Raw genomic sequence first — 215,767 nt, forward strand, 5'->3', positions numbered from 1 at the left:
AGGCCAATCAGGCAAGAGCTCCTGAGTGGAGCATGAGGGAGAGCCAAACACCAGGGACTCAGTGTGGAGCCTCTATTAGTGGCGCTTCTCACCACGGTGACCAAATAACCTTCAGAAACAACTTGGAGGAGGGGAGGTTTCTTTGGTTCACACATTCAGAGGCCTTATTTAGCCCTCGGCCATTGGGCCCCGTATGCCTGAGTAGAGCATCATGGAGGCAGAACCATGTGGCCGTGGGAAGTTCTTTGTCTTAGGGCAGACAAAAACGAGCAAGGGGACGGAAAAGGAGGGGAGAGACGGATGGAGGGAGATGGAGAGAGAGAAAACGAGAGAGCGCCAGGCATTGCCTCCAAAGACATGCCCCAGTGAACTATCCCCTGCAGCTCTGTCCTAGCTCCAAGTTTTCAGAACCTCCCAAAATGACACTACCAGGCCCGGGTACCAATATGTGTGAGGCAGCACCAGCTCCTAACCCGGAGGTGGCCCTGAACACCTGTCCTCAACCTGTATCCGGTGACATTTTGCTGGTAGCTTGGACTGCGCTGGAGTAGTCGTATGTGTTCACTCCAGAGGTCTCCCGTGAGCAAATGTTCCCTGAGCGCGGCGTTTGTCCCAGGCAGTGGTTAGATCACCAGCAGCAGCCCCCAGGCTCTGCCTGACATCCTCCTCCTGAGTTTCAGCTCCGGGGGACTCGGTAGAAGAGAAGCTGACTCTGAGCCTTGGAAGTGTGCACCACATGGGTCAGAACGGTGGGTGACACCAGGTACACCCCTTTCTCTGGGACTCCTGTCTCATCTGCAGCATGGAAGTGAGTCGTTTAACCTCAAGAGTCAGGGTATTTAGAGAAAGCCCAGCGTAAAGGAAGTCTCTGCTGAATGTGAATCACCATTCCCCTTCACAGCTTGGCCATGCCCTGTCCTGCCCTTTACCTTATCGATTTTGGAAGCCCTGCATGTGTTCTGACCGCTGCCCTTTAGCTTGGCCTTCTGAGTCAGTCACCCTGACTTTTGGGATAGTGTCTGGGTCAAGAATGGCAAGTCAACTTTTGTGGTTGTCTGCAGCTCTGGATTGACTCACTGTGAAAGTGATGCAATTGATTAGTAATGTCTGCCAAGGTCCTAGGAAGGGAGTGGCTGGCGATTCACCTGCCACATCGGTGCCATCTCTGTCTGGGGCTTGATGACGGGCTGTCTGGTGCAGGTCCCTGACCACAACGCCACATCTCAATGGTTTCCCTCCCACGGGAGCAAAGACTAGGGAAGAGGGACTTGTACTGGGAGCTCTATCCAAGAACCCTGGGCTGGGCAGTTCTTGTCCACGAGCTCCAGCTTGATGCCTGGCTAGTAATCAGGAAGGGAACCGGTAGGGAAAAGCTGTTAAAAGGGGTATGAGAAAAGAGGAGGTTAGGCACACACCCAGCACGCAGGAGGCAGAGGCAGGTGGAGCTCTGTGAGTTCCAGGACAGCTAGTGCTGTTATCCAGGAAACCCTCTCTTGAAAAAACAAAGCAAAGCAAAGCAAAACAACAATGAAACAGAGGCCTAAGGAGACGGCTCAGCAAGTGTGCCAGGGAGGAAGGAAACTACTGGAAGTTGTCTTCTGACCTCCCTATGTATGCCATGGCATGCATGTACCCCCCACCAAACAAACAAACCAATGTAATTAATGGGGGAAGAAAGGACGGGGGGGGGGGACTGGAAGGCAGGAGAGCCAAGGCGCCGTGGTTCTTTCAGCAGTGGGTAGGCGGGACACACGGGTGGGCTGGAGACGCGGAGCTGCCCGTGCCATTTGTAGAGTACCTTAGCGCTTCTGACAGGGGCTTGTGGACTTGGGTATAATCAGCGGGAGACAAATTAAAACAAGCATGCCGAAATCCAGCTCACCTTGCTTAGATGCAGCCCACAACTCTGCATTGCCTCAAAATGAAAACCCCAAGGTCTGTCTCAGGTTGGAAAGTTCTGGTTCCTCGCTCCCCATAGCAACCACGCTCTGCAATTCCCGATTGGGTTGAGCCCTGGGGGACCCCACCCCCTCTCAGCTCTGGAAACACACGCCCTTCCTTCTACTGGAAGTCCAATCTCTCCTCTGCTCGCTTGCCTTCAGCCTCACCCTGAAGCCTCTCCCTCGAGGAACCCTAGCTTCTCCATCAAGTGTCCTCACAGCACCCAGGGTTACCCCATTCTGCTACTGAGACCTACGCCTGGATCCTGCCCTGCCCTGCCCTGCCCTGCCCTGCCCTGCCCTGCCCTGCCCTGCCCTGCCCTGCCCTGCCGACTGTCAGGCCCCTGGAGGCAACCCATGCTCTGTTCATCTCCAGCTCCCTCTTAGACACATCCATAAGACGGCTTCTGTATTCGCTCCGTGTATCGCAGTGCAAGTGTCCACTGGCGAGCATCACCAGCAGCAGCATGAAGCCAGAGGAACCGGCATGTGCAGGGGCCAGAGAGGCTCAGAAGAATGGTGACCCAGATGAGTAACTTTCCACAGCCCTGGCCACTTCCCACTGGCTTCGGGAGAGGGCTAGAACTCTCCCCGTTCCTGTGAAAATATGGTCCGTGTCCCATTCCTTCCCCAGCTCTGCACACACGGTGGAGACAAAGCAGACATTTCTTTTACTTCAGTGGCCTGCCTTCCTTTCCACTTTGGGACAAGACCTGTGGTTTTCCTCGCTATTTATTAAAGCAGAAAACGGGATTTGGGATTTGTAGGCCACCATTAAGTGTGTGTATGTGCACACATGTCAGAGGACTGCCTCAGGCGTCAGCCTTTACCTTCCATCTCCATAAAGCAGGGCCTCTTTGTTGTCCTTGTCTGGCTAGCTGGTGCAAGCTTCTGGGACATTAGGACTCGGGTCTCCACCTTCCATCTTGCTGTAGGAGCTCTGGGGTTACCGACACCGGGTGCTACTGTGGTCAGCTTTGCAGGCCTCTGGACTGACAGCCCTGGTAAGTTCTCTCTGGCACACTGGACTTTTCTCATCTTCGTTTGAGGTTTTTTGGGCTGCTCGGGACTAGGCTATTTGTTTGGACAAGGGTATCTGAAGTTCTGTTGTAACCAGATTAAGGAAAGAAACACCAGAGGAGCCAGGTGCTTGCTTGAGAGCACTCGAACGTAATTAGTGGAAAATATAGTCTGTATTGTCAGGTAGGCATACAGGGAGACTTCTAGATAAGTTCTGTGCTTATAGCCATTAACCACAGCCAAGAAAAACGGCTCCAAAGTGTTATGATAATAATTATACTGTAGTATGTATATACTTGATCAAGAGAGGGGCCTCTTCACGGGTCAGTAAATGATTATACTACCTTGCAAATAGAACTGCATTGTCAAATATCAGGAAAATGGTGTTTTCAATCTTTCACAAGTTTACATAAACAAGATACGCCACATATGTAACAGTGTTATATACAACACATACATAATACTACATAAAAAGAAAGGAGGCACACTAACTCCCCATCTAAATAAGTACCTTCTGTGCTTGGATCCAATGAAGACTTCAGAAAGATTTTAAATGTTTCAGTAAGTGTACAGTGCTTTGTCTGTGTATTGCATATGTGTGTCTATGTATTGCATATGTGTGTCTAGGTATTATTGCATATGTGTGTCTATGTATTGCATATGTGTGTCTATGTATTATTGCATATGGTTCTATGTATTGCATATGTGTGTCTATGTATTGCATGTGTCTATGTATTACATATGTATGTCTATGTATTGCATGTGTGTCTATGTATTATTGAATATGTGTCTATGTATTGCATGTGTGTCTATGTATTATTGAATATGTGTCTATGTATTGCATGTGTGTCTATGTATTATTGAATATGTGTCTATGTATTGCATATGTATGTCTATGTATTGCATATGTGTGTCTATGTATTGCATATGTGTGTCTATGTATTGCATGTGTGTCTATGTATTACATATGTATGTCTATGTATTGCATGTGTGTCTATGTATTGTATATGTGTCTATGTATTATTGCATATGTATGTCTATGTATTGCATGTGTGTCTATGTATTGTATATGTGTCTATGTATTATTGCATATGTATGTCTATGTATTGCATATGTATCACTATGTATTGCATATGTGTGTCTATGTATTGCATATGTGTGTCTATGTATTGCATGTGTATTTGCAGGTATGGATGTCTATCACATGTGTATGCTTGGTATTAACAAGAGACCAGAAGAGGACATCATATCCCCTGGGACTGGAGTTACAGATGGTTGTGAGCCACTATGTGGATGCTAGGGATTGAACCCAAGTTCTCTGCAAAAGCAGCCAGTGCATTGAACCACTAAGCTCTGTCTCCACCTTGAGATTTCAAACACATCTTAAAGTGCATCTTGATTTAGTTCTGCCAGTTAGCCTGTAACAGTCCCACTCTGCTAGTTAAAAAGCCCAGGTCTAAGGAGCATTCTCCTTTTGAATACCTGTGTGCTATTAATGGCATTGCTTGGACATTCACTCTAGTGCTTGATTGTCACACTCTTTGGAATGTCATGCTGGCAGAAGGTAGATGCTTTACTGTCCATGTCCAAAAATGCCTTCGTTTGTATTCTACTGGCAAGCAAATCACAATTACTTTTTACCTGTGGATGGAGAGATTCCCAATTAAAAAGAAACAAGCAGCCAGGCAGTGATGGTCCATGCCTTTAATCCCAGCACTGGGAGGCCGAGGCAGGCAGAACTCTGAGTTCGAGAGCTAGCCTGGTCTATAGAGGGAGTTCCAGAACATCTAGGGCTACACAGAGAAACCATATCTCAAAAACAAACAAAAAGAAACAAACAAAAAAAAAAACCCCAAAGAACAGCCAGTTAGTGGTGACTTGTGCCTATAATCCAAGCACTCAGGAGACAGAGACAAGCGGTTCCCTAAGTTCGAGAGGCCAGCCTGATCTACAGAGTGAGTTCCAGGACAGCCAGCTACACAGGGAAACCCTGCCTCAAAATAACCAACCAACCAACCAAACAATATTATAGAGAAGATTTCGCTACGTATTTAAAAACTTGTCCACAGTCTTTGAGGAAATATTGTTCGTTTTTGTTTCCTACCACATATCTGTTTAAGGCCAGCCTGGACTACAATAGCAAGACTGTCCCAACAAAGTGAAGATGAAATCAGGCTATCAGGTCAGTGACCCCACTTCTAGAAACCAATTGTGGAATGTGATGGGGCTGCTTAGTCGTTTCACTAAGAGCTCATGGGTCTTGAAGAAGACGATACTCTTGGCGGATTGCCATCTGTACCTGTGGGACTGAAATTATGAACAGAACGCAATATAGAAAAACAAAACAAAAGTTATGAAACTCACTATGTAGCCAAAGATGAGCTTGAACTTCTGATTCTCCTGCTTCCAGCTCCGGAGTGCTGGTATCAGAGATGTACAGCACCATGTCTGGTTTAACTTTGGTGCTGGAGATCAAACCCAGGGCTTCTTGCATTCAAGGCAAACATGATCAGTGCGTGCGTGGGTGCGTGCATGCGTGCGTGGGAGCGTGCGTGGGAGCGTGCGTGCGTCTGCACGTGTGCAGGCTAGGGATCAACCTCAGGTGGTTTTCCTCAGGAGACATACACCTGTGGGTATTTGTAGTTTCTGTCTTTTAAGACAACGTCTTTTTTTTTCCCACTGGGACTTGGGAATCACCTATTAGACTAGGCTAGCCGGCCAGCGTACCCTAGAGTCTCAGTTTCAGCTATGTGTGAACCACCAAACCCAGCTTCTTCCACAGGCGTTGAGATGGAAACCGGTCCTTACGCAGAAAACCCCTCACTGAGTGAACCATCTCCCCAGCCTCATCTTGCTTTAGTAGTATTTGTCGTTGTGAATGTTTTTTTTTCTTTAACTCCTAAACTTCCTGTCCACCCCCCTCGAAAATGCTGGAATTAGACAAGTACCACCACACACGGCATCTTTGCCAAAGCTTTCAGCTCACAGGTACAGGAAGGACAAGGAAGGACAATGGGAAAAGAGTAAGGCTTTGCTGATTTGGTTGTTGTTTTTTTGTCTAATTTTTATTCACTCATTTATTTTTGAAACAGGGTTTCTGTGTAACAGCTTTGGCTGTCCTGGAAGTCACTTTGTAAACCAGGCTGGCCTCGAACTCACAGATCCTCTGCCTGTCTCTGCCTCCTGAGTGCTAGGGCGTGTACCACCACTGCCCATCGGTTTTCCTGATTTACAAGACTTGCTGAATAGTAGAGAGCTTACACACACACACACACACACACACACACACACACACACACACACACACCTACCTACACTTCTCAGTAAATACAGCTTTGAGAACAGCTGCACCCAAGAACTCAGAGCAAGAGGCAACCCTTGCCTTCCTTATGGGAAGCCTAACTTTCACGTTGAGTAAGGGAAATGTCTGGAGTGGACCAGGTGAACTAGAAGTCCGAGAGAGGGCAGAGAGGGAGGATGGAGAGAGGAGTCTCCTTCTCCAAGGGCAGAGGGATGACGAGGAGTGACAGCGCTCAAGAACTTTCACCATGGTCACCTAACTCCATGATAGTTATTACCTAGGCCCCACCACACTGGTCCCCCCAAGTGTTACCAGTACCACCTTCCCAAAGTGTCACCAGTCAGACGAGACACGCAAACTAGCAAAGGTACCAAGGCAGGCCAGTGGCTCCAATGGCTTACAGAGGCCACCTCTGTGTGGGGAGGGCAACAGGGCACGCAGCTTTCTATTACTGAGAAGCTCCCAGTTCCAGCCTCGGGGTTCTCTTAGGGTCCAGACCGGAAGCTAAACAGCAAGCAGGTAGGGCTGACTAAAAGGATCCGAGGGTGAAGGAAACGAATAGGCTCACATCACACACATATTCCTCTCATTGTTTTTTATTCTTAAAAAAAAAAAAAAAAAAAAAAAAAAGTTGTTCTCCAGTCCCACCAGGTGTCCAGAGACTACTGCTTTCAATCTCAGGGTGAGTGGGGGGGGGGGCTTATACCACTGACATCTGGGTGAGAGGGAATTCCTTTCTCTGGGGTCTATTTGAAAATACAAGGCACCCAGTACATATTCGGTATATCAGGTTTACATAGCCAAATGAAGTCATCCTCCTGACTCCCAGAGATGTATGTACCCAGCAGATGGGATATTTTCACAAGAAAAACAGAAGCAGTGGACCACCCAAAGCATCTCTTAGGGAAGAGATGAACGGACTCCACGCACGGCCTTGCCGGGGGAGCTCCCTTATCAGTCATGTGGTGGGTCGGCCTGTTGAGCATTAGTTATCGTGATGTATTTCTCATGGCCATTTGCCATGAGAACATTCTGTTCAGCCATCTGCCTACTTTTAGCTCAGATCAATAAGGAATCTGTACCCCCTGGGATGAGAAAGGCCCACCGGTAGGAAAGATTCCTGAGTTTCCCTGTTCATTCTTGGCCCTAAAACCTGATGAAATTTAGAACTGAAGCTAAGTGCATCCTTCTTATCTGTGTTTTCCCTGAGGATGGCTTTATCAAACCATGTTACATGGAAATCTTTGAAAGGGAATGATGTTTCTCTGTGTAGCCTGGCTGTACTAGAACTCCCCATGTAGACCAGGCTGGACTCAAACTCACAGAGATCTGCCTGCCTCTGCCTCCTGAGGTAGGTGCCTCCCTGTCTGGCTTGATGCCTGTCTTAGACATAAGCTGGAATACATTCAATACTTCTGAAATTCCCTCAATTAAAGAAATTAAGTTATAACTTCCAAGGTGAAAAAAAATATATGTATATATTTTAACCCAGCATTCTGAGTTCAAGACCAGCCTGGTCTACATACATACTCTGTCTCAAAGAAAAAAAAAATTTAAACATTTTTATTAGCTGTATTCATTTTATGTATTTTGCCTGCATGTATGTGCACCACATGGGTGCAGTGTCTCCAGAGGTCAGAAGGTGGAACAGATAGATCCCCTGAAACTGGAGTTAGGGATGGTTGTGAGGCATCGTGTGAGTGCTGGGAACTGAACCCAGGTCCTCAGAAAGAGCAGCCAGCGCTCTTAACTGCTGAGCCCTCTCAGCAGCCCCAGAAATGTGTGGTTTTATTCTTGTTTTGTTTTGAAGACAGGGTCTGGAATTTATTGAGCCGCTGGCTGTCCCAGTCTGCCGCCTATCGTGGTAGAAACCACTATGAGGCAGCTGGGGAGGAAAGGGTTTATCTGGATTACTCGTCTTGACTGGTCCCTCAGTGAGGGGGCAAAGGCAGGAACTGAAGTGGGAACCTGGAGGCAGAGCCTGAGGGGGAGGCCATGGAGGATGCCACTTACTGGCTTGTTTTCTTATACAACAGGACCACCTGCCCCGGGTGGCACCTGCCCCGGGGTGTCAGCATCAAGAGTGGGGTAAGCCTCCCACTTCAATCATTAATCGAGAGCTCTCCCAGCCTCGCCTTCAGGCAATCTGACAAAATGCCGAAGCCCAAGTTGAGTTTATGCATTTTACATACGAACATGCTAGAAGGCTAAAGGAAAACCCTTAACCAGCTCAACTTCACCGTGTCTAATTGTGGGGCTGGAAAGGCGCTCTGCAGTTAGCAGCACTTGCTGGTGTGCTGAGGACCTGGTCTCCAGCACGCACATGGCTGTGCACAGCTCCAGCTCCAGGGAACGATGCCCCCTTCCGGTCTCCAGGCACACACGTGCTACACATACACACATGATTAAATGGAGGCACGACACAGAAAATACCATGACCATCAGAAGAGACTCTGAGTAAGGTGCTAATGACCCTGTGCAGCAACTATGCACTGTGGTGCTGTGGCTTCTGCTCTGCCTGTTACACAAAAGCAGCATTGCATTTCCAGCTACAATGTGTCAGTTCTAAATCTCTTGGCTTCCTTGTGACTTTTTTTTTGAAGGGGAGCTTTTGGGGACTCTGTCATTGAGCTACAGCCCTAGCCCTCTTATAAATTTTGTAATAGGGTCTTGCTATGGCTTTGAACTTGTGACCCTCCTGAGTGCTGGGAATATAGGTATATACTACTATGCCTACCTTTTACATAATACCTAATTTAACTCTCCAAACATTCCATCAGGCATCTACTTTTGGTCTTTTCCTTGGAATAATTCCATTCCAGGGAAATTTGTTGTCCATGAGACGGTTTTCTCCTTAACACTGGACTAGCTGTCAAAGAAGGAAGGCAAGATGAAAACCAAAGCTTCCATTCTAATGAAAACTGTGTAGCTATAAATGAGGGCCCCAGCTGCCATTCCTAATGTCGCTGGGGACAACCGCCTGAGCACAGGCTGCAGCAAGGCACACCGCTGGTCCTGGTGTCGGTGAAGGTAGGACGATGGGAGACCTGGCAAAGCCCAAAAGTGACAAGGTTATACCACCCCTCACAGCCTTAGAGGGACTGTGGGAAAACAACTACCAACAACAACCGTCCTATTCCAGGCAGGCTGGCAGCCAAAACCCCTGCACCAGGAGTACAGAGAAAGCGCCAACCACCCGAGGGCCCCGGAAAGCCAAGCAGAGGTACTAGACCTCCACCCACCCCTGGCAGGTAGAGTTTCCCTTTACCCTTAGGGCAGAGTCAAAGACCGAGGAAATACAAGGTCTAAACCTGTTTCAGAAGTATCCTTCAAAACCACCCCAAGAGCTGAAGAAGAAACAAATAAATGCAAAAACAAACAAACAAAAACATACCAGGAGGAGGAGGAAAGTCCTCAGCATGAGTAAGATGACAGCTCACAGACTCACAATCAAAAAAACGAGCCGGGCGGTGGTGGCACACGCCTTTAATCCCAGCACTCGGGAGGCAGAGGCAGGAGGATCTCTGTGGGTTCAAGGCCAGCCTGGTCTACACAGAGCGAGTTCCAGGACACGGAGAAACTCTGTCTCAAAAAACAAACAGGTAAAATAAAAATCCAAACGAGGTTGTATTAGACACAAAACCAGAGGCCAACAGAGAGAAAGAGAGACCTATCTCAAAAACTAACACCAATAGTGGAGTCACCTGGGCCACCCTTCCGAAAGGAACCTGAGTGTTCGGGGTTATGCGCATAGCTGCCAACACCAACTAGATACGACCACTTTGGCTATTTGTATCCTGCTTCTGGTATTTCTTCCAGGCACAAACATATTCCCAGAAATTTCACAGCAATGTAGCAGCAGACAATGGCAGACAGAGGAAAGTTGTAGAATCCAGGCACATCAGTAAGAGGCAAAGAAGGGTGAAAATGGGTAGCCACAAAGACTGCTCCCCCAAACTACCTTTTACTAAAAACTCAAAAGCCCTGTCTGCATGGCCGACTTCCAGTTCTGTCCGGAGAGACCCTGAAAATGCAGATGCGGGAGGAAGGGCCCACCCTAAGCAGGGCGTGCGTGGTAAGGGACAGCGCTGAGGTGCCAGCACACGTCTAGCATGCACCAGGCCCTGGCTGGACTTTTAACACCAAAAAGCAAGTTATGTCATACAATGTACCACCTGAGAGCGCACATCAAGAAGACCGTATACGTAAATACATTCAAGGACACTACAGGCTAATCAAAACTGCATTCTAAAAGAGAAAAAAAAAAAAAATGCTCAAAGAAACCCACAATGGCAGGGAAAAAAGAAAACAAAACAGGAGCTAAAAGGACAGACTGAAGACCCAACATATCTATAATTATATGTAAGGGAAACAGTCTACAGCCACCAATGGAAAGTCCGTCAGAGGGAAAATCACATGCCGAGTGCAGTCAGTCCACTAGACGCTCACATGGCATATAATCATATAGGTAAGTTAAAACAAAGGATGCAAAAGAATTATACAAACACTACTCAAAAGAATGCTAGGAGCCGAGCGCACCTCAGTGTGGACAGACAGACAGACAGGCCCTGGGCTCTGTCCCAAGAAAAGGAGAGGCGGTGGTGAGGGACAGAAATCAGAGCGAGACTAACAGACTCCAGGGCAAAAACTAACAGCAACCGACAGGGACATCACACACGATAAGCAGCTCAATCCACAAAACGTAAAAAATAAAATAATAATAATAAAAAAAAGGACAAAGGAATCCCAAATGCATTTGTACCAAATAACAGAACTGAAAAAAAGATTCAACACTACCCTGCCAGAACACCACAGAATACCACCAAAGATACTTAAGGACATGACTATGAGCACAATTTTACTGACATCTGTAGAACCCAACAGCATCAGAATAAACATTAAGAGTCCACAAATAAAGGACAAAGTGGACCGCATTCCAGACCATAATAAGCAAGTCTCAGTAAATGAAAGACCAAATGACTATCGCCTGGACACTGTTAGACTGACAAGACAGAAGATAAAAAGCGATAGGGAGGTGGCAGACAGGTCTCTCCCACACTGTGGCTGGGACAGGGTTTCCCTGTGCAGCTTGGAGCCTGTCCTGGGACTAGCTCCTGTAGACCAGGCTGGCCTGGAGATCACAGAGATCGGCCTGCCTCTGCCTCCCGAGTGCTGCTGGGATTAAAGGCGTGCACCACCACCGCCCGGCTGACAGTTTCTTATAAAACTAAAACTTTTCCACAGGACCTGGTAGTCATACTTTTGGGCGTTTACCCCTAGAAAACAAAGGCTCACACAAAAAGTTGTATACAATCACTAGCTGCAGTTAGAGACATCAGATACCCCTTGCCTCACACGCAGAAGCAGGACAATGAAGGGAGTATCCTATTGAAAGCATGGCAATAACATGCAAACACACTGTTGCTGCCATGGCTCCACGGCCTTCTGCCTTCAGAAGTGGACCTGTAACAAACGTGGCTCAGGAGCAAAGTGTAAATGGACGCTGGGACTGGGCAAATGCAAATTCAGACATGGAGATCCCAGTGACCAATCATAAGGCACAGGCTCTGCTCCCAAGACCTGAAGGAAAAAAATGATCCCTCAATGGGCTAATGCTTAAATTGCAGAATACCCACATCATGACTACTTAGCAATAAAAGGAATGAACTATATTAAACCACTGCTCAACTTGGACAGACATCAAATGGATTACGCTGAAGGAAAAAAAGGCAACCTCAAAGGTCATGTACTGTACAGGGCTATTTACGTATTGTTCTATTTACAGAGCCGTAGAAGGGATTAGTGGTTGCTATGGGCTAAGACGGGCAGTGGCCATCAAGGGGTAGGACAAGAACCCTGTGCAGAGGGATAGCTGTGCCTTGACTGTGGTTGCAAGAGTTCGGTGCCAGAGACCCGCACACACTGAACCAACACTGGCTCATTAAAAGAAAACTGAATGTGCATTGTTTGCCTTAGCACAGTAGTGGGGTCAGAAGGCGGGGTCAGAAGGCAGCTCTTCCCCTTTACCTTGTTGAGGCAGGGTCTCTCGTCTCTACAATTGCACTGTGATCTCCAGGCCAGCTGGCCCGCAAGCTTCCAGGCAATTCTTGTTTCCACTTTTACATTCCTGTAGGAGTGCTAAGATTACAAATGCATGCAACCAATCCAGCTTTTTATGTGGGTTTTGGGGGAGCACACATGGGTCATCAGGCTAATCAACTAGCACTCTGACCCCGAGTCACCTCCCCAGCCCTCAATGTCCTCATTTTGGTATACTAGCCAGGTGCCATGCAAGCAATAGGGGAAAGTTGGTGAGGACACACGGGCCCTACGCTATCGCTCTTAAAGCATACACAGGGCGAAGCAGCTCAATAGTTCACGTCTCATTTCTTCTTTAAGAAAGGCAATGGTGCGAACTGCACGGTTCACTTGTCTATGGGGTGGGCGGGCTAAGAACCAGCCCCTAAGGAGGCTTAGGTCAATTGGGCTCGGTCTTTGGGATCTGAGCTGAGAGATGGGAATCCACAGTCTGTGCTGGATAGTTCTGTGACAACGGGGAGAAAACTAATGGGGGAAGCGGGAGCTGGATAGATGACCCAGCAGTTGCTCCTGTAGGAAGACCTGGGTTCGATTCCCAGCACCCAATGGTGCCTCAGCCATTTGTGATAATAGTTCCAGGGATTCCAACAGGCACTCATATGCTAAACACACATGCGTGCAGACAGAACATTTATATGCAGAGTCAAAGAATTAAAAGGTAAAATTAAAAGGTCACAGGGCAAAAGCAACAAGGTCCTATCTGTAAGACGCTTTCTAAAGTCAGATTCTGAGGGCCATCCTACAATCTCGGCATGCCTGCTGGAGCTCAACACTGGCCTGGCCTATAAATGAGTTCCTGGGCTAGGTAAGAACCAATCTCAAAACAAGCAGCTGGGAGGCGAAGAACGCCCACTGAGTGTAGTAAAGGATGCTCCTTCCAACTACCAGTCTTCAAACGCCTTAGAAAGCACACGAAGAGACAGCAAAGACTTGTTTCATCGTAAATGCATCAGAGCCTCAACTTTCATGTGAGTCAGCAGTGGGTTCAGCGATCCTAAAGAAGTGAGGTGAAAGAGAACTGGCTCTACTGAAGATAGTTTACTGGGCCAAATGTTCCATCAGTCTGCTAGGGCTATGATCTCCACCAGGGATGCCAATGCCAGGGCAGGCCACTGTGGAGCTGAACTGAATGCTGGGAGTATGGGCATTTGCTGGCACACTCAGCTGGCATTCCCACTACAGGTGACGTAAAGGTGTGTGTGGCCTGTTCTGGGTTCTGAGATGCAACACTAGAAGGTTTTAAGGGTCAGAAGGGGCGGGGGAGGTCCCTCCTGCCACAGATACACAAGGTAGAACTCACTTATCCACCTCTAAGTCCTTATTTTGGGGTCAAAGGGGCAGCCTTAGGACAGGTAACTGTCCGTTAAGACTAGCTACTGAGTGAGAGCGCCACTCAGGCAATAATCACTCTTGGCCTGATAGGAAAACTGGAAAGGGCCAGTCTCCTCACTTCCTGGGCTGGAGCTGGATTCCATTTCTGGTCTTCCAACTCAGAACCCAGGACAGACATCGGCCCACGCCTCTTCCTCACCCACACAGGGAATGACAGCTGGGTGTAGTGGTAAGTGCCCGTCCTCCCAGCATTCAGGAGGCAGACCCAGAGAGCCATGAGTTACAGGCCAGGTCAGACACTCAGTAAATCCGAGGCCTGCCTAGACTACACGAAACCTGTTTTTGTTTTGATTTTCCTTAAGAATTACAGAGCCTCGGCCTCAGCAGCTGACAGGAGCAAGATAACGCCAGGCACCATCACTCCACTGTCTGTCTCCACTACACAGGCAATCCCAAAGCATGCCAAAGAGTCAAATGAAGACAAGCTGAAGCAATGCAAGGTTTTGTTTTTTTTTTTTTTTTTTTTATTCTTTTTGCTAACATAAGATCAGAGCCATCACTATGGCTCACTTTTATGAATTCATACACCTCCAAATTAATATAGTGATACAACCAAAGGTGGACAAGTCTCTGTCCCTGTGACCTCTTCTCAAAGCCACAGACATCCTCCATGGGGCATTTACAATACATCTGTTGCCCGAGAATTTAAAGCCTTCCTGATCCATCTACATACTCCATACGAGTATTACCTTCTGAGGCGAAGCCTCAAGCCTGCCACAAGATGGGATCTGAGGAGTGTGACCTACAGGTTCCAGCCACTCCCTTGTCGGTCAGTCCCCAAGGTGAAGATGTGTGTTGTTTGTCCCTTCCCCCAGTTTCGCAGTTCCTCAAGGTATACAGGCCATGCCTCAGAAGTCACCCATGGGATGCACACAGACCACCACCAGAGCAGAGTACACGCTTTCTTTGGTTCCAGAACACAAGGGCAGCAGCTTTCAGGAGCAGCCCCTCCAGTGTTGTTCAAGCGGTTCTCCTAAGTCCTAAGGTTGTTCAGGGCCCTCTGCCAACCTAAATATCCCTCCGCGTTTCAGAGCCCACCTCACCCTCTCTCTCCTGGTGGTTATATGCTCTGAGCTACAGAGCTTCTGGAGGCCTGGAAGGCCGCACTGGAGGCCTCTTCCAGATTTCATACCTTCTCAACGTCACTGAACGCCCTCTGACTTTCAGAATGCAGCCCACTGTGAGGCTCTGTGCATGCAGCATCACAGCGCAGGCAGGGGTGTGCACACGAGGATGGGGCCGCTCTCCACTGCTACCACACCTCTGACCTGACGCTCCTCAGCACCACGCTCCACTCAGATTACAAGTGGGAGGCTTTGGCGTAGCTTTACTTTACTTCTCTCTTCAGGGAACGTTCTACACATGAAAAGGAAAGGAGCCTGCACTGGAACACAAATTCAGAACCAGAGTCCAGGCTACCTGTGCAGTGTCACAGCAGTGTCACAGCAGGTTCTGGCCGGCACCAAGCCTCGCACAGTGGCCGCTACACCCTTCCTAGCGCTAAGTAGGGAGACAAGGTTCTAAGGAAAGGAAACGAACTCTGAAGCACAGCCCCACCTTCCTAAACAGCGGGGACAGCATGGTAGCTGTCAACCTGCTTCAGCACCAGGCACCACAGGCGGCTCCAGGCTCCCTCTGACTTGGCTATTCCCACTTCTCTAGTTAATCTTAGGTCAAGTGTCATGCAGAGTCCCCAGCCCAAAGCGCCATCAGCATCAGGTCTGGGGGTGTTGTCTTGCCAACCATTCCCTCGGGCTGCTCCATCCCTCACCTTCAGTATTTCTGTACCTACAGCCTCTCTGGTACAGGACATGCACCAGAGAAGGGGGCCTGGAACCATCGTTCCTCTCTTCCCCGGCAGCTGAAGGGCTGAGCGCTAGCAGCCCACTTCCCCCTGCCTTCACCGGAAACTTGAGTGAGCAGCTCCACACTGACAGCGGAGTCAAACTGCATTAGTGTTAGGGTAGAACGCCAACAATCCACACATGGCCAGTCCTGCTGGGGATTCCAGGAACCCACTTGCTGGCCCTGGATAGCACGCCCCTTGCTGGCACCGTATCACCCACCCTAAGGCTCTCTCAGGCCCAGAGGCCCAGCCCCACAGACAGCTGGTAGAGAGGTGAAAACAACTGTCTTGGGGATGTCTTCAGACACTCAGACGGCTCAGCAGGACCACACGGTTCACCTTGAGGCAGCTGTCACCAACCTGGTAAGGAGGGCCTATCTCTGGCTCATTCACGGTGCTGGAGGCAGGCGCTGTGGGCAGAAGGATGAGAAAGGGTTAAAGTTTGGCCAGGCTAGACCCCTCCTCTGAGCCAATCACCTCACTCCTGAGAACTCACTCCAAGATAATGATTGACAGAAAGAAGAATCACAAGATAAAGGCCCTCTGGTGTCACCGGCTCTGAAGTCAGGCTCACCTGGCCACTCGCCAGGGTAGGAACTCAGTAGCTCGCAGGCTCTGAGCTTCCCTTTTCTCCCTGTAGACACAGATGGCAACCCCTGCTTCCCTGGACTGCGGCAAGGGTTAAGTGAAATAGCTACATAAAGCATCAACAGTGTGAGCCATGCTCAACCACAACGACCAGCTCTTAGAAGCATTTATCACGTCCGAGGACAGAAGTGGAATGCAGAGGAGAAGAAACAGGTGAGTGACTGGGCACAATCAATGGGAAATTTCCATGACTGCTCTGACAGTATCATTTTTAGGTCCTGGGAATTTTGGAGGCATGCCGGGTACCACACTGTGAGGCCTGCAGCCTGGGAAGGAGGAGGCCAGATGGAAGGATGGGGTATCTTCTCAACAAGTCTACCTCGCTTTTGTTTTTACTGTTTTTCGAGACAGGGTTTCTCTGTGTAGTTTTGTAGAGCAGGCTGGCCTGGAACTCAGAGATCCACCCGCCTCTGCCCGCCCCCCAGTGCTGGGATTAAAGGTGCGTGCCACCACCACTTGGCAACTCTACACTTCACACTTCAGGAACCACGGGACCAGTGAAGAAGAGGAGTGTGGGAAGGGAAGGACAAACAAGGGTTTGATTAAGTCTCAGAGGGTCTGCTTCCTACTTGCTTACACAGACCCAGGACAAAGCAGGGCCCCACCCAGGAGGTCACTGCCCTGATTTCAAGTGGGCATAACCGGGCAGGGACTCCTGCGAGGCTGCAGTGAGGCCCCCAGCCTGCCACCATCATGGTGTGGTCAGGACAAGGAGTCCATTCTCAGAACAGTGATGTATGTATGCACAACAGTCTTTCCATTCACAGCCCTTAGCCATCAGGACACACAACAGCTCACTCCTGTCAAGGAAACATGTTGGAAGCACTATTTAGTCCAGAAACCAAGTAATTAAACGCTTTCATGGATATAACCAAAGTTAGTTGGTACTTATGCTCTTTCTTAAAACCCATTCTATGCATGAATACTATACTAAGAAACCCACAAATTAAAGAGGAGGAGGAAGAGGAAGACAATGACGATGACGACTACTTCTTTAAGGGACGTTCTCATTGGCCCAGGTCAGCTGTAGGGTGACCTTCTGAGTCTCTTGACTCTATCTCCTGGATTTGGTGTATTTAGGCAGGCACCTGACCCTCCCCACTCAAAAAGAACTGGTTTTTGTTTTTTTTGTTTTTGTTTTTGTTTTTTTTTTTTTTATTAAATGAGCCAACAGTAGTTCCTGCCTTTAACCCCAGCACTTAGAAGGCAGGCTGGTGTCTCTGAGGCCATGGTGAGTTCCAGACCAGCCATGGCCACATACAGTAAAACCCTGTCTCAAACAACAAAACAAAAATTAGGTAAAATACCATTACCACAAATAAAAAGTCTAACAAATGGCTAGGCATGAGGAAAAAAACCCTAGTGCTTGGGAGGCGGAGGAAGAATGTTAAAATAGAGACCAGTCTAAGCTACATATTTGAGAATAGGTCTCAAAAATAACAAAAGCAAACAATCTTTTAACACCAACAAGTGTCCACTGAGTGTTCAAATTTCCAACTGCCTCATAAATAAAAAATGGGTGGTTTGTTCTTCATCATTTAAACATTTGTATCTGTAAGGTCCCTAACTCTTCTGGCTAGTTTTATATCAACTTCAAACAAGACAAAGTATTTTGAGAGAACCTCATCTGAAAAATGTCCCCACTACATTGGTCGGTGGGCAAACCTATGGTACATGTTCTTCACTGACCAGCACCCAAGCTCACTGTCCTCAATGCCACCCCTGGGCTGGTCCTAGGTCTTCTGAGAAAGCAGGCTGAGCAAGCCATGAGAGCAAGCTAGCCAGCATCCCCCTCCTAAGGCCTTTGCTTCAGTCCCTGCCCTGACTGCCCTTCATGATGGATGGTGATCTGGACATGTAAAATGAAATAAACCCTCTCCTCCCTAAGTTGTTTATGGTCATGGTGTTTATCATAGCTACAGAAACTCTACCTACAACACTGGCTTGTCAATCTCCTCAGCAAACTCGATGAAAAGGCCCAAAGCTCAATAATTCATTTGATTTGCTCAGGATCACCAGCTATTAGATGAAGACAAAGCCTAGCCCAAAGCACAGTGTTCTTTCCTTAATACCAAGCTGTCTGACAGTCAGTAACCCTTCCTTCCTGTCCTAACATCCCCTTGCTTGTTGGAGAAGAATCATCAGAGTACCCCCCACCTAATAACAATGTACCCACTTTATTCACATGAAAACCAATCTGGGTTAAATCCAAACAGCAGATGACCAGGACTCAGCTTTTATCCTGTCCTTCAATTCAGCATGGAAACAAGGACCCTCAATAACCTCAACTCTCACAGCAAACTGTTTCTATTAGAGGGGAGGCAGCAATTTATATTCTAGTTGTACATCAATGTGATACCAGCAAAGGCAAAGTCAGTCTCAATGCAGGCCGTGAAGACCATGTCCATCAAAGCGCAAAGGACAGGCATGTCTGTACTGTGATGAAGTGCACTCAACCCTTCCTGCTGAATCATCTTCCACAAAACTGGTCAGCAACAGCACACAGACACACACAAAAGAGTTGGAAGGGAGGGGAGAGGGAGAGAGAAAAAAAGAGAAACACACACAAAAAGAACAACTGTAGGCTAACACTAATAAACGGAGCTAAAATCTCAGGTGAACTAGACTGTGAACAAAGTGATATGCCTCTCTTAAGTAGTAGGCCCTTCTCTTCTCAGAGAAAAGGAAAGCGGCATGGTAGAAACGGGTCTGAAACTCTGGCACTTGGAAGAGATACATCTGTGTCCAGTCTGAACAACACAGAAAGAACCCATCACAAACAGAACAGGACAAAACTGAAGAAATCGAAGATGAGACAGTTGGTGCATGCAATCCTATCATTTGAGAGGCTGAGCTAGAAGTTTAAAACCATCCAGGGTTATGCAATAAGACCCTGTCTCAAATAAACTAAACAAATGAAAAGAAACCAACAGGAATACCGAATAAGCCACTGAATTTGGAATTCAGACAGTTGAATATTAGGAATGCTATTTAATGAATCATTATAACTCAAAATGGGGATGATACTAAAAGGGCATGCACGGGACCTGCATTTTCAGACAACGAAAGCTAGTGTGGAGAGGAAAAGGAAAATGTCATAGAACAGCCCCATGTGTGTAGTAACATGGGATATAAAGGCAGAAGACTTCAGATGCTTAAGGACAGACAGACAACCTTTACTTCAATGGGCATGAAGATTTACAAGCATGATGGTGTTTGTACTTGCAAGGCTGAGGCTACATAACAAAACCCTGCCTCAAAAACAGAAGTAAAAGCTGGGCGGTGGTGGCACATGTTTTTAATCCCAGCACTTGGGAGGCAGAGGAAGACAGATCCTTGTGAGTTTGAGGCCAGCATGGTTTACATACAGAGCCCATTCCAGGACAGCCAAAATTATACAGAGAAATCTTCTCTCAAAAAACAACAAAAACAAGCCCGGTGGTGGTGACACACACGTCTGATCTCAGCACTCGGGAGGCAGAGGCAGGCGGATCTCTGTGAGTTCGAGGCCAGCATAGCCTACAAGAGCTAGTTCTAGGACAGGCTCCAAAAGCCACAGAGAAACCATGTCTCAAAACAACAAAACAAAACCGGAAAAAAAAAAAAAAAAAAAAAAAAAAACCCACAAAACAATGAAAACAGGAATGAAGAGGGTCAAATATAAATACAGGCCTCTATGCTGCTCTTACACAGGGAAACCTGTCTCAAAACACAAACAAAACTGGCCAGCTATAATTCTAACAGACGTGGACGGCCTCAGCCTGGTCTACATTACCAAGCTCCTGACCAGACAGGACCATACAGTGAGACCCTATATCTCAAAATTCAATATTATTATTTTATTATTATTAGCTATATGCCAGTAATTCTAGCAATTGGGAGGTTGAAGTAAAATGATCATGGCTTTTAGGCAAACCTGAGCAATTTAGCAAGACCTTGTCTTAAAAATAACACAAAGGAAGGAACTGGAAAGATGAATCAGTAGGCTAAGTGCTGAATAGGTATAAGGGCTGAGTTCAGATTTCCATTCATAAAATTCTTATGGTGGACATCTATAATCCTGGGAGCCCAGTCTGCCCAATCTTAGCAGAAATGACAAGTTCCAGATTCACCAAGAGATCCTGCTGCAAGAACCACGGTGGAGAAATGAATGAGGAAGATACCCCAATGCCAGTCTCTGGCTCCTATCCTGTACAAGTGTGAGCAACACACGCGCACGCACACATACACACGCACGCACGCACGCATACATGGAACCCTAGGTTAAATCCTAAACATTACCAAAAACCACCAAGACACTGGGTGAGAGATCAGTAGTTGGGAGATAGAGAAGAGTATCAAGAGCTCAAGGCAATCCTCAGTTACATATCAAACTCAGGACCAGCCGGATCCTGTCTCAAAGAATATAATATGTAGGGGCTAATGAGATGGCTCGGTAATTAAGAGTGCTTCATATTCTTACAAAGGACCGGAATTTGGTTCTCAGCACCCACACAGTGGCTTACAAGTGTCTTTAGCTCTAATTCTAAGGGATCTGGAGCCCTCTTCTGGCCTGAGGGCTGAGGAATGCATACATATACATTCAGGCAAATAAAATAAAAGACAGCTGCTGACTGGGATAAAGCATAAGAAACTGTGTAACAAAGAACTGATATAAAGCCACCATGTGTCAAAATACAGACAGGTGACCAAGATCCAACTCCAAAAAGCTGTCCTCCAATTCCCACATATGACACAGCTCATTACCTGGGAAGAGGAGCCCAAACTGAGAATGTTCCCATCCTTCACATACATGCAAGTCTAGAGAGCATTCACATGCATGCAAGTCTAGAGAGCATTTTTTTTTCGACTATCGATCCATGTGGGAGGGTCAAGCTCACCGTGGGCAGTGCCACTCCTAGGAGGGTGGCCCTGGCTTCTATAAAAAGCAAACTGAGTGAGCCATAAAGAACAAGGCAATAAGCAGTGTTACTCCTCGGCCTGGGACTCAGTTCCTGCCCTGATTTCTGTTCATGATGGACTTTAAGGTGGAATAACTATTTCTTCCCCAAGTTGTTTTTTGTTATGGTCTCTATCACAGCAATTAAAACCAAACTAAGACAACACACATTCCACAGAACATGTGCCCACATGTAAACAGCACAGAGACAGACATAGATATTTAATTAAAAAAATTAAAACCTGGGAAAGTTTCCACCAAGCTATTACAGTATCCATGAAAATAGCACCATGAGAAATTTAAACACTTTTAAAATTTTTATTTATTTATACTTTATGTATGGGTGCTCTCCATGTATACCCGCATTCCAGAAGAGGTCTGCAGGTCCTATTACAGACGGTTGTTGAGCCACCATAGAGTTCCTGGGAATTGAACTCAGGACCTCTAGAAGGACCGCCAGTACTCATATCTGCCAAGCCATCTTTTCAGCCCCAATTTAAACATTTTCTAAATTATATTATTCCTAAAATATTCCAATAATTTAAAGTAAGCACAATTATTTTTGTAATTAAAAAAAAATAATAAAAACACTAGGCCAATGCCAGACAGTGGTGGTGCATGCCTTTAATTTCAGCACTTGTGAGGCAAAAGGAGGTGGATGTCTGTGAGTTCAAGGCCAGCCTGGTCTACAGAGAGTTCCAGAACATCCAGCGCTACACAGAGAAACCCTGTCTCAGAACAAAACCAATAAAAAAAAACTCCACTAGGCCACAGAGACAGTTCAGTGGGTAAAGGCTCTTGCCACGAAGCCTGATAAACCTGCCTGGTCGCCAGAACCCACAGGCACCATGGCATGAGCACACATTCGCGCGTGCGCACACACAAATAATGTAAAAAGGAAGGATGAAGGAAGAAAAGCATTTCCAACCCCTCTAGATGCCAGGCTCTGGTCTGTGCACAGCCCTTGCTAAAAGTGGGGAGAGAAGGGCTTAGCGAGCGGCTTGGGAACTGTAGGTGCTGCAGCACTGTGGTGGTCGGAGATAAGCAGTTCCCCACAGGGAAGGGCACCACGAGGAAGAAGTGTCACTGTGGTGAGCTCAAGCTCTGCCCAGTGCGCCACACATTCGCCTTCTGCCCGCAAACCAAGGCGGAGCGCTCTCAGCGCCTTTGTAGTGCCAGGTTGGCTGCCATGCTCCTGATAATGGACAAACCTCTGAAACTGAGTATTTTCCTTTGTAAGAGTTGCCATGGTTACGATGTCTCTTCACTGCAACAGACCTAAGTAAGACAAGTACCCACCTTCTGTGTGCCCAGGCAGGCTGGCCTGGCGGAAGGACAGGACCGGGCCCACCTGTAGATAAGTAACCCACACAGCTCCTTGCCCATATGCAGAAGGCCTGGCTGAACTGAGCTTCTGGAGAATGGCACAATGTTGGACCAGAACTATTTCTGCTTGGCCTATCTTTGGATGGTTCCTCAGATCAACATTTTTAGGTTAAGAGCATATTATTTTACTTTAAAAAGACGTAATAAAAATCAGTAAGAGGAACTGACGGCGACTTCTAGGTAAGCCCTAAAAAAACCTAACTGTACCCTAAAGACAGCAATAAACACAAGGTCTGAGAATCAGCTTCTTCTCACAAGCTCTGAATAATGAAACCAAGAGTGGAAGGAGAAAAGAAGAGGAGGCAAATGCACAAAAACATTATACCCCAGCCATGGCCACACTTGAGTATTCACAAACTCAATCCTCACAATAGCTATGAGTTTTATAGATAAGGAGACTCAAAGAAGCCCTGCCTTGCTCAAAGTGACAAAGCTGTAAACCTCAGGGTTCAAATTTGAATCTGGTCTGCCAACAAATTTAGTGCAACGGCAGCTACGGTCAACCCTCTGGATGGCCCTGAATTTACCAGGATTAGGGCTCACTGCCTGGGTCTGTCCAAGCCAACTTACCTGTGAGCTAGAGGGCAGAATCTGGGAGGTGGGCTCCTCGGATGGTGCTGCTCCTGAGCCGATAGGGCTTAGGGTGGTGATTCTGCTTGGCTGGCCACGGAGTGTCAGGGTAATGGTGGTGGGGACCTTTAAGCCTGAGGAAGAGACAGGAAGATGGGATTCATAGCCTCTTTCTTGCCATGTAAAACACACTCTTGGCTTCACATACTCTTGGCTTCCTTCCTGGGTGGGTAGGTCTACCCCATCAGTCAATGTGAAAGGCAACAGGAAACTTCCTGTGTTGTCTAGACCTCCCTGGGGGCTGGCTCCACAGAGCTGAATCCAAGCATCAAAGCCAGGACAGGTGGAGCTGGGTTTAGACCTGGTCTAAGCGAAACGGCTACTAAAAGAGCTAAGGAAAAGCCCAGATCTGGAGCCCGCATTATCTTCATGAGACTTACCTGATGCTTGGTTAGAAATCTGAGCCAGGCCAGGTAGACTGCTTGCCAACTTAGCGAGGCCCCCATTGGTCAGCAGCTGGTGGATGGCAGTGGGCTTCCCACCAGGCGTGGCACCCAAGGAGGAGAGAGTGGTGGCCACAGGGATGGTCCGGACAATGGTGCTCGTGCCCGTGGTGATGGCACCCAGGCTCTGCATGGGGGTTGGCAATTTCACACTGGTGGCCTATTGGACAAACAACCAAATGATTAAAAGTTACCACCCAACAGCAACACGAGAGCCCGAGAGCCCACAGCACTATCAAAAGCTAACACGTACAGTGTGCACCACATGTTAAGGTGCTCTTCCAGGAATTTTGCATATGTCAGCTTTAATCATCACAAATATACGAGGGAACTAATATTATTATCATCTTATTTTATAGATAAACAAGATGAGAGGTCAAGAATCTCACCCAAGGCCATATACTGTCATAGATTATAACGTCTGGTAGCTTTTTTGGCTGCATATTTAGAAGGTTCTTTGTCCTTAACCCACTAACCCCTGAAAAAAATTAAGGAGTCCTAATCCCACACTGTCCAACACAGCATATGACATACCTGAGGAGCTGGCCCTGGGGAGGGACTTCCTGGGAGGCCAGAGGTCTTGCTGCTAATGTCCTGTAAGCTGAAGCTGAGGCCTTGGAGGAGGCTGCTGGCTGAAGCGGCTCCTAAGAGAGGACAAGGCAGGTAGCAGCTGGTCAGTCACTTGTATACAACCACAGGTAGCAAAACTTTCACCCTTGCAACAACTTAAACTTGCCATAAGACACTGCCCTGTCCTCAGAAGCTCCCAGGAGTCTCCTCAGCAGAGACAGTAGATGCCACGCCACGAGAGGGGCTACGTCAGACACTGCTGCCTGGGATGTGCTCTGCACACCCCAACCTGTCCTAAGCCAGCAGTCCTTCATTCTGAACAGCATTAGGAACACCAGAGATCTAGATTCCCACTTTTCAGAACCCTAAATCCTCTTTATTTCCCAGTAAGAAGAAAGACTTCTGAAGCCAGGTGGATTAAGATACCTGATCACACTACACACAGTCCAACATTCTCAAATTAAAAATCTGCTTCAAGGAAAGGTAATTCAGCAACGGTCTCAGTTATGGGATCAGGCAATCAGCCCTTCCACATAGGCTGGGGTCAGAAAAAGTCAGTGACAAACAGAAAAAACATAATCTCATTTTGCTAATGTCCAGTTGGCACCACCTCCAGCTTCATTTGGACAGAGGCATTAGAAAGGAGAAGCCCACAACAGGCACTGCCTAGCCTCACAGTAGAGGACAAAGAATTTCCCTCGTTCAAGCTAATTCGGGCTTCTGCAATCACAGGGAGAGCAGAGATGTCACCTCTAGCTCCAGTTTCAGAGCTACTGGTCTAAGACCACCCTCCAGCAGCCTACCCAAAAGACTGCTGGTGGAGATACCTGCAAGGGAGCTGCCAGGAGACGTGGCCACCAGGCGGCTCTGCAGTGTGTGGATGGCGTTGGGTGTGGCACTGCCGGGGGCCACAGATGGGGCTGCACTGGCCATAACTCCGCCTTCAGAAGAACTTGACCTGGAAACAAAGGAAAGAGCCCTGTCACCCAAAGGGCAGCAGTCCACAAAGCGGGGCTCCAGAGGGAAGCCTAGCAAGGAAGAATTTTCTGTTTCTTTGTTTCAGCTTCTAAGTCTCAAATTTATCCTTCTAAAAGTCAGGCCTAAATTAAAGAACTGAGGTCTTAAGTAAAGTCAGTGGACGCTCTGCGATTTCATAAGGAAAAATGAACTCTAAACTGACAGAAATGAAGGCAAGTTCCCAATCAGAAAGAAGTCACATGCTCGTAACAGACGGACCCAGAATCTCTCAACTTTCTTCAACACCAAATGAGGCAGAAATTAAGTGAAGGGAAGAGGGACTAGGAAAGACCAAAGGCAGACTCACTTGGCTGTGGTGAGAAGTCCCGTGAGTTCCTTGGCTCCCACTGAAGCTCCCAGCGCCATGGTGATGGGTTTCCCCCCTGCAACTGCAAAACAAACCCCAAGACCAAAGGTCAGTCCTAACTTGTCCCATAACCACGGCTAAATTAAAGACTGGAAGGCAAAAAAGAACAGCTGTGCTGTTACAGGAGAGTCAGGTTCTTCCTTCCTTCTACCTTTTAAGCTTTCTGGAGTATCTCATTATCTTAACTGAAAACCAGAAAGGAAAAGTAGGAAATACTCTAAATGGCCCCCAACTACCCCTACGTCGTCTCCCCTGTCAGTTAAGACAAGGTAACTGCCACATTCCACCACGTTGTGACCACAGACCACCTCTGTCCCAGCTGTCCTTCACACTGACAGAGGCTGGGTCCCCTGCCAGACTGTGTGCCTGGAAAAGCTGGTCAGCCTTTACCAACACGCCACAAAAGACCCACCTTCAGGTGCTCCACCTTGAGGGAGAGCACAAGGCCCTCCAGCCGCATCCCCCTGGGAGATGAGGGACACCTTGATCTTTGGTCGCTTGGAAGGCTTTGCGCCAGGAAGAGGACTGGAAGGGTGGTACCGCTTCAGCTGGACCCTAAGCTCCTCCTTCTCTGGCTCCTCCATGGGCTCTGATGAAATAGGAACTAAGAAATGGAGCACAGTTAAGACTTCCATAAGCTTATGAGAATGGCATACGTCTAGCAAGCAGGAGCAGCCATGGGGGCAAGCCCCAAGCACAGGTTACACCTCAAACTCACACTTGTACCTCAGCTCCCACCCATTGGGGACCTCAAAGATAGCTCTAGCTCATCCAGCTGCCCGGGGCTACTCTCTGGCTCTCAGGAACTACTGGGTGAGGCAGTATCTCAGGTGCTGCCCAAAGATAACAGGGAGGTGGCCCAGGTCATCGCTTCGTCTGAGGCTCCCATGAGCTCAAACACATCGCGGTCTCAGTTCTCCTGACTTATACTCCGAAGTCTCCTCCCTTTAGTTCTTAGCACAGGAAAACAGGCTTGGGTAGGGAGGGAGACGGCAGTTCAATGAATTGGGGGGGGGGGTCCCTGTCATGGGGCCACAATGAGGGAATCAATTACTGGTGAGAAGGACTGCTTAGAGGTAAATGACTGTCTTCAGACAGGAGGAAGGCAAGGGCTCTAAGAGCCTGGAGCGCTTACAGCAGTCAGGATGGAAACAAACAAGGCAGGGAGAGAACAGGCCAAGGAGATGCCGGCTTGCAGGCAACAGGCCAAAGGCACACCAGAGAAACAGAACCAAGAAGCATGGCAGAAAAACCACAGCGGGAAACCAACCAACCAAGCAAGCAAACAAAAAACAAAACAAAACAACAACAAACCCACCACCATGAGACACCAACAGATAAAACTGAAGGCAAAGGCCACTGCGTAAGCAAGGGGAGCTGGCGGCCGTCAGGAGACGAGTGGCGGGCAGGGGAGGAGAGCAAGCCGAGGCGAGCAGGTGAAAGCAATACTCACCAAAGAGACAGGAGGAGGCGCCGGGAGGAAAAGCTTTCCTCACCAGCATGTTTTGTTTCAGAAAAGCAGCAAACTGTGCTGGAATGAATCAGAGAGAATTATAGAATCACAGCCAGCTGGAAAATGGAGGGACAGAGTGGGAACCAGGAAGAGATGAAAATGGTCAGCGTGTGCTCTTTCTGAGGCATCTACATGGATCTGGAACCTGACTTTGCTGTGTACTTGCCACATGGGGCCATTGCCAAGCCTCAACACGCTAGGACAAGTCAACTCCAGAGAGGGACTGCGGGCAGTGCAGACTCTGTTTATATTAGCTCCCTACCCACCCATCAGCTCTGCCACCATGGTTTAATGGCTACTGCTGTCCCCATTGACATTCTTAGGTCTCATCCTAAACCAGCTCATGACTCAGCTTTCAGGATCACCTTTGTGTCTCCACTAATCATGCTACCCAGACAGAAATACAGCAATCTGCTAGTTCTGCCTCCACCATGTTTCTCAGAGAGCCCCACCAGGGACTCAGCTGTTCCCCGCCACTGAGGGTGGGAGCCAGGCTACAGGGCGTCCACAGACGGCAGGTGCCTCTTCTGTTGCCTTCACCCACACTCACACCTGCGAGTAGCATTTCATAAGATGCCTGGGTTTAAGTGATAACTCTCTGGCTCCATTAAAAGCAAAAGCGGACGAGAGCAGAGGATCACATGGGGATGGGGGTGGAGTAGACCCACATAAGGGACAGAGCCACTGAGCTTCTGTCCTGACTCAGTGAATTTCCCCTTTCCTATGGCTCCCCAACACAAATGTTTCCCACCCTCAACTGAAGCTTAACCGCAGAACCCTGACCAAATCTGAGAACCCATCACGGAACTCTCTTCAAGACCCAAACAAAGAAGGGCAAGGTGGGGCTGGCCTAGAATCTGAGGAATAAAATCAGTCACCCTGTGCTCACCATCTGCAAAGCCCTCTGACTCCAGGAAAGGTTGGCAAAATATGTAGTTTCTCCAACTAGTAATCAGAAGAAAGGTCTGGCCACTACACAGTCAGCTCCTAAGCTCAGTGTCTCTAGCACACTAACAGACAAGGCTGTGATAAGGAACACAAAGCCTAGTCCCACACAGCCTTGGGATTCATTCCAACCTGGTTTTGTCTAGAAGCAATATAGGAAAGGGTGCCTTCCAACTGCCACATGACAGACACTAGCTGCAGGGGACAGAGCCCGCTGGGACTGCTGGGCCAGAGCATACCTTGGGCTTGTTTGTGGGTCAGCACAGCTTCTGTCCTCTGTACGTGTCTTTTCAGCAGCTGGGAAGTCCCAATCTGACTGGACTTCTGGGCAGAGGTCACAGTGGCCACTTTGGTCTTAGGGCTGGACGTGGGGCTACTGGACACACTGGAGAGATCCTGGGTAAAGAAGGTCCAAAGAGGTCTGGCACAGCTCCCTGGATCTCCCCATAGGAATTCCTGGATATCCCACAAAGGAATACCCAATTATGCATCTTCACACCTCAACAAAGGTGCTCCCTCCCTGCCCACACTACCTCTGAGCCTGAGGGGGAGGCAGGGAGCTTGGCAGCTGGGGAAGCAGGTCGACTGCCTCGCTCGGGAATTTCAAAGGCCAAGTCTCTTCGGGGCAAGTCCCGGGGCTTCTTTTTCTTCTCAGCATCCTGATCCCTAGGTTCAGATCCCACATGCCCTTCAGCACGAGTGAGCACCCCAGTCAGGAAGTCCACGATCTCATCCTAGTGTGACAAGAAGCCACGTCCCAAGTCTTCCTCTGGACAGCAGGACCCTACCATATAACACCAGCTGTACAGAACTCTAGTCCCAAATGACGGTTCTTCCCACTCACAAAGCCACACGCAGGCCAAGCTTCTTGGCAAAGACCAGCAGGCGCCTATGTGAAAGTAGCTCTGGGCACTCCCCAGCCCAAGATGCCTCACCCACCCCCCATTTCTTTGTTTGTGATTTGGGTATGCCACAGAACCTACTTGATACCCTTCATGGTCCAGAGTGGGTAAGCTGCTGCCAGTAAGACTAAATCTAAGGCAACAGAGAAGAGGGTCCAGCTACAAAAGAAGAGAAAAAACCTGTTTACCTGAATACATCTGTCCACCATGCTTTGAGTCAACCCTTCTGATTTCTTCTTTGCTTTGCTTATTCTGAGAGGAAAGAGGAGAAACAATGAGCTGACTGAGTAGGTAAAAGCGCTGGCAGGACAAGTCTAACGGCTCTCAGAGAAAGCCCAATGTAAGTTCAAACTCTGCCACCCAGAGTAAAAGGAGAGAGCCGACCTGCACACACATGCCATGCTCCATGTCCCGGCACATACATGTGTACCTCCATTCACACACTCCTCTCTCTTCCTCTTCTTCCCAACACACACAGAAAGGGAGAGACTCTGTCTCAAAATAACAAAAACCTGGTTTCTGACTAAGGCTCCTGGAAAAGGAAACCAGGACCCAAGTTATACAATGGGAGAGTGACATTATTAAATCTATATTTACCCTCCAAAATGACTTAAATGAAGCTTAATACAAATAATACCTATGTTCATGTTGATTCTCCAACCTGAGATGCTCAAGACTTACAGTTAAAGGACAGAACTAATGCCAACTTGTGCTCTGACTTCCAAGGGTACGGGAACCCTCGAACACAAAAAAACATTTAATTATGTTTTTAAAGCAAGGTGTGGTAGTGTACACCTTTAATTTTGGCACTCAGGTAGCAGAGGCCGGCAGATCTCTATGAGTTTGAGGCAAGCCTGTCTACTTAGAGAGTTACAGGACAGCCAGGGCTACAGTAGAGAGACCCTATCTCAAATAAGTTTAAAAATCAAAATGTAATGAACAGTATTCCTCTAAGCAAAAGTCTGATGTCAAAGCTACAGTCTCAAAATATTTTTTCCCAAGTGACTGGCAGCTATCTCTGATTTTGCATTAACACCATCATTTTTCAGTTCAGGAGGGTGAGTTACAGAAGTTAAGCAACTTACCCAAACTTCCACATAAAGGAATTAAGACTAAGACATTTCCCAACCCTTAGGCCAGTGATTCCAACCTATGCCAATGCCATCACAACTCAATAGCAGCCAGCATTCTTATCCTTCCCCATTCCCTCAACACAACTTAATACACACATGCTCTATTCTCTTGTGGATCAGCTGAATATCCACAAAAACAACATGTTTACATGAAAACATTGAGTTGAACATCAACAATCAAGTGGCAAATGACAAAGGACAGAAAGACTCCTCCAAGAAGCCCCAGTAGAAACCAAACAGACAGCAACAAGCATTTATTTGCCTAAGCTTCCCGTATGTCTTTAGCCCCAGTTCTTGTGAGTTCGAGGTCAGCCTGGCCTACAGAGTTCCAGGACAGTCAGAGCTCAACAGTGAAACTGTCTCAAGAAACAAAAGCCACTACAGGTCAAGGTTTTTCTAAGACTGACTTCCAGAAACCCCTCCCAAAACTTGGTTTTATTTATACTTCAAAATGTACCCAGTCAGGCTTAACACGAGTAAATCTGTATTCTCACTGATCCTAAGGGAACAAAAAAATTAAATGTCTACCCCAGGAAAAGTCTGATGAATCTCAAAAGTATCTTCTTCCCACAAGATGACTCCTAATTACAAAGGGGAAAATAATGATTTCACAGTGGAGGAACCCACAGCAGCTATCTCAACTACGTGATCAAAGTTCTTATCAGTTGTAATAAGACAAATTGAATCATGAATCCCCTGATGACAGAATACACTGAACATCTTCAATGTAATCCCAAAATATTTTTTTTAAAAACTATCTGTAACATAACTGATCAACTGTCTTTAATGGTGTCAAGGTCATAGAAAACATGGGCATGAAGATTTAGTAGTTTGGGCAGAAGGATGTATTCAGTCATGGCCATGGTAAATCTGAGTACAGCCTAGGCTACAAAAAATCCTAGCTCAAAAAAGAGACACAGACTCCAGGGAGACACTGATGAAATCTGAGTCTGTTATTTAGACTAAACAATGCTATCAAAGTGACATTAGTTTCCACATTTTGAAGATTGTATTTTGGTTATATAAGAAACTCTAGGTGAAGGATAGATGTGATTTCAGCTTTTTGTTTTAAATTTTTGAGACATGTTCAAGGGCCAGGCTGACCTCACAATGAATCCTTCTGCCTCAGCCTCCTGAACATATACTGAGATTACAGGATGCAACTTTTAATTGCTATTTCGGTCACACTGGTCTGTCATTATACACTGCCACCAGAAAGCAATTTTTAACATTGTAACATGCTCCCTCTCAGCTCTAGAGCAATGTACCCACCTGAGATTGTCATCCGCTCCCCCCACCACCACCAAGCTGTTTTCCGCTCTAATCTTCTCCCGGAAGTCCTCCATGGATTCGGGGTGACACTGTAGAGAGTTCTGACCGATGACAAAGAGGACTGGAGTCTTCATGTCCAAGAGAGGGTCATCCACATCCTAAAGGAGGCAGGCAGCAGTTTAGATTCAGTCAACTGGTGCTCAGGAAGCCCTGCCCTTCAAGCTGGTCACTGCGCGAGGCCTCACTCCTCCCGGGTCCCGGGTGCGGCGTGCAGGCCACTGGACCACACTCCTGTTGTCCCCACTCCCACAGACGAAGACCACCCAGTTTCACCGCGCTCTTACCCCCCGGGGGCCATCCACAGTAAGCAGAGGAAACCCAAGGCAGACAACCGCAGTGACGTACTCCATCACAGACACCTGTAAATAAAGGCACATTCATCTTTTGGCCAGTGAACCCACGGCAGGAGGGACTGCCTAGCTTAGATCCACCAGTCAGTCCCAGCTCTTCCTGCTTGCCCTAGCTTTCAGTTTTGGCGGCCTCGACAGGATTAAGTATACAGAACACAGGCAGTCACTTCCCAGAACTGACCCCAATGGACCACCCCAACACACACCCGAGCCTGATGGAGTGGTCATATTTCAGCCCTGTCAGCAACCTCGACTACAGCCCTCCTCACTTTGCTATTGAGAACAAATATAAGCAAAGGACACAATGTTGCCAGGCAGGGACATACAGCTAGCCCAGAGTAGCACACCTCCCAAGTGCAAACCCTGGGTTCCATCCCCAGTACACAGGGAAACACAGATGCCAACCCTGTCCCTTCCATGGAGAAATCTCCCACCAGCGGTTCTAAGGGGTAGCACCTACGCAGCTGAGACCTCTCAAGGTAAGTGGCTACCGATAGTCTGCCCAGGGTGTGCAGACAGGACAGATGCTTGTTCTCACTACTCTAGATGCCACATTGACTATGCTGGTTGGAAGAAGTGTGTGTTGCTTTCAAAAGTCAAGGACACTTAGACAAGCTGACATATACATGCAGGAAAAAAAATGTCTCTTGATATTTATAAAGGAACCAAACACAACCACAACATCAAACTCAAAACGAATTTGTCCCCATTTGAAATGTTAAGGAGAGAACACAGTAAGAAGTCTGGAGAAAAGGAATCTTTTTTTCCAGAGATACATGCTCAAACATATATAAATGAAATACAGCATTTGGAACTTTCCCCCCTCTCCAGACAGGGTTTCTCTGCGTAGCCCTGGCTGTCCTGGAACTCAAGAGATCCATATGCCTCTGCCTCCTCTGTCTGGCTGTATTTGGAACTTTTTAATAACTGTTTTATTGTCTTCTCCTAAGAAGTTTGGGCTAGCACAGAACTCACTATATATAGCCCAAGCTAGCGCCAAACTCAGGGCAATGTCCCTGCCTCAGCCGACCTACCTAGTGCTAAGATTATAAGCATGTGTCATCACACTTCGAAACTTTCTTCAAAATAATCTGGAGCACAGAGAAAGTGGGCAGGAGTAAGAGGAAAGTAAGCCTGGCTATGAGGTGATCTCTGGTAAAACTAAGAGATCAAGGAATTTACTTACTACTCTATTCTTCCTATAATAACATTTCCATAACAACATTTAAAAAACTAATGAGACTGTCTTCCACAATGCACATGCAGTTTCCCATGCCAAGTATCTAGCACAAAGACAAAGAAGAATTCAAAGTAATAATAGCAGCGCTGTTTCCATGAGAACATTAAGTTTTCAGTGATCTCCAAATAAAACATAAATTACTTACATGACAGGCCACCACAGCTCCTGTACTCCATCCAATCAAGATGATGGGTTTGTGTGGGAAATGGCTGTGAATCTTTGTGCAAGAGAAAGAGAGTAAACAAGAGACTGCACGGGCACAGAACAGTCCCGCACCCTGGGTGCGCCCCTGTGGACAAACCCAGGCATCCTCACCTCCAGCACTTTGCTCCTCAGCGCTCCGATCATGTGCTCAAGGCACTGCAGAACTCCCACTCCACTACCGTTGTTCAGCAGATGCGTGGCTACAGGAATGACCTAAGGGGGGGGGGGCATCCGTGTCACAAGTGCCAAGTTTCAAGCCTCAGTTCTGCTTCACTTATCCCAAACCACTCACAGGTGATTGAAAGGTAAGAGGATAAACCACATTTGAGTTCAATAAACTTGCCCCCTCCCACACACCCTTCTCTTTAACCCTCCAAGACTACATTCCCACCCAGAACCCCTCGGCCTCACAATCACCTTGCCTAAGCAGGAAAGCTGTGACTGCCAGAAGCGATGGCGGCGTGAGGCAGGGAACACAGAGCTGGAGGGTCCAGAGGAGGCGATGAGGATCAAGGGAGAGCCCGGGAGCTTGCTCTGAGGAGACAATCCAATCCAAGACCACTGAGTGCGAGGTATTCATTCATCTCCCCATAAACTCTCAGCAACTGCATCCCAACGCTTTACACCAACCACCGACCCTTCGCTTGTGGCTGGAGACAGCTCAGCAGACGGGAGCACTCCCTGCTCCTCCAGGGAAGCAGAGTTCGGTTCCCAGCACCTATGCCACCTGCCTATAACTCAGTTCCCTCTCCTGAGCTCCGTGAGCACTTGCACTCAAGTGCAGACCCCCACTTCAAAATAAATGAGCCTTTAAGAAGAACCCAAGCACTAACTTACGGGCTTGTTATGAGAAAGCACGCCGACAGCAGGGTCCCAGGGCCTCTTGAGGAGGAGCGACAAGGCCTCTGCCCCTGCGGCCCCTGTCTTAGTGTTGGACGACACAAGCATCCGGTCGATCAGGGTTGGGATCTACAAAGAAGGGTGAGCAAAGATATTTCCAGTGTCAAGTGAGAACCTTCCTTCCAGCAGCAATGTGCTGCAAGACAGAAACCCACCGGACTCTTAACTCTTACGCACGGCAGATCAGTGCACAGCTAAGGTACACTCCCACTGTGAAAGAACACAGAGCTCTTCCTCTGGAAGGCAATGTAGTAGCTACACCAATGGACTGAAGTTTACCATCCCTTGCCCAGATGACTATACTTTGGGCCCCCTTTCATATCAGAAAACACAGAAGTCATGGTGACACTCCATGTGATTCCAGCACTTGGGAGATAGATGGAAGAGAATCAGAAAGTCAAGGTCAACCTCAGCTACACAGGGAGCAACCTGGGATTCATCAGACCCCGACTGAAAAACAGAAAAATAAACATCTGCACTATCTTCTGGACACAGCCTTCCAGTTGAGACACGTATAATGAAACCTGTTATTGTTCCCCCAAAATATATCCTACTATATTGTGATTTGTATCATATCCTGTTTTTAACTATCCCCCAAAAAGTTACCTCACCAATATATAAATACAGGTTTCAGTCATGCTGATGCTTAAACTGCAAAGGAAAATTTCACAAATCCCACAATACCCACAGAGAAGTAAAAACAATCTCAAAGAAAGAAAAGATTTTTATGTGTTATAGGCAGTTTTCAGAGGCATTTTAAAATGGTTTCCAGACACTAGAGAATATGGTTTGGGGTAGGCATAAAATGCCAAAGGAAGCAGGCTAAGAAGATGAGCTAGCTACTCCTAACTCCCTAACTCAGGAGAGGGAGTGAGGGAGGGGAGGAGAGGGAGGGAGGGAGGAAAGAGGAAGAGGAGACAGAGACATGCAGAGACATACAGACTGATTAGAACCCGGGAGTAACTCTTACTTAGGATTTGCAAGGCCCTGGGCTGATCCACAACACAAAATAATTAAAATAAAATGAACATCGCACTGTGGTATGTAACTTGAAATTCTTTATCTGTACTCCATATAAATACTTCAGACAAGTAAGTTTAACAAGACTGGAATCTGGGCCCAACACTCAGGAAACTGAGGCAGGAGGATATACAACTCATGGCCAGCAAAGGGGAACCGTCTCAAAAAATAATAAACAGCAAACAAAGGGAGAAGAAACACCAAGAGCATCTGTGCATGAGGTTTTGAAAATCGTAATCTCTACACTGCCTCAGATAACTCAGAAGTGTTTATACAGCAGCTGCTCTTACAAAGCACCAAGCCAATTCTGCAGAGGGATTTAACCTCCAAGGGTTAGAAAGACAAACCATGGGGGGGGGGGAGCAGTCCTAACTGCCAGGAGAGACATAGAAGCCCTACACAGAGCAGAGTGGGCAAACGGGAAATTCACATCCGAAGCAGTAACACTACAGTGACTCCAGCATGAAATGAGTTATCAGCCAGATGCACACACGGCTGGGCAGGTAGCCCACTCCTGTACCCCAAAACTTGGGAAGCAGGAGGAGAATTAAAGCAAGTTGAAAGCCTATCTGGTCTACATAGCAAGTTTCAGGCCAGACAGGTTACCAAGTAGGACAAAAAGCAAGGATGTGTAGTGTTTATTCCAGACCAATGTGGACTTAAGAAACAGATTCCAGGGCTGGAGAGATGGCTCAGCAGTTAAGAGCCCTGGCTGATCTTCCAGAGGTCCTGAGTTCAATTCCCAGCAACCACATGGTGGCTCACAGCCATCAGTAATTGCATCTAATGTCTGGCCTGTAGGCGCATACATACAAGCAGAACACTCATACAAAAAAAAAAAAAAAAAAAAAAAGAAAGAAAGAAAGAAAAAAGAAGAAACAGATTCCAGCAGGGAAGTAGGAACACACAGTTAAAGCCAAACTGCAAAGGGGTCAGCATCCCAAACCGGCCATTCTTTATAACCCCCTCTCTAATCATGGGCCACAACACTGAATACTGGGCTTATAACACTTTCTCAGACAGCAGAGCTTATCAATGAAACCGAAAAGCCCGAGGCTCACTGTCAACATGGAAAGCTAGAAGCTCAAGCTTCCCCAGCCTTCCAGTCCTGCATCCACTCCGCTCAACACAATGAATACTGTTTGGCATCCCTCCCCTGCCCTCTTCATAATGAAGTTAAAGGTGAGAACAGATGGTTCAAGAACACGGCCTGAGCCAGTTGCTGTCTAACAAACACCTCAAGTATTTTAATGCAAAAGCAATTTCATATTCATTAACAGCTTTAAGTCTGGAGGTAGAGAAACCGCCATAGAGACGACAGCCTGGTAGACAGTACCTGACAGGCAATGGGCTCGCTGACAGGCGTGCCAGGCACACTCATGTCGCTCCAGCGCTATAACCACACTGGACCCCAGCACTGTGTCCAGGTGGCACTGGCATCTGCTGTGCAAGCTTCAAAGCCCCCAACAGGGATCTGTCCTGCTCAAAATCGCTATGACCTCGCTCACACAGGGCACGCCCCACTACTACCTTAAACCAGGAGTGCAAACTTGTCTTTTCAGGCAAGAGGAATCACATCTAAACCCTGGCGTGGCAAGTGTGGCAGAGCTAGCACTGTCCTGGGCACCATCAGCGCCCAGCCCTAGAGCACGCTACACCAGATGTGCTTCTTTCTGCTGACTCCACGCCTGTACATTGTAAACACAAGGTAAGTGTTAGCTGATGAAAACGACTAGGTCAAATACCTAGATGCACTTAACTACTGCATCTAGTCTGCACTTTGTTTTACTTTGGCACAGTTTCTTCAGCTTTCTGACAAACACAGCATTCTGTAACGTGAAACAAAACAAAACAAAAGAGCGGATTAAGAAACGATGAAGTTAGAAGTTTTGGAGATGTGACTCAGAGACTGGGCAAATGCAAGGGCCTGGACTCTTATTCAGTCCCACCATGCAAAAGAAAAAGAGAGTGAGGAACTGAATTAAGTGCCACTGCTTATGGCCATCCTGGGCAGGAGCAAGGCACACTCTCAAGCCTCTATGAGGGCCACTTGAATAATCCTCAGTAGTTATGCTGGCTTTTGTGTCAAGAGCTCTACCTCAATTCACTAATTTAACCCCTTTACAGAAATGAACTTGCTCAAAATGATGGAGATCCACCTGCCTCTGCCTCCACAGTACCGGGATTAAAGGCGTGTGCGGATCACCACAGCAGCCTATGGTCGATCACTTGATAAGGAGAGTCTTAGTGTCAGGTAGTGCCTTGTTATGTACCCCTGGCTCTCTGAGCAGCACTGCTTCTCGCCCCCCTTTTAGCAACAGTCCTCCCTGGTAAAACCCTCATCTCCTCCACCACAATTCAATTCAGTGATAACTCAAAGCACAAACTGAAAAGCTATAGAGGTTAAATATGTATTCTGGTTTTTGGATGCCACACTTCATCCAAAAAAGATGAAAGGACTGAAGAAATGCTTCCTATTTTTAATAGCCAATTTGTTATACTCAACCATGCTGGCCTGGTCACAACGGTCCTGTGCAAACCCACACCCGGAACCCACAGCAAATATTGGCTACTGTAGGAACAAGGGGCCAAAGTCTCACCTTCCCTTTCAGTGTCTGCAAAGCATCCAAATAAGCAGCCAGCATGGGCAGACTCAGGGTCTCCACAAGGGTGGTATGGAGCCACTGGGTCAGCTTGGTGTCCCAGCTTACACTTGCCAGAGCCTGTCGCACCCTCCTTGCACACTTGTCTACAGCGACACGACGAAGCACAGGCTCATTGCAAGCCTAAAGAATGTTCACGAAAAGAGGTTAGTGGGGGCGGGGTGTGTGACAACACAGGGCAGTCAATCAACGAGGCCTGCGCTCAGAGGTATCTGAGATCTTACCCCTTCGTTGGCCAGTCGGGCGAGCCGGTCAGACTGCAGGGCTTTGAGGATCTTGTTAAATAGCTTGCTCTGAGCCATTGTCCAGCCAGTCCTATAACAGAGACTCTGAGGAATTAGTGTGACCCTAAGGATGTTTCCCACGTACGTCCACCATATAAAGAGATGCCGTCACAGCTTGTCACCATTATGAAAGAGTCTAGTCACTGAGCAAAGGCATGAAATTTTGGTCCCAATTCTGCCAGCGAATCACCTCACAAGTCAGGACCACTCACAGAGTCTTTCAGTGTTTGAAAAGCTAATTATTGATCTGGTGGCTATTAGTAACCAAAGACATGGCACCAGTGCACAATCATGTTTCAATCTATTACTTATTTTCCAGACAGGGTCTCATGCTAAACTGAACTCAAAGTCCAAACTCCTGCCTCAGCCTCCAGAGCGCAGGGACTACAACATATGCCACAATGCTTGGTTCAACAACTATCTTAATGGACTAGAAGCAGGAGAGTAAGGCGGGAGCTCTACGTAAACCAGTTTGAAAAGCAAAACTGTAAAAGAACTATTACCACAATTCTCCAATGCTTCAAAATTGTACCCAATACTAATGTTTTTCCTTTACTCATGGATTTTACATTTTTTCTGTCACACAATTAGAGAAATGTTAACACTAATCTAGTATATGACAAAGACATAAATATCTACCTTCCTTACTGACAGTTTTTTTGTGTCCTTCTAAACCCAGCTTTGAACTCTGCAATTACAAGTCTATCCTATTATTCTTTGTGTTTGTTTTTTGTTTTTCAAGTCAGGGTTTTTCTGTGTAGCTTTGACTGTCCTGAAATTCACTCTGTTCACTAGGCTGGCCCCAAACTCAGAGAGATTAAAGGCGTGTGCCACCACTGCCCTGCAAAATCTATTGTTCTTAGCCCTAGCCTTGATTCCAAACATAGTGGTGCTGAGCTTACTAACATCAGTCGTCACCTCACCCCCAGCACTCTTAATAATTCTGGTATCCCAACTGTGACTAGTAAGTAATCTTAAAGGGAGGAGGAAAAAGGCAAGAGAAGATATTTAAACTTTCTTTAGTCTCTCTGCCATTAACAAATTCCCAATAAGCTGAACAAGGTGGCTCACGCCTTTAATTCCAGCACTAGCGGGGCAGAGGCAGGCAGATCACTGTGAGTTCAAGGCCAGCCTGGTCTACAGAGTGAGCTCCAGGACAGCCAGGGCTACAAACAAAGAAACAAACAAACACAATAAAACAAAAAGCGTCCCTACAAGCTGGTGCCGGTGAGGAGGCTTCATGGGTAATGTGACTACCATGCAAATATGAGGACACGAATGTTTATCCCCTAACACCATGTAAAAGCTGAGCATGGTGACTGTGTCTGTGCTGGCTTCAGGGATGAGAAGGGGCAGAAGGAGCCTAGGGGCTCGCTAGCCAGCCACTCTAACCAATCAGCAAACTCTAGGTTCCGTGAGAGATTCCAGATCAAAAAAAAAAAAAAGGTAGAAACTAGAGGAAGATACCAGACATAAATCTCTGGCTCCATTTGTAAAAACATATGATCAACATATTCAAATATATGTACACATACAGGCAACACACACAGACACACCAAATAAAATGGGAAAAAAAAGTTCCAGTTCTTGCAATGAGTTACATGGATCCCAATACCTTCCCAATCTCATCATCCAATGATTGCCACTCAGCTTAGTTCAGCTGCTCCTGTGCCCCTGACCAATAATGCCCATTCCCTACCCCATGTGTATCAAGTATAGTCCTGTATCTGAACCCTGTTCATTCGCTCCTGAATTCAGTGACGCCCTCTTCCCCCTGCTTCAGGCCACTGTTAAATATCACCTTGACCCCTTTCATCCTACCCTGGGATTCTCTAGCTCCACTTTCCAACTCCATCATTGCCTCACATTCTAGCCACTTTGTGTTTGGTTCTCTCTGTTAGAATGCAAAAGCCAAGTTTTTATCGCCATGTTTTAATGCTATATCCCCAGTACAGACCACGAGTGCCTGGCACTCTGGGAAGTTAGAACACTTTCTGAATAGACAAACTGCACACACTGCATTCTAAGTGCTCTGAACAGCTAGGTTCATCCTGTCATTGTCTCCCCCACCCCCCACAGCCTACCAAACATATGGCTACTAAGCAAGAGGAAGAACACAGCAAGAAGACTTAGAGCCAACACTCAACCAGGCTCTTCAGTACTCTAAGGTGGTCATTCTACAGGGAAGCTACCTGAAATGACATCAATAGTTTCCATTTCTTACTTCATAGCAGATTAGTACCTTTTCCATCACACCTAATCTTAGTCACCTCATTTCTACAGGACGTGGGTCTACAAATACTCGTATTTGTAGAGAATATATAGATGAAGGACAAATTACCTTTCACTCTGTTCAACTATTTGGTATATAAGAGTAAGCAAATATTTACTAAAAACTCCTTTTCTCTCTGTAAAATAAAATACCCACCTACCACACAACTTACATGGTTCAAGAGAAGCCTAACCAAGAGCCAGACTTTATTCCAACTTTAATAAAGAGCTAGCTAGCTAACGTACCTTGAGTCTTCTGATCTAAAAAAAGACAAGAACTAAAGTGATCTTTAAGTTACTTAAAATTCAGGCTAACTATGATGAACAATAATGATAACAACATAGGTTTAGAGATAGGAACAAGTAACCCCTCTTCAGAAACACCATCGATTCCCACCTTAGTAATATAGATCGAATCCAGCCAAGTACTCTACTGCTAAATTATATATCCCTAGCCCTGGCTTTTTTGAGACAGAATCTTATTCCTCAAACAGCTCCAGTCGACCTTGTACTCGCTATGTAATCAACCCTGACCTCAAACTCATGATCTGCCTGCTTCAGGCTCCTGCATGCTTGGATTACAGGAATGCAGCATCACACGGGCTAGTCTTGCCTTCTATCTATCTGCAAAGCTTTCCTTGCTACAATGTAAATCCCTTCTGGGTTCCCAAAGCTCTTGTAATACTTGGAAGATAACTAGAAGCAGTCTTAGGTTTCTAGATTGTGCCTTTTCCTTTTCTTTCCCCCTAGTTCTCTTGGCACAACTCCTGCTACTTCATCAGAATCATGTCTATTTTTATTGTGGTTTGTTACTTAGAGACACTTGATTTTGGAGATGGGGACTGAAAACCTTAACTCCATTTGGAATAAAGACTCGTTGGGACTAATGTTCCTAGCCTATTAGTTTATATTTCCCTTTTCCCTCACATTATTGAAACACACAGCATATTTACCCCAGTAGCATCTCACTATGTACAGTGATTCTCAGGTGGTCTTCAAGCTTGCATGTGCAGACATGGGAGAAAACACAACGTCCACACAGTGAAGAAAACACTTTCTGAAGACATATATTTTCATTTAATGCACTTTCAGGCATTGGTTGAATTCTACCCTGTTATTTAGACTACTTGTGTGTGTGTGTGTGTGTTGCATACATGTGGTGTGCTTTCCATGAGTGTACATGGGGAAGCCAGAGGTTGAATTTAGGTGTCCTCTTCTATCTTTCTCCATATTATGTTTGAAACAGGGTCTTTCACTGACCCTGGTACTCAATGATTGGCTGAATGTCTGGTCAATGAGTTCCAAGGGTCCCCATCTCCTTCTCCAACACTTGTGTCACAAATGTGTATCACCATGCCAGTATTCATAAGATAGGTGCTGAGGATCCAAACTCAGGCCCTGGTGCCTACACAGCAAACATTTTATCCACTAAGCCATCTCCTCGGCCCTTCATTACTCATTTTTTTTTTTTAACTCTATTTTCATTATGAAATCCAAAATGATATGGGAAAGAAATATGATCTAAACAAAACAGAAAAGTTAGAATCTATTTAGAAATGACTACCATGTAACACATGAAATTAAATTTGAAAGCCACAACATTGAGTGTCTAAAATCTCAGAAAATAAAATTATGATTGTTGCTACACGTAAAACAAAGAACTGAAACATGTTCTATGGATTCTATCAGCTTCGTGGGAGGCGAAAAAAGTAAATGGGCAGGGGGAAAAAAAGATCTAACCCAAGATTAAGATAAAGAGCATGCTAAAGATATAATTAAGGAAAAATTCAAAAACAGGAGACCAAATTTTAAATACAAGCCTAAGCAGTCAGGGAGCTGACAGGACTGTGGTGAGTCAACTGAGTCGGCTGCCCCCTCCCTTTGGGCCTAAGTCTATTTAATTTTCAAGAATGCAAGAAATTCATTTTCTTTCTTTCATAGATGAGATCAGATAGTCTTCTGTTTTCCTTGGTCTAACCAACCTGAATGATAATGCGGACATCAGGCTCATCCTAGTTAAAGCAAGCAAAAACAGCATGATGGTCCTAGAAAATCTGATTCTTCTTTTCCTTTTTTTTTTTTTTTAAAAAGCAACAAGGTCCCATTATGTAACTCTTGATAGTCTCAAATTTGGATCCTCCTATCTGTTTCTAAAAAGGCTGGGATTATAGACATATGCCACAAAGCCAGGCAAACGCAGACTTTTCAAAGGTATTATTAATTTCCTGATTCTGTTCCAGGGGAGACTGATTCAAGGCAAAAATGTCTAAAGGACTTGGAGGACAGAAAAGGGCACTGAATCCCCTGAAAACAGAGTTAGGATGGTTTGTAAGCCACCATATGAGCGCTGGAAACACAACTCTGGCCTTCTCTAAGAACAGCAAATGCTCTCAACCGCTGAGCCATGTCTCCAGTGGCCCAGTACTAGATTAAAAAACAAAACAAAACTGTTAGAAATCTTAAAACTCTCCTGAGCAAATACATCTAATGCAACTTTCCATCTGATGAACAGGTATGGGGTGGGGGTGGGGGACCTGGTCCAGCATCTTCAGGACTATATTACTTTGCCACCAAACAGAATTTCCAATAATTCTCCAAGTTATAAGATTGTGACACACAGACACAAAAACATGACCCAGATCCAGCCAGCAAACTCCTTGGATAGGAAACTAGATTGTAAACATATGAGGGATTACAGACCATATGGTCCTTGACACAACTATATAACTCTTGTTTTAGTGCAAAGGCAGCCATGGACAATATCAAATGAATGGGCATAGCTATATTTCAATAATCATTCATTGTAGACACTGAAATTAAAATTTGTGTCAATGAAATATCTTTCTCCAACCCTGAAAAACATAAAAACTACTCTTAAGGCACACAAAAGCAAACAATGGACCAAATTTGGCATATGGGTCAGTTTGACAACCCCTGCCTGATCTAGACAATTAAATCAAGCAGAGATCGAGACCATTTCATAAAATATCAGCTAACATCATAGAAAACTAGGATTAGGTGGTGGTAGCAGATTTTGTTTCCTATGCACAAAATAATCTGTGCAAAGTTTCTACTGAATAATTAAGAATCAGAGAAAAGAGCCCTAACAAACAAGGGAAGCTTCTGACTGCAAATACAAGTCAATCAGTAGTGTCTCTGAAGATAAAAATCAAGATTCTAGAGCTGTCCATGGAGTTCTCAGTGTGGGAAACTGTAATTTTACACGACTTATACAGGAAGAAAGGAAGCAGCAATTTAACAATCAAGGGCTAGAAGGCAATAAGATGACTATAATCACAGCAAAGGCTACTGCAAACTTCCAAACAAGCTACAGAAAATGATGACCTTTGAGTTAAGTTAGTAAGTGCTAACAAATAATGAAATCAGCTACCTGCAAAAGTGACCTAACCAAAGATCGCTTAAAGTCTGTTGCTAATAGATCATCTCCCAAATCTTACCAGACACCAAACACAGTAACAGTTTATTTCAGAGTGTGCAGCAGGGTCCTAATAGAGGAAGTTCCCTCTGAGACTAGAGAAAGACAAGGCAAACACAGCACCCAGCAGGAGAAGGGGCACCCTCATTACTTGGTGTGCCCATCTTTCTCCTGTAAAGATTCTCATGCATCTACCCCTAGAGAATACAGTGTCTTCTCAGACTTTTCAGGCTGACCTTGAACTCACTGAGATCACCTGCCTCTGCCTCACAAGTACTGGGATGAAAGGTGAGCTCATACATGTGCATGCAGGTGTTCAAGCAGGCCAGAGGCATCCCCTTGCAGCTGGGATTACAGGCAGTTGTGAGAGGCCCAACATATGGTCCTCTGGAGAGAGAGAATCATCTCTCTAGCCCCTCTCACCATTTTTTAAATTAAATTGTCATGGAATTATATCCCCAACCTCAAAAAAACTGTATTTTAAAGCAATTCAAGCATATTAGCTTTATACATGACTCTAAAACATTAGTCTACTGTAGATCATATAAATGCAAACCTTACAAACATAAATTTAGTTTTTAGGTAGTTTGGGTGGCTCTTACATTGCATAATCTACAGAGTTAGTCACCCTTATATCCAACAAATTGTATGATTTTGTGGTGCTGGGGCCTCATACGTGCCAGGAAAATAAATTTATTTAAATTAGAAAAATCTTATTTTATGTTATCAATCCCAGCTCCCTCTCCCTTCCATTCTCCCATGCCCCCCCCCACAGACCCCCATCCTACCAGGAAAACGTTTTACCACTCTGTTACATCTGCAACCCCTACTTATACTTAAGGCTTCACTACGCTGTCCAGACATGTCTTAAATTCTTAAGTGCAAGTCCTCCTCCTGTCTAATCCTTTTCAAGATGGTGCAACTATAGATATCTATCACTAAGCATGCCAGTCAATGTGCTGTGCTAGAGTAGGGTCAGTGAGTAAGGCAGCTGAGATGCAATGCAGAATGAGGAGAATATCCCCATTTACACAGCTACAGATGAAACAAACTCTAGTAAACGTTTCAAGGAAACCGATATCAAAGAATGACAAGGCACTAACTATCAAGGGACAGCCTACCTGTTGACATGCTCTTCCCAGTCTTCCGGGGGAGGAGGAGCATCTGCATCTGTCCTGGCGAAGATAACGTGCCGTTCACACTCATTCATCACACTCCGTGCCTTCTGGTTGTCATAGAGTGGTACAGGAATTGCCGTGACCGTCTCCACATCTATTGGAACGTCTGATTCGCTGTAAATAGTTGAGGAAATAGCCATACACACTTCACACAGCACAAGTGCTTAACCACCGTCTGGTTACCAAATTATATATGTGTATGTGTGTGTGTATATGTGTATATATATATATATATATATATATTTATCTGTCTATTGAACACAATTAGCTTTAAATGATTAATAAACTCATCACATCCACAAGAAAATTTTTATCTACAGTCATCTTCCCCACACTCATCTAGCTCTCCTCTCTCCTGGTATGTGCCTGGGAAATGCAAGGTCATTACACCTTTAGTGACTTTGGTTTTTCTTTGAAAGCAGTGGGAATTGACTATGTTGCCCAGGCTAGCCTTGAACTTGGTTGTTGTTTTACTTAAGATTTTTTAAACCAGGTTTAGTGTAGGCATCTATGTGGGTATGTGCATGTGAGCTCATGTCCACAGGCCAGAGACATCTGACATAGGTCCTCTGCAAGAACAGTATGTGACCTTACCTGCTGACCCATGTCTCTCCAGCTTCTGCCTAGCCTCAATCTCTTAACCCTCCTCTCACCTTGGCCTCACCAAGTGCTGGGGTTATGGGCATGCGTCACCACACCTGGCTCCAAAACCTTTCAAAACGCAGCTATACAAAAACTAACAAACAGATGTATGTGTGTATAGAGAGAGAGACAGACAGACAATATATCCACAAGCAAATAGCTGGCTGCCTAGGCATGTTGTCCAAATGCAGAAGCTATAAGCCATATGTGGCTACCTAAACTTACTAAAATGAAATAGGATTAAAAATTCAGTCCTTGCCCAGCATAGTGGTGCACACCTTTATTCCCAGAACTCAGGGAGCAGAAACAGGTTGATTTCTAAGTTTGAGGTCAGCCTGGTCTACAGAGCAAGTGCCAGGACAGTCCAGGCTACACAGAGAAACCTTGACTTGAGAAGGAAAAAAAAAGTCCATTCCTCAGAGCTGGTGGAGAGATGGGTCAGCAATTAAGTGCTTGATACTCTTGCAGAGGGTCCAGACTTAATTCTCAGCACCCACGTGGGATGACTCACAACTGCCTGCAACTCCAGCTCCAAGGGGATCTGATACCTGTGAGGACACTGGCACTCAATGCACATGCCCATTCATAAACACAATCAAAAACAAAATAAATCGTCCAATAAAGTAATTCAGTTCCCATTCACTGACCTTCTTTTTAAGAAAATGCCATGAGAGCCGGGCGTTGGTGGCACACGCCTTCAGTCCCAGCACTTGGGAGGCAGAGGCAGGCTGATATCTGTGAGTTTGAGGTCAGCCTGATCTACACAGTGAGTGCCAGGACAGGCTCGAAAACAATACAGAGAAACCCTGTCTCGAAAAAAAAAAAGAAAAAAGAAAAACAAAACAAAAATACTATGAGATACAAATACATGAGTTTTAATGTAAGAAAGAAGTTTGATTCAGTTTTTTAAAAAAAATTTCAAATTCTATGTAAAGGAGACTTTTAGTTATGCCCCAGGCCAGAGGCATCAGGATTATATTAGAATGTTCCCTGCCCAAAATGAAAGTCAACAAAAATGTTACTATCATTAGGAAATCAAAACAAAACAAAAACAGTCTTCTGAGCTGGGTAGTGGTGTAGCAGTACAGGTCTTTAAGGCTAGTAATTGAGAAGCAGAGGCAGGTGGATCTCTGTGAATCAGCCTATCTACACAGAGTTCTAGGATTTCAAACAAACCACTCTTCTAAGCCATACCTATGGCTGCAATCTTAAAGCCTGGGAGGCAGAAACAGGAAAAAGAATTTGCTGCCACACAGCCAGTCCCAGGCTAACCAGGGGTAGAGTAATACTCTGTCCCAAAAGAAAACAAACTAATCAAGGTGGCATGTACCTATTATCCTAGCACCTAAGAGGGTTAGAGTTCAAAATCAATTTCAGCTGTACTACTGTCTGGGGAGGGGAAGGGGCTGCGGTGTGTGTGCACAAACAGACTTCAAAACTCTAACAAAGCAACAAAAACATCCAACATTCCACACTTGCTTAAAAACACACAACGGTCCCTCTAACTCATTAATACTTAAAGGGTGTGTGTGCATGTAAAGAACCCACTACCCCACCAAAAAAACTAAACAAAACACACACACACACACACAACCACCCTGTGCTTGAGGAAAGATTAAACAGAAAGACAAAATAAAAAACAAACACAGAAATCTCTTATCCAAAAATCTGTACTGATCAGACCAGAGCATTTCAATAAATCCTGATATGGGTGAAATCACAAAGTTCAAAATAATTAATTAGTTAGGTCAAACAAATGTAACCAAATCACTTAACATATAGTAAATTTTTGAAATGTTCTTACCCTCTAAGGTAGGGTGGCTGGGAATATAATGAGACTTAGGAAGGTTTAGATTAACCCACAGGTGGCTTTCTGTAAGGAGGTAAGACTGAACTCAATGTTTTGGGAACTCCCTCCGAATCTGATTTGTGCACTGAAGCCTGGGGAAGGGAATGATCGATTGTAGCCACTGTAAGCAAATCAGATGCTCCAGTAAAGTGACAAAGACATTCCTGCTTTCTCTTTCCACACAAGCTCCATGACACTTAACTAAGTGGACTAGGCTGTGTTTTCATGTGCATATCTTCCTTTTCTAATGCACATTTGGAGATGTCTGTGAAGATGTCCGCACTTGCTGCCTGATATGCTTACGCTGCTCACCCAAGATCTCCAGTCAAGCACCTCCCCATCCGTCCGTCCGTCCAATCACTCCCAAGAACACCTCTCTGAACCCCACCACACGATCACTGCCAGCGTTAGGCAGAAGTAGCCCTTAAGAAGGAAACCCAAACTCACATGGTATTCTCAAACTCACATAGTATTCTCCTGCTGCCGACGGGGAGTTACAAAGAGCAAGCGGGTGGGGCGGGCACTACTGGCATCTGGGTGGGCACTCCATGGTTTAGCATAGCTATGATCCAAAAAGACGAGGTCCAGCTCCCGCTCGTGCACTGAGAGCTGGAAGAGCAGGGAGGTACCCATCCGCCGAGCTGAAGTCTGGAAGTCCCTCTCCCCACCCCGGTGGGCCATGTCAGTAGTCTGGCTGTCAGGTCAGGGTGTGAGTATCTGCATACTAGTCACCTGCAGTGAAACGTGGTTTGTCAGTTCAATACTTTCAATCTCTCCCAATTCACACTATCAAAATACACTTTCATGCCTATCATTCTTAGCATCGACTGTGCACTTTGCTCACCGAGGTGAGTTCCCACTCCACCGCCAAAAAGGTACCGGTGCTATACAAAATCCACAATTACGCAAGTATAAACCGACTCCACGGTTACAAAGACCTTTAGTCTCATAACTGGGAAGGCACAGGCACACGGGTCTCCATGAATTCGAGGACAGCCTGGTCTATACTGTTCCTGTCTCAAATTAGAGAGAGACAGAGAGAGGGCGCAAAATAAAAAGACTTAAATCTGCTATGCAATTTCCTTCCTGGGTGGCAAAGGCCTTTTTTTTTTTTTTTTGCAAACAAGAGCAATCATAAGCACGAATTCTTTCAAAAGCCAGGCGGTCCCTACTTCCCAAGCCCTAAAGAGGACTTGGTCAGGGCCCGTGGGGCTCGGGCATCCTTGGAACAACCGCGGGGCACCGCGGGCGTCCAGGAAGCTGACTGCTGCCCGGGGCTCTAGGCGCCAGCGCTTTGGGCTGAGGTCGGGGTGGGGGTGGTGTCTCCTGGGGTCACGTTCCAAAGTTTTGCACCGACCTCACGTTACCGCGGAGTTCACAAAAGATAAAGAGCGGGGGCCGGGCCTCTGCCCGAGCCGGGACGGGGCCCGGGAGGCCATCCTTCCTCCGCCCTCGCACAGCGAGGCGCCCGGCAAACCGCCCGCTCCTCCGGGAGGTTCCCGCCTCGGAGCCGCAAAACCTCAGAGCGGCCCGCCCGGGCGGCTCGGGGACCCGGCCACCGGGCCAAGGTCATCCCGAGTTCGTGACGAGGAGGAGCCGCCGGCCCCGCCTCCCGGGCCCTTCCCGGCCCCGCGCCCCGGCCGCCCCAGCGCCGCTCGGCCTCCCGCGCCCGGCCCGGCCCGGCTCGGCCCGGGCCCGCGGCTCTAATCGCGGCCCCCCGCATGCCCGCGGAGCCCCGAGGGCCTCGCAGAACCGCCGCCCGCCGCCTCGAACCCCACGGGCCGCCACCCGCGCCGGGCCAGGCCCGCGTCTCACCAGCAGTCGTCGGCCGCGCGCTCGCCCGAGCCGGATCCCAGCGCGCGTGCGCCCTACCGCCTCCGCGCTGGGCTCGGGCGAAAGCGCGGAAGTGGATCGATCGGATCGCCGCCCGGGGGAACGGCGCGGCGGTGAGCGGCAAAGCCCGGGGCGGATCCGCTCCCGCGACTCGGCTGGCCCCGTGGGTAGCGCCGCACAGGCGGGGGCGCACAACTCGGAGGCACAGACGTCCTGTCCTCCGTCTGTGTTTTCTGTACCAGGAAGCGAGGGCGAAGGGCCAGACAGTCGCCGGGCGGGGGGTGGCGCACGCCTGCAATCACAGCACTTGGGAGGCAGAGGCAGGCTGATCTCAGCGAGTTCGAGGCCAGAGAGTACCAGGACAGCCAGGACTGTTACAGAGACAAACTATGTCTCGAAGGAGATAGATAAATAAATAGTAAGTAAGTAAATAAATAAATAAAGTTGAGACAATCAAGTGCTCACTGTCCCCACCTTTGTTCCTTTGCCTACAGAGCTCGGTTTTCCGTAGGAGGATGGGGGTTACCTTCAGTCAAGCGCGGTGATGGTGCATCCTTATAATTCTAGGATGCAGGAGAGGCTGAGAGCAGAGGATCAATGGTGAATTCCAGGACAATCTGAGCTGCACTTCAAAACAAACCCGAGAGGGGGAGAGGAAAAGCTTGGCAGAGTTTTGGAATCAACTCTAGAGCTCTGCGGAGTTTAAGGAATACAGGGAAGTTGCAGAGTTCAGACTGGAATGAGGGAGAGGTGGAATGTTAGGTTCAACATCTAACGGCCTGGCCCACATGCTGGAGCAGCAGGCAAGGCTTCATAGCCTTGCCCCATCTCTAAAGGCACAAACACCTACCCCTGGGAACGCAGTGGGTTATTTCAGCCACCTGCCAAGACCCCGAATTGATTTCTTGATGGCATTTACCATGATCTACCCCACCCACCCCCATGCTTTGGAACTCAGCGTCTTTGGCTGTTCACTTATTTATTTCTTAATGGAGGGAGTGGTTAGGCAGGGTCCCATGTATCTCAGGCTCCGCTCAAACTAGCTACACAAGTCAGGGATGACCTTGAATGTTTGATCCTTCTGCTTCTCTACCTTTCAAGTGCTGGTATTTCTCTCTGTGTAGCCCTGGAACTAGTTCTGTAGACCAGGCTGGCCTCGAACTCACAGAGACCTGCCTGCCTCTGACTCCCCAGCACTAGAATTAACAGCATGAGCCACCACACATGAGCCACCACATCCCGGTTTAGAACAGGGTGTCCGTTTTGGGTTTGAAGAACTGAAGGGCAGAGGGCCAGGAAAATTAGGCAATCGCAAGAGGCTTCTAAATTTCTAAATGAGCAATGACCTAAAGTTAATTCAAGCAGCATATCTGGCAGCTTGTGATGTGTTACATCCTCAGTATCACTGCGGCCTTGGTCCTGAGCACACGACACGCATACTTTAGCGCAGCTCATGCCATCTAGCTGCAACACCAACAAACTCTACCTAAAACCCCTCGGCTCAGACTTTAGACTATTATTGTATGTTATGAATGGCAATGTGTTTGTTTTTTCCTGTAGACATAAAGTTTTTTTTGTTCTTACTGCAACCCGATAGTTTCATTATGAAAAAACAAAGGCTCTCAGTATTTTCCTATCTTTCTTCAGCGTGTATCAAAGTACTGTTATCTTTGGATTGTGGTAGAATGCTTGGTTTTTAGAAATTGCTGTTTGAATGGCTGACTTAAGCTTCATAAAACAATCATCAAATGAATTTTAGCTTGGGGTTAAGACAGAATGTCCAATCATTGCTGAAAACACTTCTGCCATTTTATAGTATGTCTTTATACGAAGTAGCTTTCTTAGCATTAATTATTATTATTAGCAAAAATATCCATCACCTCAGAAGCTAGAGGATCAGAGGTTCAAGAATAGCTTCAGCTACACAGTAAGTTCAGGGTCAGCCTTGGCTACATGAGACCCTGTTCCCCCCCCAAAAAAAAAATCAAAGACAAAAGAGGCCAAATTTTTTACTTCCCCTGAAGCCCCATTGGTTTTCCTGTATATATATATATATATATATATATATATATATATCACTTCTTTTCTCATCTACATTGCATGCCTTTGCCAATAATTCATTCCAGACAAAAGAGAATTCTGTGCCTGATGTTGAACACAAAAAAGACAGCAATAGAGGAAAAGAATCTCCCAAGCAGCTGGGTCCTCTTGTTTGCACAGGCCTAGTCATCTCCAGCCACTTGTTTTATCCATACTCTGTCACATGCCAGTCACCTCTTCTGGAGAATCTCTCCGGAACCAAGAACCACTTACCTCTGTGATGCACCTCTGTTGCTAAGCTCCACTCCCCCAGTGAACCTGGGACCGAGGAGCTCTAGGGAGGAAGCCGAGTCACAGTGGAGAGAAGGAGGGGGAGAAAGCAGTTGTTCAAGATGCTAAGGCTTGTCGTGGAGTCGGCTAAGATTAGCCCACCTCTCAGTCCCCCACCCAAACCCTGTGTAACTGTCTACTTCAGAGGTGAGAACTGGTCCCAAAAGGCTACCAGGAGCCCTGCTAGGCATCACACACTCAGGGAAGACTCACTCACATCCTACTACATGAAAGATGTCCCCTGTGACACACAAGAAGGTAGACTGATTACTTCACAAACTTCTGTCAAGCCCCTAGCATATCAGGTCCTGGGTTTGATCCCCCAACACAGTTAAAAACCCAGCCAGGTTTTTGTTGTTATTGTTGTTGTTGTTTGTTTGTTTGTTTTTAATGGATACAACTATTGGTGTGTTTGTTAAGTCTCACTGTATAGCCCTGGCTGGCTTGAGTTACAACTTGTTTTATAGCCAGGTGGTGGCGCACAAATCCCAGCACTCTGGAGACAGAGGCAGGAGGATCTCTGTGAGTTCAAAGCTAGCCTGATCTACAAAGTAAGTTCCAGGACAGCCAGGGATACATAGAGAAGTCCTGCCTTGTAAAACAAAACAAAATTTAAAAAATAAATAACCTGTTTTATAGCCCAGGCTAGCCACAATCTAAATCCTGAGGTTATAGGTATGCACCAGCTGTGCGTGACTATTTAGTCTGCATGCAAGCATGTTTACCTTATGTGTACCGGGTGCCTATGGGAGTCAAAAGAGGTTGCTAGAGCCCTTGGCACTAGAATTATAAATGGTTGTGAGCCACCATGTGGGTGCTGGGAACTGAACCCAGGTCCTCTGTGAAGGGGCCTTGGAATCAGCAATGAACACACCCAGACACCACATTCTCACTCAAAGGAAATATATTACCCCAGAGGGGCAAGGGAGGGGGAGGAGGATCCCTCTGTATTGGACAGAGACAACAGGTGTGGTTTTTAGGCGAAAAAGGGAAGTCTGTGCTAGGGTGAGTTGGTAAGTTCTGATTGGACAGGTTAGCCACTGTAGCCAAATAAAGAAATTTGATTGCTGGACCTTGGAGTTTTAGTCAAACATAAGGAAGGAATGTAATCTGATGTTTTAACGTGGGAGAGGGGAAGGAGGAGGGCAAGACCTGCCAGACTCCTGTTTGCAATGCCCTTAAAGAGCCCTCCACCCTGCAGGAGCAACGGGTGTTCTTAAACAGGGAGCGGTCCCTCGTCTCAAAACCTATCGTCTCCATTGTTGCTATTTCTTTTCCTTTTCCTTTCTATTTGTTTTGTTTTTTGTTTTGTGAGACAGTGTTTCTCTGTGTAGCTTTGGAGCCTGTCCTGGAACTCTGTAGACCAGGCTGGCCTCACACTCACAGAGCTCCGCCTGCCTCTGGCTTCTGAGCGCTGGGATTAAAGGTGTGTGCCACCAATGCCTGGCTTTGTTATTATTTCTTTTATTTTGATTATATGCCTCATCCCTTCCAGATAAGTATTGGTGTGTGGGGGGGGACAGCAAAGCAAATGCTTCCTCACCTTCTTCCATGAACTAGGGCTGGGCTATAAAGTAAAGGGAAAAGAAAAATATCCAGTGTGGTTTCACGTACCTATAGTCCCAGTACTTGGAAGGCTGTGGCAGGAGAATTTCGAGCTTTAGGCTAGCCTAGTCTGCACATTGAGATCCTATCTCAAAAAGAAAAAAGAGTCAGTGAGAAAGAGAGACAGAGAAAGAGAATGTGAGAAAGAGAGAATATGTGTGTGTGTGAGAGAGAGAGAGAGCGCGCTCTGCATCATAGAATTATGACAAGACGTTTAAAAGATAGCATATGGGCAACCTTTAGTATGACTTTTGCTAGTAGCTGCTCAATACTGTCATTTACACTTGAATGAGCCTTATAGCTGACAATGCCTTTTCACAAATATATGTGTTCCTCACAGCAGTTCCATGAGGCAACTGAGGCCAGATTTATTGCCTCCACTTCTTTTTAATAACGGAAGGGACATATATCTAAGAAGGGAGAGGAAGAGAAAGGGTAAAAGAATCTATGAGACAGATTAAGTATATTTAGGAATCACAGATCTGGGAGCCAAATGGAGGCGTGGCCTGGGCTTGGGCTCAGCAACACAGTTCTTGCTTAGCGTGTGGGAGGCCCTGGGTTTTGATCCCACTGCTACAAAAGAGGGGAATAAATAAAAGAAAATGTGATGGTAGTCTCCTGGTTGAATGTATGGAAGCTAGTACAGGCCAACAAGGTTTCAGAAACTTGTAGGGAATGAGAAAATCAGATCCAAAAGAAAAGAAGACACAGTGCTGTTGGCGTTCCATATCTGTGGGCCCTGTATCTGGGAATTTAACCAACCCGAGTCAAACATATTTAAGGGCAGGCAAGATGGCTCAGCAGGTAAAGGCAAATATCATTCCCATACTCCATTGGCCAGAATGAGTCACAGCCCCATGGGGCTCTGAGACTCTGGGTACCATGTACTGGGAAGAAAGTGAAATGAAAACAGGGTTATCCATCACACATGGTGATACGTTTGAAATACTTGAAAAAGAAACTACAGATGCTACATCACAGCTGCCAATGTAGATTTGATGGCTCTTGGTACCCTGCCTGCCTGTCTTGGTCCCACTCAAACTGAGACACCGAAATACTTCCCCCAACTCATTCCAGCCCTTGGTTTCTTTGCAGATATGAAGAAAAAAACGCGCGTGGAAGAAGGAAATGACCCCATATGGAACGAGGTAGACACACTATGCCTTTCCTGAAAGACGGCTGAACTACTTCCAAGAGCAAATGGCAGGGTTGGGCACTAACTAAGCAGGTGCCAGAGGTCTAGGGGACTGCCAGGGCATCTCACCTGGGTTTCTGAGGTATCTTAGCCTAGGTTAGCCTCTGATCTGATAGGGCTGCAAAAGTCTCATCTCATGATGTCACATGCCTATAATCCCAGCATTCTTGAGGCTGAGCTCTAGGCCAACCTGGCCTAACTAGTCTAGTGAGTTCCAGGCCAGCCAGGGTTACACGATAAGACCCTGTCTCAAAACACCAACTTTCAAAATAAAACGATGATTTCTCCCCGCCCCTCACAGACCCTAATCTGGCACCTCTGGAATCAACCACTGGAAAATGACTCCTTCCTGCAAGTCATCCTTCGTGATGCGGGCTCTAGAAAGAAAGAAAGGTGAGGGAGAAAGGGGCAGGAGGGGTCTGGCTAGCCGAAGCAACAGTGGGCCACGTCTCATATCTAAGCCATAACTAACTCAGATGAAGGACCAGAGCCCACGCTACAGTAAAGAAAAATGGCTGGTGGTACTAAAGGAGTGCCAGGACCCGGAGATGAGGTTGACTAAGATACAAATTTGGGTACCAGCAGCAGCTCTGTCTTAAAGGCACATATCTTGAATGTCTGCCGAACTCCAGCCTCTTCTGGTCAAAGCCTACCTAACTCTAGTACCCAACCCAGACTAACATCCTGGTAGGAGTGAAGCCATGACACACCACGGGCCTTTTCCAGAACATAGAATCTGATTGGTCCATCTCGGCAAGGTGACCCTCTTTGACCCAATGAGCAACTAGTTTTCTAGGGATTCCCCCAAGCAACTCCCCACAGAGTATAGAGACCCCGCCCATCACCGACACCCCCCACAGTCCTCCGCTGACCACTGTGCTTACCTGGATTCTTCCGACTCTGGGAGAAAGTCATTCCTAGGACACAGCCTGGGGACACGGGAGGAGCTCTCCACCCTGGCTGGGAGTCTCATACCTACTCCTTGCCTCCCCCAGGTTCATTGGCCTGGCCACTGTTCTGCTCAAGCAGCTCATGCAAAAACCGAATAAAGTCTTATATATACAGAACCTGATCCTTCTCAACCATTCCATGAAGCCCACTGATGTGAGTTAGGCTCCAGATGGCCCGGGCAGGGCAATGGAGGAATATGGGCTGCTGGTGTGGCTCAATGTCATGCTGTGGGAGCAGCCAAGTGCCCCACCACAAAGGAGTCCTCCGTGTCCTGGGAGGGCCCATCGCTCTGCTGTTATCTTCTGGTTCCCCATCCTGCCATCCATCTATTTACCCTTGCATCTGCCCTGGAGTCAGTCACTGCGCTAGGCACTGGGCTTCAGGACTGAATGGGAAAGGTTTGTGTGGAGGAAAGGGAAGGCTTCCTTTGGAGTGCCCCAATTGTAGGCTGCTGCTCTGGGGAAACCAAAGACAGGCTCCCCCAGGGCCTGGTTAGAAACAGGCTCCCCCAGGGCCTGGTTAGAAACAGGCTCACCCAGTGACTGGTTAGAAACAGGCTCCCCCAGGGCCTGGTTAGAAACAGGCTCCCCCAGGGCCTGGTTAGAAACAGGCTCACCAAGTGACTGGTTAGAAACAGGCTCACCAAGTGACTGGTTAGAAACAGGCTCCCCCAGGGCCTGGTTAGAAACAGGCTCACCCAGGGCCTGGTTAGAAACAGGCTCCCCCAGGGCCTGGTTAGAAACAGGCTCACCCAAGCGATTGGTTAGAAACTCGTATACGCTTTTCCTAGCTGTTCCTATGCGGAAGCCTGAGAACCTACGTTCAGCACCCGGCACCCACTTGATAGGAGCACACCCTGATTCCCACAGGCTGTCCTCACCGCCACCCACTGGTTCCCTGGTACACACATGCCACCCTCCTGTTGTTACCCCTCTCCATACCTTACACAAAATAAGGGAAATTTCGATCGTCTCTCAACCTGTTATTTATCAAATCCCGGCCATGTGGGGCTGATGGCTGTCGCTTGGCTTCTTGGTTTATTGTTAGAGAGGGGCAGACTGGCTTCCTCCAAGTCTGACATAAGCCAGGCTGGTCTCCTGAGCTGCTTTCTGTAGGTAATAGATTCTGGTGGCTACAGTGAACACTGTGTTATATGTGTTGTGGTCATCATCCATGCATATATTCGGTCTCTCGGAAGGACATGAGTTTGCCCACTGGCCTGGAGAGGCAGGTCCCCCAGCGGAAGTGTCAGGAACATGGAAGGAAGCAGGTTCAGGAAGGGCAGGCTGCGTGTGCTCCGGGAAACAGGGTGGAGGTAAAGACAAAGGCAGGAGCTAGAGATGAAGGGGCTCGTGGTGTGTGCTGCTAAGACTGTTTCCTGGTCATTTAGACAGGTGGTGGGTGGGGCAGTGTGGCGGGGTGGTCTGAAGATGGGGGTGGGGTGGGGGCAGTGCCGAGGGATGGTCTGAAGATGGGGGCGGGGGGGGGGGGGGGCCGGGGGGGGGGGGGGGGGCTGAGATGGGGGCGGGGTGGGGGCAGTGCCGAGGGATGGTCTGAAGATGGGGGCGGGGTGGGGGCAGTGCCGAGGGATGGTCTGAAGATGGGGGCACGGCGGAGGAGTACCTGGAGGATGAATGTCAGTTGGGAGGCACTGGCGGTTTCCCTACATCAGGAGACATTAAAATTGCTAGGGGTGGGGGTATGACAGTGACACCTTAGTTAGCACCATGGTCCAGAACAGGTCCTGAGTCACACTTCCCTCTTCTCATCAGCCTCTTGGGTACCCAGCCATTGACATCATTAGAATTCCATTATTTTCCAAACCCCTTCCATCTTAACCCAATGCTAGCTCCTCACCAGTCTGTATGTGCACGTGTGCATACTCGTGTGTGTGCTCACACACACACACACACACACACGTTGCACAGATGCCTGCAGCATAGCCCTGTCTCTTGGCTAGCCTCATGTCCCCCAGGAGGAAAGGTGCGAACCCAGACAGACTAGAAAGACTGTTGCTTTAAATTATAAAGATTTCAAGGTCTGCCTTCCAACTCCCTGCCTTTGCTTTGCAGTGTACTGTCACCCTACAGGTGGCCCAAATACATGACCAGCAAACTGAGATGACAGGTATGTGTTTCCCTAGGGGGGAGACCAAGTGTATCTACATGTGCTCTTTGGGAACCTTTGAGACCCAACTCTTCAGCCTTACCAAAAGACTGACTAGATAAGGGTCCACGGAAGTTACACCAGCTTGTTCTCCATGGTTTTTGTTCAGGTTGTTTTCTTATGCAACCCAGGACCACCTGTCCAGGATGACACCACCCATAGCGGGCTGGACCCTCCCACAGCAATCATTAATCAGGAACCCCCCCCCATAGACTGGCTTACAGGCAATCTGATGGGGGGGGTGCAATCTCTCAATTAAGGTGGTCTCTTCCCAGACAATTCTAAGTTTGTGCTAAGCTGACAAAAACTAGCCAGTACAGCCCCTCACCTCCTCATCTCCATTTCCCATCTCTGGACATAAGACTTATATCTTAATGACAAGGGGCCAGAAGGACATGTATGAAGTGTAGGCTCCAGGGATGCATTGCCCTGGAGGGTGAGAGGGGCCCATGAGCACGCTCAGGGAAAGACGTATGCCCCACCAGGGTCACGTTTATGGTCAGGAGTAGGTCATGGGAGGCAGAGTGATCAAAGGGGGAAGGCCTGAAAGCCCCCTGAACTGCCAACCCTGGACCTTTTCCTTAGGCAATGAAGAGCTCCTGGGCTCAACTGCAAATAAGGAGACCCAGCAAAAACTAATGGTGCCCGGCTTCACCATGCACAGGGCTCTGGCTTCCAAGCCTCAGTACTTTCAGGTGAGAAAGCAGAAAGTCTATGCCCTTTCCCCATTCCACCCCCTCCCTCCCTTCTACGAGATCAAGGTAGAAAGCAGGGCTTCCTCAGGCCCTCACCGCCCTGGTCCTTTAGGGACCACTCTGGAGAAACTCTAGCTGCCTACATATTGCTTTGTTTATTTTGGCTTTTCAAGACAAGGTTTTTCTTTGTAGCCCTGGCTGTCCTGGAATTTGCTCTATAGACCAGGCTGGCCTCAAACTTACACAGATCTGCCTGCCACTACCTCCCACCACTGGGACTACAGGCATGCGCCATCTCCTCCTGGCTCCCAGCTGGTGTGTCCCCTCTGTAGGTTCGGCTGAAAGTGTTTGAAGCCCGACAGCTCCTGGGCAACAACATCAAGCCAGTAGTGAAGATAAACATCGCAGGCCAGCAGCATCTCACTCGAATCAAGACAGGAAACAATCCTTTCTTCAACGAGGTAGGCTGAACAAGCCACACAGGGCAGGAGAGCCAGGAGCTGGGCATTTTCTGGGAAGCAGCTGGCAAACTTGCTTCCTGAATGGACTGTGCAAGCTACATGTATTTCCCTGAACACCAAGCATTACGCTCAGTGTTGGACAGACGGGATGGGGTAATTCAGAGAATTCTGCATTTGAGGGGCATGAGAACCCGCAAACAGTTAGGGTGGGACAGGCAGAAGCTGAAGCACTGTCAGGAGAGCAACCCCAGTCCATACACCTCTCATCACTGCGAAAGCCCAATAGCGTTGTATCACGTACACAGAAGCCGAAGGTGCTTGTTAAATTAGTTGGTGACTAGATGAGTAAAGACAGAAGCTGTAAGGGCCAGTTGTTGCTAGGACGGTGGGGAGGACTCAGAGAAGGCAACAAAGACTGTGAAGGAATTTCTTACGAGGAAAGAATTTGCCAGAGGAAAATGGAGAGGCTGGAGAAAGTTCATTCAAAGACTTGGAAGCAAGAAGCAATTTTGATTCCCCTCCCCAAAACTGTAGCTGAAGGGTATGGTGCAGGAGAGGGACAGGGGGAAGGGGTTCTAGCTAATGCAGAGCAAAGGGGTGCAGTAGGCTGGCAATCTAGAAGGAGCTCAGTTAGCCAGCCTGGAGCAGCTAGCTGGGTTTTGAACTGCCAGGTTCTCTGGGGAACCCCTGTATGGGGGGTCAGAACACCCCCTGGGAGGCTAGGACTCCTCTCGGGAGGAGTGTGAGGATGGTCACAGGCAGAGTCACTGAAATGGGCACACACGGAGAGGAGGGGAGGGGCTGGCGGTGGGAGGAGCATAGTGTGTTAACCCTTCAGTTTACTCTGCCTGTGGGTAAAGCAGGAGAAGGAACTGTCTGCCCCAGCCCCGATTCTCTCTGCTCCAGATGTTCTTCCAGAATTTTTACGAGGTTCCTGCAAAGTTCTTTGAGGAGAACATCTTAATCCGGGTAAGGAAACAAACCGGTCTCCAAACAAGTGGGGCCATTCTCTTGTCCTGCCTCAGTCACATAAAACACTTTGGTCCCAATGCCCAGTCTTCCTCCATCTCCAAAGCAGAATCTCCAATACTCTCATTCCCCTTGGGGGTCCAGATACCTCATTCATTCATTCATTCATTCATTCATTCAACCAGTGTTAGAGATTGCCAACCGGTAGGCCCTGAGTTAAGCGCTTAGGTGAACGTGGCAGCCTGATTTTCTTGTCACCAGAGTGACATCCTCTAGTCTCCATCATGAAGGAGCCAGTGACAATGGCCAATGTATGTTTATCAAGTGCCTTCTCGGTGCCAAGCACAGGGCTGAGGGGAACTAGGTAGCTACTTCCCCAGGGAGTTTTCATGTTCTTGGGCACAAAACACAATGGAAACAACCAGAACAACATGTACTAGAGAGAGTCGATTGTAACAGCTTGCTTTATATTGACCTGGGACAAGTGAATTGATCTTTCTGGCCAATATCTTCATCAATGGAATGGAACTAAAAATATGAACCTCATTAAAAATGGAACTAAAAATATGAACTCCGTAAGAAAAATGGCATGCGAGCCCTGGCCATTAGGCAGCTCTCAGTGAGGTGGGTGTGGTGGCCGACCCCTGGAAGCCCAGAGGTCCAGGCACAATTATTGGCTCCCCAGTGAATATGAGGCCAGCCTGAGCTACATGATACCCATGGAGGGTGGGGGTAATTGGCATTTTGAACGATAAGATTTTTCTGGAAACTCCTTGCAGGTGGTGGACTCTGCAGCAAAGAGATCGAAAGCAGAGATTGGAAGATTCCAAGTAAGCCCTGGATGGAGGAGGCTGGGGAAGCGTTTATGGAGACCCACTGTGGGCTCCAGGACCCACGCTAGGGAAGAGCATTTGGCATTTCACACAGATCTACTCCTGGCAGGGATGCTCAGACAGGTTACTCTCTGCCTCTGCTTCCTCAGCTGTGGGATGCTGACAATAACAACAGTAGTAACTGTAGTAGTAACATACACAATCTGCGGGAGCACTGTGAGGGTTGAAGTATAACCCAGCATGGAGCACAATCCTTATCCAAACACGACACACTATGGACACTGGCCAGATCTAGGCTTTCATTGGTGGACCCGAAAAGGTCACCCTAGGCGTTGAAGAACTCTAGAAAGGGATTGCTGCCTTTGAGGACGGGTGGGGGAAAAAATGTCCCAGTGAAGAAGTGGCCAAGGACTCACATGTGGTTCAGGCTGGCCTCAAACTCATGGCAAGACCCCTGCCTCAGTTTCCCAGGTGCTGCAATAAGAGAACAAGAACCACCACGCCCAACTTAGTATTTTTATTTAATCCTAATAATTTTAATTTTATTTTTAAAGATGATGAGTTTTGTTTACTTATTTATTTTTAAATGTATTTATTTTTATTTTATGTGCATTGGTGTTTTGCCATGGGTGTTGGGTCCCCAGGAACTGGAATTACAGACAGTTGTGAGCTGCCATGTGGGTGCTGAGAATTGAACCCCAGGTCCTCTGGAAGAGCAGCCAGTGCTCTTAACCACTGAGTCATCTCTCTAGCCCCCAGTTTTATTTACCGCGTGCGTGTGTGTGTGTGTGCGTGTGTGTGTGTGTGTGTGTGTGTGTGTGTGTGTGTGTGTGTTTCTCTGTGTGTGTGTTTCTGTGTGTGTGTGTGAGTGTGTGTGTGTGTTTCTGTGTGTGTGTATGTGTTGCTTGGAATTAAACCATGGCCTGGGTAAGCAGGCAAAGTGCTCTAACCCAGCTGCTGCTGCTGCTGCTGTTTCTGCCTCCTCCTCCTCTCTAAGAGGTTTTGCCTATCTAATCCAAGGGTGAGTGAGTTTGACAGCAGGCCTACGTATAGAATCTTGTTATTCATTGGTGGAACCTGGGCACTGGCTCTATTTACAGTCCCTTACTCCGTAGCGTGCTCCTCAGGCCCCATCTGATGCCATCTCCTCGGAGGAGGGAAAGGCAGCTATAGTCTTTTTGCCAGCTACCACGTGACCGTCCTCATCCCCCAGTATCATTTGAGTGGCTAGTCTAGACATTTCCTGCATTCTCACTTAGTAACCGCTAAGCCTTTGGGACGTCTTTCAAACTCAGCAGCCTTCTCTATAGAGAGGGCAATGGTGCTGCCTTTTTTTTTTTTTCTGAAGACAGAGTCCAGATTAAGCCCACACTCAAGCACTGGTCCGATATGCCACTGGGTTAGTTGGAATTGCAAATCTTGGTGTTGGCTTGTGCTACACAACTTTCCCTCACTAAAACAAATGTCTGTGGAAATGAACGTAAATGAGAAAGGGTTTACTTTGCTCCGGATTATAGATGTTAGTGGTGGCACATTATATAAAAAGAATATCGCTGAGAAACAGGAAAAAAAATATAAAACGGAGAGAATGGGTTGCCCAAATCTTCAAAAGAGTACTGAAGAGAACTAAAATCCTCCCACCATGTCCATCTCCTAAACAATCCACCACCTCCACACAGGAACAGGTTGGAGACTGAGCCTTTAAGGCCTGGTACTTTGGATGACATTCAAGATCCAAGCTTATTGGGCATGGTAGTGGATGTCTTTAATCCCAGCACAGGCAGGCGGATCTCTTGTGAGTTCAAGGCCAGCCTGGTCTACATAGTGAGTTCCAGGACAGCCAGAGCTACACAGTGAAAAACCTGTCTGAAAATAAAAATAAAACCAACCAAAACCAACCTATGACTAATCTTCAGTTTACTCTTATCTTTTCAGACTGACATTGGGTTTATCTACCATTCCCCAGGTAGGTGACAGTTATTACAAGTATGTGTGCCTTCTGAGAAAAAGTAGACCAGGAGTCCGAATCCCCCAGAAAGCCCAGAAAACGGAGAGAAGATATCCTAGAATATGAGTTACTTTCCATGCTTAGAAATATTTCCTTTATGGTATATTTTATCATAACTTATACTAATAACATCTTTCTCTGAAAAGTTCAAGACACTGGTGAGGGGTTGGTAAAATGCTCAATTGTTACAGTATTGAAACTCTAATCTATATTTCTAACGTGTGAAGCCAGGACCAGAAGACCACAGCTTTGTTGTTTTTTCAAACTTGTGTTGTTTTTCTTGAGGCTGGCTCTTACTATGAAGCCCAGACTAGCCTAGAACTCACGAACTGGCCTCTGCCTCTTGGGATCACAGGCATATACCTCATACCATGCTTTTTTAAAGCATACTTATTTTAATTATATACATATATATATATACATATATATTGATTAAATGTGTTCTTTGACATTTTCATACACATGTAATGCTTGCTGATTATTCTCTTATCCAACCCTCTTGTCTCGATCACATATACATACACACACACACACACACACACACACACACACACACACACACAGTTTTGTGATCCAGTGAGTTTAACCAGAGCCATCTGTGTGACTGTGGGTTTAGAGCTATCCACTGGAGCTCGGTGGACTCAGTGGTACGTGCACAGCTAAAGACAATGGTTCCCCATCTCTCAAAGCTTATCAGCAGCCAATAGTTCAGTAGTGAGGACAGGAACCCAGGAGCCCCTCCTTGATCCGTGACTGCTGGCTAACAGGGCCAGCCTTGCACAGGCTCAGAGCAGGTAAACCACAGCTGCTGTGAGTCCATGATCGTAACGTGGGTCACAGTTCTCAGCCCACCTCCCCATCCTCTGCCTCCCTTCTACAATGTCTCCTGACCTTTAGAAGGAACATGAGAAGGGGAGAATGTCTTCTTTAAGGCTGAACCGTCAGTGTCACTGACTCTTAGTATCTTGGCCAGCCCTTGGTCTCTGTATTCACTGGCATTTTTTTTTTTTTGAGACAAAATTTTATATACCCAGGCTAGCCTCCTACTTGCTATCATTTCTTTGCATTGAGAATGTTCAATATCCTCGCTATCATTTTGAAATAGACAGTTATTGCCAGTCATCGTTACCATGCTATAGAGAGCCTATTCCTTCCTATCCAGCTGTATCCTTTCTGTTTCTCCTTCCTCCTACCCATCCCCGCTCTCGCTGGCACTATTCTAGAAGAGACTGCGATTGAAGTGGGGAATTTTACCATGAGCCGGCGGCCATAACATAGATACCAGGTTGAGACTGGATCCTAGGGGTGGAGAGCTGCTTGCCTCCATATTTCTGGCATCAGGCCTGGTCAATCACAACATCAGGATGCCAGGGAGGAAAGAGGATCCCTTTTTCCCAGAGGCACTAGTTGGCAGGCTTGTACCATCATTGCTTAGTGGCAGAGAGGACTTCCGTCCTTTTCTCCCGTTAGATTAGAGCCAGAATATGTGAGACACTACCTGGCCCATTTTCCCTGGAAACTAGGGCTGTTTTCAGGAGAGTGAGCCTCTCACTTTGACTCTGCCTCCCCAGGCCACACACTCCTAAGGAAATGGCTAGGCCTCTGCCAGCAAAGCAAGTCCGCCAGTGGGGTGAGAGGCTACCTCAAAGTCACCATCTATGCCCTCGGTGTGGGAGATCAGGCACTGGTGAGGTTCCCCTCCCCTCCCAACCCCCACGAATGTTTCTTAACTGGCTGCTTGCTTGGGTACCTCTGAGCCCTCCACATGGTCGTTGGTCTATACCACCTTTGTTCAGTGTGTCATTAAGGGCTTGTTCGCTCTCCCGGCATCGAGTGGAAGGTGGGAAAAATCAGTGACTGAACCTGACTGTGCCCTGTCCCTGACCCTGACCCCGACCCTGATCCTGACCCTGTCCCTGACCCTGTCCCTGACCCTGTCCCTGCCCCTGACCCCAACCCTGTCCCTGACCCTGTCCCTGCCCCTGACCCCGACCCTGACCCCGACCCTGTCCCTGACCCTGTCCCTTACCCTGACCCTGATCCAGACCCAGACCCTGTCCCTGACCCTGACCCTGACCCTGTCCCTGTCCCTGACCCCGACCCCGACCCTGACCCCGACCCTGTCCCTGACCCTGTCCCTGACCCTGACCCCGACCCTGACCCCGACCCTGTCCCTGCCCCTGCCCCTGCCCCTGTCCCTGTCCCTGACCCTGTCCCTGACCCTGTCCCTGACCCCGACCCTGCCCCTGTCCCTGTCCCTGACCCTGCCCCTGACCCTGTCCCTGACCCTGACCCCGACCCTGACCCTGTCCCTGACCCTGACCCTGACCCTGTCCCTGACCCTGACCCTGACCCTGACTCTGACCCTGACCCTGACCCTGACCCTGATCCTGACCCTGACCCTGACCCTGACCCTGACCCTGACCCTGACCCTGATCCTGACCCTGACCCTGGTCCTGACCCTGACTCTGACCCTGTCCCTGACCCCGACCCTGATCCTGTCCCTGACCCTGTCCCCGACCCTAATCCTGACCCTGACCCTGACCCAGACCCTGACCCTGTCCCTGACCCTGTCTCTGACCCTGTCCCTGACCCCAACCCTGATCCTGACCCTGTCCCTGACCCAGACCCTGATCCTGACCCTGACCCTGACCCTGACCCTGACCCTGACCCTGATCCTGACCCTGACCCTGACCCTGACTCTGACCCTGTCTCTGACCCTGTCCCTGACCCCGACCCTGATCCTGACCCTGTCCCTGACCCTGACCCTGATCCTGACCCTGACCCTGACCCTGACCCTGACCCTGAACCTGACGCTGACCCTGACCCTGATCCTGACCCTGACCCTGACCCTGACCCTGACCCTGACCCTGATCCTGATCCTGACCCTGACCCTGTCTCTGACCCTGTCCCTGACCCCAACCCTGATCCTGTCCCTGACCCTGACCCTGTCCCTGACCCTGACCCTGTCCCTGACCCTGACCCTGACTCTGTCCCTGACCCTGACCCTGTCCCTGACCCTGACCCTGACCCTGTCCCTGACCCTGCCCCTGTCCCTGCCCCTGTCCCTGTCCCTGTCCCTGACCCTGTCCCTGACCCTGTCCAATTCTCTGGTGTCCCTAGGTAGATCAAAAGCTGCCCTATGAGGCTGACACCCAGGTCCAGATCTTCAAGTCGGCAGCAGTCCCAATCACACTGGCGTACTTACAGTTCTTCATCTACTGTGCAGAGGACCTCCATTTCAGTTAGAGTCCGTGGGAAGGGAGGAGGGACCGGAGGGGCGTGGAATGACACTGAAAATCACAACTGTCTCTTCCTTTTCCAAGACAGGGTTTCTCTGTGTAACAGCTTTGGCTGTCCTGGAACTCACTCTGTAGACCAGGCTGGCCTCCAGCTCACAGAGATTCACCTGCCTCTGCCTCCCAAGTGCTGGGATTAAAGGCGTGCACCACCACAACCCAGTACAATTGTTTCTCAAAATTCCCACGGATATCTTTTCAAGGCTTCAAGCCATTGACCTGGTTTTGTCTTCTCTAAGACATCCTGTACACACACACACACACACACACACACACACACACACAGAGAGAGAGAGAGAGAGAGAGAGAGAGAGAGAGAGAGAGAGAGAGAGAGAGAGAAGGGAGGGAGGGAGGGACTGCACACACACTGGCTCTGTTGTAAACTGGAAGACTGGTCTGCCCAGAGGGAAACCAAGCTAAATTGGGAGGGAGGGTAAAAAGCTGTCCAGTTCCCCCATTTCCTCTCCCTGGCCCCTCAAAAAGAAATGCGTCTATCTCAGAAGTCCTTCAAAGCTCCTTCCTGTCCTAGGGAAGCACCAGTCAGCTGCTCCTGCCTTGGAGGTGGAACTAATTGGGGACAAGGTTGGTGCAGAAAGGGTCTGAGACCTGGAGGAAGTGCATTCAGGGAAAGCAGTGCATGGGAAGAGGAGAAGGCTGCAGAGCAGGACCCCGGTCTGAGTGTAGCGTGGTCTACATATAACGAGTTCCAGGCTAGCCAGGGCTACACAGTGATACCCTATCTCATAGAAATACAATAAAAATTAAAGAATGCATCCTAGCCAGGCATACATGTTACTTATATGCCTGTAATCCTAGCACTTGGGAGGGAGAGACAGGAGGATCAGGAGTTAGAGGATAGCCTTGACTCTACTTAAAAGGGAGGGAAGGCCACCAGCCATATTTTTGTCTACATTTCTACTAGAATTGATCTAAAAACAAAAAACAAAACAAAACAAAACAAAAAAAAAAAACTCCAAAAAAACCCTTTGCATATGCTTCATGTAACAAAGCTGGCAGTCCTATTGGGAGGTAGGAAGATCACTGCCAATTTAAGGCCAGAGCCTGGTAAATATGGTGATTTCTAGGCCAGCTAGGGCTACTTAGTGAAACCCTCCTCAAAAGAAAACCAAATTAGGGCTGGCTCTGCTGTTAAAGAGGACTGGTTGCTGTTTCAGAGGACCTGTGTTCAATGACCAGCATCAGCATGGTAGCTCACAACCATCTGAAACTGTAGTTCCAGGAGAGCTAACACCTATTTCTGGCCTCCTCTGGCCCCAAGCAACATGGGATGCACAGAAATACATGCAAGCAAAACATACACATAAAATAAGTAAGTACATTAAAAAAACAAAACCAAACCCCAAACAAACAAAAAGCATAAAACAAACAAACAAACAAACAAAAGGAATTAGGGTGCTGCTCAGTGGTGGAGTGCTTACCCAGCATGTGTGAAACTGGATTTTCAGTCCCCAACACGGCTCAAAAGAAGGGCGAGGAGGAAAGAGAGTCAAGAGAGTCTTTAAGAGAGCCAAGAGAAAGAAGCTGAGGCTGTGGAGAAATTATTGTCAAAGGGTTGGGGATTGGTCTGTTCACCTGGGTACTGCAGAAAGTGTCCACGTGTGGACTGGACAGGGAGGTGGGCAAGGGAGGCCAGTAGCAGGAGGAGGGGACAGGACAGCACTGACTGAGCCTTGGGATGTTCTCAGCTCAGGACACATCCACAGAGCCAGAACGACAGCCCAATATGGAACCAAATCCTCACCTTCCAGATTCAGGTACGGCTGCTCCATCACACCCTCCCTCCCCGTCCTCGACTTTAAAAGAGAAATTCTGGTGTTGGTGTTGGTGTGGACAGAGGCTGGGTCAGCACAAGAGGCTCTGCCTGGTGGGAAACACAGGAAGCTCAGGGTATACTACTCAAGTAGACAACAGTAAGGGTGCTGAGCATTCATTCACACTAAAGAAGAAAACAGGCATGAGCTGGAAAAAAAAACATCTCAATGGTTAAAAGCACTTACTGCTCTTGCAGAGGACCTGGGTTCAGTTCCTGTCACCCACACAGCCCTTGTGTGTGTGTGTGCGGGGGGGGGGGGGGACATCCATGTTCTAGGGTGCATGTGTAGAGGTCACACAACAACTTGAGAAGTTGGTTCTTTGCTCACATGGTAGGTTCCGAGAGGTCTAACGCAGGTCATTGGACTTGTGCAGCAATCTCTTTCACCCACTGAGCCCACTCGCCAGCCCTGGTCCTGAAATTTAAACAAAAAGGGGTCTGTGTTAACATCAGGAATACAAAACAGGCTAGAGAGGTGGCTCTGTGGTTAAAAACCCTTGTCAGTATTGGAGAGGACCCAGGGTCAGTTCCCAATACCCACGTGGGGCTCAACAATGTAACTTCAGCTCTAGGACATCCAATGCCCTCATCTGACCTCCACGGACACCAGAAATCACCAGAAACACATGGCACATGCTTGCGCAGACACAGGCAAACACTGACAGACACAAAGTAAACTTTAATTGCTTGCACAGACACAGGCAAACACTGACAGACACAAAGTAAACTTTAAGAACAAAATGAATACAAAGTGATGTATCATCTCAGGGTCTTGCCAGCAGTCCTTAGGAGTGGGAAGCCTGAGCCAGGCAGTGGTGGTGCATGCCTGTAATCCCGGCACTTGGCAGGCAGAGGCAGGAGGGTCTGTGTGAGTTCAAGGCCAACCTGGTCTACAAAGCAAGTTCCAGGACAGCCAGGACTGCTACACAGAGAAACCCTGTCTCTGGAAACTGAAATGAGTGGGAAGCCTGGAAGACTAAAGTGTCCAAGCACAGCTTGTGGGTTATTGACTAGGAACAGAGGCAGGCCTTCCCAAGTGCTCGGAAGCCCCCCTCATCCGCCCAGGGCCACACCATGTCATTTATACCGTCCCCGTGCCTCCTGCCTTCCCTTGCAGCTGCCCTGCCTCTCTAGCTACGTCAAGTTCAGAGTCGTGGACTGGTGAGCAAATGGACTGGAGGTAGACCCTCACTCTGGGGAGGAGGAGACAGGGCTGGGCCAGGGGCTCAGCCTGCATTGCGGTTTTTTCAGCTCCAAACACGATTGCTGGGAAGAGATTGGGTCTGCCAGCTTGTGCCTCAACCAGATCTCGTCCACGGGAGAGGAGATCCAAGGCAAGCCAGGCCTGGGACCACCCCGCCCTTGGTACCTCTCCCACGTGTGTCCTCCAGGGGTCTCACTCTCTCCTTCCAGGAATGTACTCTGGCTTCCTGCCCTGCTTTGGCCCCAGCTTCCTGACTCTCCGAGGGGGTAAAAAGCCCCCCTTTAGGATCCCAGAGGAAGGCACTGTAAGTGTTTCCTGTCGACTCTGGGGGACAGTAGAGGTAAAGTTGACTGTGTGTGGAGCATCGGAAACTTGGAAATGTCCAGGGAGGACTCTGTCTGACCTCTCTGTCCATCTCCTGATAGGAGATGATGGGCATGGGTGCAGAAATAACCACAATATATATAAGGGTCCTAATATAACATACGCATAAATATACAAGGGTCCTAAGCTCTGGTACCAGAAAAGGACAAATGGAGTGCTCTAGATGGTCACTGGGGTAAGGCATTGAAGATGGAACCCTGGTAAGGCTTCCCACAGATAGGAAGGGCACACTGGGTTAAAAAAGAAAGAAAAGTACAGGGTTGCTCAGGACTGCTGATTGATGCTGGAAACCCACTCGGATTAGTTGAACCAACAATGGGGCACTCGGGAGACTTCTGCAAGGAGATCATGAGCTAGAAGCTCGCTGGGCTACAACAGCAGTTCCTTCTCTTAAAGAGATAAAAATAATAAAGATGGCTCAGCCAATATGCTACCACGCCTGATGACCTGAGGGCAGTCCTGGGACCCACACAGTGGAAAGAGAGAGCCGGCTCCCGAAAGCTGGCCTCTGACCTCCACACCCCATCCCTCAACAAAAAGTAAAAATAAAGAAAAATAAATAAAAGGAAAACGGGGGGGGGGGGATGAGGCTGGCAGGGAGTTTGTGAGAGGAGCCCTTCCCTGTCACAAGCTCTGCCTCTTCCTCTTCACCCGTGGGTGGCTCCTCAGCCACAGTCACTTCTGGCTGGGGAATCTGCCTGAAGGGCCAGGGAAGCACTCTCATTGGCTGGCCCGGTGTTGTTCTTAGATCAATCACTTTGACAAGGAGGCAGGGCGTGGCTTGACTGGCGGGTTGGGGGCACTCACTCTGGTGATGGCCATCCCCTCCAAGCCCTAGACATTTGTGTAGATCATGCTTGGCAGGCCAAGTGCATGGAAACTGAAGAGTGCAGAAGAGAGTCGGGAGCTGGAGGCATCTTGGTTACCTGGGATTCTTTAGTAGGGCTGTGGTTGGAGCCATCCCCAAGCAGACTGCCCCGGGATAGTCTTGCCTTTGCTGTGTGGTGTGGGTCCAGGGAGGTTTGCTTAGTCTTTTTTTTTTTTTTAATCATCCCTTTCTCTCTGTTGCTCTAGTGTATTCTTGATGCTATTAAGGATGGTTTAACTTATCAAGGCCGGATCTTTGTGGAGATAATCACCCGGATGAAGTCTCAGCAAGAGTCTACGATAAAGGATCTGTCTCGGGAAGTGACCCAAATAGAGGTAATCACAGGAAACGGAACAGGTAACCCAGGAAAAAAAAGACAGTTTCTCTGCACCCACCAGATCTACTGTGAACAACATTTTCCAGTGCAAGAGGCACTGGGCACCCATCTGTTGGAAGTATAAGGATGCTAATCAGTGTTCCCCAAGCACCTTCCGGGGCTTTCATGTCTAGCCGTATCCCTAGTGGTCACAGACCTTGCAAACACCGGGCTTCGGCTTTGCAAACCTGCTTTCTAAGGAGGAAGCCGCTTCATTCCCATCCTCATTCCTGGGGGATTCTAGAGCATTTGGATTTCTTCCTAAAGCCAGTGGAGACCCCCTGCACAGGAGCAGCGGAGCAGCAGTCCTCAGCCTATGCGCTGTGACTCCTTTGGAAGCTGAATAACCCTTTCACAGGAGTCACCTAAAACAATTGGGAAACCACAGATATTTACTTTAGGCTTCATAACAGCAGCAAAATTACAGATAGGAAGTAAGCAACAAAAGTAGCTTTATGGTTGGGGGTCACCACAACACAGAGAATTATAGTAAAGGGTCACAGCGTTAGGAAAGCTGAGAGCCACTGGGGTAGAGGAACGGGATAAACAACAGATTGGAGCGGAATAAGTTGAGGTAGCTCAGAACACTCTGTGTGTGTGTGTGTGTGTGTGTGTGTGTGTGTGTGTTCGCGCATGCACGTGTATGCACCTGTGTGTTTGAACTCTTGTCCCAACTCAGAGCCAAGTTTCACCACGAAAGAGATCTTCCTGCCCAGCTCCACAGAGGGAAAGAATGACCCAGCTGGGTGGGTTGGCTGGGTGATGGGGATACTGGGAGTGTCCACACTTGATCAGCCAGGGCAAGACCTCAGTAATGATCTAGTTCATTCCAAAGTGGAGCACAGAACACTTTAGGGGGAAAAAATGGAGTACGTGTCCTCCTGTCCCTGCCACACTCATCTCTTATGTACTGAGGGTGTGTGTGTATCTGTGGTTACTGTTTTAGAGACAGCAGTATCGCCAGAAGTATGGGCTGTGCGTCATCTTCCTTTCCTGTACCATGATGCCCAAGTTTAAAGACCTGATCCAATTCGAAGTCAGCATGGGTCACTATGGGAACAAGATGGATCCAAGCTACAAGCCTCTCGTGTCAATCACCCAGCACAGCCCAGTGATACATGATGGTAACAGCCAGATTCAAGCGGGAAAATGAAGCATGCCAAGTACATGCTGGGCTCTTCCAAGGGCATTAGCTCATAGAACATTCACAAACATCCCCTGACATTAGCGGGGCAGTGGTGGCGCACGCCTTTAATCCCAGCACTTGGGAGGCAGAGACAGGAGGATCTCAGTGAGTTTGAGGCCAGCCTGGTCTACAGAGCAAATTCCAGGACAGCCAGGACTGTTACACAGAGGAACCCTGTCTCTGTTTGTTTGTTTTTGTTTTGCTTTTTCTTTCTTTTTTGTTTATTTTATTTTCTCCCCCGTCTCTGTTTTTTAGGCAGGGTCTCACCGGGTAGTACAAGCTGGTCTTGATGTCATGGTCCCCCTCCCTCAGCCTGCCAAGCACTAGAATGACAGGCAGGAGCACCACATCTGGTCGTTGACACACATTTCACACGCGATGACAATGAACCTCAGGGTAGTGAAGTCGCTTGCCAGACATTGCATAGCTAGTGGCTGTTCATCTCTCTACGCTTTATCCATTACTCCGCTTATCTAGTTGTATTCATTTCTGTGTGTGATGTGTGCACGTGTATAAGCTTGCGCGTGCGCTTGCAGAGGCCAAAGGAGGATGTTGGATGCCCTGCTCTATCACCCTCTCTCTTACTGTCTTTTGAGACAAAGCCTCTTCCCGAGCCTGGAGTTAGGCTGCTGGACAGAAACCCTCAGTAGCCACTGTCTCCACCATCCACAGTACTGGGGTTCCAGCCCTATGTGGCCACAGCCCACTTTTCACATAGGCAATGATATCTGAACTCAGATGTTTGCATATATGCAAGATCTTACCCATGGAGCCGTCTCTCCAGCTCCAACCCATTTATTTAGCCATCCAACTTTCACCAACCCATCCCTCTCAGACACACATCCATTCATCTACCTCCCCCATCCAATGTGAATTAATTGGGCACCTTATCTTTCCACTGTAGTCCCTGGGCCAACAGCATCAGCGTGTTAGAAAGGCAAATTCTTGATCTCACTCCAGACCATAAAAACCAGAAAAAAAATCTATGAATAGAGCCAAAGGGACTGTTTGGGCCTGTAGGTGATGTGGATACATGTTAAAATCTGGGAGCTCCTGACTTAGTCTCCCTCTCTCTGCCAGCTTCACCATCTCCTTGCCCATCCAGATGCTTTCTGACGACCCATTTTCCTACCCTTCTAAATAAAAGCTTTGTTGAGATATAATTCCCATAACATGTAATTTGCCCCTTTGAAGCATACAATCCCATGGATTTTGGGATTTTCCACAGTTATGCAACCGTTACCACAATCCATTTTAGAGTGCTTTCCTCTCTCCCCAAAGAAACCCTAGGCCCATTAGCCCTCCCTGATGTTGTCAGCTCCACAGCTGTAGACAACCACTAATCTACTTTAAGTTTCAATGCGTTTTCCAAGTCTGACATTTCACACACATGGAATTGTACATTATGTGGTCCTTTGTGCTCAACCGGCTGCTTCCATCTAGCATAAAGTTCTGCTGTTTTTGTTTTTATATTGAGAAACATGCATGCAAAAAAAAAAAGCATCTAGAATGTATACACGTAGCTTAAAGGAGGGTGAAATGAATTCTCGAAAACTCATCACTCAGCTAAAGCACAGAAGGCTGCCGGTTCCTGAAACAGTCTCTCCACCTGAGAAATAACTATGATTCTGACTCATAAGCTCAGCAGCCTGGGGTTTTCTTTTCTTTTCTTTTCTTTTTTTTTTTTTTTTTTTCTTTCCTTCTTTTTCTTATCCTCCATGTATGGAACCCACAAGCAGCACGTGTTTCTTCTGTTGTTCTAGAAGACTCCATCCATGCATGAGCATCTATCTGCCTTACACCTTCTGCCCCACATGACTGGACTCTGGGTAGCTGCATCTTGTTTTATTTTCTGAATGTATCCCACTGTGTGATCAGACCACGAATTATGGAGCGCATATAGATAAGCTGGCCAGTACAATAACTTTGTTGTGAGCATTCTCATACGTGGCTTCTGGCCACGAGGACAGGGCTTCCTCTAAATTATATACCTAGGGGTGGGTCTCAGAGCAAAAGTGATTATACCAAATTACACTCCCAACAGCATGCGATGAGAATTCCTGCTGTACTCTGTTCTCACCGGGACTCGCTGTGGCCAGCCTTTTAATTGTTGCCATGCTATTGGATGTGAAAAACTATCTCACAGGACCACAATGTGCATTCTCATTATAAGGTTGAAGGCTGACATCTGTGTGTACACACCATTTTCCTGCACCCCGCCCATCCTTTTGTCTAGCATATAAGCATTTGGAGATATATATATATATATACATATATATATATATTCTTTCTCATTTGATTCATACATTAAATCTCTATTCAGATCTATGTACCATGTACTTACATTCACCTTCAAATATCTAGGATTAGCCACCACCTCTGTTTTGTGGTCTGAGACAGGGTCTCTAGTAGCCCAGGCTGGGCTTAAACTCACTATAGCTGAGAATAACCTTGAGCTTCTGATCTTCCTTCCTCCACTTCCCAAGTGCTAGGATCATCCACACATCACCATGCCTGTTTTTATGTGGTACTGATGGCCAAACATGTTAGCCTAGTACTCTACCAACTAAGCTACACCTCTGGCCCACGTATCTTTCTTTAGGGCAAGGACTGTTGAGGTCTTTGACCTATCAGACCTTTATTACATTTGTCTGTTTTGTCATGTGGAGGTCAGAGGACAACTTGCAGGAGTTGGCTCTCTCCTTCCACCCTGAGTCCTGGGGATGAAACTCAGGTTGTCAGGCTCAGTGCAAAGTGCCTTTATGAAAGATGTATCTTAGACATCAGAAGTTCCTAGGGGCTTCTGTGATTGTTTTGGTTTTTATGGGGGTGGGGTGGGGAGGATGACCTTAAACTCAAGACCCTCCTGCCTAAGCCAAGTGCCAAGTTCTCCTTCACATTTCAAATACTTAGCCAGGCTTGGGGGCAAAGTGTCCTTACCCACAGATCCATCTCACTGGCCTTGGCTTAATTTTGTTGTTTTATTTTCCTAAACAGGGTTTCTCTTTGTAGCCTTTGGCTATCCTGAAACTCTGTAGACCAGACTGGCTTCAAACTCACAGAGATCCGCCTGCCTCTGCCTCCTGAGTGCTGGGATTAAAGGCGTGTGCCACCAACACCTCTTTTTTTCTATATAGCCAACTCAATACTATTTGCCAAGAAACATTTGGATTCTGCATTGAATTAACTTTGGCACCTTATCTAATGATCTAATCTAATGGCCATGTGTTATAGTCTTTTTCTAAAATGTCTAATTTGTCCCCTCACCTTTTAAAGTTTGTTTTTGTTGTTGCTGTTTTAATTATGTGTCTGTGTCTGTGAGTTCAGGCGACTATGAAGCCAGAAGAGGTTATCAGATCCCCTGTAGCTGGAGTCACAGGCTGTTGTGAGCCATCTGACATGGGTACTGGGAATCGAACTCAGGTCCTCTGGAAGAGCAGGAGGCCCCTTGACACTGAGCCTTACTCCAGTCCTCATTATTGAAGTGCCAAGATTTTGAATTTGGATCAAATGCAATTTATTTTTTTCCCATGGTGTGGCGGTTTGAAAGAAAATGGCCTCCAAAGGGAATGGCACTATTAGGAGGTGTGTCTTTGTTGGAGTGAGTGTGGCCTTGTTGGAGGAAGTGTGTCACCGTGGAGGCAGGTTTTTGAGGTCTCATACGTGCTCAAGCCACACCCAGTCTGAGTTCACTTCCTGTTGCCTGTTAGATAGCTCCTTCTCCAGCACCACATCTGCCTGCCATGATGGTAATGGACCAGACCTCTGAAACTGTCAGCCAACCCCTAAGACACACCGTGTCATTTCTCGAGAACTGGGCCTTACTGAAGGATATGAAATTTTTCTTCCTGTTTTTTTTTTTTTTTTTTTTTTTTAACCTTCAAAATGTTGTAAGTTTGTTTTTTGCATTTAGTTCTATGATTCATTTTGAACCGGTCAGCATGTATATTTTGTATTGTTCACATTACCGTTGGTTAAAAGCACTATCCTTTTCCTGACTGGCTGCCCTCACACTCTAAGATAAAGTACTCTGCCGCTCTTTGTCCTCTGGCTCCCATGTATCCCTTTCACGATCCCCTTGGTCCTCTTCCAGCTGTCATCTTCTCGCGGATCCCTTTTTGACCCTGTCTTTCCAATTCACTTGAGGAATTCTTGTTCTCAATCCCACGTCCCTCACTCAAATGTCTGCAAGGCCTAACTGTCACCCTGGGCCTTTGCCTTTCCCGGGTGTTTCTGTTTTCTCCTGGCCTGTTTGCTGAGTCCTATCGGCTCACGCCCTGCCTTCTTTCGGGGAATGTATTTTTGCTGGCCTCACGTCAAGCCTTTCTTCCCTTTGTGGGTCTTGCTTTCTGCTTCCCCACAGGCGCCTTCTGCTGTCTTCACCCCTGGGTGCTTCTGTGGAGGCCAGAGTTGCTTTTGGCAGGCCTTTGTGTGTACTTTGAGTCTGCAGATTACCTCTGTCTGCTCTGTCTCCCTGTTGGCTGGAAGTGGACTTATTTTCCTTCTTGCTGTTTTTGGAAGCGCCCGAAGAGTGGAGGAAGAAAGTTGCCATCTTGGGTCCCAGGCCCCAATTCAGGGGATCAGTCAGGGGCCTCCTTGTATTTAGTATACAGCCCCGTCATTCAGTGCTGAGTCTTCCAGCAATCCCATAAAATCTCAAGACGTTCTTCTTTGTGAATTGTCCCTTTTAATTTTCTCTTCTGTTTCCTGTGGGAAGCAGTCTGTCCTTGTACACGGTCTACTCCTACCCCATCCCCTATTTTTAAATCTCCTGTCCATATTTTTTATATTGGGGTCTCTCTGGGCCACATCTAGAAACTTATAGCTCCTTTCAGAAAGGCCTTAGGGTAACCACTCTGTTTTAGATTGCTTGGCAGTGCCTTATCTCTCCTGCCTTATTCTTCTCTGTGGCACATTCTACCACTCCGAGACACACTGTAGCGTGCAAGCTCATTTTGTCCTTTTTTCCTGACTGTTTTCCTTTGTGTGCGTGAATAAATAAGTACCCATCATCAGTATAAGTCCAAAGCCAACCACAGGCCCGGGACTGAAAAACAGCTGGCGGATTCCTCCGCCGTGGCACTCACCGGGCAACACTATTTCTCGGTTTCTTAAGTAAAGGTTTGAATGAAGGTTAACACACTCGTGACTAACCCTGCTGCAGATACACCAAATAATAGCACTCATACCCTGAAGCAGAATAGCCATACCCTAGGGGCCCGTGCCTCTTGCCCCCACCCACGGAGGGCAATCACACTGCTAACCTTCATCTCGTCTTCATCTAATGATGTGTATTAAAGAACATCCCTGCCTTCTTCATTCATCAGTTTGTAAATAGGTCTACAGATCAACATATTCTTGGATACAGTTGTGTCTTCCTTCTCTAATTTCCATGTAGTTAGTATTCCATTGTGTGAATATAGTCAGCCATGTGTAATCATGAACAACCGCAGGTTTAACTATACAGGCGTCAAAAACACTAAAACAAGCTAGGTAGCACATGCCTTCAGTCCTAGCATGGAGACAGAGTCGGGTGAATCATTAGTTAGAGGCCAGCCTGGTCTACATAGTGCCAGGGCTATGTAGGGAGATTCTGTCTTCAGATAAACAGACAAACAAACAAATAAGAAAAAAACTAACCATGTTATACACAAGAAATATGCCCCAAACATAAAGTAAAAAATACTAAAGTAAGAGCTGAAGAGATGGTTTAACATTTAAGATGGCTTGCTGTGGTCATTCATGTTGCTCCTTAGGCATTTTATCTTTGCTTAATTGTTGAAGAATGGTGGCTTGTTTCATGGTTTTTGTATTTGTGTCTAATGCGTGTTTTAACACGATAGATGCAATGCATCGTGTAGCTACAGTTTTATGGAAAAGTCAATCTTGTAGGAGTTTTTCAGATCTTCAATACATTTTTTTCTTTAAATGAAAAAAAAAGATGGCTTGCTGTGCAAGCATGAGAACTGGAATTAATATTATAGTTCCCTTATAAGAAGCCTGCAACCACATCACTAAGTTTGGGTGGGGATAGGAGGATCACTGGGTCTTGTTGGTTGTCACCCAGCCAAGTAAACTGAGTTCTAGGGGGCTAGAGGGATGGCTTAATGGTTAAGAGCATTGGATGCTCTTCCTGAGGACCGGGGTTAGGTTCCTAGCATCCACATGGTTGCTTACAACCATCTATAACTTCTGTTTCAGAGGATTAGATATTCTTTCTCTTCTGGCCTCTGCAGTAATCAGACACATGATAGACAAACACCTGTACACATATAATAAAACAATTTAAAAGACAAACTCCAGGTTTTAAGAGAATTCCTGACTTCTGGGTGATGGACCATCTCTCTCCTCAGTGTGGCTGGAGAATGAATGTTCATCTGAGACCTTGCTTCTGTCTTATTTACTTCCCTAATACTGGGATTAAAAATGTGAGCTATAATTCTCTTTCATATTGATTCACTCTTGTGTAGGTCTGGGTGGCCTTGATTGGACTCACAGAGATCTTTCTGCCTCTTAGTCCTGAGTCCTAGAATTAAAGGGGTGTACCACCACCTCCTAGCTTCTGGCTGCTGGGATTAAAGGTGTGTGCATGGCTTCAAAGGCCTGTGGCTGACTTTGCTTTTCTGAATCCTCAGTCAAGCTTTAATAAATCATAAACAGTGTATCAATACAACATGGCGTGTTTTTTTGGACTGCCCATATTGGGTAGTGCCCAGCTTCTCTGTCATATTCCTATGCCTGAAGTTACCAGAGAAGAAGCAGAACTTTTCCAAGATTGGAATGCTGACCTCACAAGTTTTCTGCTGCTCAAGCATTCAGGGCATTTGTGGTTTTGTTCCTTAGAGACTGATGCAACAGGGTATTGCAGAAAAAGTACTCTGTAAGGGAGATGGCCCTTGCTGCTCTTCCAGAGGACCTGAATTCAGTTCTTAGCACCCACCTGGTTTTCCTACCTGAAAAGCCACCTGATACACGGAACGCAATATATGCTTAATAGGAGCCAGCTGTGTTCACCAAGTGCTCGCTCTGGGCTCAGGCTGGATGGCCCACTTGGCATGGTTAGCAAATCCTTGAGAACCAAGGTAGCCCACGAGCAAATCCCTAGGAGGATACAGGGATTGGGACCTCCTTGGTACGGTCCCTCAGATCCGCCCCCATATCTCTGCATCTCAGGGACTATCTACCATTATGTGCCCTGGTACAACATGAAGCCGGTGGTGGCTGTGACCTCCAACTGGGAGGATGTCAGCTTCCGAATGAATTGCCTGAACCTCCTCCACATCACGCGGGACCGCCTGGTGAGTGTGCAGGAGGGGGCTGGGGCGGATGGGAGGCTTAGGAACGAACGTACATCACCGTACTAGGAAACCAGCCCGCGCCTCACACTTTTGCACACCACGATATTGGGACCCCCACATCACTGAGAACTCTGCCAGGTACAGCGATGGGCACTAAAGACACTGACGAATAGACGCGTGCTTGGCCTCACTGGCCGGAGAAGTCAGAGATGTACAGTTACCGTGCAGAGCAGCTAGGGTTGCCATGGAGACACAGGTGTCGGATTCAGGAGCAGACTAGGCAGTGGGGGCTTGAAAAATTCATAGGCAGTTTTGGGGGATAGGAGCACAAAGGGAATAAAATGTGTAAAGTCACAGTGATGTGCCTGCTTTTTAAGCCCCGAGAGGAACCAGGGCCATAAAGGTGTCAAGGAAGACAGAGAGGCTGGGAAGGGTCACGTCACAGAGTCTTGGCTTGTTGCCAAGGAGCGCAGGTCTCAGAAGGTGTTTATACGTAGCATCTCTACTCTAGTCATGACTTCCCCCGTGTCCTCGGATGGGCATCTGCACGTCTCCATCCCCTGCCGCCCATTCCCCTGCTGGGTAAGAGAAGTAAGGAAGAAAGGGTGTCCTAGCTTTGCTAGGGCATGTGGCAGTTTGAAATTAACACCAGGTTACTCCCTAGATGTCTCTGGGGCCTGCCGGTCCTTAAGTCTATCCCAGGAGAGCTCCAGACTGAGGCTAGTTCTCTCCCTTTCTCTCAATGGGCAGAAAGCCAACCTGAACATCCTGAAGTCCATACGGAACCCAAAGGACCCAGCCCTGCTCCCACAGTGGGAGAGACTGCTGAAGGAGCTCATAGAGGACTGTCGGTAGGAGCTGAGTGCCCTGGCTGGGGCTGGCCTTCGGGTCAGCTGAGGGAGACTCGCTCTGAGTACCACCCACCGGAAGGGCCCCTTCCCCACAGGAACACTGCTCAAACCTCCTCCAGCTTGAGCCTCCTCCCACTTAGGAGAGCCCGAGCGCCTGTCCAGCACAGGCTACAGCATATGGAGCCATCTCTGTCACCTGGACCAGCCCACACGATTCTCACCCCACATCCCTCGCCATTGCTTATTCTATCCAGAGTGCCTGTTTCAAGCTCATGGGAAAGCTTCTCCCTGCCCGCCTGCTCCCCACCCCCACATTTTGGCTAGCCTCTTCCCTGGAAAACATCTGTCTACCCACAAGAGGTCTTTGGGAACCAACCTAACACACTGCAGGGCTTCAAGGATGGGACAGGGCTGGGTGAGAGCCTGTGTCAGGCCCACAGCAGGCCAGCCTCCTGGGGAGAGCTAGACAGCTCTCTGCACGTCAGGTCAGCCATGGGTGGGTGGGACAGAGTCTCCAGGCTAGGAAGTGAACATGGACTACAGCAGCACCAGAAACAGACACACCCTCCCTATTAACTTGTCCCGGCCACAGGCGCCCTCTGCCTTGTATGACTGATCAGCCCAAAGCTAACAACTTAGACAAGAATAAATGGGAGCTTCGCAACCATCTTCTGCAGCAACTCGCACAGAATGCCACGGAGGCCAAGCCAGTGAACATGGTGGTCACAGCAGAGGACTGGCTGCGCCGTCTCAACTCTGTGATCCCTGAGGTGGGCGCTGCACACACTGGCTGGACCTCGAGGCTTGGAGCTGCCCAGATGGTCCTGATGCTCTCCCACTTTGACAGCCCCAGGAGAGCCTCCCTGATGTGATGATCTGGCTGATATCCAAGCAGCAGCGAGTGGCCTATGCTCGGGTACCCGCTCACAGTGTCCTGTTCTCCCCAGCAGGACCCCTGAGCTCCGGCAAGTTCTGTGGGAAGATTCAGAACCTCCTCTTACAGGTGGGAAAGTAGGGGGGTCTTTTGGGAAGGATGGGTCCCCAAATTCCCAGGAGAACCCCCTGGGACCTGAGGACATGGGCGCGTGTTGTCCCCTGGCCCTGCATTAAGTGGGATAGATCTCAGAGTCCCCAGAGGAAGGCAGGGTCTGCACCTCTCAGCACGTGAACTGCCGCCAAGCCCACATCTGTGGTAAATGCTCCTCAAGTCCTTCACCTCCTCCATCACTCCCATGCCTACCCCTTGGTCGAATACCTTGCCATCTCTCCTGGGACCCACAACGGGATAACTTCCAGAATGTTCAATGACTGTAGGGTTTGGAACCAGCTCCTCAGATCAGAAGTAAGCTATAACATTAAGACTGACTGAACCCCACCCAGTGATGTCCTTCTGTCTTGGAGAGGAGGAGGGTCCTCACAGCCCCTTCATGATTCCCACTGTCTCTCAGGGAAGATGCAAGCTCCCTGGCCTGCCCTATCCAAAGGTATCAACCCTGTCAACAGATAGGCCCCTCTGGACCTCCCTGATCCTGAACACTGCACTCTGCAAAGCACTCTGCAAAGCCCTTCCTCCTGTCTTTGTCCACTGCATCCTGGCCTCAGGGCATTGCTTGGTAACACCCTCGTGTGAGGTCCTTAGCAAAGTGCTGGTTCACAGTGCAGCCAGCAGTAATTAGCCAGCATCACCAAAGCCACCAAGGGCTGACCCACACCCCTCCTTTCTTTTGTGAACATCAGGGCAGAGCCCTATCGCTTTGCAGTGCTGGTGTTGGAGTGAGAGTTTTATACTATTGTAGACTCCGACTCCAGCGCATGGTGTGATGTGAGGGCCCCCGCTCCCAGGACTAAAATAAGAAAGGGGGTGGTGGTGGACGTGACCCAGTCTGGCAATATGTGCTCCTCCCTCATCCTGTCCCCCTGGGGAGTGGCACCCCCCCCCCTACACTCACGGGAGTGATCTGCCTCTGGCTCAGTACCCAGAAGGTGAAGGACAGAACGCACTCCCAGCTCACCTCCGGGTCTGCATGTGGCTTGGCGATGTCACCCACAGCAAGAATCTGAAGCTGCTCCAGAAAGGCAACATGGTGGTGTATGCAGAGACGGTGAGCAGAGAGGCGGGGCATTTGGAGGGTGGGGTGGGTTAGCCAGGGAAGAGCAGGCCTGGCAGACGGGGCATACAGTTCAGGAAGAGAAGATGAGAGACCACGGCTGAGGCCCAAAGGTAGAGGAGGACACTGACCGCATCTGACCACTGTGAGGGAGCTCAGGCATTAAAGCAATTGTGCATGGTGCTAGCTTAGCATCCCTGCTCACGAGCCTTAGACATATGCTAACAAAGTGGTGCCTGAGTGGCCCTTGGGTACCTGGTCATTCTGTTCCCGGTGGAAGTTTATTGAGAGTTTCCTCCTAGCTTGTTCACGGCATGTGAACAGATCAGGACTCCAAATTGTATAGTGTCTCATTTGTTGCCAACTGATGGCTACGGACCCCTGCAGACCATTGCCAGTCCTTCAGGCCAGACCGGAGGGCATGGGAGGTGGGGAGAGGTCAGGGAGAGTGAAGGGAACAGGAGATGAGGCTTCGGCCCACAGAACATCAACCTGGGCTGTAGGGAGGCTCTGTAGAGGGAGGGTAAGGGATGCTGCTTGCTCTTTGCAGGAGGGCTGGCCCAGGAAAATAGCTCCGCTAGCAGAAGGGCAGTAAAGTCTGCGTGTTGGGCTATTATGTGACCTTTTTTGGGAAGATGTGAACAAATGTCTACCCACCTCAGTAGGTGACCCGTGATAGAGCAAAGACAGTTCCATCCAGCTCGGGGAACCAACAAGTTTAACTGGGGTTACCTACAGAAGCATGAGCGGTGTATGGGCTTCTATACCGCTGGAGAAGTCTCCCTCCCAGCAATTGTTAACTGCTTGTATATTGGGGAGGGGAGGAGCCCCATGACCCTTGTAAGCTACTCATGTACTGCAAAGATGGAGCAGGTGGTCCCATCTTACAAAGGCTTCCTATGGGTAGTCACAATGACCTGATGTCAGGGCAGCAATGGCCATGTCTGGAAGACAGAATTCCACAACACAGGCCTTTTAAGTTACAAAGTTCTAACCCTTTATTTTGTAGTTGGCTGACATGTGCACATACTCTCAGCACTTGGGAGGCTTAAGCAGGAGAAGTGCTAAGAGTTCAAGACTGGCCTGGGCTACATAAAGAGTACCAGGCTAGCCAGGGCTATGTCAATAAAGGGAAAAATGCGTTTAAAACATTCTTATGTTTTAAGTTGCACGCGTTGATAACATACCGTAATACAGTCAGCTCCCCATTTAACAGCATCTCCATTCATGTAGGGAACCAACTGTCGCTTGAAAATGCATTTAGTTAAGCTTGTGATGGCTACATTTATACCAACATGTACATACCTTTTCCCTCATCACTATGACCTTAAGAATACACTACAGCCAGGCAGTGGGTGGCTTACGCCTTTAATCCCAGCACTTGGGAGGCAGAGGCAGGCGGATCTCTGTGAGTTCGAGGCCAGCCCGGTCTACAGAGCAAGTTCTAGCGCAGCTAAGACTGTTACACAGAGAAACCCTGTCTCAAACAAACAAAGTACATGTTATAAACAGATGCTAGGCCATTTTAAAATGTAAGGGGCTAGAGAGTGGATATGGTACCCAGGGACATTCCGGAAGCAGTTCCCTGAGGTTAGTCAAGGGACAGCTGTGAATTAACTGGCCTTCATAAGGCAGAGGCAGAGAAGGGATGGAGGAGGTTGTAGGAGAAAAGGCATGGGGTTAGCACAGGAGGATAAGTCTCTCAGGTGAGCGGTGACTAGGGAGTAGGCGGGTCACACCGAAGATACAGGCATCACCCACTCCTCTGCTAACTGTGCAGTGGTGGGTAGCGTTGACTGCTGAGCCTCGGTCTCCTACTTTCGTTGGGGATATGGACCTGTCTTGCTTGGCTGCTACGTTTCTAAAGGGTGGGGAACAGGAGTCTCAACATCCCCACCACCTCGACCGGGTGATTGGTGGAGGAGGTTTGGGCACTGACTGGGACTCCCTCCTCCAGTATGAGAATCAGGCCAAGTTCAGAGACCAGTGGGGGCAGCAGGGACTGCACAACTGCCCCAACTTCTCAGATGTCATGGGACGCAAGTCCGTCCCCAAGACAGACTTCAAGGCTCCCCAGGGATGGCAGTGGCAGGGCGACTGGATAGTGGAGCCCCAGAGGAGGTAAGGATGGTGCAAGGCCCGACCCAGCACCTGGGCGGGCTAGTGGGAACGGAAAGAGGCGGGGCCCCAAAGCTACTGAGCTAGGCCCTGTGGGCGGGCGGGGAAGCACAAGACCAGCTGCCCAGCCTATCAGAACACCCGTCTGCGTCTGCGACACCCGGCTGCGCCCGCCCAGGCTCTGCCTAACCAAAGGGAGGTGGGCTGTCACATAAGGGTGCTTGGTGAGCAGAGGATGACCCCTGGGAGTTGAGACGGCTCTGGGGACTTGGGGTCTCACTGCTGCCTAGACTCCTCCTGGACATAGACATCAACAAGAGTCAGGTACTGGAAGAGGTGTATGAGAACCAGAGCCGTAGTACCATGGGCGCCTGGATTCCTGCAGCTGTCCCCAACACAGACCTGGTGAGTGTCTCCACCCTGCCACAGGGCACAGGGGGAGAGGCAAGGGCCAGACGGGGGCACTCAGAACTTGGGGTGTCCCAGCAGTAAGAGCTTTGTCTGAGCTCTGTTTCGTGCATGCTGTGGGACCCCGGGTAAGTATTTCAGCTCTGGTTCTTCTAGCACCAGTGAAGCGGTTGTGCCCAAGGATAGCAAGCTACTATTGGATGGCAGAAAGAGCTAGACACCGTGAGGCCTGTAGGCCACCTCCTTTGGGAGATAGGGCAGAAGGATCACTTGAACCCAGGATTTGGAGTTTGAACCTGAGTTCTATCTCCAGGTCCCACATAAAAAGCCAGGTATGGTGGTATATTCTTACAGTCCCAGAGGCAGAGAGGCAGAAAACAGGTAGGCCCCGCCCCCAGGGCTTGCTGGTCAGACAGCCAAACTTAACAGATAAGCCCCCAGTCTCAGTAAGAGACGATGCCTCAAAATCCAAGACCAATGGGCTCCTGAGCAATGAGACGGACTCACAACTTCTGCGCACATGAGCACACTCGAGCACGTATGCACACGCGTGCGCGCACACACACACATACTCTCACACACCCACACACACTCACACACATTCACACACACTCACACACAATACTCACTCACATACCCACTCACACAACTCACACACACATACACACATACACACTCATTCACACTCACACACTCATACACTCACACACACTCTCACACACACTCACACATACACACTCATGCACACTCACACACACAATACTCATACACATACACACTCATACACACACACACACACACTTTGTCCTGACAAATATTCTGTCCTCTCTGTCACTCCATCACTCCATGGCTCTTCGGGAAATACGGCGCTAAGATATAGGAACTAGCCTTTGAACTTGGTTTCATTTTAGTTAACCCAGAGGCTACTGGCCACTGAGTAGAACCATGCAAGTCTAACCTGACCCCAGTGCAACAAGGAAAGAACTGTTCACCTCTAAATAAATGAGCCAGGGTGGCAGCAGAAGTAGCAGGATTGTCTGGCCGACGACGGGGTGGCTGGAAGTTCAGACAGGAGTGTGCGTGCGTGCATGTGCGCGCATGCGTGCATGTGCACGCTCGTGCGTGTGTATGAAAGCAAGTGAAGGCAAGCTTCATCTACCTCACATGACCCTCCCTGACCCTCATCATCCATATAGAATGGGCATCCTGTGGAAGCTCTGGAGAATGTGAGGTGTCCCCAAGGCTGGCACTTTAAGAAAAGCTGGGTTGTGGAGCTCAACCATGCAGTGGACAGTGAAGGTCAGTCTCTGGTCAAGTCTGGTGCTTCTAGCAGCCTGTTGAGTGGCCCAAGCTCTCAGGCAGGGTGTGTCTGAATTCCCGGGGGCTCCCAGCCTCTAGAGAGTAAGGGTCTCAAGCCGAGAGGGTGCAGGCACTTCCTGAGACCCGACCCTGGGAAGGAGCAGGGTTGACGTTTTTGAGGCCTGGGCTCCATACATAAACAATTGCTGCAGTTGGTCCCATGCAGTCCCGAGTCTGCAGGTACAAGTGGGCTCAGAGGCCACCGTGCTGGCCCTGCAGGCTGGGAGTACGGAGTGGGGATCCCACCCTCCGGTCAGCCCCAGATCTGGAACTCGGTGGAAAAGACTTACCATTCTTGCCGCCGGCGACGCTGGGTGCGTGTGCGCTTCCGGAATCACAAGGAGCTGAGCCAGGAGCAGGAGACTCTCTCCTTCCTGCAGGTGATGAGTCATCTGGAGCAAAGGCCCTAGGCTGGGACAGGCAGGGGTCACTTGCGAAGCGGAGACAGGAGCACGACTCAGAGACCCTGCATTTTCCCCTGCAGCAAAGCGTCTCTACGGAGGAAAAGGAGGGCTGGGAGTATGGCACCTTTGACTCCAAGTTCCACCTGGACCCACAGCCCACAAGCCGGTTCCGGCGCCGCTGTTGGCACCGTCGGCTGGCTCCCAACAAGGACAGGGGTGTGGCTCCCATATTCTTCCTGGAGGGATCCTTGGTAAGACTTCCGTGGTCTGGGTAACACTTGTCTATTGCCTCTACCTCCCGGAGGCTCAGGAACACATACCCCTGAGCCCTGATGGCTGGGCCCCAGCTGGCATCTGCAAAGGGGTGGAGGGTGGCTAGGGCCTGGAGAGAGGAGTCGGGATGTACTGAGAGCCTTAAGGGGCCTTTCTGGGCACAGGCAGTGGAGCTGGAAAACCAACCTAAGAAGGAACCGGATAAGACGTGGTCATGGCAACATTGGAAGGACTCCTGGAGGCACATCCAGGAAGATCCCCGGGTCCCCAGTATGCCTTTCATCTACTGCATCTTCAACAGTGAGCCCGGGCCCGGGGTGGCCCAGGGCCTGAGACCGGGGAGCAGGGAGGATTCTGTGAAGAGCTGGGGACAAGAAATGAGTGAGACTTCTCTTTACCCAGAGCCACACTACTACCAGCTCTTCTGCTATATCTACCGGGCCCGGAACCTGATGTACAACCAGACCCTGACCTTTCATGGTAGGAGGCTGCAGCGGTGGTTTTTATCCCTTTGGGGACCCTCCACCCGGCTCTCAAATAAATACACGGAGCCTGATTCCTACTTCGGAATGCCTGGCCTTAGCCTGGCTTCTTTCTAGCCAGCGTTTCTTAAATTATCCTGTCTACCTTCTGCCACTGGGCCTTTACCTTTTTCTATTCTGTATACCTTTCTTTACTTCTTACTCCATGGCTTGCTGGGCGGCTGGGTGGCTGGGTGGCTGGGCGGCTGGGTGGCTGGGTGGCTGGGTGGCTGGGTGGCTGGGTGGCTGGCCCGGGTATCCTCCTCTCTTTCTCTTCTTGCTCCTCAATCCTTTTTTTCTTCAATCTATTCTCTCTGCCTGCCAGCCCTGCTTATCCTTTCTCCCACCTAGCTATTGGCCATTCAGCTCTTTATTAGACAGGCACAGCTTCACAGAGCTAAGCAAGTGCATCATAAAAGAATGCCAAACATCTTTGCAACGTTACACAAACATTCCACAGCATAAACAAATGTAACACAGGATGCCCTTGTCACTCAGCTCTGACTCCTATCCCCCAAGGCCCAACAATGCATCCACATACATCAGTGGTAAATATGTAACAAAGATGCAGATCCCTCTCCCCAGAAGCTTGTCTCAGTTAGGGTGACAATTGCTGTGATGAAACGCCATGACAAAAACCAACTTGGGAAGAAACGGTTTTATTTCTCTTACAGTTCCACATCACAGTTTACCATCAAAAGCAGTGAGGGCAGGAACTCACACAGGGCAGGACCGTGGAGGCAGGAGCTGATGCAGAGGCCATGGAGGGTGCTGCTTACTGGCTTGCTCTTCATGGCTTGCTCAGCCTGATTTCTTACAAACCCAGGACCACCAGTCCAGTGGTGGCTCCACCCACAGTAGGTTAGACCTTCCTACATCCATCACTAATTAAGAAAAAGGCCTGTAAGTTTACCCACAGACTGGTTCTCCCCTCCTCTCCTGAGACAGACTTTCTCTGTGTTAGCCCTGGCTGTCTTGAAACTAGCTCTGTAGACCAGGCTGTTCCCAAAGTCACAGAGACCCACCTGCCTCTGCCTCCCGAGTGCTGGGATTAAAGGCGCACACCACCATTGTCAGCCAGAGTTGTCTTATAGAGGCATTTTCTCAATTAAGGCTTGTGTCAAGTTAACATAAAACTAGCCAGCCCAAAGCTTATGCTGTAACCTAGGGAGAAAGACCACCAAAGACTACACATCCAGGGTACCCTTGAGATGTGATCCCAATGCTGTGAAATTTAGGGGGGGGGTGTTGAGCAATTCAGTCACTTATCTGGGGTCACTTAGTAGGCCTAGAAAAGGAAGACACTTGCCTGGCAGATGACTGGAAAAGAGACTGGGACATGAAAGAGAGTGACACATTGGGCTGGAGAGCAGGCTCAGTGGTTAAGTGCACTGGCCGGTCTTCCAGAGGACCCAGGTTCAATTCCCAGCACCCACATGGCAGCTTACAACTGTCTGCAACTCAGGTTCCAGGGATTCCAACACCCTCACACAGACATACGTGCAGGCAAAGCACAAATGCACACGACATAAAAAAAAATACAAAGACAGACAGACAGACAGACATTCTGGGGAACCATGTCACATAAGGCTTTGTAGAAAAGGGACAGGAAGGAGGTCCTGTGTGAGGAAGATGCATAGAACCATTTTGGAGGTAAACTGAGTACTCCCACACTGTGGTAGAAGATAAGCAATGGCTGGCAGGGCTTCCGAGATGTTTGCCAAGCTCTGTGTCCCTTGAACATCACCAGCCATGTTGAAGGACACTTAACCGCTGCTGTGGACCATCGATAACGGGAAGCCTTATCGCTAAAACTTTTCTACAAGAGCCTTTTCCTCCATCCCTGTGAAAGCCAACCTGTCACCACAGTGGGCACGACATCCACATGGATGGGAACAAAGGTTCCCCTGGCCTGTGGGATATACAGGGTTGGTCTGCAGCTGCTGCTGAAGCAGCATTCTAGAAGGGCTGGCTGGTGGTGGCAGGTGCTGCCCATGCCGAGTCTCTTCAGGTCTAATGGCTGCCGCTGCAGAGACAGTTTGGAGCTGTGACGCCTGGCCCTCCTTCCTGCTCTAGAGCCTTTCATTCGAGTGGTCTTCTTGAACTACAGCCTGTGCACCCAGACACTACAAAGCTCTGCAGCTCCGACGTGGGCCCAGACGCTCATCTTCCAGCACCTTCTGCTGTTTGAGAACCCCAAGGATACCAGAGAGAACCCCCCATTTGTGGTGCTGGAACTGTGGCAGCATGACTCTAAGGTACAGCAGGCCGTGCCCGAGGGAGCAAGATCTACCTCAGAGCTCTGCTTCTGGGGTAGAGGGGTCCAGGACGCTGCTGTTCAGGTGTCATGAAGATGTGTTAAGCCTCACCTTCCCCTTCTTCCTCAGAAGTCGGTGAGGGAGGAGGCCTGGTTGGGCCTCCATAGTCTCTGAACTCCCTTCTCCTCTAGGGACACAAGGTCTTGTGGGGAAGGAGCATGTTGCCCCCGGTGGTTTGGCTGGACCTGGAAGGCTGGACCTTCACCCCGCTAAGGTGGCACCCACTTGTGAAAGAGTTGGGAGAGGAAGAGGGTGAGGTCTTGGCCTCCTGTGAGCTGATTCTCGAGACTGAGGTACAGATGAGAGGAGCAGGCTCGTACCCCTCCCTGGCCTACCTCTACCTCCAGGGTTCCACAAACACCAGGGCCTACCCTTTCCCCTCAGGAAAAGTCTGAGAATCGGGGACCACACACTGGAGTCAATGCTGTCTCCCCCTGAACTCCCTTCAGCTCCAACACATGGGTTCTGGGACTTCTCTAGCTGAGCCCTCTAAGGGACTCGTTGGGTGGGGATAGGAGCAGCAGGTCCAGCCCCCCAGGCCTCCAGGCTCCCTGCTTTCCCTCCTTTGCCTCCAGAAGCTGGAAGACACACCTCTGCCAATCCTAAGTGTCCAGTGTAAGGATGGGATATACACACTGCCCAAGGACATCCAACCAGCAATGAAAATGATGGCCATTGAGGTGCGTGCGTGCAGATGGGGAGGGGTGGGCACGGGGAAGCCTTTCCCAGAGCAGCCGAGGGCACCCTGGAGCTCTTCGTGAGACTTTCCTGAGAACCTGGCCCAAAGCTGGGACCCTAAGGACACATTCTCAGGAGAGGTAAGAGAGACAAGACAGCAGAGGCTTGGACAACATGGCGAGTCAGGCAGGAGGCGAAGGGGGACCATCTTGGGTTGGTCCCTGCGCATCAGGAATTGATTTCCCAGCAAGGAAATCAAGGTTCAGAGACAATACATTGCAGACACAGTGACCAGACACTTAGGGTCAGAGCCACGGTGCAAGCCTATCCCCGCATGAGGCCAAATAGAGGTCTCCACATTGGTTATTCCGTGCTCTGTTGCAATTTGGCAGAGAGAGAACTCAAGTATTCCTGGAGCGAGTGACTCCTTAAGACCGACCAGTGCAGTTGGTCCCTGGTCAACCCCCAAGGGGGCTTTCATGAAGGGTATGGACATTCCTGAGGTGCCACTGTCAGTTGAGAGAGAAACCTCAGGGCGCAGGGTCACTGCTTAGTCATGGACCTGTCTGGGACACAAGTCAGTAATGTAGAAGCAGCAGCTGAGAACTGTCTAGATCAGCAAGCAAGCAGTGAGCAGGAGTACTGCTTAATCTGCTTGGAGGCTAGTAGGGGTGAATGGCAGATCAGCTGATGGTTAGATGGCACCTTCTTCATGGAGCTAGCATGCCTTGAGAGGCAGCCTGTCCCCTCACAGGTAGGGAGACTGGGAGGAGCCTCAGATGCACCTCCAGGCCAGTTCACCCCCTCCCTGATTAAGAGGTGCTATCTGGGCCAGGCATTGGTGGCACACCTTTAACACCAGCACTCGGGAGGCAGAGACAGGCTGATCTCTGTGAGTTCGAGGCCAGCCTGGTCTACAGATCGAGTTCCATCACAGGCTGCAAAGCTACACAGAGTAACCTTTTTTTCTTTCTTGAAAAACCAAAGGGGAAAAAAAAAAAGGTACTATCTGCCCATTGTCCTGCTCCCTCCTGGTTCTGACAGATTATGGCTTGGGGCCTTCGAAACATGAAGAAGGTACGTTACCCACAGCTCCTGGTGGAATGTGGGGAGGAGTCCCTGAGGACAGAACCCATCAGTAACTACCAGGAGAATCCCAACTTCCCTCAGACCAACTTCTTCCTCACGGTGGTAAGAGGTCCTGGGAAGGAAGGGGTTGGACAGTCTTTCTCTCTGGAGGAGCCTTACATTCCCCTCTTTGGGCTGTAGTTCATGCCAATGGAAGAGTCGTATGCATTTCCCCTGGTGGTCAAAGTGGTGGACAACCAGGTCTACGGCCAGGAGATTGTGGTGGGTCAAGCCAACATCGACTTCCTCCAGCCCTATTTCTGTGACCCCTGGGCTCTGAACTACACACCTGTAAAGCTGCCAAGTATGGTCCCTTCTCCTGGTCCCGTCTCCCAGCCCTCTCCTGCTCTCCACAGGAGGCCCTCATTGGGAGTAGGGTGGGACCCTGGCTCCCTCATGGAATTGGTGCCCTTCCTCCTTGGCTTTTCCCTTCCTGTGGCTCATGACTGTGTTCTCTCCACAGTCCTGTCTGTGAAGAAGCCTGATACCGTGAGTAAGGGCCCCGGGCTACCTTCTTCCGAACCATTTATATAAATGACCCTGTCCCTGTAGAGGAGAGTCTAGGAAAACAACCTGTACAGACTTAACTGTACAGGATAAGGCTAAGGGTTGGCCCTCACCAAGTCTGCATGTGAGAATCAGCCGAGTGTTTGGGGAAGGTTAGAGAGTCCCAAGGCAGGCACTGTATAGACTAAGACCCCCTTACCTGAGACTCGGGCCACTGAGGGATCCCACTAGAGTTGCCAGTCATTAAGATTTTGTCCCAAGTCCATGTACCTCTAATGTGCTCCAGTTACAGCTCTAGGGCAACATCACATTTTAATGCATAACAGTTCCTAAATGCCTTCATCAAAAGTAGCCGCTGCTGGGCAAAATGGTACATGCTTGTAATCCCAGCACTCAGAAAGTGGGACAGGAAGATTGAAGGTCTGAGACAGCCTGAACTACATAAGCAGGGCACTGTCTCAAAAACCAAGGGCTAGGGATGGACTCAAACGATAGACTGCTTGCCTAGCTTGCACAGCCCCTGAGCTCCACACCTAGCACAAGATATGGGAGGGAGGGAAGGTTGACTTTGCTGGGCGGGGCACAGTGGTTAGGTCTGTAATCCCAGCAACCGAGAGGCTAAGGCAGGGGGACAGCAGCCTAGACGTGGTGAGAATCTCGGGGGTAAAAAGAAAAAGATTCTGTCTGCACAGGCTGAGACAGTGCAAGGTTCTGCATTTCTGAGCACCTGTGAGTCCTGTCTATGCAGATGGGCAGTGAATGCTAAGAAGCCTGCTTCTCCCATCCTGTCTGCACCCACAGACGGGAGAGCTGTGAGCCCCTACCTCAACCACGTTCTCCATTCTCCAACCTTCTCCCTGTCCAGTTCCTAGACTTCCTCTACAAGAAGTTCTGGTTCGATTCCAGCAAAGATGAGGTAAAGTAGACTCGACCAGGAAACCAAGGACAACCCCAATTGGTTGGGGGGTGAGGGGGGGCGCTCTAGCCCCGCCTGAGAGCCAGCCAAACCCCCTTCTGTGGCAGGATGACTATGAGCATGATGTGGACTGGTGGAGTAAGTTCTTCTGGGCCACGGGTGACGCTGACAAGTCCCCAAACTACAAGTACAAAAGCTACCACCTCCTAAAGGTGAGAGTCCTGGCAGAGGGTGGAAAGACGCCTCCATTGGGAGGGGCTAGGGACTTAGCCCTGGTTTTACAGGAAAACAAGTGGCAGAACTGTTGGTTTGATTTGCCTTGTTTGGAATAAGAGCCTGTGTAGTCCAAGCGGGTCTCCAACTTGCCATGTAGGTGTAGATGACCTTGAACTCTGAGCCTCCTGAGTACTAGAATTGCAAGTATGCACCATCACCTTGAGCTTATTGGAGTGCAGGGATGAAGCACTCTCCACCTAGGTGGGAGGAGGGACTTCCTACACCCCACTAAGAGCACCGGACACCCTTCCGCCAGCTGCCCCCTCTGAAGCAGGCAGTAGGGGCGAACACTTTTGGAAAAGGCTTGGGCGCTGGTGACCCCTTCATTTCTTGATGGTCCCAAGTCCAGGCCCTGCCTATGCCCTGCAGGTGTATGACTGTGAGCTAGAGGCAGTACTAGCCTTCCAGGGCCTGCAGGACTTCTGCCAGACCTTCAGACTTTACCAGGAGAAGCCCAAGGTGGACAGCCCTGTGGTAGGGGAATTCAAGGTGTGTCAACGCCCGCTGGGCTCCCTGTCTCCCTGTAGCCCATCGATCACCAAAGTTTCTAATAACAACCCCGACGACCCTGAGCCAGGGCCTGAGACACAGTCCCAGAAGTAGAGTGACAGATCAGTAGGGGACAGAGGGAGGAAAGACCTTCAGATTCCCAGCACTAGCTCCTGCTGGTCCCCCAAAGATGCAGGACACATTCAAGCCTGAAGGGACGGATGTGCAGACAGAGTGGGCATTGACATAGTCTGGGACACCAAGTAGCTTCAAGTGCTTTTGCCCAGTGTCCCTTTAAACTTGGTCCCTGCCTGAAGACCCCTGCTCACCCTCAGCCTAGCCCTCTCCCTGCTGAACTAGGACGGGAGGGGGCGGGGGGGGGCGGCCTGGGTGGGGGCAGGGGACCCGGAGTGGATTTACAAAATTAAGCCAGCACTGTGACAGTGGGCCGCCAATGTCTTCTCACCCCAGGGTCTCTTCCGCATCTACCCCTTTCCTGAGGACCCAGATGCCCCCGAGCCCCCGCGTCAGTTCTCATCCTGGCCGGAGACCGGCGACTTCCCTCAGAAGTGCATAGTACGGGTGTACCTTGTAAGAGCCATCAACCTGCAGCCACAGGACTACAACGGCCTGGTAAAGAAGCAGTCCCACCTGTCACCAGTGGTCCCCACCCCAGGTCTAAATCACGGCATGCCTCAGTGCTTCAGGCTGTCTGTACCCACACAGGCACTACCTACACACAGACCGCACAGTACCCGTCTGCTGCACCCCAACCTCCCTGACCAACCTGACTGCCCCCAACTTCCTTCCCTTTGCGTCTCTCCCTGCAGTGTGACCCTTATGTGATCCTCAAACTGGGGCAGACGAAACTCGGCAGCCGGGACTCATACTACCCCAACACTCTGGACCCTATCTTTGGCACGTGAGCTGCCCCAGTCCCCCAATGCCACGTCTCTAGTCCTCCGTGCTGTGCTGGACCCCAGCTCCAGAGGGCAGATGCCTTTCCTCAGAGCCTCCACCCGCTCTTAGGGGCTCAGCAGGTGGAAGAGAAGTAGATTATCCACCAGCCACCTTTTCACACACTCCCACACACCCCACACATAACTAAAAAGAGAAAAGAAAAAGAAAGTTACCTTTGGCCACGTCCGGGTACTGGATGCTGGGGGACAAAAGCATAGCCCGTGCTCTGCTACCCACACTGACTGTGAATGAAAGGATGGGGCAGGGACCTTCGGCTGAGACGCTGGCCAGTGAAGCAGAGTACATGTCCACAGCCATGTTCCCATCCCTGTCCCTCTAGGGTGTATGAACTCACATGTAACATCCCACTGGAGAAGGACCTCGAGGTCCAGCTCTACGACTTCGACCTAATTACTTCTGATGATGAGATTGGAACTACAGTTATCGACCTTGAGAACCGACTTCTGTCTGGCTTTGGGGCCCGTTGTGGGCTCTCTACATCCTACTGCCAGTGAGTGTGGACCCACTCAGCGAGCAAGCTGGGTGCGGGGAAGTGTGAGAGGCCTCAGCTCCCGGAAGAGAGGCTGAGAGCTGGGCGGGGCCCCCCTTTCTGCCCATGTTTCCGGTGCCCTCACCTGCAGCTCTGAGCAGTGTGTTCTCTGGGACCTGATCCTTCCCATCCATCCCTCTTGCATACGCCCACAGGTCAGGGCCTTTTAGGTGGCGGGATCAGCTGTCCCCGAGCGACCTTCTGGACCGCTATGCCAAACAGAAGGGGCTGCCTCCACCCGTATTTGACGTTGAGAATGACACAGTGTTCTACAACGGGGAAAAGTTCCAGCTGCAGAGCTTTGGTGAGCACCGCACACTTCCAGCCTTGGGGAAGCAGCGTGGGCCCCAGAATGAAAGAGTGCAGAGAGAGAGGAGGGCAGGATGAGGAGAGGGGGCCCTTGGCTAGGGAGAAATGACATCTTTCCAATCTTCCCTTCTTCTCATAGAAGGCAACTGGAGCCAAATGTCCAGACAGGGCTAGGGAGGGCGCTCAGATGGAAATGTTAGTGACGTCATGGCCCCATCTTCCATCAGAGTCCACACCCCCTACCTTCGAGGGTTTGGGGCCTAAGAAGGAGCGCCTGGCACTGTACATCTTGAACACCCAGGGGCTGGTTCCTGAGCATGTGGAGACCCGCACATTATACAGTAACAGCCAGCCAGGCATCGACCAGGTATGGACTGGACTGGATCAGGAAATGGGTGTCCATCCACCCAGGACATAGTTCACAGTGAGACGCAAGGACAGGTCAACAACTCACATATGTGCACAGACAAGAGCCAAGCATGTTTTGCGCATTAGTAAGGAAGATGCTCCAATGACGTCGCTTAGAGAGCATCACACCTGGAAAGGCTATAGGAAATGGGTGCCTCAGAACGCATGTGTAAGCTCTAGGATGCCCCACCAACCACTAGTAACACTGTGCTCTCCTGGGGAGTAGGGAGGTGGTATCATAGTTCAGAGGGCACAAACACCGCAAAACCCAGTTCTGGCTGCTTAGCTGCAAGCTATCTTCTCTATGGCAAGGAAGTAGGGACACAGATCCCCAAGGGCACCTTAATTACCCCTCATTGTCCAACTATTAAAAATGGCTCCATCGTTCCACAGATCTTTCAACATTCATGAAGTCTTCTGCTAAGCAATTTTCTAAAAATAACCATCCTCATTAAACTTTCTCAAATGGGCCAACTCTGAAGACTAAAAGTAGGTCAGGTAATCTGACAGGCAGGACATATTTGCCTCTATTCCAAGGCCATGGTGCCACCCTTCCCCATCCTCTACTCGCCATTTTTACCACGACTTCTCTGACGACTCTACTTTGTGGCCAGCTTAATACCATTAGGTTTTGGACACACAACACAAAATGGCCTTGCTGACCATCCAGGTTCCTTACTGAAGGCTTCCATGCTGCTGAATACATGAGGCCCAGCCCCAACAAGGATCCCCCTCACCCATCAACAGGCCAGGCCACCTACCGTGTGTGACCTCCTCACTCCCCACCCCCAGTTCATAAGTGAAATCTCAACATCCATTCTTGGTCTCAGAGCTGGCACCCTTCACCCTTACCCAGTCGCTTTCCCAGCCAAAAACTAAAGGAGTTGGCAGGTGCTTATTTACCACCTCCCAGAGACCTCTGTGCTCCACCCCTGAGTGTCAATAATGCAGTCTCATCCAAGCCTGAGACCCTCATGCCACCTAACTGGAGAGAGAGAGAGAGGGAGAGGGAGAGGGAGAGAGGGAGGAAGGAAGAGAGAGAGCGTGCAGCAACCTCCAGTCAGCAAATCCATTCTGGCTCTAGGGAAAAATACAAATGTGGGTGGACATCTTCCCCAAGATGCTGGGGCCTCCTGGTCCCCCAGTCAACATCAGCCCCAGAAAGCCTAAACGGTGAGTAATGCTAAAGCCCAATCCTAATTATGGCGCTCCGGCTCAGCCCCCAGGATGCAGGGAGCCTCGATTCCAAGCGGTGGGAGTTCTCTATCAGGCTTAGAAAGAGCTTTCCTGCCCAAGTTCAGGCTCTCTGGGCAGCTCCTCCCTCTGCAAGGCTGTCGCTGGGGGGTGTGGCCCTCAGCCCAGCCTCAGAGTGCAGTGGCTGCAGGTATGAACTGCGCTGCATCATCTGGAGTACCACCCAAGTGGACCTGGTTCGCAGTACCTTAAGCAAAGAGAAGATGAGTGACATCTATGTCAAAGGGTAGGCGGGAATGGGGGGAGGGCTCCAGAAGGCCCCTTAGTTACCTGGTTCTGTCACCCTGCTAAAAGCCCCCTAGTCCTGAAACATCTCTCTGCCACCACTTGTGTGTGGTGGGACGGGGCTCACCTAGGAACCCTAGGTAAAAGGACTCTGTCCTCAGGTGGCTATTTGGGCTAGAGAAGGACATGCAGAAGACAGATGTCCACTACCACTCCCTGACTGGGGATGCCATCTTCAACTGGAGGTTCATCTTTACCATAGACTACCTGGCGACAGAGCATGTCTGTGTTCAAAGCCAGAAGGTAAGGGACAGGCAAGAGAGGAGGGGATAAGAGCCTTAGGGTCCCAGAGACTGCAAGCTCTGTTGGGATGTTAGGGACATTTCCTCAAGCAGAATCCCTCTTCCGTGATAGTCTGTCATTACTGACTAGTGAACTAATGGGTATCCAAGGGAAATGTCCATGAGGTAGGCCATTAACACAGCTTTCTACTATCCTCCAGGACTACATATGGAGCCTGGATCCCACATCAAGGAAGTTTCCAGCCAGGCTCATCATCCAGATTTGGGACAATGACTTCTTCTCCCCTGATGACTTCTTAGGTGAGGTCCTGGTGTAGCGTTTGTGACAAAGGATAATAAACAACACCTCGTGTTGATGATGGCCTTTCTCTGAGCTCAGGGGTCCTGGAGCTGGATTTAACGGACATGCCCCTTCCGGCTGAGAGCAGCAAGCAATGCTCCCTCAAGATGATGGAAACTGACTCCAAATGGCCCTACATGCATCAGAAGCGTATCTCTATCTTTAAGAAGACCAATGTAACTGGATGGTGGCCTTGCCAGGTCAACGATGGTGACAAGTGGCGTTTGTCGGTAGGAGCTGGGGAAAGGGGTTTAGTGAATAGGACCGCCATGCCATCTAACCTGGCTCTCGCCAACTTCTAGGACCTCAGCCCAGGCTCCTTTCCTTTGGGGAGGTAGGGAGGTGGTCCTGAGATGACCTTGTCTCCTGCCTCTTGGTCTTTGGCATCTCTAGGGTAAAGTGAAGATGACTCTGGAGATCCTGCCAGAGAGGGAAGCTTTGATCAGGCCAGCAGGGCAAGGCCAGTCAGAACCCAACCAATTCCCAAAACTTCATCCCCCTGTGTAAGCACCCTGTGGGGCAGAGGCACGAAGCCCTGGCCTCCTCCTCTGCATAGGGTGGTGACTGGTGGGCCTCCATGTGGAAAGGGACAGTTACTTCCTCCTACATGGCTAAGTTATAGTCGGAAATAAGACTTGGAGTTGGTTGTAGGGGGCTCCCCAATCCTGTTTTTAAAAAAAGGCTCTGGATAACTTGACCTGAAGGCTCCTCTTGCCCTCCATTCTCTGGCATCTACTGTCACGGACAGACGAAATGACACCTCTTTCTTGTGGTACCGGTCACCTATTAAAAACTTATGCTATGTTATCTGCAAACGCTACCGCTCCAAAATCCTATGCTTATCGGTGATACTGGTTATAGGGATTATTCTGTTCAACTTCATCTATTCGGCTCCGGTGAGTGCTAAACCCTGTGGAGGAGGATAAAGGCCACTCTTATGTCAGCTCTCAGTACATTCGGGTTTCTACTTAGGCTACTCTGGTGTCTCTTCTCTCTAGAACTATCTGGCCATGGCCTGGATCAAACCTGAACTTCGGCTGAATCCTCCCATTAAAATAGTCAACCTCATCGGTTCAGTAAACACCAGCAGTATCAACTCTTCCATCTTCAGCATGGAGGGTTCAAAACTACAGCCTTTAAAAAACAACAAATCGGCGGTCCTCCAAGGACCCAGGAACCACATGAAAGACGTCATTCCAGAGATTCCAGCTCCACAAGGCTAGGTGACCTGACTTATCTTTCACCGGCCAGGCACCCTGTGCCTTGGATTTGCCAGCAGACCCTCATTTGAGTCTTCTAGGACATGGCCAAGGGGCCGTGCATATTCTGACACACATGTTTAGAGACCACTTCTAACAAGAGCAGAGCTGTTAATTTTCTACTGAAATAAATACATTTTTCTAATGAAGCTACCTTGGAATTTGGGGGTTGGGGTTAAAGACAGTGTGAAAGGCTGGATACCAGCTCTTTATTGTGAGACTTGGGAAATGATGCCACATTTAATCACCCCTTCTAGCCCTGGATTCCTTCTATGTGTAGAGGCTTTGACAGAGAAAATAAGCAAAGGGTACTGTGAGTTGTAGGCTGGGGCCATGGCTTTTTCCCAAGTAGGAGTGCACAAGAGCCACACTAGGGGCCAGGCACTACCCCACGCAACACATACTCTGCCGCTACAATGCCCAGAGACATAGCCTCACTAGCCTTGGGAAACATTTGTTTCTGCAACAGAAGCAAGAGCTGGGGCAGGGCACATGATGCTGAATGGGTGGCTTTCTTGTTCGCTTTTGTTTTCTGGGACAGAGTTTCTCTGTGCAGCCCTGGCTGTCCTAGAACTTCCTCTGTAGGCAAGGCTGGCCTTGAACTCAGAGATCTACCTGCCTCTGCCTCCCGAGTGCTGGGATTAAAGGCGTGCACCACCGCCACCAGGCATGGGTAGTTTTCTTAGACATTTCTCAAATGGGAAAAGGCCAGCTCCCAGGCAATGTGGAGACCACAGATCCTATGTCCTGATCTCTAACGGCATCAAAGTGCTCGTGAGCAGGGATCACACAAACCTGACTCACCCTCTCTCATCCTCCCATGGTAAAATCCTTCAGGCCCACTGCTATGACAGTCATCTCAACCTCAACGGCCTGCTTAGGTCCTCTACCACATGGACCCATCCACCCTCCCTGCGAGCTCAAAAGAGACAAAACTACCATTTCTTTTCAGTTCTCCGGGTCCTAAGGCCAACGTCTACATCCCAGTTCATCCCCTTTCTCCCTTATCCTGCTGTGGGAAGGGTTGGGAGGGGCTCTCTCCACCTGCCTGTACCTCTCCTGCAGAAGGGCAATGTACTGCCCTGCTTAATTAGGCACGCGGGAAAGACTGAGCCCTGAGAAGATGAACACCCATCTGCAACCAGGGTGACTCCTCCTCCTCGTCTAAGGACGGATGGGGTGAGGGATGAGCACCCAGGATGGGCAGGGTGAGAGCTGGCATACCGGAGGCTCAGGAAAAAAGGGGAGCCTCCCCACTAAGCCCACCCTAGAAGGCCACTGAGCAGGACTCATGATTGGTTCCATCAGTCACTTTAAGAAATTTCCTTGGGCTTCAGAGATCCAGAAAACTCAGTTTCAGGCCCTCCAGGGAGACCACCCTGTAACCAATTTAATCACAGGGCAGGTAAGTGAGCAGCATGTGACATTTGTAGAATAAGGCAGTGTAAGGGGGTGACACACACAGGACCACACTCAAGCCGTGCGTGCTGCTCAGTGGTCAGAACTTTTCCAGACACAGAGTCTTTTGCTCTCAGAGTCGTTACAAGATCAGCAACTGTTTCTTCGCATTAAGAAGCCGAATCTCCTCTCAGGGTCATGTCCAAGTCCAGAGAATAAGGAAGCTTCTTTTTACTTCCCAAGAATCACGAGAAACAAAACATGCAGCTAAGCAGGCTCCACTGGGTCCAGAGACACCTCCACATGGGCAGAGGAGACAAACGCTGCCCTCTGTGGCACACCTGGACCTGGATGACGCCACAGTTACTCCCACAGCCTCTGTGAAGGTGTCCGAGCTTCTCTCGATTTCTAACTGCTTTTACTCAAACGATCCAAGGGCCTGAAGAGCTCTGATTAGGAAAGCTAAGGACACGGGGACAGACAGGAACAAGGTTCGCCCAGCACAGAACCCAGGCTGAAGCAATGAACTAATGCAGAGAGCCCCGGGGCCACCTGATGGGAGCAGCAAACTTCTTTCCTAGCTCCGAGTGCACAGGGAGAGGATGGTGAGTGAAGGGAGACAGAGAGGCAGGTGTGGCAGAAGTCTCCATCCAGATTGCCAAGGAGCTCCTCAAGTAGGAGGAGGCGTGGGCAAGAGTAAAAGCTACTAAGTGGGCTTCCAGACTCTATGAGCTCTGGTTTTCTAGTTCGAAACCGACAAATGAAGTAGGAGGTTTGTTGTGTCCAGTCCATGCTGGGGTGGCTATCCAATGCTCTAATGCTTTTTTCCATGTCTCTCCATACCTAAGTGGAAGGGCCACAGGGAAAGGCACGTCACAGCTGCTCGGCCCTGGGGGTGGCATCTCCGGCCAGTGACATGTTCCCGTGGATGACCATACGAACGCAGGGTCACCGCCCCAATGACAGAACACAGTCCCTGAACAGCTGGCTAGGTGAGCAGGCTCGCCAGGCTGCACGCTCAGACCCGCAGACCCGGGTAAACCGCAGAGGGACGGGTGCCATCAGGGTTCAGTAGAAGCGCTTTCGGCTCTGGTCTTGCCACTTGTTGTAGAGTATGATACCAATGACGATGGCAAACACGGAAAACACCAGGGAGAAAAAGACGATAAGAAAGAGGGCCAGGCCAGTCAGGGGCGCTGGTGGTGGAGTCACTGAGGAAGCAAAGGAAAACAATCAGGGATAGGGGAGCCCGTCCAGCAATGGGCCAGCAGGCACGCACCCACTTCTGGGGAGCCAGGGCCCTGACCCCCCCCCCCCTGCTCCAGACGGCTCAGTTACAAAGTGGAGCTGCCCATCTGTCACTGCTTGCCTACAACAGGCCGCCGGGAAGGCAGTGCAGGCATCCCATGTGCCTCGGCGGGGCCCAGGAACACCAGCCTGACAGCTGTGGGGGCCAGTCACCCCAGACTGCATGGACACTGCAGCCTCCTCCCTGACCACAGGCTGTTTGCCCGGATCCCACACTCACTCTCAGGCAGCTTCAGATTGTCCACTGAGGGCAGGAATACATCCCGATGAAGCTTTTCTTCTTCTGGGGTCCTCACTCCCGTCAGCTCAAACAACTTCAGGGAAATGACGTCATGATTATCTAGAGGAGAGAGTATAGAGGTTACTCCAGCCGCCTCAACGAGAGGGCTTCTGGAGCTGGTACCCTGGCTGAAGACTCTGATCCGAGCTCCTCTACCCACTGACAGCCGTGGCCTGAAGCAACCTTGAAATCAAAGTAGAAAGGGAACTATTTCAGGGGAGCACAGAGACTAACGGAAGGGGCAACTCTGCAAGTTTCCTCTACATTTAAATACAGAACAGGAATGTAAGAGGAGGAGGATCTAGGGGGAGGGAAGACTAGTAGGAGGGGCTAGAAGACAGGGTGCTGGGACAATGACACACATGGATCAATGTGTCATATGAGCCCCTGTGATGGTGCATGCCTGTCATACCAGCACTTAATTACAGAAGAAAAGGGCCAAGTGTGGTGGCACATGCCTCTAATTCTAGCACCTGAGAGGCAGAGGCAGGAGAGCGGATGCAACTCAAGGCTAACTTGGTCACACATGTTAGACTCAGGCCAGCGAGGGCCAGTGAGACTAGCTCAAAAGCAACAGTGAACCCAACAGATATCAACCTTTTTTTTTTTTTTAAGTTAAAGCTCATCACTTTCTCATTTAAAAGAGTAAGGATGCTGGGTGGCAGTGGTGCACGCCTTTAATCCCAGCACAAAGGAGGCAGGGAGGTGGTTCGCTGTGAGTTCGAGGCCAGCCTGGTCTACAAGAGCTAGCTAGTTCCAGGAGAGCCAGAGCTATGTAGAGAAACCCTGTCTCAGAACAAACAAACAAACAAAAAGAATAAGGAACTGGATATATTCTATGTATTTTAATGGCAAATATACTTAGAATAAAAACCTAAAAATAATGTTGAAAATAACTGGGGCTGGAGAGATGTCTCAGTGGTTAGGAGCACTTGCTTGAGGACCAGGGTTCAATTCCCAGCACCCACATCAAATGGATCAGAACCATCTCATCCGCAGCTCAAGCTCCAGGGAATCTGATACCCTCTTCTGGCTTCCACAGGCAGCTGCATATACTTGTGCACACAATACACATACACACAGACAAATAAAAATCTAAAACCTTAAAAGGAACTGAAGATAATTAAATCCTCTATCAACCATTAAAACCTTTTAGTGGAGAGAGGAGACACAGCAGCACCGTGTTTCTTCTTGGTGGAGCATAGGCACACGCATGCGCACATGCACGTGCGCACACACACACACACACACACAAACGCACACGCACGCACGCACACACACAGAGGCAGACAGAAGAAACGGTCTCCCACTGCCTGTTTGATGGGCCTTGGTCAGGGCAACATTATTTGCAGGGAAGATGATGCCTCCCAGACTCTGTTTCTTTTTGGCTTCTTGTTATTCTGACTGTGATCTCCCTAATGCTGCTAGAAAGGGGATCAAGAAGCTAGAGATGAGATTTCTCTCTTCTAGTGTCTCAGTATAGTCTGTAAGGCAGAGAGTTTCACAGTGCGGTGTGGGTCGGCCTTGACTGAGGGGCCTCCTGCTTCGGCCTCCTGGGTCCTGGGCTCATTACAGGTGTGTGATAGCATACCCAGGCCCCACGTCTCTCCGTTGTTTGCTCTCTGCTTGGTTTTGGCCTTACTATGTAACCCAGGCTGCTAACTTCAAATCTGACTTTTTCATCTCAGCCTTCTTAACGCTGGGGGTTATAGATGCGAGACCCTGTACTTGACTTCTCTGTTTTGAAGCTTTTTTGTTAACTTGGTTTTGGGCTGTGTGTTTGTTTGGCTGACAGAGACAGTGTTTCTCTGTATAACCCTGGCTGTCCTGGGAACTCACAGGGATCCACCCGCTCCTGTCTCCTGAGCACTGGAACTAAAGGTGTGCGCCATCACATATGGCCTTCTGGCTTTTCTCAGAAGTTCTAGGCTTGTAACATGTGTCAGACCTGTTGTCAACTAACTCTTGAGGAAGCTCTGCTCCCTTCAGCGGGGATCCATTTTCAGTGCTTACTTCCTTGAGCCTAGCCTGGACTTCTGGTCATTTCTGTGGACACATCAACAAACCCACAGCAGAAGAAATTGCCTGCATCTTCATTTGGAACATGCTTTTGCTGTCAAAGTCAAGTTTAAACTGCATGGCAGGATAAAAAGCCAGGGCAGTCCATGTATGGCAGCACACATGTAATCTCAGCACTTGAGAGGCTGAGGCACAAAGATCCTGAGTTCTAGCCTCGCCTGGGCTACATAGATCCTATCACAAAACAAAGCAACAAGACGTCAAAAGAAGACACAGAAAATGGACTGTCCCTTTTTTCCTCTCCTTTCTTTTTTGAGGCGGGGTTGCATTTTGTAGCTCAGGGTGGCCTGGAACTGCTCTATAGTCCAGCTCATCCTTCTTCCTTCTCTTTTTTTTGAGACAGGGTCTCACTTTGTAGCCCTAGCTGCCCTGGAACTCACTATGTAGGACCGTGCTGGTCTGAAACTCAGAGAACGACTTATCTTGGCCTCCTCCTTTTTCCTTTCCCTTGCCCTTCTCTGTCCTTCCTTCCTGCCTTCAAAACAAAGCCAGGGCAATGCTCTCTACAGTGTGTGTACATCAAAGCCTGGAGCAGCAGAGAAATATCTGAACTTTCTCAACAAGTGTGATGGTGCATGCCTACAATCCCAGCATGCAGAAGACGGAGACAGGTTGTATCACTAGCTCAGGGCCGGGGTACAAAGCAAGATTATCTTAAAACTAAAACAAACAACAAAACCCCAAATAAGCTAACAAAAGCAATAGCAAAACTATACTTCTACAGATTAGAAGTTTATAGATTTTTTTTTTTTTTTTACATTGGCTGCCTGGGCCAAAATTAGGTAGAGTGTTGGATGTCACTCAAGGAAGGTAAGGGTTTCCGAGTGCTGTGCAATGAGCTGAAGAGTGGTTGGAGAACGGTGAAGACCACAGCACTGTGCACGGCACACCGCAGTTACAAGCGCAGCGCAGCGCAGACGACAAGGGAGAGAGGCAGGGACAAGCGCAGCTCAGCAGGCAGACGGCTAGTAAACTGGACACATGCTCCTTTCCAAAGTGAACAAACAGGGACTGGAGGTTGCTTAGGAGAGGGATGACGGAGCCAAGGGGCAGCGCTGTGAGAAGGGAGGGGAACTGGGCACAGCCGTAAGGGCGTAAGGGCGGGGCGGGGCGAGAAGCCTGGCAGGAGGAAAGGCCGGGAGAGGAGGGGAAGCAAGGCATGCGCACAGGCTGGGCGAGGGCACACGCGCCGAGTGCTCCTGGATACACCTGACCCGAGAGAGCCTGGACTGGAGCTTTTACAGGACCTAGGCAAAACCACACAGCATTCTCAAGCCATATGCATGGCTTCCCACAGCTCTTTCATCTGGCTCTCCTTGGAGAGGGCCTCACCAGCCGTTGGGGACCAAGTGAGGCAAACAGATAAAGCGCAGCGCAATACCGGAGAGATCCCCAGTGATGGAGGAAGTGCCGAAGTAATAGCCCCGGGGGAGACGGACCCCAGGCATGTCAATGCAGTCCCTCCACTCATGCTTGCCATCGATATCCATCATTATCTAGGATAAAGGAAAGACATATGAGGGACAGACCACAGGGGTAGAGGCCGTGCAGACCACCAACCGCAAAAAGACAGGACTCACCGTCAGATGCCTCTTGACATAGCGAATCACGAGGAAGGTGTCATAACGGAGATTTCGGACGATGGCCGTGCAGCCCCCCAGCTCTGTGGGCCGCCCATCCCGCTCATGATCATAGCTGAGAGAGCCGTTGTTCACCATGGCTGAGATGTAGGGGAATACGCGCTGGGACACAGAGAGGGAAAAGGAGACAGCGAGGAAGAACTCTTAGCAATGACTGCACAGCAGCGGAAGGGAATGAGCACCTTTTGGGCGAGCAGAGCAAACCACCCTGCCTCATTTTAAGCACCACCCCCGAACCCACGTACAGATGGTCACACAGGTAACGCGGACCCGGGAAGCAGTGGACTCCACACACATGGTGTTAGTAGTTCCCCTTGCTCTAGACCTAGGGTAGGCCTGAAGCAGCCCTGCAGGACGCTGGAGTCTGACTGCTCCTCCCAGCAATCACCGTTTGGTGCTTACACACTGGGAGTTTCCTTCCAACGGACAGATTCCTTTCTCCCCAGCTGTGCTGGAAGAAAAGGAAAATCATCTTCCAGGTCTCCACTTCAGCCCTATCCCTCTGCCCAAGCAAAGCGTTTCGCACACACACACACACAGCAGGTATTGTGAAATACCTGTTTGAGTGGGCAGGGAAACCTTTCCAGTCTGGATAGCTCCTTTCAGACTCTAAAATCCTACCAGTATATGATGCTAAATGAAGTAGGAGCCAGAAAGCAATGCTGGCACAGGCTCTGAGTGGGCTTCCGTAGCCACAATCACTCTGCTCAGTCCATGCACACATAACTTCCAAGAACGCCAATAGTAAGAGAGCAACATGCCCCTTATAGGAAAACTTAAAGGTTTCCACGTTACCTACTTGGGTCCCCACTACTTAGGAGGTGCCTTCTCTCCAACAGAGCTGTAAAAGTAAACTCTTCCTCACAACTGAAGAGCTAACCATTCCAGAATAATCCCAGGGCAAGTGGATGCAGAGGGGGAGGGGAGGGGAGGGGAGGGGAGAGGAGGGGAGGGGAGCACAAGGCATGCTGCTGCTTGGACGAGCTCTACACTGTCCCAGTCAACATGCAGGGAGGAAATGCAGTCAAGACCAGACACTTGGGACCCCTGAGACAACAGCCACGTGGATCCTAAGCAGCAAGAAATGTCAAATGGACACGTGGGAACAAGGGATGACGACGTGAGTCAAGAGCCGGGTACCTGGACTCCTGGAGAATAGCGCCTCTTCTGGGCCTGAGAGGGTCCAGCAGGTTATTACAGAAACAAGATAGGACACAGAACACAGGAGACCAAGTCAGAAAGAGACAGCCTCGGAAGAGCTGTGACCCTGCTGTAGTGGGCGAGTCACCAACCTAAATCCCTAAACAGGGTTTTAGGGTCCACAAAGGGCACTCAGCAAGTTCTTGAAGCTCTCACAATCTATGCCAGAATGCCCGCACAGGTGCTGGCACCTGTGTGAGGCTGTCTGGTACTATCATCAGCGTCTCAAGAGCCTACTACAAAGGCCTCTATCCCACGGAAGGACCTGGGGCCTTTAGCAGTTTATAAAGCACACCATCTTGCACTGCCCAAACACGACTAGGTTATGTCTCCCAGACCACTGTATCTCTTCTTTAGCAATGGAGTGGGGGTGGGGGTGGAGAAGGGACACACACACACACACACAAAAACACTAAACTCTTCAAAATTTGAGATGTCTTCTTGTATTGCTCAGGGTCTCAGGATACAGCTCTTGCCCAGAAGGCAAAATTCCCACTGTATGAGACCATGAAATTAACTCTAATCCAAAGGGATCATTTCCCTCTAATTGAGCCTCATGGACATACATTTCCAAATAGCTGTTGTCATTCTAGCCTACAGCATGGGGGCAGGGTGGAGCTCCGTGGGAGCGCAGCAGTAAGGGTTAGAAATTCACTGGGCTTGGGGGCACTTCAGCTCTGCCTCAGCAAATTTCCACAGCTCTAAAAATAAAGTACCAGCACTGAGAGGAACCTGCACAGGCTCAGCTCAGCCTGGTTCACAGAGGGTGGGGGAAGGGATCCCACAGCACTCACTCCTCTCATCCTTAGTGAGCACCTAAGAGTCGGCACTGGTGTCCAGTGGGAAACAAGCAGGACTCGTATCTGCTCTCACAGAGCTAACCCAGAGTCGGAGAGGCAGAGAGCAAGCAGAGAAATAAAATTGTTTCAGGCAATGATAACTGTTATGATGAAAACAAAAAAGGCAACACGATGGGTAAGGGGACTCTGCTCTGATGGGACCCACCATGTGATCTGACATGTAAGAACAAGAGGTCGGCATACTGAGAATCACAGAAGACAGGTGTATGGGAAACCCAGCTGGTGAGGAAGAGCTGGTGTAAGACCAGACGCAGGCAAAAGCATATCAGCCTCATGGATCAGTGGTGGCCCCAGAGCAGCTTCCCAGAACACACAGAGGACCGAGAGCTATGTAGTCCATCCATGGGTGATAAGTCACCATAAAGTTAGTCTTGTGCAACTGTCATTTAGAGCAAGGTAATTACCAGCGTGTTATTAAGGTAATTAACAGAAATGGGATTCTGAGAAAGCTTGTAACTTCAGTGAACAATTAAGGAAAGGAAGGGATTAAAAAATGCCCTGGGGTGCTCTGATGACCCCAAGATTTGCTTCTATTATCACCTCTAATCACAAGTTTAATTTGGAAGTTTAGAATGCCTAGGATAGCACTCCTTAGTCAAGGCTGCCCAACTCTTCCCAGGGCTGGTGTGACATCTGATCATCTATGAATAGTCAGATGGCAAGCGGTGCCCAAGTCGACCAGAGGAGCTTTTCATCTTTACAGGACTCCAGTTAAAGAATTTCACAGTCATCTAGAGTGGAGCACATCCTTGTTTTTGTTTTGGTTTGGTTTTTTTGAGACAGGGTTTGTCTATGGCTTTGGAGCCTGTCCTTGAACTTGCTCTGTAGACCAGAGATCAGCCTGCCTCTGCCTCGCAAGTGCTGGGATTAAAGGTGTAAGGCACCACCTCCCGGCTGTTGTTTTTGGTTTTTGAGGCAGAGCTTCACATGGCTCTGGCTTGCATCAAACTCTGTGCAACCAAGGATGACTCTGAGTTTCTCATTTCCCTATCTATACTTCCCAAGTGCTGGGAGTAACGAATGTGCCACCATACCCAGTTTCATGGACATCAAATCTAGTGCTTCCTGAATGCTCTGGAAGTACTCTAATGGAGCTGCACCCTCAGACCATGACATTCAGTCAAAACGAGACACCGCACTAGATGACATTGAGACCCATAGCCCCAAAGCTACAATCTGTCTGCTTAGCAACTCACACTATGCCTCCAAGCCTTACCTCACACAGGAAGTCACTGGATGCCAGTTCATTCTCTGCTCCTAGTTTGGAGTGTTTAACGTGTTTCTTGCATAGCCACCGATTTCTCGAGGCAGCAGATTGACTGACAGCCTTACAGTTACAACAAAACTCGGAAAAACCACACTGACCTAGGCAAGGTGGGCGTTTCCTTCCTAGTTTCGGAGTTACCAAAAATAAGGAATTCCTACCTGTTGTCCAAATGAATACTGTCCATAGCACAGGAAATGTTTCCAAACTTTGTACTGTGGAGCTACTTGTGGTTTCTAAAGCGACCCTTTACTACTAGCTTATTTTTGTTTTGCTGTGGGTATTTTTTTGTTTGTTTGTTTGTTTGTTTTTCAAGACAGGTCCTGAACTTGCTCTCTGTAGCCATGTGGGTTCTGGGAATTGAACCTGGGCCCTCTGGAAGAGTAGCCAGTGCTTTTAACCACTGAGCCATCTCTCCAGCCCCTTACTGTTTTTTGTTTGTTTGTTTGTTTGTTTGTTTGTTTCTTTCTTTCTTTTTGGGAGGGGTTGGTTTTTTCAAGGCAGGATTTCTCTGTAGCTTTGGAACCTGTCCTGTAACTCGATAGATCAGGCTGGCCTTGAACTCACAGAGATCCTCCTGACTCTGCCTCCCAAGTGCTGGAATTGAAGGCTTGAAGATGTGAGCTACCACTGCCTGGCCCCTCACTTTTCTTAATAAATCAACTTCTTTTACTTTGCTTAAGAAAAAAAAAAAAAAAATGTTTGTGAAGGAGCTGGGGATGTGGCTTAGACGGGAGAGTGCACAAGACCTTGGGTTGGACGCCCAGTGCCACATAAAACTGGGCATGGTGGCACATGCCTATAAGTCCACAGTCATCCTTGGTTACACAGAAAACTCCAGGCCAGCACCAAATACGTGAGACCCAGTTTCTCCTTACCATCTCTCCAAAAGGATACTCAAGGACTTTTGGATTGGATTTATGGAGTCTATGCTAAAATCTACAGGTCTAAAGCACATAATTTGGTCACCTAACAGAAAAGAGCAGAGACCTGGGTCCTAACCATCTTACACTGCTCATGGCTGCGTAGCTCTGGATGAGCTCTGTGACGTCCGCATCACTATTTTTACTGCAATCCGGGAGGATGATGTGTGCAGCTCACAGGATGAACTACAGGAAGAAGATGACAAGGGTGGACCACCAGGTATAATGCCTGGCATTCAGCTACGTAACTGCTAAATTAATGAAATTTTAGATTGGACATTGTTCAAAGCCAAACATTCATGATTGAGGGGAGTGATTTCCTTGGCTGACATGGATCACTAAAATGTCAAGAAACATTTGGATGTAGATACTCAATTTCTTTTCCTTTTTTCTTTTTCTTTTTTTCTTAAATTAAGTCATTTATAATACCATTTTACAAAAACACATTTTAACACCAAAAGAACAAAGAACTATGCAACTTCCTAAAACACACTCAAATACACTTAGCACACAGGAATTCACTTCTCTGTTCAGAATCTGGACAGGGAAACTTCTGGCAACAGCTCACTAACCCAAACTCACTAAGCAGCACAAGGGAGCACTTCAGGGGTATTGCTTAGCAACCTGAGCCTGCCACAAACTGTTACTATGTCCCTGACACTCTAAGCTAAGAGGTGAGGGGGGGGGGGGACACAAAAGAAGACAGTCACAGCAGCTATTGCCACGATGTCTGCCAAATGTTCCCCATGAATCCATTGAGGGGAATGAATGAATGAGAAACAGCAGCGTTTACTGGAGACTAAGTCTTCAGGGCACTGTGCTCAGTGATGGACTCACGATTCCACTTAGTTCCCAGCCCTACAGTACTAGGAGCCTCGGTTTTAAGATTACATCTATGTATCTTGCAAGGGAAGGGAACAACTGTGTGCCATGGGGACAGCTTGAGGGAGCTGGCTCTCTCCTTTCAACCATGGCGGGCCTGGGAGTCAAACTCACAAGACAACAAGCACCTTTAATAGTTGAGCCATCTCTGATCCACAGAGTCCTCATGTTACAGGTCAGTATGGTGGATACCTAGGACCCCTATACTCAGGAGGGAGAGGCAGGAAGATCGCTGCACTTCAAGACCAGGCAGAGATACAAAGTAAGACCCTGTATTTTTAAAAACAAAGTTCCAAATGTCTAATTCTTAAAGAAAAGTCAGACATGTACCTGAAGCACAAAGTCATAGGGCCAAGTGGTCCCAGATAAAAGACTAAGAGAGGGAGTAAGAGGGTGGCTCAGTGGGGAAAGGCACTTGCTGCCAAAGCTGGCAACCAGAGTTTGATCCTTGGAGCCCACAGGGTGGAAGGAGGAAGCCAGCTCTACCAAGCTGACCTCTGACCTTCACAAGTATGCACCCAGACCCGCACACAAAATACACGTGGTTTTTGTTTGCTTGTTAAAATAGGACCTGGGTTTTCTATTACTAAAAAGACACAAAGGGGCATTTGGCAAATCTGAGTTAGGCCTGAAGATTTGTAACAGTGTGTTTATTTTTTTTCTTTGTTTTGTTTTTGCTTTTAGGAAAACACACAAGTATTTAGGGCTAAGGAAGCAATATGCAGCTTGGAAGAAAATAAAATGTACCAAGTGTGGTGCGCATGCAGAGGGACACAAAAGGTCATAGGCTGAGAGCAAAGAGGTACATGACTATAACCCCAGCTACCCGGAGAGGGAGGCTGAGGTACATGACTATAACCCCAGCTACCCGGAGAGGGAGGCTGAGGTACATGACTATAACCCCAGCTACCCGGAGACGGAGGCTGAGGCAGGAAGGGTACCTGGGTCCAGAAATTTGATGCCGGCCTGGGTTGTATCAGAAAGGTATAGTCTAAGACTCTCTAATGGACTAACAATCTATAAACCTAAAACTTTTCTCAAAATAAAGATTAATTTGAATCTAGTATTCTTATCTCAGGCTCTCAGATCTCCTTTCACAATTATGTTTTTAGAAAGTTGCTATATGATTCACCATTTTCATTTTTTATAAAAAGATGTTTGTACAGATTTGTCTCTTTTTTTTTTTTTCTGCTCTAGATTTTCTGTAGTAACAGAACAAATGGCTCGTCTACTAAATGCTGCTAGGAGCCAAGCTCCTCCCTCAGACAGGGAATGCAGCTCTCAACGCCGCTTCCCTTACCAAACCGGGTACTATGGTACTCCTTAGCGACTCTTTGTGCAGGGACCCGCGAAGGGACTCGGAGTAACTGAGCAGTGCCCACACCACTCACAGCAGGCGACAATCAGACAAACCTCACCACATGACTCCATCAGCTCCAAACCCCCATTAACTCTGACTCTGATCTCTCTCAGCTCCTCAAACAAAGACTATGGAAAAAGTGGCACTTCCAGGTCCCCTAAATGACACTTACACACTTGAACATCACTATGAGCTAAGAAACTGGGGGAAAAATGGAGTCACATCTAAGTTTTATAACAAATAAACATTAAGAAGTCAAGAGTTCCTTTGAAAAAGAATCCCTCTGGAAGTTGCTGGCGCATGCCTTAAATCCCAGCACTCGGGAGGCAGAGGCATGTGGGACTCTGATTTTGAGGCCAGCCTGGACTACAGAGTGAGTTCCAGGACAGTCGGGGCTATACACGGAAACCCTGTCTCAGAGGGAGGGAGGGAGGGAGGGAGGGAGGGAGAAGAAAAAAGGACTCCGTGGGCCCAAAGTAAAAAGACCAGTGGGATTAGTTTCTTTATGGAGATAAGGACTAAGGGAACACATGATGTACATACATGTGTGCTTGTATGTCTGTGGTGCTAGTATGTGTGGGGGCGGGGCAGGGGGTTAGGGACTGAGCCCGGGGCACTCCATATTCTGGGCATGAGTCCTATAACTATTTCCTTAGCTTAGAATGTTGTCTTTAAGACACCGGTGTCAATTTTCTTCCAGTTAAAAGGAAGAAAAATAAATAAATTGATGTGTATATCGTTCTTGGCGAGTGTGTCCAACACTTCTTCCAAGCTAGCTTAGTCTGGAGAGCTGCTCACTTCACTCTCCAGCCAGACGCTTCTCTGCTGTGGGTGAGGCTCAAACATATCCCAGACAAGAATGAGGGCCAAGCCTGCCAACACTTCTACTTCTGTGCTGTTCTTCCTGAAGTCTCTTGTCACTAGACTCTGATTTCCCCTCAGCGCTCACCAATGTGGCTTCATGAGCAAACATGTTCGTCAGTGGACAAGCTGAAGACCAAAAGGTGCCAAAGGGCTATGGACTCATCTTTCAACCATTTCCAACTCGACAGCGACACTCACCCACCAAAAGTGCGTTAAGGTGGTGAATATCATAAATTCTGAACACTTTATCACTCCACAACTCTGCCCACCGTAGTCACTCTCTCCCTCCCAGCCTGACAGCCCCAGCCCTAGACAACCACCCTTGCCTCTGTGGATCTGACATTTCATAGGGATGGGCTCGCACAATAGGCAGGGTTCTTGTGACTGGGTTCTTTCTTGTAATCAAGTCCCCCATATTGGAACCCACATCGATACGTATTTTATCACTGAGTATTTCAGCTGATGAACATCTGAGGTGCATCTGATTTGTCTGTTGTGAACATCTTGCATAAGCCTTTTTGGAGACGCTTTTATTTGTCTTGGCTGTGCATACACAAGTGCATTCTCTCAGGATAAAAGCATCTCTACCTTCAGCTATCTGAAGATGATGGAGAATATCTATTCATGTTCGGTGGCATTTATTCATCTTCTTCAGATAAACATCTATTCAGATTCTCTGCTTATTATTTTACTGGCTTGTCTTTCAGACAATAGTTACTAATATAATAATTCTCTATACACTCTAGAAGAGGGCATGGGATCTACACAACTAAACTTATGGTTGTGAGCTATCATGGGGGTACTGGGAATTGAACCTGGGCCCTTTGCAAAAGGACCTGGTGCTCTTACCTGCTGAGCTATCTGTCCAGTCCCAAGTTACAGCTTTTGAGGAAGCCCAGTTTGCCTGTGCTTCCTTTTGCCATTTTTGCTTTTGTTACCATAGATAGCTAAAAAGCCTATGCCTGGCACCCCTCTGTGTAAGAGTAAACCACACCTTTTATTTTATCCTCTGAAACATGGAAAAGAAGACAATTTGCTACGTTCTTTGGACTGAAGAGAAGCTCAGAGAAATCACATATACGAAATTACTTAAAGTCTCGTCTCTCAAGGAAGAAATCAACAGACGGGAAGACAGTGGATGGGAGGGGGGAAGCACCAGGGGTTGAAAGCAAGCCTCGGAATGGGCAGGCCCTACGATGGTTGCTGCCCTGGACAAGATAACCTCTCCTAGCCTGCTCATTCCCTGGTAAAGAGGAGTCGCACCGTGATTGCTCTGGTGCTGACCTACAGCCCAACCACCCGGCACACGGTCCCAGGATGCTAATGTGCCTAAGAGGGAAGAGGATGAACAGTCAGGGGCGCAGCTCCCAAACGTGCAGCATAACAGGGCTGGGGCTGCCTTCTCTCCAGCCTCTATCTGATGCTCTGTATTCCCTCGTGCTCCCCGCCCTCTCTCAGAGTGCTCCCCGCCCTCTCTCAGAGTGCTCCCCGCCCTCTCTGAGTGCTCCCCGCCCTCTCTCAGAGTGCCGCCACATACGCTTTCCCTCGTCATCCAACACTGGTTCCCATCATGGTTAGGGGAGTCTGCCGTGTCCTCTCAGAGTGCCCCAGAGTCTCCACCAATCTCCGCAGAGCAGAGCAGAGCAGAGCAGAGACTACTCTGGTCTTGCTAATTCCCAGAGCCTGGCATCTAGCAAGGCTGGAACACAGAGCCCAGAGGAAACAGGGAAACACACCTCTAACTGACCCACCCCAGAAGGCTACTCACCTAACACGGGTCTCACTTTCCAGCCCCTCTAAAGAGAACAGTGGGAAATTCTGACTGTTACCCCTGAGTGCGGCATATACAGTGGCCATCGCACACATTTTAAACTTTTCCTGATAAACCTTTGGGGGAAAATAAGTGGCTCCCGTCTCCATTCCCAACCTTGCCCCCTGTAGGGAGCCCAGTAATGACTTGTCATTTTTCTACCTTCTGATGGCAACGCCACAGGAGAGAGGATACAGTCCTGTGCCAGGATAAGAAAGTACTAAAGAACCTCAGGGATAGTTAAAAAGCTCAGTAACGTCTAGACATTGGGTTCCATCAGGGTATCAGATTTGAGGCAGGCGTGCTGGCTCCCATTTATAATTCCAGGACTCAGAAGGCTGAGGATGAAGATTGTGGTTAGCTCAAGGCCAGCCTGGGCTACACAGTGAGACCTCATCATAAATAAATGCCATGGTTTCACCAACTTCTTTCTATTTGCATGCTTTCTTACACGTGACAGGAAGTGCTGGAAAGAAGCTAAAGATGCTAGAAAGGGCGAGCATGTGCCTGAAGAGCCTCATCTTTCCCCCTGCTCTGGCCCTAATCTAGGAGCCAAGACACCGCCAGCCACGCGTGCTCAACTCCAGTGGCTGCCTTATGGAAAGCAGTGAGGCCGCTCTGGCAGTACAGACAGCACCCAGTGTGACGTCATCCCTGAAGGACTGCTGGGTTCACAAACAGTTCCTTCCGGAGAAAAATAAAAACAAAACACTGCCAAGGACATTAACTTTGGAAGGTCAACAGACTGTCTCGCCGTGCCCTCCGGTACACTGCCCCTGAGGGGAAGAACTGTGAGGTCAGTGTGGCTGCCCTAAGCTCGACACTCGCCATTACCTCTTGCTGCTTCTCCTCATTGGGATAGGTGTCTACAAACACTCCCAGCCCCACAAATTTGTCCATGTTTCCAAACACAGGCCCTAGAGAGAGAGAACAGATGATGAACAATGACATAAAGCCAAGAGTTGACAAAGGATAATATCTTCTATGACAGAGGAAAAAATGATACTCCAATGACCGTCAGGCATTTCCTAAGATGAGCACACGCAACACATAAAAGCACCCAGCAAAGGGCATGACCTCCAACTGAGCCCACGGAACAGCTATAGTCGTTTGTTGCTGAAGGCAGGAAAAGAGGGAAAGCCACTGTAACCTTGTTTGGTACTCTAGAAGCTCCCTGATCCAGACTGGTTGCTAAGACACCCCTACCTACAGGATTCTGCTTCGCAAACACTTGGTAAAGAGTATGTCCCCAAGAGAGAACTGAATTCCCAAGTTCTGTTTCTCGTTGCAAGAGATCGGGTCAAATCAGGTTCAGCCTGCCATCCACTTGGAGCACTGACTCCAACAGCAGCAAGGGAAACAGAAGACTGTTGAGTGTGTATGCCCACAAGAGGCCAGCTCACTGGTCGCCAGTGTTCACTAGAGCCAGTGCGTTCAGCCAGCCAATGGCCAGGCTTCACAGGGAAGCACAGTAAGAAACCAACAAGTAAGAAAACATCGCACGATGAGCCAAGTTCAGACTGCTTAGGACTCACAACCCCATTTTAGAGACTCAACAGGTTAACGTTCACTTAAAGACATCAAGGGAGAGAGAAAGCTAGAAGGGCCTTCTCAAAAAGAGGGACCGGGAATCAACAGGCCTGCTACACCCATCGGGAGAAACCCAGGGTCCCTAATACCTGGCTGCATTCGATCCTTTGTGTACCAGATTGCCAGGCCATCGCCATGCAGATTCTTCTTCCCTTGTCCATGGATCTTGAAGTGCACCTGCAGCTCCCAGTCTTTCAGGAAACATGGCTGACATGAGGAAGACAGAGGCAGGCGTAAGGGAACAGCACGAGATCTGAAGCCCATAAAGAAAGGCCTCAGCAGCAATCTACAGTCTCGGAAAGCATCTTTGGTAACAAGGCGAAAGTTAAAATGAAACCCTGTCATGAAACTAAACAGACTGGCCCATTCAACCATTTAAGGTACTGGGTACAAAAGGTAAATAAACCACCAGATTGTTCTCACGTCCATCTTCCAGCAGAAACAGGATGGTACAGGCAAGCTGGAAAGGCATGTTGGTCTGCCATGACCACACATCTACCCAGAAGCCACCTCAGCCAGCTGGGTAAAGAGGGTTGACTTAATACTTGTTTGCTACTGAAAATTATTCCTCTGAAAGGAAGACTCTAAAAAGCTGGGCTTCCAAGAAAGGTCAAAGCCTCATTCATTAAAGAAGAAAAAGGAAGAAAAGCTAAGTCTACACACAGGTTCCCAGAGGTAATGAGCGGATGCTATGAAGAACTCTAATTAGCTAAAGCTGGCATTTGGCCAAGCTGAGGGGCAAGCCTGAGTTACAATCCCCACACCTTCCTGCCTCTTGGAACAAGAGGAACAGCCTCTTGCAGGAGGGGGAACATAAAGGGGGCAGGTGTCACTCAGCCTTCTGTCCGGTTTGGGAATTAGACCCGAGCAGGTGGTGAGTGGCTAGTTAAGTGTTCAACACTTACCGAGTTCTCAGGAAAAACCAGGGGGAGCACAGTATTTGGCTGGGGCAGGCAGCAGCTAGTTAAAATCTGCTGTGAAGGGTTCGGCTGGCTTTGGCCAGGTGCAGCCAAAGGGTTTCTAAAAGCCTGCTCTGGACCCTGAGCAACACATCGCTTGATCGTTTTCAGTGTTTGCTTATTTGTTTTTAATTTCTGGGACATCGTCCAAAAGAATTCACATTAGGAGTAAAGTCAAAATGAAAGCAGGTTGGACACTTTCACAGCAGGGAGCCCTGGAGTCTCCAACAGTCTGCCCTATTCTGCCTCCTCACCTTGGGTCACCTCTCTGCTATTTCATTCTAGTTTTCAGGGCAAGAAAGAGTTCAGTGGCAGAAAGCTGTCCTGCGGCCAGGACCTGCACCACAGTCCTGGAAGAAGGCAGGGCCAGAGAAGCGAGTCAGGAGGTATTTGCTGCTAATTCTTGACCGTGGGTATCACAATGCTATATAGTTTTGCTCAGGGTGATGTTTAACAGTGGTTCTGAAACTCTGCTGCGCGTTTGAAAACCCCAGGGACCTAGCCATAGGTGGTGGCTGACGCCTTTAATGCCAGCATTAGGGTACTAGACGCAGGTGGATCTCTGAGTTTGAGGCCAGCCTGATCTACGGAGCAAATTCCGTACAGAGAAACCTTGTGTCAGGGAGGAGGAAGGAAACCCGATGGCCAAATTGCACCCTATTCCAGTTAAATCTGGGGTGGGACCCAGGCATTAACTCTAGTGCACAGCCAAATTTGAGAACCACTTGCACAAGCTACATATCCTACTCAAATAGCTCAAAAATAATTCTTCGGTTCAAATACAGGCATCAGGGAATTTTATAAATGCTTGTGTACGATAACTTAATAACCCACTAAGAGCAGGTCTGATAACAGTGTATACTTCTGTTATCCTTGTAGGAAACTTTGCACAGTCTTTTCATGCCCGATGTCTGATAACTCAGACAGGCACATCCAACAGCATTAGGACCTCAGTTTAACAGGTAAGACATAGAAACCCGAGAGGCTAAGACACCTGCCCAGGATTCATGGTGGCTGGGTCACCAGACTGGATTTAGAACCCAAGGCAGTCAGTTGGTGCTTGCAGGTTTTTGCCATACCCCATATTGAGCTCAGCACTACAATCTAGGTTAGGGGCCAGCCTGTGCCGATGGCTCGCAGAACAGGTGCTCTTACCCTCCGCCCCTTCAGAATTCTTGGTTAGAGAAAAAGGAACAGGGAAAACAAAGCCCTCTTTTATGGGACCATACTCACAGCATCTACAGCTAATGAGAGAAACCACAGGAGTGTAAGATCCCCCTCCCCCACTTATAGGAGGCAAGGAGGAAATATCAATGGATGCCAAAGTCATCCCTACGTGGTGTGGGAAGGACCTGGAAGGTTTAGGAAGGCCCTAGAAAACAAAAAGGATCATCTTACACTTGCACAAAATCACTGTGCAGCCACACCAGATGCTCCCTTCTTGCCATCATAGCTCAAGGAAGACAAGGTTGCTAGAAAAGGTTCAGGGAACAGACAAAATGACTAGAGTGGCTCAGAGTGATTTTTACACTGAAACAGAAACTTACGTTCTGGGCTGAAACAAGGAAAGGCTACTAGGATCATGTTTGGGATATATGCATTTCCTAACGCTTACTAATACTTATTTATTTATTTAGTGGTAGTGCCCCACTGGGTTGCCCAGGCTGAGATTGAATTTCTGGGCTTAACTGTTTCCCCTGCCTTAGCCCCCTCAAGTAACTAGAACTACAGGGGCATAGCACCATATCCAGAGTAGAGAGGTTGAATCACAGGTTTGAGGCCAGCTTGGGTTACATGGTAAGAAACAAACAAACAACAAAAACAGTAACAGCAACAAAAATAAAACAATAGTTTGTTTTGCAAAGTAATGAAATAAGGTTTAAGCTATTAAACCGGGCTATGGTGGTACACATCTTTAATCCTAGCACTCGGGAGGCAGAGGCAGACAGAACAAGAGATAGTTCCAGGGCAGCTTCCAAAGCCACAGAGAAACCATGTCTTGAGAAACAAACAAACAAACAAAAACAAAACAAAACAAAAAAGATTCAAGCTACTAAACCCAAAGATGTGGTTTATCAGGCTAACGAGAACATGAATTACTTGCTCTAATGATAGTGCAACAGAGAAATATCTGATTTCTTTGTTATGAAGTTCACTATTACCTCTGAATCAAAGACTTTTACTTTTTTAACGTTTATTTGTTTTTATTTATGTGCATTGGTGTTTTGCCTACATGTATGTCCCTGTGAGGGTGCCGGGTGACCTGGAACTGGAGTGACAGACACTTGTAAGCTGTGTGTGCTGGGAACTGAACCCGGGTCCTCTGCTTAGGAGCAGACAGTGCTCTTAACGGCTGAGCCGCCTCTCCAGCCCTCTAAAGACTTTTATCATCCTTAGAAGATGGGATGCTGGGAAAGCTGGCAAAGGAAGTAAACTCAAAAGTCACTTCCGAGCTCTTGTATGACATCCAGGGTCCCTAGCACAGGAAGCCTCTTACCACCCGATTCCACAAGGCGCCCTGTTTACTTTGCATGTCTGGAGTGAGACGGATATACTGGGTCATCACCATGGCATTGCCCATCAGGTTCCACAGCGAAGAACTGCTCGTCCCCACACCTATGGGACGGGACACATCAATCAGTGCACCCTCCTCACCGATTAGTTCTCAAAGCCCCCCACAGACCCCACCAAGGTTGCTGCCATTATCTTTTCCTGCCCAGGCTGATCTCAAAATCCTAGATTCAAGCAATCCTTCTGCCTCAGCTGCTGAATGACTGAGACCATGGGTACTTGTCATCACGCCAAGCTTCCTTCAGCTATGTCCTTCAGGGGAACCCAACACACCGCAGCTGTCATTTCTGCATGGCGCAGTCAGTAACCACCGTTCAGATTTACCCATTTTGTGTGTGGCTGACCTCCAGCACCGTGGAAGGACAAGCATTTTCTCACTTAATGCCAAGAGACTGACCCTCAAAACCCTGTGGGCTTAATCATATGCCCCCTTTAAAATCAGTCTCTCAAATGTGAAGCTGATTCTCCCCCCAAGTCTCTCGGACTAAGTATGTCCGGGCTGTAAACCAGTCTGACACATAGTATCAGCAAGGTTAAGAAGGTACTCAATGCACCTGCTAAACGCATGACATTTTAGTGACAGCACATAGCTTTCTGCGGTTTGACCCTTGTTCTCTGCACCCGCAGCTCTGTGGGAAAAGCAAACTCGTACGAAGCTATCTGCACTCGTTTCTCTTCTTAGCAGACACCTGTGTCAATCTTCTGGCACTGAGTGGTGCTTAGAGACCTAGAAATCCCTAAAGAGAGCAAAGCTAACCAGCCTCTTTCATCATCAGAGCTCGCGGCCTGGGAAGGAGCAGGTGTTCTAAACAGCAAACAGACTTTTTTCCCCCCTCCCCTCCGTTCTCCCAAGTTCTACCCGGGTTCTTTCTCCTGCTTTTTATTTCTGGAGCAGCCACCGCTCCATCCCGCCCTGGGCTGCTTGGCTCATCGCTAACGGTCCTCAACCATCCCTCATGATCCTCAGTTCTCTCCTCCTGGTGTCCAGCTCCCAACTCGTTCCCCTGAGCCCGGCGCGGGTGACATCTGAGAGCCCTGCCTAACCTACTAGAAACTTCCAGGGCTCGGGAAGGGACGCGGTGGGGGCGGACCCTGTCCTTGGGACCTGTGGCTCATCAGCGGGACGGGGATCCTGGAGGGGGGCGGCCCCTCCCGCTGGCGGCAGCGGGTCTAAGCCTCACCCCGCGCCGCCCAACTTAGTCCCCACGCCCGCCCCTGCGCGACCACCTCGCCCCGGGCGCCTCACCCTGGTAGGGCTTCGACAGCGAGTGCTCGCGTTTCAAGTACTCCACCGCTTGTCCCGCCCTGACGTGCCACGGGCCCTGCACAGACCCCAGCAGGAGGAGAAGGAGCAGTAGCCTGGCCCCGTCCCGAGCCCACGCGCGCAGCCGCCACCGCCGCCACCAGGAGGGTCTCCCTGCCGCCGCCATCTTTCCCACCGCCGGCCCTTCATCAGAAAGCCCGCCCCGCTGCCAACCCATTGGCCTGCAGAACCACCGGCCCGCCCTCCCATTGGTTCCTGGGGAGTCCCCGCCCCCGCAGGTGAGTATCTCACCGATTGGCTGCCCGGTAGCAGTTGCCTTGCCAACCCAGGCAAGGGGCGTTGCCGAATGCCCAGACTTTTTTTTTTTTTTGTCCTGGGCTTCGTCAGGCCTGCTAGTTACAGTGATTCTTCACTTTGTTACTGCGTTCTGTAGTAAAGTTAAAGCGGTAAAACATTTCCCCCCCCCCCCCGATCCCAAGCAAATGTTCTACCGTCACCGCCATTCGCATTTACCTGACCGCCAAGCTATCAGTCACGACGGCGGCAAAGAAATGAAAGGAGCAATAGACAAATCCCTTGGTAAAGGACCTGGTCTAAGATGTGGGGGAGCATTAGGTAGTCCCAGCACTCTGGAGACTGAGGCAGGAAGATGGGAAGGTCAAAGCAACCTAAGTAATTCATTAAAATGAGACAGCTAGCAAATTATAAAATGTATAAAAGACTAAACGAGCACTACCAACCAACGCCACCTGATGACATTTATATAAATGAAATAAATGAAATGTTTGCCAAACCGTGGTGGGAAATTGAAAACACACAACCCATTCCCTTTCCATAGCTTCTTTTATGCCACAACAACCTGTGTCCAACATGGTTTCATCGTCTTGTTATTAACCAGCCCTTAATGGTTTGCCCTTATCTTCAGAAAGGAGCACCAAATACCTTGACGGGGCACATAAAGCTCTCTGCCATCTGGCCCTGACCCTCCCTTCGAGCCAAACTGCCCACAGAGTCCTTATTTCGCCAACATCTTCCAGCTTCCTAACCTGGTTGCTCACTTTGGCTTCCTCTTACCTACTTCCTCCTGGAGGCTTTCCTTGATTCTCTCGGGCCAAAGCACGTGTGCGTCTCTGAACTCTGAATATGTTCCACCGATATCTACAAAGGACTTGCCAGATCTGTGTCTGCATCTTCCAATAGATTTAGTCAAAGTTAGCGCTGTCCTGCTGTCCTGAGCATGAGTAATGAGAAACTTGCTTCAAGGAAGACCAGCTTTTACCGATAATGAACTCCGCCCAAAACAGATGCATGGCAACAGACCTTCATGTCCATACCATGGCTGTAAAACCATGCATGACCCACAATGGACATAGGATAGAATATAATCTCCGTAGTATGGCAATCAAAGCCCTTTACAACCCGATCAGATCAGTCTGTACATGGTCTGTTATAATGGGTGTCACTGGAATTATGTAACTCGGTTAAAGGATGACGCATCTTTCCCTTTTAAGGAATGCAGCTAATACGCTACAGGAAGTAGCTCTTACTCATCCTATGCCAGGCCCCAACCACTTCCACACTCCCTAACCTCTATCAGCAATACAAAGTAATCTATTGTCTTTAAAGAATTATTTACACTGTACTTCTGTCAACTAGATTGTTTGCGTTATGCTTAAATAATACAATTTAACCTTTTATTACTTTTATTTATTGCCTTGGGTTCCCCCCATCTTGTGGTGCTGTGTGTGGATTAAACCCAGACCTTGCACATGCTAAGTAAATGTTCTGCCATTAAGCTATATCTCCAGCCCTATTTCTATCTATCTATCTATCTATCTATCTTTCTTTCTTTCTTTCTTTCTTTCTTTCTTTTTCCACTATGGGGGAATCAGATGAAGAGTTTCATGCATATTAGGTACGTATGATACTACTAAGCCATGCTCACTAAATTCCCTTTCCTTTTAAGATAGGGTTTCATGTAGCCCAGGCTGGTGCTGAACTCACTATGTAACCTAAGGGGAACTTTGAACGCCTGATCCTCCTGCCTCAGCCTCCCAAGTGATGGGATTACATGTGTGAACCATCAAGCCTGGCTCCAGCCCTCCTTTCTAAGTATACCATGCACATTAGTAGTAGGAATTCATGTTGCACAGCCATCAGCTAGATCTCTGACAGATTTTCATAATCAGATTTCTCCTTGTAAAACAATGAAGGGATACGGCAAATGAGCAGGCAAGGTGGATTTCATGGCCAGTAAACCAGATGGTTTGTTAGGGAGAAAGCTCACTAATGATGAAGATATCAAAAAGAAATGAAGCCTGGGGTTTTATGGAGCAGATGAGCGGGGGGGGGGGGGGGCATCATGAGGAAGATTGAAGGGAGAATGTCTGACCAGAATTACTCTGGAAGGATAAGGCAGCAGCTTACACCTGTATAAAACACTCAAGAAAATGAGGCAAGAGAATTGTTACAACGTTGAGGCCAGGCTAATACATGTGCAAGTACCAGGCAAGCCAGGGCTACACAGGAAAATCCTGTCTGGAAAATACATACATACATACATACATACATACATACATACATACATACAGTCAAGTTTAGAGGCACGTAGTTTTTATCCCAGCACTTGGTAGACAGATGCTGGTGGATCTCTGTCTAGCCTACCTAGTGGGTCCAGGCCAGTTGGGGCTATATAGTGAGACTCTGTCTCAAAAATCATCATCATCATCATCATCATTCAGTAAGGAAGGCTTTTATTCTGGACTATTCTAGAGAAAGGCAATCATTTAAAAGCAGCCACTTCTTGGAACAAGAAATGATGAGGGGACACAGAAAGACAGAGAGCTGCCTGCCAGAAGCAGGAAGGACTTGGGTCAGTCAGCACCGGTCAGAATGTGGAGTTGTGAAGAGAAAGCAGAAAAGCTGTGATACCCTCTGCACACGGCCCTGCTTACAAACTGCCTTCTGACAGTTGGGCCAGGTGTTGACCTACCCCTTTTTTGCCTCCAGACATTCTCCTCCTCCTCCTCTCTTTGGAATCACCTCCTATGACCTAGGGCTGCCTAACCCCAGGCAGCATCTGTGAAATGCCAGTTGTGCATTTCATCGACTCTGCTGATGCCTCCACTTTAATAATTTTTTTTTTTTTTTTTTTTTTTTGGTTTTCAGAGACATGGTTTCTCTGTGTCGCCCTGGCAGTCATGGAATTTGCTTTGTAAACCAGGCTGGCCTCGAACTCAGACATCAGCCTGCCTCTACCTTCCTGGTGTTGGGATTAAAAGGCATGTGCCATTACACCCAGCTTTATTCAAGTCAAACCTGATCTTCTGACATGTCCATGAGGACTCCTGACGTTCTCCATGTCTTAGTGGCTTTTGATTTTCAATATAAATCAAGACCCTGTTGGGGAGCAGTTAAGAACACAGGCTCTGGTTGGGCGGTGGTTGCACATGCCTTCTTTAATCCCAGCACTCACAGCCAGAGGCATCCGGACCTCTATGAGTTCGAGGCCAGCCTGGTCTACAGAGTGAGTTCCAGGACAGCCAGGGCTGTTACACAGAGAAACCCTGTCTCAAACAACCCAAACAAATAAGAAAGAGCACTGGCTCTGTAGAGGCCCACAGTTGGGTCCCCAACCCTGCATTTCTCAAGTGTCTGAAAACACAGTTCCAGGGGATCTGATGCCCTCGTCTGGCCTTCAAGAGCGCTGCACACATGTGGCACAGAGATACTTGTGGGTAAAACCCCCATACACATAATAAAAATAAATGAATCTTTAAAAATAAGAGCTTGCTGGACATAATGATGCGTGCCTGTAACCCTGGCCCTCAAGAGGGAAGGGCAGGAGGAAGGCCTCAAATCGAGGCCAGTCTTGGCAAAAGAGTACGTCCCAAAAATTGTTTTAATTAAAAAAGAGAAAGACTAATCAAGAGCCAGATGTGGTGCCATATAGCTATAACCCCAGAACACACTTTTAACATCTGCATCATCTGTCCAACCCCTTGGCCACCTTTATTGTTGTTCATTTGTTTTTGAGGCAGGGTCTCACCATGTAAGAGATTGGTCTCAAACTTAGAGAGGTCCACCTGTCTCAGTTTCAGGCATGCAGGGATTAAAGGTATATGCACTGCCACACACAGTGTGGACTAGGATGCTAAAAGTTATACTAAATCTGTGGGTTCCTTTCAATTTTTCAGAAGAAATTTGGTAAAAATTGCTTAAGCACTTTTACTCGGGGTAGGGGAAAAACTATCCACATTATAACCTTGCTGGGTTGAAATTCTTCAAAGATGTATTTACTTTTCTTTGAGCACGGGTCCACGGGAAGATGTGCAGCGTTCCTGGAGGGTTAGCATCAGGACAAGCATAAATGGGGTCGAAATCCACTTCTCTGTGAGCCTTGTTTCTTAAGCTTTCCAAATCTCCATTGGAGAATGAAATGAAACCCCACATTGTCCTAAAACAATGTAAAGTGTCAAACACATGCCTTTGACCCCAACGCTCAGGAGGCAGATGCAGAAGGAGCTCTGTGGGTTCAAGACCAGCCCGGTCTACCGAGTGAGTTCTAGTTCCGAGACAGCCAGAGTTACATAGTGAGACCTTGTCTTGGAAAAAAAATTAAATTAAATTAAAACTACATTTAGAAAGTGATGTAAGGTGAGCAAAGATTTGTGCTGCCAATGGGGCTGGGTGTGGAATAAGAACAAATAATAATGACCAGTTTTCTTAATTTTTTATTACTATAAAAAGGTGACTAAGTGGGTAAAGGTGCTTGCGGCCAAATCTAATGACCTGAGTTCAAGCCCCAGTGCCCACAGAGCAGAAGGAAAAACTAACTTGTCCTCTGGTCTCCAAACATGTGCAGCAGTGCGCATACACACACTAAAATGAATAAATGCAAAAAATATTTTTTTTTCAATTTGTTTTTATTTATCACTGGGTTCTCGGCACCCACAGGGAAGCTCACAGTCTATAACTCCAGTCCCAGGGGACCTGATACTGTTCTGCTCCTCCATAGGCCCCAAACACACATGGTGCACAGACATAAAATAAAAATAAAATCTAAGACAGATTCTTTTTTTTTTTTCTAAAAAGAAAAGACACCATGGAAGATGGAAGAGGTACCCGTCCTCAAGGGTAAGAGCAGAGCGAGCCATGGAGAGGACAGGCGCTTAAACAGATCAAAATACCCACAGCTAGCCTTTTCCTTGATGGAAATAGCTGTATTCCCCCCTTTGGTTGACTAATATCTTTGCTCATTTGTTCTTATAGGAAACCCCCTCAGACCAGTTCATTCATAAAGAATAGAAGTCCACTGGACTCATGGTTCCAGTGTGGGAGAAGCCCAAGGACAGGGACTTCTCAGCAGCCGGTGAGAACCTTTGGCTATGTCATAACGTGGCAGAAGGCACACCCTGGAGAGACTAAAAGCAGGCCAGGTCCTCTCTTCCCCTTCCAAAGTCACTGACGCCCTCATTCTGGTGACCCTTGCCTAATTCTTTCTCCAAGTCTCAGATACCGTCAACACATGACTTTGGGGTCTGAATTTCCAATACATGAATTCCAGGGGACACACCCAAATTATAGCCCCAGGAGCAGCTGTTCAGCCAAGAATTTAAATTAGGACAGAACCTGCATCCGATTGAGGCCTCTTGTGTAAAAGGCCCGAGGCCCAGCAAGGCAAGCCACTCACTCACTACGGGCTCTCCAAGGAACCAGTGTGGCAGCATTCAGCTACACTGAATCTGGACACCTGGGAATGAAGATTCCGTGTCCTGATTTCTGGGTGGGGCCGGAACTGGACCAAAACTCGCCCAATTGATTTGCCCAAGGTGACCGATTGCCACATGTGGATTGTGAAGTTCCCGTGCGTCGTAGGGTCACTATTGATGTGATGAGACACCATGACCAAAGCAACCTGGGGAGGAGAGGGTTCATTGGCTCACACTTCCCCATCACAGATCCTCATCAAAGGAAGTCAGGACAGGAACTCAGACCAGACAGGAACCTGGAGGCAAGAGCTGATGCAGAGACTATGGAGGGGCTGCTTATTGGCTTGCTCGGTCTGCTTTCTTACAGAACCCAGGACCACCAGCCCAGGGATGGCCCCACCTACAGTGGGCGCGACCGGACCCTCCCCTGTCCATTATGAATTAAGGAAATGCCCTGCAGACAGATCGTACTGGGGCATTTTCTCACCCGAGGCCTCCTCCTTTCAGGTGACTCTCACTGTGTCAAGCTGACATAAAGCCAGCCAGCACACCATGACTGTGAACACCAGTGACCAGAAGAGAGTTGACAAAGAACATTCTAACCCTCCTCCCAAGGACAGTTCCAATAGGGTTCTGATAACAACACGAGACCAGTATTGTTCTTGTTGTGGGTTGCTGGAGAAATCAATTTAAACTGGATGGTGGAGGCACACTCCTTTAATCCTAGCACCTGGGAGACAGGGGCAGGTGGATCTCTGAGTTCAAGCTTAGCCTGGTCTACGTACAGAGTGAGTTCCAGGACAGCCACGGCTACACAGAGAAACTGTTTGAAAGACTTTTCTCTCTCTCCCTCTCTTAGAAAATAAAATGCCAGGGCCAGAGAGATAGCTCAATAGTTAAGTGCTCTTTTAGAGGATCTGGGTTCAGTTCCCAGCGCCCACATAGTGACTCACAACCATTCATAACTTCAGTTTTAAGGGATCTAAACCCTCCTCTTACCTCAGCGGGCGCCATGCACATGCACACACGAGATGCATATGCATACATGCAGGAAAAACACATACACATAAATTAAATCATATATATATATATAAAATACAGGGGCTGGAGCGATGGCTCAGTGGTTAAGAGCACATAGAGCTGAGTTAGGTCCAGTACCACATTCTGTGGCTCACAACTCTTACTCCAGCTGTAGGGGATCAGATGCCTCTAGCCTCCCTGGGTTCTGGCACAAGCACATGAACACACACACAGAGAGGAGGAGGAGGGGAGAGAGAAAAGAGGAGAGAGAGAGGGAGAGAGGAGGAGAGAGAAAGAGGGAGAGAGAGAGAGAGAGAGAGAGAGAGAGAGAGAGAGAGAGAGAGAGAGAGAGCATGCGCACAAGGAGTTAAATATAGTCTCAGGAAACAGACTGTAGTTTTATATCTTAAGTCACTGGCTAAGTGCTTCCTCCTTTTCTACCCTAACCCTGGTTCTGTCATTCCTGCCTCTCTTTTTGCTTGTTTGTTTTGTTTTGTTTTTCTAGACAGGGTTTCTCTGTGTAGCCCTGGCTGGCCTCAAACTCACAGAGACTCACCTGCTTCTGCCTCCTGAGTGCCAGGATTAAAGGCGTGCGCCACCATGCCCAGCTTAAAAGTGTTTTTAAAAGCTGAGGAGGTGGCTCATGGAAATGGTAAACACCGCACACGTGCAGCAACCCCAACCTCAAAGGGCAGAAGCAGGGAGTACCTGGAAGCTGGCTCACAGGACTAGCCATATTGGTGAGCTTTGGGTTTGAGAGACACTGCCTCCGTCTTGCCAGGGGCTGCAAAAGCAGCTGCTTCTGCGGAATTTCTTTGAAATTAATTTTAGCCAGAGTTAAGTGGGCACTGGAATGGTCACTAATCCTTGTAATAATTCTCTTGACACTCTTTTCTCTCCACACTGTAGATTGCACGCAGGGCCTGGCATACGCTAGGCAAAGCAACCCTCTCCTGAATTGCATCACCAACTGCCTTGCAGTGGTTGTATGTTGTTCTAGATCCTCTCTTGGGGCAACCGGTCTTTCAGACATTCAGCTTCCTATAAACCTAAGGGCGGATGGATCAGGAGGGCCTACAGCTTCCTGTCCTTTATATTTTCTCTTATTCTTTTCAGGCAAGGCTGCCTCTATCTGCTAATTACCTAGGATAAGAAGCTTGAGGAAGAGAGACATGCCAAGGCCAGAAGTGATTTAACCCACAGATCAGCTTCAGATTCAGGCAAGGGTCCGACCCTGGTCAGGAGCTGGGGGCAGTGACCCAAGCACTTCACTTTTAATCCTTTGTAAATATTCAGTGCTTGTTATCTCAGCAGTCTCTTTCTCTAGGGATCACTGGCTAATCCCTAACAATACAGGGAGGTCAGGCCTGGGGGTGTCGCTTGCTGGTAGAGCATTTCTTTACCTGTGGGAGGCGCTATGTTCTCTCTCCAGTCCCGTGTAACAAAGCACCTGTAAGAAGGGGCTGTGTGACAGCCCTTGCCTGAAATGCCAGCACTCAAGAGCTTGCTAGCCCAGGATATTGAGTTCAAGGCCTGCCCGGATGACCCTGTCAGGAACAAATAAAAGAGCAACCCATTGCATGGAAGGCAACAGCTGTAAATCGCAATCTTAGAACCCAGGACTTGTTTCAAGAATATACACAGAACTAGGGATGTAGCTCAATGTTATTAAGGGATCAAAAGAGATAGAGACAGACAGACGGACAGACAATTTTTGTGTGTTTTCGGAAGCAGAAGAAAAACATCTTGCTGGGGTAACCGGACTGGGGGGCAGCAGGTGTTCCAGTGTGGAGGTGGCAGAGGCAGCAGAGGAAAGCGGAGTCCTGGGGTCTACCGAGACCCCCAGATCTGTGTGATCTGGTACTCCTTACAAGGGTTCTGGACCAGCAGGGCTTGGGGTCTCCTGGATACTGAACGGTAGGCCTCTCTATCCCTGAACTGCATAGACTTCCAGGTTCTGACCCCTCTGCAGACCCGTCTCCAGCTCACCTTTAGCCGGCATCCCTACCCTCCAGCTTCCTTGCCCCTTCCACACAGAGGCCGAAGTGTCCAGATGTGTCTGTGTTTGGTCCTGTGTGACCTTTCTCTCGGCTTCTCCTGGCCTCGCCAACATTCTCTGCAGCTCTCCCTCTGGAGAAAAGGGAAGAGAAGAACATGACTGTGGCCAGGGGTAGATGGAGACACACCGTGATTAAAAAAGAATGAGGGCATCGAGGGAGGAGCCCGCTATTATTGTTTTGCTAAATGACCATGTTGCCAAACTGCCTTTTAAATATTTATGTGTGTGCCCGTATATCTGTGCTGCTCTGTCCTCTGTCAGTGAAGCCTCTTCTTATAAGGGGATTCAGAAGCAGTCCAAGTCCTGAGTGTAAGTGAGTCTGATCAGCCCTAAATGGGACATGGGTACCAACAGCTCCCTCCTCCATCTGCACCACTAAGGCTCAGGGAGCATCTTGGGGGTAGGGGTGGGGGATGTAAAAGCAGGAAGGTGGAGAGCAGAGCTATGAGATGCTATCTTTTGGACACGACATAGTCACTACACTCAAGAACTAATAGCTGCTGTGGTCCCTGCACAAGATCAAGCCAGGGAAATTTTTGGAATGGATGGGGGAGAGGCTCATGAGACGCCCCCTCCCCCCCACGTCCAGCTGAGAAACCATTGGTTGATAACTGGTGGGGAAAAGCGGGTAATTTCTCTTTGCCAGTGCAGCCACTGGCAGGTTGCCCATGTTCCAGGCTATAGTCCCCCACCCAAGCACATATAGGTAGCACTAATCTGATCCGGCGGGTTATTAAAAAGGGGGTGGGAATGAGGTTGCAGGGAGACATATTGTGAGTTGGATGTCCAGGTGGAGTTGAAAAGGGGACTAGATATGATCAGAGTATATTGACTATATGCATAACATTCCTAAATAATAAATGCAATTTCTTTTTCAATGCAAGGGGCATTGAATCTAAAATTCCTGGTGACATCCTTTGTATCATGACTGTGGTCACTAAGCACAGCTATTGAATTCTTGACATACATTCTGTGAAGACCTTACTCAGCACAGCACTCAAGAATGTTCCAGAACCCCAGGACTCATGGACAGTCAGCAGCTGAACCAGCCTCCAGAACTCTGACCCCCAACACTGGGGCATCCAGCCGCCTGTGGTCCTGCCTCCGAGGAGAATACCATGCCAGGTGCCCAAGGGATCTCGGAAACCTACTCACCCAATCAGTACCAACTGTCTCCCTGCTTTGTGCTTGGCAATGCTGCCTGGGGTACATCTGTCTAACCTGACGTTTTCACTTTATTCTCTGACTCAGTGAAGTCAAAAATCACGACACTCTCTATACCCAGGTCCCCACGCCCTCACTTGCTGAGATGATTTGAGTTGGGATTTCAGCTCCTTTTGTCCCCATATCCAGGGAGAAAGGTCCCTTCCCTCCTGCGACAGTACAGTGGTTTGGACATGTCCTACAAATAACAAATATGTAGGCTTAGGTGAGGACTAAGGCTGCCATACGTACAGATGACTCGCACCATCCTGATAAACATTGTCCCCAAACAGGCTTTCCACACCAGGCTCCATGACATACCCCAGCCGACTGCCAGGGTGGGTTCAGGGCAGGATGTAGACGCTGGGCATCATTAGCAGAAAGGTAGCTTTTTCTGCCCTCAGTTCCTTCCTGGGTACCTAGACGGCGAGGAGACTAAGAATACAGCTTGGTAAGGTTAGGTCCTGGTTTGCCACTTCAGAGTCCTTCATGGTTCAAACCCCAGCACCGGTGTGACACCAGGCACAAAAACAGGAGCGACACCCCTGAAGGCAGCCTCAGTGCCTAGGACTAAGAAGAAGCAGTTGCAGGTACGGGAGAGACAGGCATAGTGTCATAGGGTCTTCACTGGGAAAGGACCATTCAGGTCCAAGGAGCTCACGAATGGAGGGCTTTGCAATGCTCAGATGAGTAAGGACTTGTCCCCCTGAGGTGGAGAGACAGGTGTCTTTCTCTGTCCCCAAAGAGAGAGTTTCTCCATGCTCACTCACAGCCGTCCAGGTTTCCCAATGCTGTACGCTGTAGATTCTTTTCTATATTACTCTTTGAGAAAATATGGCAGATGCCCTACCTAGAGGTGCAAGCTGACAGCCACAACCACCAACCCACACAAGTCTGACTTCCTCTGACACCTCTTATTATTACCAATTCTTTATTTAACCCCCCCCCTCTCTCTGTGTGTACATGGAGTTGAGGGGTCAATGTCAGGCCTGTTCTTCTACTATACTCCACCTTATTTTTTTTTGAGACAGGGTCTCTCACTTACTTTGGAACTCACTGCATTTTGGCCAGACTGGCTGGCACCGAGCCTCCAGTCCTTGCATCCCAGGGCTGGGATTACAGACGTGTGCTATTGCACACAGCTTTTTTACATGAGTACTGAAGATCAAACTCAGGTCCTCATGGCAAGCAATTTTAATAACTGAGCCGCCTCCCCAGGTCCCATCGAGCGTTCATTTCTTATAGAGCAAGTCCCCTTTGCTCTGCCAGATCAGAGAGGAATTTCATTTCTTTTTAGATTTGTGTATGACCTTTAATGCCAACACTTGGGAGGCTTGGATATATTATTATTATTATTATTATTATTATTATTATTATTATTGGTGTTTTGACACAAGTTTTCTTTGTTTAGCCCTGGATGTCCTGGAACTCACACTGTAGACCAGGCTGGCCTCGAACTCACAAGAGATCTGCCTGCCTCTGCCTCCCGAGTGCTGGGACTAAAGGTGAGCGCCACCACCACCCAGCTCCAAATTTCATATCTTTACTTAATGGATTCTACTCTTATTCCCCTAATCACTATGGAAATCCAATTGTGAATTAACCTGACTTTAACAGACTTTGTGTTTCTTAGTAGACCCTCACCATTGTCTCTATTTTGCTTTTCTTTTCCTGCTTCTTTACATCTACTTTTAACCCAAGTAGCTCAAATGCTTATTTTGCCTTCCCTTTATTGGCTTCTGTTTCTCACACTGAGTGCCTACCTACGGCGCTACAGTGCACAGCCCCAAAGGGCAAAATAAAAATAGTCAATTGGTCGATAATAGACTGGGAAAGTTTGTAAGGACAGAAAGAGCAGGCAGGGGACCCAGGGACAACTGGGCTGATGAGGAAGCCTGGAAGAAGATTTTCAGGGACCTGGGGTTGCTTTCAAACAACTCAGGTGGCTCAGCCAGGTTGGAGGAGACAGGGAGGGGACAGGAAGTCTTGGCCAGTACCCAACTTCAGGCTACTGTTCAGTAAAGTCCTAGTCTTCTGGACACACTGTATGTGTGAGACCAGACTGACAAGGAACTTCCTCCAGCAGGCTGTTTATAGAACCATGGCCCTGAAGCCAGAGCATGAAGCCCCGCTTCTGCTACCAGGCCTCGCCCACAACACTGCACGAGTGTTCCTTTCTGTTCAGGCTTTTTGCTGCTGGTATTGATTGTTGCTTTTATTGGCAGACTGTGTCGCAAAGTAAAAATAAACCCGGGAGTTTGTACAGGGAGACAGCGAAGGGCTTTTTCTGTGTCTCCAGGTCCTGGGGAAGCCTTGCTGGGGGGTTCAGGGGTCAACCCAGTCCCTGCTGTTTTAGCGTAGCTCTGCAACTAAGATAAGGGTGTTTGTGATCTGTGTCCTGCACTTTACAGGGCGGACAGCTGTGGGTGGATAGCTGTGGTCACCCTCACACCCTCAATTCATAGCTGCTGAATGACATCCAAGTAGGGCTGTCCGGGAAGCAGTGATCTCAAGGCTGGGACAACAACCACGCCTCTCAGTTCGTTTCCACATGCAGCTGCCTCAGCTAGCCAGTCACCACAATTTGGGGTTAAGGGTACGGTTCCGAAAGAGCAGGCAGCAACAACTATGACTGCATAGGCAAAGCCTATTCACAGAGAGCTGTCCTGTCATGTTCAATGTGTGAGCCAATTGTTCCCACATACTGAGCCAGGTGGTGCTGTCTTATCATTATTTCTGCTATCAAAACTAAAAGACAATCAACCCAGGCATCGTGGTGCATGCCTGTACACCTGTACTTGGGAGGTAAAGGAAGTCGGATCAGGAGTTCAAGGTCAGCCTCAGATTTTGAGAGTTCAAAATTATGTATATTGGGTTACATAAGACCTTGTTAAAAAAAAACAATCCTTCTTACTGTCATTTATAGACAAGAACTAGGATTAACGGTGAGGTCTAGGATTTGTGCCTAGGTTCTTGCAGAGGAAAAATACTTTGTGTTGACAGAAAGATTAAAAACTGTTCTGTATGTGTTTAATTGCTTTCTGCCATTTTTCCCCGTTTTAGGCTGTAAACTAAGGTGGGCAGTTCCTTGCTGTATCATCGCAGCCTGAAACGAGTGTCTGGCACATATTGGGTATTGAATGAAAACCCATCCCTAAGCCGGATATTTGGTGGCGCACAGGAGGCAGAGGCAGGCAGATCTCCTTGAGTTTGAGACCAGCTTAGTTCCAGGACAGCTTCCAAAGTCACAGAGAAACCTTGTCTCGAAACAAACAAACAAACAAACAAACAAACAAACAAAAAAACCATCTCTAAATAGAAACGACAGGCGGTAACCCTAAGTTAGAGCCTGGCCCCTCCCTCTACCATTCGAGGTCGGGTAGCTCCCCTAGGCAGAGCGAGCGGCGGGCTGTGGCGGGTAGGGAGCTGGGGGCAGTGACAACCTAATTCTGGTCTCTGATCAGCAAAAATGCCAGAAGCGAGGAGGTTGCAATGCCAGCCCGAGTTCTCAGGTTCCCCTTTCTTTTTCTAAATCAGGAAATACATTTTTCTCCCTGTGCTCGCAAAGAAGCGCCACACGCCCCAGAGCCGAGCTGCAGGGTGCAGAGGGCCCGCAGGGAGCCGGGCGTTCGGGGCCTGGGAGCCGGGTTCCCTAAGGAAGGAGCGCGGGAGAAGCCGGGCGCCGCGCGGGGCTGGGCGCACCCCTGGCCCTGGCCGCAGGCTCCCGCGTTCTCCCAGCGCCGTTCCACCTTAAGCGCGCAGACCTCCTTAAGCCCGGCGCGCGAGCGCGGGTGGGGGGCGGGACCTGGCATGCAAATGAGGGGCGTGGGGCGGCGGGGCGGGGCGGGGCGGGCGGGGCGCGGCCTGACGTCAGGCCCGCGGCTGGGGCAGTTGGCGCGGCGGCGGCGGAGCGGCAGGAGGGCAGGAGCGGCGGCGCCGAGTGAGGCGCGCGGCGGGGCGCGGGCAGCGGCGGGGCCGGAGCAACATGGCGCCGGGGGGCGGGGGCGGGCGGCGGGGCGGCTGGCCGGCCCGAGGGCGCCTCCTCCTGGCCGCGCTGCTGCTGCCGCTATGGATGCGGGCGGCCAGCGGCCAGAGCAGCCCCCCGCAGAGCGTGATCCTGGGCATGAGGCTGGCGAGCTGCAACAAGTCGTGCGGGATGAACTCGGACGGCATCATCTTCGTGTCCGAGGGCAGCACGGTGAACCTGAGGCTCTACGGCCACAGCCTGGGCGAGATCTCCAGCAACCTCATCTCCTTCACCGAGGTGGACGACGCCGAGACGGTCCACAACTCCACCAACTGCCTGGAGCTCACCAAGGACTTAGTGGTCCAGCGGCTGGTCAACGTGAGCCGCGGGAACACGTCGGGGATGCTAGTGGTGCTCACCAAGTTCCTGCGGAGGAGCGAGAACATGAAGCTGTACGCGCTGTGCACCCGGGCCCGGGTGGACGGGCCCTGGCTCAAATGGACGGACAAGGACTCCCTGCTCTTCATGGTGGAGGAGCATGGGAGGTTTCTGCCGCTCTGGCTGCACATCCTTCTCGTTTTGGTGCTCTTAGTGCTGTCGGGCATATTTTCTGGCCTCAACTTGGGGCTTATGGCCCTGGACCCGATGGAGCTGCGCATCGTGCAGAACTGTGGTACTGAAAAGGAGAGAAGGTACGCCCGCAAGATAGAGCCCATCCGGCGCAAGGGCAACTACTTGCTCTGCTCGCTGCTCTTGGGGAATGTGCTAGTCAACACCTCCCTCACCATCCTTCTCGACAACCTCATCGGGTCTGGCATCATGGCCGTGGCCTCCTCCACCATTGGTATCGTCATCTTTGGGGAGATCTTACCTCAAGCCCTGTGCTCCCGACACGGGCTGGCTGTGGGTGCCAACACTATCGTTCTCACCAAAATCTTCATGCTGCTCACCTTTCCTCTGAGTTTCCCCATTAGCAAACTCCTGGACTTCGTCCTGGGACAGGAGATTCGCACTGTTTACAATCGGGAGAAGCTGATGGAGATGCTGAAGGTGACGGAACCCTATAATGACCTAGTGAAGGAGGAATTAAATATGATCCAGGGCGCCCTGGAACTAAGGACCAAAACTGTAGAGGATATCATGACCCAGCTCCACGACTGCTTCATGATCCGCAGCGACGCCATCCTGGACTTCAACACCATGTCGGAGATAATGGAAAGTGGCTATACTCGCATTCCTGTGTTCGAAGACGAGCAATCCAATATCGTAGATATCCTGTATGTCAAAGACTTGGCTTTCGTGGACCCCGATGACTGCACCCCGCTCAAGACTATCACTCGCTTCTACAACCACCCGGTTCATTTTGTTTTCCATGACACCAAGCTGGATGCCATGCTGGAGGAATTCAAGAAGGGTAAGGGGCTGGTGTAATTCCTGGTTAAATTGTCCTTTTGAAGCCTCCCTGAAGCGTCGCCCCCCCATTCCCCCCCCTGCGTGTTTTGTGTCTGCTGATTTTACTCTATTTCTGAGTTTGACCTCTGTGTCCCTCCGTCCGTCCATCACTTCCTTCCTATGCCTCAGAGGTGAATGTTACCAGGTGAGGCAGAAACAGTTCTCAAGCCTTTGCCTTCTGCCTTTGTGTTTAGTTGAATGGAAAAGAGACACACTTGTCTGGAGCTGGGGGAGGGGAACATAGTAAGGCTCATGCCTGTAAAGAGGCAAACACCAGGCCTCCTGGAGATTTAGAGGGTGAGGAGGGGAAGTAAGTCATCAGACAGCTGAGGGTGTCACCGGGGAGGAAACATTCGAGAAGACGCTTAAAAGATGAAGCCGCTTGGAGGCCAAAGGTGTGCTTGTAGCTCAGCAGGTGGTCCTGTCCAGTGGACCTCCTCCTCCTGGCTCTGCTGGTCAGTGACATCCAGTTTGTGCCCAGGTTGGAACTCTGGAAGATTCAGGGGCAGGGCAGGGGAATACCGTCAGTAGCCCTCCATCCCACAGGAGTGTAATTGAGAGGTCTCTCCTTGGCTTCCAGGCACACAGCAATGCCAAATAGCGTGAGACCAGGCTTTGGATACTGTTCCACATTGCCCAGGTGTCAAACATAAATTTGCCACCCCACCCCAGTCTTGAGCTGGCCTTGCACTGCTTGGTGTGTGTGTGTGTGTGTGTGTGTGTGTGTGTTTTCTAAGGGGTGCTTGGCTGGCTCCCAGATAGAGAGTTTACTCCCCTGCCTCAAAGCTCAGGGCACACATCCCTTTCCTTATTCCCAACAAAGACTTCCTCCCTCTTCTGCTCTCCTGAAGCCCTCAAAGAGGCTGTAAACAAGGTGATTATAGAGTAAAACCCTCATGGGCTGAGGGAGGTGAGGCAGAAAGGGCAACTCTTTAGAGAAGAGCCTGGGGTTCATTTTGTAGGGGCTTTTCTTCATAATCTTGGTCCCAACCAGAATCCCGTATGTAGAGCTGTTTCTGGCAAAGGCCCAAGCTAACCTGGGAACCACTTTTGAACCCTAGTTGTGGATAAGCCTGGGGTTATTTCTGATCTGCAAAACAGTCTTGGAATGGGATCAGGAGAAAAGAGATGGTCTTGCCAGACTTGGTTTAAGACCAAAAGGTGTACTTGGGTCCGGGTCCGAGTCAGGGTCAAGGCCAAAGGGGCAGGTTGGTTCTAGACAGATCTCAGCATCAGAGCTAAGAATGTCTTCAGGGTTATAAACCAGGACAGGAGATAGTCTGAGTGGCGTGGAAAGAGATTTGAGGGTGCAGACCCAGGATCCTGTTTTGCCCAGGGTCAGAGTTGGGGCACAGGGGCAGGGGAGTGTGTCTCACCTTGCAGCTAGGAACCTGAACATTTCTTCCTGCCTCTGTGGCCTTTGAGGTGGGTGTTGGTGATGTATGTATACACCCACCAGTACCTCCCCATCAGTTTGGTCAGCTCTGGATGCAACTAGTATGGATTGGCTTAATTTGATGTCCAGCTCCTGCTCAGCCGGGCTGAACTCGGTGCGGTGGGAGCATGCTGGGTCTGGGCAGAGCATCCTTGCCACTCTGTCCTGTGAAGGAGTGAGCTGGAGAAAAAGGCATCTGAGGCCGGAGCTCTTCTGGGCTGAGGCCTCCCCTCCCCCCAGTTTGTTCAGGACTCTTTCTCCTTGACAGAGGCCTATGGCCTGAGTCCAGGCCTTGGAGTGTGGATCCAAAGCAGTTCACAGAGAGGCAGGTCCAGTCCACCCTGTGCATCAGGACACTGGAGATGTCGGTGGGACGAGGTGGCCACCCCTTGTGAGCAGACCCTAGGCCAGCCTTGTGTGGGGCCTTTCTGGGCATAGGAGACCAGTGTTAGTTCATGCATCGCCACAAAGATGTCCTGCCGTGTCCATGCCTCCCACTGTGTGGCTTCTCCTTGGTCCTTCCCGTCTGGTCCCCCGCTAGCTAGTCTGAGGCTGCCCGGGATGTGGCAAGCAAACCTAATGCGCGCTTACAATATAAGAGTTTCCGTCCAAGGATAGGGTCTGGAAGGCTTTTTGTTTTTGTTATTAAGAAGGAACAAGTGGTCAGATCAGCACCACCAGTGTTATGCCAGATGGAGTGACATATTTTAGGGTCTTTGCTGGATCTTTCGCCCCCAAAGTGTGTGAAGGCACTGGATCCCGTTCTGCCTGAAGCCTGGTGCCTAGCTGTACTTTCCTTTCTGTCTGTCTGGGTTTCTGTTTTGAGTCAGGGTCTTGCCTTGCAGCTGAGGTTGGACTTGCCTCCCAAGTGCTGGGATTGTAGGTGCATAGCCTGGACCTGTAATTTTTACTTAACCAGGCTCTTTCATCTCCACTACCCGGCTCTGTAAGTTCGTTGAGCGTGGGACCCACGCTTGCAGTTTTCACCACTGCAGGCCCGGCCAGCAGACAGGGCCTCGGCGGGCGGGCGAGCGTTAGTTAAACAAATGAATGGATGATTGTCTGCCAGGCCTCTCGGGCTTCCCTGTTCTTGAACATACCTCAACACTCCCACTCCAGGGCCTTTGCCCTAGCTGTTCTCCAAGAAAGAGCGGCCCCCTTCACCTGGCTTGTCTCTCCAGCATCGCCTCCGGGAGGCCTTGCTGCTGGCCCCTTTAGGCCTGTAGACCCCACATCTCACCTGGCCTTCCCAGGCCTCTACCCTGTACGGCTTTTCCCTTTCCTCATAGTACGTCTCACTGCCAGCTCTGGCACGTACTGGTTTGCTGTGTTGTTCGTCTCCACCCAGTACAATATGGGATCCAAAGGGCAACCTCTCTGCCCTGATGATTGTACCGATAGCTCTGGAATGGCCCTGGGCACATAGTAAGGCCATAATAAATCATTACCTAGTGAATGAATGAATGACTTGTCAGATTTGGGAGACAATTATTCCTAGTGTAGAGGCTTTAGGATTTTGAATGGAGTGCTGTGGCACCTTCCTCTGCGCCAGGGAAAGCCAGGGGTTCCTATAACAATGTCCTGATCCCCAGCACAGCCAGTTTGGGGCTCTGAGTGTTATGCTTGAGTCTCGTTGCCAGTTGTCTCTCTTTGCCTGCTGGTAAGCCATCTTTGGTCATGGGAGGTTTTACACAGCCTCCCTCATTAACATGAGTCATGAAATGCCCCTATTGGGCACAGGGTGTGGGGAGCTGAACTCCCCTAGGATTAAGGCAGAGAATCCTGCCTGCTTCCTGCCTCTAGACAGTTAACATCAGATGCTTATCAACCTTCCTGCCACAATCAGAACAGGTTGAAGGTGCTTTAGGGACCTCAGGAGTAAGACTCTGTGTGGCATGAAGATATGCCAGTTAATCAAGGCCACCCAGATTTGCGCAGTTTGAACCTTGGCCCTTCTACTGGAACCTCGCCTAGAAATGTTTGCAGTACTGGGTGTTGGGAGTGGGTTTGTCACAGCTTGGAATCCTGAAACAAGAGTACTCAGTGACTGCTAGCCCAATTTACATTTCATGTCCACTTAGATGCTTTTGCAAGCCCTAAGACAGCCATGGATAACACCACACACCTTGAGGTCGTCTTCCAGCTTCTGCTGTGTCCTTTCCTGGGGTAGTCCTGCCCGCCCTAGGCATTTAGCTCATCCTTAATTATCCTATCTTCCCCACCTACCTTATAACCCCTGGACCACTGTATATTGAAGGACATAAACTCCACCCAGCCAAAGCTGTTCTACCCAGCTTGGTCACTGAACTAGGAGGTGACCTTGAACCTGTTAGTAGTCCTCTCAGCGAGTTGGTGGGGTATAATTTAGAAGAGAAAGCAAGCTGGAAATATTTTCATTAAAAAAAAAAAATCCCTCCCACATTTCCGCCTGTGCCACGTCAGATTTTCCCATCTACTTAACTTTATTCCCAGAATAACTGTAAAGTCAAGAAACAAAACAAAAGAAAACAAAAAACACTGTATGAGTTTTGTATTCACTCACTCTTGATTCCTGTCATCTGCCACACCGTCATAACTTCTCCCCCATCCCCAAAACCTGCTTGTTCATGCATTTATTCAGTAAACTTTTTGCAGCCTGTGTGTCAGACACAGTGCTGGCTGTTAGGAATCAGAGATGTGTAAAAGCCGTCTATTCACAGAGCTCGCAGTCTGCCAGGGAGACAGACATTCGATCAAGGCTTGGTTGTGCACACGCAGAGATAGGGCAGGACGGGCCAAGGCTGAGTGGGATGAATGTTTGCGTGTTGGAGGCTTGTGACTTGGGATGGCTAATGTGATTCACTCATGGTAGGGAAAGGAGAAGGCGGATAAGTTTGGCAAGAAGGGAGCATGAGGAAATAAAGACAAGCCATCCAGACTTTTACAGAAATTCTGCATTTCTTTTTTAAAGTTATTTTGTGTATGTGCATGTGAGTGTGTGTGTGTGTGAGAGATGCTGTAACTTTTAGTTATTTTGTGTGTGTGTATTTGTGTGAGTGTGTGTGTGATGCTCTAACTTTTAGTTATTTCCTATGTGTGTATGAGTGTGTATGTGTGTATATGTGTGAGTGTGTATGAATGTGTGCATGAGTGTGAGTGTGTGTATGTGTGTGAGTATATGCATGAGTGTGAGTGTGTATGAGTGTATATGAGTGCATGAGTGTGTGTATGTGTGTATGAGTATGTGTATGAGTGTGTATATGAGTGTGAGTGTGTATATGTGTATGAGTGTGTATATGAGTGTGTGTATGTGTATGAGTGTGTGTATATGAGTGTGTATATGAGTGCATGAGTGTGTATGTGTGTATGAGTGTGTGCATGAGTGTGAGTGTGTATGAGTGTGAGTGTGTATATGAGTGTGAGTGTGTATATGAGCGTGTATATGAGTGTGAGTATGTGTATGTGTATGAGTGTGTATATGAGCGTGTGTGTGAGTGTGTATATGAGTGTGAGTGTGTACATATGTATGAGTGTGTGTATGAATGTGTGTGTATGAGTGTGTATATGAGTGTGAGTGTGTGTATGAGTGTGAGTGTGTGTATGAGTGTGAGTGTGTGTGTGAGTGTGTGTATATGTATGAGTGTGTGTATGAGTGTGAGTGTGTGTATGAGTGTGAGTGTGTGTATGAGTGCATGAGTGTGAGTGTGTGTATGAGTGTGTATATGAGTGTGAGTGTGTGAAACGTCTGGGCACCCATGTAGGTGAAAGTGCTCACGTTGGGTTGAGGGGGAAGGGCAGGGCCAGGACGAGCATGGAGAAGGTGAGGAGGTGTCAGGGATGGTGCCGGGAGCGCAGCATGGAGAAGCTTGGACAGCGCAGACTGTTGGACGCGACATCTAAGCCCCAGGAGGCTCAGAGACCGTGCAGTGGCAATTGTGCACCTGATGTCCATCATCTCCTCATCAGTCAGCGAGCGGTTTGATCTTGAGGAGCTGTATCTGAGAGTAACAGTTGCTGCTGCTTGTGGATGGCACTCCTGGCACTCCTGGCACTCCGGGCACTCCGGGCAGGGGCATCGGTCCCAAGTGTGGCAGCTGACAAAGCCCGTTGCCAGCCAGGCTGCTGCCTCCTTTCTTCTTGGTACCGTGCTGTGGGCAGGGAGCAGAGCTCTGTGGAGCAGGCTGGCTCTGTGCCCCCTGCAGACTGGTTCCCTCCAAGGAGCCAGGGCTCGGAGACGTCAGGGATCTACTGTCGATTGACCTCTCTTAAAACCCTTGATGGCTGTGCCAAAGGGTGCTGGCTGTGTCTCTGGCCTAATAAGAGCTTTTTAGCACACTAGTATTGACTTTGCAAAAGTCTTTTTTTTTAAATTAATTATTTATTTTGTTTTTTCAAGACAGGGTTTCTCTGTATTGCTTTGGACCCTGACCTGGAATTAGCTCTTGTAGACCAGGCTGGCCTCGAACTCACAGAGATCCGCCTGCCTCTGCCTCCCGAGTGCTGGGACTAAAGGCATGCGCCAACAACGCCCAGCTGGCTGACTTTGCAAAAGTCTTGTTTTTTTTTTTTTTTTTTTTTTTTTTTAATTCAGAGTGCCCAGCTCTAATGCTTTCCTGACAGCACGGGTCAGGATAAGGATCGCTGAGCAAAGTTGAATCTGCAAACAGATGAATACTGAGAGCCCAGGATCACAGAACAGCATCCTACGGGGGCAGGGAATAAAAGGAGAGGAGGCTGTGTTGCTGCTAGAAGCCTGGAGAAGCACTGAAGCGAAGTGACCTGTCAGTGGGCTCTTGGCAGGTGCCAGGACGTAGGCAAAGGAAGAGACCGCGTTGATCTTTTGAGCCAACTTTGGGCAAAAGTACTTGCGCCTGTTTCAGCTGCCTTTCAGCTCTTGGGACGGGCTTTGGAGTGCGGGTCCCCTCTCTGTCTGTGCATTCCTGCCCATCCTAGTACCGAGTGAGTACCGTCCTCTAAACAAGCCCGGCACACGGAGTAACATCCTGGGGCATCCTGGAGCAGAAGGAAGCTGTTGTGCTAGCTTGTGTCTCCTTAGAACTGACAGAGAGTGTGTTTAGCCTTCCCTGAACGGAATGTTGGTTACTAACAGGCTGCCCAGCCAGGGAGCTCTGTATAGGAGGAGGGTGGGCCAGGCTCCTATGTCACGGGCTCAGTGCCTGGCTTTGACAGAGCCTCCTGGTTCCTTCGTCTAGCCCACGAGAAGGGACAGGCTGTCCTTGCTTGCCCTCAGCCAGGCTCCCTCTTAACATTTCTTATGGGCTTAAGGACACTTTGAATTTCTGGAGGGAACTTACTCTGAGGATGTAAGGGTTGTCCAGGCTCCCCAAGTACTGATTGTGACCCTGGGCCCTGCTGCCATTTTATCCAGCCCTGACCCTGGCACATCTGCACGGGCACCAGCTGCTCTCAAGTGCTGCCTCATTGGCCTTCCTCATTTGTCGTGGACAGTAGTTACCCTGTCCTCACAGCTGAGCACGCCAAGGTATCGCTTTTGCAAGAAACTGGGAGACAATGTGAGGGACTTCTGAAGGCTGGATTCCTTATTTACATTCTGTTTTATTAATTTGGCATTTTCTTTTTTTATTTTTATTGCTGATCATTTTTTTCCCATAGCCATAAAAGACAGACACCTCATTGCCAGAACTTCAGAAAAGACAACAAAAATCTAAGCCAAACCCAACTACCCACATGTGACCAGAAGGAACTAGTTTGAATATTCTGATGTGTTGTGACAACTTTTTGAGACACTTGCTTTCATACTTGGGTGTGATGGTACACACCCGGAGTCCTTCGCATTCAAGTCTGTAAGCTGAGTAGGAAGATTGTGAGGTTAGGCCTAGGGCTGCCAGAGAGTCCCAGGAGGGGGTGGGGGCAGTGAGCGAAGGAGGGAGGTCGAGACTTACTTCCTCTTCCTCTGTTCTACTTCTTCAAAATTCCTGCAGCAAATAGCAGCATCAAAGCCATGTTCCTGGTAACACAGGTCTGTAATCCCGGCAACAGAGGAGACAGAGGTGGGCAGATCTCCGAGCTTCAGCCAGCCAGGGCTGCATAATGAGACCCTGTCTAAAACGAAACAAAAACCACGTTTATTTTCCAGACACATGCTCTGCCTGGAGCTGCCCATAGGTAGCTTGACACTACACTCATTGTCTACACAGTTTTGTGTCTGCTTTTTAGGACAGCTGAGATCGGTTCTTAGGTAAGAGATGACTTACTGTTATCTCACACTCTCATTCCTGTCTTGCCCCTGTGGTTCTGTAGGAAGGTGAGCCTAGAGGCCAGATGTGCAGTGCCAGCCTGTGCGGCTGAGGGGTTAAACGCGATAGCTCTGGAGCATTCCCCAGAGCTTGCCATCAGAGTGGCTTCCCTGCTGCAGGCCTGATTTACTGTCACCTGGGCTAGGTTCTAGAAAGACTGGTTCCTTGGGCTCTCCGGAATGCCTGTTCTCTAGCCAGCAGGCAGCCTGGAGCCTCCGTGGAAAGAGGATCCCCACACGTGACCCCACATAGGCAGGGAGGCTCATTCACATGACCACACGCATGCCCCTACCCCAGGTTTGCATTTGCATACATGTGAACACACACACACACACACCCCTCCCCACGTGTACAGGCAGGGCCACACCCTGTTGCTTGCACCCTCACACACTTGTGCACACACGATCTATAACCTGGAGACCTAATCTCAGCTTAAGTCTTTCTCATCAAGCTTTCCCAAGAGTTAAAAGGAAGCAAGCACATATATAGCCAGTTTATTTGGTGAAATGTTTAGAATAATGACTTGCCTCTTGAACTCACAAACATTTCCTTGGTGGCGTGACTCTGCCCATCCATGCTGATGACTGTGTCCACCTCCGGGTTGATGTGAGGACTGACGGACGTCAGGCATGCAAGGCATCTTGCTCCGTGCCCAGTACCATGTCGTTGCATGGCAAACATTGGCTGTGTTAACTGTCCCTGTTGTCTAAATCGTGCCCCAGTTGGCACTGACAGCAGCCGGTAACCACAGCGGTTCTTACACACTGGCAGTCAGCCTTGCTGTTGAGCACGGTGCCTTTATTTTCTTTTTTCTTTTTAAGTTATAAATGCATTGAGTTCAACAAAAAGCCCAGATAGGACTGTAGAGATGGCTTTGGTGATTAAGAGCAATGATTGCTCTTCCAGAGGACCCAAGATGGTCACCTGTGATGCCAGCCCCAGGATCTGTTGCCCACCACGCTCAAATGCACAGCCCTCCCCCCAGTCAAAAATTAAAAAAAAAATTTTTTTAGTTTCTGTAAAATACCAGTCACTCGGGTTTTTAAAAGCCTATTAGTAGCCATATGCAAAAAGTGAGATGTTATCTTATTTAAGGCTCAGAAGCCGAGCTTAAAGGAAACAGTGCCAGGCAAAGACTGAAAACTGAGGATACTCTCTTTAAAAGTAGGCATTGTATGCGTGCATGTATGTGTGTTTGTGTGTGCACATGGCATCTGTGTGTGCCATGATGTGTGTAGCGGGTTGGTCAGAGGACAACTTTTGGGGATTATTTCTCTCCTTTTTACCATGCCGGTCCCGGGGATGGCACTCAGGTGGACAGGCCTGCTGGCAGGGTACAGGTACCTGTACCCTCTGTCTGTGCCTTTCCTCTCTCTGTCCCCAACCCTTCTTCCCTTTATGGTGCTGGAGATGAGACTCAGGGCCTTGGGCATGCTAGGCGAGTGTTCTATCACTGAGCTCATCCCCAGCAGTATTTTTTTTCCTGCTAATTGGAAGATGTTGAATACCATCTTAATTGCTGATATATCCATTTCCCAACTCCAAGGACGTAATGTCAGACTAGTCAGGCAGGAGGAGTATGGCCTTGGGTATCAGTCACAGATCCCCTTGGGTGTTCTCATTTCAGGGTGGGGAGGAAGAGGCCATACTGGTGGACAAGAAGAGAATTAAAGAGGACAGGGAGACGGCAGGAGGCTCCAGACCCAGGGAAAAGAATACATTTGTGCCTGCGAAAAAAAATATTTTCTTAAATGTAACCCAGGCTGTCCTGGAGCTCAGGTGTAAACCAGACACATTCATGGCAGTCTTCCTGCCTCGGAGATCTGATTGCTGGAATCGTAGGCATGAGCCACTGTGCTTACCTCAAAATGGTGCTGCACATCTGAAATCCCAGTAGCACTTTGGGAGGTAGAGGCAAGAGTTCAAGACTAGCTTGGCCTAGGTGGAGAGACCCTGTCTCAAGAAGTGGGCAAGCAAACTAAAACAGAATGCTTTTCTTAGAAATATCCAAGCAAGAAGGGCGAGGAAAAATGCAAGTTCTGCCGCGTGGGAAGTATGGTGTAAGCAGAGGATGGCTCCTGGCCCAGTCCTTCGAGAAGGGCCGGCAAGATGGCCACTGGCGCGTTGGGTAGAGGCGCTTGCTCTCAAGCGTGAGGACCTGTGTTAGATCACATGATGTAAAACAGAGAACGGACTGTCTCGTGTGCTGTTCAGCCTCCATGTGTGTACTGTGGTGCAATCAACCCCCCCATAGACAATACACATAGCTGAAAATAATCACAAATAGGTAAAAGAGGGGGCAAACGGAGAGCTTAAAGAAGGAAATGTCTGAATAGCCGACATTGACGGAGTGCTTATTTAGTTCCTAGGTGGGTGCTGAGGCTCAGGGAGGCTTCACTCGGAGACGCTGACGTCGCAGTGCTGTGGGTCCCAGAAGCCACATTGTGAAGGCCTGTGCTGCGGTCACTTCAGCTAGCTAGACAGAAGGAGACTAGGGGAGGGGGTGTGGTGGGAAAGGGAAGACCCTTAGGGGAGCTGAGGCAGGAGGATTACAAGTTCAAGACCTGCTTCCCTTTAGCATGAATGCTAAAGGCCGCTTTCGGAGGTAGGCGCTCAGCTTTCACCTTGTGGGTTCTAGGAATTGAACTCTGTTCTCCAGACTCACGGTTTAAGTAGTTCAGGCCGTATCCGCCTGCCTCTGCCTTCTGAGTGCTGGCGTTAAAGGCGTGTGCCACCATGCCTGCCTGCCTTTTTTTTTTTTTTTTTTTTTTTTTTTTTTGAGGAAGAGTCTCCCTAAGTGACCATGGCTGGCTCTCAACTGATAATCCTGCCTCAGTTTCCCCAAGTGTTAGCATTACAGGTGTGTGCCATTGTGCCCATTTTAACATGTTTTTGATACATATACACGTTGTAGAATGACTACATCAAGCTAAATAATGTATGGATTCCCTCATGTAATTAGCATTTGTGTGTGGGGGGGGGGAGAACACTTAGCCTCGCATTGTTGGTAAATGCAGTCACCATTCTGTACAATAGAGCTGTTGAGCTCATTTCCCAGAGCATCCATTCCCCGCTCAGTCCCTCTCTTGCTTTTCGACACTTTGATGACTTGAGCATCTTGTGTATGCATGCTTGTGTGCATGCATGCGGTCTGAACCTGGGGCTCCATGCATGCTGGGCAGGTGCTTCAACGCCAAACTACTTCCTCAACTACTTGGCCCTTCCTTATTTATTCTGGTGCAGTGCTTCAATTAATTGGCCTTTTCGTTTGGTTAAGTGAAGCTTTTGCTGTTCTGCTTAAAATTCATTGCCTGTGCCGGAGTCAGGAAGTTTGCCTATGCTGTCTTCTAGAATCTAGGGTTTGTCTTCTCTTTTAGATCTGCGACCCTTCTGGAATTTATCTTTGTTGTACTATGGGCAGTTCAGTCTTCATTATTATTTTTAAATTTTTAAATTTTATTTATGTATTCTTAGAGAATTATTTACATGCATACATAATGTCTTTTTTCCTTTCTTTCTTTGCTTTTTTTTTTTTTTTTTTTTTTTTTTTTTTGACAGTGTCTTTCTATGTGACCCTAGAACTTACTATGTTGAGAACAAGTTAGGTTTGAACTACCTCCCAAGTGCTAGGATTAAAGGTGTGTACCACTTAAAAAAAAAAAAAAAAAAAAAAAGACAGCTAAGAGAACCCCATTAGTTGCCAAGGTACTCTACTATTAACTACCGAATAAAAAGACTCCTTTCTGCCAGGCACACGCCTTTAATCCCAGCACTCAGGAGCAGAGGCAGAGAGAGGCAGGTGGATCTCTGTGAGTTCTAGGTCAGCCTGCTCTATGGAGCAACTTCCAGGACAGCCAGAGTTGTTACATAGAGAAACCTTGTTTCGAAAACCAAACAAGAAAAGATACCAGCTTTCTTACTAACTTGTGGCTTATGTATCAGGCTGTCTCTAGAGTTGTGTAGTCCAGTGGTCTATTTATTATTCTTTGTTCCAACACTACCTTGATATAATGTAATAACTTTAAAATAAATTGGTATCTGGTAATAGTGAGCCCTTTGCTTTTAAAGCATCTTGGCTATCCTTAGCTTTTCACTTGGGAAGTTTTTAGAACTGTAGCATAATAGATGTCAGTTGCAGGTGGAGCCCTTATTCCCTTGTACACGTTTGACCAACTTGTTATAGGTTTTGAGTCTCCCAGACCCCCCTCAAGTTTACTAGTTTTTATTTATTTTTTTCATGTTAGGGAATGGAGTTTGGGCACACAGTCTCATATAGGCATGGCAAATGCTCCACTGCTCATACAAGATGCTAGAGCGGGCTTATTAATTCCCAGGCCTGTTACTTCAAAAGAATTGGGGAGTGCAGCGTACAGGGTCAGTGTCATGTTGAAGGGCTCACATTAACAAGTTCTGGGAGAGCTAGATTTCAGGCTCTGTGCCTGTGGAGTCTGGACACCTTCCCTCTTGGGAACACAGTGTGCTCACCAGCCAGGAAGCCCCGCCCAGCTTACACCAGAGCTTCATCATTTATATAGGCATAATTGATGAAAGTCATTGCCCTCAGAACCAAATTCAGCCTCCCAGTCCCCTCATCCAGGGGCCCAGCTATGCAAAGCTTGTATTGCAGTTATTGGGTTTGGTCTCCTGGTGACCAACTCCTAAAGCTATTTGGTAGCCTGCCCTGGGATACCTCCTTAGTGTAGCAAAGACATTTGGGCTTTTGAAGCCCCATGCTAAGAACCAGGGTTAAATACCAGATATGTTCCCTATCATATATACAAGTGTAGAGAAGTAAACTTTTATTGTTGATCTTGCTATGAGCTCACTACTGTAATAATACTTATTATATATTCTTTTGGATTTTGCGCAATTATATCACCTGTGAGTGATGGCAGTTTTACTTATCCATTGCCAAGCCTTTCACATTCTCTATCTTGTTTTTGCCTTATTTCAGAGGTTGGGACATCATGGGTCCTGGCAGCCTCACCTCATTCTTGGTTTAGGGGAAGTTTTCAAAACCGATCGTCAAGGGCTGGTGTCTTAGAGTCTCTGTTGCTTCAGAGACACTATGACCATGGCAGTTCTTATAAAGGAAAATATTTATTTGGGGTGGCTTACAGTTTCAGAGGTCTAGTCCATTGCCATCATGGCAGGACATGGCGTGCAGGCTGGAGAAGGAGCTGAGAGTTCTCTATCTCGATCTGCAGGCAGCCGGAAGTGAGCTGTCTCACTAGGCGTGGCTTGAGCACATATGAGACCTCAAAGCCCTCCTCCACGGTGACACACTTCCTCCAGCCAGGCCACACCTCCTAATGGTGCCACTCCCTATGGCCAGGCATTCAAACACATGAGTCTATAGGGTCACACCTATTCAGACCACAGCCGGGAGTAGCTTGCTGGGTAGAACAGTACTAGGCTGGCATGCCTTAGCATGAGGATGGGAATGAGATTGAGTGAAATACTAAACATGGTTTACATGTAATACTGCTTCCTTTAATTTTTACAGACCTCCTTTATTGGTGAAATTCTCCCCTTAGCAGTTAAATGCACATGCATGTACACACACACACACACACATACACACACACACACACACACACACACACATGCACGCACGCGCACACACACACACGCAGGTTAGTAGACAACTGTGGAGTCAGGCTGCTAGGTTTGCATGGCAGTCCCCTTTACTTGGTGATATTATTGAATGATTAACCCTTTTTGTTCTGAAATATACCGATTTTTTTTCCCCCATGTTGATTGAAATATTGCATGACTGGAGAGAACCTGTCTTGCTCATGATTTATTACCCCCAGTTAACATCACTAAATTTAATTTGTTAATATCTTCACTGGGAATGTTGGCACCTACATTCATGAGAGATGGAGCTATAATTGTTTTTCCTGCTATTATAAGATGCCATCAGCTCTTTTTAATAGCTGAAAAAATAATTGTTTAATAATTAAGTCTTTCCCGTCTTGTAATTAATATCTCCCTCTAGGTGAGCAAGTTTAAACGTATCAGGGAACCCTCTTGTCCTTCCCGCTCTCCCCAGTCCCGGCTCCTTACATCACCTCTGCCATTGCTGTAGCTTTTCTCCCCCTTCAGGTTTGATTATCAAGATCTGGAATAATTTTAATAGTTTGTAAACAATCTGGAAATGGCATGTGCCTACCGGGAACCAACTGGGATTCACCAAGGGGAAAGATTGCTGAGTTTCTTTTCATTAATGTGTAATGGGGTAGAATTACTGGGTTCATGCAGTGGAAAACCACTTGCAGGCCCGAATGTGCTTGGATTTCAGCAAAGCCTCTAGCAGGCTCTCCTATCAGGTATCTGTGGCTAACGTGCACATGTATGCTCGTTGACTGTGGTCTGACTTTTCGATAGATATGGCAGTACATTATTGGCTAACTGCCCACAGGTTTGAAGAATGGGAACCTCCCAAGGCGGTGGTGGGCTTTGATGGAGAAAGAGCTCTTTGTGTCATGGGAACTCCAGAAGAGGAGGCCGGCCAGCACGCCCTGCCTCTGGCTCCAGCACAGAAAGCCAAGGGGACTTCTGAAACAGGAGCATGGTGGCGTGGAAGGGATGAGCCCAGAAGGAGACTGGCAGGCCCCGCTGGTGTACTGCTGGACTCCCTCCTCCAAGCTCCATGGCTCTGCCCTCTCTTTGGAGAGACACCAGATCATCAGCCCGGTCAGCATCTGGGCTGGAACACTCACACTATTCCCTCATCTCCAGCCCCTGCAGCCAGTGGAGTAAGTTCTGCTGCCTGGCTTTGGATCCCTGGTTTCTCGTGAGTCCTAACTGGCCCTAACCATTCCACCAAGATGCCTTAGATCTGAACTGAATCTATATTAGAGAAGTTCAGAAACTTTTAAAAGAACCTATCCTTGAGCGGGGTGGTGGTGGCGCATGCCTTTAATCTCAGCACTCAGGAGGCAGAGGCAGGAGGATCTCTGTGAGTTTGAGGTCAGCCTGGTCTACAGAGAGAGTTCCAGGACAGCCAGGACTATGTAGTTAGACCTTGTCTCAAAAACACAAATATATATGCCTACCTTTCCAAGATAACATCAACTAACTGTAATTTTTTTGGGAGTGGGGTATTTAAAATAAATACATGCATGCACATATATGGTAATATTTTTACTCCTAACAGGTCATTTGGGGGTTGGAAATGTAGTTCGGTTGGTAGAGTACTTGCTTTGAATACCAGTACTCCATAAACTGAGTGTGGTGGTACATACCTGTAATCCCAGTGCTTGAGAGGTAGAGGCAGGAGGATCAGAAATTTCAAGTTATCCTCAGCTATGTAATGAATTTGAGGTCAGCCTGGCCACATGAAACTTTGTCTCAAAAAAGAAAAGGTCCATTTGTACAAATACTGGTTATTTGTCAGCTTGACTGGGCTAGAGTCATCTGAGGAAAGGGAACTGATTTGAGACTGTGCCTCCATCCGATTGGCTCATAGACAAACCTGTGGGCCATTTTCCGGATTAGGGATTGATGGGGGAGGGCCCCGCCCACTGTGGGTGGCGTCACCTCTGGGCATGCGGTCCTGGGTTGTATAAGAAAGTAAACTGGCCATGCCAGTGGAGGAGGCAGCATTTCCTGTGGCCTCCAGCACAGCCCCAGCTTCGGGTCACTGCCCTGAGTTGCTAGGTTGCTAGCTTGACTTTCCTCAATGGACTGGGCCTCGGGTTGGTTATGTAGGCCAAAGAAGACCTTTCCTTCCCAGTTTGCCTTTTTTTGGGGGGTGGGGTGGGGGGGACATAGCCTTTATCACAGTAATAGAAACCCTAATGAAGACAAATAGCAAGCTTGAGGTCAGCCTGAGCAGAACTGTCCTCCAAAAAAGTCCTCTTGAGATACAAATTGAAATACTAGATATCTGCAGGTATAATCTCATAGATTATACAGACAAAGACTGGGCTTTGCTTCAAAAAGAAAAAGAAAAGAAAAGAAAAGAAAAGCCAGGAAAGTGAGTGGGAGTAAAGAGGAAGCAGGGACTGGTGAAGTATTTAAAGTAGATGGCGCTTCGATTAAGTTATTACCTTTACTGGTGTGTGTGTGTGTGTGTGTGTTTAATATTTCCCATAATAAAAAGATTCAAGGCCTAGCCATCACTATGGATTGCAAAATCAAAAGCATGAGCATGTCCCTGGGATGCGAGGACAGTCTCAGGGTCCCTGTCTTCTCTGTCAGCCGCTCCACCCCTGGGTGCTGAGGTGAGCCGGCTGTTTGGAGCGAGGCACAGCCAATCACCTCCTTGCATAATAGCCCTAGTGAAAATTCAAGGCCAAGGTGTGTAGTAGGAGACTTGGTGGCACTCCCTCCCTGGGGTCGTCCTCAGTAGCATCACTGCGGGTGGGGACAAACAGGCTTCTGGAGAGAAGGTCCCTGATGCTGTGATGTTGACACCATGCGGCCATGTACTATACAAAGGGGCAGTCGAGGCATGACCATCTTTATGGGGCTTTTATTTCTTTTAATTAAAACTTATTTACTTATTTAGATAGATCCCATGCTGGGGACTGAACTCAGGTCGTCAGGCTTGGGGGCAAGTGCCTTTATCTACTAAGCCATTCGCACTAGCACTAGTGTGAGGGCCCACTGTGTTCTTCCAGAGCAGTCAGCCTCCTGAAGAACTGAGACTGCAGAGGTTTTTCCTAACTCTTTATTGTCCGCCCCATTCAAAAGCATTTCATCTCTGTTCGGTCAGATATTGTATACGGATAGGTACTGCTTTGATAGTATATTTCATAAAGCAGCTTTCCATTCCATTTATTTATGTATTATGTGTATGTACACATTGCACGGCTTGCCCTGATGGATGTGTGGTCAAGGAGCAACTTGCCGGAATTGGTTCTCTCTCTGTACCTCGTGACCACGAGATCACACTCAGCACAGGGACCTTAGCTCATGGAGCCATGTCACCAACCCAGTTTAATTTTTAAAGGGGTAAAGATGAAGTCACCATATTTAAGTTTGTTGTCCTGATAGTTATTACTATATATTAGCACTGGAACAAAGCCTGGTCTCTCTCAAGACACAAAATACACCCAGGGTGGGATCCATGGTTAATGACAGTAGCTGGGAGTCCACTTTAAATGGCGTTCTCAGTGAACAATTTTGAATTTTTGTGGCCAGCTCCCATGAGCCCCAGCCCGGCCACTGCACTTCCGCATGCTGTGGTCAACAAAGGCTGCCTTTTGCTCTCCTCATGCTCCCTCCAACCTGCCATTGGCTTCCAGGGGGCACAGCACATTGAGCCTCTTCATGTGTGTCCCCTGTCAGCTGCTGGAGAGGGGGTGGGATGTACAGACCCTTCCCTCCAACAGGCAGCTCTGGGCAGGGGCCCTGGTCAGGTGTGCACAGACAAAAGGGGGATCGACTTCCTTAGGGTTCGGACCTGAGTGTGGACAGAGCCGGCACTGACGGGCTCCGGTGGGCCTGGCCTTGCAGTCTGTGTGGTGTCCTGTGTGCTGTGCTGTCTAAGGGACCCTGAACTCCTGTGTCTCTTTCCCTTGAGGTTGTCCTCCATCAGCCCCTCTCTCTTTTCCGTTTACCCCATCATCTTTTTCCTTTGTCATTTCTTTTCTTGAAAGACAAAACAAAAGCGGATTCTGGAGGGACGGCTCAGCAGTTAAGATCCCTTGCTCTTGCTTGCATAGGACCTGGGTTTGGATCCCAGCACCCACCCAGCTCATACCCACCTTTAATTCCAGTTCAGATGATCTGACGCCCTCTGCCGGCGTTCAAGGGCACTGCATGTATCCAGTATGTTCACAGAGAGACATGCAAACAAAACACCCTCACACATACAGTCAAGATAAATAAATAAATAGTTTTAAAAGATTTAAAAGCCGAGCGTTGGTGGTGCATGTCTTTGATCCCAGCACTCGGGAGGCAGAGGCAGGTGGATCTCTGTGAGTTCTAGGCCAGCCTGGTCTACAGAGTGAGTTCCAGGACAGGCTTCAAAGCAATACAGAGAAACCCTGTCTTGAAAAACAAACAAACAAACAAACAAACAAAAAAACCCAACAAAACAAAACAACCCAAAAAGAAAGAAAGAAACAAACAAAACAAAACAAAAAACAACTAAGCTAGACATAGTGGCACACACCTTCGATCCCATCACTTAGGAGGTAGAGGCAGGAGGATCTCTGAGTTCCTGGCCTGCTAGGGCTTCATACTGAGACCCTTATCTTAAAGAGAAAAAAAAAATAAGTTAAAAAAAAAGTCCTAAGTTATGGTGCAGTATTTTCATTGGCGGTGTCTATTGAGTTGCTGGTGTATTGAGCAGCCTTATGCAAAATGCAGAGGAATGAATATTAACTGCCAACCGGACATCTGCTTGGTAGAGTAAACCCTGACCTGCTGAGGAGGGCCTGAGGGGCAGGCAGGGGGTCATATTCAGTTTGCCATTACAGGGACCCTTCGGCCTGGCAACCTGTGTTTTACAAATGTATGGGACTCATTCCTGTGAGTCAAGCCATAGATGTGTATGCAGAGGTTTTACTATAGTATTCACAGTAGGAGAGAAGCTTGGCTGTGATTTCTCTGTCCCCTGGGAGGAAAGGGCTGGTGTGTCAGCCACACACCTGGTGGTCCAAATGGGTAGAACTCTGGGATCCAGGTGAACGGACTGAGGCCGAAAAAGGCTGGGCCCTCCCCTCCTCCCTCCCTCCCCTCTTCTTCCCTCCTTCCCTACCCTCTCCCTTCCCCTTCCTCCCCCCTCCCTCCTCCCTCTCTCCCCCTTTCTTTCTTTCTCTTTCTATGTGCATGAATGTTTTTCCTACCTGTATTCGTGTGTACCATGTGCATGCCTGTTAGAGTCCTTAGAAACGGGGTTTTGGATGCTTGGGAGCCACCATGTAGGTGCTGGGAATTGAACTCAGGTCCTCTGCAAGAGCAACAAGTGCTCTTAACCACTGAGCCAGCTTTCTGGATTTTTGTTTGTTTTGTTTTGTTTTTTTGAGGCCAGGTCTCCCTGTGCCACCTTGGCTGGCCTTGAACTCACAGAAATCCTCCTGCCTCTGACTTTTGAGTGCTGAGATTATAAAGTGTGTCACCACGCCCAGCCCTATTAGTTTTGAGCTGGGCTGTGCTGTATTCCCTGAGTTGGTTAGGAAGAAACCGCCCTGCCTTGCTTTCCGTGGCTCATCATTTTTAAGTGTGAAGACAAATGGTAGAAGTTAGTATCGAATGCGTTTCTCCGCAGTGACCACTCTTCCTGCCGGAGCTGAGGTCGGTCCTGTCAGGCCCCCCAGGGCGGCCAGGACAGGTGCCTGAGCGCTGCATTGCTGCAGCCTGCATTGGCTTTTGTGTTTACTTGTCTGAGCCAGCCTCGCTGTGTAGTCAGTCCATCCTGACCCGAAGTCAACCTCACTCGGTGGTCCTGGGTGGTCTTGAACTAGTGACCCTCCTGCCCCAGCCTCCCAAGTGCTCAAATTACAGGCATGCACCGCCACACCCAGCTTTCTGTAGTGTTTATAACTTTTTTGTTTGTTTTGTGCATGCCGTGAATCACTAGCTCCTTCAATAAATTTAGGTCTGAGTCACCCCTGTTAGCTGCCGCAATTCTGTGTTATAAATAATGGATGGGTCTTCCTGGATACACCTTGCACACCCTAAGTAGTTCCTTAGTAGTAAGTCACTTCTTAGGGGTGGAAGAAAGGGCTGACTGAGTTCAAGGTCTTGCACATTGTGCATTTTAACATAGGCCGCCATGTTCCTGAGGGAGATATTGAATCTCTTATCAGTAGTGACTAGTTCTTCTACTAATGCCTAGCGCCGATCTGATAAATGGAAAAACCTCAGTGGTTGGTTCACTAGGTTGGGTCCCTAGCACCGCCAAAACAACACAGCAACACACTGATAGGTCATTTTTAAAGTTTGCTTCTCCTTGGGTCAGTCTGTATCCCTTGTATTTGTTTTCAAAAGCAGGCTTGTGGGCAGGAGGGTGGCAGTGAATTTCAGGCCAGCCCAGGCTACAAAGTTTCAGGCCACCCTGAGGTGCAAATGTGTCAAGCAAACAAACAAACAAAGACCACAAAGGGCCAAAGAGATGGCTCAGTGGTAAAATAAAGGCTTGTAGTGAAAACTGGACCAGTTAGCTCAATACCTTTTCGTGAATGGTCTCTTTTTTCTTTTCATTCAGAATGTCAGATTTGTAATATGATAACACACACACACACACAGAGAGAAAGAGAGAGAGAGAGAGAGAGAGAGAGAGAGAGAGAGAGAGAGAGAGAGAGAGAGAGAGAGTCAGCCAGCTGGAGGTTTTCTTTGTTTTGAAAACAAGGCTGGCTTGGTTGGCCTGAGGCTCACTGTGTAGCTCAGGCTGGCTTTGAACTTGTGGTGGGTAATCTTCCTGCCTCTCCCTTCCAAGTGCTGGACTTTTTTCTGAACTCTTTTATTGCTTTGCCCAGTAGAGCGCTTTGTGATCACTATAGTTTTGTGGCCAGGCACGGTGGCAAGGGCCCGTAGGAGAGGCCAAGCTAAGAGGGTTACTTGAGCCCTGGAACCGAGGAATTGGAGAGAAGCTTGGGTCCCACAATGAGGCAATACTGGAAACCCTGAATGACAATATTGAAGATAAATAAAGTCTGGGCCTGTGAGCTGGCTCGGAGGGTAAAGGTTCCTGTTTTACAATGTGACCCACCTGAGATAGAGCCCCAGAGCCCACATAAACATGGAAAGAGAGAACCAGCCTCACAGAGTTACCTCGGAATCCCATACGAGTGTGGCAGGGCCCCTCATGCACACTAATGACAATAGTAACAATAATAATAAAAAATGAAATTATTGAAGTGTGTAAGTAAAATTAATTGAATTAAATTCAGGGTCTCTTGAGCATCCCTTTCTGATGTGACTGACCAGTCTCTCCCAGGCTAGCCCCACCCAAGCGGTGGATGACCTTTCTGTGAGACCACTGCTTTATCCTGAGGGCCTGCTGCCCTGTGGTACAGCCTTCCTGTGACACTCCTGGGCCCTTGGGCAGACTGGTCCTTTTGTGTTTTGTAGGGAGTAAGGGTGGCCACGCCCCTCCCTAGCCTGCCCCCTCGCATGGTTGCTGTGGGCCCGTGGTCTGGGCCCACACTGCCTCTCAGTGCGCAGACCCCTTCTTTCTTTCTTGTTTGTTAGTATTAACTACAGCTATTTTACATACAGTCTGGAGATCAAGCTTAGGTCCTTGACCAACTGCCGTCTCCTGAGCCCAGCCTGACTGAGCATAGTGGGGTGCGGGCGCAGTCTGTTGGGCAGCCACAGCCTCTTGGTCTCCTAGCTGCTCCCAGGCTGGAAGGCAAGGTGCTTGTCCGCCTCTGGCTGTCACCACTTTGTGCTGGGAAGGGCGGCTGCTCCTCCTGCTGGCTGAGGTCAGCACTATTAATAGCCAGCTTAATCCTGCTCAAGCCTGGGCAAAGGGAGGCAAAGGAGCTGGTTTGGCAGCAGGAAACCAGAGTGTCCAGCCATCTGTAGGCGCAAACCAGCGCCTCAAGGTTCGGCCCCCGGGACCAGCTGTGGAACTTGGGATTTTGCTGTATTGAGGAGGCCACCAAGGGCACTGCCTCTGGTAGTAAGATCCCTTGTGTGATCTGGGGCCTTGTTTCTTCCCCGGGAGAAAAGTGGCTGAAGCTGCTGGGGGCCCCTATGGACTTTGAAACCCAGAACCCAGTTACACATTTCCTTATAGTCTTTGGCAGATTGTAATTTTTTTATGGTTTTTTTTATTTTTTTATGGGAGGGAGGAGAACATGGCAGTTTGCTAAAATAAGTGCCATGCAGGGTGGGGCTCTGGACGTCTAGGTGCTGCTCTACAGACCGTCTTTTCACATCTGGGTGAGGGTTTGGAACACCTGATGTTGGTGAGCTCAAAAGCCCAGACGCCATGAAGGGAAGCAACTGAGTCTGGGCTGGGCATGAAGATTCCCTTCCGGGTTAGCTGGGGTGGTGTGAGCCCTGGGCAGAGAAGACAGATCCCACAGCGGGGCATGGTGCACACGTACATACGCCCAGCATTTGGGAAGTGAGCCAGGAGGATCAGGACTTCAAGGTCATCATAAGCTACGTAGTGAGTTCACGGTTAGCCTGGGCTACATGAGACTCTGGTTCAAACAACAACAAACTAAACAGAAGCAGATGTGATGCGGGACAGCCGGAAGCTAAAGGAGTTACTGGAGGACTCAGTGGCGGATTCTCTCTCTCCTTGCCTCCCTTTTTTAACCTGTTCCCTGTGAGACAGGGCCAGGGCGGGGAGGTTGGTGGAGGCCTCTCCTATGGCTGTGTGGGGAGGGAAAGGTTCCCCCTGGCTAGTTCTGGACAGAGGTCAGTAAAGGGTAGCGTGGCAAGCTTGCTGAAGGCTGAGACTTGAGACCCGAGGATAGCCGGGTTCCAGGTGACCCTTTCCCGGTTCCTACCCGCACAGTTGTTCCCTTTCAAACAGTGCTTGCATTTAGGAAGTCCCAGGGAAGGAGCAGTAGAATGTCTTTGCATTGTGTTCTGTTTGTGTGTGGGGGGGGCGTGTGTATGCTGTGATGCACACGTGTGGATGTCAGAGGACAACGTCGTGGAGTCTGTTCCTCCCTCCAGGTGGGTTCTGGGAATCAAATTTAAGTCGTCAGGCTTGGCCATACCTGTATCCACAGGGCCATCTCCAAGACCTTTAAATGTTTTTGTTGGTTTTGAATGTGTTTGCCTGTACATGCCAGTGTGTGAGCATGCACACATGTGGGCAGGTGCCCACGGAGCCCAGAAGAGGGCGGTAGGTGACCCAGAGCTGTGGTTTCTTCCTGGCAGCTGTGAGCCACCCAGCATGGGTGCTGGGGACCAAAGGCCCACCCTCTGAAGAGCGTGGGAGTGCTCAGTGCCAAACCATCTTTCTAGCTCCCCACAATGCCACCTTTTTCTTTTAAGCTACTTTGCGTGCTTCTTCTGATTATAAAATCAATACAGTTAATTGTAAAAAATGTGGAATGTCTGTATAGGAAAAGATAAAATGAAAAAGCCCATCCTCAGGTTATACCATATGAAATTGCTACTTGGGGTCAAAAGTAGCCAAGTGCCAGCAATTATATATGGCTCAGCCAAATATTAACATTTCATTATATTTCCTGAGTCATTTTTCTTTAACGAATACTACTTTGAAAAATGTGGAATTTTCTGATGTAGTTATATTATTTAAATACTCTTCATTTCTTATGTCAGTCACAGCCCAAGCCCAGCTATCTGGTCGAATGATCATCAGTAACAAAGTTAGGTAGCTCATTAAAATAAACTTTTATTATTACAGTTACAAGCTTGTCATGAAAACTATGAATTCAAGTCTTAAATTGATACACCTAATTTTGTTTCATTTCATGGTGCTGGGGCTTATGAGGTAAACTCTCTAACACCGAGCTGTACCCCAGGTCCTGGTCTATTTGCTTTATTGTTGTTATTGTTGTTGTCTTTTGAGACAGGGGGTTTCTCTGTGTAGCCCCGGCTGTCCTGGAACTTGATCTGTAGACCAGGCTGGCCTCAGACTCACTGAGGTCCTCCTGCCTGTATATCTGGAATGCTGGGATTAAAGGCATTTGCCACCACTCCCCACACTTTATTATTTTTATAAAATACTTTTGTTTATTCTTTGAGAATGTCATACATAGTAGATACAATGTATTTTGATCATATTCACTTCCCACCCCTATAACATGAATCTCTCCCAACTTCCCCCCCTTAAATAATCCAGGGGCTAGAGAGATGGTTTGGTAATTAAGAGTAAAGAGTATACCCGGAGGTTCACAGCCATCTGTAACTCCAGTCCTAGTGGATCATCTGCCCTCCTTGGTCACCAGGCACAAACATCACATACGTGTGTGTGTGTGTGTGTGTGTGTGCGCGCGCACGCGCGCGCGCATGTGTGTAAGCAAAACACTTATACCTATAAAATAAAAGTAAATGAGTCTTTAAAAACAGAAATGCAGAGTCCAGTTGGTGCTGTCCATGTGCACATAGGGGTGGGACCATCCCCTAGAGTATTGTTAACAATTCACCAGTTTTGCTGGCCAGATCTTGTGCACGTCCTGTGCAGGAAGTCATCGCTGTGAGCTCATGAGTGGTGGCCATGGCATGTCCACAAGGCCACACCGCACAGCTCCCCTCCCCATCCTCCAGCTCTTGCACGATTCCTTCCTCATCTCTCCTGGTGTCTTCCCTGAGCCTTGCCTGTACATAGTGGCGTGGGGTTGTGGTGGTAACAGCTGTACCGTTCTGCGCGGAGCACTCATAGTCAGTTTCTGCACCTTGACTAGTTACGAGTCTCCGCAGTAACTGCTGCCCAGCGTAAAAAGTTTCTCTGACTCAGCATGAGTCTGTGGGTATAAACATAAAGAAACAACTATTTAGAAAGCAGTTTAACAATGTGACCATGTAGCCAAACAACTCTAAACTCCTTGGGGCCTATGACCTTCCCAGCTGGGCTTTTGACCAAGTTTACTGTACCAGACATGAATTCTGTCCTTCGGAGCAGACTTCAAATCTAACCAGAAAGTGGTTGGTTACCCCATAACAGCCATGCCACTCTTGCAACAGTGGGCACATCTTGGCGGGCAGGCTGCTTGCTGTTTCAGCATGCAGCAGCCAGTGGTGGCTAAGCCCATTGATACCCTTTCTTCTCAATAATCAATTGCTTTAAATGTTAGGTCAGCAGCGTGGGAACTTCACAGTTACTAAGGCCTAAAATGTTCCTTTCTCAGGTCTTCATCCTTCCCTCTGTCCCTCACTTCCTATCTTCCTTCATCTACTCAGATGAAGGGGGAGGGACGGGAGACACGGGAGGCAAGGCTCTGAGTCTGAAAGGACCAAACAGAGCTGTCTTGAGTAGAGATGAGAAAGACTGGGGGTACATGAGCTACCTCCTAGCTGCGAGGTTCAAGGCGTTAAGGCTTTTAGCTTGCAGTTGAATAGAAAATTGGGGGGGGGGGTACAGGAGAGGGCTACACAGAACAACACTGACTGGAGGGAGGGGTGGAGCTGGGGGAGAACCAAAAAAAAAAAAAAAAAAAAAAAAAAAAAAAAAACCCAAAGCAAACAAGAGATCAGAGAAAAGGAAGAGGCCCTGGGGTCAGCTGCCACAGAGCAGTGTCTGTTGCTAAGGGGGAGAAGGGGTTTCCAGCAGGGAGGACCCTTGCCAGCAGATTCTCTAGGAGTGGACCCTCACTGTTGAAGGTCATGGATGGCTTTGACAGAAGGTTCTTCCACTGGAGAAGAAGCTCTGCCGGGACATACAGGTGTCCCCTGTTTGTTAGAGAAAGGCACATGACCTGGAGGACCTGAGCTGGCCCAGCAGAAGGTACTGAATGACTTCTCAGCCAGGAACATTTTTGTAGGGCCCAGTGGGCAAGCCATCTTTAGGGTCAGCTTCTAGATTTCTTGGCATAGAGCAGGGCTGGCTGTTCAGTGCCTGTCAGATGAGTGGTTGTCACCAGAAGGTGTCTAAGTGCGGTGATGATGGGTCCCACAAAGGAGCCTCAGCGTAGAGGAAGGGTTGCGACAGCTCAGGGATCAGTTTGTTCTATCTACAGTGAGCATTTCTGCCCTTTAGAAAAGCCACCAGCTGAGCTGGAGAGATGGCTCAGAGATTAAGAGCACTGGCTGTTCTTCCAGAGGTCCTGAGTTCAATTCCTGCAACCACAGGTGGCTCACAATCACCTGTAATGAGATCTGGTGCCCTCTTCTGGCATAATAAATAATTAAACCTTAAAAAGAAAAGAAAAGCCACCAGCCTTTCCTGTAGTCCCTGGAAAATCATGACAGTCTGTGCTAAGATTTGCTCAGAGCCTGTGGCTCTTTCTAGGAATTCACTGGAGGGTGGGTGGTAATTGAATTCCAGTCCTTACGAGGTGCTGCTCCCCAAACCTTGTCAAAAGTTACAAGCTGGTGGGATGGCTCTCTGGTCCTGTTCTTAGTTTGGCTCCCAACAACACAGCTCATAACCACTGATGACTTCACTAGCTTCAGGGAATCTGGTGCCTTCCCACCTCTGTGGGCAGCTCCAAACACTCCCGCATCTCCCCACATACACATAATTAAGAAATTAAAACTCTAAAAAGAGGAAGGCGATGACGATGCTGCAGCCTGGACCAGAGACACAAAATCTTTACCCGCCCCTTTGTCCTTGTAGTTTCCTTCCAAGTTTTATGCTGCCTGGGATGAAGCCCAGGGCTTGAGCACACCTGACACCCATTCCATCCCCCAGCGATGGCTCAGACCTTTAGCTAGAACACACTCATCTAATAGAGCAGACTAGCTGTGGCCAGAGAGGGCTGAGGATCCTCCCCCAAACTCCACACACTGCCAAAATAGGCCCCTATCACCATGCGAGACGTCCTTGGGTCTCTTCATTCCTGGGCATCTGAAGCCGTTGTTCTGACACCTCAGAGCGCATGTGGGGTTCTGTTCTGCATCTTGTCCATGCAGCCAGGGGCTCCTGTCCTGGGTAGCTGTGTCTGCTGATTTAGGTGGGTTCTTCTTTGGGGCTGGGAAGGAGAAGGTTGTGATGATTGCCCTTTCTTTGGTATGTTTGTGCTTTTGTGACAACTGTCTCTGCAGGATGAATTCTTAGGAGTGGAATGTTAAGTCATTTTGAGGCGACTTGCCTTGTCTTGAGTCTGCCTAACTGCTCCATCCCGTTACCTGTCCACCAGCTCTTTCTATACCTGCCACACACAGGCACACTGGCCATCGTCGGTAGGGTTTAAGTGGTGTCATCAAAGCTCCTAAAAGGTGCTTGCTTTTAATTCCTGGACATGTTGCTCGCTAGAGACACTCCTTAGTGACGAGAAGTCCTGGGGTTGGATACCAAGGCCTTGGCTCTGGTAGATATTTTGAGTTTGTTGGACCCTCTCTAGACAGGCACTGGGGAATTTGTCATTGGGTGCAGACATGGTTCTGCCTGCAGCCTGTGGGTGGCACAGTGTGTAAAAAGCTCCATAGCAGTGTCCCCTCACCCTGTGTGTAGAGCTACAGTAGGTTACTTCTCCCTGAGACCTCGATTTCCCATTCTCCCCGGGGGACCCTGAGGAGCTCTGTGCCATCCTCCCTCTTGGGCCTCGGGCATTGTCTGTGGCAAACGCCCCCTCCCAAGAGTGTTTCAAATGAGTTGTAGTGTGAATACGAGGCCTGAACATCAGTTTGGGGGATGGAGCAAGCCATGTGGGAGAGCCAGACTTAACCTGCAGAGATCTCCAGAGCTTTCACCCGAAGCCTCCATGTATGTGGGGCGGTGTGTGTGTGTGTGTGTGTGTGTGTGTGTGTCCTAACAAGCATATCTCTTCGTTCTTAGAGCGGGTCAAGCCCTTCGTGGCTACTTCCATTTTTTGTTCCCTGGGACGTGAGAGCCGGATGGGCACCTCCCAGATTGCCTGACAAGCATTTCCACTCACAGTTCTTCTGCAGAAGGTCCTGGCTCCCCTGCCTCTCAACTCTGCATCAGGTGGAGGGGAAGGCCTTTCCTATTGTGAGTCCTGCCAGGCCTGCTGCAGTGCCTTCCTTAGTGGCTTTGAGACCCAGCGCCTCGGCATTGGGCAGATTGGCAATCCTTGGTTTCCTGCAGGGGAGTTTGCTAGGCAGAGCTGTGAGAGGGAACTGAACGTGATGGTCCATGAGGCCGTGGGCAGTGTTAGACCTCCCGTCCAGCTGGCGTATACATGCCCCTGACCAAGGGCTTCCTGTGGCCTTGTTCTTTAGCCTCTCTCTTCCCTGCGGCCTCGGAACCCCTGGCAGGCAGAGCCTGTCGTTTTTATCCTCCTTAGGTTTTTCCCTCTTCTTTGGTATGTGACAGGGGACTGTATATAGTCTAGGCTGGCCTGGGATTGACTGTGTAACCCAGGATGGCCTCAGACTTGCAGCAATCCCCCTGCCTTAGCCCCCTGAGTATTGGGATGAGACGTGAGTCACCATACCCGGTTTCCTTCCATCCTCTATAAACAAAGGGTCCCAAGTGCAATGCATCTAAAAATACTAAGGTTCTTGTTGCTTCTAAGAGCAGTATCTTACTGTAGAAGAAGCATCCGAAACCTAGGAAGAAAAGAAACTGCAATGTGTCTGTCTCAGAGACTCAAGTTGAGCTTGCACTGAGGGAGTTTCATACCTGACTTACTGTGCTGGCCGTCCCACAGGGAAGTCCCACCTGGCCATTGTGCAGAAGGTGAACAATGAAGGTGAGGGGGACCCCTTCTACGAGGTGCTGGGCTTGGTCACCCTGGAGGACGTCATTGAGGAGATCATCAAGTCTGAGATCCTGGACGAGTCGGACATGTACAGTGAGTTCAGCCCCCTCCACCAGCCCTGAACCCCACTGATGTCTGAAATTTGCTCTCCCTAGGTAGAAAGACTTCCGTGCAGGGGTGCAGGGGTGCAGGGTATGGAGGTCCTGGCCCCCTGGGCCACTGGCTGTGGTGAGGTTGGGGGGACAGGGGACACAGTGTTTCCTCTTCCTCCCCTGTGGAGAGAGGCCCGGGGAGTAGGGGTCAGGTTCCAGTCCTCGGGGGTCAGTGATCCCAATTCCAGACCTTCCCTCGTACAGCTGACAATCGGACCCGGAAGCGGGTATCTATGAAGAACAAACGTGACTTCTCTGCCTTCAAGGACGCTGACAATGAACTTAAAGTAAAAATCTCACCCCAGCTGCTTCTGGCTGCTCATCGATTCCTGGCCACAGGTGAGCGTGTGGGAAGCATCTTCCCATTCGTGGAAATACAGTCACAAAGGGAGTAACCCTGGGCCTCTGGCCCCTCCTCCCATGGAGAGAGCGGGCAGGAGGGCTGGAACTTACTCACTTTGGAAGGATCCGGGTATCACTCCCTCTTCCTTCTTTGGTCTGTTCACCATGACTGGTTGTCACAGACTTCTAGGAATAACCTAGAAGTTTACAGAGCAAGCACTGAGACACCCAAGGGTGTACCACCCCTGGCCTGCTCAGCCCTCCAGCTTCTCCCCATGCAGGGGGAGACCTTGTGCCCACAGGTCAGCCTGCAGAGCTGACTTGTACATGGGTGGCATCTCTCTAACTCAAAGCACCCTTCGGGACCTGGGCGACCGTTCAGAACAACACTGCCCCCCATGTTCTCACCCTCACCCCAGCTCCCTCTCCTTTGAGTTTTCTCGATAGTTGTTGGTGCAGAGAATGGTAATTGTAGGAACCTATCATTAACACTCACAAGGGAAGAGTGTGTCTAAATGCTGTGTTATCTCGCTTGAACACGAGACCACCCCATCTTAACGATGAGAAAACCAAGACACATAAGTTTAGTTATCTGCCCAAGGTCGTGACTGTTGGTACTGGAGCCACATAGGCTGACAGATTCCAGCCCAGCAGCAGACACCAAGTGTGACCCTTCCCAGGAGAGTGCAGCCTGCAGCAGTGGCCCAAGCAGGGAGGAAGCCATCTTAGTACAGAGTGACCATGGTCACGTCCATGTTGACACAGCGAGCGGTGAGCCAGCCCCGGGGCCACCCGGTCCTAGCCCCATGTGAAGTCTCCTCTCTCTCCTGCAGAGGTATCCCAGTTCAGCCCCTCTCTGATATCAGAGAAAATCCTGCTCCGCCTGCTCAAATACCCAGACGTCATTCAGGAACTCAAGTTTGATGAGCACAATAAGTACTACATTCACCATTACCTGTACACCCGGAACAAGCCGGCCGACTACTTCATCCTCGTCCTGCAGGTGAGCCTCTGACGCTGGGCCTTGGTGCGCAGGCCGCTGTCCCCTCCAGCCTGCATGTCTGCCTTCCAGTGCGCCTCTAGAGAGTGTGCAGCCTCCCCTTGAGCCCGGGCCCTGGGTTGCCCACAGTCTCCCCGAGAGGCCGCTCTGTGCCCACAGGCCTTGAATGGTGCTGGGCTGGGGGGGGGGGGGACGGCGTCCATGCCTCCCTGTTTTGTAGAGATACCCAGGTTGACGCCTCTCTTATTGCCACACAGGCCTCAAACCACCCCCTCCGAGCCGTGCTGTAATCTTAACCCCATGTTCTTTCAGGGGAAGGTGGAAGTAGAGGCCGGAAAGGAAAACATGAGGTTTGAGACGGGAGCCTTCTCGTACTATGGGACCCTGGCCCTGTCCTCGGCAGCCTCGGGTGAGTGTGACCCACTGACCCTGGTAGATTCCCCTGTAGGGGAAAGGATGGAAGCAGTCTTTGGTGCCTAGAGCAGCTCTGCCAACGGGCGGCAGCTCTTAGAGAACTCCTGTGCTACACTACACTTGCCAGTCTCCTGTGGCGAGAAGCTCCCAAAGCACAGGCCCAGGGCATCCATGAATGTCAACACAGCATGACCACTGCGTCCTCTGCCCATGCATTAGGACGAGCCAGGGTATGACAGGCTTCCGGGGACAAGATTGATCGGGGGCAAACAAGCAGGGCCACGGAGCAGGTGAACCTGGCCTGAACTTGGCAGGTTTAAGGAAGACTGGCCTGTCGTTATGGAAAGCACCCTGTCTTCTTGCTTAGGGAAGTTTTGATAGTTTGGAATGCTCTTGCTTGGTAACTGGCCTAGAAACCTTTTTCCTCCTGCCTTAGCTTTCTGACACTGAGATTCTAGGTGTTTACCCGCCTGATGTTGGGGCGCTCTTGACTCCTCCCCGTGCTGATGCTCAGTCATCTGACCCTTGGTCATCACATCTGGAGTGGCTGGAAGGCAGGGGAGACGGCTCTGGGTGCACGCCCTCTGCACAGGGCTCTCTGGTCTGCCCCGTGCCCACTCACAGCTTTCCATGCTTGAGGTAGCCTGGTCCATCACATCTGCCTCTCCGTCCTGTTGCTGTGGCTTGTGACCCTTCTCCGGCCACTGACTTCCTCCTCTGTTACTCCAGCTCCTCCACTGCAGGCTGGGTGTTCCCCTGGCAAGCTGAACTCCCTGCTCTCCTGGCTCCCAGGTAACATGGCATGCTAGAGAAGTGCACAGTGCCACCTGTTGCTAGAACTTTGTACTGCAGCTGCACTAAAGACTCCCACGGGAACCTAAGGACTCCTAGGCACACTTAGGGTCCAGCCTGACTCTTAATGGGTTTTGTCTCTGCATGGGTGGGCCCTTCAGTCCTTGAGAAAGCATCACCCAACAGACACACAGACATGCAATGCTCAGATGACGGACTTGGGAGTGGAGCATCGTTCCTGAGCAAGCCCAGTGCGCATGTTCAGCCTGTGTCTGCTGTAGCCTGGATGAGACAAAGCCCAGCTGGCCGGGATGGCATATCATCCCATCAGCTTTCTTAGACCTCCTCATCCTTCTTCATAGCCTAATGGTGGGGACCACAGCACGGCAGGGTGAGGCAGAGTCCCAGAGTAAGGCCACACCTTTGCATCTCTGTCTTCTGCTCTGAGCCAAACTCCACCCATGTCCTGTTCTTCTCATTTGGAAACTGGAACTAACACTGTGCCCACTTGAGACGTTTGGGGTGACTGATGCAGAGCGTGCAGAGCGTGCAGAGAGCCCGGCTTCCATTATTTCTGTTTTCTCTGTAACTACTAAAATGCGGTATTCCCACCAGCAAGTGTGTAGGAGAAAACCAAATGCCAGGTGCTGCTTCTGGAGTTGGCCTCTCCCAGGAATCATGGGAGCAGTTAGAGACATCTAGCTGGAAGGTCCCCCACATGCAACGTGGGAAGGCCCCAGTCAGCCTTCAGATTCTGGCCAAGCTGGTGAGCCCTGCACAGGTCAAGACCAACTCAGGCCCTGGCAGCCCCAGAACTTGACAAACCAGTCAGTTAGTTCTGGTTTTATATTTTTATAATTAGTTTTTGTTGTTTTTTTTTGGGGGGGTAGGGTTTCTCTGTGTAGCTCTGGCTGTCCTGGAACTTACTCTGTAGACCAGGCTGGCCTCAGACTCAGAGATCCGCCTGCCTTTGCCTCCCAAGTGCTGGGATTAAAGGTGTCCACACCTGGATTATAATTAGCTTAGCACTGCCCTCACCCCTGTGTGTGTGTGTGTGTGTGTGTGTGTGTGTGTGTGTGTGTCTTTATGGGTATGGAACCCAAATCTTCACACATGCTAGACAAGTACTCTACCATTGAGCTAAATACCCAGCTGCTCAACCTTTACTTTTTTGAGTGTGACTTTTCTCTTAGTGTGTCACAATACATGCTATTCTGACCCGGTTTAAAAATAATAAATAAAATGGTACCAGCTGTCACTTCCCGGCTTTGGCCTCCCTGCCATCTTCTCCTGTTCTTAGTCATGATGGTCAGGAGTTTATACATCCATAGTTTGAACCCTGGTGTTTGTATTCAAAATGGATGCGTTTCCATAAATCCCCTTACCAGGGCAGGCAGGAGGACTCAGAAGGGAAAAGCTCTTGCCTCACAGCCCTGGCAACTTGAGTTCAGTCCCCAGAATCCATGGTGGAACGAGACACCAACTCCTGAAAGTTGTCCTCTTAACCTCCATGAGAGCCGTAGTATTCATGTACCCACATGCATGTTCATTCATGCCCATTACACACACACAAATTAAAAGAGGAAACTAAAATAAAGGGGCTGGAGGCCTGGCTGCTCTTCCAGAGGTCCTGAGTTCAATTCCCAGCAACCACATGGTGGCCCACAGCCATCCGTAATGAGATCTGGCGCCCTCTTCTGGCAAGCGTGTGTATATGCAGACAGAGCTCTCAGGTAAAGTACAGGGGCTGGAGAGATGCTCAGTGGTTCAGAGTATGAGCTGCTCTTGTGGAGTGCTGACTTCCAGTTCCCAGCTCCCACATGGCACCTGACAACGCTCATAATTTATTTTTCCTTTCTTTTTAACCCTGAATCTGACTCTGTAGCCTAGAATGGCTTGGAACCTACGGGCTAGCCCAGGCTGGTTATGCATGCCAGGTGTGACTGGGAACTTTAAATTCAGCTCTCAGGACGACTCAACAATAGAGTTTTTGGCTTGCATGGTCAAGGCCCTGGGTTTGGTCCCCAGTAAACAAGTCAGCTCTTGTTGTGTTAGAAAACATCGACTAAAGAGCATCTTGTCATTCAAATAATTAAGAGGAAATCTTTTTTTTTTTAATTTTACTACAATGTGTGTGTGTGTGTGTGTGTGTGTGTGTGTGTGTGTGTGTGTGTAACCAAGTGTGCACAACCAAGTGTGTACATAGGAAGTCAGAGAACCACTGTTGGGAGTCAGTTCCTACCTTCCACTATGTAGGTCCAGGGGATTGAACTCAGTGTCTTTACCTGCTGAGCTATTTTGCTGGCCTTCCCTTCCTGGTCATGGTCTCCGAGTGGCCCTCTGTTTTCTGGGTTTAGTATGGTCCTAGTTTTCTGTAAGTGGCAGTCACAGCCCACGCAGGCACCTGCATAGTCTGGCTTGGCTGAAGGCTGTGTGGGTCCTCTGAGTCACTGCTTTCTTTCTGTCTCCACGTGTTGTAGCTAAATTAGTGTCTAGTAACGTAACAGCTACGGAAAGCAAACCCACTCAGCCCACTGCCGGCTGCTGAGTTAGCGTCTCTGTGCATTTCAGGGTTAGGAGTATTCTCATAACTCAGGGGCTCATAACTCAGAGCCAAGCCTGGCTGATAGCCTCGTCTCTTCTCTCTTCCTCTGGAATCCAGTCCCTACCTTGCCTGGGGAGGGGGGACTGCGCTGCCTTTGGAACCTCTGGCTTTCTGGGACAAGGTCCTGTTACCCCATTACCCTGCCAGGGTTGGAGTTACTAGTACAGCACACCTTTGACCCCCTTAAGGACCCTGTAGGCTATGACAGGTACCATGTTGCCAGCAGGGTAGGGTTCATAGTGAGAAAGCAAGGCATATGTCTTTCCCTTTTCTTGAGACAGGGTTTCACCGTGTAGCCAAGGCTAGTCTAAAAGTCACCATCTTTTGCACCTTGGCCTCCTGAGTTCTGGGATTACAGGCATGTGGCCCTCAGTCAGGTCAGCCTGTGTGTGTTCTTCCTTTTAATATATGTGTTTTGTCTTAAAACACACAGTTTAAAGCAGGTATGGTGCTGTGTGCCTATAATCCCAAGCCATGGGAGGTAGGTAGGAGGGAGGGCCGAGTTGGAGGCCAACTTGGGCTATGTAATGAGCCTTACATTTTTATCTGTTGGTGTCTGCATGAATATATATGCATGTGTGGGTGTGTGTGCCTCTGTGTGGAGGCCGGAAGAACTTTCTAGATTCCTTGTCTATTGAATTACCGATGCCGACTGGAAACCAGGCTTCTGAGGCATTGGCGCTGGGGTGTCCACGCCAGACACCCTTATGGTTACACAACAAGCTTTCTTCACTGAGCCTTCTCTCCCGTTCCCCCGTTTTTTTGTTTTAAGTGTTTCTCACTTGACATAAGTCGGTGTTAGAACAGGATGGTGGTTTGACTGTCACTCGAGGGAAATCATTGTATTATATTGACTAATGAGGGGTTTTGTAGCCATAAATGTCTTGGTTTTCATTTTCTGGTTGGTTTGTTTGGGTGACATTCTTAACACTTACATGTGACACTTTTCAGCACACTAACTTGCTGACCGTGTGCAGTTAGATTTTCTGTGTGTGTGTGTGTGTACTTCTGTTTGCCCCTGAGAGCTGTGACTTATTCCTGGTGGGGACATGGTTGGTGTCCCTAACATCCATGGCTGAGGTCAGGCGAGGAGCTGGAGTGGGCACTAGGGCAGGCTCTATGCTGATTATCTGTTGTCCCCACAGACCGGTCCCCAGCCCACCCAACTCCACTCAGCCGCTCGGCCTCCCTCAGTTACCCGGACCGCCATGCAGACATGCCGTCCTCTTCATCCCTGGCAGGCAGCAACCAGTTTGGCAGCTGCATTCTGGGCCAGTATGTGTCTGACTTCAGTGTCCGCGCGCTGACAGACCTGCAGTACATTAAGGTAAGCGCCTTCCAGTTTCCTGCGTCCTCTCCTGCCCTGTGCAGTTAGAGCTCTGTTCTGGAGCCAGCACGGGCATGAACACTTTTGTTTTCTTTAAAAGAAAAAAACAAATTAGGTGTCACTCATTGTATGTAGTGCTGGAGTTCTCTCCAGGCCATCATAGATGCCAGGCCGACAGTGTGCCATTGAGCTGTGTTCCTAGCCCCCTCCCCCGCCCCCTTATATTTTTTGCTTTCTTGAGACATGTCTGACTCTTTAGTCCAGGCTAGCCCCAAGCTCTGAAAACCTCCTGCCGCAGCCTCCTGGCATTACAGACATGTGCCACCGTGCCCGGCCTAGGACAATTGATGGCGGTGTGAGGCATGTGAGCGACCATCCGTTTGCATAGGTCAATGGACAAAGAGCAGAGCTCCCTGTCTCCACTTTGATGTGGGTTCTGGGAATTAAACTCAGGTCCCCAAGCTTCCTTCGGTGCCAGGGGCCCTTCCCCTGTGGACCCCCTCGGTGGCCCCCCAGAACACTTTTTCTTCCAACTCTCTTTGAAGGCCTCACCTGGCCACACCTCTCCTGGGCCAGTCTAGGCGGATCTTCACATCTGAGCCCTGCATCCCACACCCATCCTTGTCTTTGTCTCTCTCCTCCTCCCTCTGCAGATCACGAGGCAGCAGTACCAGAATGGGCTGCTGGCTTCCCGCATGGACAACAGCCCTCAGCTTCCTTTGGATGGCTGTGCCACCTGCTCAGAGAACTTTACCGAGAAGTCTGAGCTGCCTGTGGTGGATGAGACCACAACGCTTCTCAATGAACGCAACTCCTTGCTGCACAGAGCCTCCCAGGAGGGCGCCGTCTGACAGGAGGGCCCGGGGGCTCCTGCCCACCCTGCAGGGGTCTCCCCAGTGGGCCCATTTGACGTCAGGGAGCCTGTTAGGCTAGAAGGGGTGCAGGTAGATATCCTGCATGACTGAGCAACTAGACATCCCTCCCAGGGGATCTGGCTGTGGATGGGGACCTCTCAACAGCTCTGACATGATGCCTGCCCAGTTAGTGAGCGAAGGCTGTTTATGTCTTTTTTTTTTTTTTTTTTTAAACACTGAGAGAATTTTTAAGCTAGGCTCATTGCTCCTCTTTTTAAATATCATTTTGGGAAGGGAATACAGGGTTAAGGAACTTTATGTAAAAAAAAAAAAAAATTTTTTTTTTTCAAGAAACCCTCCAAACTCTAAAGGGGGAGGAGGGTTCCTCATCCCAGGAAGCAACAGCCATAATGTGTTCCTGGCCAAGGCTCGTGGCCTATGTCTGTCGACCTAGGAGCCACTTTTCTGCAGCTGTGGGGATCTGGAGGCCACAGAAGGGGACGAGGAAGCTGGGACCCAAATGATCCTGGCGTCAACCTGCTAGGAAACAGGCACCAAGGTCACTGAGGCCGATCCGGGACATGACCCCGGCACCAGAGAGGACTACATCTACTCCTGTCAACCACCGGACCCAGTGACTGCCCAGCACTCTGTCCATGGGCTCTCCTGCTGAGTCGGGACTTGGCCAAGAACAACCCCCGACTCTCCCCTCCCTCTTTGGACAGCTTTATCCTGTAAGGGTCTGGCTCCAAGAGTTAGACATGGTCTTTGGCTCCACAGCCCCTTCCCTGCTTCTTGGCCATGCCCTCAGTTTTACCAAAGGTTCCGTCTTGGAGGGGACAGCACCTCCGTTAGAGGTGACTTGCCGGATACCCCTTTTGTGACTGTAGGTACCCGCCCACCCCTGCAAGGGCCAGGGTTCAGCAGCCCGCCTGCCAAGACTTCTTCCCTCCCTCCCCATTCCTATCTCTATACGCATCCCTCTAGGAACTGGGGACAGGACACGTTGAAAGCCACCCAAGCTGGGCCACCGCACCCTTGCCTGTGTAGCTGGCTGAGGACCGCCTGGCATCATTTGCCCACTTCAGTACCCCAGGACAGGAGGGTCTCACCTGATGTCGCGCAGTGGCTAGCCCAGTCCCCTTATACCTGAAGATCTCCCTAGTGAGAAGACAAAGTTAAGCTCGGGCTGACACTTGGTTCTGCTGAGCAATGCACACCATGTGGAATCCTAACCCCAGTTGCCACCCTGGGAAAGCTGAGTGGAATCAGGCCATGGGACAGAGCGTCGCGCCTCTGTTGTTAGGAGTCCTAACCAAGGGCCACATCTTCCCTTTTGTTGGGATATAAGATCCAGGCAAGTAAAACCGCAGGCCTGTTGTGTAATATTTATCCATTCCTTTCCTCTGCCGGTGAGTCCTGTCACCCCGAGTACTCTGCTGTCTGTGTACCCAGAGAAGCCTAACTCCTAGGGCCAGCGTGTCTTGTCCCTCGGCCACTCTGAGGTCCTCTCCACTCACAGAATTTACTCCTAGAAGCCTGGCGAAGAAAATGGTTTTCAACCATAAGGGAAAAAAAACCAGAAAAAAGAAAAAAAAAAAAAGACGCCAGACCTCATGTCCTTAAGAAACCCTTAGTTTTCTGTAGGTGCTGCTTGCTCCCACGTCCCTAGAGGAGCTGCCCCGCAGTGTTCCTGCGAGACAGCCAGGTAGAGCGAAACCACTTGGTGGGTGTGAGGTAAAAGCAGCAGGTGCATCCACTTCCACTTGCCTCTCTGCATACACAATCACCACCGACAGACAGGTCCCTCCCCTCCCCTCCCCTCCCCTCCCTCATTTAGAATCACTTCTTGCAGAGGGTCATAATTATTTCCAAATATTACTGGTCCCCTGACTTCCTCCTCCTCCTAGTGCTTTTTTTTTTTTTTTTTTTTTTTTACTTCCTCTTCCAAACTCTGGTTCCTGGGCTGAGCCATACCCTGGAACTGGCCTAGTCTGTATGTCTTCCCAGGTAAGGGGGACTTCACAGGTGGCATCCAAGTGGGTAGGCAAGTCACAGTCGCCGTGGCAAATGACTCCTATTTATTTTGCATTAAGATTTTAATGTGTATATTTCTGTGATTTATTTTGGCATTGTTATGAGTTTGACTCTCGGGGAGTTTTGTTGTTATGACTCTTGTGTGTTTTGTCACAAAACAATGATAATATTTGCTAAACAATATATGGAATTTATTTTTGATTGGTAATAAAAATGAAATGCATATAAATCTTGGCATATAACTCGGTGTGTTGCTATCACTTGTGACAGGACAAGGGCGATGAAATATCCTGGAACTGTTTGGAAGCAAAGTGCGAGCAGAAGTGTGATTTACAAAATATTATAATCAAGGCAGTTGTCACAGGAGTCGTGGAGTGGTAGCTGCTGGCAGAAGCCGATGTCACAGGATTCTGTTTGGGGGTGCTGGGATGGGGCAGTTGGAATGAGCAAATTACCTTTCTTCCCTCAATGGGAGCGGAGGACTGTTTGGGATTCCGTTGTTTTATAACACGCAGAGGCTACTCTGTGTGTGCTTTTGGGGTTGGGGTGTGCACCTCTGAGATAGCTGACTGAGGGTTTCCTGGCTGTATCACTCAGAACTGTAGCTGTGGAATGGAACCCTTTTGTGGCAAGCACACATCCTGAAAACTAACGAGTACTGTGAGTGCTGTGCTCCAAGGCCAGAGAATCAAGCAAGCAAAGCTCAACGTTAAACTGGAGGGTGTTTCTATTTGTGCTTGAGCGAGGGTCTCGCTATGGAGCGTCAAATAGGTGCTGACCCCTTCCTTGCCTTCACCTCCTGAATGCCAGGAGTGCAAGTGTGTCCCACCATGCCTGTGTTGGTTTGGTTTGAGACAAGGTTTCTCAAGACAAATTATGCGTCTAGCTGTCCTGGAACTTGCCATGTAGACCAGGCTGGCCTCAAACTCGCAGAGATCCACCTACCTCTGCCTCCTGAGTGCTAAGGTTAAAGGAGTGTGCCAGCATGCCTAGCTCTGGTTTTGAGACAAGAGCTTGCTACGTAACCAGCAAATGGCTGGTTGCCATTTGCCTTCCTGTCTTCCATTCCCTGGTTGAACTGAACTTGCCCAGCACGCGCGGGAGGCTGAGGCAGTAAGGTCATGAATTTGAGGCTAGCCTAGGCTGTACAGGGAGACCCTGTCAGTGGCTGGGGTGGGGGTTGAGAGGCAGAAAAGCACTAGGGTAGGCCACAAAGAGAACGTCCCAGATATGTGTACACAGGAACGGGAAGAAATGACACCCATCTGTCTGTCCCAAAGGTGTGTTTGGTGCCCAGCTCCTTCCACACATCAGCTGCTACCAAGCCCTCAGTGAGTGCCAGGAGGAAGAACCCCGCAAGGGGTCACTATTCAAGGAAGGCCTTTGCACTTGCTGTTACTGCCACCTAAGACACGTCTTCCCAGTCTGCAAGGCTTGCCCCTCATTTCACTTCAACCCCTGTTCAAACATCACCTCCTTAGGGAAGCCTTCCTTGATCACCTTCATTTCAGATAGCATCTCCTCCATGAGTTTCCTTCTCTCCTTACAGTAACACTTTCTGCTGGGTCTTAAGGATACAGTGTTTTCTGTTGTCCCAGCACTGAGTTCCCAGCACCACGCGCGGCTGGGGGCTTTTGTCCCTGCCAGAGTCCCAGCCTTTAGAAAGGTGCCGCGTGCACCCAGTGTGTGTGCACCCAGTGTACGGAATGCTTGTCATGAGCAAATGAAAGAAATGCAGAAGCTAGCCAGGGAGGGAATGCCCTATAGCTGCGAGGGTTTTGCTTTGCTGCATCCTTTTATTTTAAATTTTGTGGGTGGGTGGGTGTGCACCATACAGCACGCGTGGAGGTCAAAGGGCACCTTTGTGGAGCTGGTTCTCTCTTCCCCTTACATGGGTTTCAGGGATTGAACTCAGGTCACGAGGTCTGTGCAGTAGGTGCCTTTGTCCACTGAGCCATCTCACTGGCCCATGCTCTGTTTAGTACAGGGTTTCTTTGTAGCCCCGGCTGGCCTTCAAATTTTATTCACTCTGCCTCTGCTTTCTGAGTGCTGGGATTATAGTAGTTATGAGTTTGGGGTTTTTGTTTTGTTCTGTGTAGTTATGAGTTTTAAATAATCATGAGTAAATCTTTAGCCAGGCAGGTGGACAGCCAGGGCTACACAGACAAACCTTATCTTGAAAAAAAAAAAAATTCTGATTAAAAAGTGGAAATGAATGCTCTGACCTAAATGACCACTAAGGAAAATGTCCCAGGGAGGGCCGGTAAGAAACCTAAATAAAGATCGGGTGTTTCCATTGAGGGTGTGATGGGGCAGAGATGATGAGCTGGAGGTGGGTGAGGCAAGGGACAGCAGAGACGAACAAGAACCCTCTAGACTGAAACCCACATTAGCAGCCTGGATTCCGCAGCCTGGACACTGGGAACCTGTCGTTTCCCAGATTTTACTCAATAATAAAAAGTAGAGAGGGGAAGAGGTCACTTGAGCCCCTCCCTTCCTCCCCTGTAGATCGTTCCTTGCCTGCTGACGGCTTCGGACATGTACACCATCTGTCCCGTCTTGGTGTCAGTGTTTTATCCTGACTTGGAGACACAGTGAAAACTAAAGGTTGAGTCCACTCTAGAGCTCTGGAGCTTTTTCCTTTTCCTCAAAGGCAGCCAGACAGTTTCGATGCAAAAGAACAGCCACGTCTTAATTGCTTCTGCTGGTAGCTTGTTCTGTCATCTGCAAAGAGGCAGACTTTCTTGGAGCATGCAGCACTGCTCAGGTAATAAAAACACAGAGAGAAGCAGAGATGTGATTCGCCAGCCACACAGAAGAGTCACTGCTAACTTGGTAAAGACTTGGGTGTGTGTGCGTGTATGAGCCATGTGTTTGTGAAGCCATGAGACGGCGTGGGATTCCCTGGAGCTAGAAGTGCAGGTAAGATATCTGATATGGGGACTGGGGACCGCATCAGGGTCCTCTGGGAGAGCAGCGTATACTCTTGACCAGGGCGCCACCTCTCCAGCTCCTTGTTTTGACTTTTAGACGTATAGCTGGATAGGCGTTTTCCCCAAGTTATTTTCCCATTGATCTTTTCTCATGGGCCCACTTTGGCACATTATCTTCTATACCATATTGCACATACTTTTTTAGGCTGGTATTTTCAGGGTAGTGAGTTATAGGTCTACAGAAGCCTTTATAAATATCACTTAAGGGGCTGGAGTGACGGCTCAGTGTTTAAGAGCACTCACTGCTCTTGCAGGAAACCTGGATCCCAGAACCCACATGGTTGCTCACAAACGCCAGTAACTCCAGTTCCAGGGTATGCAGTGCCCCCTTCTGGCTACTTTGAGCACCTACACACGCAGTGCATATACACACACTTGAACCCACACATACACACAGAACAAAACACATCTTTTAAAATATTATTTAAAATTGACATGTATAACAAGTCAATTTGGAGTTTGGAGAAAACAAAAAAACCATGTACGTGGGTACCTACAGAGAACTTAGTCACATAACCGCCACATGCAAAGGGTGAACAACGCTCCACCTGATTTATGTAAGGACCGTCTACCCGAGGGATCAGGATGAACTGCGGCTGTGAAGCTAGCAAATAAGAAAATTCCTGACAGCTGCCACCACCTTGCGTGGCTGGCCCACCTGGATGTCAAAGTCTGTGAGCACCGCTTTCCCTTGTAAGAGGGATTAAATGAAGCAGCTGTGAGGATCCCGGGAAACTGGTTTGGAAGGGTTTCAGCACTTAACTACGGGGGTCTCCCTGTCGGGGCAACTTCCTGTCAAGCAAGTGTGTGTCTTCTTGATGTCCACAGAGCACGACGCAAAGCAAGAACACTTTCAAGAAACCTTAGTTCAAAACAAAACAAAACAAAAAACTACCCCACAGGCCTAGAGAGCTAGCTGGCTCAGATGTGAAGAACGCATGCTGAGGACAGTTCAATCCCCGCACCAGCTCACGCCAGCTGGCGACTGCAGCCCCAGGGGCATGCGACGCCCTCTTGTGGCCTCCCCGCGCGCGGCACTCGGATGCAAAACCCCACACGCCTCCACATAACTAGAAAATAAATGCTATAAACAAAGGACTCCGGGCTGCCCTGCGCCCAGTCGCTGCTTCTCTCTCAGTTCTAATCCTTGTAGGGCCCTTCCCTCCTTCCCACACTGGCGTCCAGACCCCGCGGGTCGTCCCCGGAGCGCGCCTGGAACCCTCCCCCGCCAGCCGAGCCCCACGCCCCCCGGCCCGGCCCGCCCCGCGCCGCTTGTTTACTCCCCGGCGCAGCCTAGTCCTCCCCGGAGCCCGCCCCCGCCGGCCGCCTATTGGTCGACGTGCCGCGGAGGCCGGCGCCGATTGGCCTGAGCCGCAGAGGCGCGGGTGAGTGGGGTAGGCTGCGCCGGAGGCCCAGAAGGGGTAGCAGGCCATGGCGGCGGCGGCGGCGGCGGTGGCGGGTTGGCTGGGCTGGGCGCTCGCCGCGCTCTGTCTGGGCAGCAGCGCGGGGGAGGCGGCGCCGGGAGCGGGACTGCTGGGCTTCTGCACGGAGGAGGACAGCGCGCCGGGCGCAGGCTCAGTGCGCGGGAGGGCAGGGCCGGAGGCCACCTTCTGCTTGCGGCTCTTCTGCCCGGGCTTGGCCAACAGCTCCTGGACCTGGGTGGCCCCGGAGGGCGCAGGCTGCGCCGAGGGCGGCGGGGCCGCGGAGCCCGAGGAGGCGGCCGGCCGCACGGGCGAGTGGCGCGCGCTGCTGCGCCTGCGCGCCGAGGCCGGCCGCCCGCGCTCCGCGCTGCTGGCGGTGCGCGTGGAGCCGGGTGGCGGGGCGGCCGAGGAGGGGGCGCCGCCCTGGGCGCTGGGGCTGACGGCGGCCGGGCTGCTGGCGCTGGCGGCCGTGGCGCGCGGCCTGCAGCTGAGCGCGCTGGCGCTGGCGCCGGCCGAGGTGCAGGTGCTGCGCGAGAGCGGCTCGGAGGCGGAGCGCGCGGCTGCGCGGCGCCTCGAACCCGCGCGCCGCTGGGCCGGCTGCGCCCTGGGCGCGCTGCTGCTGCTGGCCAGCCTGGCGCAGGCGGCGCTGGCGGTGCTGCTGTACCGAGCGGCCGGCCAGCGCGCCGTGCCCGCCGCGCTGGGCTGCGCGGGGCTGGTGTTCCTGGTGGGCGAGGTGCTGCCCGTGGCCGTGAGCGGCCGCTGGGCGCTGGCGCTGGCGCCGCACGCCGTGGGCCTCAGCCGCCTGGCGGTGCTGCTCACCTTGCCCGTGGCGCTGCCGGTGGGGCAGCTGCTGGAGCTGGCGGCGCGGCCGGGGCGCCTGCGGGAGCGCGTGCTGGAGCTGGCGCGCGGCGGCGGCGACCCCTACAGCGACCTGAGCAAGGGCGTCCTGCGCTACCGGACCGTGGAGGACGTGCTCACGCCCCTCGAAGACTGCTTTATGCTGGACTCGGGCGCCGTCCTGGACTTCAGCGTCCTCGCCAGTATCATGCAGAGCGGCCACACGCGCATCCCGGTGTACGAGGAGGAGCGCTCCAACATCGTGGACATCCTGTACCTCAAAGACTTGGCCTTCGTGGACCCTGAGGACTGCACGCCGCTCAGCACCATCACTCGCTTCTACAACCATCCTCTCCACTTCGTCTTCAACGACACCAAACTGGACGCCGTCCTGGAGGAGTTCAAGCGAGGTAAGGGGGATGGCGCCGGTGGAAAGGGTCTCCCTCCGCCGGAGGAGGCCCGGAGACTTGACCTTTCCCAGAAAGTGATGGCCTTGAATCTGGGAATGGCCTTTGAAAAGTATTTTAAAGGCCGTCTTTTTAGAAACAGAAGGAAGTGCTGTGTGAATCTGATGCAGGAGGATCGGAGGGTGGTTCCAGGCCAGCCTGGGTTATGTAGTTAAGACCCTATTTATTTATTTTAAAAAAAAAAAGTGAGGATGTAGCTCGGTGCTTCCCGAACATACTCGAAGTCCTCAGTCACTAAGCGATCCCCCCCCCCCCCATTGGTAGCCAGCATGTCTACTTGGCTGTAACCCAGAGGTTTCTGTGCACTTGGGCTTTTAAGCTCACGCAGATTCACGGATGGTGAGGATGTCAAAGGATAAGGAAACTGCAAGTTGTTATCGTCACCTATTTAACATTAAATTGGCTGGACCTGTGATGTTCCATGGTCATTACAGGTTGCAGGACAGGGAAGGACTCAAATACTTTTCCACAGAGAAAACTTTCATTTAATGTCATCGAAAGCAACATCGTGAATAATGGTTTAGTTTCCCTTCCTGGCTTCCCCCCCCCCCAACTTTTTTGTTGTTGTTGAGATTTTTACGTGTATGAGTGCTTGCACCTGTTATATCTGTGTACCACGTGCACGCAATTTCTGTGGAAGCCAGAAGAGGGGGTGTGTTCCTTGGGACTGGAGTTACAGACAGTTGTTAGCCATCCCGGTAGGTGCTGGGAACTGAACCCTGGGTCTTAACAGCTGAGCCATCTCTCCAGTGTCCTCCCTTTGGTTTGAATTGTGTTTAAGCCCCGGTTATTGGGCCCAGAGAATCGTGTTCCAGACGAGCTCTCCCAGTAAACCACACTCCCATTTCCCTTCTCTCTTTTTTGCCTAAGGTCTTGGGAGTCTCCCTTAACTCTGCATTTTTCACCAATTCCTTCCAGTTTTTTAATTATTTTTTGTGTGTTAGTGTTTTGCTTGCACGTATGCATGCACGCTGTGTGCATGTCTGGTGCCTGAGAAGGTAGATTCCTAGTGCCATTGGTGGCTGGAATTTGGGGAGGCAGAGGCAGACGGATCTCTGAGTTTGAGAACCGTCGGGGCTACGCAGAGGAACCCTGTTGGGGCTTAGGAGGGCGGCAAAAACAACCAGGAAGATGTGGGTTCCTCTGTCGTGCTCTGTCCTCATCCTCACGATGCTTTCCGGGATGCTGCTTTGGAGGGTAGGGGTAGATACAAACCAGGGCTCTATGTGGATTAGGCTGCATGATGAGGAGAGGCATTTGGAGCAAAACCCCCTTGAATGGGCAAGTGGAAACCTTCTGGCCCCAGGTGGACTCAGTGAGCCCCTGGATAGTCCGTCAGTGAGCGGCAGCTCTCGGGTGGCGTGTATGCCAGGCTCTGATGGGCGCTCTGCATGACCGGTCTCCCTTTGTCTTGGGAAGACCTGTGTGTAGGTCATGAATGGGAGGCTTGACTAAACAGCTGGCTGCTGTGTTGGAGGACCTCTCAAGTGTGTCCTGGCTTTTTCCTAGGACGTGGTCCTGCAGCCCTCCTTCAGGGGGGTGGGTGGCGCCCGTCTGGGCTCCTGTCACCTAAAGCAAGGCACTTCTCATGGTGTGAAGGGCCAACCAGCAGGGTCCTGTTCTTTCCCTGCCTGCTCTGAGTTCCCAGGTTGCCGGAAGACTGCTGACTGCTGAGTCTGTCTTGCTCTGTTTATCAAAGACAGAGGCTTAGGTCAGGTGTGCTCGTTAGTCTAGTGACTGTCATTCCTGAGAGAGAGTGTTGGTCCACTCCAGGTGAATTAGGCTTTAGTGTGAACCAGGAAGGATAGGTCCCTTTTCTTGAGAGTAATATAGAGACCACCATTGTCCCTCTGGTGTCTCTAACTCTATTGTTACTAACGTCTTTCAATTGTTCACTCACATCAAGGATAGTGGCACGTGCCTCACCGAAGCAAGGTCTGCTTGACCCATCAATAGGAGGGAACTGTCCCAGCTGAGGACAGAGGTGGGAAAGGGTTGTGAATTTGAGGGGTGGGCAGGGGAGGTGCTCACTGTAGTGTTCCCTTCCCACTGGATCTGCTTGCTTTACCTGCTGTCTGTGCCACAGACGTGGGACAGTGGCCGTATAAAGGTTGTCCCTGTCTGGATAGAGCTGAATTTAAGCTTTAGGAATTGGCAGTGCTAATAAGGGTGAGGTTGATGAGAGCTGTTTTTCATTTAGTTAAAATGTTTGCGAACCTTTAGTTAAAACGTTCACAGAGGTGGGGCGGGAGAGATGGCTCAGCAGTTAGGAGCACTGGCTGCCCTTTCGCAGGACCTGGATTCACTTCCCAGCTCAACAACTGTAACTCTGGTTCCAGGGGATCCGACGCCCTCACGTAGACGTATGTATTCAGGCAAAACCAGTGCACATAAAATAAAAACAAGTTGCTTTAAAAAATGTTCGCAGAGGCGAGATGAGGGGAGTGCTTGTGTATTGTGTGTGGTCATAGGGTTGATCAACAGGGCTGTGAGCGAGGAGCAGCTGTCTGGGTGCTTTTGTGTCTTGAGACAGGGTTTCACTGTGAAACCTTGACTGTGTGACCTTGAACTCAGATCTGCCTGCTAGGACTAAAGCGCCGGGTGTGTCCTGTGCCCAGATTGTCTGAGTGTCTTTTACTGATCAGCTGATGTGGGCAACAGTGGAGTGGGGGACCCAGGTAGTGTGCCACAGTGGCCTGAGGAGGTGCCCGGGGAGGCTTTAGGAGGTAGAATAGAGGATATTTGCTGCTTGGCTAGGGCTGTGGAGCCGGAGGTGGTGGTGGTGGTGGTGATGGTGGTGGTGGTGGTACAGGAGGCCTAGGTCTCTCTCTACGATAGTATTGGCTTCCTTAAGGCCTGGAGCCAAGGAGCAGGTCAGTGTTTTCTGACGTTGGAATTTGTGTCCCAAGGAGCAGATTCCTAGCAGGCAGCTGATGTGAATTGCAAACCAAAGGAAGAGCAGGTGAAGATCTGAATGCCAGTGCGGAAGTGATCGCAGTCCTGAGCTACAGGAGTGCCACAGAGAGCCTAAGCCCTGGGGGACGCAAAGCATGCAGGAGGAGAGGGCTGGAAAAGATGCCAAGAACAGGCTGGACCCCGGGAGCGAGAGGTCCCGAGTGCTAGGGAAGTAACCCAGAGCCTTGTCCATGTAGGTGGAGCATTGCCACTGAGCTTTCGCCCTGGACCTGTGGGCCTGGGGCAGAGGGGTACCTGGGAGAATGTATGTGGGTGGCCTCCATTCGCCCAGGCAGCAGTAGGTAGCAGAGGACCAGAGGGTGTTGGCTGTGTGACAGGGGACAGGTTCCGTCAGGCATTTCCAGAGGGAAATGTCACACACGGGAAGGCCACAGTATGGTTGCTCCGGATTTGGGGTGGGCGGCCTGTGGAGAACTCAGCGGGCAGGCTTCACGCATCCCGAGTGCCTGCCTCTCTGTTTAAATGGACTATTCGGGAAGCTTCCCAGTAGCGTGCCTTCCAGAAGCAGAGTACAACCTGGAGACCCAGTGGGTCCTTCCTGCCCTCCCTGACTTTGGTCCTGTGGTGAATGGGCCTGTGTGGGTCCCGCGTTGGTAACAAATTACAGTCTTCCTGATGTCACGGTTTTTAGATCAGTTCTCTCCTCTCACAAACGTCTGAGACTGTGTTGGCCTCTGATCTTTCTGGGGCTTGAGTCTCTGGTACCTTTTCTAATAACCCTTTGGGGCCCTGGTCCATGTGCTTATTTCAAGCACCATTAGTTTGGGACTTTTGTAAACTGGGGGAGAGGTGGAGGTGCCCCTTGCCCGGGATTGTTTTGTGCACAAGTCACCTGACAGAGAGTGTGTTGGAGCTCTAGACTTGTACTTTCTGTAAAGCAATCAACCCATGCTTTCTTCTCTCCCAGCCCCAGGAGACTCTTGAAGCAGAGGAAGGATTAGGAATGAGCTTTTCATTCAGCCTCGGCTTTCCCGAGCTTGAGGTCTGGTCTGCTGTCTGTTAAGCCAAGGATTGTCATAGTGCTGAGATGAGTCAGATTGGCCCAGTTGCTGGGAGGGACGTTGGCACGCGATTTTTATCAATGCGCGTGCATCGGTGATGGCTTTAGGAGACCGCAAAGGGGGCTTGAGGCGTGCCAGTGAGGGCAGTAGGGAGAAAGACCCTGCTCTCTATCCCCAGCAACACGCATGCACGCGCGTGTGCACTCACACACACTCACACTGTGTGCCATGGGCGGGTCTTCCAGCCTCCAAATAATTGGAGCACTTTAGAGCTTGCTAACTAAAATGAAAATTCTAGAGCCTTCCAGTTTGTGGTCATTTTGTCAGATCCCAGCAGTCATGGCTGCCGTGGTCCTGCGGAGCTGGCCTAGCCACATTGTGCATGTGCCCTAAGGAATATTCAGCCCTGCCCAGTGGGGGCAAAGGGCTAACCCCTCCAGCCTCCCCCCCCCCCCCCCGCCGCTGTTTTGTTGTAAAAGGCTGTCTGTCCTTCTGTCCTTCCCTCTAAGCTCTCTGGCTTTTGTTCTCATGTGGCCAGGGACGTCTCCCGTTTATTTCTGAAGCACCCTAGTGCTACAGGTCACAGGATTGTGAGTCTTTTTCAAGGAAGCTTGAGAGCACAGGAGAGGCTAATCCCTTCCAGTGAGTGGCATGCCAGAGGGACTCGGTGTTGGGACGAGGGAGTGCGTTGAGGTTCCTTTACTCTGAGTGGCCTTTTAGAACCCAAGCTTTGGGTTTGAGAATCTAAAACTTCTTTTTTCTTAGCACTGTTGACCTTCCCCGCCTGGCCTCACAAGTCTGCTTTGGGTTCCATGGCCGAGCAGCCCTTGTGGAAATGGCACCTGCCTGCTAGCTTGAGCCAGTTCCAGCTGTCACCAAGGATTGGAAGGAATTTGGAAACCTGGCACTTTGACCCAGTGCCTCTGACTCAGCAGAATGGGCCATTGTCCCGGGCACCTGGCCTTTTCCTCCTGGGAGGTTTTAATTTTCTCCTGGGCATTTAGAGGTTCCTGAAGAAAGATGTTTTATTTAGTGTATGTTTCATGATTCCAAAGGCCCAGGCGTTTCTCCAAAAGATCCTGGGAGCGAATAGCCCTCATGTGGGTCTGGACTGGTTTCTTCACATTCCCTTGCCTCAGACCTGCCTGTCTCCACCCTCTAACCCACCCATGGCTCTGCAGCCCTTGAGTGGACCCTTTTCTGGGTTTGGTACACTGCAAGTCTTAGGCACGTATACACCAGGTTTCAAGGATGTGTTACAAAATATAAAAAGAGGTGTAAAGTATATATTGTGTTTTTATGTTGGTTACACATTGAAACAATATTTTAGGTATATTGGATAACATACAGTGTTAAAATGCTACTAAAAGATTTTTAAATTACACCCATAGCTTGCACTCTGTCTTTCAAATAGATGTATAGTTTTATGGATGGGAAACACGTATGTGACCCCAAGTAAATTTCTGGTTTCCCCAACATTTGCCAACCCTATAAGAGTTGGGTTTTTTCCAAGCTCTTCAGTCCTCACTAAATTAGCCAAATAGGAAAGTAAATGAGCCCGTCCTCTGGAAGACCCCTGACAGACAGCCTTCAGAACTGGGAACCCTGCTGAGGATGCATGTCTGTCCTGTTAGCACTAGAGAGGCAATGGGGTCTCAAATCCCACACCAACCTAGACTGCATAGTGAGATCCTTCCTCAGGAAACAAAAGAGGAAAACTAAGTACGGTGCTGTACACTTGATCTCAACACTCCCGAGGGCTGAGGATATAGCTCAGGGCCGGGGTGAGCGCTTGTGTAGCAGGTGAGGCGCTAGTGTGCAGAGGAAAGGGTGTGGTGTAGCCAGGATAAGCATCTTCTGTCCTCTAGTGCAAGGGGCGGGTGCTCCCTGCAGGCTGCAAATAATGTCCCACCCCACAGGGAAGTCCCACCTGGCCATTGTGCAGAAGGTGAACAATGAAGGTGAGGGGGACCCCTTCTACGAGGTGCTGGGCTTGGTCACCCTGGAGGACGTCATTGAGGAGATCATCAGGTCTGAGATCCTGGACGAGTCCGAGGACTACCGTGAGTTTGGCTGTTGTTCTTTCTCTGACTCAGGGCCCTTCCAGCAGCCTGAGGGTCGTGTGAGTGGGTCTTAATGCTGCTGAAAACTGGCTAGAGCCACAGCCAGACCTTATCTTCCCCACTGTGGTATGGCCAGTGTCGTCCCTCCATACAGGCCACGCAGACCTTCCCACTGTTGACTTTTGTGGCCCCTGTGTGAGCGGAGAGGGCTTTGTAATAGCCCTCCGCTACTGGGCAGAGGGTCTGCCCTTGATAGACCAATGCCTTTCTGCTGCCCCTGCTGGCCCACCCAGCTCATTAATGCATTCTTTGAACTGGAGATGAAGCTCAGTAGTGGACTATTTGTGTAGCCTGAATGGGGCTGCATTTGGTCACCTAGTACCACACAGGCATGTAAATCTCTGAGTTTCTGGCCAACAGAGGATATGTAGTTGACCCTGTCTCCCCAAAAAAGGATTCTTTATGACCAGCTATTGAGCAGGTCTTCTGTAGTAGACAGTTGTGAGACCTTTGATTGTGTCTTCCTCCTCTAAAGATGACGGCCAGCTCTGAGGGGGGAGCGGGGGCAGACACAGAGCCCGTGCTTAATCGCTGGGCCCTCACATGGCTACTTGGGACCCTGTACTGCCACGCCCTTGTGTTTGGTTCTGTTCCTGAGCCGATGGACGGTCGCCAGGGTAGCTGCTGCCGTTTGCTGTGGGTGATCTTCAAGCGCTTATATCCTGAAGGATCTCCACAGCAGCATCCCCTCTGCAGGAGAGCCGGACTTCCTCTGGGCATGGCTGGAAATGGCGTGTGCACTATCGCCGCCTCTGTCCTGGGCACCGGGACTATCTCGTGCTGGTGGCCATGGCAGCCAGTCAGTGTCTTGCAGGGAGCAGAGCCAAGGATGTTTCCTTGGGGCCCTGGCGATGTCTCCCCTGAGGTCCCTGGACCTGGGGAGGAAGGAGTGGGTCAGTGCCGTTCGCTTCGTTTGTTGGTGGTTGGGTACCGATCCTGCTCATGCCATCTTTTCACTGCCTGCAGACGCCAAGGTGAGGAAGAAGACCGCTGCCCTGAGCGCCCCCCTCAGGCGGAAGGAGGAATTCTCCTTATTCAGGGTGTCTGATGATGAACATAAAGTAAAAATCTCGCCTCAGCTGCTCCTGGCCACCCAGCGCTTCCTTTCCCGAGGTGAGGGTGAAGGGTGCTCCTTGCCCCTGGTCTCACCACCCGGAGGGTCAAGAAACCAGCCAGGCCAGACACCAGCTTGGCTCCTAGTGAGCTGGAGGCTCTTGAAGAGCATCTGCTTCCCTCAGCAGAGCTGGTGGGTGTCTCCTGATCAGGCGTGTTCTGGGAGCCTCATCTGGCCCGTGTTGTGTGCCCTGCTTGGCTCTCTTGCGTGGATTGCCGCAGCCCAGGGACCCCTGGGAGAGCCCAGGAGGCAGGTGTGATGTCTGGCCATTTGGGCCCCAGTGGACACTGTCCCTTTCTCCCACCGTGGGGCAGAGGTGGATGTGTTCAGCCCATTGCGAATCTCTGAGAAAGTTTTGCTGCACCTGCTGAAGCACCCCAGCGTCAACCAGGAGGTGAAGTTTGATGAAGACGACCGCCTGGCCGCACACCATTACCTGTACCAGCGCAGCCGGCCGGTGGACTACTTCATCCTCATCCTGCAGGTAACCACGGCTGCCCGGATCTGCAGCGAGACACCCAGACAGCCGCCCTTAAGCAGCTGGGGCTGGGGTTTCTCCTCTACTCCCTTGAGAGGGGAGAGAACGCCTGTCCACCTCTGTCTCCCTCGCAGGGCAGGGTGGAGGTGGAAATCGGGAAAGAGGGCCTGAAGTTTGAGAATGGGGCCTTCACGTACTATGGAGTGTCTGCCCTGGCCGCCCCATCTTCAGGTAAGCCTCGGCCCCTTGAGATCCCAGGGTTGTGGTCATGGTTGGCAGAGCTTCCCCGGGTACTCAGGATGCTTCCGCGGGTCTGTGTGCCCAGGGTGCTGGCTTCCCAAGAGCCTGTCCCACAGGGGACTTGTCTGTAGGCAGGGTAGAGGGCAGAGAAGCAGCTCTGCCTCGTTTGTCTTGGTAACCCTCCCGGTCTGTGCAAACGTTCCAAGGGGGTTTCTTCGTGGTTGTCCCATTGCCTTCCCCCGTCTTTAATTATTTCGTCCGTAGCTCACCAGTCCCCAGTGTCTTCACGCCAGCTCATCCGCCATGACCCGCAGCCCGAACCAGCTGAGAGTAGCCGCCTCTCCACGTACTGTCCTGACTACACCGTGAGGGCCCTTTCCGACCTGCAGCTCATTAAGGTGACTGTTTGGTGCTGTTTTCGCTGGCTTTGTGTTCCCAGGGGGCTAGTCCAGGTGGTCACTGCGAGGGTGGACTCGGCACAAGATGACAGACAGGCTCACACCCCGAATGGTGGGACCTCCCCCTCTCCCTGGACTGTTGGGGTCTCGGCCTTGTACCTGGACTCTCCATTGTAGATCTTAAAGTCACTTGGCCCTAAAACAAAACCACGGGGCTCCAAGGCTTTCAGCCCTTCACTAGTTCGGAGGCCATGCCTGTCTAGTGCAGGCCAGAGGTGGGAACTGTGTGTGTGTCTCCCAGATTGCACCTGCTGGCTAGCTGCGTTCTCTCCTCCTGCAGGTCACACGGCTGCAGTACCTTAATGCAGTCCTGGCTTCCCGAGCCCAGAGCTTGCCTCCGTCCCCAGAGAACGCTGAGCTTCAGGCTATCCCAGGCAGCCAGACCAGGCTTCTTGGCGACAAGCCCACTGAGACAGCAGGTGAGCCCCCCAGGGCACACCCTGCAGGGTTGGGGCCCGGGGGTCACGGGAAGTCTGCCACTGGGCTTCTTCCGTTCTCTGCTCCCCGTCTCGTGTCTCCCGTTTCTCTGCCCCGACTTTCCCCTCTTGCCGTTTGTACTAGCTTGGATTACACGATCAAGTGGCCCTCGGGATAGAGCAGCAGACCCCTCTTCTCCCCGTGGCCTCTTCGAGATGGCTTAATTAGTTCTGGATAAGTGGGGAAAGGTTCAGCTGAGAAACTCTCGGGTCACTCAGACAATAGAGATCTGGCTTTTCCGTGGCCCTGGCTCAGGGAACGCTTGCTGTGGAGTTGGGTCAGCGCTTTGATAGTGAAGTTCTTTAGGAAAAAGTGCTTGGGCTGGGGACAGTCACAAAACACATTTCTACGGTAGAAACTGCTTTTTTAATCAAGAGGTGACACGGGGTACAAAGGACAGAAACCCTACACCCTGAGCCACAAGATGGCTCAGCTCCTATGGGCTCTGGCTCTAGGTATTCCTTGTAGGCCTCGTGGCCGTGGGTCACCTTCCATTCTAAAGGAATGTCCGTTTCAGAAAGGCGTGTTTCACTGTGTTCAAATGGTGGTCACAGGGTTCACTGTGGCATTTTGTGAAATACCCCAGAACAGAAATTCAGTCACCTTAGCCTTACCAAGACCTGTTTTTAAAACGTGAATGTTTTCTGGCTCCAGCCACTCACTCACTGCACCCTGGATTTGGGGTACAGACATGAGCTGGCAATGGTCGTTGTCGGTTAAATGTGTCTTCCACCAGGGATTTCTCTCCCCTTCCTCCTTTCCGGTCCTTTCTCTGCTTTTCTTTCCTTTCTTTCCATATGTTGTGGGGTTGTGGGGTTGAACTTGAAACCTTGCACACACTAGGCAAGCATTCCACCATTTGAGCTGTACCTCTAGTCTATAGAGAATTGTTTTTAATGCTTTGTCATGTATACAGTCTTATGTCTGCTGGCCAGAATAGGGCACCGGATCTCATTACAGATGGTTGTGAGCTGCCATGTGGTTGCTGGGAATTGAACTCAGGAAGAACAGTCAGTGCTCTTAGCCCCTGAGCCATCTGTCCAGCCCCTACCCTAGTCTGTATAGGGAGTTTTTAGTCCTTTTGGCTTCGCCCACTCTTTGGGCCATCTTCTAAAAAGAATAAGTTACAGTGACTTGTGGGTCATTCCTTCCTCATAATGGTTTATCCACCCTCCGTTAGCCAGTTTTCACCCCCAGTGGGGTCGTCCTGTGTTTGTCCCTGTCCCTGAAGAGCTTAGTATCCCTGCACAGTGCTGGCTTCAGTGAGACGCTGTTTAAACCAGTGCAGAGAGACCCAGTGCCTGTGGATGTGCGCATTAAGTCCCTGGCAGAACAGTGCTTTTGTTGGAATGTTTGGAAGGTAAAAGAATTTTAAATTGCCTATATCAGCAATTGGGCCAGGTGGTAGCAGCGCAGCCTTTAATCCCAGCACTCGGGAAGCAGAGGCAGGTGGATCTCTGAGTTCAAGGCCAGCCTGGTCTACATAGTGAGTTCCAGGACACCCAGGGCTACACAGAGAAACCCTGTCTCAAAAATCCAAAAACCCCACTACATCAGGGATCATCAGACTTTGGTGTGGGAGCCTGACTTGGCCAAGTTCCAGAGTTTATAAATGAGGTTTTATTGGAGTCCACCCATCTGTTGCCGGCTGTCTGGCTGCCTCTGCGTGGCAATGGCGACCTAGCAGGTGACTTGCAAATGTAAACTCAAAGTTTTCTGCTCCTGGGGCCCCTCCCCTTTGCAGCCCTGTGACTGGTGAGTCCCCTCTGCGGTCCCCAGCAAGCACCCTCCCCCCCCCAGCTATGGTGTGTCCGTGGTGCTGAGGCTGAGGCGCCGCCCGGCCGCTCGCTCGCTCGCTAGCGCCCTCGGCCGCTCACTAGTGCGTGTTCTCTCTTCTCTCCACTCTTCAGCCTCCCCAGTAGATCTTCCCCTCTTTGGCACATTTGGAAACTGCAGTTGATAAATGACTGTGGACTAGTGAGCATTTTTTGTTTTAAGAAAACACCAAGGTAAATATCTGTTTCCTTTTCTTTTGTTTTTCCCATCCTACAGACAGCTTCCCCCAGGCGGGAGTGCATTTCTGTTGGTGGGGGGAGTTGGGAGGGGTACTGTATTTTATGTTTCTAGTATTTACTCTTTCCTAGAAGACAAGGGGTCATGACACACCCGCTTAGTTCTGGAACATAAGGCTCCCTTGCAGCACAGGGACCCTTGGTCATCCAGGGAAGTTTCTTTTTGCCCAGCACGGCTGCCTGAGCCTCCTGGAGTCAGAGAGATGTAGCACCCTTAGGTGCCATGGCTCACACCTATAATCTCAGCACTGCAGAGGGTGAGGCAGGAAAGTGCCTTGAGTTTGAGGTTACTCCACACTGCATGGTGGGTTCAAAGCCAACCAGCAAGACTGTGTCTCAAAACAAAATAAGGGCTGGCTGTATGGGGAAAGGTGCTTGCCGCCAGGCCTGACGGCCCAAGTTCAGTCCCCAGGACCTGCGTGGCAGATGGTAAGAACTGAGTGTCACAGGTTGTCCTCTGACGTCCATGCACATCATGACACCTGCATACCCTCACACATTTATACATACACACCAAAAGAAATGTAGGGAAACGAATTCACTCTGAAAAGTGGAATAAGTAAGTTTAAAAGCTAGCTGTGGTGGGAGCCTAGCTCTTGGGAGGTAGAGGTAGAAGAGTCAGCCTGGGCTTCATAAGACCCTGTCCTGTCTCAACCCCTGCTGCCCCAGGGGAGTGGGAGGCCACTTACAAAACCAGTGACAGAGTCTGTAGTCCATCGTTGTTCTTCATGGGCGGCATGCATCTGCCCAGTGGATGTCTCTCCAGGCCTACTCACCATGCCCTTTAACGGCCCGTCTGTCCAAGCTGCTTGCTTCTCTGCCCTAAAGGTTCAATACTTGGTTTTGCTAGAGCCTTCTCCCTTGACTAGTGTAAATACCATTCTCTCTTTTCCCCCCTCTCCTTAGGGTCCAGCAACAGCAGACCTGGCATCCCAGTGGAGGAGAGCCCTGGGCAGAACCCAGGAGTGTAACTACTTGCCCCGAGCTGGAAATGGTCAAGCGTGTGGGGAGCGGGGAGCCAAGCAGGAGCTTAGCTCCCATGCCAGCCCATCCCCCACCTCTTCTGGCCACGTTTTAGATGGCCATTATAAGATGTGGGTCCCTGGCCTCCTGAGTGCTGGAGCCTTCAGCTGGCCCTGCCTTCCCTTGGGAGATAGGATTGGCAGGGCAATCCTCCAGTAGAAGCCTGTTTCTGGGGGGGATGAACAGCGTCATCGCTAGTCTCAGGTCCCAGCTTCCCCCGATGCTGTAACAGCACAGTGTCTGTACCTCCTGAACCAGGTGCCATGTGGGTGGGTGCAGTCACTGCCTTCACCTGGCCTTGGCCTGTCTCACTTTGCTTTTGATTGGCCAACCCTCTGTTGCTGGCATCGCCTTATGAGCAAACCAAGACTGCCGGCTTTAGATGGAGGTTCAAGTCCATGGCCCGCCGTGCTCTCTTGGCTTCCCTTCCAATGCCGTATTTTCATTCATGCACTCCAGTGTTGTGTTCCGTTTTTTTCCCATGTGCCAATCTAAAAGCGCGGTTCCCCACTAACTCTGCCCTGTTCTGCTCCCCCCGTGGAGGTAGTTTCTGTGACTCCTGAAGTCATGAGCAGGCTGGCCCAGTGACACGGAAAGCCTGCCCAGATGGCCTGGCGCCAGCTTGCATCTCTCCCACCTGTGCATAGTGCCACTAATGGTATTGTCAGTGTCTGTTTGAGGTCGCGGTTGGAAGGCCAAAAGCCAGTGTTGAGTGCCTGCCTTGTACGTTGTCTGGGCCCCCGGGGAGACGTGCTGCTATGCCGTGTAGAGAGCTGCACAGGGAGGATTGTTTGTAAACCCGGTACCTTCTTGTCACCTGCTGAGACGTTAAGGTTTTCTTGGATCTGAAGTATTTCGGTTTCTGTGCCCTTTCTGTCTCCAGTGACGATGTTCTAGAGGTGCAGGGTTGGGGAAACGCTGGTTTTCTCTTCTAGTTTACTACATTTTTCCTTCCACAGTTTCTGCTCTGGGACCATAGATTGGGGTGGAAAGGGAGGATTTCTGGAACTTTCCTAAAAGAATGTGGGTCCTGGTAAGTGAGACTTACAGGTCAAGAGAACAATGTCATGCTTGCTGAGAAATATTCTCAAGGAATATGCTGTAAGAACAAACTCAGGTTGGAAGCAAATCATTTCTCTCCAGAACAGAATTCTGAATTTTGGCTGCACCTCAGAATCACCTGGCAAATTAGAACCTTAAATACTTAGGCTCTTCTGGAGCTTCTGATTTAGTGACTTTGAACACCAGGTTTATGGTCTTGACATACTTTGATTCATAGAAGAGTTTCATGTACCCTTTACTCAGCATCCCCTAATGTTAACATGTTAAATAACCTTGTTACATTTATCAGAATTAAAATGTTAACATTGGTGCCATACTGTCTAACTGGAGGCTTGATTTGGATTTTTTTTTTTTTCCTGGTAATGTCAAGGTAGGATGCCAAAATGCACTTAGAGCTATTTTCCTTTTTACCTGTCTTTGATTTTATAGTAGTTGCAGGTTCATAGAAGTTACAAAGATGCAGAGTTTGTGAATCCTTTACCTGGTTGTCCTCAGTGGTCCTATCTCACAAACCTTAGTCTCAGAGCCTGGAGTGGTGCAGGTGGTACCTGACCCCTGTGTAGACCCGAGTGACTGCTCCCCAAGTCTAACCCAGTGCCCTGTCACTACCAGGGTCCCCCGGACTGCCACTCAGAACCACCTGCCTCATGCCTAAGCCCCGCAACCGCTAGACCGTCCCTTACCTAAGAATGTGGGAGGGGTCGTGCGGGGTGTGGCCATCTCCACCCAGCATGGTTCTCTGGGGATTGATCCAGGTTTGTTCCCTTTTCTTGCCAAGTGGTATTCCATGGTGTATCCATTGTCCTGTCAAAGGGCATCTGGGTTGTTTCCAGTTTTTGGCCGTTTCCAAATAAAGCTGCCATGAACGTTCATGTACGGATTTCAGTGTGAAGATTGGTGTGGATTCTGGGGGATGTGCCAGGAGCACAGTTGCTAGGTTGTTTACCTTTTAAAGAGAAACTGCCAGGCCTTTCGGAGTAGCTGTGTACAGCTTCAGTTCCTACATGAAGTGTAGGAGTGACCCAGGTTCTCGTTTCCTCCAGATGCTCGTCGTTGTTACTTCAGCTGTTTAGGTAGGTGACCATCAGAACCAGCTGTGGCTCTCATGTTTCCACCCACTACGGGCGCATGTTTTGTTTTCTTGTGAAGTGTCTGTTCTCCCCCCTCCCCCCTTTTCTCCCCCCTGTTTAAGATGATCTCGTTTATTCAGATTCTAAAAGCTCTCGGAGTTTTGGTTTGTAGAAATTTGTCTGTAGTGCTGTAGTCTAATCTGAAATGTGCCCCTAAGGCCTGTGTGAGTCCTCCTGAGGTCACTGGGCCTTGGCCTCTTCCTCTCCTTTGCTCTGATGAGCATGATGTGAAGAGGCCTCTGCCATGTGTCCCCTTCTTGTAATGTACTTGGTCCAAACGACCAAGCAGCCACAGGTTCCGTGTTCCCAGTAACGGAATCCTAACAGAGTGGTTGTGTTCTCACAGCAGGGTCTTACATGGGACAAAGGCCTATGATTAAATTCATTTCACCAAACTTACTTCTGTGCTTTTAGCATATCTGTTGTAGGTGGCAAAAGTTGTCTAACTTTTTTCTAATATCCTATGTTTTACAGTGAGCTTGTGATGCATTTTTAATGCTTCTATTAATAAGGCTTGAGTCACAGCTGTTTTAATTCATGCATATCAGTGTTTTGTCTGCATATATGTACACATCACATACATGCTTAGTGCCTGCAGTATGCAAAAGGCATTGGATCCTGCGTGGAACTGAAATTACAGTTGTGATGCGCCATGTGGGTGCTGGGAATTGAACCCAGGTCCTTTGGAAGAGCAGCCAGTGCTGGCGCTCTTCATTGCCCAGAGAGCTGGTTTTTGGGATTGTTGTTTAGGCTCAGGCTGGCCTCAAACTCATATCCCTGCTTTCTCTGGCTTCTTTCCCCCTTCCTTGTTTAGCCTAAGGATGTGCATTTGTTGAAAAGGCAGGCATCTCTACCTCTGTTGGGTATATTTGTGTGTGTGTGGGGGGCTGTTTGAGTTGTCTACTATATCACATTAGTCTATCCACTACACTCTAGATCACTCAAGTTGAACCCCCACCCCCCACCCCTTAATTTTCTCACAGCATCCCAGGCTGGGTGTGATTGTGCACATCTTTAATTCTAGCACTCAGAGGCACGTGGATCTTTTGAGTTCAAGGCCAGCCTGTTCCAGGACAAAAACTGTGTCTGTCCCCTACCTCAGCCGGATTTACAAGTGTGTAATGTGCTTGCCTTCTATTTCTTTTTGTTGTGGTGGTTTTGCTTTTTGTATATAGTCTTACTGTGTACTCTGTGCTGCTCTTAAACTTAATGATTCTGCTTCAGCTTCCGGGCTGCCACCTGAGTCAGCACACCTTTTTTTTTTTGTAAGAGAGTCTAAACACAGCCAGGCCGAGGTGGTGCATGCCTTCTTTAATCCCAGCACTCTGGGTAGCAGTGGCAAGCGGATGGTGGATGGATCTCTGTGAGTTTGAGACCAGCCTGGTCTATAAGAGCTAGTTCCAAGACAGCCTCCAAACGCACAGAGAAAACCTGTCTTTAAAAAAAAAAAGTCTATAAACACTATGTTCAACTTAACCTGCAATGCAAAGTCCTCCTGAGGCCTCCCATGTGCTGCGATTGTTTGGGGTATACATTTGCTTACAGAGTATAGATAATTTTGTCTACACCTTGCTTGGATTCTGGGAGGAGCTTATTAAGCCTGCATGTTGTCAACTGGGGAAGAGCTGATGTCTTTTACATGTTGTGCCTTCTTTTTTTTTTTTCGAGACAGGGTTTCTCTGTGGCTTTGGAGCCTGACCTGGAACTCGCTCTGTAGACCAGGTTGGCCTCGAGCTGGGCCTGAAGGTGTATACCACCACTCATGTTGTGCCTTCTGACCCATGAATATAGTATGTATATAAATAGTTCATCTATAGACTTGAGCGTCTTAGTCTTAAGCAGTTGTAGTAGTACCGTATTTTTTGTTTCCATAATGTTCACAGGTATAGGGAGAAATAGTTCTTATTTATATTGTATCCTGAGTTCTTGGATTATTAGTATTAAGGTAGGTATTTATCTCTCACCAACTGCCTATAATGCCTTACAATTTGCTAGTATGCATAGACAACCATGTCCTCAACTAATATGTGGATCTTACTTCAGGGCTTGTGACCTAGTAACATCAGGACTCTTGAGAACAGGCTTTTTGCTGTGTAGTGCCCTGGCTGGTCTGGAACTCAAGGTGTTAGTCAGGCTGGCCTTGAACTCTGAGATGGGTCTGACATTAAAGGTGTGTGCCACCATACCCAGCAGACATCAGGACTTTTACAAAACTGTCCTTTTCTGAACTTGTCTGTCAATGAGCAGAGGTCTTGAACTCATGAGCCATGTGCCAGAACCACCCCCAACACACACACACACACACACACACACACACACATAAAACATGCGGTCAGCTGACATGGTAGATGGACTTGACCTTTGCAGTCGAGGGAGACAAGGCTTTTGGGTTGTTTTTTTGCCGTGTAGCCCAATCTGCTGCCTCCTCCCGGTCCCCATACGACACGAGGCTGTGGTGGATAATCTGTTTAATGAGGAAACAGTGTGGATCAAGGGTCCTCATTTCAGGAGTCATACTGAGCTGTCTTGAATGTCTTGCCCCTCGGCACCCTTCTAGGTGTGCGCTGGCTGTCACCACAGGGCGGGGCCTGCCCATTAAGAGGTATGTGCCCCTAGGAGGAAGACTAGCCAGGTTTTTCACATAGTAACAACAGGCAGAGAGGCTGCCAAAATTAGACTAAAAATAACTGTTGCAAAAAGAATGTCAGTTCAGGACTATGAGAGGGAGGCGAAGCCTTCACCTTTTGGCCCTTTGTTCAGCCTGTGTCCTCAACGGAGGGCTCATCTCTTCAATGTCAACTTCCTGGCATATAAGGAGCCAGCCCTGCCAGGAGTTCGTCTACACCAGTGAAGCTGACCGTCTACATCAGGGAAGTCCTCATTACACCACCAGGGGGCACGGGCTTGGAGAGGGGTGTGTGTTATTGCCATTGTGTCCTGCAGTAAGGGCTGAACTTCAGGGCATTAGAGCCTTGCTAAGCTAGGGCTGCGGGCCGCCACCCCAAAAGTTGAGGGGGCCACAAGCAGTCCCCAGACCTGGCACTCTGTCCTCACACAAGGCAAGCAGGGCTGCCTGAAGCCCTTAGCTGGCGTTCCCCCAGAGTACACACTAGTTCATGAGTCTCCAGCTCCTGGCGCCCCTCAGCCTGCCAGAACCCCCTCCCCGGTTCTGAAGACGAGAGAAGCCGAGAACTACTCCAGACCCTCTCAGGATTGCTGCTGATAGGGAGTCCCTGGAGAAAGTCCATCCAAAGGACGGCTGTGAGCTGCGCCAACGCCTGGCACTCAGGTAGCCTGTTTCCTTTCATACCCAGGATGCAGCAGCTGGTCACATCTGGATCTCTACTTAGATCAGGAGGCTGGCTCTGGCCTGTTCTGTGGGGGTGGGTAGAGAAGAGGCCTATGCTCAGCTGTGGGGAGTGCTGCTCTGTCCGCTTCCTGTTCGGGCCTTGGCCCCGTCGGGCCCCACTTTGCTTTCTTGTTGCCCTGTGGTCCTGGGCTCGAGTCCTGGCAGGGACCACAGTCTCCCTAACTCAGGGGACCGGCTCTACCTCTTGTTGCCTTAAGCCCAAGGAAGCAAAGCCACACAGAGACTGGGACAGAGAACCACGCGGGGGTGGGGGTGGAATGGTGGCTGAGTGACCCACAGGCCTTCGTCCTCAGCCCTCAGCACCGGGTGCGGGGGTGCCCCACGTGGGCCTGCAGCGCTTCCCGGACACCCCGCTGCCAGTCCCGTGCCAGCTGCGCTGGGGTCAGGGAGGCCTGTGAACAAAGGGCACGGGGTCAGTCTCCCTCTGCTAGGCAGGCCCCTGGCCTCAGCACAGGTGTCCGACATTGCCTGGCTGGCACTCACCACGTTCTTGATGCCCAGCTGGGCTCCATAGAGCAGCAGTAGCTTCGTGGCTTTGTGGTGCCCGTACCGCACAGCCTCGTGGAGCGCTGTGTCCCCTTCCTGTGGAGAGAGCAGCCAGTCACTGCTTCGGGCCCAGGGCAGGGTGGGCTGGCGGGCACAGACGGCCGGCGTCTCAGGCTGCGCAGGGAGACACCCACCTTATCCTGTGCGTTGATGTGGGCGCCGCACTCAATGAGGTGCTCCAGGCAGGCGGAGTGGCCTGTGCGCACCGCTACGTGGAGAGGGGTGCTCCAGATCTAGGAAGGAGTGGGGTGCAGGGCTGATCCGGGATGGCCATGCCACCCAGTCCAAAAGCCACCCAGTCCAAAAGACCTGTGCCTGACAAGGTGAACAAATGTTTCCTGTCTGCCCCAAACAGGTTGCCACCCAAAGCAGATACTGTAAAGACTCAGGCATGTTGCTGGCCTGCCTGTCACCTGGCAGAATGCACTCAGGCTGTCCCCTGGTCAGCCCAGGGTTCCATGAGTCCTAGTTTGCAGGCAGGTGTGAAGGACCCTTTAAAAGTCAGACCCCGCCCACTTACACGCTCTCTCTCTTCCCCCTCTTCTCCCCCCTCCTCTCCTGTTCCCGGTGCCTCTATGTCCCTTCCCTTCTCCCTCACTCCCCTTTCTAAATAAACCCATTCAAGCTCTGTCTGCCTGGCCTGTTATTCCCTCACCTGCTGTGGAACCTGCTGTGCTCTTACCCAGCTTTTCCTGTAACTGTAGCTGAAGAACAGCAGATACCGGCCCCCCTTACCTTGTCCTGTGCATTGACCTGAGCTCCCTGGTTAAGCAACAGTTTGAGGATGTCCAGGTGTCCACCACGGCAGGCCCAGAACACAGGTGTCCTGTCCAGCTGCCACACAAAGCATAAAGGTACTCTGACCATGGAGTTGCAAGGCCTAACTAGATGAGCCACCACATTCCCTGTGCGGGCTGTCCTTGCTTCTTACCAAGTCCCGTGCCTCTACGGCAGCCCCTGCCGCCAGCAGCGTGCTCACCAACTGCCTGTGGCCCTTCAGACAGGCCCAGTGCAAGGCCGTGCGGTGAAGCTGGGAGCAGAAACAAAAGTTAGTGCAAGAGAGAGAGCGGCTCCCCAGCGCCGCCCACCCCCTTCTGTTCCTAGAACAGGTCAGAGCTGCCGTGACCCGGGAGTCACCCACCCTCTCTACCTTGTCATGGGCGTTGGGGTCCCCTCCATCTGTCAGGTACTTGTCAATCAAGGCTTCCTGGTTCTCGGCAGCTGCCTTTAGGAACATTTCCAGGCCCACAGGCTCCAATGGGACCTGGGGCTGTGGCTGGGCGAGCAGAGCAGAACTAAGTTACTCCCCAAGCCCACAGGCACCTGTCACTGCTCCCCAGCCTGGCCTGTCTGATTACAGCTGCCTTTCGTTCTCAGCAGATGAGGAATGGGAAGTGCGTGTTGTGATTGTGCCCACCCCAGTTCATACGCTGATCCTTAATACTGGTATCTCAGAATATGATCTTTTTAGAAATAATGATCACTGCATTTGTGATTATGTTAGAGTAGGGTAGACCCCTTTCCTGTATGGCTGACATTGTATATAGGCTGGCACAAAGAACATGAGTAAAAGGTAGAGATAGGCCATGCATCTACAGACCAGGGGACACTAGTGCCATCAGCCCCAGAAGCTGGGTAGGTGAGTGGGTGCCAAAGGACAGCCCTGCCGGCAACACACATCTAGCTCCTGAACAAACTGGTATGACCTGTTTGTGTGGGGAAGGCCTTGGTGGCCAGCACTTGGTTCCAGCTAGCTGCCTGTGACTGTTCATTTGACAGGATCTAGAATCTCGTGTAGGAGACAAGCCCTTGGGCACATCAGTGGGAGATTATATAGGTTAGGTTAGCTGACAGGGACCACTCGAAATGTAGCCGGGACCATTGGATGGGCTGGAGTCCTAGGCCGAAGAAATAGGAAAAAGCGAGCTCAAGGGAATGAGCGTTGGGGCTGGGGAGTTGGCTCAGCAGTTATGAGCACTTGGTGTTACAGAGGACTCTAGTACCTATGTGTTGCCTCACAACCATCTGTACATGACCTACAATGCTCTCTTCTGGCCTCTGACCACCAGGCATGTACACAGTACATATGCATACAGGCAAACTCTGGTACACAAAATGAAGCCCTCTCCCTCCCCCATTTCCTGCCTTTGGTTGCTGCGTGACGGCTCCCTCAAGCTACCATGCTTTGCCCACAGCAGTGAACTATACTGTGGGACAGTGAGCTGGGAGTTTTGTCTCAAAGCAGCTAAGCGGCTAATACGCTGCCCTATGGAAGGAACAGAAAGCTTTGGGATGCATTCCATGCAACTCCCCATGCACTGACTAAGCAGCTGCAGCCCCTAGATCCATTCTTCCCAGGCCCCCAAGACAGGAGGCTCTGGAACACCAGCCTCGATTTCTCACCTCAACCACAGGCTCAGGTTCCCTGGGGGCAACTTTGTGTCTCAGTCGCTTTTTTCTTCGTCTTTGAACCAAGTTTTCCAAGTCTCTCATATTGTCCAGAGTCAGTCTGGAGCTGTTAAATCTTTCCAGCTAGGGCAGAAGACATGCCCAAGCGAGGCATCAGTCACTAGGTAGGGTCTCAGTGCAGGCTCCTGGCTAGACTAATCCCGCCTTGAAGAAGCATCCAGCCATTATGGCTGTGTGACAGTGGTCATGGGCTCTAGGCCCTTGCTGCTCATAAATACCCACCCACACTGCCCCAACCCCATCCCAAAGCACTTACTTTCTTCTTCTTCTCTTCCTCCAACTTCAATTTTTCCCGGGCCACGGCCTCTTGGGGTCCCAGCCTCCAGTCACTAGGCCAGCCTCCAGGATCAGGGACTCCATGTCCAAACCCCAACACTTTCCTATCAGCTCTTTCTTCACTTACACTTACCTGCAAGGACAGGCAGGTTAGGCTAAGGAAGCCTGGAGGGAGGCCTAGGAACCTACAGTGTGGCCCAGCAGGATGGCCGAGATCGGAACCTGCTGACTGTGTCTTTCCTGGTGGGCTGCAATGCCGACCTTTGTGTGTGCTTGCACACAGGCACACACACACACCCCTGCACACCTGCAGTTTTCACCAACTGTGGCAACTGCCACGGCCCAGGAGAATGAATGTGCCTGTCAGAGTTGAGGGAGGTTCATGCCAGGGAGTAGACGGGTGACATCTTAGCTTCCAACCTGGGCTTCTGTCCCTAGATTCCTGTGACATCAAAGCCACACTACTTGACCCAAGCTTAGAAAAGAGAGCAGCTCCTGGGCCAAATTCTAAATCCCTGCTTTCAGCCCTTGGGTCCTAGAGAAACTGCCTCTGTAAAATGGCTCAAACCATCCCCCTATGGCCAGTCAAAGCTGATGCCCCTCCTCCAGTCCCTTAGCCACTCAGGGAGCTGTAGAGCACAGAGAAGGGTGCTTGTGGGGGAGAATGCTGGAGAGGGTAACAGAAGAGTCTGAGACTTCTGGCCGGATGGCCAGGGCTCCCCTCTGACTCAGCAGCTCCGATGACCCAACATCTCCGGGACTGGGCTTGGCCATCCACTTCCCAGGAGCCAGCTGGGGCCACGCCACCACAGTGGAGCCTGTGTGCCACATGCCCTCCATGCCCCAAGCTGCCCGCATTGACACTGCATGGCTGTCCTCTCACTGCTCGGGGGACCCAAGGACACTACCCTTAAAGTGGCCAGACCTTCCAGAAAGTTCTGACCAGACTGTCCTGTGCCTGACCTAAAGGAACTATACAGCCATGTCCATGGCTCCCAGAGGAATTCACCACTTCCCACTTCTTTTCCACCATCTAGACAAAGGCACAGCTAGAAGCTTGGGGGGGGGGTGCAGCTCTGTGGTAGAATGCTAATCTGGCATGTGTGAAGCCCCGAGATGGTCTTCCAGTACCAAACTCACCAAAAACAGACAAAAAAAAAAAAAAAAAAAAAAAAATGCCCTCAATAACTCAAGGGTTTCCCATCTACCATCACCCAGCTTTCCTGATGTCTTCCCTTCCCTTGACACCCGCTAGCAAGTGAACCAGGCAGGACAGAGCCCCAATCTGACCCTCAAATCCCAAGAAAGCAGCTGTCTGCCCTCAGCCAGACTTCATTGCTCTGGCCATAGTCTGGATGCCTGCACCTTGCGATAGGTTTTCCCCCCCCATCACCCGCCTCGTCCTCGTCCTTACCAACTGCCGAATGCTGATGAAGTCCATGGTCCCCCTCCTCGCTCTCCACACGCCCAGCGAAGGGAGCAGAGAGCTCGGCTCTTTTATGGGTGAGCGCTCTCTCTTGGGGGTGGAGGACAGAGCTTGTGCCCGGGCCAGATGACTCTGTGGCCCTGTCACACTAACCAAAATACAGGTCTGGGAAAGTGGCCCACAGAGGGCAGGAAAAGGAGCTTTAGGAGCTGAGTCGGCAACCTCCTCAGACACCCACTACCCGGCACCTGCCACACCCTACCTACATCTACCAGGGAGCCCTGGGGTGCCTGGGCCAGACCCAAGGGAAACATTTCTTAATCCTCTGAGTTTAGAGCCCACTGATGGTACCCAGCCTTGCAATGGAGATCTGGCTGCCTGTGATCCTGAGGAGACAAGGCAGGCATCCTACAGAAGACCTCAGGAGGGACAGGGGAAGAGGCTGACCTAATGCCTTGGGAATTCTCCTGGACCTGCATGATGAAACTAGGCTTCATATGATTTCCCAACTGGCTGGTTTCAAGGCTGCCCTTCCCTCCCAGATTTGTCCCTCAGCAGGCCGACAGCCAACCATGGTGTTGTGCTCCAGCCTGTCATCAGTCCACGGAGGGCTGATGAAGCCTTCCAGGTCCACATCAGATACTCTCTGGGTAAGGAGCATGCCCTTCAACAGGGCAAGGGGTCTGAGACCCCCCCCCTTCCAGGTCCCGGTCTGTAGCAATAACCATGGAGCCAGACAGGAAGCGGCCAACAAAATCAAATTCCCAATTCTCCCGAACCCAGGAATGCTTTTCACTCCGCTGTGCCCCAAATTCCAACTTGACCTTTGTAAGGAAATCTGACACCCAGTAAACAAGACTCCGGGATGAGAGCCACACGGACAGAGAGGGCTGAGAGGATGGAGCCCACAGCGGTTAGCAGAGCGCCGGCTGCCCATGCTGACCTCACAGACATGCAGCTTTCAGAGAAATTAAAAGGACGGCTTTTTAAAGAAGCCCCCCCCCTTGGGAGAAAAAAAAAGCTGGGCAGTGGTGGCGCTCACCTTTAATCCCAGCACTCGGGAGGCAGAGGCAGGCGGATCTCGATGAGTGTCAGGCCAGCCTGGGCTACAGAGCGAGTTCCACAGAGAAACCCGGTCTCAAAAAAACAAAACAAAACAAAACAAAAAAAAACTAAAGTAGATAAATAAGCAAGCCCAGGTCTTAAGCTTTAGGGTGCTTTCTTTGAGACAGGAGGCAAGATGCAGTTACCCCGTGAGAAAGAAGGCACATAGAAAGCCAGGCCATCTCTGCTCTCCGCTGTCCCGCATTTGATGAAGCTGGGCATGGCTGTACATGACTGTCACTCTAGTACCCTGGTGGCGGTGGTGGCATCCACTTGGGAGGCAGAGACGGGAGGGTCTCTGTGTGTTCAAGACCAGCATGGTCTACATATCCAGTTCCAAGAAACCAGGACTACATAGAGACCCTGTCACAGGAAGACAAACAAACAAAACTGTTAGTATCAGATGGCTCAAGAAAATGGACCTTGGTTTTGAAGTCCAACTGGGCTACTGTGAAACCATATACCCAACAACAACAAAAAAAGTTAAGGGAAATGCTAGTTTGTTCCACACAAAGATAACTGGTATTACCTCTAAGTTAAAAAGCAATAAAATTATTAATTTTTAAAAATAAAACTAAAGACATATTCTTACCTCCATGGCCAAGGGGAAACCGTATCTTCCCAACTTTTCCTCTCGTGTCTGCACAGCACGTCATTTGAAGAGTGTCCTTCTGTGGGCGCCATAAGTGATGTGCCAAACCCGGCCCCTCCCTGCCAGGGAGCGGCCAATGAGTCTTTTCTCTCTCAGTGGTCAGTTCTTACATTCTCTCCCTCTCCATCCTCTGTCTGTCTCTGTCAGCCTACACCCCTCTGTCTCTGTCTCTCTCTCTCTCTCTCTCTCACACACACACACACACACACAGTCTCACACTATAGTTCAGGTTCCTAACTCTACCTAAACTCCTGAGTGCTGGGATTCCACGTTAGCTGCCATGCCTAGAGCTCTTTTTAAATATACACTGTATTTTATGCATCCCTTGTTCTCTCAGTGTGGGGGACCCTGGGCCTTGTGCCCCAGTGCACTTTGTAAATGAGCCTGTAAACTGACACCTTTGCAATCAAGGATGACTCTTCCTAGGTTGCTACACAGAAGCCTAAACTACTGGCTCTGTTCTCTTAAGCATTGCTAAATTGCCATCTATGGTGTGTGTGTACCAGTTTCCATGACCAGAAGTCAACCAACGTAAGGCACATGATAGTGCAAAAGGAAACTTTAATATACACATATAAAATGCATATATCATACATCCGGAGCAAAAGCTCAATATCCATAATTCAAAGTTCCTGTAAGTTCCAATAAAGACACGGCAAGCTGGATGTGGTGGCATGCCTATAGTCCCAAGGGGGCTGAGGCCAGAGGATGGCTCCATGCTGGAGGTTAGCCTAGACTACACAGTAAGAATAAAACCATAGGCTTAAATGGGAAGGTCAAAGACAGGTATGCAGTCTCCCTAGTAAGCCGTACAAAACAATTAAAAAGCAATGATAATTACATGGTTTTTGGAGATAGGGTCTCTAGCTCTGGCTGGCCTGGAGCTCCAAGAGATCCTCCTCCTTTGGGCGTCATGACTAAAGGTGTGTGCAACAACACCTGGACAGTTACACTGTGTACAATCAGGCTTCTAGAACTGCAGTTCTGGAAGAGAAGCCAGGGTCAGTTAGACTTTGGGTCTGGGCTCTGTTTCTCCCTAGAACATAGAGCTTCCCCATGTCAGGCAAACACTCCACCGCTGAGCTATGTCCTGTCTTTTTACCTATTGACACAGGCGGGGTCTACGCTGCCCGGGCTGGCCTTGAATTCCTCTGTAGCCCAGGCAGGCAGGCCTCAGCCTCCTGAGCAGCTATTTCAATGCAGGCCAGCGGGGGGTGGGGGGACACTGTCCCAAGCAGCTTGTAACGTAATTCACTCACTAGAGCGCCCTCTACAGACGTCCCCAGACCCAGAGTAACCACGAGGCAAAGCTATTCCTAATCATTTTCATCTCACAACTGCACGGGGGGGGGGGGGGGGGGGCGGGCCCTGAGGGCCGTACGGGGGGCAGGGTGGGGGGGGTGGCTGAGGGACCGACAGGTTAAAAAAAGAACACTGCCTGCACCAAGCTCATTCAGCTAGAAAACAGCTTTTGTTAGACACTCCATTATTTTCGCTATACTTCAAAGTTTTGCACTTTTGTATTTAGGATTCTACATCTTGAAATTTATCTTTTGTCTGTGGGATGGTGTCAAGATATAAGTTTTATTTTCTTCCACATGGATACCTGTTTCTACAAGGACTAATTTACATGACCACCTGTCCAGGGTCACAGCCTTCAAGCCCTCCCTAGCCTCCCTACTGGCTCCCACACCCAGCCAAACGGGGGCTCTTCCGGGCACTCTGGCCCTGGTCCCATCCAACAGCATGATGCTGAGCAAGGCAGGGGTGTGGAGAGCTAGTCTGTACCCTTCAAGGGCAACCAGAGGCAGGCAGCGGCGCCTCAGCTGGCCAACAGGTCCCGCAGGCCACTGTTGTAGGGCAGCAGGTCACATGCTAGGCGTGCTTTGTGGTCCCGGACAGCCTTCAGGGCTGGGCTGTGTTGTAAGAGGAGGGAGCAGATGTCCTCGTGACCCCTCTCTGCAGCCTGTGGAGAGAGAGGCCCAAATCAGAGGACACGCCCCAGCTGAGCCCTGCATTTTCTTCCCTCTAGGAGGACCTGCTTAGAAATGTTTCCTAGAAACGGGAACCTCAGATGGGCAAGCAGACTTCCAGTTCCTACCGAAGCCCATGCCACGCACGCAGATCAGTAAAACACCTGAGTCCATTCTGGTTCTACTGCAGCTGTTCTGGAACTCTCTAGACTGGCCTGGAACTTCTGGCAACCCTCCTGCCTCTGCTTCCAAGGGCTGGATTTACAGGTACGAGCAGCCATGCTTGGGCCTTTGTGCATGTCACGAAAGCATTTCTCTACTGAGCGACGTACCTTCTTTTTACCTTTTGAGGCAGGGTCTCACTGTATTACTCACTATGTTACTAGTATTGACTTTTTTTTTTTTTTTTTTTTTTTTCTTTTTTGAGACCGAGTTTTACTACAGTAGCCCTGGCTGGCCTGAAGTTGTATATGAGGCTATATATTCTCTGAAGTCTGCCTGCCTCTGCCTCTGCCTCTGCCTCCTGAATGTTGGACTCAAAGGCATGCCCACCATCACTCCTGGTCGCTTATTTTGTTGTTACTGTTTTATTTTTGTTGTTGTTTTTGCTTTTTGAGATAATGCCTCACTATGTAGTTCAAGCTAGCCTCAAACTGACAATTCTCCTGCCTTGGCCTCCGAGGGTCTAGGATTTAGGATCCCGGTTATGCGCCTCTCCACCCTCCCCCACCCCGCCCTCCCATCCCCCACTCCACAACTTGACCCGAATTATTTTAACATCCTTTCCCCAGTAATCATTCTGGCCTTTATTTAGCTGTCCCACAGCTGCCCGTAACCCCCGCCCTGAGGATTGCTGGCTTTCAGCCTAGACAAGAAAACCTGTGCCCCGCTATCAGGAAGAGGCGCTTATCTCAAAGGAAAAGGCAAGGGCTGACAGTAGAATACCCGATACCTATTTCTGGCCTCTGTGTACAGGCACAGCCACGCGCCCCAGCTCGTAAATGTGTGCAGACACTCACACACACATACACAAACAACCCCATTTCTAAACTGTGTGTCTGTGAGGAGACATGTGTAGGTGTGTGCAGATGCTTGCAAAGGCCAAAAGAGGGCAGCTGGAGTTGTAAGTGCTTGTGAGCTGGGAACCCAACTTCCATTCTCAGCAAGAATGTAGTATACACTTGTGGGCTGGACAGATGGTTCAGAGGTTAAGAGCACTGGCTGCTCTTCCAAAGGTCCTGAGTTCAATTCCCAGCAGCCACACGGTGGCTCACAACCATCTGTAATGAGATCAGGCGCCCTCTTCTGGCCTGCAGGTGTACATGCAGGCAGAACGGTATATACATAATAAATAAACCTTAAAAAAAAAAAAAAAAGAACGTACTCTTAAGCACTGAGCCATCTCTTTAGTCTCCACAAATTAGTATATTAAGTTTTGTTTAAAGACAGGGTTTCTCTGTGTAGCCCTGGCTATACTGGAACTCACTCTGTAGACCAGGCTGGCCTTGATCTCACAGAGATCCACCTGCCTCTGCCTCCTGAATGCTGGGATTAAAGGCCTGCATCACCACCGCCCAACATTAGTAAGTATTTTTAAAACAGAAAAGGCTCAAGCTTCTACAACTGTCAAGGATTTAACAAAACCCAACCTGCAGGTGTCACTCAGCACCTGTGGCATGTGCTAAGTTTGCACTCAACAAAAGCAAGCCCCAGCTGCTAGCCCTCGTGAGGCAGACCTCCAACAGAATCTCAAAACGAACAGGTGTCTTAGGAAGGTTTCTATTGCTGTAACCGAACACCGAGGCCAAATGTAACTTGGGGAGGAAGGGCTTATTTCAATGCTGGTTGCTGCTCATCACGAAGGGGAGTTGGGGCAGGAGCCTGGAGGCAGAAATTGAAGCGGCAGCCAGGGAGGGTGCTGCTTACTGACTTTCTCCTCATGGCTTGCTCAGCCTGATTTTTTTTTTTTTTGTTCTTTGAGACAGGGTTTCTTTATGTAATCCTAACTATCTTAGAACGTGGGTGCCCATAAAGATGGCTGCCCTCCATCTTGGCACAAGGACAGAGTTCAAAGCTGTCAGCAAGTCACAAGACCTAAAGGTCAAAGGCGTGGCTACAGAAGGATGTTTCGGCTGTCTTAGTCTAAGTAACAACAGACCTGAATCTGAGGTGTGGCTACTCCTGACCTCAAGGCTAGGGAACAAGAAGTTAGAGCTAAGGTGTGGTTATTGAACCCTTGGAATGAGTGGGGAAAGTTCTGTTTGTTCCATACACATGATACTGTGTTCCACTTTTTGGTTATGGCATATAAGAGTAGCAAAAAAATAAACTTGTGGCATTTCAGTATTGACTGATCTGCCCTCCTGACCTTTATTCTGTGTCTGTCTTTCTTTATTATCTATAGCTAGCCTTTCCCTCATCCACACTCCCCCACTCAGGGGGGGACCACTCCCGGCATCGGAACTCACTCTGTAGACCAGGCCAGCCTCGAACTCAGAGACCTACCAGCTTCTGCCTCCCAAGTGCTTGGATCAAATTAAATGTATGGCCATCATGCCTGGCTTTTTAAAGGTGCGTGCGTGTGTGTGTGTGTGTGTGTGTGTGTGTGTGTGTGTGTGTGTGTGTGCATGTTTTGTTTGCATGTAGGGAGTCAGAATCACTGGAACTAGAGTTCCAGATGGTTTGAACCACACGCGTGGGTGCTGGGAATTGATCCCGGGTCCTCTATAAGAAAATCCAGTCCTCTTAACCACTGAGCTATCTCTCCAGCCCCTCGCCTGCTTTCTTATACTATCCAGGGTAATCTTCTGCCAGGGATGGCACTGCCCCTAGTGCTGTGAGCCCAACTACGCCAATCATCAGTCAAGAAAATGCATTACAGACTTGCCTACACAATGTTATGGAGGCATTTTCTCAATTGAGAGTCCCTCTTCCCAAATGAGCACAGTTCAGATCAAGGTGGCATAAAACTAAGCAGCATGCCAGGAGTCAGGAAGTCAAGTGCAGGACTCCAACAGCCGGGAATGCTTGGGGACCAGGAAGGTTCTACAGAGCTGATATACAAACCACAGTCCAGAGAGACAGGAAGAAGGCCTATGAAGATTGCGGGGGGGGGGGGGGAAGCTGGGTGTGGTGGTGCGTGCTTACAATCAACTTCTCAAAGGACAAGGGCAGGAAGACTGCTCCAAGTTGAGAATAGCCTGATCTGCTATAGTTCCAGGTTACACAGTAGAACTCCGGTGGGAGGCGGACAGACGGAGGGACGGCGGGAGGAACGGAGAACCGTCTCAAAAGGTTCTCCACGGGGGAGGGGAGAGGCATCCATCCACATGGGAGGCAGAGTGTAATACACAGCGACAGAGAGTACAAAGAAGACGAAAAAGACTAGCAGAGCCAGCATATAGGGACCGAGGTTGAGAGCTAAAGACAATATTAATGCCAGCGGGAGCTGAACCCGGGGGCCTCGTAGGATGCTTCTTGGATTTGGAAAAAAGCAAGCCTCTGAGGGAATCCCATGGAGTGTGGGGTTTGACTGGAACTCTTTTAAAAGCCACCTGCACTGGTGAGAATCAGAGCTGGGGCAAGGAAGGGCCCTTACCTAAAATGTATGCATAAATCACATCTCTAAGACACATTTGTGGGTTAATAGTTCAGTGGTAAAGCACTTGCCTAGCAATCCCAGCACATAGCAACTGGGGGGGAAAGGAAGGGAGGGAGGGAGGGAGGGAACGAGCGAGCAAGCGAAGTAGCAATTGGTAAAGTGGATGCCTGGAGGAAGAGCCTAGAATACTGAACCCCAAAAATGCTCATCCTGTCTATGACCTAGAAAGCGGGTGGCAGAGAGCTCAAGTAGTACTTGTTTCAAAAGCCGATTACACAGGAAAGCCTTCACAACTTGCCACGAGGGAAAGAACCAATTCAAACGCAGAGAAGAATGGCCAGAAAACGACTTTCCTAAGGCGGCACAGGTGAGCACGAGATTCTAGGTGGCTTTTCTTTTCTACATTGTTTTCTACGGTTGAGTGCTGCGACATTAATCTTGGTTGTCACCTGGGTAGGATTTAGCATCCCCGAGGAGACACTCTGAGGGGTGTGAGGGCGTTTCTAGAGAGCTTTAACCTCATGAGCAGGAGTCCCAGCTCAGGGCTGAGCACCTACCTGCGTTCGCTGTCCTCTGCTGCCTGACTGCAGATACCAATGTGGGGGCAAGATGGCTCAGAAGGAAAAGGCACTTGCCGCCAAACCTGTCAGTATCAGTTTGATCCCCTGGTCTCATGTAGTGGAAGGAGAGACTGACTTCTGAAAGTTGTCCTGATTGTTCTATGCCCATCTTGGCACGTGTGTGTGCATGCACACGCATGCGCACACACATGTGCGCGCACACACACGCGCACACGCACGCACACGCATCGCGCTGCCTCATGCTCCTGGCCTTCTACTGCCATTGCCTACTTGCCATGACAGACTGTATCCTCCACCTTGAACTGAGATTTAGTATAAACCCTTCCTTCTTTAAATTGCTTCTGTTAATTTTGTCACATGGGTGTGGTGGCACACGTCTTTAATCCCAGTAATTGGGAGGCAAAGTCATGTGGATGTCTGTGAGTTCAAGGCCAGTCTGGTCTACACAAGTGGCTTCTAGGACAGCCAGGGCTACACAGAGAGACCCTGTCTCAAACAAAACACCAGAATTTTGCCACAGGAAAGCAACAAGAAAAGTAACTAATACACCCAGTAAGATTAAGGAAAAGAAGGTATGATGGAGACAGGGACGTACCTTATGCAGACTGGTCATGCCATCGTCATCCACCAAGCGGGGGTTGGACCCGTGGGAAAGCAGCAATCGTGCAATTTCTGTGTGGCCGCAGTAGCTGGCCCGGTGCAAGGCGGTGGCCCCCCCGCGGGTCTGGGCATCACACTTTGCTCCGCTTTCCAGCAGAAACTGGCAAACAGCATAGTGCCCGTTGCGGCTAGCGTAGTGCTGCAGGGGGCAGAGGCTGAAGTCAGGCAGCCAAGTCCTGGCGGTGACAAGGGCACTAGACAAAACGCTAGGAGCGCTGGCTCTCCAGCAAGGGGCGGGGCGGGGCCCGGGATCAGCTCAGAGATCAGCTGCATTCTTCCACTGATGAAAACACCCAGCTGCTCGTGATAAAAAGCGGAGGGTGGCTGCCGATACAGTGGAGGTGGGAGAGTGCTCATCAGTCCCGAGGGCATAAGCCTTTGTCTGAAATCCCAGCACTTGGGAGGAGGCAGGAGAAGGGGCGGGGTCACTGGCCGCGCACAGCAAGTTTGAGGGTAATCTGGGTGATGCGAGAGCCTGCTTCCCAAGACGAAACAACAAACTTTAGGTCGAGGTGGGGTGGCACATGCCTGTAATTTCAGTACTCAGAGGGAGAGGCAGGAATGACTCCAAGGGCAGCATGGGCCACAGAGTGAACCCTTAAAAACAAACAAACAAAAAATTCCCAAGAGCCAGTGAGATGACTCATTGGCTAAAAGTACTCACTACCAAGCCTGGTGACCTGAGTTCTACCCCCAGAACTCTCACAGTGAAGGAATGAAACAGCTCCCAAAGGCCGTCCTCTGGTCTCCACACATGCACTGTGGTAAGCTCGTGCACGCACAATAACAAAACAAACACTAAAGGGAAGAGAGCAGGCAGCCCACAGTAAGGCCTCTGTCCATAGCTCACCAGTGCTGTGTAGCCAGCAGAGTCAGGCTGGCTAGGGTCCGTGGCCTTCTGGATGAAATACTTCACTCGGCCCAGGTCTCCATTCAGGGCTGCTGACCAGATTCCTGCAGAGAGCCAATCAAAGCGCTAAGCGGTGCGGCACTATGGGAGTTTTCTCTTTTCCCTTTTTTTTGAGAATTTCTTCTACTTTGCGACTGGAGTTTTTACCTCTGTAAGTTAGAGCTTGGGGCCCTGTACCTACACTACCGCAGGAAGCAAGCAATAATCCCATGCTAAGAATTGTAATAGTCTACATCTGTCATAAAAGCTGGTCCAGGGCGGTGGGGGCGCTCGCAGGCGGATTTCCGAGTTAAGAGGCCAGCTTGGTCAACAGAACGGGTTCCAGGACAGCCAGGACTGTCACACAGAGAAACCCTGTCTCGAAACAAAAAGCTGAACAGGTGGCTCAGCGGGTAAAATCCCTGTCAAGCCTGACTGCCTGAATTCAATCCCCTACACCTACAGGGCAGGAGAAAAAAGACTCGAGCAAGGGTCCTCTGACCTCCGAACTCCCGCCCTGACACCCCACTACACCCTAAATAAATTCAAAATTAATAAAAGTATTGAAATAAAAATGACCACACTCAGCTGATGATTTGATCAGTGGCTCGGAACTCACTCACAATGCAGCATGAAATAACGGGGTAAGCGGTAAGGACACATGGGAGAGAACATGCTCTGACAGTCTTTTAAAAAGGAATCAGAGGAATGGCAGATGTAACGGGAGCCTTGTCCTTGCATGGCTCCAGGCACTTGACCTTACTAGAGCAGCGAGGGAGCCCAGACAGGGAACACACAGGGAAGCTGGGAAGTTAGGACTGGTGGCCAGGCTCTCTCATGGAGAAATGCAGCACCTCAGAGGCTCAGCCTGCTTATTACACGTGGTTTAACATATCCAGCAACAGGGCAGGGCTATTACACACAGCTGAGCAAGGAGGTGGGGTTATTACACACAGCTGAAGGCAGGTTTAGCTGCCATCAGTAGGGCAATCTCTGCAGAGGAGCAGAGTTCAGACCACGAATATCCAGAGGGAGAAATGGTAGACGTTTTCTGCGTAGACTGTCAACATCTGCACATGGGCCAGAGGGGACTTGCCATCTCTCTTAGCCTCAACCTGGTGGGGGGGGGGCGCGCGCGCGCGCGCGCCTGTGTGCATGTGCCAGCCATTTCCCCGTAGGTCTGAATTGAGGGTCCTTAACATGGCTGCACTCATGTTAACATTACACATTCACTCAGGGCCTCCTCTGCTCCCCACATATGGGAAAGATAACTGGTTGAAGAGATAAGAATTATATAGAAACATAGACAATCAAAAGCTGGGCATGGTATCGCAAGCGTTTAATCCCAGCACTCAGGAGATGGAGGCAGGTAGATCTCTGTGAATTCAAGGCCAGCCTGGTCTACATAGTTCAAGGACAGCCAGAGCTATGTAGTGAAGTCCTGTCTTAAAAGCCAGAGCTGCAAGATGGTTCGGCACTCGTTGATCTTCTAGAGGACCTGCTTTGATTCCTAGTACCCACTATAACCCCCATTTCAGGCCTCCAATACCCTCTCCTGACCAGGCACATACGTGATGCATATATACACACAGGCAAGACATTCTCACACATTAAAGAAATACACGTATTTAAACCAGTGAACAGAGAGATGGCCCAGCAGGTAAGAATACTTGCTAGGCCCAGACAGTGGTGGTGCACGCCTTCAACCCTAACGCTAAGGAGGCAGAGGCAGGTGAATCTCTCTGAGTTCAAGCCCAGTCTGGTCTACAAAATAAGTTCCAGAACAGCCCGTGCTACATAGTGAGACCCTGTCTAGGGGATGAGGAAGGGGGAGGTGAGGGGTGGGGAGACGGACAGACTGACAGAACAGAACACACACACACACATCCAGTAACTGAAAAACTAAGGAAAGTGATTCCCAGAAAACGTTCACAAAATATGTAAGCATCTGTATCACATGTGTGGAATACATAACGTAAGCAAACACAACAGCAACCGATACATAAATTATGTCTTTTTTCATAGTTCGCCTGGCTACAGACTCGTAACCCTCCTGCCTCAGCCTCTGAGTCAAACACTGCTATAATGTGAGCAAAGTGCTAATGTAACAGAATAATCTGGAAGGGAAGGGCCCTGCTTTGCTCATAGCGAGGTCTCTTTCTCAACAGATACAGGGCTGACACACTGAGCCAGGTCCTCTTCTCTTGTTGGGACCCAGCCTGTGCATGTCCAAATAGCTGTGCCGCGCGAAAACCACTCTAGCCCTTTACTGGGCATAACTGTCCCCAGGTGAGGGTTCTAAGGCAGGAGGAAGCCTGATTCCTCTGAAGAGGTGTCAAGGTAGAGAGAGCAGAAGGAAAAGCTTCAGTTAGGCTGAAGTTTGCAGGGAGACTGGCTGGCACATCAGGCAAAGGTCTCCAGGAACCCAGAGGGCCACTGCAATTTTGAGAACTATAATGAGGGTACAGCGCAGCTTGGTTGGTCACAGTAGAGAACTCGGTTTGGGGGACTAAAAGCAATGGGAGGGGGCTGGAGAGTTGGCCCCACAGCTGTGAGCCCTCGGCAGAGCGCCTGGGTCGGTTCACAGCACTAAGCTCAATTCCAGGGAATCTGATGCCCTTTTCTAGCCTCCATGGACACCAGGCACATGTGATACACAGACATAATTCTGACAAACGCATATAAATGACCTTTAAATAAAAAAAAAACAAATGTAATAATCTCCTTTGCTATTTTCCAATACGGAGCAAAAATCACTGCAAGAGGGTGTGAGAGGAAGTGGGAAGTCTTATATCCGTAGCCCAAAGGATGGCAGTAGCAGAGATGAAGGGTGCAGGCTAAGAGACCATTCCTATGGCAACGGTCGGGTGTGACTGCACAGGCATCAGCAGCATCTACCCTACCTTGCTATCCCCCCTCCCCCCCCCCCCCCCCGCACATGCCACCTGTGCCGGCGGTTCCAGGCACAGAGAGCAGGGGCCATTGCTGGCAGCATGATCTCTGTATAATCTGGGACAAAACATTACCTCGTTTGTCCCAGATTCACAGATAAAGATGCCGTCACCTGTTCAGAGATGACTGTCCGGGCTAAAACGTGTGCATTCACACCCGAGCCCAGCTGCCCTGATCTTCCAGGCGGATACAACCACCCAGCTGCAGATTGTGTCCCTCGCTCCCCTGTCACCTGAGCTGACTGTCTGCTAGTCAGGTCGGTCTCCAGACCCAGTTCGGAAACCAATGTCTCAGTTTACCGGTCCGCTTTCGAGACGATGTGGCCGAAGGGCTTCCTGCCACGCTTTGCGGCCAGCCGTCCCGCACCAGGCCCGGAAGCTCCAGACTCGGTTCGCGGCTTCCTTTGGTTCACGTCCCCGGGGGACGGGGCTGGGAATTGCCCGCCGCCAGCCACGCGGCCGCCTCACCCTCCTCACCCCTCTCGAAGTCCATCTCCTCCAGCGTCTGCTGGACCCCGGGCACAGCCCCGGGGCGTGAGCAGCAGGAGCCATCGGCGCACGGTTGCGGCGCCGCCATCTCCGCAGCCGCGTCTGCAGCCGGGCGTTCCTTCGCAGTGCCCACGCCCCCGTCCAGGCTGACCACTGGGCGTCCGTGGTTGACCCCCCCGAGTCCCGCCCTCCCGCCCGAGACGACCAATCCGGCGTTTAGACCTTAGCTTAGCAACCAATAACAGCAGCAGCGAGGCGGGGCTGGCTGGGCTGGGCCTTGCTGCGCTGCCGCCACACGGGGGCGCCCGAGGCTAACGAAGCGCAAGGAGGAGCAGATGCGCGGCGGTTCTGCTGCGCGCCCCGGGGGAGGCGGGACGGTTCGTGCAGCCCAGCCTTGTAGGGTGTGGGGACCGGACAGCTTGGCCCGCCTGGCAGTGTTTATGTCCCCTTCGCCAGAACCGAGGCCTCGCGGGCTCCCCAGGGCACAAGGACTCTGGACGCCGCCCACGGTTCCTCTCATCCCTTCTTCCTGGCATCTCCGGAGCCACAGGCCGGCCATGGGCTGCGCAGTGACCGCCACTTAACGCTCTGACCCTCGTTCCTTCACAATCCAGTGGGAAGAGCAGGCCCACCTTTGTGCTTAATCCTCTGCTCCCTCGATGGTTGACAGCATCCGCTGGGCTGACATCTGAGCTAAGGGGAACACACTCAAGCATAGTGCAGCCTTCTGACCCACACTCACAGAAACCAGGACAGCAGCCTGCTCAACTGCAACCAAATGTATGGGGAAGGGGCGCCGAGGGGAGGAGCTCACTATTGTGCTTTCTGTCCCTGTGCATGGGTTAGATTTATCTAAA

The 215,767-nt window shown here is 49.7% G+C and overlaps 7 protein-coding genes across 16 annotated transcripts; 3 read left to right on the forward strand and 4 right to left on the reverse strand.

The window, feature by feature from the left end:
- Nucleotides 1-14,207: 14,207 nt before the first annotated feature.
- Nucleotides 14,208-49,327, reverse strand: Kansl3 (KAT8 regulatory NSL complex subunit 3). 5 transcript variants are annotated; one of them, XM_051204269.1, is made up of 22 exons: nt 49,276-49,327; nt 47,927-48,192; nt 44,913-45,083; nt 38,025-38,115; nt 37,738-37,923; nt 34,055-34,186; nt 33,635-33,751; nt 33,329-33,430; nt 33,159-33,230; nt 31,708-31,782; nt 31,364-31,521; nt 29,147-29,210; nt 28,590-28,790; nt 28,296-28,452; nt 27,052-27,129; nt 26,011-26,202; nt 25,539-25,620; nt 25,042-25,172; nt 24,179-24,288; nt 23,582-23,804; nt 23,142-23,275; nt 14,208-16,008 (listed from the first exon to the last, which is right to left on the reverse strand). In XM_051204269.1, exons 2-22 carry the CDS (start codon nt 48,139-48,141, stop codon nt 15,988-15,990), a joined length of 2,712 nt encoding a protein of 903 aa, XP_051060226.1. In that variant the 5' UTR covers nt 48,142-48,192; nt 49,276-49,327; the 3' UTR covers nt 14,208-15,987. The 5 variants fall into 5 exon arrangements, with proteins under 5 accessions (XP_051060226.1, XP_051060227.1, XP_051060231.1 ...); XM_051204270.1 differs by lacking the exon at nt 27,052-27,129; XM_051204274.1 differs by lacking the exon at nt 49,276-49,327 and having other exon boundaries at nt 44,913-45,063; nt 47,927-48,070.
- A 2,382-nt stretch (nt 49,328-51,709) lies between these two features.
- Nucleotides 51,710-98,965, forward strand: Fer1l5 (fer-1 like family member 5). The gene is made up of 53 exons (XM_051204279.1): nt 51,710-51,810; nt 54,364-54,416; nt 54,765-54,856; nt 55,459-55,567; nt 57,487-57,541; nt 58,166-58,275; nt 58,608-58,736; nt 59,643-59,705; nt 60,485-60,535; nt 62,474-62,504; nt 64,118-64,233; nt 65,670-65,790; nt 66,375-66,427; nt 67,552-67,620; nt 68,797-68,840; nt 68,931-69,013; nt 69,093-69,187; nt 70,342-70,470; nt 71,458-71,635; nt 78,871-78,995; nt 79,746-79,846; nt 80,439-80,616; nt 80,694-80,849; nt 81,820-81,948; nt 83,912-84,075; nt 84,363-84,477; nt 85,677-85,779; nt 86,059-86,219; nt 86,324-86,494; nt 86,681-86,816; nt 86,919-86,996; nt 89,114-89,295; nt 89,487-89,648; nt 89,931-90,035; nt 91,078-91,224; nt 91,303-91,465; nt 91,625-91,650; nt 92,534-92,584; nt 92,692-92,796; nt 93,230-93,349; nt 93,821-93,982; nt 94,180-94,271; nt 94,650-94,820; nt 95,015-95,163; nt 95,396-95,535; nt 96,661-96,749; nt 96,961-97,056; nt 97,217-97,358; nt 97,558-97,657; nt 97,737-97,927; nt 98,091-98,200; nt 98,446-98,593; nt 98,696-98,965. The coding sequence occupies exons 1-53, from the start codon at nt 51,726-51,728 to the stop codon at nt 98,918-98,920; spliced, it is 6,159 nt and encodes a 2,052-aa protein (XP_051060236.1). The 5' UTR covers nt 51,710-51,725; the 3' UTR covers nt 98,921-98,965.
- Nucleotides 98,966-100,251: 1,286 nt separating this feature from the next.
- Lman2l (lectin, mannose binding 2 like) lies at nt 100,252-121,409 on the reverse strand. 2 transcript variants are annotated; one of them, XM_051204424.1, is made up of 9 exons: nt 121,191-121,409; nt 119,871-119,989; nt 116,504-116,621; nt 115,659-115,741; nt 106,802-106,834; nt 105,602-105,763; nt 105,403-105,517; nt 101,883-102,002; nt 100,252-101,565 (listed from the first exon to the last, which is right to left on the reverse strand). In XM_051204424.1, the coding sequence occupies exons 1-9, from the start codon at nt 121,372-121,374 to the stop codon at nt 101,423-101,425; spliced, it is 1,077 nt and encodes a 358-aa protein (XP_051060381.1). In that variant the 5' UTR covers nt 121,375-121,409; the 3' UTR covers nt 100,252-101,422. The 2 variants fall into 2 exon arrangements, with proteins under 2 accessions (XP_051060381.1, XP_051060382.1); XM_051204425.1 differs by lacking the exon at nt 106,802-106,834.
- A 13,731-nt stretch (nt 121,410-135,140) lies between these two features.
- On the forward strand, nt 135,141-172,359 carry Cnnm4 (cyclin and CBS domain divalent metal cation transport mediator 4). 3 transcript variants are annotated; one of them, XM_051204560.1, is made up of 7 exons: nt 135,142-136,582; nt 164,478-164,621; nt 164,885-165,019; nt 165,856-166,025; nt 166,335-166,431; nt 170,979-171,160; nt 171,814-172,359. In XM_051204560.1, exons 1-7 carry the CDS (start codon nt 135,187-135,189, stop codon nt 172,009-172,011), a joined length of 2,322 nt encoding a protein of 773 aa, XP_051060517.1. In that variant the 5' UTR covers nt 135,142-135,186; the 3' UTR covers nt 172,012-172,359. The 3 variants fall into 3 exon arrangements, with proteins under 3 accessions (XP_051060519.1, XP_051060517.1, XP_051060518.1); XM_051204561.1 differs by having other exon boundaries at nt 171,075-171,160; XM_051204562.1 differs by lacking the exons at nt 170,979-171,160; nt 171,814-172,359 and adding an exon at nt 167,166-167,260 and having other exon boundaries at nt 135,141-136,582.
- A 6,081-nt stretch (nt 172,360-178,440) lies between these two features.
- Nucleotides 178,441-193,665, forward strand: Cnnm3 (cyclin and CBS domain divalent metal cation transport mediator 3). 2 transcript variants are annotated; one of them, XM_051204564.1, is made up of 9 exons: nt 178,441-179,712; nt 185,666-185,809; nt 186,836-186,982; nt 187,298-187,467; nt 187,596-187,692; nt 187,966-188,099; nt 188,440-188,578; nt 190,547-190,645; nt 191,615-193,665. In XM_051204564.1, the coding sequence occupies exons 1-8, from the start codon at nt 178,476-178,478 to the stop codon at nt 190,594-190,596; spliced, it is 2,118 nt and encodes a 705-aa protein (XP_051060521.1). In that variant the 5' UTR covers nt 178,441-178,475; the 3' UTR covers nt 190,597-190,645; nt 191,615-193,665. The 2 variants fall into 2 exon arrangements, with proteins under 2 accessions (XP_051060521.1, XP_051060520.1); XM_051204563.1 differs by lacking the exon at nt 190,547-190,645.
- Nucleotides 193,666-197,574: 3,909 nt separating this feature from the next.
- On the reverse strand, nt 197,575-202,025 carry Ankrd23 (ankyrin repeat domain 23). The gene is made up of 9 exons (XM_051204302.1): nt 201,999-202,025; nt 200,565-200,900; nt 200,243-200,371; nt 198,990-199,115; nt 198,771-198,869; nt 198,575-198,673; nt 197,974-198,072; nt 197,777-197,875; nt 197,575-197,685 (listed from the first exon to the last, which is right to left on the reverse strand). The coding sequence occupies exons 1-9, from the start codon at nt 202,023-202,025 to the stop codon at nt 197,590-197,592; spliced, it is 1,110 nt and encodes a 369-aa protein (XP_051060259.1). The 3' UTR covers nt 197,575-197,589.
- Nucleotides 202,026-205,262: 3,237 nt separating this feature from the next.
- Nucleotides 205,263-215,064, reverse strand: Ankrd39 (ankyrin repeat domain 39). Of its 2 annotated transcripts, none has more exons than XM_051204571.1 (4): nt 214,899-215,064; nt 211,432-211,535; nt 210,517-210,720; nt 205,263-205,732 (listed from the first exon to the last, which is right to left on the reverse strand). In XM_051204571.1, exons 1-4 carry the CDS (start codon nt 214,996-214,998, stop codon nt 205,589-205,591), a joined length of 552 nt encoding a protein of 183 aa, XP_051060528.1. In that variant the 5' UTR covers nt 214,999-215,064; the 3' UTR covers nt 205,263-205,588. The 2 variants fall into 2 exon arrangements, with proteins under 2 accessions (XP_051060528.1, XP_051060527.1); XM_051204570.1 differs by having other exon boundaries at nt 214,890-215,064.
- Nucleotides 215,065-215,767: the final 703 nt, after the last annotated feature.

The sequence above is a fragment of the Phodopus roborovskii genome, unplaced genomic scaffold (genome assembly GCF_943737965.1).
Source record: "Phodopus roborovskii unplaced genomic scaffold, PHOROB, whole genome shotgun sequence".
NCBI lineage: Eukaryota > Metazoa > Chordata > Mammalia > Rodentia > Cricetidae > Phodopus > Phodopus roborovskii.

Coding starts and splice junctions, on each gene's coding strand:
- Kansl3 (XM_051204269.1), bottom strand. CDS start 48,141: ATGGCCCACCGGGGTGGGGAGAGGGACTTCCAGACTTCAGCTCGGCGG. Junction 37,924..38,024: donor CCCGACTGGCCAACGAAGGG/GTAAGATCTCAG, acceptor AACATTCTTTAG/GCTTGCAATGAGCCTGTGCT. Junction 28,453..28,589: donor CCTCCCCCTCAGGCTCAGAG/GTAGTGTGGGCA, acceptor TTCTTTACCCAG/GATCTCTCCAGTGTGTCCAG.
- Fer1l5 (XM_051204279.1), top strand. CDS start 51,726: ATGCTAAGGCTTGTCGTGGAGTCGGCTAAGATTAGCCCACCTCTCAGT. Junction 68,841..68,930: donor AAGTTCAGAGTCGTGGACTG/GTGAGCAAATGG, acceptor CGGTTTTTTCAG/CTCCAAACACGATTGCTGGG. Junction 79,847..80,438: donor GAGCTCATAGAGGACTGTCG/GTAGGAGCTGAG, acceptor TCCCGGCCACAG/GCGCCCTCTGCCTTGTATGA.
- Lman2l (XM_051204424.1), bottom strand. CDS start 121,374: ATGGCGGCGGCAGGGAGACCCTCCTGGTGGCGGCGGTGGCGGCTGCGC. Junction 105,764..106,801: donor GCTATTCTCCAGGAGTCCAG/GTACCCGGCTCT, acceptor TCTGTGTCCCAG/CGCGTATTCCCCTACATCTC. Junction 102,003..105,402: donor CATCACTGGGGATCTCTCCG/GTATTGCGCTGC, acceptor TCTCTCCTCTAG/ATAATCATGACGTCATTTCC.
- Cnnm4 (XM_051204560.1), top strand. CDS start 135,187: ATGGCGCCGGGGGGCGGGGGCGGGCGGCGGGGCGGCTGGCCGGCCCGA. Junction 164,622..164,884: donor GGACGAGTCGGACATGTACA/GTGAGTTCAGCC, acceptor TCCCTCGTACAG/CTGACAATCGGACCCGGAAG. Junction 165,020..165,855: donor TCATCGATTCCTGGCCACAG/GTGAGCGTGTGG, acceptor TCTCTCCTGCAG/AGGTATCCCAGTTCAGCCCC.
- Cnnm3 (XM_051204563.1), top strand. CDS start 178,476: ATGGCGGCGGCGGCGGCGGCGGTGGCGGGTTGGCTGGGCTGGGCGCTC. Junction 185,810..186,835: donor GGACGAGTCCGAGGACTACC/GTGAGTTTGGCT, acceptor CACTGCCTGCAG/ACGCCAAGGTGAGGAAGAAG. Junction 188,100..188,439: donor CCGACCTGCAGCTCATTAAG/GTGACTGTTTGG, acceptor CTCCTCCTGCAG/GTCACACGGCTGCAGTACCT.
- Ankrd23 (XM_051204302.1), bottom strand. CDS start 202,025: ATGGACTTCATCAGCATTCGGCAGTTG. Junction 199,116..200,242: donor AACCTGAGCCTGTGGTTGAG/GTGAGAAATCGA, acceptor CTGCTCGCCCAG/CCACAGCCCCAGGTCCCATT. Junction 198,870..198,989: donor ACCCCAACGCCCATGACAAG/GTAGAGAGGGTG, acceptor TTCTGCTCCCAG/CTTCACCGCACGGCCTTGCA.
- Ankrd39 (XM_051204570.1), bottom strand. CDS start 214,998: ATGGCGGCGCCGCAACCGTGCGCCGATGGCTCCTGCTGCTCACGCCCC. Junction 211,536..214,889: donor CTTCGAGAGGGGTGAGGAGG/GTGAGGCGGCCG, acceptor GGCTCTCTGCAG/GAATCTGGTCAGCAGCCCTG. Junction 205,733..210,516: donor GCATGACCAGTCTGCATAAG/GTACGTCCCTGT, acceptor CTCTCTCCACAG/GCTGCAGAGAGGGGTCACGA.